Source organism: Phodopus roborovskii, unplaced genomic scaffold, assembly GCF_943737965.1.
Source record: "Phodopus roborovskii unplaced genomic scaffold, PHOROB, whole genome shotgun sequence".
Classification (NCBI taxonomy): Eukaryota; Metazoa; Chordata; class Mammalia; order Rodentia; family Cricetidae; genus Phodopus; species Phodopus roborovskii.
Window position 1 is genome coordinate 779,612 of NW_026126758.1, and position 288,358 is coordinate 1,067,969.

A 288,358-nucleotide genomic window follows, 5' to 3' on the forward strand; every position below is an offset into this window, starting at 1 on the left:
CCTTATTTAACCACAATATCTGGTGTCAGAAGTGGGATCAGGATTTTCACGGGACCTGGGTTTCACCCAGGTGGCAGACGCTGCTTCCTTTCACCCACCATTCCCGAATGGGCAGGGTCCCTTGCCTAACCAGGTGCACTCATCACAGCTTTGGGACATCTGTCTCTGCCCTAAAACTCCTTTGCAGCCCTGATAAGGCACTCACTACTTCTCATCTTTTGCCCATTTCCCCACTTTGCATTCACGCAGAGCCGCATAGCACCCGCCCTGCTTGTACATTTCCCTAGATTAGCCCTGTGGTCCCAGCAATTCCACAAGGCTCCTTTTACTCATTTGTCTAACAAAATTTCGCTTCCCATGGTGTGTTAAAAGCTGTTCTACAGGGACCGGGATCATGATAGGCTCTATTTTGTGTGTTGTTCATGTTCAAGGTGCCTCCTGGATATGAGAATTGAGCTAGTTTAATGACCTTGTTCAGATTCCAATTTGCAGGTCTTTATTATGACTATGTATAAAATGGTCTATCTATTTTTATATTGCTCATATGCTGTTGGCTATTTGTTAATAGGGTGTTGTTATTTACAAAATGATATGCCTGAACTGTAGGAAAAGGTCCTATTTTTTCTAGTTGAAGGTTATACTCCCAGAGCTTAGTTTAGGTCAAGATATGTGTTTAGGCCTGCGAAAAGTTACAATCCCATTACTCTGTGATTCTTTTTCTTTGTGGGTTCCAACAATGACATCAATGTTGACTGTCCAGCTAACTTGAGGTCTAAGGGAGAGAGGAGCTTGACAGCTGACATAGAAGGTCCACACCTGGCCTGAGTCTTAACTGCTTTCCTTTCCCAGGCACACACAACTACAATCTGAGCTGGAAGAGGACACTGCCCAGGATGAGAGCGATACTTGCAGAAGGAGCTGCTACAGCAAGAGCCTCCTGCTCAGGCCCATACCCTGCAAGTACTGAACGCCTGAGATACAATAGAGAAATTGATGCGCCCATCTTGAAACACTGTGTACATTTGTGACTACCTTCCAAGTCCAGCCACAGGCGGTAGGTCTGTGCCTTTCAATCTGTATAAAGAGAATGCTGCTTATCTTAATTTTTCTTTGTTTTTATTTTACATTTGTGTTTTTTTGTTATAGTTTTGTTATTTTGATGAATTTTTATTGTTTTTGTTATTTTTTTCATAATTAGTTAAGGCTATTCACTGCTTATATTGATGGTCTATTTAAAGTCCCTTCTGAAAAAACTTTATTTTTATGAATAAAAAATCAATTTGTAACTTGTCACACTTAACACCATTTTTTTATTCAGGTGTGGTATCACATTCTTATAGACCCAAAGATCATAGGCATATGTAGATTTGTGCAAGTTCAATGCAGCATTAGTGACATAGTTAGTTCCCTGCCTACCAGGACACAAAGATGATAGGTGGTCTTGAGTGTGGACAGCATAACTAGGTCCATGGATATACATTTTAGGATGGAATCTGTATTCATTCTGTACCCACACTACTATACATTACCCATGCCTATTATATGACACCCCATAGACATACTTTCATAAATTGATCAGAAGCACCAAATTATTGATAAATATACCCAATTGTTCTATATACAATGAAATCATTCAATAAAATAAATCACTTCATAAAATAAATGTGAAAATCCTGAGCTATCATCTTCTTTTTCTTTAATACAGCATGAGTGATAAACACACAAGTCACATTGGAAAATAGGTTTTTACAACCACCTTTGCTCCTGATACTGCAAATGCCCCACATGCTTGCAGATCTGCCAGAGGCCAGGAAAGGGCAAGGGTCCATTATCCTAAATGGTTGTTAGAGTTCATGTGAAAGAGCAGCAAATGCTCTTAAAATTTGTGGCAACTGTCCAGCTTCTGCTCTTGGCTTTTGTCCTTCAAGCCATAGGCAATTTGGAAATTATTGTACTCATGCTACACATTAGTTTAAAGATTGTTTGTGCGTGTGTGTGTGTGTGTGTGTGTGTGTGTGTGTGTGTGTGTGTTCACTTACTCATGAAACATCTGTAATGACAACGGAGACCAACTTTATTGAGAAAGTACTGTGGGGCCACACTTTGTATCAAACAAATGTTGTATGCTATTGTCCATCATTCTGCATGGCAACTTAGCTCCCTGGGGAGGGGGAAGAGAAAAACCTGCTTTAACATAATCATTTTCAGGTATTTGTTGAAGGAAAATATTAATGTGCATGGAAATCCCTGAAGTAAACAAAAGTAATGTGGGGAATGAAGATTAGGAGGAGGCCACTGTTGATTGTGGCACATCCAGGATTTCATTTCTTAAGAGATTCCAACTTACAGTGTGCTTCCAACTGCACCTCTGTCCAGCAGGAGTCCAAAGTAGTGGTGTGAGAATGCTGTGTCTCAGTGCACCCCACTTAAGTTCATGATGGTCTTACACACCATTTACTGGGTCTGCATCACTAAGTAGCTGCTTTTCTTCAAAGCTGTTCACTCTGAGATAAACTCAGCCTCATGGAAGGTGGGAGAAATGAGGACCCTCAGACATTGCTGGGGATATATAATGGTATAATGCAGTAAGAAGGCACACACAAGTATACACAAAGAAAAAGTAAGGATCTGAAGTTGAATTTATGTAAGTACAAAGTATATTTCTTCTAAGATATTGTCCATTCCAACTTCATAATAAAGTACTGAGAACAGCTATGAATGAACTATTCATTCATGAGTTTAATCTCAACAAGGGGTAGTGTGAGGGACAGATTGTAACCTACTGTCTGTTATGGATGTTCACATCTGAACACTCTTATATTCATGAAAAAAGATCAAGAAATTAAAGTTTTTAAAGCAGGGAAAAGTGATAGATACATATAATGTAGCCCAAAAGAATCCTAGGCAGGTAAGCCTTGAGTTCAAAGCCAGCCTACACAAGTATGTAGAGACTTTTCTAGCAATATATAGGAAAATACTTCCCATTATAGTCCTTAAGGAGGAAAACTTCTAGGAAGAATCATTTACATTACATATTTTTTCCTTTCAGTGCAGCAAGTTAAATTATAATAAACCCTAAAAACAAAAGCATGTGGTGTTACATGTTATCACAGTCCAGGGAAGGAAATCAACTGTTATGCTGGTCTCTGGATTTGTAGGCAACTATGTAACACTCTTTTAATTTCCAATTTATGTCAACCTCTTGTCCCATACCACACAAACCCAGGAAAGGAAAATTAAGCAAATGAATTGTGGGTCCTGGATTCCTTTGACTTAAGAATATTTTCCCTTGGTTTCATCAGGTAAATAAAGCTGGATTTCAAGTATAGAAAAGTCAAACAAACCAGAAAACCTAGGCAATGCTTTTGTAGGTTATTCACACAGAAACAAAGCAAAATAACCTTTGTACTATTTTCCAAAGTAAACTTTGAACTTTAAGAGATGCCAAAGAAAAACAACTAATCTGAACAGGAAATGACATGGTTGGCAGGGAAAAGTGATAGAAACATATCATGTAGCCCAATGATAAGATACATAACCTAGTTTCATTTGGGAACTAAAACAGAATTATCATCACAGCATAAATACAGTCAACAAAATTCAGTGGAATGAATCCACCCAAAACTTAAGAAGGCAATGGTTTAATGCATTTGTTAAACCCCAAGAAATGAAGATGTACAAATGTGTCCAGTCAACTAATCTGAACTCTTTAAGACAATCACCTTTCAAGAACTGGAATGCCTCTCCTGACCTTGGCAATCCAGAGGTTATAAAAATTAACCACATCTCTACAGAGTGTTCTGGAAATAAAAGGGGATAAGGGGGTGAGGGTGGTAAGCAAAAAAGGCATACCTCTTTTCAATGAACTCTCAAAATGACTTCACTGTGGAGTGGAGAAGCAAATACCAAACACTAAGGTGTGGCTCAGTTCAGGTTTCACTGTGAAATCTGGAGTTCTCAGTGGCGTCCAGCAAATTAATGTGAGGCAACCTTCCTGTTGCAAGATGGGATGGGAATGGGGGTTACACTTTCTCATCGAGAAAAAAAAATTGAGAGTTTCACCATTAATAGTTTTACATGTTTTGCAGGTCCAATTTACTCACTAGGTCTGCAAGTGCTAGAGGGTGCCATAGGGCTTGGTGACTGAGGAGCTGTCTGAAACCAAGAGCACATCACCATACCTTTAGAGCCTAGGCACAGTGTCTATCCCATACCATACTTGGAAATGTCCCCTGACTCTAAGTTGGAGCACTCTAGGCCAATGATAGCTGCCACTGTTTGTTGGGTTAGTTTGGCTATTTGGCTTTCTGATCTGAAGATTTCTTTGGCACCAACACAGAATGCATGTACACCCTGCTCCTCCCTGTAGAGTCAGAGGCCTAACCAAAAGCCTTAGAAGTTTTTATACATGAATTACACCTGGGTGGTGGTTTTACAAAATTTTAACCCCAGCACTCTGGAGGAAAAGTTGTCACTGATGGGCAGATCTCTGATATCCAGGTGATCCTGGTCTACAGAAGCAGTTTCAGGGTAGTTTCGGGTACATAGAGACCTGTCTCCTAAAAACTGTGAGAGACAGAGAGGGATGGTCAGAGTGAGGAGGCAGGGACAGGGTGAGGGAGAGGGACAAGGAGAGGGAGAGAGTAAGAGAGGATGCGAATGAGGGAGACAGGGAGAGGAGGGGTTGGGTAAGGTAGTGGCTACTGCAGGAACCCCCAAGCTGCCCAGGGAGGTAAGTCCCCCCTGCCTTGGGCTGTGACCTACTCCAGCATGAGGTCATAGAGGTCCTGCTAGGTGATGGAGCCTTGGACACTAAGAAGACTCCATTTCTTGGTTGGACATGAAACACAAGGGTAAATTTTGTCAATGTGTGGTAAATGCTAGGACTTAGTTAAGCACCAGAAGCACTGAGGAAGGGCAGCTCTAGGAGATGGTGAGGGTAGGAGAATATGGGTGGGCATTTCCCCAGCAGCTGTTGCCAGCCCCCCAACTTTGATCACTGTTGAGGTCAACCTAGCACCTGAGTCAACAGTTGCAAGCCTTTCTATTAGTCTTACACAGTCTGATGTGCAGACAAGTCATCCAATAGTAATTCTTAGCATTGGCCTGTTGCCATGCCTACTACTGGTCCTCAGGCTGCACAAGGGCAGGTGGGCATGGCTGTGTACAGGTCAATGGGGGAGTGGGAGGAGAAGTTGTAAAGTGTGTGGTTCCCACCCCAGCAGTGATGCTTTATTCCTGTGCCAGTGATGTCCAAGGGAGAGTCCTTCTCTGCCCTCAAGGATCAGAGCTGATCTTGATAAGCCCATAGGGGGAGCACTTCAAGCCACAAGGTGAGAGTATTACATAGTTGAGGGAGTTAATTGAGGGCAGTTTGGGATTCTGAGGAGAGGGAGTGCAGGCAAGACAAGGATGGGGCCCCTCCTCCATAGCATTAGCCATCAGTGGTAGTTGCCACTGATCCTAGTCTCCTCAGATTGGCTTTCTCAGGCTCTCAGCTTCAGAGCCTCCTGCTGAGGCTTTCCTCTGAGGGAAGACTATTTGTTGAGGCTCCCTGCCTGGACAGCCTGGCCCTGGGATGAGCTCCCTGGGGCATTTGAGGAGGGTAAACACCATGAACCTTCAGGGGCTTTTCCAAGCTTGAAAGAAGGGGGAAAGGTGTGAGGTGTTTACTCTTTAAGGCATAATGTAGGTTTCCTGTGGAAATTTTTTTAATTTAAAAATTTATTTGTTTCATTTTACATTCTCAGTTCCCCCTGCCTCCCTTCTGCTGCCCCCTGTCTCCATCCCTTCCTACACTTCATCTCCCCCTTTATCAGTGTTGATCAAGGTATCCCACTATAGGGAATGCGGTACAAAAATCCAGGTCCTTACCCTGGGATAGGTCCTGGTGCCACTGTCAGGCCTCAGGCCAACATGTTGTCACATAAATGTTACCCACACTCAGAATGTCCAGTTCAGTCCCATGAAGACTTCCCAGTGGTCAGTCCACACTTGGTGAGCTCCTACTAGCTCAGGTCGGCTGTCTCTGTGGTTTTCCCATCATGCCCTTGACCCTCCATTGTTCATATGATCCCTCCTCCATCTCTTCAACTGAACTCCAAAAGCTCAGCCCATTGCTTGGCTTTGGGTCACTACATCTGCTTCCATCAGTTCCTGGATGTAGGTTCTATGATGACAATTAGAGTAGTCACAAATCTGATGAAAGAGGAAGGCCCTTCAGATGCCCTCTCCATTATTGCTTGGAATCTTATCTGGGGTTGTCATTGTGGAATCCTAAGAATTTCTCTAACACTAGGTTTCTCACTAATCCCGTAATGGCTACCTCTATCAAGATATCTCTTTCATTGCTCTCCCCATTTGTACCTCTTTCAGCTTGGTCTTCTTGATTCCTCATGTTCGTATCCCCTTATCCCCTCCCTTCTTTTCCCCTCCTAGTTTACCCGGGAGATCTTAACTGTTTTCCCTTCCTGGGGCCTTCTATGCTTGTCCCTCTAAGGGTCCCTCTTTTTACTAGCTTCTCTAGAAAGCCTGATTATCCTCTTCTTTTCACCTAATAGCCACTTGTGAGGGAATACATAGAGTGCTTATGTTTCTGAGTCTGGGTTACCTCATTCAGGATGGTTTTTCCTTGATCCATTTATTGGCCTGCAATTTCAAGATGTGTCATTTTTTTTTTGCCTCTTAGTAATATTCCATTATGTAAATATACCAAATTTTCTTTATCCATTCTTTGGTTGAGGGATTATTCATTATTCATAGCAGCTAGAAAGTCAAGACAGCCCAAATGTTCATTACTTGATGAATAGAAAAGTAAAGTGGAGGTATATCCATAAAATGGAACATTTTAAAACATTAATAAAGCAATGGTGCTACACCATGGATGGAGATGGAAATATTTTGCTAAGTGAAAGAAACATCACAGAAGACTAAGAGTACAGGACAGATTCATAACATCTTTTTACAGTAGGCAGATGTCAGCTCTTGTTTAGGACCAATAGTAATGTCTGCTCTTGGATTATTTGTTGATATGACAGTGCTCTGAAGTTAGGTGATAATTATATAGATCTGTGAACAGTCTAAAACATGGAATAGTACTGTCTGAGGCTTTGTGGGATGAGAATTTGAATAAAGATGTTAAAATGCAAATTCTTACTATTGTACATGTTCAGTTGTATATATGTTCTCACATACACATACAGAAAATAAGCCAGTGTGCATCCTGGATTGACCTTGGAAGAGAAAAATAGCATGAGTGGACGAGTAAGTGAATCCAGATAACTGGGGTTTTCTTACTTTTTTAAAGATATTTTTCATGCAATATTATTTTGATCATATTTTCCCTCCCCAAACTCCTCCCAGATACTTTCTAACTCCCTACACACCCAACTTTTCTTTTCTTTCTTTTTTTTTTTTCTTTATTTCAATAGATAGTAAAAAATAAACAAACCCTCCCTCACCTCAAAAGTAAACAAATAACCAGCACCAATGGCAGAGAATACCTGGGGCTCATTTTGAGTTGGAAAACCACTCCAATGAATGGTTGTGTGCCCTGGTTTTTATATGCAGTGACACTTATTTGAAGAAAATAATTTTCCTTTTTCTAGCAGCTATCAATTGCAAATGGCTTCTGTGTTTACTTGCCCCTCTCAGTTCTGAGACTGGACTGAACTGAATCTAGGAAGATCTTGTGCATGCTCCCATAGTCTCCATGAGTCCACAGGTATTGAGAAAGACTAGTGAGTCTTTTTGAGTCATCCACTGCCTCTGGCTCTTACAGTCTTCCCACCTCTTCTTCCTGGTACATCCCCAAACTTAAGGGATTGGTTGGATGAAATTATTGTATTTAAGGCTAACTGTTCCATCATCTCTCAGTCTTCTGCATATTACACTGTTTGGGACTCTGTGTTAATTCTTGTCTTCTGCAAGAAGCTTCTCTGGTGAGGGCTGATGAAACACTAAGCTATGGGTACAGCAGTCTGCCACTAGTTACTCTGTTGCTATGTTCCTTTAGCAGAATAATAATAGTAGAATTTCCCCTAATCTCTGATTTACCTAGTCCTGTGTTCTTTACACTTCAGCACTATCAGATATAGTTTCCATCTCATAGAGTGAATCATAAATCCAGTCAAGCATTAGGTCACTATTGTACCATTACATCTTGCAGGCAGTTCACTGTTGTAAGCATCAATGTTGTGACTGGGTGACACTGATGATTGCCTTTCTCCTCTGGTGGCTTGCAGAGTACCTTCCAGTACCCTGAATGCTAATCAGTAGGCACAAAACTTTTATCTAAAGTTTACTAAAACACTTTATCAATGTTGGTTTCATTTTTTTTCTTTTTCCTTTTTTAAATTTAAATATGGAACAAAATTGTTTTACATGTCAATCACGATTTCTCTCCCTCCTCTCCTCCCTTAACATTCACAATACCCATCCCATCCCGTTTCTGCTCCTCAGGGATGGTGAGGCTTTCCATGGGGATTCTTCAAAGTCTGTCATATCATTTGGAGCAGGGCCTAGGTCCTCCCCCAAGTGTCTAGGCTGAGAGATTATCCCTTTATGTGGAACAGACTCCCAAATACCATTCATATACTAGGGATAAATACTGATCCACCATGAGAGGCCCCGTAGACTACTCAGTCCTCCCAACTAAAAACAACATTTAGGGGGTCTGGGTCAGTCCTAGCTGGTTTCCCAGCTATCAGACTGGAGTCCATAAGCTCTCCCTTGTACAGGTCATCTGTCTCTGTGGGTTTCTGCAGCCTCATCCTGGCCCATTTGCTCGTCACTCCTCCCTGTCTGCAACTTGATTCCAAGATCAACTGAAATTCTAAATAATACAAACAAATTATCATACACTTGAAGAATTAGAATGCAAAAAGTTAGAGGTTATAATTTCATTTAGTGGGCTCTAGAATATCGTATATATTTATTATATTTGTGATGTCTAGTGGGAAATACTAAACTACTGTGCTGATTAAAAGAATTTTATTTAACCACATACCTTGTTGGATGAGAACTTTGCTACAAAAACATATTTTCTTTCCATTTTTGAAAAGAGAAGAAGTAAATTACTTGTGAGCAATTGTAAGTTTAAGCACATACAGAATGCAAACATTTTGCTCATTTCCCTGAATGTGGTGTTAATTGGGAAAATGAAGTAATCTATGTGACCTGTGGTATGTATCAGTATTTATCCTCAGTATATGAATGGATTTTGGGAATCTATTCCACATAGAGGGATACTCTCTCAGCCTAGACATATTGGGGAGGGTCTGGTCCCTGCTCCAAATGATATGGCAGACATTGAAGACTCTCCATGGAAGATCTCAACCCCCGTGGTAGGAAGAAACAGGATGGGAAGGGGATTGTTGGGGGGAACAGTGGAAGACAGGCAGGTGCAGGAAATAGGATTGGTATATAAACCAAGCTTATCTAATTTAGATTAAAAATTATATAATAAAATAATTTCAGATGAATTTTAATGAGATTGGAATTAAAATATTATAAACACCATCTTTTATACTTTCATTGAGGATCAAATTTATATGTAAAATATTCAGTGGTTTGTAGAAATAGTTAAATAGTAGGTCATTTTCCTTTGGGTGACAAAGCCTAGGGTTTGCTTCTTTGCCCCAAAATACTTATGTGTATATATATGCATACCCACACAGTTAGCCTTTGCATTTTAGTTGGGTTTTCATAAATAATAAATTGGATAGTCACTATTCCATACTGGGAGTATATTGATTTAGCTCAAATTTCCCCTCTTTTCTCCCCTTCTTCCTGTCAATCACTAACATGAATTCTGGCACTGAAGCTTTGCGTTTTCTAAAGTAGCATACAGATTAAAACTTATAATAGGTAGGCTCCTTGATCTAGACTTTGCCCTCTGACTCAGTATTATAATATTGAGATTGGACCATGTTGTTTTAATCAATGAACCATTCCTTAGGAGAATTGCATTGTATGGATATATGAATGTTTATTTCTGTCACTCAGAGTCTATCATGAGTTAATCTGCTGTTACGAAGTCTTTGTGTGGGTAAAAATATGTTTGGGGCTAGCAAGATACTCAGTAGATAAAGGTGCTTGTTACCAAGCCTGATGACTTGAGTTTGATAACATGGATCCATGTGGTAGTGGAGACTCACAGTTCTGAGGCACAGTCCATTATCATCATAGTGGGGACCATGGTTCTGTACAGCAGACATGGTGCTGGCTGCATTTTGATCAGAAGGCAATAGGAAGTAGCATGTGACACTGAAGGAAATTTAAGCAGAAGAGTCCTCAATACCTGCCCCAACAGAGATCCACTTCCATCCACAAAGCCACGCCCCTCATTATTGCCACTCCCTAGAAGCTTATGGGGGCCAGTTACTTCAAACTACCACACTGTATTTGTTTCAATTTGGTGAATTAGTAAGTGTATTCAATGATGGCTTAATGAGGCACCATTCTATAAATACAGCAGAATATCATTGGAATTTATTGTACTTCTACTTTAATTTTGGGGACCAATTGTTTTTGTTTTTACCTTAGGTCCCTGGGATTCCTAATCTCAGTTTCTTGGTCACCTAAACGGTGTCACATATTGGTTCTTTTTCATGGAGTGAGCCTTCAGTCAAATGAGATGTTGGTTGGTTACTCCCACAAACATTGGGCCAACCTTGTACTAGCATGACTTGCAGGCAAGAAATCATTATAAATCCAGGAATTTGTGCCTGGGTCGATGTTTCTTTACCTTTCTCCTGGAACTTCTTTAGTGAAGGGATTTTAAAGTGTTAAATTATTGTTCTAAGAAATATATCAGTGGTATCCTAGAAATTTTTATATGGAAGCTTTAATTAGTATTCAATTCAACATATTTTTTAAATACTTCTTGTAGGAACTGTATGTTACACAGTAGTGTATTCTTGTCAAAAACTTTTTCTTTTTTTTAAGAATTGTATGGGGTAGTCCACACTGTGTTGTGATGTCAATATTCTTCATTTATTATATATTTTTCCTATTGTTGCTTCATTCTTTGTAAACTTTGTATGATGGGGAGGAACCCTTGCTAGGTTTATTTGATTCTCCATGGAAATATGATTGTCTTTAAAATATAATTCTGGCTTCATCTTCAATATAAGGAAACATATTTAATAACCTGCATAAAGAAGACTTTCAGAATTGTCTGAGATGTTATCTTAGATTCAGGATAGTAAACATTATCCCTAATGACTCAATTTCCTTAATCTCCATGGAAGGAATCAGGGTCAGCATTGCCCCAAAGTACACATAAGCAACCTACTTATTGATTAAGATAAGATATCTACAGCCTTTGACTGTCCATGGAAATATAGTAGAAAGTCAGTCACCAATTGCAAAAAGCCTTTTCAAAGCTCCTTGGGGCTTTGAAGGATGCCTTTTTCTGAGGAGCCCTTGATCCTAGGATGCCAATGCCATGAGTCTACAATGTCTGGGAAATCTTTAGCCTCCTCACTTCCCTCTAGAGCTGTGTGAGGAGGAAAGGCAATCAAACCTAGAATCAGCCAGGTTGGGCCATAGGCTATCCAAAACCAGGGGCTATTCACACAGAGGAAGCCAAACTCAAAAGATCCTACCCCCACAAAAGCTATGGTTGCAGGGTTACAATGCAAAGGTGGCTCACTGACCTGTGCAGCAGCTCTGACTGCAGGAGGCTGTTTTCCTGATCTGTGATCTGTTCCAGCTCATATTCGAGATTTTCTGACCTAGAGGTGGAAGGCAGTTAGGGAACAGTCCTGGCGGGTTCCTGCTATTTTGGCTATTGAGTCTGAAGCTGCTGTATTCACCTGGACATTGCATCAAGACCAGTCTTTCAGCTGCGGTCATTCTCTGCATCCTCCAAAGGATAAGGGTCAGAGCTTGGCAAAAGGAAGAGAACATGCTGGGTGGGAGAGCATACTCCTTTAATCCCAGAATGTGGAAGGCAGAGACAGGTGGATCTCTGTGAGTTTCAGGGCAGCCTGATCTAAAGAGTGAGTTCCAGGTCAGGCTGCTCCAAATCTACAAAGAATAAGAGGGTGAAGGAGGACAATGAGAAGAAGGAGTAGGAGGTGAAAGAAACAGACACTGAGAACTGCTCACTTGGCATTAGCACTGGGATCTCTTCCTTAAATCCTAATCTCACATGACAACCACAAATCACATGGCCACAACTGCTAACCTCTTCAGTGAAATCTCTGTGATATTCACTAATAGCTCCCTGGATTGCAGGCCTCCTAACATGATGACATTCAGGTGTGTGATATGTGATAGACCCATATCTCTCAATGGACTGAAGTTTCCATTGAGAGTTGGCAAGGAGAGTTGGCTTGCCAATCATCCAGTATCTTACAAGGGGACTCTCCAGAGAATGATCACAGAAGTGAACTACTGGGTGGTATGTGGGTGGGAGTCTGGATGGTTGGGTAATGGTTACATGGGTGTCTCTATGTTTATGCTTCACATTGTGGGCAGTCTGCCCCTTCTTCCTCAGCCAAACAGATGCTGCTCAGCACAGGGCTCAAAGATCTTCTCATGGATCTCCTTAATGAGCCTCTTCACCTCCTTACAGGACTCTTGCAGTTCAATCTGCTCCTTTGTTAGCCATCAGTTCTTCAGTTTTGACATGTGCACATTTTCTTCAGCTGAATCTATTCTCTTAGGACCTGGCCATTGTAGTAACTGAACCAACAACAAAAATTGGTGAGATCCATGCATTCTCCTTGTGATGTCCCTTCCTCCAAATAACACCATTGCTGAAAAACCATGCGTCCTTAGACAGCCCAGGAATGGAACTCTCAGTATGCAAGCCAGCATCACTCAGAGGAAGGACAAATCCAGAGAATAATCAAATTGCATAAACCAGACACTCATCACCTTTCAGAAAAATTCAAACTACTTCTGAAAACCCTGTAACCAAAAGGGATCCTGTGCCTCTGGGAACAGGGTGCGGTCTCCACCTGTGATATCTTTTCATGGTATGAGGGAAGCATCTGCAGCTAGAGGGCAAACATTATCTGAAGGAGGACAGAAGTCCCAACTAGAATAAGTCATATCTAAGGGACTTATGAAAAACAGCTCTGTGAAGCCCCTGTCAGGCCTAAGAATCCCTGGGCTGCCAGACATCCCCGTCATGGTGCAACCACGTTTCTATCCAAGCACTCCTGAGGCTGGCTGGACAATGATAATAACCTCTGTGTTTTTTCACAATTAGGAAAACTGAGTACAGAAGGCACAAGTCGAAGGGACACAAGGCAGAATGATTGCTAATAGACAGTAAGGCTAGAATCAGAGCCTTCACTTTGGTTCATATCAAAGGACAGCAGGATCAGTTCCTCCCAAGGGAAATTAGGCACTTACCTGAAGGATTCAGTCTCCTCAATCAGCAGCTTGCATTTGTACAAGGAATCACTCATCTCCATGGGCAATTTCTGAAGGTCAGAAATCACCTGATTGTGCTCCATATTGAGCATCTGAAACTCAAAAATTAGACTGTGTCAGGGTTTACCCCATAAGAAAAGATTGCTATGAGCACAGGCAGCATTGATCACATGTGTCATAGATAATCTCAGCCCAATGGATGACATAGCCAGGCACTTATTTGCCTGGAATTCCTGGTGCTTATTAAACTTCCTGTCCTGTAACCAGGCCAGAAGTGTCAGGAAATCTACAATGGAGCAGCCAGGACTACATGAGGTCCCTCTGGGGTCCTAGAGTTATAGATTAAGTCAGAAGAATTTCCCAGGAGTCCATTCACATATCTAGACCAAACAGAAACCTATGATGATATTTCTCTTATCTTCTGAACAGAGATTCTAATTCTTATATGCGTATTGCTACACAGAGGACCCCAGGTCACAGTCAGCATTTCCAGGGAGGGGTCCCAAATTCAGAATGGCTTTATAAACTCCACAGGGTTTTCCAGTGTCCCCCTAAGGTTAGCACAGTGTCCAGGAGGTGTGCAACTCAATGTGGGCATTCAAGGCATCAGAGTTGACATCACCTGGAAATTGTGAGAATGTAAATTCTTCAGGCTCTGACACAGACCCCAGACTCACAGGATCATACATACACACATAAACACACACCCACACCCACACACACACCATGCAATCAGAATACCCCAGAAATGCAAAGAAATGTCTTTGACTCAGAGTATAAGGAAGAAGGCCAAAGAGAAACAGTGGATAGCTAAAGGACTTCCACCTATTCACTGTGCATGAATGGGACCAGGCCCCTCCAGGTACTGCCAGGAGCTTTCAGCACACATTCAACTCCTGGTCAATCACAAAGACTCACCACCTAGCCTCCACCATAGGCCAACACCTGTCAAGACCTCTTTAAGTACATGTTGAGAGCTCACACTCTTGTCCCTATGTCCAGAAAGTGATTCAGGCCACAGGATCTGCATTTCATCTGGAAGAAGCAGAACAGCCTGTGTTCCCATCTCACTGCTATGCAGGTTTCAAGGGTTGCATCTCAAATGCACTCAGGAAAATCAATTTAGGCATCAATTCACCCCAGAATTTCAGCCTCCTGTTCCTCAGGAAACATGGAATTGATAATATGGTGTCAAGATCGGCAGCAGAGCAGTGGAAATGATGACTACCTGTTGTTCAAATCCTTGTTTGTGTAATTGGCCAGGATACAACACAGCTCATTTCTTGTACACATCATATGATGTAACTGAATGGTGAGTTTGTCCACCTTTTTCATCTGTTGCTCCTGTTCAGTGAAGGTGGAGAGTTGGAATGATGCCTCCTCAGCAGTCCTGCAGATAAATGAAGACAAATGAATTCTTTGTATTCTTGAATGACATAAGACCAGGACAGTCCATGCTGAGTCCCAAGAATAAGCCCAAGGAAGAGAAAAGGCTAATGATGGTGAAGCTTCCAATCATCAGTGCAGCTATCATTGAGCTCTGTATCTGTTCTAAAGCACTGTGGATAATCATGAGCATCACTCCCGATTGCAGTCCACCTGGCCTTGGAAGTCCTAAGTGTTGTTCTTTTGCTGAAGCTATTGCCTATGAAACACAAACATAAGACTCAGCACCCACATAGAGTTTTTTGATAGAGAGGATAGAAAAGGAGGTAGATGGTGGCCAAGCAAAAGCAGGGGAGAAAGAGCAAGAGAGAGAGAGAACAGCAAGAGAGAGGCATGCTTGGCATGCTTGTTCTAAAAGGGAAGCTTGCATATGCTTTACTGAGTCCCTTGGCAGCCAGGTAAAGCTTGAGCAGCCAGGTAAGTCATGACTAGAGTAGATAAGACATGCTCATGAGCATTCTGCCCATCATCAAGGATGTGGGTTCAGCTGACTGCTGGTTCCCAAAGTTCCCTCCTCTTATTGTTATTAAAAAGATGAGGGTTGGGTGTGACAGGTTAGGGAATAAGGACATTGAGTTCTCAAGACTGCTTCCTGCTGACTTGGGGTGGTGATCTGGTGATCTTCTTTGGGGAAACAAGAAAGCTGAGGGAGGGGGTGCGGCCAAGTCCTGGTAGCTGGTTCTTTCATCGAAGTTCTGACTATATGGAACTCTGGCATCTTTTTGAGACCTGGCAATTGTTAGAAGAACAGAAGACAAGGATAAGTTTAAAAAACTGTTTTTTTTTTCTAGGTCCGGGTATTGAGGGAAGAATTCTAAGATGAAGGAGGGGTTCCCCAGGTGAGGGAAGGGAGTCCTGGGACCAGGGAAAGGGTGAATATTCATTTGGAGTGAACCTGACCTGTTTGGATGGGAACAATTCGGCTCCCTGGAACTTACAAGAATCCTTTGATTTTGTGAAAACATATATATTACGACACTAGCAGCATACTCATGTTAGAAATGATTTGGCTTATATAATTAAGACATACAACTGGCAGATTGTTAGCACAATGAAAAGCCCCTTAATTGTGAGTTTATAGTTACTGTTATGATCGTATTGTGGCATAGTATGGTGTTTAGTACTGACAGAATTGTTTGGCAGCTCATTAAAACTTTATGATTAATGTTAAGACTATAAACAGTAGCAATCTTAAAGCACTTGTTTGTGAAATCTGTTTTGTAATAGTTGGGGCCTTAGCGGCTGCTTTAAGCTAACAAAGCTACCAGTCATCAAAAGCAACAGAGTTCTTGAGAAGGATAAAGTTTTACCTGAATGATTAGAGAGTAACAGAGACTTACTAGCTGGCAGCATGGACAGACATCCCCAGGTCCTCCACAGTTGTTGAGGTTAAAGGCTTTGAGGACATCTGCCTTCGGCTGATGGCACGAGACCTGTGGATTAGGAGCTTTTGGAAGACTTACCTACCGTTGGCCCAAGCAACGTGGAGAAAATCGATTCCACTGCCCTCTTGTCCATGGTCCGTAGAGCCATTTGCAGCAGTTGAGATGAAAGGCAGGATTTCTCAGTGCCTAGTGTTGCCACTTTTGTGGTTGGAGTTACTTTAGTGTGCACCAGTCTTCTTGGAGGAATTGGGTGGTACCAGCAGCTGGCCTGTCTCTCTGTTATAAGTGATTTTTAATGAAACAATTTAAATGCCATATTCTCTAGATCTCTGAGCATTTGAGGGCTGTCTGACTGTTTAGTATACCTTAGTATACAAAATTTGTCTTTAGTTACTTGCCTTAAACACATAGGTGGCTAGGTAAGGCTTTATCTCTGTAATTAATTAATCTGTCTGGAAAACTTGATCCAAGCTGAGAGGCTGTGGAGGGATGTTTTACTCAGAGCCCTCCAGCCTGACTGTAAGTGGTTTTAACATAGTAGGTTATACTTACACCTGTAAAGGACAAAGAGGTAGCAAAAAAAAACTCCCTTTAATAAAAATTTAATCTTTATAAACAGCTTACAGGAAGGACTGGGTGGCATAAATATTTTGTTAGTTTGAAAAAGACCTTTATAACTTTAAATGTTTACCATCATTTCAAGGCACATAACAATTTAGAAATATTTGAGACTTAATACAGTTGAATTTAAGTTGTATAGAGTTAGCTTACATTTACATATAAAATTAAATTTAAATCACATATTAAACAGGCCTGGGTTAAAAATGAGAAGAAGCAGAGTGCGAAGCTATTTGTAACTGAGTCAGTGAAAAAAAAAAAAAAAGAAATTAAAGACAACGAATAAAAGGCATAAGGTAAATGAATTACAGGTTCTGTAGTTGGCAGAAGCTGGCTAGACTGTCCCTCTGCCTAGGCAGCTAGTGTAGCAAAGGGAAGGACCATGGGAAAGGGGGGTTGGGGGGGTGAGGCTAGGAAACATACATGGCAAGATGGCGGCTGCTATAAACACATTCCCAACAGCTGGCAGAAGTCATAAAGTTTTGAGATATAATTATGTTGGCATTTTTCTCTCCACGAGTGAGGCAGAAGGATTTGGGAAACTAACAAGACAGCAGCGTTCAAGGGGTACAACATCCAAAAAGACCACTGTAGGTCTGAGAAATGTATGTACCAATCTAAGGGCAGTGCTAGGACATAAATCCCGAGAGACCCTTCATGGGTCTGAGAAACGAATGCACCACTCAACATTAGCTGAGCTAGGGCATGAAACCTGAAAACCCCATTCGGGGGAAAAATGAAAAACTCTCAGGGTATCTTGAGTAGATGCTGCCTCAGCCCAGCCCACTGTGAGACACTGGCATCTGCACAGAGAAAAAATAAGTAGAACAGCAGAGAGGACAAATGAGAGTGAGACATTTGAACAGGAGTATAAGATGCCTAAGGGAACAGAATGCTTTTAGGTGGAGGGAGGTTCCTGCCCTGAAACAGTCTGCAGCTGTAGCAGGCAGGAGAGTTTTAGCTTGGTGGGAACAATGTAGAAACAAGTGTAGGGAAAGAGATTGTTTAGCAGAGAGGTAGAAAAAATTCCTTCCATCTACCAGTTCACTCGCAGTAATTCTGCCAATTTGAATTATTATCTAGGGGATATCTAGACCATTTTCATTGGTAAATAAGTCTGGGTGCTTTACCAAGTGGCATTAAGTGAAAGAGTTTTAAATTTTAAATTAAGCATCCCTGTGGAGTGGTAGGGGTATTTCCTTGGTTGTCTTATTCCCCATGGGTGAAGTGAGAACTGACCAATCAGTCTTGTAACTCATCAGCTCAAGAATGTGGCCACATGATAAGTGAGAATGGCAGATAATGGCAGGGCATTTTTTGAAGCTTGTAAGCCCAAAAATGTTGCCAGGGCCAACAGAGGCCGGAAGACTCAGCAGTTTGGGAGCAGAGAGGCTTGAAGCCAGAAACAGATATACCATCCAGGGAGGTCAGTATGTCATTCACCCATTCACCCATGAGGAATTTACCTGACCCTAAAGAAAGGGGTTAAAAAAAAATGCTACCTTATGTAATTGAAGCTGGTATGGGATGGTATTTCCAGTGAATTGGTGGATGGAAGTAGACTGCTGGTTCGGAATCAGTGTCTCAGAGTGTCTCAAACACATGGCCATGTAGTCCTCAAGGAGAGCCTGACTGGGTTTTAGCACCAATGTTGTTCTTTTGCTGTAGCTATTGCCTATGAAATACAAACATGATACTCAGCACCCACATGGAGTTTATTGATAGAGGGGAGAGAAAGTGGGGTTGCTGGTGGCTAACCGAAAGCAGGAGAAAGAGAGAGAAAAAGAGAAGGGGGGGACAGAGCAATGGAGAGACAGAGCAAGAGAGAAAGACCTAGAACAGGAGAGAGAGAGAGACACACACACACACACACACAGAGAGAGAGAGAGAGAGAGAGAGAGAGAGAGAGAGAGAGAGAGAGAGAGAGAGAAAGAATAAGACAAGCAAGAGGTTCGCTTGGCATGCCTGGTTTAAAAGGGAAACTTGAGTATGTGTAACTGAATCCCCTGGAAACCAGGTAAAGCTTGAGCAGCCAGGTAAGTCATGGCATAGAGTAGATAAGACATGGCCATGAGCATCCTGCCCATCACCAGGGGGCGGGGTCAGCAGACTACTGGTTCCCAACATTAAGCTCTCCCAGCCATATAGAAATGGAGGACAGTGTCAGCTCATATCTGATGTGATGCATGTAAGTCCTGCTGTCCCTAGAGCTTAGCAGCACGAAGTCCTGAACATGTTTGTCAAGGACAAAAGCATCTGAATCTCTGAGACATTGGAGAATGGCCAGAGGGGTTGCCTCCTTTCCTATTGGCATCATATTACCATGGAAACTGTAGGAATCCACTGAGGATGAAGTACATCAATTCTCTATCCAGAGAGGGACATCTCATTGGTCAATATGTTGTTTCTCCTACACTTTTTTTTCCACTCAGAATAAAATGAAAGAGCTCACAGCAATCCAGGGGCAGACTACACAATTCATAGCTTTCCTAAACTAAACATCAGAAACTCTCGACTCTAGGTGTTCTCTTTAGAAACCCAGAGAAGCAGGATAGGTGTATTGCTTCCCAAAGCTCCCAGAGGCTGAACTCCACCGACAGAAGGTAAGCTCAATATACACACCTCCAAAAGCTCCCCATGTCTATCCAGAAGTCACTTACCTTCCCCTGAGCCATTTATTTCTCCAAGCTTTATCCAGAGACTGATGGTGAGCTTCCTTCTGCCTCTCTCTTATCTTTCTACGTTCTCTATTGTCTCTCCCTATCAGCCTTCTCAGCCTTGACAGCTTGTCTATGGGCACAGCAAGAAAAACCCACAGGCATTTGGTGTTGCCACAACACCTGTGACATCACAGACAATACCAAGGGTTGCATTAGAATGTCTAGAAAAGGGTTTATTATGATCACCTCCAGAAGCTGTAACTTACCTACAAATTAGCTCCTCTGCAATATACTGGAAGTCACACTTCTTTTCCCAGAATTTTCCCAGAAACATAAGGGAAGACCTTCAGCACCCCCCCCCCACTTACAAGGCCTGAGATCTCTGTCTGCCCTATTAAACCAATTTCAATACTTCATGTATAGGAAGTTGAAGACTGTACTCCAAACACACTACAGGAAATTACCCATCACTTCTTTAGGTCACTAATCAATAATGTGAAAAAGAAAGGTTGCTAGGGAATTAGGTCAGGACAATGGGGGAAAATGCTCAGTCCCCTCATGTGAACAAGCACATTGTGGAGAATCCACAAGGCCGTTACCATATATGAGTGTGGTGGGAGATTATGGGTGTCCTCTCAGAACAAAGAAAAGTCTGATAGTTAATTATGAAAATGTTCCAAATCCTCAGCATAACACATCCCAGCCATAATAATGTTAGCAAATGTGTGATCAACTAGTGACATGTCAGACTGGACATGCTAAAGATTGGGGCTCACCAGGTGGGCTCTCAGATACAGGTAAACACTCTCAGGAAGAGTAATGGTCCATTCTTGCAGTCAAGATTACAGAAACATAAAAGAATAGGGAGAGAACAGACATAGATATGCAGCGGCATTTTTTTTTTTTTGAAAATTAAATGAGTCTCAGTAATGGGACGAGTATGAAGTGTGTCACTGGTATGGGGCTTCACTTATAACTATAAAAGCCAGATTCATTGACAATGCACATGTCATTATGTAAAGTGCCATATCTAGCTAAAATAACATTACCCGTTGGTGCATGAGAAAATCAGACAAATGGCACGACAGGGCAGATCATTAGATCATTAAGGGTCTATGACATAGAGCTTTCACAGAGCCCTACTTCACACTCTTGAATTTAGACAGTCCTGAAACAAAGAGGTAGCACTATGGTCAGCCTGGATAGCAAGTTCTCCATAAATCTGTACTGTGACTTCAGAAGGGTATTTAACTAGACCCAGAAAAAATGAGGGCTGTAGGGCACACAATGTCCTTTCTAAGGTTATATCACACTGACAGGCCATGCTAGACAAGTTTAGGTATCTCAGTAATACCTAAGTCTAGAAGTCAAGGGACAGTGCCTTCTCTACATATTGATTCATCTCCACCAGAGTGGACACACCATAGCTTTCCAGGAAGTGCCTGAGAGGTGAGACTTTGTCCAAGAATGTTCTGCCAAGAGCAGACTTGAGTCTCTCCTTTGTGAAAGTCTCCCACCTTGGAGGCTTCTCTGTCTCCATACAAAAGAGAGACAGGCTCATTCACTGCTTAAGAGGATATACCTTAACTTCAGAGCCCTCAATCATGCTCTTTGAGAAAACAGGATAAAATTGCTACTATCACAATCACTCAGGTGGTATATGAATGTCAAAGTCATTTGCTTGATGTTTCAGACTCAAATGTTAATGGGAAAGCCATTGCAGGGGCAGAAAATAGTTACCAGTTTCTTGTAGTTCATGAAGGACACCCAGAGGTGGCAGGATGGGAATATTGTCTGCCCAGGTCCACTGGCTCTAACAGCAATCAGGCTGATCTGTGTGCCATCAAAACTTTGGAACTCTGAATCATTTGTAGTCACTGGAAGACAGCAGGACCTGGTGGCTCCTGCCTTGCTAGAGGCTCTGGTGTACTGCATAAGAACGTCAGGCTTATCCAGGGCACTCTGTTTTCCCAACTGTTAATGGTATACACCCTAAAGGACTGCACTGGGGGTGAAGTGCAGTGATGGTACTGAAATCTCATTAGTTCCTGTTGAAAGACCCCAAGAGTTTGGAGCCTGTTAGTGGGAGGCCTTAGCCCAAGAGACCAGACCAGCCCGCCATATTCAAGTGCAAGAGGCTGTTTAATGTTTACACACAGGTACCTGTGGACGCTTCATTCTTTTGGGAGACTGAGAGAGCGTGCGTGGTGAAAGCATATGCAGTTTATATAGGGTTGGGGTGGCAAGAAGCAGGCTTAAAGATGCAGAAGCATGGTTACAGGGATTTCATTGTTTCATCTAAATGTAGCGATTGTAGTTAACCAAGGACAGTTGGTTATTCGGGTTGGGCATAAAAAATACAAAGAATTCAGTTATGACTATCTCAAAGTCCCAGATACCGTCCTGCTGACCTTGCTTTGGTCCAAGAAGCAGACCACAGATATCTGGTTGGTGTCGGATGAGAGCAGCACCTGGTTCCCTCCTGTGCTTTTCCCATAACTTGACCTTGGCAAATTGGCAAGAGCAGTTCAAACAGGCAATAGCCATAGTGGGGGTCTTTCATTCCCCCCTTTTTGATTAAAATAAATAAAACCTTTTATTCATTGTTGTTCAATTTCTAATTGTTCTAATCGCTGATATTGTTGGGTCAAAACTAAGGCTTGAATTACTGACAAGCGTTCCTTCATGAACTGTATTAGTCTTTTCAGAATGCAGGGACCAAAGGTGAGAATCAAAAGGAATATAATTAGTGGTCCCATGATGGTGGATATCAGGGTTGTGAACCAAGGGGAGTGATTAAAAAGCTTTTCTAACCATCCTTGCTGGGCCTCAAATTCTTTTTGTCTCTTTTCCAACCGATCCCCTAATTCGTCTAGGGTCTCAGTCACAACTCTTGTTTTTTCCACATCAAAACTACATTCCTCTTTGAGGGTGGCACATATGCCCACTTCCTTTAAAAATAGGTCAAGTCCCCTACGGTTCTAGAGAACTACCTCAGATGAAGAGATTAGGGAGTCTTTAAGATCTCTAATGGATCTTTTTAATGGCTTCTGGTCTGCAGTCATAGCAGTATGAAGAAACTCATATTGGTTGACTCGACTCAAGGCTGCTGCTCCTGTGCCTATTCATGCTGTTATTCCAGCCCCTAGAAGAAGGGCCAGGGTTATACTGACAGGCTTTCTCCTATACCTATGTTTGTTTTCAAAGAATTCATAAACACTTTCAGAAGTATGATAGATTATACGAGGGCATAATTCAACCACAACACAATAATCAGAAGCCTTATTCAGGATTTGTGATGAAATGCAAAGATCGGTCCAGTGCTACATGCCCAGTAGGTTCCATTGGGAGCTGAAAGAATATAATTGCTGGGGGTAATTGATGGGAGATGCTATTATGTATATATTTTTCTCATACTGGTTAATGAATAAAGCACTGTTGGTCAATAGGAAAAGAAAACAGGAGGGACTAAGAGATAAGGCAGAGAGAGGAAGTAGTAAGGAGGGGTCAAGATGGAGAGTCAGGAGAAGGCAGAGCTGCCAGCTACCTCTCGCTGATAAGACCTCATGGAAATACATAGAAATGGGTTAATACTTAAGACAGAGCTAACCAATAAGAATCAAGTAAATGGCCAACAGAATTATATCAAATACAATGTCTCTGTGTGTTAATTGGGGCCAGCACGGCGGCAGGACAAGACCAGTGGCGGGCTGTAAAACCCTACTCCTTACAGGTAATTGGCAGTGTGTGATTACAGAGTTCCTGGTGGGTCTTGGGTATGGTGCCTAGGCAGAGCCCCTGCCCTGTGCCTTCAGGGAGAGTCAAACTATGATCTGGTGAGTCCAAGCAGTGCTGAGGAGGACTGGTATGGTTTCAAAAGTTTTCATAATAGCTATAGCTTTATAATGGGGGGGTGTGGCTCAGAAGGAGACAGAGCCAAGTGTCTTTGGCCTGGTCAGGGTGCATAGTGTTGAGGGCCATGTAAGCCCCTTTAATTAATCTTAATAGTCTATTCCCGGTACCTGGGATTGGGAATAAGTGGGTGATATTAGAGGGAGTTGACTGTGGCCTGGAGGGAAGTTTTTGGTCTGTAAGCATGGAGTTTGACCCTATGGCTTGAGGGGCAGGATCCCTAATTTCCAAGTGAATTTTAAAGACAACTCCTTTGTCTAGGGCTGGCAGATACCATCTTAGCCCCCAAGTCTTGCCCTGGATCCAAACCGCAGAGTCCTTTTTCCCATGGATGGTGAAGTCAATTTTTAAAGGGAGACAATGAACTGACTCACAGACCCAAGCCCCCCCATTGGTGGGAGGGTGGCAGCTTTTCCTGTCCAAGGGGGGTAGTGTAAATTCGGTGCACTGTTATTAGATCCCAGGACGAGCTGGGCTTCCAATAGGCACTCCCGGTAGCCTCACATCCCCAATTTTTGCAAAAGTATTCCTGATGTCCCCCACACCCCGACCCCCTGGATTGATTCCACTGAGGACCGATATAGAACTCTGATTGTGCAAAAAACATCAGGTCTTGGGATTGCTACAACCTATCCATCTGTCTTATGTTCTAGGCATGTCCTTTTCAAGGGAGTCTGCACCATAAGTGGGGATGTCCCAAGTGTCCAGCCCAGCAGCTAGTTGGCAACAATCAGGGGTGAGACTAGGCCAGATTTAGTCACTTTGAAAACCAAGAATAGTCATTAGAGTCTATTCCCCTCTTCAGTAATTCTCATGAGCAAATGGCTACCTTAGAGTGTGAAAAGAAGTAGCGATGATAATCATAAGGTACTTTACAGATAGCTCTGTCTCATGATCATGATGATTTTTTTGGTCTTATTGGCCATGCATGGCTAAATAGGACGAACTACCAGTCTATGGTTTTTGGGTAGGAGGGGATCAGCTAGAAACACAGTTACAGAAGAATCTGGTTTATCTCCATAAAGAAGATTTGATATTCAAATAATTATGTCATGTCTGGTAGTAACTGTGGGAAAGTTCCGTGAGAGGGTGAAATGGGTACTCTTTAAAGAAAAGGGAAGAGCCTAAAACAGCAAGCACAGTGGACATGTCAGAAAGAGTAGGTGTCTGAGTCATGTGATTTTGTACCTGAATTCCTCCAGACCACATCTTGCTAAATATTGCATCCAGAGTAAAGAAAAATATCACTTTAAACAGGAGTATTCAGGGAAGACTTCTGAAAAGAATAGCTTGAAACCTAAAATTGCTTTCTTTTTAAAACATTTTAATTTTTAAAATGATTTTATTTAAATTAAAAACAATTGTACATGCCAATCCCATTTTCCTCTCCCTCCTGTCCTTCCATGCCCTTCAAAATCCCCCATTCCAACCATATACACTCCTCAAGGAGGGTGAGAACTCCCATGAGGGAACATCAAAATCCATGATTTCATTGGGGGCAGGACATAGGCTCTTGCCCATCTATCTAGCCTGAGAGAATATCCCTCCATAGGGAATGGGCACTCAAACCCCATTTTTACACTAGGGATAAATAATGGTTCCACTGCCAGAAGCCCCATAGATTGTCCAGGCCTCTCAAGGGACACCACATGCAGGGGGACTGGATCTATCCTATACTGATTCCCCAGCAGTCAGACTGGAGTCTGTTAGCTCCCATTTGCTTAGCTGTGAATCTCTGCTTCTGCTTCCATCAGCTACTAGATGAAGGTTCTATGATAGCATTTAAGGTAGTCATCATTCTCATTGTAAGGGAAGGGCATTTAAAGTAACTTCTCCACTATTGATTAGATTTCTAAGAAAAAAACATTTCATTAGGATTTAGAGTTTCTCTGAGGGTCAAAAGGCAAGATTTGGATGTAGAAGCACCTGGAAACAAATCATACTGCAGAACAAATCATACTCCAGAGCTTACCACTGACACTACCATGTTGCTTGTGATCCCTGCAGTGCATGTCAGCAATAATACTGACATTAGACAATGTGTCTGGTATGTGTCTGGTACTTCTTTAGAAGATTTCTATAACTGGCTCTGTAAATGGGTTACAGACTTCCCTGAGTCAAGCAGAATGTACTCATTCATGTCTTTAGAATGTAATCCCAGGCATGCATTTCATGATTCAGGCTAGTGTTTTGGACCTAAAGTCTGTTAAGAAGTAGGGCTTTTGATGCTAAATCCTCTACCAAAACACTGCCAGGAAGCTCAAAGGCTACTGGAGCTTTTTTCAGGAAGTGGTATGTCATTTCCTCATTCTCATTGAATTTTAGGAAGTCTTTAATTTCTTTCTTTATTTCTTCGTTGACTCAGGTTGCTGCAATTGCACATCGTTCAGTTTCCATGAGTTTGTAGGGTTTCTGTGATTTGTGTTGTTGTTGAATTCCAATTTTAAAGCATGGTGGTCTGATAAGATACAGGGGAATATTCTAATTCTCTTGTATCTGTTGAGGTTTGTATGCCACTTAATATGTGGTCTATTTTAGAGAAGATACCATGTAGTGCCGAGAAGAAGGTGTATGTTTTTGAGATCGGATGGAATGTTCTATACATGTCTGTTAAACTCAGTTGAGACAAAAGATCTGTTAGTTCTATTGTGTCTTTTTTGAGTTTCTGATTGGTGGTCCTGTCTAGTGGTAAGAGCGGTGTGTTGAAGTCTCCTACTACAACTGTGTGAGGTTTTGTGGGAGGTTTGAGTTTTAGTAGTGTTTATTTTACAAATGTGGATGCCTTTGTATTTGGGGCATAGACATTCAGAATTGAGATTTTGTGGTGATGGATTTCTCATGCCATATATACGAAATGTCCATCTTGGTGTAAGGCTTAACAAACAACTAAAAAACCTATATAATATAAATTTTTGGCTCTAAAGAAAGAAATTAAAGAAGATACCAAAAAATGGAAAAATCTCCCATGCTCTTGGATAGGTAGCATAAATATAGTAAAAATGGCAGTCTTGCCAAATACAATCTACAGATTCAATGCAATCCCCATTAAAATCCCACCACAATTCTTTACTGACCTTGAAATTATAGTAATCAAATTTATATGGAAAAATAACAAACCTAGGACAACCAAAACAACCCTGTACAATAAAAGAACTTCAGGAGGCATCATCATCCCTGACTGTATATTCTACCACAGAGCTATAGTCCTGAAAACACCCTTGTATTGGCACAAAAATAGACAGGCAGACCTATAGAATCGAATCGAAAATACTGCTATTAACACACACACCTATGAACACCTTATTTTTGACAAAACAGCTCAGATAATACAATGGGCGGATGAAAGCATCTACAGCAAATGGTTCTGGCACAATTGGATGATAGTGTTTAGGAAACTGAAGATAGACCCATTTCTGTCGCCATGCACAAAATTCAAGTCCAAAGGGATCAAGGACCTCAACATAAACCTCACCACACTGAACCCCTTAGAAGAGAAAGTAGGAGATACCCTTGAACAAATTGTTATAGTAGACCAGTTCCTGAACATATCTCCAGTAGCACAGACACTATGATCGACAATTAATAAACGGAACCTCCTCAAACGTAGAAGCTTCTGTAAGACAAAGGACACAGTTGACAAGAAGAAACAGCAACCCACACTCTGGGAATAGGATCCCACATCTGACAAAGGGCTGTTCTGCAAAATATACAAAGAACTCAAGAAACTAGTCAACAAAACACAAAATAACCCTATTAAAAATGGGGTATAGAACTGAATCTGTATGGCTCAGATTCAAGACTATGACAATATGCAGAGTAATGGATTCATTTTAAAGTATGTGGCAAATGACACTTAACGTCTTCCTTACTCATCTAGATAAAGGCTGAATGTCAGTACCAACTTTTCAATTCACAAAGCACTTGGACCATCAACTTCCTATGGTTCCCTGGAAGTCCTGTTTGAAACAGTGTGGCTTACTCTCAGGTGCTGATCCTGATTTTAATTAGGAATGAATCAAAGGTGGTTATCCTAACTTATTTCCACATACACAATCTTACATCCTTTTCATGACACAATACTAATTTCACAGATTGTTTATATTTTGTATTGCCTGTGTACTATATATCTATGTTTTGACTGTTGTGATTCAATTATCACTTGTGTCCTTGAGAACAAAGAATTTAATATTCAAAGCCCTGATTTTGAACTTCAAGTATCAATATGAACACAAGGCACATTTTATTCTTGATATATAGAATATCCTCAAGTATAAAAATATTATAAACCCTTAATATTGTCAAGCAACAAAAGTCACATGTCTGTTAAAGGTTTAAATATTAAATTATTTCTCACTGAGTCTTGTGAATTTTGAATACATTCAACAAATGCAATAACAGGAACTTCTAATAAAACAACAAAGGTCTAAGCTGTACCCTTGGTGATGGGTTAATATCACAATTTTCAGTTCTATTCCATTGGTCTACCTGTCTATTTTTGAACTAATACTAAGCTGTTTTTGGGACTATAGCTCTATATTTGAGCTTGAAGTCAGGGATGGGGATAGCTCCGAAAGTTCCTTTAGTGTACCGGGTTGTATTTGCTATCCTGGGTCTTTTGTTTCTCCATATAAAGTTGAACATTGTTCTCTCAAGGTCTGTGAAGAATTGTGATGGGATTTTTATGTGGATTGCATTGAATCTGTAGATTGTTTTGGCAAGATTACGATTTTTACTATGTTGATCCTACCAATCCAAGAGTATTGGAGAGCTTTCCATTTTCTGGTATCTTCTTTAATTTCTTTTTTAAAGACATACAGTTCTTGCTATATAGGTCTTTCCCTTGTTTGGTGAGCATTGCCCCAGATAATTTATGTTGTTTGTGGCTATTGTAAAAGGTGATATTTCTCTGATTTCTTTATCATCCCCTTTATCATCTGTATATAATAGGGCAACTAATTTTTTTCTGTTTATCTTATATCCTGCTAGTTTGCTGGAGGTGTTATCAGCTGTAGGAGTTTCCTTTCTCTCTCATTAGAGATCACATCTCAACTCTGAATCCATACCCAGAGGCAGGTGCCTCAAATCTAATGGCAGGACATGTTGCCCCTACACTTGCTACCTCCTTTTGTATAAATAATATGTTTTTAACCCTGAGAGAAGAATTAAATATAATGATAACATATCAAGTGTAGTCTAGGAGAAAGAAAGTTAAAAGTATACACAACCTTAGAGTTGAAACCCGCAAGAGCAATATTTAGCAAGAAACACATACTTAATATCCAGGCCAAGGGTAAATGGCATATTACAGAGATTTCTCCAATAGCTGTCCTATTTCAGATAGTCAAAGTCTTGTACCTAATATGCTACATAAGAGAAGAGCAGATATTAGTTGTGACTATCCAGTTGGTAACCTCATCACAGACCTGAAAATGAAAATAATATTACTTGGGTAAACAGGAAGTACAAGCATTTTACTTCCTAACTTTGTTAATAATGACAGAATCAGTTGGCTGCCTGGACAGTTACCTGCGATCTCATAGAAATGTCTAGGCAATCAACTGTGGTTAAGACCTAGAATATCTCAAAGAGCATTACAACAATGATGAATAATTTGAAAGACTGTCCTACCATGTCTTGAGAGGATGTGGCATTCTCTTTGTCTTATATCCTGCATGACCAATTAGGACAGTGAGTCCATGTCAGCAGTGGAGGCAAGTGCATTTCTTTGCCCAATAGGCCGGTTTTGCCAAGAGTTCTTTGCCAAGAACTCCAAACACAGGGTCTTCGGTGTTCACCATATTATCAGGAATAGCTCTGTTGTCAGGAGCAATTCTGTTTCATATTAACAGTGTTCTAAATTATTAAACATTTAAATGTCATATTCTGTAGTACTCACAAGTATTTGAAGTTCAAATATCTATGGTCAGTACATCTCTGAGCATCTAGATACCCTGACTAAAGTTATTAGGTATGAGTAGTATGGTTGACAATGACCTCTAATTTTTAAAAACATACAGTGTCTACTGATTGAAGTATTATATAACATTATATATATATATGTATATATATATATACACATACACACAAATTAATACATATATCACACATATCTATATATAAAAATTCATATACATAAATATATATGTATATATATAATAAACAATGTTTAACAGATGTGGAGCATGAAGTCAATGATATGGATATTTTAACCACAGTTAGGGGTTATCCAATGTAAGTAATAGCCCACTTAGGGATTGAAGAACAAAGGCCAAGAGCATAAGCTTGACAGATGTCACATAGTTCATAAGCATTTGCTGCTCTCTCTCATGGCCCCTAACCACCATTTATGACAATGGATCCAGTGCCTTCTTCTGGCCTTGGAGAATTGCAAGCACGTGGGGCAATTGCAATATCAGGAGCAAAGGTGGTTGTAAAAAGCTAGAGCAATAAGGCAACAAAAGGGGTTCAAGGGGATACAAATTGGAAAGGAATGAGTCAAACTTTCCCTATTTGCAGATGGTATGATAGTCTATATAAGTAACCCAAAAAAATCTATTAGGGAACTCCTTCATGTGACAAACTTCTTCAGCAAATTAGCACGATTCAAGGTTAACTCAAAAAGATCAGTTACCCAACCATACAGATGATACAGGGGCTGAGAAAGAAATCAGAGAAACATGACCCTTTACAATAGCCACAAACAGTATAACATAGCTTGGGGTAATGTTAAGCAAATAAGTGAAAAACCTATAAAGCAAGAACTTTGTGTCTTTGAAAAAGAAATTAAAGAATATCACAAAATGGAAAGATCCACATGCTCTTGGATAGGCAAGATAAACATAGTAAAAATGGCAATCTTGACAAAAGCAATCTACAGATTTAATGCAATCCCCATCAAAATCCAAGCATAATTCTTCAGTGACATTGAAGGGTTAAAATTCAGCTTTATTTATAAAAACAAAGACCCAGGATTGCCAAAACAACCATGTACAATAAACGAACTTCAGGAGGCATCATCTTCCCCAACTTCAAGATCTACCATAGAGCTATATTCTTGAAAACAGTTTGGCATTGGAAAAAAACAACAAAAACAAAAACAAAAACAAAATAAAAAACAAAGATAGAAGAATGGAATCTAATAAAATATGCTGATATTAACCCTCACACCTTGAACACCTGATTTTTGACAAAAACGGTATAATTATACAATGGAGAAAAAATCTTCAACAAATGGTGCTGGCACAACTGGATGATGGTGTGTACAAGACTGCAGATAGACCCATCTCTATCACCATGCACAAAAACGCAGTCCTACTGGATCAAAGACCTCAACATAACTGCCGCCACACTGAACCTCTTAGAAGAGAAAATGGGAGGTACCCTGAAGAAATTGGTAATGGAGGCCACTTACTGAACATAATACCAGTAGCACAGACACAAAGATTGGCAAAATGGACTTCCTGAAATATACAGCTTCTGTTAGGCAAAGGACACAGTCCACAAGTCCAAAAGGCAGCACACAGGCTGGGAAAAGAACTTCACCAACCCTACATCTGACAGAAGGCTTTACTCCAAAATTTATAAGGAACTCGAAAATCTAATCACCCAAACAGCAAATAACCCTATTGAAGTGTGAGGGGCAGAACTGAATAGAGAATTCACAATAGAGGAATGCAAAATGGCTAAAAGAAACTTTAAAAAGTGCTCAACATCTTTAGCCATCAGAGAAATTAAAATCAAAACAACTCTGAGATATCATATTACTCCCATCACAATGGCTAAAATTAGAAACACCAATGACATTTTCCGCTAGAGAGAATGTAGAGAAAGGGGAACACTCCTGACAGCTGGTGAGAGTGCAAACTTGTACAGACATTTTGCAGATCAGTATGGAGGTTCCTGAGGAAAATGGGAATCAGTCTAGCACAGAACGCAGCAATTACACTCTTAGGAATATACCCAAATGATCCACATCCATGCAACAAATACATCTATCTGTTCAACTGTATTCATAAAAACATTATTTGTAATAGAATACTATTCATCAGAAAAAAACAAACAATGGAATCTTGAAATTTGCAGGCAAAGGGATGGAACTTAAAGAAACCATACTGTGTGAGGAAATCAGTCACTAAAAGAGGAACATGGTATGTACTCACTCATATATGGATTTTAGACATAGAACAAAGGATCACCAGCATATAGTTCTCACCACCAGAGAAATTAGGATATAAGGAGGAACCCAAGAGATTCACACAAGGTCCCTCACAGAAGGGGAAAGGGACAGGATGCCTTGAGCATATTGGGAGTGTGGGGACAGTGAGTGGAATGGGAGTTAGGATAAAGAGAAGGGGAGGAGAGGAGAACATGAGGGAACTGGAAGATTGAGTCAGGGGAGGAATAGATGAGAGCACAAAAAGGGACACCAAAATAGAGGGAGCCATTAGAGGCTTGAAGAGAAAACTGACTCTAGAGAAATGTCCAGAGACCTACATGGATGACACCATCTAACAATCTGAGCAACAGTGGAGAGCCTACCTAAATTCCCTTCCCTGATAATGAGATTGATAACTTCCAGGCTAAACACTGAGCCAAACTCATGGAATCCAGTTGCAGAGAGGGAGGAGAGATAAGATGACGGGTCAAGGCTAGGCTTCAGAAACCCACAGAGACAGCTGAACTGAAGAAGGGGGAGCTCATGGACCCTGAGACTTATAGCTGGGAAAGCAGCATTGGACCAACTCAGACCCCCTGGACATGGGTTTCAGTTAGAAGCCCTGGGCAGTCTAAGTTATCTCTGACAGTGAAATCATGTTTTTTCCCTGGCGCACAAAACAACCTTTTTTTGGCACATTCCCAATGGAGGGATACTTCCTTAGACTAGAGGCAGGAAAGAAGGCCTAGAACCTACTCCAAATGACTCGACATAGTTTGCTGATCCCTCCTGGAAGGGATCACCCTCCATGTGAAGTCAGGGGGGGAGGGGAGTCTGGGGGTATGGGAGGGAGGGAGGGAGAGGGAACTGGGCTTGATATGTAAGATAAGAAAAAATTACATATATATATGTATATATATGTATGCTATCTCTCAGGTGACTTCTGTGTTTATAGCTGATGCTGTATGGAAAGAAAAACAGAAGGAGATAGCCCCAGATTTTCACATTCCTTTAGGAGAGTTTTTTTTTAAATGAATTTATTGCTCAAGAGTACATATAGCAATATCGCTATTTCTTACTAAATTGGTGCTTGTGACCAACTCATGACAGCATGTCTAAAGAGCATCATATACTACACATAGCTAAAATCATAGCAGCATGGATACAGAATGGATAATGATTCCATTATAAAGTGTGTATCTGTGAACTATGTTATGTACTCTATGTTCAAGGCCACCAATCACCTGTGTGTCCTGGCTGTCAGGGAACTAACTTTGTCGCCCATGCTGCATTGAACTTGCAGAGATCCACCTGTACTTGTGATCTCTGGGTATATAGGAGTGTGACACAAGACATGAATAAAGAGAAGGGAATCAAGTGTGAAGAGAGGCAAATGGCATTTTTATTCTTGAAAATACATTTTTATCAAAGAGGCTTCAAAATGGCAATCAATAAAAAAAGAATGAATAGCATTAACAAATTATGGAAACAATAACAAGAACAAAAAACACTAAATAACAAAACTATAACAAAAAAGCAAAAATGTAAAGCAAAAACTAAGGGATAAATTGAGCTGCACAGCATTCTCTTGCAAATTATGAAAAACCATAACACGAACAAGAGAACATCAAAATAGCAAAACTATATCAGAAAAGCAAAAATGTAAAGCAAAAACTAAAGGAAAAGTTGAGATGAGCAGCATTCCTTTGCTACTGTTTGAAAGGCACAGACCTGCATCCTTTGACTGGACTTATAAAGATGTCACCAATGTTAATAGGGCTTTCAAGATGAGTGCATCAATTCCACTCTTGCACCTCAGGGGTTCAGTACTTGGTGTGGATGCTGCTCAGCAGGTAGCTCTTGCTGTAGCATCTCCTTCTGCAATTGGCTCTCATCCTGGCCTGTGTCCTGTTTCAGCCCAGGCTGCAGTCATGTGGACCTCGAAAAGGAAAGTAGTTAAGACTGAGGCCAGGTGGGAACCTGCTGTGTCAGCTGTCATGCCTTCCTCCACTTCAGCTCTTCTGGACAGTCAAAACTTAACTTTTGACTGATGTCATTGGTGGAACCCCCAAAGAATAAGGATCACAGAGTAGGTGGACATGTAACTATTCCAAACCTAAACACATGACTTGACTTAAACTAAGCACAGTGTGTTTTACTATCTACTAAGATGAATAGGATCTTCTCCTACAGTTTTGGCATATCATTGTGTAAATAACAACAGTATATTAATACAATAGTCCGTGATATATGAGCAATATACAAGTTACACATAACAGGATTTGATGGACAACATTATTTTATACATAGACACAATACAGCCTTGCATCATGGAAATCAGAACAAGGTCTTTAAACTATCTTAATTGTCATATCCCGTAGGCACCTTGAACATGAAGAGCAAACAAGAAATATCCTGTCATGTTAGAGAATTCCTGAGATGTGTCCCTATGAACCCTAGCCCAGGCAGGGACCAAACAGAAACTTGTGGTGGTCTTAGTACCAGATCTGAGAATCAACATCCAGACTCCCTTTGCAAGACAGTGAGAGTACAGTAAAAAGAAGTCTCTGATATTGACTATAGCTGAGGAACTAGCGCGTTTCAACCTGGAAAGTCCTTTTGACACTCTACCAAGAGAACATTCTCCATAGGACGACAGAGCAATGTGCAAAGTTGAGTATCTCTTCTCCATAGGGGAGGTTTCAAAATAAATTCATCATGCCTGGTGATGCACAAAATCACTCCCAAAGCTTGGGAGGTTGAGAAAGACAAATCACTACCATTGCAAGAAACTACTGCTCAGAAAATGGAGAGGTAAGAAGGCAGGAAGAGAGACTCAATTCTACAGACACACTGAAACCAAACATTTTTTTCTGTATGCATGCTCTAATATGAGGATGACTTTCCATGGTTGTGGCTTATACCCATCAATGTGATAGGAAGCCCATAAATTATATAGATCCCAGTTACAGGGGAAACTGTAGGTTCTTCCTGTTCTCTCCAGTCAGGGCTCTTACCTCATCTGGGAGTCATCAAAGTGATGTTGCAGCTTTTCTGACAGTTCCTTTGTCTGAATCACTATCTCCTTCTGCTTCAGTAGGACCTCAAGTCTTTCCTCCAATCTTTTAAGCTCCTGTTAATTAGAATATTGTGTTCTTATGGAGAGTTACTCACAGTCATACAAAGGTAAACACATACAAAAAATCCCAAGACCTTGCTGGTCATCCTGACTAGTAAAAGAGTCATCATTCATGGAAGTAGGAACTCCTAATTCAATAGGGAGACTGACATGAAATCCACTGGAGGCCTCAAAGCAATGTATACATGCATGATGTACCACAGCACCCATAGGCTTAAACTACACAAAGATATACACTCTTGCCATATCACCACTGCTCTCACTCACTATATCTATCTATCTATCTATCTATCTATCTATCTATCCATCCACCTACCTATCTATCTTTCTTTCTTTCTTTCTTTCTTTCTTTCTTTCTTTCTTTCTATTTATCTATCTGAGAAAAAGTAGGAGAAATAGGAGAAAAGAGAGCTAGCAGAAAGAAATATCATGACAAGTTGGCTGTTGAGTTTTGACAAACCATACCAACACTTTTAGAATAGTTTTTCAACTCAGCTGTTGTCAGTCCATGGGTCCTAATTATTCTGTAGAAATCTGTGTACATTTTTTTGGCAAGATTATATTGAGATAATGAGAGAATTTTTTCTTCAAAAGGTCCAAATCCCAACCTTCCAACACGAGCCTGTCTAAAGCTCCCAGATGAACACCCAATCAAACCCATACTATACTCTCCTGCATTGGAGAAATGCCCAGCACCACTTATGGATAACAGGGCTGATCACTACTACTGAGGCTTCTGTCACTTTGAAGCAAGAACATGACAGAGTGAAGAGAACACATTAGGAAGCAGGAAGAGAGGAGGAAGCCATATGCCACCCAAATCATTGACGTTGAAAAGCACACATTTTGAACTTGCATGAGGTTCTCCTCTTTGTAAACTGCTTCTCACTGTGATATCACAATAGCCTTGCCAAGCAAATGAGCCCCAGGATCCAGAGCTCACACACTGGGAACTCTGTGCTTAGAATCCCAACTATCGTGGGGCTGTGATGGATTATGCCATTAAACATAGCATCTGGAGACATGGGCAGGCAGATATCTGTGAATTTGAGGGCAGCCTGGTTTACGAAGTGAGTTCCAAAACAGACAGACTAACCCTGTCTTGAAGAAGAAGAAGAAGAAGAAGAAGAAGAAGAAGAAGAAGAAGAAGAAGAAGAAGAAGAAGGAAGAGGAGGAGGAGGACATGAGTGTTATGTTACTGACCTATCTTCTTCACTTAACTGCGACTTCAAGCAGTGCTACAGGAATGTTTTGCCTATAATTAAATTTCATAAGAGGCTGACTTCCCTGAAGTAATTGTACATAGAAACTGAATAATATACCTGGATGTCATGAATAGGTGACTGGCAAGGAGCATGGATGAATAGCAGAATATGTGAAAGTACAGATGGGCGGTTGGACAGGCAGTCCAATGTCCAAATCATGCCAAGCTTCATCTGTACCATCATCCTATCCCCTATCTCTTGTTGCTGGATTTTTAGGTTACTGATCTCTTCTTGGTTTGTATAGATCAAGTTCAAGTCCTCCATGTGGTGTTTCAGCAGGACCCACACCTCCTGCAGTTTCTTATTCTCCTGCCTCAGCAAGTCTACCTTCCTTTTCAGGTGAGTCTTTTCCATTAGAAGTCGGCTGTGCAGACCCCTAGAGACACACACTGCATAGTAAGGATCTCCCAGCTTCCCCCTGCCACCCGTGACTCTAGGAACCACCTGCTCAAATGGACTAATGTTTCCAGAAAGACATAGTCAGATTCTGATACAGCCATGGAAGTTGCACTCAGGAAGTTAAATTGGGAGAAGATATAATTCTACAAGTAATCATTCTACTAAGGAACACCCCTATACCCAAAAAGGATCAATGTCCTTTCAAAAGAAAGTGGATTCCCCTTACTGTCCTTAACAGGACATGGTAAGGGGAAATATTAGGAAGTCTTGGGCAAATGCCCTCCCAGAGAGGACAAAAGTCCAAAGATGAATATCTACAGCTTCCACATCCTGCATAAATCTAAAGACTGGGTCTTAGCTGCAAAAGCCCGGGGCTGACATTCCATTCACAGTGCAAATCACTGTTCTTTTTTTTTTTTTTCTTTCCTTTTTTAGAACATAGTGAAATCTCAATTTCCTAAGTCCCAAGGCCTTACCATTTCTTTTTTTAAAATTAATTTATTTTTTATTTTTATTTTACATATCTATCCCTGTTCCCACCCTCCCTCCCTTTTTCCTCTCTCCCACCTCTCATGCCCACCGACCATCCTCCCCTCCCATTCCCTCCACACTCCAATTGTAGGGTGATGCCCTACAGGAGGGGTAATATAAATCTGTCAAGTCATTTGGAGTTGGGACGAGATCTACTCTCCTCTCTCTATGTTAAGAGAGTATCCCTTCATGGTGGATGTGCCCTAAAGTCCTTTTGTGCACCAGGAATACATCCTAGTTCCACTGTCTGAGGTCCCTTAACTTCTTAGGCCTTCTAGCTGAGGCCCATATTCAGGGAGTCTGAGACAGTCACATGCTGAATTCCCATCTATAAGTCTGGGGGCCCATTATCTCCTCCTTGTTCAGGTCAGCTGACTCTGTGTTTCTGCAGCCTGGGCTTGTCCTGCCACTCTGCATCTGGATTCCAGTTTGGCTCAGTGTTTACTTGTGGGTATCTGCTTCTGTTTCTATCAGCTACTAGATGAGAGCTCCACGATGCTGGATAAGTTAATCATTGATCTCATTATCAGGCAAGGGCATTTATGGTTGCCTTTGCACTGTTGTTCAAATTGTTAGTTGGGGTCAGTCTTGTAAGTCTCTGGACAATTTTCTAGGTTCAGTTTTCTCTTCAAACCTATAATGGCTCTCTCTTTTATTCTCTCTCTCTCCCTCCCTCCCTCTCTCTCTCTCCTCTCTTCTCTCTTCTATTCCTCCCCTGACTCAATCTTCCTAGTTTCATGTGGTTTCCTCTTCACGCCTTCTCTGTCTTCTAGTTCCCCTCCATACACTGCCCCCACCCCAACTCCCCAATCCCCATTTGCTCTGGAGCTATTCTGACCACACTAGATCTGCCTATCCCTGTAGGACCACCCTGAATCCCTGCCTACCTGATATCTGACCCCCACCACTGGTCCTCTGTTGGAGGTCCTGGGCCCTTCCAGGATGGCCTATCCCCTCAGGCCATCCCGAGTCTCTGCCTGCTGGATCCTTGTCCCCTATAGACTGACCTGTGCTAGAGAGGCCTCAGCTGGAGAGTGCCAGGCCCAGGCTAGATCTACCTATTGGCACAGGAACATCCTGAGTCCCAGCCTTCGGGATCTTTGACACCCATTGCTGGGCCACTGCCGGAGCCTGATTTTTACTGCCGTTGCCTGGTCCCTGCTTGATGATGAGAGACCTTCTAGATAGCTTGAACCACCCAGAGCTACAGACATGAACTTATGACTCACTTATGAACTCCAGTGGAGTACCATAGAGAGAGAGACCCCACCTGCACTTACTGGAAGAAGTGATGGGAAGACAGCAATACAAGAAAACACCTAACAATAGGAAGACAAGCATAACATAACCAGAATCTAAAGACTCTACACCAACTAGACCTGAACACCCCTTCTGAAGCAGAAGAAAACGACTAAAACATGTCTTCATAAAAATGTTAGAGGCCCTCAAAGATGATGTGATAAAATCACTTAAAGAAATGGAAGAAAAACCAAACAAAAAATTGGAAGAAATGAACAAATCTCTTAAAGAAAGTACAGAAAGCCAAGAAGAAAATTAAACAGGTGAAGAAAACCGTTCAAGACTTGAAAATCACTGTTCTTTAAGGAGGCTCCTACGATCTAGCACAGATGTGGCAGGGGCTAACAATATCTGTCACACTTAGAAAACTGAGTCCCAGATGCACCAGTATTAGACCAGCTTGGTAATGCTCCTTCCTGAGGAGGAGAAAACCTAGAACCAGAGCTTAGGATTATTCTGTCAAGGGAAATCATAACACAGATAGAATGCCATTCCACAAGTAATTGGGTCTATGCCAAGATGGGCACTTAACTATAGAAGGCTCTCTCCTTGGAGAGCTACCTGAACTTCTCTGATGCCTCAGTGTTCTCATTCTCAAAGATTCTAGTTCCCACATGACCTGTTTATGATCCAAATTCAGTTTCGCATAGAATGGATTTGGTTTGTGGTAGGGTCTAGAAACAGGAAGGAAGAGCCTCAAGGGTCATGTGAACTCAAGCTGTATCCTGGTCTACTCTAGTCCTGTGGATTCCACATTCTGGCCCCTAAGTACTGGGACCTCCTGGTGCTTTGAAACTTGTTATCCTTTCTCTGGGTCAGCTGTTTCTGGGTGTTCACATGGAGGGTGTCCTGGCTACCTGGGTTCACTCAGTATTCCTAGATGCTCTATCAAGCTCTGTATCTTACTATGAGTTTATTCCGAATGTCTTAACATACCAGATATTGCAATGTGTTTTCTCCTGTGTTAGAACATAGAATCTATGTCAAAGGTGATTTTTTGTGAAATGTAACAGCTCATAATTCATGTTTTATGACCCTATGTCAGGACAGATATACAAACTTACCAAGGGATTTTTAGGTGCCACGATGATGAGAACTTAATGAAAGAGCATTGATGCTTAAGGTAGGGCTCCCAGACCTCAGCAGTATCATTGCATGGAAAGTGATACAGGCATACCCTCAGGCCACACCACATAGCAGTCTCCAAGATTGTTTGGGTACACACAAACTTGCAAATTCATGTATGAACATGTAAAGGGGAGAAGGACACACACACACACACACACACACACACACACACACACATACAAACACACACACACACAGAGAGAGAGAGAGAGAGAGAGAGAGAGAGAGAGAGAGAGGAGACCACCCACAATTAGATTGTAAATATATGCATGGAACACTTTGTATTTAGGCACAAAACTAGAAACAGTCAAGAGGTCCAATACTTCATGTACTACACTGGTAAGGACCAAGTGGAATTTCCAGCACACAATCACCTACCAGGCAAGATCAAAGATTCATCACAAACTCACAGCACCTATTATCTGGCAAAAGCCACCACCTGTCTGGTCCTTTCCAAATGCATGCTGGGAACCTGTATATTACTGCCAAAATTCCTGAGTTGTGTGAGTGTTACCACAGCCTCTGGTTTTCATTAAGAGAAAGCAGTAAAGTTAGTGTAACCATCTCACTCTCTCCAAAGCATCATGTGTGCCTCTCCACTGAGAAGAAATTAGGTCATGAGGTGGCTACAGAGTGACTATGGAGGTGGAGCCTTCAATAACCTAAGACCTTTTTTTAAAAATAAGCAGAATTTATCATTTTGTTTTATTTAAATAGCATATTTTATTTATTGTCCATAAACTTGCAGTTTGCCCTCCTCCCATGACACACACATAAAATCTTCCTCATATCTAACCCCTTCTAGTACTCCTGCATCTCAGCTCAGAAGGGGGCAAGCCTCCAATGGACTTGAGCAAAGGACTGAGGACTCAACTTTCATCGAGGCTATTCCAGGTAATGCAGTATGTGAAAGGGTATCCCAAAAGCCAGCTGAGCTCCAGGGACAGGTCATGATAATACTGCTAGTATCCCTACATTGACAAAAAGTTACATCAGTTCATACACACATGCAGAGGTTCTAGGTGGGTTTCATGGATGTTCCTCAACTGTTGGTCCAGAGTCTATGAAATCCCATGAGGTAAGGTCAGATGTCTCTGTGGAACACAAGACCTTAAAAGAAAGCAAGAGAGGGTGATAGTGCAGACAGTCGTGTGGAGTCTGAAAGGATGGATACCCGTTTTCAACAGTTCCTTCACTGATGAAGAGCAGGCAATCTTGCAGCTCATTTCTGTGGTTGGTCATCAGCTGCAACTCCAGGCTCAGCCTCTCCATTTATTTCTTCACTTGTGTCTTGGTGAAGAGTATTGCATGTGATGATGATTTCATAACAGCCTCTGTATGTAGAATATCTCAAGTGAAATTACATAGTGACAAGGCATAGAGGAAGGACAGTCCACCCTGAGATCCAAATATAAAGATCATGTTTGGAAACTAGGGAAAATACAGTAATTCTGGGCAGCTTGAGATGCCCCATCTGTGGATCTCAGCTCTCACAAAACTCTGTAGAAATGTGATAATGTAAGCACTTAGGAATTTCCTCTACCTCCCTTTACATGTTTCACATATACACAAGGACCATCTTTGAGGATTAATTATACTGGAACAGGATGCAACATGTTCCAGAACCCTGACCCCTGCCTGTTGTTTCATAAGCCAGGAGAAATGACAAAGTGCACAAGCACTCAACTTCTGTGAGGAGCCCAGATCACCTGGGTGTTCATTCCAGGCATTTGGATGTAGATTGAAAATCATGCATGAAGTCAACAATAACCACTGACACACCAGAAACATGGAACCTGGTATTTAGCAGCTTATTGCTGCCTTGGTCCTATGCCTCTGACAGTTGTTAGTTTACACTAGAATATTGCTTGCCACCCTCAACTGCTGATTCAGAACACTGAGGATGCCAATCAAAACGAAAGATACTTAAAGGAGTTCTGCTGCACAGTCAGGGGACATAATATCTTAGGCAGGTGCTCCATTCTTTGCATGTGACTATTGTCAGGAATTAATGAAATCTAAAGAAACCTGCTGAGAATGAAGTTCAATGATGCCTGCCCTAAGCTGGAAACACTGCTCCTGTGATGCCTGACAACTGCTAGCCTCCTCCTTTCCCACATTACAACCTCAAACCCCAGTAAGATAAAGTCTAGGCTCTCACAGCACAACAGACTTGCTTTGCCAGGTCCTGGCTAGGAGAAGAATCAAACTAATGTTCTGGAGTCACCCAACTCTCAGTAATTATGAGAAGCAGGAATGTTCTTTTTGTTCCAATTGGGTTTAACAGACATCTATAGAACATGCCTTCCAAACAGAAAAGAATATACCTTCTTCTCAGCTCCACATGGAACCATCTCTAAAACAGACCACATATTAGGCAACATAACAAACCTCAACAGATACAAAAAATTGGAATAGTCCCCTGTATCTTATCAGACCACCATGCTTTAAAGTTGGAATTCAACAAATACACAAATCGCAGAAAACCTACACACTCATAGAAACTGAACAATGTGCAGTTGCACCATAACTGTATCACAGAAGAAATAAAGAAATTAAAGACTTCCTAGAATTCCACGAGAATGAAGACACAACATACCCGAATTTATGGGACACTTTGAAAACATTGCTACAAGGGAAGTTCATTTCACTAAGTGCCCATATGAAAAAACATAGGATAATCACATTAGAGAATTAACAGCACAACTGAAAGCCTTAGAACAAAAAGAGACAAACTCACCACACAGGAGCAAATGCCAGGAAATGATCAATTTGATGGCTGAACTCAATTAAATTAGAAATCAGGAAAATAGTACAAAAAAAATCAATGCAACAAAGAGTTCTTTTTTACAGAAAACCAACAAGTTAGACAAACCTTTATCCAAATTAACCAAAAAGTAGAGAAAAATATGCAAATTACAAATATTAGAAACAAAAAGGGGGACATAACAATGTACACTGAAGAATCCAGACAATATTTAGGTCATACTTTGAAAACCTGCACTCGACAATACTTGAACATTGAAAGGAAATGGAAAATTTTCTGGATACGTAACGAAAGTAAATCAAAAACAAATAAGAAAAGGATTCATTTCTAAATGCTTTTATCGAGGCCACAATTACTTTGGTACCCAGTCTACAGAAAGAAACATCTAAGAAAGAGAACTACAAACAATATCCCTCATGAACACTGATGCACAAATACTCGATAAAATACTGGCAAATATAATTCAAGGTCACATCAGAAAAATCATTCATCATGACCAAGTAGGCTTCATCCCTGGGTTGTAAGTGTGATTCAACATATGAAAATTTATCAATATGATCTTCAATATAAACAAATGGAAAATGAACACCACGGGATCATCTTACTAGATGCTGAAAAAGCCTATCATGGTAAGGGTCTTGGACAGATCAGGTATAAAAGGAACATACCTAAACATAATAAAAGCAATATAAAGTAAATGTACAGCCAACATCAAACTGAATGGAGAGAGCTTGAGGGGATTTCCCTAAAATTAGGAACACGACAAGGCAGTCCCCTCCATGTCCCTGTATATGTGAGGATAAGTACAGCCCTCTCCTAGATTTGATGAGTTGCACTGAAGGGTGGTGGGAGTCATTTTGAAATCATCTCATGGATGCCACTGCAGGTACAGGGAGAGGGACAAAGTCCCCAGTCTGTGTGCCCCAGTCAGCAAGGTCATGGATGAGTCCCCTGCAGACCACACATGGAGATAGGAACCACTGGAAGAACTGGAGCAGCACCCACCTTTCCAAACCCAGCAAGAGTCACGAGACCAAGGCTCACAGGAGCCTGCCTGGCACAGGGTTCTTTCTCTAGGATCACCCAGAGTCTTTCCCCCTTCCATCAAAGATGATTGAGTCCCGCTGCCTGCCCATCATTAGGCAACAGAGCTCAGAGATAGATCCCAGGTAAACCCCCAGAGATCAGGCAGCCTCATTCCTAATCACAGTTGTTTCATCTGGTTATATAATCATTAATTCACTCATCATTCATTTCCCATGCCCCTGCTCCACCAGATTCAGAACCTGGAGCTGAAAACAAAGTAGTGGACAAAGTTTTCCCCCAAAGGAAATCAGGAGCCTGTAGAGAGATGTTATGAGAGGGGATTACTGGAGGAGGTTGTAAGGACTGACAAGAGAAGAGGCCTCTGGCCAGTTGGGACAGGGAGAAATAGTGGCATAGGTGACAGTGCATACCAGGCAAAGTAGGACCATTCCCTCATGGAAAATGAGAGGCAGCATCTGGTGGAAGCTGGAGTACACACAGCCAAATGGGAAGATAGCTGGGAGCACAGCCTAGGGATATTGTCACAACTGCTGTTACTTGTAGGGATGGAGAGAGCCACCAGGAGGCACAGGAAGCCCTCCTCATTGAGTGGTAGAGGACTACACTCCTCATTTCCCAGGAATGGATTGGTACTGTCAAGAGGGACACTATGGACTCTAGCAAAACCAACCTACCAGATGAGACCCTGACACCAGAGAGAAAGTAGCTTTTGACAGCCTTGCATTAGTAGAAGCAGTTTGGACCACAAGGTCGTGCCATTAAGGCACTCCAAGGCTTGTCCTCTATTTCTGACTATAACTAAAGGTGCTAGTTTCTCTCTTTCAAGTAAACTTAAGTCATCTAAGAAGTCTACAGAAGTGGCTGGAATGGTTTGTGAGCACATTTTAATAGTCCTATAATACATGTGAACATTTGTTTTTGTCATTGATATTTAATGTATATTTTTGGTGAGGGTCAGACTATAAGGGATTATGTGGAGTGCTTTGAAACCAGAGGACATCTTACAGGAGTTGGGTCTGCTGTGTGGTTCTTCCCCTCCGGATACAATTTAAATCACCAGGTGTACATCATTACCTCATGAACCATCTCACTGGCCTCCAAGGTCACTTTTTCATCAAATTTACTGTCAGGGCTATTGAGATTCAAGGACAGTTTGAAGCCTTGGTAGTGGTCATGCCAGTAATCCCAGCACATGGGAGGCTAAGGCAGGTGGATCTCTATGAGTTCCAGGCCAACCTAGTCTACATGATGTGTTCCAGGCCTACAAAGGCTATGTGTTAAGAAACTGCCTCAAAGTAAAACAAATCAAAAAACAAAACAAAACAATAAATAAATAAATAAATAAATAAATAAACAGAAAAGTGCCACACCAGCCCCAGTGGAGACAGTGTAGCAATGGCTGAGAAAAATCTCAGTGGCTCCTTGTCCAGAGGTTTGCACCACATGTGGTTATGCCTCCTGGGGAAAAGTGGTTCAGGACACTGCAGGTGATTGCCTGACTGACAGTCTGGAACTGGTGCTAGGTGTTTGTTGTGCTATGATAGCTTTGATGCTTTTGATCATGGGTGCTTTGTCCTGTAGCTCCACTGTTAATTCAGAGAAGCCCAGAAAACACTTAGATGTAGTTTCAGGGACAGAAAGAGATACAGACCAGCCCTCAGCTACAAATCCCAGGGTGCCAGTGGAGACTTCAGGTGTCAGCCCAAGGCCTAATAAATTAACATACCTAAAGCTATAGGAATTTGCCCAGCAGATGACCCTGCCTAATTAGCCCACCCACAGTAAAGCTGTTGTGGGATTTACTACTGAGTTTTTAGGGCCCCTAAATCAATAAAACAGCACAAGAGTTCTTATCAATGCCGTTAAAAGTTTACTGACCAGAGACAATGATTATTCTCTAAACTCAGTAAATCAAATCCCTGGTATGCTGACCACAAGCAGGCCAAAATAAATATGAGATGTATTTATGATCTCATGCTCCAAAATAATTGCTGACATTTCTATAGTATGTCTGTAAATTTTAAACTGTGGCCAAAGATCTGTTCCTTGAACTTTCTGCATGACAACCCGATGCTCTGAAGTAAAAATCTCAGCAGTTTCCAACCTCCTTGAGAGTGTTTGTGTCTGTCTGTCAAGCCTAAGCCACTCCTGACCTGTTCATCCAAGTCTTGGTCTCCCCACAGACCCCGTAGACCACTGAAAGGTCTGGGGCAGAAAAGATTGGGTGTGTTGATGCACACCTGTAGTCTCAGTACAAAGAAATGATGGTAGGAGGATGAGAAGTTCAATGTCATCCCTGGTACTTGCAATAGCGAGTTTGAGACCAGCCTGGACTACATGAAAAGTTAGGAGGGGAAAGGAAGGAAAAAAAGAAAAGACAGAAGTGGAGGGGGTAGTGTGTGGAGAGGGAACTAGGAGAAAGAGAAGGGAAAAAGAGGACAGCACCGGGGCCTAGGAAGATTGAGTCAGGGGAGGAATAGAAGAGAGAAAAGAGGAGAGAGAGAGCATAAAAGATTGAGCCATTATAGGTTTGAAGAGAAAACTGAACCTAAAGAACTGGCCAGAGACCTACAAGACTGACTCCAACTAACAATTTGAGCAACAGTGGAAAGGCTACCATAAATTCCTGATAATGAGTTCAACAAATAACTTATCCACCATCATGGAGCCACCATCTAGTAGCTGATGGAAACAGAAGCAGACACCCACAAGTAAACACTGAGCTGAACTAGAATCCAGATGCAGAGAGTGAGTGCAAGACCAGACTGCAGAAACACATAGAGTCAGCTTACCTGAACAAGGAGGAGATAATGGGCCCCCAGACTGATAGCTGGGAATCCAGCATTGGACACTCAGAGGAAGGAAAAAAGGAAGAAAGACAAGATAGATGGTTTTTCCCCAATATAGTTCTAATAGAGCTATCAGTCACAATTCGTGTCAGGTCCCATAATGAGGAGTAATTAGCGAACAAATAATTGTCTCAGTTGTAATTGTGTGGATTTTTTTTGTTTGTTTCATATTGCTTGGCTTTGGTTTTTTGGGGGAGGGGGAATCTTATTTGTATTTTGATTGTTTGATTTGCAATTTTTTGTTTCTTTTAATTTTAAAATTTTTTGAAAGAAAGGAAAACTTAAAGTTGGATGGGGAGGGAGGTGGGGAAGATATAGGAGGAATTGAGGAGAGGAAAACATAATGAAAATATGTTGTATGATATTTTTTTCCTTTCAATTAGAAAATTGTTTAAAAAGGGAAGCATGATTTTACAAGAGAATGCCTTTCTAGGTATAGGGATTTTGGATGGTAGTAAGCTAGCCTGAATTAAAACTTCCCAAATGGTAGTGATTTTCCTTTTTGGAGTTTTTTTGCATTTCCATATATTGTATTAGTATTTTTTAAAAACCTGACCTTAGTAATGAGATTAATTGAAAGTAATATAATTAATTGAAAATTTCACATATTCATATAAAATATATTCTTCATATTACCCACCACATCTCTCTCAACATCAACTTCTTATTTTCTTTGTTTTTAAAAAATTATTTAATTTAATTTTTGCTCTGTTTATGCTGCCTTTATATGCATAGGTGTGGGGCAATCCACTGAGGCACAGTAGAGCAATGGGTTCCAATCCTTAAAGAAAAGGGACTCTCCCATCCTAAACAGGAATCAATTGTCAATAGCTCCACAATAAGCCTGGACCTCCGAAGGGGAATTTATCTAGGGGTACAGCTGTATGACATTTTCATTAAATTTTTATATCCTAACCAAAACACAGAGCCAGAGACTCTCAACTTTTCCTTCCCAGTCAATATCATTTCCCATATCCCCCCGGAAAACACCGTTCTTACTTCAACCAATATAAATTAATTTTGAGCTGAACAGAAAATCTCATGTTTCTGGCTTAATATTTATACTCCAGAGGATTTTTCAGCTTCCTATTCACCAATGAAATAACATCTGTCAAAATGATTTGGCATGATATGCCTGTTTTCCCTTACTTACCATGTTGCCATAAGCAATGATGCTTGTCTTCTGACAATGAATATAACTTTTTGGGTACAGTTGTCCACATGTTCATATTTTGTTTCTCTGAAGCTATTAGATGATTTATGAAGTCCATGGCTACTTAAAGACAATGGTTTCGGTGATCGAGTAGCTCAAAGTTACACATTACACTGTGATATTCTTCATCCTGTCAATGGGCCATCCACCCATCCATTGGGTAAATCTCATTGCTCTACCTGGGACATTAAGAAGACCCAATTTCTTGGTTGGACATGAAACACAAGGGTAAATTTTGTCAATGTGTTATAAGTGCTCCGACCTAGTTTAGCACCAGAAGCACTGAGAAAGGGAGGCTCCAGAAAATGGTGGGGGTAAGAGAACATGGGTGGGCATTTCCCCAGCAGCAGCTGCCAGCCACTCCTTTGATCACTTTGCCCCTAGCAACAGGTGATGTCAAACTAGCACCTGAGCCAACAGTTGCAAGCATTTCTATTGGGCTAACACAGGGTGATGGGCAGCCGGGTCAAGTAGGAATTCTTAGCATTGGCCTGTTGCCCCGCCTACTACCTTTACCAAGGCAGCACATGCACAGGTGTGCAGGACTGTGTACAGGTTAGTGTGGGACTTGGAAAAGAAGCTGCTGTTTGGTTCCCATCCCCACAGGAATGCTTTCTTCTTGCCCCAGCTGCATCCAAGGGAGCAGCAGCCTAAGTCCTCACCCTCAAGGAGCAGAGCTACTCTGGATAAGTCCTGGGGAGTCCTGGAATCCTCACATTGAGAGAGCAACATAGTCGAGGGAGTTGAGGGCAGTTTGGGATTCTGAGGAGGGGGTTCGCCGGTGGAAAGAGGTTGAGGGACCCTCCTACAAAGCATCAGTTCCCCAAAGTGGGTGGGAGTGGAGCAGGGTAAACACGGTAAGCCTTCTCCAAGTTTTCTCCCCTGGGAGGTAACAATAATCCAAGAACTGAGCATCTGTCTAATTAGCCAACAAGGAAGCTATCACTTGCACATCTAGTGTGTAAATGGGACCTGCAAGACACATAAAACTGTTGATGTTGAACCCCTCAATTGTCTTCTCGTTGAGAATGTGTAACCCCCATTCCCATCCCATCTTGCAACAGGAAGGTTGCCTCACCTTAATTTGCTGGAACCCACTAAGAATTCAGGAGTTTACAATGAAAACTGGACTGAGCAATATTTTAGTGTTCGGCCTTTGTCTCCCCACTCCACAGTGAAGACATTTTGAGAGATCATTAGAAAGAGGTATGCCTTTTTTGATTACCACCATCTCTCCTTTATCCACATTTATTTCCAGAATTTGCTTATTAATTTTTTTAAACCTCTGGATTGCCCAGGTAAGGAGAGGCATTCCAGTTCTTGAAAGGTCATTGTCTTAAAAAGTTCAGATGAGTGGACTGAGATAAAATTCAGTGTCACTTTTGTACACCTTCATGTCTTCGGGATTTGCAAACTGCAATAAGCCCTTGCCTTCCTAAGTTTAGGGTGGATTCAATTCACGGCATTTCATTGACTGTACTTATGCTATGATGATAATTATGTTTTAGTTCCCAAAATGAAACTAGCTTATATATCCCATCATTCATATTGAAACAGAATGGCGATGCCAACCATGTCATTTCATGTTCATATTAATTGTTTCCCTTTGGCATCTCTTAAAGTTAAAAGTTTTCTTTGGGAAATAGTGCAAATGTTATTTTACTTTGTTTTCTATGTGAATAAACTGCAGAAGCATTGCCTGGTTTTTCTGGTTTGTTTGACTTTACTTGAAATCTAGCTTTGTTTATCTGATGAAAACATGGGGAAACTATTCATAAATCACAGAATTCCAGGACCCACAATTCCTTTGCTTACTTTTCCTTTCCCCGGGATTCTGTGGTGTGGGACAGGATGTTGACAGAGGATGGAAGTTAATAGAGAGTTACATAATTGCCTACAAAATCAGGTGACCAACACACAGCAATTGGTTTCCTTGCCTGGACTGTGATAACATGTGACAATACATACTCTCTTTTTATTTTCTTTTTTAAGATTTCTTAAAATTTAACTTGCTGCACTAAATGGAAACTCTATGTCCTGTAAATGATCTTTCCTAGACTTTTTCCTCCTCAAGGACTGTAATGGGCAGTATTTTGCTATATGCTGTCTTTGATAGAAAAAAATCTCTGCATTCTTGTGAAGGCTGTATTTAAACTCAATGCTTACCTGCCTAGGTTTCTGTTTCGTTAGATTATAGGTTTGTATCACTTTTCCCTGCATTAGAAGCTCTTTAATTTGTTGATTTGTTTTTGAATATAAGTGGTGTTCAGATGGTACAATGTTAACCTTCAAAAACGGATGGTTGTTTACAATCTGTCCCTCACACACCCCCTTGTTGAGTTTATTAAACTCATGAATGAATAATTCATTGAAAGCTGTTGTCAGTTTTTTATTATGAAGTTGGAAGTGAAAATAATGTAGAAGAAATCCACTTTTGTATTTATATAAATTTGAGTTCAGATCCTAAGTTTTTCTTTGTCTGGTTTTGATGCCTTGAGAATCTCACTTAACCTCTGAGCTCTTTTTAATTTTTGTTTTTATCATTTTTTGTAAGGGGTAATAACATTACAATTTTTTTTACAAATGTATCAAACAGTAAGGGACTTAGTAAACTGATATTGTGTAGATGACTGCTTCCTGGTGGCTTAAATGATAATTTTGATGCATGATACATGGCTTTTAAAAGTGTTTTAAAAATGGTGTTTTTGTTGACATGATGACTCAGTCAATAAACACACTTTCCCACCTCCCCATCCCCCCCCGCCCCCCCCCCCAAGCAGGATGACCCAAGTTCAGCTTCCAGAAACCCACATAGTAGAAGGAGGGAGCCAAATCCTGAAAGCTGTGCTCTGACCTCCACATTCACACTATGAAACTGATTCCCCATGCTAAACTCACAAATGAATAAAAAAAAATTCAAAAGTTGTCATTTGGAAAGGATGATGGAAACTATACTGTTTATCATCTGTCAGGTGGGCCTGTTCTTGGTGTGTCTGCATGTGGCTTCATAGAAGAGAATTCTGTAGAGCTGTGTAGTTGGGAAAATGTCAAGAGATGGATCGTTTTCTATACTAGCAATACTGCATCTGTCTCAGTCTGTCTTCTTTTGCTGTGATGAGACACCATGACCATGGCAACTCTTATAAAGGAAAGCATTTGATTGGGGCTTGAATACAGTTTCAAATGTTTAGACCATTGTCATCATGGTGGGAAGCAGGGCAGCATGCAGGTAGACATGGTGCTGGAGAAGTAACTTTAAGTTCTACATATAGAACCTCAGGCAAAAGGAAAAGTGAGACTCTGGGTCTGGCTTCGGTTTTTGAAACCTCAGACTTTACACCCAGGGACATCTTCCAGCAAGGCCATACCTACCACAACAAGGCCACAATTCCTAAATGTTCAATTAGTGCTACTGCATGGTTACCAAACAGTTAAACCCATGAGCCAATGGGTGCCATTGTTATTCAAACCACCACAGTGTCTAAGTTACAGACAGTTTAATTTTTCCTTTTTACCTTGGCCTTGAAAACAGTATGCATGGCTTTAAGACATTTCTCAGGTTTGCTCAAGATAGAACTGGACTGGGTGTTAGCACAATACACAGTTCAGAGACTGAAGCACACCATTCACTGGCCAGTATGTGCAAAAAGAAGCATTGATTAAGTCAGTGTATCAACTTAGTTTACAATGCTTAAAATAAGAAATGAGGCAAATAAGTTTTAGAACTGTTTACCTGATCAAACATAAAGGTTGTGGCTGTAAATAACCCTGACCAAGTTACCTGGGCAATCTGGGACTTCAATGCTTGTGTCTCTTAAATTAACTTTTAAGTACAATTTGAACAGCCTAGGACTATAGTTATAACTGACTGGGACAAACATCCATATGGAAGTGATTGTCATTGTGTTGTGGGTTCTGCCCAGCTTGCTACATTGAGGATATAGGGGAGCTGTTAGTAGAAAGAAAGATATTTTATGCATATATCCTCAAGGATATATTTTCATATTTGCTGGGAAGTTGGACTGGCAGATCCAGTCTGAAATACAGTGATTAAATTCTTTGTTATTCACTGAGGTACTTCTTTTTTCTTTTGTTTTGTTTTATCTTTTCACAGTGGTATCTTGGAACATTTGTATGATATGGAAGGTAAGTAAAAGAACGGGAAAAGGTGTGGGGTGTTTACACTTTAAAGCATGGTATACATTTCTTGTGGGTATTTTTAATTAAAAATTTACTTTTCTTTTTACTTACCAAACATGGTTCTCCCTGCCTCCCCTTCTGACACCTGCCTCCACCCTTTCCTAATGCTTCATTCACTCCTCATAGGGAGTAAGGCCTTCCTTGGATAGTCAACAAAGTCTGTCCTACCAAGTTGAGGCAGGACAAAACTCCTTCCTACCATATCAAGGCTGATCATGGTAACCCATTATAGGGATTGGGTTCCAAAGAAACCACTTCGTGCCTCTGGTATATATCCTTGGGCCACTGCCAGGACCGTCCCCCAACTGTTCAAGTCACATAACGGTCACCCACATTCAGAATGTCTAGTTCAGTCCCATTCAAGTTCCCCAGCTCTCAGGCTATAGTCAATAAGCTCCTGCAAGCTCAGGAAAGCTGTCTCTGTAGTTTCCTCATCATTCTCTTAACTCCCACCTCTTGTTCATATGATCCCTCCTCCATCTCTTCAACTGAACTCCTGGAGCTCAGCTCAGTGCTTGGCTGTTAGTCGCTACATCTGCTTCCATTAATTATTGGATGTAGGTACTATGATGACAATTAGAGTAGTCAATAATCTGATGAAAGAGGAAGGCCCATCAGACACCCTCTCCATTACTGCATGAAATCTTAGCTGGGAAGGTAATGCCCCGAAAGTAGCCTTAAACAGGGTTGTTTTGGCTGTTCTGGTGTTGTTTTGACCACATGAAACTCTGTCTTAGGAACCTGAAGACCCCCTTGGAAACGTTCTTTGTCACTCACTGCCTCCTTTTACAGTCACACTTGCATCAATTCTCCCAGTGTCAGACATCCATCAACTAAAACAACTAGATATGAGCTCTGTCACAACATCCCATTTATATAGGATACAACTGAGGTTTCCCCTGGAGAATGTTTCAGATACTCTTGAGACCCTGGAATTCCAGGGGTGTGAGATAAAGGACTCTCAGCCTAGTGTACTCCTACCTGCCCTCAACAAATATTTCCAGCACACCAAGGTCAATTTTTATACCAGCGACTTCTCCAAGAATGACTTGTGTGACATTTTCCAACACACAGCACTTGAGCAAGAGGACCATGGAGTAGTCCCATGCTCCTTTGGAATGCTATGATCAGGTGGGTTATGTCTCCATAGAGAGATTTGTACAATTTTTCCCTGTTGTTGTGTGTACATTCAGGGCCATAAAGCAGCCAAAATGATTTCCTTTGCTACAGTACATGTTTTAAGCACGGTATGTATGACTGGAGAACCATACTTTTTTAATTGGGGAAAGATGGGAATGTTTTAAAAATTCTAAACCTGAACCCAAGTAATTTTTTTTTGCCTTTTGTCTAGTATTTTGACCCCTGCTTCCATTTATGCTTTGTAATTCTGTTCCATGTGATGACAGAGCCAAGGAGTCTTCCTAGATGCAAATCTTTTACCTTAACTTTTAACGTCTAAACTAAGCTAACTAAACTTTTTTATTTATACCTTTCCAATATTTCATTAGAGTAATGAAAATGGACCACTCCATCCCTCATTCACCCCTTAAAAAAAGAGAGAAGGGAAAAGCCAATGAAATTCCTAGTGTATCTGTATATATTTGGATATTTATCAGACAATACCTAGGTAAGATGGTAACTCCATTGTGAGAAGAATAACTGTTTTTTCCCTTTGGTCTGCTTGATCCCTTTCTGGAATTTAGATTTTCCAGCTCCATTTCAGTGAAGTTATGGTTGATTCCGTTAACCCCATTAATATTTGAAAATGTTACAGTGATGTGGTTTCATGGAAGATATTGTATTACCTCTCAAATAAGAAAACAGATGTTGCAGTTCCAAAGTAGGCTTGGGGCAGAACACTGCATTTGTGAAGGCTAATCTGAGTGTTTTTTTTTTAATCTTTCTTATCATGATGGTATGATTCCAAGACCCTAATAGGATGGGATGAACATATTCATGGTACTTGAGCAGACAAGTGTGAGTATCAGCTTTCAAACTGATGTGTTATTGGTGTCTGGTAATGTTTTTTACTATGATTTTAGTGTAATTGAACAAGAAGTAGCTTTGGACTTTTCATGAATGACTAGTGTTACAAAGTCTGGAGAAATGCTTTCCTTTGTAGTTAGTTAGGTGGGGTTTTCATGTATGTTAACTTTAGGCTTGATTTTTTTTTTTTTTAAGTTGCAAGGTGAAAGTGTAAAGAGATAAATATTTGACTGATGTGTAGTAGCTATGTTACTTAGAAGTTGAAGTCTACTGTAGGCATATTGAATTTCATTGAAATGCATATGCAAACTCTTGGATTTGGTGCAAGTATAGACTCTCAATTTGGATGCAATAACTGTGTCTCTAGAGAATGACTTTTCATTTATATTTTTCTATAATTAAAACACTGGTTTTAGAACCTGGAAAATTTATGAAATCAAATACCTGATATACCTGATTGACTTTGTTATATATTACATCAAATGTTTGTATATGTTGTGTACTGCTATTATTTTAAGCTATGTTGTGAAGTAAAGATGAGGCATATGGTTTTGGAATTGAGTCTGTGTACAATTTTTGACATTTTTGATTTGTTATCTGATGTTCTGGAGGTCAATGATCTCTCAAATCTAAATTTCCTTAAAAGGACAATGTAAATACAGTGATACTAATCTCAGAGTTATTAGGATTAAAGGTGGCCACTGATACCTAGATTCTTACTAAGCATCTAATATTGTGTGATCATGTCATCCTTTGGATTTTTTTCGTTGTTGTTTACTTTCTCAGTGTTATGTCACCATCACTAAGAATAAAGTCCCATTTATCATCAAGACTCACACTGCTCTCACACACAACTCGAGGGTGTTATTCCATAGTCATTTTTCCTATCCCCATTGCTTTCTCTGCAAAGCTACCCTGGCCCTGGCCTCACTAATAGCTCATCACCACCTTAGGTTTTTTTACTCATCAGTGCTGCTTCTCTCAAATTATCTGTACATGGATTCTACTGGCTGATTCTTTACGATTAAATGCAGTTTTCATCTTTGCCTCTGAGAGCTGTTACTAATGACATATATGAAGAATCTAAATTGTATCCTTCCGTAAAGAAGCTATTTCAGGAGGACCCTTGTAAGTTTTAATTCTTCATCAATATATAACTAGTATCTAGATTCATAGTATAGTAAATACTGAATAACTGTTTTATGTTGGAGTAAATATGTAATTTAAATATCTAGTAATGTACTCTTTTGAGGTATAAAGATTTGAATATGAAAGTAGTACAAAGAAGAGATAGGCTTCAGGCACACTGAATTTATATATAATGAAATGGCATGCTCTTTGGTATTACTGTTTCAACAAGATTTTGGGAATTTATCCATAGGAGGAAAAGACCAGTGGGAACATTTGAAACAAATACACATATTAAAACTAATACGTTTTCAAATACTTTGGAATAGTAATAGGTTCCCCTGTTGAACCAGCCCAGTCCCGTTTTATAAAATTTATATTTGCATTGTATGGCTCAAACAGTGCAAGTCAACATTTTCTATGAATGTCTTCTGGAGCATTTCTTTGAGAGCACATATGCTTTTGAAAACTTTAAAATTGCACATCCACAATACTGTGTCATTTTACTCATTTCCCCATTTTAAAATGTATATAAAATATTTTCTGTTGAGCTTTACAGTTTGTCTTATGATCGACAAAAGCTTCCAAATTGAGCGAATACTCTGCTGGTTATAAATAAATACATAGATTTGCTCTTGCACTGTAGCTCTATGAATCCTTAGTTTATTTAACTTTCAACTTTATACTGAACATTACTATCATCACTTGAATAATTAAACGTGGTTTTGTTCTCATTGTTGCTATTGAGAACTAGATAATCATTTACAGTTGCATTGTTTTTATTGTGAGCTGTATTTGCTTCCAGCAATACAAGGAAAGCATTCAGTAAATTTTAGAAGCCTGGGTAACACGACTATTAAAGTTGATCTTTGGATGCTTTTGATATGATAATAATCAATATCACCAATAATAAACAATTGTGAACTTGGCTCTTAAAATTTCCTGAATCCTATTCAGTTAACTAAATCATGTAAATCTTCTCCTCTAGGTTTGCTGTACCATTTATTGTGTATCTTTCTGCATCTCTCCTTTTATGATTTCTGCCTTTTCCTCAATTTTCCATTTGCATCTTTATTGTATTCTAAAGTGAACCTGACTGCATTTACATGTGAACCATCATGGTTCAGAATACTCTTCTGTGGTCTTTGTCTTCAGTAAGCCCCCACCTACCTATTCTGTGTTTGTTTATATTACTGTAGTGATTTTTTTCAGTACAATACTGATCTTGTCACCTTTGCAAGTCCTAGACAATAAAGCATGCTTTCATTTTAGCCCTGGCTCCTGTAATTTGCTTAGTGAAACTACATGTGAAAAGCATGGGACTTTTTTGCTTCTATATCTAACTGATACAAAAGTCTCTAATCTGGACTATATATGTAGACACAAGAGCCCTGGGTTGTAATACACGTGATTCATGTGCCCAACAGGGATATTATAGCTTCCCTTAGATTCCTGACAGTCTTGTCACTCAATAAGCTATGAAGTGTCTTTTTCACCCTCCTATTGAAAATATCTTTTTTTCTCCCATTGTATACCATGATTATGGCTCCTCCCAGCTCCACCCCACTCCACCTCACTCCTTTCTGTATCCACCAATTTATGTTTCTCATTAGGCTTCTAAGGGATAATAAAATAAAATATTATAGATATAACAAAAGTTAAAACATCAAAATAGGACAAAACAAAGAAACAGGGGTAAAAGTCCAAGAAATAAATATAGATGCAGAATCCCTCTTGAAAGCAATTTCAGGAATCCCATGAAAGACTAGACTGGAAGCCATATGTATATGTAAAGATCCTGTAGAGTAAAATGAGAGAAGAAAAGATGTTAAGAAAAATAAAGTAAAAAATCAGTGATATTTAACAACAGATGACGTATGTCTTTAATCCCAGCAATCAGGACACAGAGTACAGGGGATATCAGTGAGTTCAAGACCAGCCTGATATACAAAGGGAGTTCCAGTACCACCAGAGCTGTTACACAGAGGAAACCCTACCTTGAAATCCAAAACTAAAAAAGGAGTAGTTTGTTGGTTCAGTGAGATTCCCTTGGAGAAAACTGAATTTTCATTTACAAGTGGTTGTCAGTTGTATTAGGGACTGGGGAGTGTGTCCATCCTTTTTCCTGCTGGGCCCCATCTGGTGCAGACCCAGTGCTGCTGTCTCTGTCTCTTTGAGTGGTATGAGGTGTCCTAACTTGTTTGCTCATAGTTTTTTTTTTTCACATGTGGCTCAAATTACAGACTCTTGTGAGCTCTCATTTGAGTGTTAGTAATAATACTTATACTGGACCTGGCTTTCCTTTTAGCTTATTGCTTTCTTAACTTCAGAAAACTAATATCCCACAATTCTGTAGCTTCTAGGGTAATGTGTATAATCTCTGAGTCAGCACAGCTGCTATAGTGTGTTTGTGCATATCTGTCTGTCTGTCATAAATAAAATCAATAACTTGACCATAAAAGATATATAGGGATAGAAATTTTGTACACAATAACACACATCGTTTTGGTCAATGTATGGTGGTTACTTAACAGGATGTTGAGGCAAGCTTATTGACCACAGTGACAACTTCCACAGCTCTCTGAGGGCAAGGCCTGAACTATAGTTTTGATATTTGGTATACTGCTTGATCATAGAAGGTGTTCAATATTTTTGAAGGAAGGGAAGAAATAATAAAGCTACCCATGATGAGTATCTTCTAGTACCTCCTTTTACAAGAAAGTAGCAAAATAAAATGATATTTTCTATTTCATAAAAAAGTATGCTTCAGGAGAGAAGCAAAGCCACACGTGTTATGATAATATCAAAAATCACAGATCAGAACAAAAATGTTGGCAAAATGTGGCAAAATTGCTAAATGGTTTAGCCACTTTGGAAAACAACCCATATTCTTCTAAATGAAATCTAAGTTACTGGCTGCATAATTCAGCATTCCCCTTATAGGTATTTCCTCGACAGAAATAAAAATTTATGTGCCTAAATAAGTTTTATAAATATTTGTATAAAATATTCATAGTATTTTTCATGGCAGCTGGTAAGTCAAGACCCCCCCAAACATTACTTGATGAATAGATAAATAAAATTTATTTTGTTAAATGATACATATCCAGAAATTAGTCCATTTCCTTTGAGTTTTCAGATGTTCTGAAACACAGGTATTATGACCAGAGGACTCTCTGTATTTCCTCTACAAATCCTTTGGATTTCACCTTTTCATTCCTGAGTTTGTTCATTTGTATGTTATCTCCCTGTCTTTTGATTAGTTTGTATAAAAGTTTGTCAGTCTTGTAGATTTTCTCAAAGAATCAACTCTTTGTTACATTAATTCTTTGTATTGTTTTCTTTTTTGTATTTTATTGATTTCAGCCCTCAGTTTGATTATTTCATGGTGTCTACTCCTTCTGGGTGAGTTTGCTTCTTTTTTTTCAGTTTTGCTGTTTGTTTGTTCCCTAACGTGACTATCCTCCACTTTTTCTTCATGTAGGCATTAGTGCAGTGAACTTTCCTCTTAGTACTGCTTTCAAAGTGCCCTATAAATGTCAGTATGTTGTGTCTTCATTCTTGCTGAATTCAAGGAAGTCTTTATTCTGTTTTCTGTTTCTATATTTCTTCCTTGAGACAGGAATGGCGCAATTGCCCATTGTCAGTTTCCGTGAGTTTGTAACTTTCCTGCAATTTGTGTTGTTGTTGAATTCTATCTTTAAATCATGGTTATCTGATAAGATACAGAAGGCTATTCTTTTTTTTTTTTTTTTTGCCGAGTTTTAGTGAATTTTCATGTGGAGCTGAGAACGTATATTCTTCTGTGTTTGGATGGAATGCTCTGTAGCTGTCCATTAAACCCAATTGGGGCATAACTTGTTTTAGTATTATTGTTTATTTGTTACTTTTATGCCTGATAGTCCTGTCTAGTGTGGAAATGTGTGGTGTTTAAGTTTCCCACTATTAGTGTGTGAGGTTTTATGTGAGATGAGTTTTACTAACGTTTCTTATATGAATGTGGTTGGTTTTTTATTTGGGGCATAGATGTTCAGAATTGAGACTTTCTCCTGATGCATTTTTCTGCTGATGAGTATGAAATGATTTTCTTCATCTCTTTTGATTGATTTTAGTTAGAAGTATAATTTTTCAGATATTAGGATAGCTACACCTGCTCTTTTCTTGGGTCCAATTGATTGGAGAATCTTTTCCCAACCCTTCCCTCTGAGGTACTGCCTGTTTTTGAAGCTGAGGTGTGTTTCTTGTATACAGCAGAGGGATAGGTACTGTCTTTGTAACAATTCTATTAACTTGTGTCTTTTTCTAGATGAGTTAAGACTATCAATATTGAGGGAAATTAAGGACAATTGATTGTTAATTCTCATTCATTTTGAATATGGTAGTGGTGGTATTGTGAGTGTATTTTCCCTGCTTTTCTTTTGACTTCTAGTAAGGTGGGATTATCTATTGGCTATGTTTTTGGGAGTGTAGTTAATTTCCTTGGGTAGGAGTTTAACTTCCATAACTTTTAGTAGGGCTGGATTTGTGGATATGTATTGTGTAAATCTGGTTTTTGTCATGTAATACCTAGTTTTCTCCATCTATAGTGATTGAGAGTTATGCTGTGTATAGTAGTTTGGGCTGGCATCCGGGAACTGTTAGCATTTGTAGAACATCTATCCAGGACCTTCTGAGTTTCAGAGTTTCCAAGGAGAACTGAGGTGTAATACTGATAGGTCTGCTTTTTATATTACTTGGCCATTTTTCTTCTCTGTACTTAGTATTTTTTTTTTTACTTTATTCTGTATGTTTGGTGTTTTGATTATTATGTGGCAAGGGGACATTTTTGTTTGGTCCAGGCTATTTGGTGTTTGTTATGCTTCCTGTACTTCATAGTCATGTCCTTCTTTGGGCTGGGAAAGAGTTCTTCAATGATTTTTGTCAAATGTGTTTTTTGCACCTTTGAGCTAGGCTTCTCCACCTTTTGTCTATACGTATTATTCTTAGGTTTGGTATTTCCACTGTGTCCCTCATTTCCTGGATATTTTGTGTTATGGATTTGTTGGATTTAAGATTTTCTTTGGTCGATGAATCTATTTCCTCTACTTTATCTTCAGCACCTGAGATTTTCTCTCAGTGTATGTGTTTTCAGGGAATTCCAACAACTTTTTATTTGTATTGTATTAGAATTGTATCATCTACAATAAGGAAACTTGAGTTTTTTCCTTTTCAATTTGTATGCACTTTATCTCCTTCAGTTGTCTCTAGGCTCCAGAAAAAAAAAGAAAGGAAAAAAAAATTCAAGTACTGTCTTAAATAAAAATGAAATGAGTGGACATCCTGTCCTTATCATGCTCCTAATGTTACTGAAATTGCTTTGTATTTTTCTATATTTCACAGTGTATTGCTTTAGTCTTGTTGTAAAATGGCTTCATTATGTTAGATTGTGTAAAGAGTAGGTTTTCCTCCCCCTGCTGGTCTTGTCCTGCTGCAGTGCCAGCCCCAAACAACACTCTGAGATTCTATATTTGATATACTGCTGTTGTTCAGGTAGTAGTTTCTTACTGGCTAGCCCTGTCTTAAGTATTAACCCATTTTTGTTAATCTAAATATTTCCACGTGGTCTTATCTTACCAGAGAGCTGGCTGTCGTCTTGCTCTCTCCAGACTCTCCATGTTGACCCTCCTTACTGCTTCCTCTTTCCTCCTTGTCTCCTAGTCCCACCTGTCTTGCTTTCCTATTGGCCAACAGTGCTTTATTCATTAATCAATATGAGAAACACATTTACAGAATGGCATCTCCCATCATATCCTCTTTTATGTCTAAATAAAAAGAAAGTCCATTAACATTTAGCAAGATTCAAGAAAGTATTGCATCATCTATTCTATCTTTGTGAGTCTAAATTCCTATATGTAACTTATCTTTAATCCTAACTAAAGAAAACTATAATCATATATGGATATAAAGATTGTGTTCTTTATATCAATAAATTCTCCAGTATTTTGTTAAGATTTTTACAATGTCCTTTTCTTTTTCTTTTTTTGTAAGTGTTTGGCTCATCTCCTGGCATCTGTTTTTTGTGCATTTTACTGGAATATATTTGTTGATGTATGTATGTTGAATTATCCTTGCAGGTCTGAAGGAAAAAAATCTTGATCATGGTGCATGATGTTTTGATGATATCCTAAATGTGTTTTTGCAAGATTTTATTGAAAATTTGTGTGTATATGTTCAAACTTGCAAGTGGTCTATGGATCTTTCTCTATGGTTGTCTCACTCTCTTTTTTAAAAAAGAATTTTGATGAGGTCCTTCTTTTTCTATTTTATGGAGTAGATATTCTCAAAGTGTTCATTTTTCTTCAAATGTCTGGTTAAATTCTATAGTGAATCTTTCTGAGAGATTTTAAAATCTGCTTCTATATCATTGGTCAGCATAGGGCTGTTTAAATTATTCATGTTATCTTGATTTAATTTTGGTTGAACATATAGAGATAGAAATTCATTAATTTTTGAAAAGATGTTTCAAGGTGGAGGAATGAGAATTTTGAACAATTGATTTTCTCGATGTCTCCTTTTTCCTCATTTGCTATATTAATTTCATGATCCTCTTCATTTTGGTTAATTTAGCTAAAGGTCTGCCCATCTTGTTAATGTTTTCAAAGAACCAACTTCTTGTTTCAAGTATGTTTATATTTTTGTTTACATTACTGCTTTCATTCATGATGAATGAGGCATCTGCATAACATCCTTCCCTTGAGTGTCAAAGGCCATCATAGAACATGAGGCAAAAATATTATAGCAGCCATAGGTCAGGGAGGATTAGAGCAAAGAGTTTTTTCTAGCCATGCCACAGTAACTATAGTCATGACTCATCAGCTGTGGTCACTAGAACACTATCTAGCATGGAGTCAGAAATGGGAATGAGACCATCCTCCTAACACATGAGTTAAAAAGGAATAATGGCTTCTGGCAGAGACAGAGTCAATTTCCTTCAAAATTCTGGCCCTGAAATTATTAAAATTAATTGAATGAAGAAGATTCAAAATTGGGCATCACAGATGTGGAGACATATTTGGAGAAAAAAAAATTGGTTGAAATGTGTATGTGGGGGGGGGGTGAATATGACCAAATTGCATTCTATGAAAGACACAAGAATTAAGTAAAACATTTTGAAGTATATTTATTTAATTATTGATGTAAAGAATGTTTTATTATATAGGGATCTTTCATTAAATAAATTTAATGAATTCTATTATCTTCAATGTGTCTGCCAATGTTGTGACCTCACCCATAGAGCACAACTATTTTGCCAATAATAGTGTTTTATATCAAATGGCAGCCAACAAAATGGAAAAGACTTTTGCCACCTATATATCCAATATAGGGCTAATATCCAAAATATATAATGAACTAAAAAACTGGAGTCAAGAAAACAAATACCTGCCTGGCAATTGTGGTACATGGCTTCAATCCCAGCACATGGGATGCAGAGAAAGGTATATTTCTGTGCGGTAGATGTCAGCATTGTGTACAGAGCTAGTTACAGAAAAGGCTCCAAAACTTCAGAGAAACTGAGTCTTTGAAATAGGAAGGAAGGAAGACAGAAAGAGAAAGGAAAGGGGAAAGAGAAAGAGAACGAGAGAGAAGAAATGTAGAGAAAGAGGAAGATGAATTAATTTTCAAGAGAGGAAATTCAAATATCTGGGAAACACTTTAAAAATGATCAATATACTATGAAATCAGGTCAATGTAAATCAAAACTATGTGGATATTTCACCTAACCAGAGTCAGGATAAAAAAGATTAATAAACTAAATGACAGCTAATATTGGCAAGGATGTTGCAAAAGGGAAACAGTCATCCAATTCTGGTGGGAATACAAACTGTACATCCAGTATGAAAATGGGTGAGTGTGTTCATGTGGAAGCTGGAAATAAAATATAACCCAGCTGTACCACTCTTGGACTATACCTAAATGACCCTTCAACTATCACAAAGACACTTGTTCAACCATGTTCATTGCTGCTGTGTTTACAATAGCAAGAAGAAGGGTGTTGGATTTTATCAAAGACTTTTTCAGCATCTAGGGAAATGATCATTTGGTTTTTCTTTTTCAATTTGTTTATATGTTGTATCACCTTGATAGATTTTCATATGTTGAACCCATCCCTGGATCTCTGCGATGTAGCCTACTTGGTCATGGTGGATGATTTCTCTGATGTGTTCTTGGATTCGATTTGTCAGTATTTTATTGAGTATATTAGCATCAATGTTCATGGGGGATATTGGTCTGTAGTTCTCTCTTAGTTTTGTCTTTGTATGGCTTGGGTACCATGGTAATTGTAACCAACTCATAAAAGAGTTTGGTAATGAACCTTCTATTTCTATTGTAGAACACTTTGAGGAGTATTGGTATTAGATGTTCTTTGAATTTCTGATAAAAGTCTTCACTGAAGCCATCTGGTCCTGGGTTTTTTGATTGGGAGGTTTTTGATGACTACTTCTATTTCATTAGTGGTTATAGGTATATTTAAAGTGCTTGTCTGTTCTTGATTTAATTTTGGTAAGTGATGACTATCCAGAAACTTGTCAATTTCCTTTGAAATTTCGAATTTTGTGGAATTCAGGTTTTCAAAGTATGACCTGATATTTCTCTGGATTTCCTGAGTCTGTTGGTGTGCCTTTCTTATGTCTAATTTTGTTGAATTGCATGTTCTCTCTCTGCTTTTTGGTTAGTTTGGATAAAGGTTTGTCTATCTTGTTGGTCTTAACAAAAAAACAAGTCTATGTTGTATCCATTCTTTGTATTGTTTTCTTCATTTCTAGTTTGTTGTTTTCTGGCCTCAAATTGATTATTTCCTGACATCTACTTCTCCAGTTTGAGTTTGCTTCTTTTTGTTCTAGGGTGTTCAGGTGTGCTGGGAATTCTCTAATGTGATTATGCTACATTTTCTTCATATGAGCACTTAGTGCAATGAACTTTCCTAGAAGTACTGCTTTCAAAGGTCCCATAAGTTCAGGTATGTTGTGTCTCCATTCTCTTTGAATTCTAGGAAGTCTCGAATATCTTTTTTTACTTCTTCCTTGACCTGGGAATGGTGCAATTGCACATTGTTCAGTTTCCATGAGTTTATGGTTTCTACCATTTGTGTTTTTGTTGAATTCCAACTTTAAGGCATAGTGGTCTGATAAGATACATTTTTTTGTATCTGTTGCAGTTTCTTATGTTTCCTTGTATGTGGCTGATTTTAGAGAAGGTTCAATGTGAAGCTGAGAAGAAACTATATTCTTTTGTGTTTGGGTGGAATGTTCTATAGATACCTTTTAAGCCCAATTAGGTCTTAACTTCTAATAGTTCCTTTGTTTCTTTTAAGTTTCTTTCTGGTAGTCCTGTCCAGTAGTGACAGTGGGGTGCTGAGATCTCCACTATGAGTGTAGAGGTTTTATGTGAGCTTTGAGTTTTAGTAGCATTTCTTTTATGAATATGGGTGTCATTATATTTGGGGCAGAGTTATTCCGAATTGAGACTTTGTACTGATGGATTTCTCCTGTGGTGAATATCGTACACCCATCCCAATGATTAAAATGAAAGACCTGGAGAAAAGGGAATGCTCCTCCATTGCGGGTGGGAGTGCAAACTTGTTCAGCCACTTTCAATATCAGTATGGCAGTTCCTCTGGAAAATGGGAACTAGTTTACCTGAGATTCAGCAATTCCACTCTTAGGCATATATCAAAAAGATGTACAATCATAAAGCAAGCACATTTGTTCAACTATGTTCATAGCAGCATTATTTATAACAGCTAGAAAATGGAAGCAATCTGGATGCCCCTCAAGAGAAGAATGTATATAGAAAATGTGGTACATTTACACAATGGAGTACTACTCATCAGGTTAAAACAAAAACAAAAATAAAAGCAACCCCAAAAAACAAAAAACTAAAAACTTAACTCTAACCCTAACCCTAACCCAGAATCTTGACATTCGCAGACAAATGGATGGAACTAATTGAAAGCATTCTAAGTGATATAACCAAGGAACAGAAAGACAAACATGGTCTGTATTCATTCATATATGGATATTAGACATAGAACAATGGATTACCACCTCATAAATCAAAATCCCAGAGAAGCTAGGAAACAAGGAGGAATGTAAGAGAGACTTTCATGGTCCCCTATTGAAGGAGGAAAGGACAAAAGCCCCTGAAGTAACTGGGAGCATGGGGAAACGGGGATGGAAGTGGAGAAACACATCAATAGAGGGAGCCATTATAGGTTTAGAGATAAATGTGGTACTAAGGAATTAAACAGAAATCCATAAGGATGACCCCGGCTAGGACTCTAAGCAATCATGGAGAAGGTACCTTAAGTGCCCTTCCCTTGTAAGGAGATTGATGACTTCTTTAAATGTCATCCTATAGCCTATATTCAGTAGCTGAAGGAAACAGAAGCAGAGATTCACAGCTAAGCATTGAGCCAAACTCCTGGAATGCAGTTTCAGAGAGGGAGAAGTGATGAGCAAAGGGGTCAAGACTACACTGGGAAAACCCGCAGAAACAACTGATCTGAGCAACAGTGAACTCATGGACCCAGTCTGATAGCTGGGGAACCAACATAGGACCAAACCAAGCTCCCTGAACTTGGGTGTCAACTAGGAGAACTAGGCAGACCATAAGGCCTCTGGCAGTGGAACCAGGATCTATCCCTTGTGCATGATCATACTTCAGGAACCCGTCGCCCATGCAAAAACACTTCCTTATCTTAGGGACACAGGGAAGGGCATGGGCTCTACCCCAAATGACTTGACATATTTTGATGATCCCTCATAGATGGCCTCAACCTCACTGAGGAGTGGAAGAGGGATGGCATTGGGGGTCAAGTAGGATAGGAGGGAGAGGGAACTGGGATTCATACGTAATATAAGACTAATTATAATTTAAATAATAATAAAATAATAATAATAATAATAAAAGAAAGCCTAACAAAGTACTTTAAGTTCTAGGAATTTAGCTTTGCAGTATAGGCACACATATTTAATCCCTATTCTAGGGAAACAGACACAGGCCTATCTCTGTGAGTTCACGGCTACAATGAGAATCCTCTCCATCATAGCCAGGACTGTCACTCAGTGAAACCCTATGTCAGAAAAATGAAAATCTAAACACCCAACTGGAAGGACTAGTGCACACTGGGCACTGAGGACAGTTTAGCCTGGACAACGCTTATATGCAAATATTACCTACTTGATCAAATGCAAGATGAGGAAACCAGGTTAATCTGTTCAACTAGCAGCATTTACCATACCAGCCAAACACTCTGCTGAGCACCCACATGTAAGTAAGCTGACCTAGGCACCTTCCAGACACTGAGAAGATGGACAAGGAGAGTCATCAGTATAGATAGTAGTAACTTGGTAGTGTAGTCTAAACCAAGGCTGACCCAGATTCCTTGGGTCTAGGAATGGCGCTTCTGAGTCAGGGTCAGCTCAAAAGGAGAATATGGACTAAGGCACAGTGTAACCAAATCCTCTCCCCCATTTCTCTCACTGCTGACCTTGCAAAAGACCTGTTCCTAGGCACCGGTCTGGGGATCCACAGGAACACTTTACTCAGTATTTTAAGGCTCTGTATGACTCATCTCCATCTTAGAAGTCTGAACCACTCCCAGGAGCTCTACAGTTATAAACAATCACTATGAAGAAACACTTCTTTAATTTACTCTGAGATCTGCCATGGGAAATGGCAGGTTTATCTGTCCCCTCTCATATCCCAGTTTTACACTGCCAGGCGCTCCATCAGAAGCATTTGTCCTCTGTTGCAGGCTACATGCACTGTGTTTGCTCTGCAGCTTCCTCCCAACACTGTTTAGCTGGAGATCTTTCTTGTCATCAGGACAGCATACCTCAAACCCAGACATGTCATGGCAGGTCTTATCAACTCTATATTTTATCAGATGTTCCAATATACATTCTCCCCCTTGTGAGAGGTGACAGATCTGCTCCAACACTCACAATACTTGATCATGCAGCATGATCCTAAACCCTCAGAAATCAGTGGGGACTTTACAAACTGCATCCATCGCTGGCAACGTAAGACTATTAGCATGTCTGCATCATAGTCATATCCCTGCATGTCAACAGAAACTTCATACTTTGGTTGGGTGAGGACAGATGAAGAAAGTACATGAAAGTCCCAATAAAAGTGTAACAGATATTTATTTGAGGCCACTCACTCAATGAAGATAAATAGCTATCATGACCATGTGACCCTAAGGCACTAGACACTGTGATGCAGGATGATAGGACAACCACCACAGAGAGAGTAAGACCCCTTTCTTCCTTATAAGGGATCACATCTGCACATATAATCCACACCATAAGGCAAAATCTATTGGCTGAACATGTTGCCCCTACACTACTTACCTTTGTCTAAATAACTTTGGAACACACATTATGTACAATGATAACATATCATATTTACTTTAGGAGAAAGGTAAAAAAAGATTATATCTGTAACTCACAAGAACAACATTAAGGAAGAAACACATATTTATTATCCAGGCCAAGGTTAAATGGAATATTATAGAGATTACTGCAATAGCTTTCCCATTCCAGAAAGTGGAAGCTCTATACAAGGTAAAAGAGAGTATTAGTTGTGAGTATTCACTTGTTAACATCTTCAAAGACCTGAAACTGAAAATAGCATTACTTGGTTAAGCAAGCAGTACAGGCAGGTCAATTACTAAACATGTAAGAAATGACAAAATCAGGTGGCTACCTAAGATCTCTTAGAAATGTCTAGGCAATCAACTGTCACTAAGTCCTTGAATATTTCACAGATCATTACAAGGATGAATAATATGAAAGACTGTCTTGGCAAGATGTAACATTCTCTTTTTGCTTGTATCCTACTTATCGCATTAGTACAGTAAGTTCATGTCAGCAGTGGAAGCAAGGGCAGTTCTTTGCCCAACATGACAGTTTAGCCAAGAAGAAAACAAACTCCAAATGGAGGGTCTCTGGTGACCACAATATAATCAGGAATATCTCCATGTTGTCAGGAACAAATCTGTCTCCTATTAACAGCATTTGAAATTATTAAAGCATTAAATGCCATATTCTGTAGGGTTGAGAAGTGTTTGAAGTTTAAATATATATGCTCAGTACATCTCTGAGAACCTAGATACCCTATCTAAAATAACTAGATATAAGTAGTATTATTGAAAATAGCCTCTAATTATTGACAACATATACATTTATTCATATTCATACATACATATATATACATACACATACACAAATACATATACATATATACATATATACACAAATATACATACATACATACATACATACATACATATATACATACATACATACATGTGCTTTAACCAGAGGTGTAACATGTAGAATAAAGTCAATTACCTGGAAATTTTAACAACAGTTAGGGGTGATCTAATCTAATTAATAGAGAACCTAGAGCTTGAACACCAAAAGTCAAAACCAAAAGCCACATAGTTTAACAGCATGTGCTCCTATCTCTCAATGCCACTACCTATCATTTATGACAATGGATCCAGTGCCAACTGCCGGACTGTGTAAGAACTGCAAGCATATGGAAGGAGGAAAGCATCTTCAGCAAATGGTGCTGGCTCAACTGGATGATGATGAATAGAAGAGTACAGATAGACCCATGTCTGTCTCATGCACAAAACATAAGCTCAAATGGATCAAAGACCTCAAAATACATCCAGCCACACTGAACCTCTTAGAAGAGAAAGTTGGGAAGTATCCTTGAAAAAATTGGTAAAGGAGACTGCTTCCTCAACATAACACCAGTAGCAAAGACACTGAGCTCAAAAAGTAATAAATCGTAACTCCTCAAACTGAGATTCTTCTCTAAGCAAAAGACACAGTCGATAAGACCAAACAACAGCCCACAGATTGGGAAAAGTTCTTCATCAACCCCAGTTCTGACAGAGGCATGATGTCCAAAATATACAATGAACTCAAGAAACTAGACAACAAAACACCAAGTAACTATATTAAAAAGTGGTGTACAGAAATGTGTAGAGAGTTCTCAAGGGAGGAATGCAAAATGGCTAAAAGACACTTAAGTACGTGCTCAACATCCATAGCCTTTAGCGGAATTGCAAATCAAAACATCTCTGAGATTCCCATATAACTCCTGTCAGAATAGCTAAAATTTGAGACAACAAGACAGCTTATGATGGAGAGCATGTTGAGAAAAGGAAACACTCCTTCACTTCTGGTGGGAGTACACTTTAGAAATCAGTATGGTGGTTACACAGGAAAATGGAAATAAGTCTAAAACAGGACCCAGAATTCCACTCTTAGGCATGTAGCAAAATGATCCACATCCATGCAATAAAGTCATGTGTTCAATTATGCTCATACCAGCATTATTTGTAATAGCAAGAACCTGGAAACAACCTAGATACCCCTCATCTGAAGAATGGATGAAGATGATGTGTTACATTTACAAACTAGAATACTGCAAAGTGGAGGAAGAAACAGAATCTTGAAATTCACAGGCATATGGATGGAACTTGAATGGACCATTCTGAGTGAGGAAACCCAGTCACAAATAGTAGAATATGGTACATACCCACTCATATATGGGTCTTAGACATAAAGCAAAGGATTTACACTGACATAGAAACTAGGATACAAGGAAGAACCTAAAAGATTCATACAGGTCTCTCACAGAAGGGGAAAGGAACAACATCTCCTGAATGTATTGTAAGTGGGGTTTGGTCGGGGCGAGAAGGAGAGGGATTTAGGACAATGAGAAGTGGATTATAGGAGAACATGTGGGACCAGGAATATTGAGTTGGGGGATGAGTAGATGAGAGCAAAAAAGGGGAGCCATTATAGGTATGAAAAGAAACTGACTCTAGAGAAATGTCCAGAGACTTAAGATGATGTCCCTAACTAACAATCTGAGCAACACTGAAGAGGCTACCTTAAATTCCCTTCCCTGATAATGAGATTGATAACTTTCATGACCTTCACAGAGCCCTCAGCTGGTAGCCGATGGAAACTGAAACAAACATCCACAGCTAATCATTGAGCTGAACTCAGTTACAGAGATGGAGGAGTGATATGAACAGGGGTCCATACCAGGCTTCAGAAACACAAAGAGACAGCTGAAATGAACAAAGCGGAGCTCATGGACCTACAGACTGATAGCTGGGAAACAAGTATTGGACTCACACAGATCCCCTGAATATGGGGCTGGGCTGTCTAAGATACTTCTTACAGTGGAATCAGGAATCCCTGGTGCATGAAAAGACTTTGGGAGCACATTTCCCATGGAAGGATATTCCTTTAACCTAGAGGTAGGAGAGAGGGCCTGGACCCTGCTGCAAATGACTTCATTGATGGAAGGTATCACGATCACCATGGAGTGTGGGGAATGGGACAGGAGTGTGATTGGCAGGCATGGAGGGAGGGTGAGGGATCAGGGATCGATATTTAATATAAGGAAAAATAATAAAATATATACATTTTTAAAAAAGCTATTTCCCAGGTGACTTGTGTGTTAATAATTAATGCTATATTGAAAGAAAAACAGAAGCAGATATCTCAGGATTTTCATATTTCTTTTATGAAATAATTTTTCAATTATTTTATTGCTCAAGTACATAGACCAATACGTGTACATTTCTCAATAATTTGGTCTATGTGACCAATTCATGACAGCATGTCTATAGAGTACCATATATTAGGTGTAGCTAAAATCATAGCAGCATGGATACAGAATGGATACTGATTTCACTATGAAGTGTGTATCCATGGACTATGTTATCCTGTCTACACTCAAGGCCACCAACTGCCTATGTGGTACTGCCTGGCAGGGAACTATCTATCCTGCCCATGCTGCATAGAACTGGCAGAGACACACAAATACATGTGATCTGTGGATAGATAGCAGTGTGACACCAAACCTGAATAAAAAGCGTGGGGTCAAGTGTGAAAAGAGACAATTGTTCTTTTATGTATAAAAATACATACATAAAAATGTATAAAAATGGCTGGCAATAAAGGGTTAATAGACTTAACACATTATGAAAAACAATAACATGAACAAAAAATATCAAAAAGCAAAACTATAATAAAAAACCAAAAACGTAAATGAAAAACTAATGGAAAAATTGTGATGAACAGCATTCTTTTGCAAATTATCAAAAACAAGAACAAGAAAAAAATCAAAATATCAAAACTATATCAAAAAAGCAAAAATGTTAAGCAAAAACTAAAGGAAAAGTTGAGATGAGCAGCATTCTCTTGCTACAGTTTAAAAGGCACAGACTTCCAGCCTGTGGATGGCCTTACAAGGTAGTCACCAATGTTAACAGGGTTTTCAAGCTGAGTGCATCAATTCCTCCCTTGAATCTCAGCAGTTCAGTACTTGGTGGGGATGGCACTCAGCAGGTGGCTCTTGCTGTAGCAGTTCCTTCTGCAAGTGACTCTCACCCTGGGCTGTATCCTGCTCCATCTCAGGCTGTAGTTGTGTGGACCTGGAAAAGAAAATCAGGTAAGACTCAGGCCAGGACTGAATCTGCTTAGTCACGTTCAAGTCCCTCCCTTGACATGATGCAGCACTTCATCAGTCAAAACTGAAATTTTGCCTGATGTCATTGTAGGTGCCATTAAAGAATAAGGATCACAGAGAAGCTGGACGTATTACTGTCCCCAGGTCTAAACATTTTTCATGACTTAAACTAAGCCCTGTGTGTTTTACTTTCTACTAAAAAGAATAGGAACTTCTGCTACAGTTTAGGCATATCACTGCATAAATAACAACAGTATATTAATACAACAGTCTACAGCATAAGAACTGTACAAGTTATACATGATGAGAATTGATTGACAGCATCATTTTATACATAGATATAATATAACCCTGCATCATGGAAATCAGAACAAGGTCATTAAATTAGCTCACTTGTCATTTGCAGGAGGCAAATTGAACATGAACAGTACACAAGATAGATCCTGTCATGAGAGAGAAGTATTTCAGAGATGTGTCCCTGTGAACCCTGGCCCTGGCTAGAACCAAACAAAAAATTGTGATGGTCTTAGTACCAGACCAGAGAATCAATGTCCAGACTCCCTTAGGATGATTGGGAGAGGACAATACCGAGAAGTTTTTGGTATTGCCTGTAGCTGAGTCATAGCTTGTTTCAACCTGGAAAGTCCTTAACCATCCCTAACAAGAGAGCAATTTGAACAGGAAATGAATCAGTGATGCAGAGCGCAGTGTACAAAGTTGAGTATCTCTTCCTTATAGAGGAGGTTCATAAATAAATTCATCATGCCTGATGTTTTACACACTCAATCCCAAAACTTGGCAGGCTGAGGAAGGCAAATCACTGTCATTTCAAGAAAATACTGCTCAGAACATAGAGAGGTGAGAACACAGGAAGGGAGACTCAATTCTACAGACACACTGATGTCAAACATATTGTTTCCTAATTGATGCTCTTGTTGAATGAATGGCACATTTATCTGAGATTGCATTTTTTGGTTGTGGCTGAGACCCATGCAGGTGAGAGGAAGCCCAAAATTGATAAGATCCCAGGTACAGGGGACACTCTAGGCTCTACCTATCCTCCCCAGCCAAGGTTCTTACCTCATCTGGGAGACATCAAAGTGATGTTGCATCTTTTCTGAAAGTTCATGTGTGTTAATCACTATCTCCTTCTGCTTCAGTAGGACCTCAAGTCTTTCCTTCAATGTCTTGAGCTCCTGTTCATTAGAAGATTGTGTTTTTAAGGAGGGCTACACACTGTCATATAATTGTAAACAATACAAGTGATCCCAAGAACTTTCTGGGCAGCATGGCTAGTAAAATGTCAGCATTCAGGGAAGTAAGATATCTTGATTCAAGAGGGAGACTGACATGAAATCCAGTGGTGTCCTCAGAAAAATACACACATGCATGATATAACACCATACCCACAGGCTTAAGGTTGATTAAGATGTAAATTCTTTCCCTCCCACAGCCTCTCTCACTCACTATATATATATATATACATATATATATATATATGTGTGTGTGTGTGTGTGTGTGTGTGTGTTAGTGTGTGTGTGTATCTGAGAAAAAGTCAAAGAAAGAACTAGGAGAAAAGAGAGCTAGGAGGAAGAAATACCGTGCCAAAATGGCTGTTGAATTTAAACAAACCTTAGCAATACTTTTACAATAGTCTCACAACTCAGCTTTCAATCAATGGGGAATGATTCTTCTGTGGAAAACTATGTTCCTTTTCTTGGCTAGATTATGTTGAGATACAGGGAATTTTTCCAGAAAAGGCCCAAATCCCCAGCTTCCATAACGAGCTTGTCTAAAGCTCCCAGATGATCACCCAAATCATTGACTCTGAATAGCACACATTTGTACTTGGATGAGGTTCTCCTCCATGTGAAAAAGTTCTCACTGTATATGACAATAGCCTGGCCAGTCAAATGAGCCCCAGTTTCCAGAACTCACACACTCAGAAGTCTGTGCTTAGAATCTTAACTATCCTGGGTCTGTGATGGACTATGCCATTTAAGCCAGCATCTGTAGGCAGAGGCAGACAGATGTCTGTGAATTTGAAGCCAGGCCAGCCTGGTTTACAAAGTCACTTCTAAAACAGATAGACTAACCCTGTCTTGAAAAAGAAAAGAATCCTATCTACCATAATGAAAAGTACATGTGTGATATGTAACTGACCTATCTCCTTCACTGGACTGCAGCTTCAAGAAGAGCATCAGAAATGGTTTCCCAATAATTTAGTTTCTGAACAGGCTAACTTCCCTGAAGTAATTGTACATAGACAACGAATTTAATACCTGGATGTCTTAAATAGGTGACTGGGAAGGAGCATGGATGAATAACACAATGTGTGAAAGTACAGATGTGTGGATGGGAAAATTTGCAGTCAAAGGTAAAAATGGTGCCAACCTTCATCTGTAACATCATCCTGTCCCTTACCTGTTGTTTCTGGATTTTTAGGTCACTCTTTTCTTCTTGGTTTGTATTGGTCAAATTCAAATCCTCCAAGTGGTGTTTCAGCAGGACCCACTCCTCCGCCAGTTTCTTCTTCTCCTGCTTCAGCATGTCCACCTTCTTTTTCAGCTGAGTCTCTTCCATCAAGAGTCGGCTGTGCAGACCTCTGGAGATAGAGTCTACATAGTAAGGGCCTGCTAGCTTCCCCTGGCACCCCTGACTCCAGGACCCAACTCCCAGAAAGACATACCCAGATTCTGATACAGCCATAACAGCTCTACTCAGGATGTTAAAATGTGAGAAGACATACTTCTACAAATAGCCAAACTACTAAAGAGAGTACCTATACCCAAACCGGTCCATGTACTTTCAATAGAAGTTAGATTCCCCTCATTTTCCTTAAGGGACCATTGTAAGGAAGTCAGGGGCTTCTTTTAGGGACAGGAAACCCAAGGTGAGTATCTACAGGTTCCACATCCACCAGATCTGTAAAGCTTGGATGAGCTCCAGAAGACCAGGGCTGACTGGCATTCCATTCACATGCAAATCCCAATTCTATATAGCGGCTCCTACGACTCTAGCACAGTGGTGGCAGTGGCTAACGATATTTGTCACACCTAGCTGAGTCCAAGAAGCACAAGTCCATGAGCAGCTTGCTATGGCTCCTTATCCAAGCGCAAACAGCCTAGAAGTAGAGCTTAGGGCTTTTCTGTCAGGGAAATCATAACACAGATAGAAAGCCATTCCACAGCTAATGGGGTCCTTGCCAAGATGGGCACTTACCGATAGAATTTTGTCTCCTTGGTCAGTTCACTGAACTTCACTGATGCCTCTGTTTTCTCATTTTCAAAGATCTTTAGTTCCCACATGACCTGTTTATGATCGAACTTCAATTTTTCATGGAATGGATTTGGCTTGTGATAGGGTCTAGAAACAGGGGGAAAGAACCACATGTACACAGACCTCAAGGATCACGTGAACTCAAGTTGTTTGTTGTTCTGCCATAAGCCTGTGGATGCCACATTCTGGCTCCTAAGTGTTGGAGTCTCCCTGTGCTTTGAAATCTATTATCCTGTCCCTGGGTCAGCTGTTTCTGTGTATTCAAATGGAGTGTGCCCTGGCTAGCATTAGTTCACTCAGCAGTCCTAGATGCTCTCCGTTTTACCAGGAGTCTATTCCAAATGTCTGAACATATCAGATATTGCAATGAGTTTTCTCATGTTTTAGAACATAGAATCTATGTCCAAGGTGGATTTTATAAAAAGTAACAGCACATATTCATGTGCTGTGACCATTTTCAGGACAACTATACAAAGTTCCCAAGTTATTGGTAGGTACCTCCATGGTAAGAACTTAAGACAAGAGCACTGATGCTTAAAGTAGGGATCAAAGAACTCAACAACATCATAGCCTGTTAAGTAATGCAATTGGACATAGCCCTGTCCTCCAGATTGTTTGGAAACACACAAACTGCCAAATGCATGTATGAACGTATGAGGGAGGGAGAGAGGGGGGGATAAAGAGAGAAAGACAGAGAGAGGTAGGTAGATAGGGAGAGAGAGAGAGAGAGAGAGAGAGAGAGAGAGGGAGAGAGAGAGAGAAGCAAAGAAGAAAGAATGGAGATACCACAGAGAGAAGAGAACATTTACACTCAGATTCTAAAGAAATGCACAGAGCACTGTGGTTTAAGGCACAGAATGAGAAAGAAACTGTCAACTGTCCTAATGCTTCCTGTACTACCCTATGAAGGACAAAGTGGGACCATGCCTGTCCAGCTGCTACCAAGAGCTTCCAGCACATAATATGGCAGGCAAGATCAAAGACTCATCACAAACTCACAGCAGCTATTATCTCCAAAAGCCACCACCTATCAGGGACTTTCCAAATGCATGTTGGGAACCTGTACATTACTGCCACAATTCCTGAGTTATATGACTTATAACACAACCTCTGGTTTTCATTTAGAGAAAATACTGAACATAGAGTAACCATCTCACTTCCTCCAAATCTTCAGGTCTGCCTCACCACTGAGAAGAAACTAGGTGATGAGGTGGCTACTGAGTCACTGTGGAGGATCTGACTCACAGAACCTCAGAAATTTTTTTAAAAAATCAAGTAGAATATATAGGTTTATTTTATTTAAATAGCATATTTGCTTGTTCATAAGTATGCAGTTTCCACTCCTCCCTAGCTCCACACCTACACCCTACTTCCTACTAACTCCTTCTAGGTCTCCTGCATCTCAGCTCAGAAGGGGATAAGCCTCCAATGGGCTTGAGTAAAGGACTGAGCTGCTCAACTTTTATCCAGACTATTGCAGGTAATCCAGTACATGGAAGGGGGTCTCAAAAGCCAGCTAAGATGCAGAGACAGGTCTTGATATCACTGCTAGTATCTCTACATTGACAAAAAGTTATACCACAGTCTCACACACATGTAGAGGGCTGAGATGGGCTCCATGGAGGCTCTCTAACTGTTTTTCCAGATTACATGAATTCCCATGAGATACGGTCATATGTCTCTGTGGAACATAAGACCTTACAATAAACTAGGAGAGGGCGATAGTGAAGACAGTCCTTTAGAGTCTGAAAGGATGGATACCTGTTGTCAACTTTTCCTTCACTGATGAAGAGCAGGCGATCTCGCAGCTCATTTCTGTGGTTGGTCATCAGCTGCAAGTCTGTGCTCAGCCTCTCTATTTCCTTCTTCACTTGTTTCTTGGTGAGGAGCATTGGCTGAGATGATGGCTCTGTAGCATTTTCTGTGAGTAGATGACCTCAAGTGAAATTATATGGTGACATGGGGAAAGCCATAGAGAAAGGCAGACCACCCAGAGGACTGATGAGAAAGATCGTGTTTGAACCCAGTGACAATACATCAAGTTTGGGCCAGGATGAGATACCCCATTGGTAGACCTCAGCTCTAACAACACTGTGTAGAGATGTGGTTATGTAAGCATTTAGGTATTTCCTCTACCTCCTTACAAAAGTTTCAAGTGAATACAAATATCATCTTTCTGGATTAAATAGAGTGGTACAGGATGCAACATGTTCCACAGCCCTGAACCTTGCCCATGCTTTCAGATGCCAGGAGAAATGACAAAGTCCACAAAAACACAGGAGATGTGAGTATCCCAGTTCTCCTGCCTGTTCATTCCAGGCCCATGGATGTAGATAGAAAAATCATGCAGAAAGCCGACATGGTCAAAACCTTACCAAGTCACCCCACTACATTGACAGCACAGAAACATGGAACCTAATATTTAGGAGCTTATTGCTACCCTGGTCAAATGACTCTGATTTTTTTTTTTTTGTTTTGCTACCATGGAGTATTGCTTGACACCCTCAGCTGCTAATTCAAGGCCAATGGATGCCACTGTCAGGGGATGATAGTTACAGTTCTGCTTTACAGCCAGAGAACATAATATCTTATCCAGGTGCTCTTTCCTCTATATGAGATTAGTGTCAGAAACTCATTACACCTAAAGAAACCTGCTGAGGCTGAAGTTCAGTGATACCTGCCCTAAGCTGGAAGCACACTGTTCCCTGCCTGTCCACTGTTAGATACCTCCTCTTCTGACATTATAAATCCAAACAACAGTAAGGTAAAAACTAGGTGCTCTCAACACAATAGATTTCTTTCTCCAGGTCCTTGCATAGAGAAGAGACAAACCAATGTTAGGGAATCACAAACTCTCAGTAATTATGAGAAGCAGGAATGTTCTTTTGATTGTCAGTGGCTTGCAAACCTCTACCCCATTAATGGAAGTCCCAGCTCAAACCCACATTCTCCAGTAATCTCCCCATCTCCTCCGAGCACTCACTGTGTCTAGGCCAGGACCACTTATTTTGGCGTGTTTTATTTTGAGACCTAACAGCAGCTTCTTTCTGCCTCTCTCTGGCTGCTGGATGTTCTCCATTTTCTCTTCCAAACAGAGACCTCAGTCTTGACAACATGGCTACTGATATAACCACGAGGCACTGAAGTATTTCCCTAATGGCAGTTGGTGTTGCTACAACACTGGTGACATCATGGAATTCCATGAGCTCTCCAGGATACCATAGAATTCAGAGGAAGGGACTGCTGATGTCATGAGGAATAGCCTTTTCAGCCCTGCTTTTTTTTCTCTGTAAATGGACCTGAAGCTCAGTTTTCCCCTCCAAGTTCCTCTCTTGGAATATGTGGTAAGGCATTCAGCACCTCCTCCTTACAAATCCAGAGTTTCCTTAGATTGATTGGAAGCCCCGTAGTTCATCCCTTGTTGAGACCTAAACTAGACTTTCTAAACATTAAATAAGAATATCGCACTTCTTCCACAAAATCCTTCTAGTCATCAGTATGAGAAGCCATGTTGGCATAAATATAGTTGCAGAGAGATCACCTTACTCTAAACAAGTGTTTGAAAGCACATTCGGGATGAACCTGCATAACTGGTTACAATGTGGGTATTGGTTCAAGTTTGCAGTCGTGGAATCCATCTGCTTAGCTTCTGAAAATTGCCCAATGGCCCTTAGCAGATAGAACTTGGCGCCATCACGTTGCTGGGAAAGTGTGATGACCTATTGAGAAAGGAAACTGACATATTTGATTCATCAAGAGTGTGAGCCCTCAGGCTGTGAACTCTACATCAAACATCAAACAGTATTAGTTTCATGCTGCTGCGAGTCACAGTGAGATTCTCAGTGATCAGGAAAAGAAAGGAGTTATCTTTCTAATTGCAGGACATTTGTCTTGTCTTCCCACGGGTCCTCAAGGAAACCATAGGTAAATAGTCTTTTGTAATATCCAGTGCTGTTAACATGGGACTGTGCCTATGGCAATCTCTGACTTTACCTTGTGCTGTCCAAGTATGAAGTGTCAGGGTCTCTGGCCAAACTCCACTGATCCCTTCAAGGAGTAGACAGAAACCATGAGAAACAATACACTTCCTTCACCAAAATTAAATCAACATGGCCCATTCCAATCCTGGTTTGCTATTGACTATAGCTGATACCCCATTAACTTAGCATCCATTTAAGGGTATAATTGATGGACATTCCTCTCAAATGCATACCAGGTACATGGACCAACGCCCATTTGAAATAAGACTGCTTGTAGATGTGTTGCAGTGAATAAGAGCTACCCTGACCATGATCTCTGTCCTTAAAAGACTTTAGAGGGACGACTCCTCTTCTTCCTGAGGTCTATTAAAGATGTTGAACAGACTTCACTTGGGAATTAAAGGTTAGAGAGACTTCGAAAAGAGATCATAATATTAGGAAACTGGGATTTTCTATTTCCTTTGCTTTTAAGGCACTTAAATAAAATAATCAGTGGCTAGGCAGGGAATAGCCTTTGCACAATGGACTTCATATTTTGGATGATTTGAAACTGGTTTTCATGGTTGTATTGCTTGTGGTTTCAAAGTAAAATCACCAAAAACACACACACACACACACACACACACACACAAAAAAAAACAAAACAACAAAAACCTACTGCATATGTCTCATAGAGAACAAATAAATGTAATGAATTTATGTGAATTAGTCAGTGGAAAATTCAGCCTAATTGAGGATTGAGAACCATGTCTGCCTCCTCTACAGGGTCAAAGTAAGAGGGAATTGGGGCATAGCAGGCTGGCAGACATCCTTATCTCTGAAAGGTGGGGAACAAGCAAACTCCAATTTTTCCATGGAAGAAGCTCCTGCTGAGAGCATGGTCTTTGTGTGATGCTGTCTACCATAAGAGTCAATCATGTCTCTCCAAGGGATACAAAGTTCTTCTTTTTTGTAACTTTGTGATGATTTTTATTTACATTACAAAGTAGATTGTTTTACCTTTCAATCTCAGTTTCTGCACCCTCCCCTAATCCCCTGTCTTTCTACCAACCCCTATCACATCCCCTTCCTGTTCCCCGGGAGGGTGAAGACTCCATAGGAAGTCTTCAAAGTCTGTCATATTATTTGGAGCAGGGCCTAAGCATTCCTCCCTCATGTGAATAGGCAGAGAAACTATCCTTCTATGTGGAATGGGCTCCCAAAGTCCATTCACATACTAGGGATACATAAGGATCCAATAACAGAGGCCCCATAGACAGCTCAGTCCTTGTAACTTTCTCCCATATGCAGGGAGTCTGGGTCCGTCCTATGCTGATTTCCCAGCTAACAGTCTGGGGTCCTTTAGCTTCCACTTATTCAGGTCAGCTGTTTCTTTGGGTTTCTCCAGGATGAATTTTATCCCTTTGCAGCTCACTCCTCCCTCTCTACAACTGAATTCCAGGAGTTTGGGTCAGTATTTAGCTGTGAGGGTATGCTTATATTTTCATTAGATACCGGATAAAGGCTCTAGGAGGGCATATAAAGTAGTCATAAATCTCTTTATCAGGGAAGGGCCTTTAAGGTAGCCTCTCCACTATTGGTTAGATTGATAGGATAATGCAGATCATCCTTATAGATCTTTACACATATCCTTAGTGCCAGATTTGTCTTTAAACCTATAATGGTGCTGTCTTTTATGGTGTCTTTTTTCTTTCTCTTCTGTATTCTTCACTGTCTCAATCTTACTGCTCCCCAATGCCCTCTTCTCCCCTTCTCTTTTCCCCCTCTCTTGCTTCTAACTCTCTATCCTTGCCTCGTGTCATCCCAGTTTGCTCAGGAGATATTATTTTCCCATTCTTCCTGGGAGCATATATTTCTATCTTAGGGTCCTCCTTGTTTCCTAGCTTTTCTGGTAGTGTGGATTGCAGACAGGTAATCATTTGTTCTATATCTAATATATATGAAGGAGAATATACCATGTATATATACAATATACTCAAGATGGTTTCTTCTAGTTTGATCCATTTGCTTGTGATTTTCACGAATCATTTTCTCTTTCTTTCTTTCTTTTTTTTCTGCTGAAGAGTACTCCATTGTAGAAATGCACCACATTTTCTCCATCCATTCTTCAGTTGAGGTGCATTTCAGTTGCTTCCAGGTTCTGGCTTTTACAAATAATGCTGGGGTGCAAAGTTCTTCTATTCAGCAAGAGACAGGAGAAGGAGCCAAGGTCAGGAACGGTGACCTCTTACCATAACATTGTTACAAGTGGGATGTGGAATTCATTTGTGTTACCAGTCAGGGGCTTTTTGTGTCATGTTGGATCTCTGTTGGCATTGTGCAATAACTTGAAGAGCCCAGTTCTGATGTTCACTGGATTTCCCATTATGATGCATGCAGACATAGCAGGAGCAATCAGAATCAAAGTCAGAGAGCTGGATTCACAGAAATGAGGGAACATCACTGAATCAGGATTCCGGTCTTGGGATCTGAGGACCAACTCTACCCTGTATTCCCTGGCTGAACTTATATCTTCACTTTCCTTCCCTTGTATACTAGGGGGACATCCGAGGTGCACTGTCTCTGGAATGATGGTGTCTGCCTTCAGCCAACATGTCAATGTAAGACCCTCAGAATGAGGAGTCTCCCCATTTCTGTCTGTGCCCCAACAACACAAAGTCAAGTTGATGCAGCACACAAGAAGCTTTGATGAACTGGAAACGTTTGCACAAACGGGCATCCTTAGCAATCACACTAGAGAGAAGCCTCATTGTCTGGGCACGGGTATTTTTAACGTCAAATCCCACAGACTTAGGGAGCAGACATGACCCTCTGACCATTGAGTACATGACTAGAGTCATGGGCTCTAGCATGGTCTTTATCTTTTTAGATGGTCTCACTATTTAGGTCAGTTGGCATCAGGGTGTACTAATCAAACTTGCCTAATCAAATGGGAGTTGCAGCTTTATTTCTCTAGGTCCCATCTGTAAAATCTTGTAATCCCGCTATCTAATGGCCTTGTTAGGGAAAAATTGCAGGTGGTTAGCAAATTCTAGGAACTAAGTCACAGAGGCCTTGGTCAGATATCTGAGTCAGACTGCCTGTCATTCCCGTTATTTGGGTTCCATTTCATTTCTTTGTTAGTTAAGGTCTTTCAGTCAACACAAGTCAATTCAGTCTGCTCTCTGCAACAGGAGTATAAAGCAGGATATACAGCCTTTGAGAAACTGCTTACACATCAGGAATCCTACACATGATCAGGAGATGGTGAGTTTGCCACTTGCCTTCTTTGCTTAGTGCCCTGTAGAAAAGATGATAATGGTAACAGGGACAGGGATAACAGTGTCCTCATCAGACCCCTTGGTGTATGCAGCCACTGAATTCTAAAATGGATAGGGATTGCTTCCTCTCCTGGCTCTCCCTATTTCCCTCATTCTCACCCTGTCTCTCATTCTCTCTGTCTCTCACTCTCCTTGTCCCTCTCCCTCACCCTGTCCCTCCCTCCTCACTCTGACCCTCCCTCTCTGTCTCTCACTGTTTTTAGGAGACAAGGTTCTGTATGTAGCCCAAACTACACTGGAACTTCCTCAATAGATCAGGATCACCTGGAAATCAGAGAACTGCCCATCACTGAGCCCCCTTCCTCCAGAGTGCTGGGGTTAAAGTTTTGGGAAACCACCACCCAGGTGTAATTCATGTCTCAAAAGGCTTTTTGCTAGGACTCTGACTCTACAGGGAAGCGCAGCGTGTAGATGCATCCTATGTTGGTACCAAAGAAAACTCCAGAACAGAAATCCAAATAGCCAAACTTACCCAACAGTGACAGCTATTGTTGGCCTAGAGTGCTCCACGTTAGAGCCAGGGAACATTTGCAAGTACAGTTAGGGAGGCGGTAAAGGTTTGGTGGTTTGTTCTTGGTTTCAGACAGCTCAATCATCAAGGTTTAGGGCATCCTCCAGTACTTGCAGACCTAGTGAGTAAATAGGACCTGCAAGGCATTTAAAACTATTGATGGTGAAACACTCAATTTTCTTCTCATAATGAAAGTTTAACCCCCATTCCCATCCCATCTTGCAACAGGAAGGTTGCCTCACATTAATTTGCTGAACCCCACTGAGAATTCAGGAGTTCACTGTGAAACCTGGACTGAGCAACATTTTAGTGTTTGGTGTTTGCTTCTCCACTCCACAGTGAAGTAATTTTGAGAGATCATTGCAAAGAGGTGAGCATCTTTTGGTTACCACCTTCATTCCCTTATACACTTTTATTTCCAGAACACTCTGTAGAGATGTGGTTAACTTTTTAAACCTCTGGATTGCCCAGGTCAGGGGAGGCAATCCAGGTGTTGAAAGGTCATTGTCTGTAAAGAGTTCAGGTGAGTTGAGAGGACAGGGTTAAAGTCACTTTTGCACACCTTCAATCTTGGGGATTAACAAACTGTTTAAGCCTTGCATTCTTAAGTTTTCGGTGGATTCATTCCACTGAATTTCGTTCACTGTACTTATGCTATGATGCTAATTATGTTTTATTTACCAAAATTAAACTAGCTTATATATCATTCATATATATTGAAACTGAATGATGATGCTAACCATATCATTTCTTGGTCATATTAGTTGTTTCTCTTTGGCATCTCTTAAAGTTCAAAGGTTTCTCTTTGGGAAATAGTACAAATGGTATTTTGCTTTATTTTCTATGTGAATAACCTGCAGAAGCATTGACTGGGTTTTCTGGTTTGTTTAACTCTTCTTTACTTGAAATCTAGCTTTGTTTACCTGTTGAAAACAATGGAAAGTATTCTTAAGTCAAAGGAATCCAGGACCCACAAATCCTTTGCCTAATTTTCCTTTCCTGGGTTTGTGTAGTATGGGACAGGAGGTTGACAGAAGCTGGAAATTACAAGAGTGTTTCCTACAAAATCCAGAGACCAGTACACCAGTACTATAGTTTCCTACAAAATCCAGAGACCAGTACACCAGTTGATTTCCTTCCCTGGACTGTGATAACATGTAACAACACATGCTTTTGTTTCAGGATTTAGTATAATTTAACTTGCTGCACTAAATTAAAATAGTATGTTGTGTAAATGGTCTTTCCTAGAGGTTTTCCTCCTTAAGGACTATAATGGGCAGTATTTTGCTCTATACTGTCTTTCCTAGAAAAATCTCTACATACTTGTGTAGGCTGGCTTTTAACTCTAAGTTTATCTGCCTAGGTTTCTTTTGGCATGGCTTCACTATGTCCTGTAGCCCTGGCTGTCCTGGATCTCACTATGTAGAACAGGCTGACCTGAAACTCACAGAGACCCCGCAGCCTTGGGTTACTGAGTTCTGGAATTCAAGGCATCCACCAACTTTACCAGCCTAGGGAAACTTTTTAACTATGAATATTTTAGTCATTTATGTCCTCTTGTACAAATTTTGATTATTTCATTAGATTTAATATTTCATACAAAGTGTTTATACTAATCCTTTGTTATCCTTCCAGTGTACTTAATCTGTGGTATTTCCCTCTTGTATTCAGCGTACTAGTAGGTAGCTATTAATCCTTGTTATTTGGGCAGTTAGAGTTTTGCTGATACTGATGCCAGCTTTTCTGACTGCTGAAATTAGCTTCATGAAACACTGGCTGCTTTCCATTTCCATTTTTACTTGCTTGTTTTGGTTTATGTGCTGTTTCTTGAATTTTTTCCTTTTATTGAAAATAGTTTTTTTCCCCCACATAATATATTCTAATTTAGTTTCCCTCCTTCTGTTCCTCGTAGTTCCTCCTCCCCTCCAGGTTCACCCCCTTCCTGTCTCAGTAGAAAACAAACAGACCTCAACAGTTTGATAATAAAAGAAAATAAAAACTAACACACTGCATTAGAACAAAACAAACAAACAGAAGGTAATAGCCCAAGAAAAGGCAGAAGTAATATAGGAAGATACAGAGATCTACTGGTTTACACACTCAGGAATACCATGAAAGCTTTAAACTAGAAACCATTATATATACCTCAAGGACCTATAGGGTAATAAGAGAAGAAAACCCATAAAACAAAACAAAATTGAAAAATAATGCCACTTTTTTTAACTGGGAAAATTGTGACATATCATTATGAGACAGGGCATCCCCAAACTTGTCCTTGAGTTCATTTTCTTTTGTCCATATATTGCTGGGCATGCAGCCTACACTTAAGATTAGTGTGTTTCCAGGGTGAGACTCCCTTGCAGGAAACCAAATTCTCATTTGCAAGTGGTTATCAATTGGAGACCTCTTCTGGGATGTGGGCGTATGTCCACAACTCCATTTAGCACTAGGACCACATCTGCTGCAGACTTGTGCATGCCCTATGCATGCTGCCTCAGTCTTTGACTACAGTTGTGTCAGCCCTGTTGTACCTAGAAGGCATTGATCCCATGGTATTTTTCATCCCCTCTAACTTCTACACTCTTTCCTCCTCTTCAGCAAAGATCCCTGAGCCCTTAGGGGAGGGATTTGATGGAGACATCCCATTTAAGACTGATTGTTCCAAGATCTCTTATCTCTCTGTGCACAATATCAGGCTGGGGATCTCTGTGTGTCTTAGTTAGGGTTTCTGTGAGGAGACACAGCGACCACGGCTAATCTTAGAAAAGAAAACATTTACTTGGGTGGCGATTTAACAGTTCTGAGGCACAGTCCATTATCACCATAGGGAGGACCATGGTGCTCTGTACAGCAGACATGGTGCTGGCTGCACCTTAATCAGAAGGCATTAGGAAGTGCTATGCGACACTGAGATATACTTCAGCAGAAAAGACCTCAAAACCTGTCACCACAGAGATACACTTCTATCAACAAGGTGATCTTCCCAATAGTGACAATCTCTGCGAGCTTATGGGGGCCAGTTACTTTCAAACTACCAGACTATATTTGTTCCAATTTGCTGAAGTCTTCCGATAATGGCTGAATAAGGCAGAAATCTATGTATATAGGTGGATATCAATAGAATCCACCTTATTGTTACTATTTTTTTTTCTTTGAACCCCTGGCATATAATCTCAGATTGTTTGGCCATCTAAACTGTGACAGATATAGGTTCCATTACATGAAGTGTGCCTTCAGTCACATGAGTGCATCAGAAGGAAAGATCCGAGGGTGAATAATGGATGGAAAGCCAGATGTCTTAGCTTTTGTATTCCAAGACTGGGCACCCCCACCCACATGAAATCAGAGGGCAATTTCTTGGAGGTTTGTTCTTTCCTTCAGTCATGTGAGTCCCCGGGAAGGAACTCAGGCCTTTATTCATGGAAGCAGGTATATTTAATCGCTGAGCCATCTCTCTTACTGATCTCATCATCTATGGAATTGAATAAGCTTTGTATCTTCTATATTGATGCCCTGTTTTTATATGCCCTTTATTCATAAAGGGTAGATGCTTTTTCCCTTGCTTTGACAGTACCAGTTTGGAACCATAAATTAAGTCTCTAATTCATTGTCAGTCTCAGAAGTTAGATCATGAGCCCACAACAAACTTATTTGGGTGCCTGGCATCCTAATACAATTAGCCAAACTACATAATATATTCGGCCTTGGCCTCATAAAATTTCTCTCTTTGATTGATCATGATTTAGTCCAACTAATACTAATACTGACTAGCTAGACAAAGGTTAAATGCAGGTCCTAGTGACATGGCTCCTCCATTTTGAGTATTTGTTTCCCTGCTAAAGGACCAACACAGCAGCTAAAAAGCCAGTTTCAGGTGGAATCTGATGATCTCTTTTGGCCTCTCATGAAATTGCATGCATGTAGTGAACAGGTCTTCAGCAGGTTAAACACCCATACCTATAAATATAAAAAATGTATCATTTTTTTAAAAAATGAGTATTTAATTCTAACTATACCAAAAAAGAAAATAATGCCTAATCTATCTTGAAATTCCTTCTGTCTGCTATGTGGTTATCATTGATGGTATATTTCAAGAAAATCAAAGGCAGATATTTCTGGTTTTCCTACCTTCCTAATTGCTTGATTATCTGTGGGTTTCACATCATGTCTCTCAATCCCACTCCTTCCTTTATGCATTCCCTTGTGTCTACTCTCGGTCCTTCCTATCTCTCCAGTAAGCAAAACAAAATTAAAAACAAAAAACAATCAAAATGAAACAACCAAACAAACAAGACATCTTGGCAAGGTGTCTGTACTGTATTCCAGTGAATCACACAGCATACCCATTAGTCCATACATCTTGTCTTGTGTTTGTTTTAAGCCTCTGACTTCCCTACAAATAATTTACCCTCGTTGGGAAACTTCTTGGATATCCAAATGATGCCTCGTGTCATGGAGATCATGTAGCATTGGTTCTGTAGGTTCCAGCCCTTCCCATGCTCCAGCAGTTCAGAGATGAAGAGGATGTTAGAGTGGGATATCTCATAGGCCTGGTTGTGGGCGTGGGTGGTACCTGGGTGAGTTAGTCTGCCATCTTTCCACCATTTTCACCACTGGGTGAGCTTCCCAGCACTGCCCCAGTTAGCTCACACAATGCAGCTAGTAGAAAGGAGAAGCCAATTCTCCTGCTTTCATGACCTCTCATCTTGCTCACATGCACTCAGACCACATAGGGCCAGCTCTACTCTCTTGCCCAGGTGAGGTGCCAGGAACACTCTCCCAATTGCTGCACTTGTTAAGGAGCAGACCCAATTCTTCTGTTCTTATAACCCAGATGGTAACTCCCTGACCCCCATCCGCACTTGTGCAGGTTGGGTGGGTACATTTCCTTTACCAATTCTAACATGAGGTAAAAGTGGGGTAGACTCACCTCTTCTGCTCTCTCTCATAACCCTCAGGGCCAGATGAGCTGCACTGCTGGAAAAGTGTTAGCTCTATAGATGCTGGTCTCACTCCCCTGAATTCTGTAGTTGGGGAAGGGCAAGTCCAGTTCTTCCTAGTTCTGCAGCCAGTGAAGGGTGTGCTTCACTCTGTGCATCCTTATCCTGACCTCAGTGATAACAGATGTCATTGACATCAACACAGGCAGAGGCTCTTGCAGGGCAATGGGTCCAGACATGTCCTTTAGCAGCAATCTAGGCCCAGAAGACACCATGGATCCTGGTGGAAATATAGGCCACTCATATCTCTATGGCCTCAGCTTAAACACATCCTTTGAAGACTAACATGGTCCTAAGTGTTCTGTGTGTCTCTTGGTTGGCATCACAGGCCATGGACATATAAAGATACCAACTGCATTTGCAATATGGATGCAGACATGGTCTTAGGTTGAATCTTGGGCACAAATGTACCCATGTCCATACTTGACAATGTTCTTCACTCACATCAGCATGGATACAGCTGCAGGGCCCAGGTACACCCAGGTGGTGGCTCAGATTACAGGTATCTGCTATGTCTTTGATGACAGCAGGGGCCTGGGGCATCAATGCAGACCCTGGCTTCACCAAGGCCTTGGTCCCAGACATAGTTAGTCCTTGTCAACAGTCCTGATTAGGATGTCGCTATGATCCTGGGTGGCAGCACAACACCATAAAACACACATGCACCTGTAGGAGCATATCCCTGTTTGGGTGGTCCTGTATGTGTCAAATATGCCTTTCTTTTCTTGGTTAATGAATAATGCTATTTTGGTCAGTGGATAGGCAGCATTTAGTTAGGCAGGAATTCTGAAGAAAGAGGCAGGGAAAAGACAAAGGACAAACATCATGTAGCAACAAAATGGTAGGATGCATGATCATTCCTCAGTATGAAAAGGCCAAGTGGAGATTCATACATTAATAGTTATGAGTTAATAATTGAGAGAGAGCCATCCACTAATCAGCCTAAGCCATTAGCTAAACAAGTATAAATAGTAAGTGTCAGAGTAGTTATTTCATAGTGGCTTTGGAGACCCAATTAGGTGGAGAGAACCTGGTCCAGTGAGACTGAGAGAAGATGGAGAAAATCTCTCAACATATCCATTGACAGTTACACAGTCACAGGTGGTGGCATAGACTGAAGCCAGCTGCAAGCTCTCAGTGGTCATAGGAGTCACAGATATCAACACACACACACACACACACACACACACACACACACACACACAGCAATATTACAACCAAAATGTAAGCCATGGCCCTTGACAGCAGCCTAAGAAGGATATCAATGTCATGGCCTGGGTGGGAAACAGACATGAATTTTTCCATACTGCCTTAGTAAATGTTTAGATTCCTGGGATACTTCAGAGAAATAGTGTTTTGTTTCTCATTAATCTGTTTCAAATGATAATTTCATGAAATGTGTATACAGAATACTGTATTTTAGGGATAGCTAAATATGTAACAATGAGGGTACAGTATAGATACATTTTCCATCATGAACATGGATATACACAGTGATGGCAACAAGATCTCCATTCAAATACCATCCTTCTGTGTAGCTCCAGATGGCTGGAAACTGACTATGTAGCACAAGGTGGGTACACAAGAGTTCTGGGGTTACAGGAGGTTCTAGGGTTAGAGGAGTAAAACACCACACATGACCAAAGCAATTGGCTTTAAGAGTGAAGAGTTGGAAATCTGTTTGTCTGGGAAGATGTAACATCAGCCCAGTCTTCTTCCGTCACAAATTCCCCACCATATAGGGATGGCAGAGGCCCCAGTTAGCTTGCCAAAGCCATGGACATTGAACTGAGAGAAAAATTCTTAATCACCAACAGCCCTGAACTCCATGTTGATGTACTCCTCACAGGGGCCTGGTGCTGATGAATGACAGGGACTTTGGTATTTCCTGTGTCATGTTTTCAGAATCTCAAGCTCATTTCTGATACCTTTTTTCTTCAGGAAAAATGAGACAACAGACCCAAGAATCTGATTGGGGCTCGATCACCTGGAGGGGAGCTACTATTTGCCTCACTGATGAGTTCACAGCTATAGTAGGGTGTGTTCTTCTGAGGAGGACTTGCTCCTAGGGTAGAGATTGCTATGTGATCAAGGTTTCTGTGGATCCTTTGTCCTCCTTCTTTTTCCCTCAAGAGCTGCTATCAGAGAAGGAAAGTCAGTCAGACAGAGAAAAAAATCAGGGCCTAGAGCAATACTGATCAAAGAAATTGGTCTTAAGAGTTAAGAATGGGCATTCAAGTTTTTTGTTAATAAAAATAGTCATTTTACTCAATAGTGGCTTAAATGGAGCTTAATATGAACAGCAAATAGCCTTAGCAAAACAACAAGAACAAAAGAAAAGAGCATATCAAAGCAAAACCTCAAAACATAACAAAGAAAAATTAGAAAAAATACCAAAGCGAATAATACTCAACAACAAAAAAAGAAAGAACGAAAAAATTTGAGCTGAACATATTGCTTAAAACAATTAAATCTTTCTGCATATTTCATAGCACTGATCAACGCATGAGGCTGGCCTTGGAAACATGGTAGGAAAACAGTCACCAATTGCAAAAAGCCTTTTCAAAGCTACTATAGCCATGCCTTTTTGGGCTTTGAAGTATGTCTTCTTCTGAGGAGCCCTTGATCCTAGCATGCCAATGGCATGAGTCCATATTGTCTGGGGCTTCTTTGGCCTCCTCAGTTTCCTCGAGAGCTGTGTGAGAAGGAAAGGCAATCAATCCCTGAATTGGCCAGGTTGGGCCATAGGCTAGACAAAACCAGGAGTATTCACACAGAGGAAGGCAAAGTCAAAAGACCGCACCCACACAAATACCATGGTTGCAGGGTTAGAATTCAAAGGTGGCTCACTGACCTGTGAGATTTAGTTTGCATGCTGCAGCAGTCTGTCTGCAGGAGGCTGTCTTCCTGTGCTATGCTCTGTTCCAGGTCAGATTGGAGATTTTCTGACCTAGAGGAGGAAGGAAGTTAGGGAACAGGCCTGGCGGGGACCAGCTATGTCATCTATTGTGCCTGAAGCTGCTCTATTTAGATGGACAGTGCATCATGACCAGTCTTTCAGCTGCAGTCATTCTCTGAATCCTCCAATGAAGAAGGGTCAGAGTGCACCTGGGCCTGAATTTTTCCTCAGGTTTTAACATCTGCTAGATGCTGAATGAGATTCACACTGCTGATCAAGAAAAGATCATTATATTTCTCCAGTTGTTCAGATAGACTATTAAATGAAAACACACACACACACACACACACACAGTTGGAATGTCTGAGTAAGAGGCCAAGATAGATATGTGAGCAACCTGGGAAACTGTCTTTATACGCTCTAGGAAAATCCATACATCTTTGCAGTTTAGGCTCTGATTATCCCACAGCACAGAAACCTGCTGAGTACAACTCCTCAAACACTAAATCTCATAACAGGAACAATCTTTTCACTGGAAAAGGGATGCACACTGCAGAGAGCGTGTAGTCAGTAGGAGTGAGCTGCATGCAGATCTGCACAAAGGTAGGGACTTCTCTCTAATGTGACCTTCTGGAGAGAAATAAAGTGGCAGGAACACACTGTCCTCCACAATAACCCTCCTGCTGCCTGGTTTAGGACTACATAGGGAGATTTGTGGGGTGACACAGCCAACTAGCTATTAACAAGATACCACAGATCTCAGAAGAGAATATGGTGTACACAAATCCCCTGAAACACTAAAAATCAAACTGTTTCCTGATGAAGTTTTTGATGACTGGGTGAACACAATACCCTGAGCTGTTCTTTCTCTGGCTGTGGCTAAGAGTCTTCCAGATTACAAAAATCCCCAGAAGGACTGAGTCCAGGTACAGGTGACCTACATGGTTCAAACTGTTCCTCCCAGATTGGGCTCCTACCTCATCCCATAGATATTGAAGTGATTCTGTAGTTTTTTGCCAAGTCCCTTTGCTGTGAGAGCAGCTCTTTCTGCTTCAGCTGGTTCTTCAGTCTTTCATCCATTTTGTCTTCCTCCTTTTCAAGAGAAGAGTGTGTTCTCAGTGGAGGGTTGCACACCCATAAACTCATGAACACACACAAGCACATGTATGCACACATACAGGTACTTTATAATGCAGTAACTTGTTTCGTGTTCCACTCCATACTAATATAAGGACCAATCACCAGGGATACTATTGAGAAGATTAACATTTGTTGTTGGAAGGTAGGAGAACACATAGGGCTTGAGAGACAGACAGCTCAGTCATTGAGGTGCCTATCCTGTAAACCTAATGCACAGACAAGTGGACTTCTGGAAGCTTGTCCTTTAGCTGGCCTGCTTATTAAATTCCCCAAGTTGGCAGTGTAGGAATGTTCCCCAGCACAGGACTACTGGACGGTAGTTAAACACATGACTGATTCCAAGATGTCCCCATAGTGAGCAACTTCCTCTACAGGCTACCCCGCTTTGGGCCCAAAGCAATGATCTCAGACAACTAGAAAGTCTCCACAACCAGGAATCATAAGAAGCAAATCCTCCCTGTAAGGAGATTGAGTCAAGGATTTCTTTGAGTAAAAATGATTGACTAAGTCTGGCCTAAGGATGACATGTATTACTTAATGCTGAACAATATTCAATAGAAGTGCTCATCCACACTGTCTTTTTCACTCATCGATGATAGACATATGGACAATTTCTACTTAAAACTACTCTGAGGAATGCTGTTATTGCCCTGATGTCCCGTGCCGTCTCTGTAGACACCTACTTCATGTTCTGGAATCATTGGGTCATCTGGTTATTGTAGTTTAACTTTGTGTAGACTTCTCTGTGCCTTCTCACTGCACTATATGGTTTTATATCCCTAGCAATGTCTGAGGACATTGCTCCCACCTTCCACAAGGCTGAGTTTATCTCAGAGTGAACAACATTAAAGAAAAGCAGCTACTTAGTGCTGCAGATGCAATACAAGGTGAGTGTTTAGATCATCATGAGCCTAAGTGGAGTGCACTGAGACACCCATTCTCACACCACTACTTGGGACTCCTGCTGGACAGAGGTGCAGCTGGGAGCACACTGTAAGTTGGAATTTCTTAAGGAATGAAATCCTGGATATATGCTATAGTGGATAGTGACCTCCTCCTAAACTACATTCCCCACATTACTTTTGTTTACTTCAGGGATTTCCCTTCACATTAATATTTTCCTTCAACTAATACCTGAAAAATTATTAAGTTAAAGCAGTTTTTTTTCTCCTCTTTTTCCTCCCTAGGGAGCTAAGTTGCCATGCAGAAAAATGGACAATAGCATTCAATATTTGTTTGATACAAAGTATGGGCCCACAGTACTTTCTCAATAAAGTTGGTCTCCATTGCCATTAAAGATGTTTCATGAGTAAGTAAAAATACACACACACACACACAAACTCACACACACACGTATATATGTATATATACATATATATGTATGTATGTATATATATATGTATGTGTGTACATGTGTATATATATGTGTGTATGTGTGTGTGTGTGTGTGTGTGTGTCTATAATCTTTAAACTAATGTGTAGCATGAGTACAATAACTTACAAATTGCCTATGGCTTGAAGGACAAAAGCCAAAAGCAGAAGCTGGACAAATGCCACAAAGTTTAAGAGCATTTGCTGCTCTTTCACATGAACCCTAACAAGCATTTAAGACAATGGATCCTTTGCCCTCTCCTGACTCAAGCATGGGGGACATTTGCAATATCAGGAACAAAGATGGTTGTAAGGAGCTATTTTCCAAAGTGATCTGTGTGTCTATCACTCACGCTGTATTAAAAGAAAAACAGAAGGCGATAGCTCAGGATTTTCACTTTTATTTTATGAAGTGATTTTTTTTAAATGATTTCATTACTTAAGCATGTATAGAGCAATATGGGTGTATTTCTCAATAATTTGGTCCTTCTGACCAATTTATGAAAGTGTGTCTATGGGGTATCATGTAATAGGCATATAGAATGCATATGGATTCAATCCTAAACTGTATATCCATGGACTAAGTTATGCTGTCCACACTCAAGGCCAATTATCACCTGTGTGTCCTGGTAGGCAAGGAAATAACTATGTGGCTCATGCTGCATAGAACTTGCAGAGATCCACGTATGCATATGATCTGTGGGTTTATAAGAATGTGACACAACACCAGAATGAAAAAGTGGTGTTAAGTGTGAAGAGTTACAAGTTGATATTTTATTCATAAAAATAAACTTTTCTTCAAAAGGGACTTTAAATAGACCATCAATATAAGCAGTGAATAGCCTTAACTAATTATGAAAAACCATATCAGAAACAAAAAAACCCATCAAAATAGCAAAACTATAAGAAAAAAAGCACAATTGTAAAACAAAAACTACAGGAAAAATTAAGATAAGCACATTTTCTTGATACAGATTGAAAGGCACAGACCTACAGCCTGTGGCTAACCTTGCAAGGAAGTTACAAATGTTCACAGTGTTTCAAGATGGGTGCATCAATTCCTCTCTTGCATCTCAGGAGTTCAGTACTAGCAAGCTATGGGCCTGAGTAGGAGGCACTTACTGTAGCAGCTTCTTCTGCAAGTAGTGCTGGCATCTTGAGCTGTGTCCTCTTCCAGCTCAGGCTGTAGTTGTATGTACCTGGGAAAGGAAAGCAATTAAGACTCAGGCCAGGTGTGAACCTGCTATGTCAGCTGTCAAGCCCCTCCCTCACTAGACCTCAGCTTAGCTGGACAGTCAACATTGATGTCATTGTTGAAACCCACGATGAAAAAGGATCACAGAGTAGAGGAACTTGTAATGTTTCCAAGGCCTAAGCATATATCTTGACCTAAACTAAGCTCTGGGGGTATAACCTTCTACTAGAAAGAACAGGACCTTTTCCTACAGTTTAGGCACATCATTTTGTACATAACACCTACCATATTAACAAATATCCAACAGCATATCAGCAATATGAGAATAGATAGACCACTTCATTTTATGCACAGACATAATAAAGACCTGCAAATTGGAATCTGAACAAGGTCATTAAACTAGCTCAATTCATATATCCAGGAGGCAGCTTGAACCTGAACAGTGCACTAAATAGAGACTAACATGATCCAGAAGCATTTCCTGAGATGTGTCCCTGTGGACACTGGTCCTACCTGGGAATATATAGGAAATTGTGACGGCATTGGGACTAGAGTTGGGAATAGATTTCTAGACTCCTTTGGAAGACTTGACAGAATGCTACTGAGAAGCTTCTGATCTTGCCTGTAGCTAAGGCATCTGCTGGTAACCTAGAAACTCCTTAACCTACTCTACCAAAAGAACAATTTGCACAGGAAATTGATCAGTGATGTAGAGAGGAGTGTGCAAAGGTGAGTATCTCTTCCCTACAGGGGATTTTCCTAAATAAATTTATAATTTAATCATAATGATGCACACACTCATATCCCAAAACTTGGGAGGCTGAGGAAGACAAATGCTTGTCAGTTCAACAAACTCCTGCTCAGAACATAGAGAGGTCAGAAGGCAGGAAGGGAGACTCAATTCTACACACACACTGATATCAAACGTATCATTTTCTGGGATCTTGTTGAGTGCACTAGCATATTTCCCTGAGTTTGTCTTTTCCTGTTTCAGACTGAGACCCATGCATATGAGAGGAAGCCCATAGATAATACAGATCTCATGTTCTGGGGATACACTTGTTGCTAACTCTTCCCTCCAGCCTAGGCTTCTACCTCATCATAGAGACATTAAAGAGATGTTGCAGGTTTTCAGTGAAATTCTTTGTCTTTATGACCATCTCCTCCTTCTGGAGGAAATCTAGGCTTTCCTTCAATCTCTTGAGCTCCAGTTCATTAGAAGATTGTGTTCTTAAAGTGAGATACACAAAGTTACACAAGTCTAAACACATGCAAAGGATCCCAAGAGCTTGCTGGTCAGCATGGATAGTAAAAGAGTCAGCATCCAGGGAAGTGAGAAATCCTGATTCAAGGTAGAGACTGACATGATATTCAGTCAGTGGTGTCCTCAGGCAAATTTGCTAATGCATGGCGCACCACCACACCAGAGGCTTACAAATTCTCTGGAGAAATAGAGACAGAGAGATAGAGAGACAAAGAGAGACAGAGAGAAAAAGAGAGAGACATACAGAGAAACAGAAATATGAACACAGACATAAAAGGAGAAAGAGAAAGTTAACATAAAAGGAAGGCAGCAAAATGAAGTTCCATGACAGATGAGATTGAGTTTAAAAAATCCATACTTGAGACCCGCATATCCACAAGGGACGACCCTTGTGCTCATGTGTAGAAAACAGAGGATAGTCATATTAGAGAATTAACAACACAACTGAACGTCTTAGAACAAAAAGAAACAAAGTGACGCTGGAGTAGTGGATGTCAGGAAATTGTCATTTTGAGGCATGAAATCAAATAAGTAGAAACCAGGAAAATAATACAAAAAAATTAATGCAACAAAGGGTTGCTTTTTTTTTTTTTTGAGAAAATCAACAAGATAGACACAACTTTATCCAAACTAACCAAGAAGAAGAGAGATACCATGCAAATTAAATCACAATTGAAAAGGGGACATAATAAGGGACACTGAAGAAATCCAGACAATTTTCTGGACATACTTTGAAAACCATACTCCTCAAAATTTGAAAATTCAAATGAAATGGACAAATTTCTGGGTAATTATCACTTACCAAAATTAAATTAAATCAAGAACAGATATGCAACTTAAATTGACCTATAAACTCTCATGTCATCAAAACCTCCCAACCAAAAAAAAAAAACCCAGGGCCAGATGGCTTAAGTGCAGATTTCTACCATAAATTCAAGGGAGAGCTAATTCCATTCCTCAAGGTTTTCCACACAATAAAAATGTAAGTTCATTACCAAACTCTTTTTAGGAGGCCACAATTACCTTGGTACCCAAGCCACACAAAGACACAACTAAGAAAGAGAACTACAGACCAATATCTCACTAGAAAATTCATGCAAAAATACTCAGTAAAATACAGGGAAATCGAATCTAAGAACACATCAGAGAAATCATCCCCTATGACCAACTATGCCTCATCCCAGGGTTGCAGGAATGGTTCAACATACGAAAATCTATCAATGTGATACACCATATAAACAAAGTGAAAAAGAAAAACCAAATGATCATCTCACTAGATGCTGAAAAATCCTTTGACAAAATTCAACATTCTTTCATGATAAAGGTCATGGAGAGATTAGGGATAACACGAATATACCTAAACATATTAAAACCAATATACAGTAAACCAATGGCCAACATCAAACTGAAAGATCCCTCTAAAATCAAGAATAAGACAAGGCTGCCCTCTCCATATCTCTTCAATATTGTACTTAACGTTCTAGCTAAAGCAATAAGAAAACAAAAGTAGATCGAGGAGATACAAATTCGAAAAGAAGAAGTCAAATTGTCACTATTTGCAGATGATGTGATAGTTTACATAAGAGAGTAAAAAATATTACCAGGGAATTTTTATAGTTGGTAAACACTATAAGCACACTAGCAGGATAAAAGATAAAGAAATCAGTAGCCCTATTATATACAATTGACAAGAGGGCAGAGAAAATAATAAGAGAAATAACAGGAATAACAGAAAGTATCTGCGGTAATACATACCAAAGAAGTTAAAGACCTATAAAGCAAGAACTTTGTGAATTTCAAGAATGAAATTAAAGAGGATACAAGAAAATGGAAAGATTTCCCATGCTCTTGGATAGGTAGGATTAACATAATAAATATGGCAATCTTACCAAAAGCAATATACAGATTCAATGCAATCCCAGCACAATGTTTATCTGATCTTGAAAGGATAACAATCAACTTTATATGGAAAAACAAAAGACCCAGGACAGCCAAAACATCCTTGTATAATAAGGGAAATTCAGCAGGCATCTGCATCCCAGATTTGTTGCTCTACTAAGAGCTAAAATCCTGAAGACAGCCTAGTAATGGTACAAAAATTACACAGATAGACAAAAGATATCAAATCAAAAAACCTGATATTAACACACATACCTATGAACACCTGATGCGTGACAAAACAGCTAAAAGTAAACAATGGGAGGAGGAAAGCATCTTCAACAAATGGTGCAGGCACAACTAGATGATAGTGTGTAGAAGACTGCAGATCATCGCATGTGAACGGCCATGCACAAGACTCAAGTGCAAATGGATCAAAAAACCTCAACATAAATCCAGCCACACTGAACATCTTAGAAGAGAAAGTGGGAGGTACTCTTGAACAAATTGGTACAGGAGACAGCTTCCTGAACATAACTTCAGATTCACAGACACTGAGATCTACAATTAAAAAATGGGACCTCCTCAAACTTAGAAGCTACTCTAAGGAAAAGGACACAGTGGAAAAGACCAAATGTCATGCCGCAGACTGGGAAAAGATATTTAACAATCCTATAACTGACAGAGAGCTGGTCTCCAAATATACAAAGACACCAAGAAACTCATCAACAAAACAACAAAATCACTATTAAAAAATGGGGAACAGAACTGAAGAAAGAACTCTCAAAAGAGGAAATCAAAAAGGCTGAAAGACACTTAAGAAAGTGCTCAACATCCTTAGCTATCATGGAAATTCAACTCAAAACAACTCTAAGATACCATCTTACTCCTACCAGAATGTCTAGAATTAGGAACACCAATGATGACTCATGTTGGAGAGGATGTGGAGAAAGGGGAACACTCCTCCACTGCTGGTGGGAGTGCAAACTCTTACAGCCATTTTGGAGATCAGTATGGCGGTTCCTCAGGAAAATGGGAATTAGTTTACCACAGACCCGGAAATCCCCCTCTTAGGCATATACCCAAAGGATTTACATCCATGCAACAAAGACATCTGTTCAACTATATTCATAGCAGCACTATTTGTAATATCAAGAACCTGGAAGCAACCTAGATGCCCCTCAATTGAAGAATGGATAATGAAGATGTGGCACATCTACACAATGGAATACTACTCTGCAGAAAAAAATAATGGTATCTTGAAATTCACAGGCAAGTGGATGACACTTGAAGAAACCATCCTGAAAGAGGTAACCCATTCACAAAAAGAGGAACATAGTATGTACTCACTCATATATGGATGATTTTAGACCTAGAGCAAACGATCACCAGACTATAATTCACACCACCAGAGGAACTAAGATACAAGTTGTATTCTAAGAGATTCATATAAAGTCCTTCACAGAACATGGAAGGGACAAGTCCCCTAGAGCACAGGGGAAGTGGGGGGGCAGCAAATGGAGAGAGAAGTAGGAGAAAGTGAGGGGAGGAAAGGAAAACATGTGCGACTAGGAAGATTGAGCCCGGTTAGGAATAGAAGACAGGAGGGAGAGAGAGAACATAAAAGAGGGATCCCATATTGGTTTTAAGATAAAATTGAACTCAAAGGAAGGTTAGGGAACTACAAGACTGCTGCCGAATAAAAATTTGTGCTTCCCTGGAAAGGCTACCATAAATGCCCTTCCAGCTTAGTGAGCTCAACAACTAACTTATCCATGGAGCCCTCATCTAATACCTGTTGGAAACAGGAGCAAACACCCATACAGAAAAACTGAGTCGAACTAGAACCCAGATACAGATGGGGAGGACAAGTCCAGGCTGCAGAAACACATAGAAACAGCTTACCTGAAAAAGGAGGAGCTAAAGGGCCACCAGACTGACAGCTGGGAAACCAGCAGGGGACTGACTCAGGCCCCCCTGAATATGGGTCTAAGGGACCTCAGACAGTGGAGCTAAGATATATCCCTGGTGCACAAAAGGACCTTGTAACCACATCCCCCATGTAAGGATAACTGTCTTAACCTAGAGATAGGAGAGAAGCCCTAGTCCATACTTCTCATGACCTGTCAGATCTACATGATCCCAACTGGATGGCATTGCCCTACATCTGGAATTGGGGTGGGTGGAATGTGAGGGGAGGGTGGTTAGGGTGCAAGTGAGAGGGCAGAGAGGGTAAAAGGGAGGGAGTGAGGACACAGGGAGGGAGGGAGGGAGTGGGAACTTGGATCGACATGTAAAATAATAAATTTTAAAAAAGTGGAAAAATGATGAAAAGAAACTAAAGAGGAACTATTTGAGGAAGGGTATTGGATAGAGAGGTTTAAATAATAAAACAAACAAAGAAAAAAGGAACACCAATGACAACTTATGCTGGAGAGGATATAGAGAATGGAGTACATTCCTCCACAGCTGGTGGGAGTGCAAACTTGTATAGCCTTTTTGGAGATTAATATGATGGTTCCTCAGGAAAATGGGAATTAATCTATCATAGGATCTAGCTATCCCACTGTTAAGCATACACCCACATGATACACATCCATGCACCAAAGACATCTATTCTACTATGTATGTTCATAGCAGCATTATATGTAAAAGTAAGAACCTGAAAGCAACTTAGGCTCTCCTCAACTGAAGAAAGAATAAAGAAGTTATGGCACATTTACACAATGGAATATTTCTTTGTGGAAACAAACAAATAAAAAAACATTGGAATATTGAAATCCTTAGGCAAATGGATGGAACTTGAAAAAACCATCCTGAATGAAGTAACCTAGTCATAAAAAGAGGAACATGGTATATACCCATGCATATATGGGTTTTAGACATAGAGGAAAGGATCGCCAGGCTATAATAATTCTTACCACCAGAGAAAATAGGATACAAGGAGGATTCTAAGAGATTCATACAAGATCCCTCACAGAAGGGAAAATGAACAAGATCTCCTGAGCATATTTGTACTGGGGGGATAGTGAGTGGAGAGGGGGCTAGGAGAAAGAGAGCAGGAGGAGAGTAAATATGTGGGACTAGGTAGATTCAGTCAGGGGAGGAATAGACAAGAGAAAAAAGGAGAGAGACAGATACAATAAAAAGAGAGCCATTATTGGACTCAAGAGAAAACTGACTCTAGAGAAATACACAATGACCTACAAGACTGACCACAACTAACAATTTGAGCAACAGTGGAAATGCTACTATAAATGCCCTTCCCTGATAAAGATATTGATGACTAACTCATCCACCATCATAGAGCCCTTATCTAGTAGCTGATAGAAACAGATGCAGACACCACAGCTAAATATTGAGCAGAACTGGAATCCAAATGCAGAGACAGAGGACAAGACCAGGGTAAGAAACCCACAGAGACAGCTGACCTGAATAGTGAGGACCTAATGGACCCCCAGACAGATAACTGGGAATCCAGCATTGGACTGACTCAGACCCTTTCGGTTAGAAGGCCTGGGCAGTATAAGAGTCCTCTGACAGTGGAACCAGAACGTATCCTTGGTGCACAAAAGGACTTTGGGAGCACATTACCCATGGAGGGATACTCCTTTAACTTAGAGGCATGAGGCAAAGCCTAGTTTCTACTCCAAAGGATTTGACATATTTAGATACGTCCAGGAAGGTATCACCCTATATGTGGAGTGGGAGGGGGTATTGATGCGAGGGTGGTCAGGGGGCAAGGGAGTGTGGAAGCGAGGAAGGGAGGAAGGGGCAGAGAGGGGACGGGAATCAATATGTAAAATAAGAAAAATAAATAAATAAATACATAACTGTATACATAAATAAATTAGAGAAACCATACTCACATTTTCAGGATAGACTCACAACTCAGCCATCATCTCATGGGCCTTCTACTTCTGTGGAATTTGTGATGATTTTCTTGCCTTGATTATGTTGAGCTACTAGATAATTTTTCCTTGAAGACCTAGATCTTCCACCCTCAAATATCAGCTTTTCACAGACTTCCAGCTGGTCCTCCAACCCAAGAAGGCATTGTGATGAATGAGGGAAATGTCCAGCACCACTTACAGAAGACAATCATCAGGCAGAGGCATGCAGATATCTGTGAATTTTAGGCCAGCCTGGTTTACAAAGTGAGTTCCAGGACAGACAGAGAAACCCTATCTTGAGAAAGCAAAAGAAACAAACAAAGGACTCCTAACTATGTGTCATGATGCCATGTATGTGTGTGATGTGTTGCTAACATATGTCCTTGTCTAGACTGCAGTGTTAGAGCTGCAGGGATGGCTTGTCAAGAATCCAGTTTCATAAGAGGCTGACTTCCCATAAGTACTTTTTCATGGAGACTGAGTAACATGATTAGTGAAGCCACAGATGAATGTTACTCATCCATGCTCCTATCCAGCACCTTCTCATGCCATCCAGGTATAAAATTCATTCTTCTGTTTGTTTGTTTGCTTTCCTTTCTCAAGAGAAGGCTTCTCTGTCTGTGCTGAAACTCACTGTGTAAACCAGGGTATTCGCCCCCTCCTAGCTGATGTTTCACCTTACCTGAAGGCCTCATGATTCCATAAAAAAAAAGCCAGACTATGATTCAGCCATGACAGCTCCACTCAGGAGGCCAAAATGAGAGAAGAGCTAATGCAAAAATGAGCAAACTAATACAGAACACCCCACCATAAAAAGGGGATCCATGTTCCTTCCTTCAAAAGAAAATGGTTTCCTCTGTCTTTAACTCACCATGGTAACAGGAAACATCAGCATGGAGTGGGCAAATACCCTCCAAGTGAGGACAGGAGAAACAAGGTGAGTGTCTATAGGTTCCAGAGCCAGCATATCTGTAAACCTGAGCCTGAGCTCCAGAAGCCCAGAGCTGTCTGACATTCCCCTCCCAGTGCAAATGCCTTTTTTATATAGAGGCTCCTAGAGCTCTAGGACAACATTGGCTGGGGTTAACAGTCTCTGTCACACATACAAAACATGAGTTCAAGATACACAAATCCAAGAGCTGCTTGCTAAGGACCAGAGGTTGCAACCAAATCTGTAGAATCTTCAATCCAGAGAAAGCAAAAACCCATTCCACAAATCATGGTGTCCACTCCAAGATGGGCACTTACTGACAGAAGACTGTCTCCTTGGTCAGCTCACTGAACTTTTCTGAGGCCTCGATGTTCTCATTCTCAAACATCTTTAGTTCCCAAATGGTCTATTCTAGTTCCAACTTCAGTGTCTCATAGAAAGGATTTGACTTGTGGTAAGGTCTAGAAACAGGAGGAAAGAACTCCATGAACACAGGCCTCAAGGATCATGTGAAATCAATTTGTATCCTAGTCTGCCAGTGAATGTCACATTCTGCGTCCTAGGTATTGGGGCTTTCTTGTTATACTGTCCCTGGGTCAACAGAGGGGGAATATTCAGATGGAGGATGCCCTGGGTGCATGAGTTCACTCAGTAGATCTGGATGAACCATCTAGCTCTCAATGTTACCAGGAGTCTATTCCAAAGGTCTGGTCACACGAGATACTGCACTGACATTTCTCCAGTTTTAGAACAGGTAACTATTATGGAACAGTCCAGCACATAAGTCTTGGGTTGAGAACCAACATCAGGAATGCTATATTAACTTCCCAAAACATTCCTAGGTCTCAGTGTGGTGAGAAAATAGCATTGATGAATAAAGTTGAGCTTCCTGACCTCAGCACTGTCATAGATTGAAACTGATATGGGCAAATCCTCAATACCCACCAAAGAGCTCTAGCTCACTCACAGATTGTTTAAGGAACACAAACCTGAAAATGATGAATGACCATACACATACCCATGAGAGAGAAAGGGGCATCAGGGAGACATGGGGGGCAGGGATGTCTAGAGTATAGGAGAGAAAGAGAACAGAGAGGGACAAAGAGACAGAGAGAGAGAGAGAAAGAGAGAGAGTGAGAGAGAGAGGGAGAATTAAATAAACAGTGAAGAATCCTAAGACATCCTGTACCATACTGAGAATTAATAAGAGAAAACATTCTTGTCCAGCTGCTATCAAGAGCTTCTTGCACAATCACCTGCCAGGCAAGTTCAAAGACTCACCATAAACTCACAGCAGCTAATATTCCTAAAAGCCAACACCTGTCAGGGCCTTTCCAAATGCATGCTGGGAACTCCACTTTACTCCCTCTATCCATTCCTGTGGCTTTAATTTCAATAAAGAAGACTAGTGAGAGACCCCATTTGACTCCCTCTGAAACTTCAGGTCTGCCTCTCCTCTGAGAAGAATATTACAACATGAGACAAGTACAGTCACTGTGGAGAAACAGTATCCTAGTAACCAAGACATGTTTTCATAATCTGATTTTTTTTTATTTAAAGAGCATATTTTCCTTTTATTTACATACGAGCACTAGTTTCCCCAACATGCTGGCCTCCCAGTCCCCCCACCTGCACCCTGCTTCCTATGTCCTCACCATTCTACACCTCCTCCATCTACACTCAGAAAGGGTCAAGCCTCCCTTGTACTTGAGCAAAGGACAGAGCTTCTTGCATCAGGCTAGTCAAGGGAATTCGGCATGGGCAAGAGGTTCTCCAAACCCAGCCAAGATCCAGGGACAGGTCCTGATCTCTCTGCTAGAAACCGTACAGAAAGATCAAGGTACAAGACTGTCACACACATGCAGATGGCCTAGGTGAGTCACCTGGTGGCTCCAGAGTCTATGAACTCCCACAAACTTAGGGCAGCTGTCACTGGGGAAATGTAAAAGAGAGCAGATGAAGGTGACTTTGCTCACAGTCCTGTGGAGTATGAAAGGATGAATGAATGTTGTCAACAGTTTCTTCATTGATGAAGAGCAGGAGATCCCACAGCTCATTTCCTTGGCTTGTCCTCAGCTGCAACACTGTTGTCAGCCTTTCCATTTCCTTCTGCAAATGTTTATGGTGAGACGCATTGGCTGGGGTGATGACTCCATAGCAGCTCCTGGGCATGGATGAACACATTGAAATTGCATGATGGCAAGGCATACACAAGGCCACACCTCCCTGAGTTAAAAGGAAAGATCATGACTGGATCCTAGTGATAATGCAAATATTTTGGGCCTGGTCAGATGTCTTCTCTGTGGATCTCTACAAACACCTTGTAGAATTGTGGCTTTGTAAGTTTCCTATGCCTTCCTTCACATGTTTCAGGTGAAAACAGAGACTTCCTCTTTAGGCTTCTTCACAGAGGCACAAGAAGCAACAGTGTCCATACCCCTGAATCAAGGCTGCCTTTTAGAAGCCAAAAGAAAAGTGGCACAATGAAAATGCACTGAGGCGTTTTGAGGAGCACATATCTCCTGCACCTTCATTAGAGGCCATGACCATTGATTGAATAGTCAGACTGGTATAACATACTCAAAAGATTCACCAACCCCCCTCCCCCACTGATGGCCCAAAACAATAAAGCAGGCATGAAGGAGCCATTTTCTGCCCTGGTTCCATGGCTCTGGCAGTTGTTTGGCTTTATTAGAGCATTGCCTGCCACTGTCAACTGCTGATTCTGAACCCTAAGGATGGCACTGTTAGGGAAAGGTGGTCAGAGGAGTTCTGCTGTACATCCTGAGGACATAATAGGCAGGTGCCCTATTCTCTACATGTGACTAGTGTCAGGCATGCACTGCACTTAAAAGAAACCACTGTGGGTGAGGTGGAGTGATGCCTGCCCTAAGCTGGAAAGCATTGTTTCCTCTCTGCCTGGTGATACTCTCCATTGACCCCACCATACACCCACAAGCCCCAGTAAAGGTAAAAGGTAGGTGCTCCCAGCACAACCCCTTGGCATTGCCTGGCCCTGGCTTAGAAAACAGGCAACTAAAATTCTGGAATCATGGATGATCAGTAATTTAAAAAAGCAGAGATGTTTATTTGCTTCTCAGAGGCTCCAGATCCTCTACCCCATTACTGGAATTCCTAGCTCAAGTCCACTTCCTCCAGGACCTCCCCAACTCCTGCCCAACACTCACTGTACCTACCCCAGTACCGCTGATTTGTTTCTGTTTTATTTTGAGACCTAACAGCAGTTTCTTTCTGCCTCTCTCTGGCCTCTGGATGTTCTCTATTTTCTCTTCTAAACAGAGACCTCAGCATTGACAACATGGCTACTGATATAACCTAAAAGCAATGAAGGATTGCACTAAGTGCTGTTGGTGTTGCTACAACACTGTTGACATCATAGGTTGCCATGAGATCTACAACATACATTAAAATGCCCATGGAATGCACTGCTAATATCATAGTGAATAACCATTTCAGCCTTGCTAATTATTTCTCCTAAAATGAACCAGAATGCCAGCTTCCCTCTCCAGGATACTGTCTTGGAATATGTGGTAAGGTATGCAAAATACCTCCTCCTTCCAGTGCCAGGGTTTCCTTATCTTGATTGGAAGCCGATAGTACTTGTTAAAAAAGGTATATGAAGTAGCCTTTCTAAACCATATAGAGGAATGTCTCATTCCTTCCTCAAAATCCCCTATTCATCAATATGAGAAATTGAAAGCTATTGAGGGCCACCTTATGATGAATGTACACAAGGAAAGCTAACCTTCGTCAAAGACAAATGATTGAAAGCACATTCAGGAAGAATTGCATGACTGGTTAGTTATATTGTGGAATTTAAGGCAAGAGTATAGTCATGCAATCCAAGTGTTTAGCTTTAGAAAATTACTCCAGGGTCCCTTGGCATACAGAGAAAACAGCCACCAGGGTGCTCTAAAAGTGTGATGATCTATTGGCAGAGCAACATGAAATAGTGGATCCACCAAGAGAACAAGCCCTCAGACTGAGAGTGGATATCCCCACTCTGAATTAGACACAATAACAGTATTAGTTGCAGGCCCCTGTGAGTTACAATGAGATATTCTTTATTGAGAAATAGAATAGTGGGGAAAAAAAAAACAGCTGTAGACATATCTCAGATGCCAGAGTGAAAGCCTACCATGTAAAAGTTCTGGTTTCATAGAAGATTGCTGACCTCTCTGGCCTTAGGGCACCAGTGGTATTCTTAGCACTTTTAAAGTGGAAGCAGGATGTTCTAAGCTCATGATAAACCTGCATAGTTAGTGTGAGGACAGAGATGCTTTCTCAACAGTTAAAACACAAACATATCCTCTATCCCAGGCCTTACCTTCCAATTCTTTCTAACGAAAAGCATTTGCCATTCCCCTATCCTTCTTTCAAATTAGGGAGAAGGAGAATAAGGTGGTGATCTTTATCATCTGAGGACCTTACTCTTCCCTTTCCTCAGGTCCACATGGAGACCATATCAAAGTGGCTTTGGCCAAATAACTACTGAGTAATATCCAATGCTGCCAGCATAGGTCTGGGCCTGTGACAAACTATTGTTTTCCCTGATTTTGTCCCAGTAAAAAGAGACAGGGTCTGAGGCAAAAGCCACTGATTACTTCAAGGGGCTAGACTGAAACCATCAGAGACACTAAGCTTTCTTTTCCAGAGATTTAATCATGATGACCCATTCCAAACCTGGTATCTATTGAACTTCATCTGATACTCCTTCGTTTAGAATCCAGTTCCAGGTGGAAGTCAGGGTCCTACATCTCCATCAAGTACCTTGGTACACTGCACCAGGCCCAGATGCTGTGGCACTTGGTGTAGATGTGTTGCTGTGTCTAAGAGGTAAACTGATCAGGATCTCTGTCCATAAGAGACTTTAGAGGGACCACTATTCTTCTTCCTCAGGTCTGTTAATGATGTCCGACAGAGTTCATTTGAAAGCAGAATGGAGAGCCCTTGAAAAGATGCACACATTTCTAGGAAATTAGAAATTTCTATTGTAATGAAGCAGACTGACAAACTGGCCTTTTAATGAGATGATGAAGAAGGTCTTCCTGGATGTTTCTGTGAGGAATCCTAGAAAGAGCAATATGCTTCTAGTGAATTCAGAAGACCTAGTCAGTAGGTAGGTGGGGTTGCTAATCACCCAAATAATCCCTTCTCTGGGCACTCTGTTGTATCCTGGAGAGCCCTTGGCATTCCCTGTGATGTCACGAGTATTGTGGGAACACTGAGTGATTGTGGAGTATTCTTTCAGTGCCCATAGACATATTTGTAAGACTGAGAAGGCTGCTTAGGAGAGATAATGGAGAACATGGAGAGACCAGAGAGAGGCAGAAAAAAGCTGATGTTCTGTCTCAGTGGAAACCATGAAGCAATACTTGATTCTCGGGAGGCAAAGTGAGTCCTGTGCAGAGAAGGGGAACTTCCTGGAGGATGTGGAGATTTTGCTTGTCCTTCCAGCAGTGGGGCTTATGATCAGGGAACTCATGGAAATAATGGGCCTATCCTGATTCTATGGGTCTCCTAAGAGCAGGCCCAGAGTAAATAATTCCTGATGGCTAGTTTGGGAGAGCCATGAATGTCAAGCCTTCAGCTACTTTTCTGGGTGATCTTTAATCTCATTCTGAGTGGAAAGAAGGCCAGCAGGAGAAAAGGAGTGACTAATGAGGCCTCCCACTGATATTGAGGTGTTGCCTCACTTAATCCTAGTTTCCAACAGAATCTTATGATAATTAGAAGGGTGGGCAACTCCTCTGGCCATGCACCAAATTCTAAGAAATTCAGATGTCTTGGCAGTGGACACATGTGATCAGGATTTGGTGCTGCTTAACTCTGGGGACAACAGGGCTTAACCTGCATCCCATCAGATATTTGTTGACATTGTCCTCCAAATCCACATGGCTGGGCAAGCCTATGACTCTCAGGTCCATGGAGATTGCAATCAGGACTGATGCACGTGATTATCCACAGTGCTTGAGTACAGATATGTAGATCAGGGACCCCATTTTGAGGATAGTGCCCTGCTATTTGAGTCCTTCACTTTGTCCCTAGTATTTTCTCTTCCTTAGATTTTTTTCAGACTCAGCAGGGACTTCTCTGATCCTATGACTTTCAAGTACAGAACTTGTCTTGCCATTATGTGCCTCCAGAGACTACTGGGAAGGTAGCATCCCTACACTCTATCTTCATTGAGCAAGAGCAGCAGATGAAAGAGGTGGAAAAGCTCACCCTTCAGTTACATCACGTGACATGTGAGACAATTGAGCTGTGTGGAATCCAGGCCACTTATACCAACAAGGATGTTATCAACAGGCAGTCATCATCATTCCCCGTTTCCTGCTGACCATCCACTCTCCACAGGCCGAGCTTTTCTGAGGAACAGAAGAGTGACATCCATAGAATCTTCATGACTTAACTAATTTTCCTGAGTTAATCGGAGAGACTGAACATGCAGCCTGGGTAGCATTGAGATGGGGACCAAGGATGTTCTTCTTCCTCTAAATGAAAAGCAGAACATGTGGCCTGCATCACGCTCTGGGGATAGGGAAAGTAGTGTGTGAGCTCTCAGCATGCATGAAAAGAAGTCTTCACAGGTGTTGACCTGTGGGAGAGACTAGGGCTGTTTGTTTTTGGTGAGTCTTTGTACTTGACCATGAGATGCTCATGTGCTGAAAGCTCCTGGCAGCAGCTGGAGTGTCCTGGTCACATTCATCCATTTCAGTTTGTGGCTGGAAGGCCTGGATCTCATCACTGCCCCTCTGTGGTTTCTTCCCTATATTCTGAGGGCTACCTTCTCAGGGGCACAATTTGCTTTTGAGTCTGAGTTTTCATAAGTACTTTGACTCTTTCAGGAATTGGGTAGTACTGATGGTGTGGCCTCCTTCTGAGAGATGCTGGCTTGGCTACTGTTAGCTCTAGTCTTGGGCTCTCTGGGGGCCTGGGACTTTCCAGGACTGGTGATACTTGGAGATAGGGATGGCAAATGGAGGCTGGGTGGGGCTTACCATTTCTGGATGCTGGTTTAGTTTCCTCCACACCATGGTCCTACAATATTTGACTGAGCTTAAAAACAATGTCCATATGTTGGGACTGGAGATCAGAATGTTGTGGGAGGAGCACAGTCCTGTGAGGAGGTTAATAGGCTCTTTAAGGACATCCTTGAGAAGATTCGTGACCCCCTTTCTGAGCAGCATTAGGTAGGCTGAGACAGCAGGGACAGACTGCCCACATTTGAAGAATAAACATAGAGACACCCATGTAACCATTACCCTCCCAGCCATACTCCCACCCACATACCACCCAGTTGTTCACTTCTGTGATCATTCACAAGTTTCTCTGGAGAGTTACCCTCTTGAAAGAAATTGGTTGATTGGCATACAAATCTTCCTGATAAGCTACAGCCCATTGAAGGAGATGTGTTGATCACATGTGACACATCTGCTTGTCATTATATCAGGAGGGCTGCTATTCAGGGAGCTACTTATGGAATAGCATAGAGCTCTCATGGATGAGGAAGGTTGACTGTGGCTAGATTTTTTTGTTGTTTTGTTTTTGTTTTTGCAGGATTCACATGAGATGACAGGTAGGCTGCAGTTTACAAAGGATGGAGTCCAGTGCCAATGCCACGCAAGTATTTCCTATAGTAAGCATTTTAGGGGCAAGTTGTCTTCTCCTTTCTTCTTACACTGAAAATTGTCCTCCTTCTGATCACCTCTTTGTTCACACTGACATAAACTTTCACTTTGTCAGCCTTGTTTTCTCTGGGTCATGCAAGATAGTTGATCCATCATGGAGCACCCAGTCTGGAGCTGACTGGATGACCGTGGATGTGGGAGGCCTTTGAGACGATGAAGTTTGAGGTGACAGATTTGAGCCTTGAAGAGAACATTATCTCTGATCACCTCAATGTAGTTTGACTAACCTGTGTGCACACCTAGGAATTTTTAGTCCCCATGGGACACATAGATGTATTGTGGAGCTCAGTTGAAACACCTAATGTGCTTAGTCAAATTCAACTTGTCATTCATCATGATGTCCTCTTTTTTTTTTTTTTTCTGGTCACATATGATTTCTGGGGTCTCTCTCTCTCTCTCTCTGAGTGTGTGTGTGTGTGTGTGTGTGTGTGTGTTTGTGTGTGTGTTTGTTTGTATGTGTATGTGTGTGTCAGAGAAAGAGAGAGAGACAGAGAGAGAAACAGACACACACACACACACACACAGAGAGAGAGAGAGAGAGAGAGAGAGAGAGAGAGAGAGAGAGAAGATGTGTTCATTAGTGGGTGTGTTTGCCAGGCAGATAATGACATCTGCAGGTGTCCTCTGTTGCTCTTTCCCTTATTTTCTTTGAGAGATTCTTCCTCCATTTAGGCTCTGTTTCCCAGTGTTTCAGGGACAGCCCACACTTTGAACAGTTGTCTTCCAGCTGTTGGTACAACATCAGGATTTTGGGAACACTTAGGACAGGGACCCTGTAACAAAGCCATCACTTTCTTCCAGGCACCAGGGAATGTGCATCCCTGCTTTACCACATTCTCCTTGCATGCAAAAGGACCAAGTAACCATCCATGAAAACTGCACAACCAGCAGCTAATGCAAACCTTTTCTCCTTTTAAATTAAGATTCTTTGGGTTTTCCCTGTTAGAGATAATCTCACTGCATGTACAATTCTCATCTTATCTCTGTTCTTGTCTCAACAATTATTTACTTATCCAAGTATGACAAATATTATGTTCTCGCCCATATCTCAAGAATGTTCTAATGTATGTGTAATCAGATTTATTTCTCTTTAAATTCATGCAATAAGTACAGATTATTATAGAAGATATTCTACCCATTTTGTAGATGAGAAACAAGGCTGATAGTAGTGGAACTTAGACTTCAGGCTGGCAGTATGATATTGCTTCAAAGTATATGTCATATTCCATTTGAACTTGATGTCAATATTCTTTCTTTAACATTGAGGGTCTTTTGGGTTGTTGCTTTGTTTATTTTGTCATGTTTTGTATTTTGAGGCAGGTTCTTACTGTTTAGCCCAGGATGGCCTGGAACTCACTGTGTTGCAAAGCTCCCACAGTTGTTCAAGTTCTGGGGTTACAGTCATGAGATAAGATATCCAACACCGAGTTGGTATTTTGATAAGTTCGTATGTGATAGACACTTTATTCCTGTGGTTTCTGTTTGTCATCACAACAAATATGGATACAGAAAGGAGAACCAAGTGAAATTCTTTATACTCTTTATTTGAGGTGATTCCCTTAGTAAATGGGTGAGCTGCTGGGCATGATAGAGTCCCTTGTCTCTAGTGTTTTTCTTTACCCAGGACCCAGATTTATTTCCTATTTCTTGGCTATATTGTGTAGGAATTAAGAGCTCAGCTAAGAATTCACTCCCCCTCCTGCTGCCTTCAGGGCAGGTGGCTGTAACAGCTGGAAAACAGGAGATATGTTTTCTAATGCAAAATGCTAATGCTCTTTTGACTTCTGCAGCCCTAAAAGTACCCTAACTGGTTCTTGGAACCTCAGATAACTAACCACCACCTCTGCTTCCCTCTCCTCCATCTGGTGCAGGGGTATATAAGCTAGTCCTAGAGTAAAGTAGAATTATAAAGAGCCTTCTTAATATCAAGGAATCCTATGTGATCAACCTTGACACCCACCACAGTTTCTTGGGTTCTACAGCAGCACAAGCACCAAAATATTGACCTTGTGTATTCTCATAGCCTATGTGAATCCTTAGGATCCAACTACCATGTCACCAAATACACCCCAATCTCAACTCTAGAGGAGCCTGGAAGAATCTACTATCATTCAGAAGCATGGCTTTTTTATCTTCACTCTGCTTTGTGAGGCTCACTTTGTGGCTGGTCCAGATTATGTCCTCCTCCTCTGGAACCACCCCCATGCCACTCCAGGTTATAGGACGCACGGACAGCCTCTTACAACTGCCCATTCTTATTTCTTTCTTGTTGCTTACTGTTGGAATAATTGTTACTTTTGTTATGAGTGCTGTCCAGATTATGGTGCTTAGATAGCCATACAGGAGCCTGTGGAGCCAAGAGGAGGCTGCTTCTTAATTTCCATAGTGCTAAGATTAGAAGTATTGACAAGAGAAAAAGAGGGGAATGAAAGACCAAAAAGTGAAGTTAAATGAAGGACGGTCTGACCTGGAAAGCTAACCAATATCTGTCCCTTGGAATTTGCTAGCTTCCTCTCACCAATCCCTGAGTTAAGAATTCACACTGCCCCTCTTTTCCTGTGAGTCAACAGGTAGTGAATAGGGTCCTTAGGAAACAAAGAGATAGCTACAACTCCTTTTTGGCCAGAGAAAATTAATTAGCACATCCTGAGGCCCTAAGGTCTGTTGACCCTAATAGCAGACCATCTGGCCTCCAAGGGTCACATACTCAATGGACAGAGGGTCCCACCCTCTCCCTAAGCTTGTGGGTTTGCCTTTAAAGACACCTGGGTCCAGGGGAGGGGGCTTCTCTCTAGCCTGCGTGCTGGAGGAGCCCGTTTGCACAAACGTTTCCTGTTCATTAAAGCCTCTTGCGTTTTGCAGCAACTGGACTGGACATTGAGTTCTTGGAGTATCGACTGAACCTGGAAGACTCCTCATTCTGAAGGTCTTACAGTACAACTGCATGACATTTTCATATATTTAAGTTCTAATCACCTAGATCAAATTACAGAGACTCTGTACTTCAGAGACTCTGAACGATTACTTTTCAGTCAATATCCTCCTCCCCCTAGGAAAATACCATTCTTCCTTCAAACTATATAAATGAATTTTAGGCTGCAAAGAAAACCTCAAATTTATTGCTTGATATTTATACCCTCAGGGTCTTTTCAACTTTCTATTCACCAAAGAAATAGCATCTGTCAAAATGGTTTGGCATGATAGGCCTATTTTCTCTTAATAACACATTATAATAAGTAACGATTAGAAGTTTATTCTTGTACCAATTGATAAAATCTCTTGAGTCATCACTGGCCACATGTCCATACTTTGTTTCTCTGAAGCCGCTAGAAAATTTCTGAAATCCATTGTGAATTTAAGAAAATGGCTTCATGGTGATCGAGTAGCTCAAAGTAACAAGATACACTGTGATACTGTTCATCCTGTGATAAGCCAGCCAACCATCCAACACACTTCTAAGCTTGTGGGTTTTGCTTTTAAAAGCACCTTTGCCCAGAGAATGGAACTTCTCTCTGGCCTGTGCACTGAGGGAGCACATTTGCACAAACGATTCCTGTTCATTAAAGCCTCTTGCATGTTGCAGCAAGTGGACTGGACATTGAGTTCTTGGGGGTACCGACCAAAACTGGGAGACTCCTCATTCTGGGGATCTTACATTTTGGGGGTTCAGGATCTTACAGTTTGGTAATTCAGGAAATGTTCTTGTAACCAAGTCTGATGACCCAATTTCACCTCCAGAACCCCACAATGAAGGAGAGAACCAACTCCTGAAAGCTGTCCTCTGATGTTCGCATTCACATTGGGACACTGATTCCCCATGCTAAACTCACAAATGAATGTAAACATTTCAAAAGATGCCATTTGAAGAGAAGTATAATGAAAATTATACTGTTCCATCACTTGCCAGCCTTCTTGTTGGGACTCCAGGTGTCTTGGTAGGAAGGAATTCTGTACAGCTGTATTGTGTAGGTTACAAAATGCCAAGAGATGGATTGTTTTTAGGACTAGCAAAGTGTGTCGGTCTTAGTCAGTGTTCCATTGCTATGAAGAGATACCATGAACATAGCAACTCTTTTTTCTTGAGAGAATAAGACAACATTTTAATCATTAATTACTAATTGCTATAGTTTCTTTGGCCACTCTGATCAGTTAAGTTTAACAATAGTGATTTCATAGATATTCTCTGAAGTTGAAGACATAGAAGGTTGACATAACAAGAATATAAACTAAAACTTTTGATTGGTACTTGCTTACAGTTTCACAGGTTTAGACCACTGTCATCATGGTGAGAAGCATGGCAGCATGCAGGTAGACATGTTGGAGGAAACTAGCTGAAAGTTCTTTATATGGTTCCCTAGGAAACAGAAAAAGAGAATCTGGGTCTGGCTCTGTTTTCTGAAAACTCACAGTCCACCGCCAGTGAAATTGTTCTTCCAGCAAGACCACACATACCCCAATACAACCACACCTCCTAACTTTTCAACTAGTGCCACTGCCTATGAGAGCCATCCTTATTCAAACCACCACAGTGTTTAAGTTAGAGTCAGCTTTCCTTTCCTTTTTCCCCTGGCCTTGGAAACAATATGTAAGTCTTTATGACATTTCTCGGGTTTGTTCAAGATGCACCTGGACTGGGTGTTAGGAGAATACATAGTTCAGAGACTGAAGCACACCACTCCCTTGCCTTTCCAAATTCCACTAAGCAGAGAAGAAAGCAGTGACTCAAGTCAGTTGTACTAAATTAGTTTGCAATGTTTAAAATAAGAAATGGAGTAGATGTGCTTTAGACCTGCTTACCTGACCAAACCTAAAGATTTTCGGGTATAAATATCCCTGACCAAAGTACCTGGGCAAGCTGTGACTTTTATGCTTGCTTCTCTTAAAGTTAACAGTACACTCTAACAGCCTCAAAATATATATAGTTTTAACTGACTTGGACAAACATCCATAGGGAAGTGATTGTCCTTGTATTGTGTCTTCTACCTAGCTTAATACAATGGAGGAAAGAGAAGGAAACTATTAGTAGAAAGAAGTGTATTTAATGCATATGTCCTCAAATATAGTTTCTGTTTTGCTGGGCAGTTGGACTGGCAGATCCCGTACTGGCATACTGTGATTGAATTCTGTTTTGGGCAACAGGGTATTTCTTTCCTTTAATCTCTTCAGAGTGGTCTCTTGGGATATTTGTATGATATGGATGGTAAGTGAAAGAAGGGGGAAAGGTGTGAGGTGTTTACTCTTTAAGCCATAACGTAGGTTATCTGTGGGAAATTTTTTTAATTTAAATTTTTAATTAATTATTTATTTTTTTTCATTTTAAATCCTCAGCTCCCCCTGGCTCCCTTCTTCTGCCTCCTGACTCCACCCCTTCCTAACTTAATCTCACCCTTTATCAGTGTTGATCAAGGTATCACACCATAGGGAATGTGTTCAAAATGCAAGGTCCTAACCCTGGGATAGGTCCTGGTGCCACTGATAGCCCCAAGGCCAACATATCCAGTCACATAACTGTCAAACACACTTAGAATGTCTAGTTCACTCCCATGCAGAATCCTGAGTGGTCAGTGCACAGGTGGTAAGCTCCTAGTAGTTCAGGTCAGCTGTCTCTGTGGTTTTCTCATCATGTCCTTGACCCCCCGTTTTTCATATGATCCCTCCTCCATCTCTTCAACTAAACTCCAGAAGTTCAGCCCATTGCTTGGCTTTGGGTCACTACATCTGCTTCCATGAGTTACTGGATGTAGGTTCTATGATGGCAAACAGAGTAGTCACTAATCTGATGAAAGAGGAAGGCCTTTCGGACACCCTCTCCATTATTGGTAGGAATCATTGCTGGAGTTGTCATTGTGGGTTCCTAACAATTTCTCTAGCACCAGGTTTCCTCAATCAAGATACCTCTTTCATTGCTCTCCCCATTTGTACCTCTTCCAACTTGGTCTTCTTGATCCCTCGTATTCTTATCCCTTATCCCCTCCCTTCTTTTCCCATCCTAGTTTAACCAGGAGATCTTAACTGTTTTCCTTCCTGGGGCCTTGCATGTGTGTCCCTCTTAGGGTCCCTCTTTTTATGTAGCTTCTCTAGGGTTGTGGAGTATAGCCTGATTATTCTCTTCTTTTCACCTAATAGCCACTTATGAAGAAATACAGAGAATGTTTACGTTTCTGGTCTGGGTTACCTCATTCAGGATGGTTTTTCCTTCATCCATTTATTGGCCTGCAATTTCAAGATGTGTCCTTTTTTTTTTTAACCCCTTAGTAATATTCCATTGTGTAAATGTACCACATTTTCTTTATCCATTCTTTGGTTGAGAGATTATTCTTTACTCATAGCAGTTGGAAAATCAAGACAACCAAAATGTTCATGACTTGATGAATACAAAATAAATTGGAGGTATATCCATAAAATGGAACATTTTTAAACATTAATAAAACAATGATTGTACAACATGGATGGATCTGGAAATATTTTCCTAAGTGAAAGAAGCATCACAGTAGATTAAGTACATGGCACATTCATTAAACCTTTTTACATTAGGCAGATGTCAGTGCTTGTCTAGAACCAATAGAAAAGTACAGATGATGGATTCTTTTTGTTAATATGACATTCCTCTGAAATTAGATGATGATTGCATATCTCTGTGAACAGTCTAAAACATGGAAGTGTACAGTCTAAATTACTAGGTTTTGTGAGATGATAATTTGAATAAAGATGTCAAATGCAAATTTTTACTTTTTTACATGCTCAGTTGCATACATGTTCTCACATACACATACAGAAAATAAGCCAGTGTGCATCCTGGATTGTTTTTGGAAGAGTGGATGAGTAAGTGATTCCAGATAAATGGGTTTTTCTTTCTTTTTTGAAAGATATTTTTCATGTATGCAATATAATTTTGATTATGTTTTCTCTCCCCACTCTCCTCCCTCTCTCTGGGAGTGGATTGAACTGAAACTGGGAAGATATTGTGCATGTGCCCACAGTCTCCATGCGTCCACATGTATTGAGAAAACTCTCGTTGTTTTGAGTCACCCACCACCTCTGGCTCTTACAGTCTTCCTACCTCTTCTTCCTGTTATACTCCTAAACCTTAGGAATCGGTTAGATGAAATTATTGTACTTAAGGCTAACTGCTCCAGCATCTCTCAGTCTTCTGCAGATTATACTGTTTGGGTCTCTGTGTTAATTCTTGTCTTCTGCAAGAAGCTTTTCTGCTGAGGGCTGAATGAGACACTGATCTATGGGTATAGCAGTCTGCCACTAGTTAATTTGTTGCTATGTTCCTTTAGCAGAATAATAATAGTAGAGTTTCCCCTAATCTCTGATTTACCTAGTCCTGTGTTCTTGAACCTCAGCACTATTAGATATAGGTTCCATCTCTTAATCATAACTCTAGTCAAGCATTAGGTCACTATTGCTCATCACTCCTCACTGTCTGCAACTTGATTCCGTGATCAATTGCAATTCTAAATAATACAAACAAATTATCATACAGTTGAAGATTTAGAACGTCAAATGTCAGAGGTCATAATTTTATTTAGTGGGCTATACAATACCTTATATATTCATTATATTTGTGAGCTCTAGTGGGAAACACTAAACCACTGTGCTGATTAAAAGAATTTTATTTAACCCCATACCAAGTTGGATGAGAACTTTGCTACAAAAAAAACATCTTTTCTTTCCATTTTTTGGAAACTGGAGAAATAAATTACTTGTGAGTAATTGTAAATTTAAGCACATATGGAATGTGAACAGTTTGCTCATTTCCGTGAATGTGGTGTTAGTTGGGAAAACTGGGCAGTCAATATGGCCTGTGGTAGTGTGTCAGTATTTATCCATAGTATATGAATGGATTTTGCAAACCTATTCCACATAGAGGGATACTCCCTCAGCCTAGACATATGTGGGGGGGTCTTGTCCTTGCTCGAAATGATATGACAGACATTGAAGACTCCCCATGGTAGGCTTCACCCAACCTGCAGAGGAGAAATGGAATGGAAAGGGGTTGTTGGGGGGAATAGTGGAGGACAGGCAGGTGCATAAAACAAGCTTCTTTCTAATTTAAATTAGAAAATTATATAATAGAAGAATTTCAGTTGAATTTTAATGAGATTGGAAAATTAAAATGTTATAAAAATCATCATATATTTAGTACCTTCATTGATGATCAAATTTATATGTAAAATATTCAGAGTTTTGTAGAAATAGTTAAAGAGTAGGTCAATTTCCTATGGATTACACAGCCCAAGGTTTGTTTCTTGGCTCAAAAACACATAAACACACACACACACACACACCCACACACACACACACACACACATACACACACACACATATATATATCCATCCACACAGTTTGCCTTTGCATTTAGGTGGGTTTTCATAAATATTAAATTAGATAATCACTATTCCATACTGGGACTACAATGATTTAGCTCAAATGTCCTCTCTCTTGTTTCCCCTTCCTGTCAAGCACTAACATGAATTCTGGCACAGAAGCTTGGCCTTTTCTAAATTAGCATATAGATTATAACTTATAATAGGCAGGATCCTGGATCTATACTTTGCCCTCTGCCTGTTAGCTTCATACTATTGAGATTGGACCATGTTGCTTTAATCAATGAACCATTCCTTAGAAGAATTGCATTGTATGGATATATGAATGGTTATTTCTGTCACTCAGAGCCTATCATGAGTTAAAGTGCTGTTCAGAAGTCTTTGTGTCGGTTGGAATATGTTTGGGGCTAGCAAGATACTCAGTAGATAAAGGTGCTTGTTACCAAGCCTGATAACTTGAATTTGATAACATGCATCTATTTTGTGGTGTGAGGGAACATCTGCCTCAAATTGTTCTCTGACCTCCAAGTATACTCTGGCTTGAATGTGCATACACACATGCTCGCACACGTGTAAACACAAACACACACATACACATAAACACACACACACACACACACACGGGACATAAAATTTTAATACAAAGACCTTGTGTGGATTTATAATTTAGTCCTTTGCTGTGTGGAATATAAGTATGTTGTTGATGTTACAGGAACTGCTAGCCTAATGATAAATGTTGATTTTCCTTTCACATGATATCAGCAGTATGTCTGTGTTTACTTTCCTTACATTCTGGCGAAACTATGTACTATTGGTCTTTAATTTTTGCTGTACTGGGGAACATCTATGTACATGGCATTAAGATTTAATGACTTTAAATGTATGTATGTGTGTGCAGGAACTCCCAAAGACCAGAAGAGAGCATCCGATTCCCTGGAACTGGAGTTACAGGTTCGTGAGCTGCCTTACATAGGTTTCCTCTGGAAGAGCAACAGGCATCCCTAAACAGGAGAGCAATCTTTCCATCCTCATATTTAGAGTCTTCCTGCTGGGCTTACTTTCTTAGGCATGTTTTTTATTCCTGCTGTTTTGGTTTTTCCACAAAGGGCTTCATTGTGTCCTGTAGCCCTGGCTGTCCGGGATTTCACTAAGTAGAGCAGGCTGGCCTCAATCGGATAGAGATCCACCAGTCTTTGGTTACTAAGTGCTGGAATTCAAGGCATCCACCACATTCACTAGGCTAAAGGAAATTTTTAACTATGAATATCTGAGTTATTTATGTCATCTTGCACACATTTTGATTATTTCATTAGAATTTGTGAATTTTACACAAAATAATTATAATAAACCTTTATTATCCTTCAAGTGTCTGGAATCTGTGGTTTTCCTCCTGGATTGGTGACACTAGTAGGTACCTGGTAATTCTTCTCATCTGGATAGTTAGAATTTGGCTGATACTAATGCCTAGCTTTTTTGACTCTTGAAACTAGCTGTTTTCCTGCTTTATGAATCTCAGAGTGCTGTCCATATACATTTTAGTTGCTGCATGTGGTTTTATGTACTGTTTGTTTGATTTTTTCCCTTCTCTTGAAAATAGACATTTTTCCTCACATGATTTATTCTAATTAAGTGTCCTTTCCAGTGCTCCTCATTGGTCATCCTCCCATCTGGGTTCACCCCCTTCCTGTATCACTAGAAAGCAAATAGGATAATGGTAAAATAAAAGAAAAGAAAAACTAACACACTGCAGTAGAGCAAAACAAACAAATAGAAGGAACAGATCCACAGAAAAGGCAGAAGAAATAGATGGAGGAATCCACTGGTTTGCACATTCATGGATCCTCATAAAAACACTAACCTAGAAAACATAATGTGTACCTAAAGTACCTGTAGGGTAAAAAAAGGAAAAAGAAAAAACACACATGAAACCGATTGAAAATAAAAAAAATGCAACAATTTTTAAAATGGGAAAAACATGAGATGAGAAAAGGAAGCCCAAAGTTGCCCTTGAATTCATTTTCTTTGGTGAATGTACTGCTGGGCATGTAGCCTACACTTAAGATTAGTGTGTTTCCACAGTGATCCTCCCTTCCAGGAACAAAATTATCATTTGCAAGTGGTTATAAATTGGAGACTACTTCTGGGATGGGGGCATATGTCCACGACTCCATTTAGCACTAGGACCTCATCTGCTGCAGACTTGTGCAGGCCCTGTGCATGCTGCCTCAGTCGTTGAGTTAAATTGTGTGTAAGTCCTGTTGTATCTAGAAGGCCTTGATTCCATGGTGTCCTCCATCCCCTCTAACTTATACAGTATTTCCTGCTCCTATTCTTCAGAGTTCCCTGAATCCTTAGGGGAGGGATTTGATGGAGACATCCCATTTAGAACTGAGTGTCCTAAGATCTCTTATCTCTGCACAATGTCTGGATGTGTATCTCTGTATGTCTTATGGTTTGTATTGCTGTGAAGAGACACCGTGATCAAGATGTAGCCAGCACCATGTCTGCTGTACAGCACCATGTTCCCCACTATGATGATAATGGTCTTTGCCTCAGAACTGTAAGTCGCTACCCAAGTAAATGTTTTCTTTTCTAAGAGATGAGTGGTGCTCTGATATAAGCCTCCAACATATCTGATGACATTTTTAGTTTTGGTTTTGGTGGAAGGTAGTAGTCTGCTACCCTCATAGAATTAAAAAAAATGTTTGATTTGTTAGCTACAGGATATTAGTTCCATTATAGAAGTAGACAAGGACTGGCTATTCAAAGGACTAAATCTCGCCAAAATATGCGAATTAATCTCTTGACCTGTAACATTCCAGCTTCTCCCCATCACTGTTTCCTAATCAATCTGTGTGCACACACAGCTTCTTTCCAGGAAACCTCATTGACAGTTACAAATGGGAACCATATTAGCAAGAGAACTTTGAAGAATGGGTGATACCTTTGTCCTGCCTTTTCCAATTCATATTTTTTTTGGGCTGGGATGTGGCCTGGGAATCCATTAGAATCCGTTTAGGCTCCTTCTGGTATCCTGAGTAGGCAGAGTTGAGAATTGTCAGAGGTGTTCCCTTACATGCCCATGCATATTAGAAACAACAAATAGCATGAAGACCCTACCTGGTTTGGAACCCTAACTTTATTCCAGGTTTAACCAGTTCTTCCATAAGATACATTGCCAAGGATCTGGGTTCCATTGTCTTTCATCTGTAAGGTATTTCCAGGCTGCACAGACAACAGGTGAGCACCTGTCTCAGAGCTCACTCCTGTGCTCACTTCTGCACTGCTGAATGAGCAGTAACACTTTGCAGTTTTGAGTTCTTCACTCGGCTTCACCAATAAAGTTTGTGTTTACTCTTCCTGTTTTTACTAATCTGCTTCATAAATTATCAAATCTTACTCAGTTGCTGCTGGCCTTTTGTATATGTCTTACAGGACTATTTAAGCTGAGAAAAGTTTACCCTAGTCTTTTATGTCCTGAGAGATTTTCTGACATTTTTCAGACTATTACAAAGGAGGTATTGAAAGCAAGTATGGAATGTGTTTTCTTCTGTATTTTTCATACTTCTTGGATATACTATTTCAGGATATTATGTATGGTTGTATGCAGGGCCTATAAATTCAAAAGTGATGGGAGTAAAATATGTCCAAACCTGTGTTTTAATTTTTTTAGCTATCAAGGACTTTTCTGAAAATAAGAATGAAACTTCAGCCCTGTATGTGTTGAGTAAAGTCTTGGATTTAAATATTTGTAATACATAAGAACCTCTAGACAATATGGAACAATTTATTTCCTTAAGGAACTAGATTTGAGTTGCAGTCTTTGTCAGGACATAATCTAAAATTGTTAAAACATGCCTTTACAATTTAACTCCCGGAATAAGAAGATTGGTGATACACTGAAAATTAATGAAGCTTGAAGATCATTAGGGATATGTATCACACACCTGTAGTGTGCTCCATCCATGCCAGATGTGTAGCTATTACACATCTACTTTGCTCTAAACTGTCAGTGAGAATCTTTAGGTATGCACTAGACATCCCATTTTATTGAAAGAGCTGCATGATTAAATTGCCTGGAAATTGTTTGTTAAGGAAGCTCATCTAAACATCCTAAAATCAGTGTTCTTTGCTCTTGTTTCCACTTCATACTTTTATATATACCACTCAATTAGTAAGAAGAGGTTGTAGGGAGAAAGTAAGGGTTCTGTTTCTTTTGAAAATATCCCAGCATTTGTGACATCGGGTGGACATTAAGTTTGCCCAGTCTGGCCACTTCTTGTCTCTATGTTTCTGCTTTCTGTCATCAGTGAATTAAAGAGCTCCCACTCACCGTACTTTCCTACTGTTTCATCCAGTCCAAGAGAATGGTTTTGAGCAAGGATTTGTGACATCGGGTGGACATTAAGTTTGCCCAGTGTGGCCACTTCTTATGTCTCTGCTTCCTGTCATCAGTCAGTTAAAGAGCTCCCACTCACCATACTTTCCTACTGTTTCATCCAGTCCAAAAGAATGCTTTTGAACAACCACAGATTGTACCTACTGGAATTATGCATCAGGAAAAAACTCTTTTCTCCATTTGTTCTCAGCCTTCCTAAAACCACTCAGAACAGTTTCAGGTCATGATGACCCAAAACCATAAAAGTATTTCTTTACTACTTCATAAGTGTAATTTTGATGCTGCTATGAATCATACTATAAATATTTGGTAGGCAGGATATCTGGTATACAATACCTGTGATAGTGTCATTCCATCCCAGCCCCTGTGGTCAGGACCCACAAATTTAAAACCACTGCCTAAATAATGCTTTGGAAATTGGATAACAGTATTAAAATAGCATAAAATATTTACTATAGTAAACACAATTTACTATAGTGAGCCACTCTATCATTTTACATCTTAAGAGCTTATATACAAACATATATAGCAAAATTAAAGTTTACAAACAGTGGTAGCATTTGCTATAAAAAGCTAATGTATATTTTGCTACATTGTATAGTTAAAAGGAAAAACAAGGTAGAGTTAAGTATTTGTTATGGGTACATATTAAAGTCATCTTTTCAGTGTATTTGAAAATGCCAGTTCAGTGAGTTAAGTGAGTCAGTTACCTTGGAAAAATATATCCATGCCAAGAACAACCTCACGTGGCAGACAATAGTTTACAGTTTTCTATGAACAAACCCACTCCCCTATAACACTCATTCCAAAGACTATCATCAAGTGTCCACTCTTGAGGAATCCTGAAACTGTTAATAACAATTTCACATATTAGAGGAAGCACTCTGCTCACCTTAGTATACAGTCTCGGATGGCTTAGATGCAAAAGTATGACAAGATGCTGAATAATGGATTCAACTATCATTAAGTGACAAATATCACTGTAAATATTTACTTAAGATCCTCCTTATCCTCCTAGATAATGGCAGAATGGTAATACCACCCTCTCAGTTCACAAATCTCTTGGATCAAGTATTTCCTAAGCTTCCCCTGTAAGTCCTATTTGAAACATTGTGTCCTCCTCCCTGATACTGACTCTGATTTTAATCAAGGATGAATCAAAGTATGTATGTATTTCCACATACATCATTTTACATTGCAATATTAATATCATTAGATATACTATGCAGATTGATCATATTTTGCCTTGTCTCTGTTAATATATGCATATGTTATGTCTACGAACTGAAAATATTAATATTGTAATTCAGTTACACTTTCATCACTAAGAGCCACAAATTAAAATTTCAAAGCCCTGGCTTTGAACCCCAATTATCAATATGAACACATAACATATTTTATCTTCTTTATGTATAAAAATCTCAAATGTAATTGTAAGACTTTAAAATTTCAAAGGTAAAAATATCAGAGTAAAGATCAAATATTTAAATGATTTTATTCTTAGGCTCGTGAATTTTGAATTTTGAATTGGTTTACACTCTGCAATAACAGAGACTTCTAATAAGGCAACAAAGCACATGGCCTGTATCCTTGTTGGGGGTATGTGTTACGAGTAGTTTTCCTTCCAGCCTGCTCTCAGACCTGCATCAGTCCCAAATAACACACAGAGACACTGTATTGATACAAAGGTGTTAGCCAGTTACAAACATTTCGTATTGGCTTGCTCTGTCTTAAAAATTAAACTTTTTCTATTAATGTTAGTGTTTCTACATGGCCTTATCTCACCGGAGAGAGTGTCTGGAACTCTTACTCATCTTGGTCCTACATTTTGAACTCTGGTATTCTACATTTCCCAAATCCTCCTTGTATCTTAGTCCTACCTATCTTGCCTTCCTATTTGCCAACAGTGCTTTATTCATTAACAGATAAGAGAAACATAAATACAGAATGACATCTCCCATCAGGTATGGACTTGAGTTATACCAGCAATGTGCTTGTTATCCCATATTCATCTCCAGTGCTCAAGACATACAATGAGTATGTTAGACTTCAACATGACCATGCATAAAAAACCTGAAACCATAAGCTACATACCACATGGTTAGAGTTTTCCCACACCACAGATAAAAGAGTTGAGGGAGGAAAATGGAGACAAAAGGGTTATGAGCATCGTGACATCAAAAACAATGACCTTCAAGATAAGAAAGTAACTAGGCAATAAGACAGATAAGAGGTTACTGTAAGTCTCAGTGTAGCTGTTGCTCCTGATAGAGAAAGTACATTGCCATTGAATGGGGTACCTGACAGTCTTCTGAGGGACCAGGAAGTTCTCTGTTCAAACGGCCTGTTGCTAGTGAGACATCCTTTTAACATGGAACATCCTGCATTTGATTTAGTGTTTTAGATATTTGCCTTTAAAATACAGTAAGATCTGGGGATATAAGGCTCAGTAGACAAAGAATTTGACTGTACAAGTCTGATGAATTCAACTCCAGAAATCACCTAAAAGTCCAGAGTGGTGACATACATTTTTGCTTTCTTCACTTCTGGGGGAAAAATGTGAGGTAGAGACTGAACAATGCCTGGAAGCTGGAAGACCAGCTGGACTGGACTGCACAGTGTATCCCAGAAACAAGAGAGACCGCCTCGGCATGGAAGAAAGGTAGAATCAACTCCTGAGGGATGTCCTCTGACATACTTAGGTGTCCTAGATAGGGTTCTGTTGCTGCATTGAAACACCGTGAATAAAACAAATTAAGGAGGAAAGGGTTGATTCAGCCTATATTTCTATATCATTGTCGTTCATCACTGACAGAAGTCATGACTGGAATTCTAACAGGGCAGGAACCTGAAAGCAAGAGCTGATGTAGAGCCTAAGGAGGGTGCCACTTACTGGCTCACTCTCCACAGCTTTTTCAACCTGATTTGTTATAGAACCTATAATGCCAAGTCAAGGCTTGGCCACACCCACAGTGAGCAGGGTACTCCTCTATCTACCAGTACTTAGGAAAATGTCAGACATCCTTGAATACAACCTGACCATATGATTTATTTTTCAAATGTGGCTCCACCATATCTGATATGTCTATCTTATGTCATACTGACATAAAATTGGCCAGCACTACAATAACTGAACTAGAACACTTGCTATAACCTCAGGACATGCTCTGATGGTCCATCCTTCTCCTTCCAGCATGTAGCCTAGTTTTTACACCACAGTACAAAGTTATTGGTCATTGAAATCTCTTCTAAGCATTATAATTTATGTGCCCACATCCCTTTCTCTCCTTTCTCTCTTTCTCTCTCTTTCTGTCTCTCTCACAAGCACACACACAGACACACAGACACACACACGTGTACACACACTTTTATTCACTCATTACATATAATTTTCTAATTCATTTTTGTAAATCTTGAATTAGAAAATCTCAGTACAATGAATCACCCAATTTCTGGAGATCAATAATTTGACTAAAATTTTTCTATTATGAAACAAAGGATAAAGCTAAAGTTGAAAAAAGCAGGAACATCCAAGAAAATTTTAAAGAGAGGAAAGTAGGGAAGCATGCTATATTGGGGAGAGTCATGTCACATCAGATTATAAAAATATTGTAATAGAGCTAAGGGAACGGTTGGCTGTTGTTGGCAGAGTAGATATTGTAACAGACTATAGTGTTCAGAAATTTGTAGTGATGAAAAACTAGGCTACAGGCTGGCAGCAGAAAGATGGACCATCAGAGCATATCCGGAGAACATGGCAAGTGTTCTAGTTCAGTTTCTATTGTGATAAAGGCCAAAAAAAGTGAATTTAGGGAAGTGAAGGGTTTATTCACCTCACATGTTACAGTCCCTAATGAAGAGAAGCTAAGTCAAGAACCCAAGGCAGGGGAATGAAACCACCATGGTGCTCAGCTACATTTACTCAATGGCCCAGGATCACTTGGGTATGGAGGGCGCTGCCCACAAATGGCTGAGTCCTTATCCATAACTTAGGAATCCAGAAAATGCCAAAGACCCATACCAGAAAGCTAGATTGAGGGTTTAAAGGAGGAAACATGAAACTCAACTTACCATATATAAAACTGACTCTTCATGAATAGAACTTGATATCATGATATCCCTAGCAACAATTCAGTTGTAGGAATAAGAATTTAAAAGGATGTATTTTGGAAAATAAAACAATTTAAAATAGTGAGTGGCAACAAGCCCAAGCCTCAAAGGAAAAGTTGGTAAAATTGACTACTTCAGGCCCTTTTTTGAGTCTGTAGGATGGATATGAAGTGGCTGCTGTCGGTCAGCAACTTTGACCTTCCCTGCAGTGTTTTTGTGGAGGAGTTACTATGAGAAGCCCACCTTTACTACAGACTAGGTCCCAAATACAAGCCTGAGTCATCAACTGCATACAAGAGCTTATTTTCTAAAGAAAAGCAGGACTCCGGTCTACCATGATTTGGGGGAAGGCTCTATCCCATTTTTAGAGCTGTAGATGCTGCGACTTTCTAAAGATCAACAGGCACATTGTGCAGTACTAGTATTCTTGGGGACACACACTGCTGTGCCTGTGCTCATCATGGGAGTGTCAGTGGTGAGCTGTGGAGAGTGACTTGGCTCTGGAGTATGATTGGTTTCCAGGTGTTGCCAACTACAAATCCTGCTTCTCTGATACTCAGAGAAACTTCATATACTAATAACTATTTTAGATCTAAAGCAATGGGATGCTTCTACCTGTTGGTTATGATGGAGAACCTGAGCAGTCTTCCCTGGCCTCTCCTGTTTTACAAGGGAGTTTTTAGCTTTTTGTGTTTTGTGTGTGTGTGTGTGTGTGTGTGTGTGTGTGTGTGTGAGTGTGAGTGTGAGTGAGTGTGTGTGTGTGTGTGTGTGTGTGTGAGTGTGTGTGTGTGTGAGTGTGTGTGTGAGTGAGTGTGTGTGTGTGTGTGTGTGTGTGTGTGTGTGTGTTTCCTTTTTAGGATGAATGTAATGAGGAGGAAATGGTCAGGAATAGTTCAAGTCCAATTTCATGTGACCATATAAACCCCACCCTTTCTGACAGGTCCAGTGTGCTTGCTGTGTTAAGATTTTCTTCCTAGTTCTATTAAGAGTATCTATTTCGCCCTCTTGAGCTACTTTCCAACACCATTGCTACAAGACACATCATAGTTACTGGAAGTTAAAATCTCAAATAACATAGAAAGGCCAGGTTTTTTGTTTGTCTATGTTTTGTTTTGATTGTATCTGGGTCTCTATTTGATTCCCTCCTACCCAAGTAACTAGAGACTGGTATTCATTCTATTAGAGCCATCCATAGACATAAAGAGACTACTAAATATCATAATGACCATAAGATCTGTAGCTGAGTCACACGTACCTTTTGTTTATTGGTACTTCCTCCTTTAGCTCTCTGAGGGAGCCATTTGCTTGAGTAAATTAGTAAAGAGGGGTATGCTACTCTGATGGATATTCTTTGTTGTTAAGGTGACTACTTCTAATCTAACTAATACTCAAAGTAGAGGACTCACCACTGGGCAATTTCTATTTAATCTGAAGATGAGCCACTTCTAATCAGGAACTTTGTGGGTGAAATCCTTCACTGGCATTTAAGCCTCCTTCTTTGGGATTCTAGTGTACACTAAGGATCAGCTGAGACATCCACCCCTCTGGACTGAACAATTACTTGATTCTTGAACTTTCCATTCATAGCCAGTCATTATTAGCTGGACCACAGCCTAGAGGTCATACTAACAAGTCCCCATTGTATACATGTTGACATTCATTTTATAACTTTCCTTACTCTAGAGTGTCGGAATAATGCACCAGGAATGTTGAGCAGGCCTTCTTGAGCAGTTTGGTCTCAGCTATGTGACAAATCCCAGTGGCCCACTTCTCTTAACCTGTTCTTCAGATAATGCCTTGGTGTTGATCTTCTTGATTCCTATAACATCTCAGTGACAAAAGTAAAACAGCAAAGGTTGCAAATCTCTTAAATGGAACACACTGCAATATAATTCAATGAGTGCATCAGATAGATATTCGAGGTTGAGTGAGCAATGGACAGACAGATGTCTTAGGCTTTGCGATCCATGACTGGGCACCTCCACCCAGATGAATTCAGAGGACAATTTGTTGAATGTTTGTCTCTCCATCAATCACGAAAGTAGCAGGGAAAGAACTCAGGCCTTTAGGCATGGCAGTAAGTATTATTACTCTCTGAACCATCGCTCCTGCTGATCACATCATCCATAGAATTCAATAAGCTTTCTATCTGTATTGATGTCCTGTGTGTATATATACCCTTTATTCATAAAGGGTAGATTCTTTTCCCGTGCTTTGACAGCACCAGTTGGGGACCCACAGAATTACTTCCTATCCACACATTAACTCTCCTACTCACTGTCACTATCTGAAGTCAGTTCTGGTCCAGGGGATCTCAGATCTGTATGACCCCTGCAGAAGCACATCCTTTTAAGACAAACATGGTCCTAGGTGTTGGCCCAGATCTCTATTTCTGTGTGTCTCTTGGTTGGCAACACAGACCATGGACATACACAGATGCCAGCTGTGTTTACAACATGGATACAAACATGGTCCTAGGCTAAATCCTGGGCATGGATGTCAACATGGTCTTGGTTGTCAATGTATGTCACTCAGATCAGCATAGATGCAGCACTAGTCTGCATGTGTGCCCAGGTGGTAGCTCAGATTACAGGCATCTGCTAAGTCTTTGATGACAGCAAGAGATTAGGCCATCAGTGCAGACCCTGGCTTCAGTAGGGCCTTGGACCCTGACATAGTCCTCAGCAACACTTCTGACTCAGATGTCACTATCGTCCTGAGTGGCGGCACAGCAGTATAAGATATACTTGCCCCTATAGGAGCATATCCCTGGTGTGGTAGGTCCTTCTGTATGTTGGAAATATGTATTACTTTTCTTGGTTAATGAATATAGCTATTTTGAAAATGGATAGGCAACATTTAGGTAAGCAGAAATTCTGAAAAGAGAGACAAAGGAAAGATGCCATGTAGCTATGAAATGGTGGGATGCCAGGGCTTTCTCAGTATTATAAGGCCAGGTAGAGACACACAGATTAATAGTTATTAATTAATAATTAAGAGAGAGCCAGACAGTAAGAAGCCCAAGCCATTGGCTAAACAAGTCGAAATAGATACTTGTTCTCAGAGTAGTTATTTCATTACTTTTGGAAAGAATACAGTCCAATGGTATTGATATTAGATGGAGAAAATCTCTCAACATATCTTTTGACAGTAACACAGTCACAGGTGGTAGCCTAGACTGAAGGCAGGTGCAAGCTCTTAGTGATCACAGGAGTCACAGATATCAGTATAGACACCTGCAGCTCTGTCGTGGCCAAGGAGTAAGACATGGCACTTGACAGAAGACCAGAATGGACATCAATATCATGGCCCCGGTGGCAAGCAGGACATGAACTTTTTCCGTATTGCCTTAGTTTATGTTTGCATTTCCTTAAAGACATAAGAGAAATAGTGTTGTGTTTCTCATTAATTTGTACCAAGTGATCATTTTATGAAATGTATATACAGAATAGTATATTTTAAGGATAGCTAAATGTATGACAATAAGGATACAGTATAAATACATTTTCCATAATGAAAATGGATATACACGGAGTAACAAACACCATCAATATTCACAGACAACCCTCCTGTGTAGCTCTGGTTGGCTGAAAACAAACTATGTAGCCTAGGCTGGAAACCTGAGTTCTGGGGTTATAGGAGCATCTGATGTTATAGTAGTGAAACACCTTACATGACCAAAGATATTGCTCTTAAGGTGAAAAATCTGTTTGACTGGAACAACTTAATATCAACACAATCTTCTTCCATGACAGAATTCTCACCACTAGATGGAGAAAATGGGTTCAGCAAATGTGGACAGCTGAATCCTCAGTTGGCTTGCCAAAGCCATCGACATTGAACTGAGAGAAAAACTCTTAGTCACCAATAGCCCTATCCTTTATGTTCTTGTACTCCTCACAGTGGGCTCATGCTGGTGAATTTTGGCGTTCTCAGTAATTCTTGTTTCAGATTTTCTTTATCTCAAGCTCATTTTTTGATGTTTTCTTTATGATATCAGAGTAAGGACTCAACAGACCCATGGATCTGATTGTGGCTGGTCATCAGGAAGTGAGTTGTTATTGGCCTCACTGATGAGTTCACAGCTTTAAGGGGGCATCTTCTTCTGAGGAGGCCTTTATTCTAGAGTGGAGAACACTATGTGATCAAGGTTGCTGTGGCTTCTTTGTCCTCCTCAGTTTTTCCTCAAGAGCTGCTATCAGAGAAGGAAAGTAATTTGGACCCAGATCAGCCTGGCTGGGCCAAGGGTAAACAAAGTCAGGACATATAGCAATACTGACCAAAGAAATTGGTCTTAAGAGTTAAGAATGGGCAGTCACTATTTTATTAACAAAAATACAGTCATTGTACTGAATAGAGACTTTCAGGGAGCAAACATAAACAGTTAATCAGTTAATATCCTTAGGAAAATAGCAAAACAACAGGAACAAAAGAAAAAAGCAAATGAAATCAAAGCCTCAAAACATAACAAAAATAATGAAAGAAACAAAACAAAACAAAACAAAGCAAAGGAAACATCAGAAACATCCCAAAATTAAGCTGAATAGATTGTTTAAAAAACTAACCATCTTCATGCATACATAATTTGTAGCACATGGAAACATTATAGGAAGTCAGTCACCAATTGCAAAATGCCTTTTAAATGCTAGTATAGCCATGCCCCCTTGGGGATTTGCAGGGACTCTTTTTCTGTGGAGGCCTTGTTCCTAGGGTGCCAATGCCATGGGTCCAAGTTGTTGGTTGCTGTTTTGGCCTCCTCAGTTCTCTCAAGAGCTGTGTGAGAAGGAAAGGTAATCAGTCCCAGAATGAGACAGGTTGGGCCATAGGCTAGACAAATCCAGGGGCTATTCACACAGAGGAAGCCAAAGTCAAAAGACCCCACCCCCACAAATGCTATGGTTGCAGGGTTAGAATGCAAAGGTGGCTCACTGACCTGTGAGACTTAGTTTGGTCGCTGAAGCAAGTCTGTCTGGATGATTTTATCTTCCTAGGCTGTGATCTATTCCAGCTCAGATTGGAGATTTTCTGACCTATAGGAGGAAGGCAGTTACCAAGCAGGCCTAGTTGGGACATGCTATGTGACCTACTGAATCTGAAGCTGCTGTATTCAGCTGGACGGTGCATCATGACCAGTCTTTCAGCTGCAGTCATTCTCTGCATGCTCCAAAGGAGAAGGCTCAGGGTGCACCTGGGCCTGAATTTTTTTTCTCAGTTTTTAAAATCTGCTAGATGTTGAACTGAGAACTACACTACTGACAAGAAAAGAATAGCATATTTCTCCAATTGTCCAGATAGACTATTTTGGAAAAACAAATAACACAGTTCCAATGTTTGAGTGAGAGGTCAAGACAGATATGTATGGCCTTGTGAATGTGAAATCACCAGGTGAATGTGGGAAACTGAATTCATAAATTCTAGGGGAGCCTATACAGCATGGCAGTTTAGGCTCTGCTTTCCCCCATAGCATATAAACCTCATTGGGTCAACTCCTCAGCCAATAAATCTCATTGCCAGAACAATCCTTTCATAGGAAAGGGATGCACACTGCAGAGAATGTGTAATTAGTAGAAGTGACCTGCATGCAGTCTGCACAGGTAGGGACTTCTCTCTAATGCGATCTTCTGGAGGGAAATAAAGTGGCCGTGCATACGCTGTCCTCTATAACTAACTATCTCCCTGCTAGTTCTAGGACTACATAGGGAAATTTGTGCGGTGACACAGCCAGCATGTTACTAACAATATACTAGACAGCTCAGAAGGGAATAAGGGGGACAAAATCCCCAGAAACACTAAGAATCGAACATAGTGTTTCCTGATGAAGTTCTTGATGACTGGGCAAACACAATACCCTGAGATGTTCTTTCCCTGGCTATAGCTGAGAATCTTCCAGATTCCAAGAGTCTTAAGAAGGACTGAATCCAGGTACAGGTGACCTACATGGTTCTAAATGCTCCTCCCAGCTTGGGCTCTTACATCATCTCAGAGGTATTGAAGTGATGATGCTGCAGTTTTTCTGCCAAATCCCTTTGCTGGGAGAGCAGCTCTTTCTTCTTCAGTGGATTCTTCAGTCTTTCATCCATTTTGTCTTCCTCCTAGTCATGAAAAGATTGTGTTCTCAGTAGAGAGTTGAACACCCATAATCTCATGAACGCACACAAACACATGAATGCACAAATACAAGCACTTTATAATGTAGTAACTTGTTTAGTGTTCCAGTTAATGCTAATATAAGGAGCAATCACCAGGGATACTATTGAGAAGATTAACTTTCCATGGAATGTAGGAGAACAATGTGGGCATGAGAGACAGACAGCTCAGTCATTGAGGTTCCTTCCCCATAAACCCAATGTACAGACAGATTGACCTCTGGGATCTTGCCCTTTAGCTCCCCTGCTTAGGAAGTTCCCCAGGATGTGCAGGCTAGGAATGTTCATCAGCACAAGACCCAAGTATGATAATCCACCAGCTCACTGCTTTTGTTCCCTGATTCCCAGCTCCTCCCACCCCCTCCCAAGCTGAGCAAATTCCTCCAAAAAATAGCACTCTTTACTTCAGGCTGCCTCACTTAGGACCTAAATCAATGAGCTCAGGAAATGAGAAAGTCTCCACAAGGAGGATTCACAAGAAATACTTCCTCCCTGGAAGGTGATTGTGGCAGGGATTTGTTTAAGTAACCAATTGCTGACGAAATTAGACCAAATGAAATTGTCTATTATTTAATGCTGAACAATATTCAATAGAAGGGATCATCAAAATGTACTTTTTCACTCATCGAAGATAACATCTGGATATTTTCTACTCCAAGAATACTCCGGGTCATGCTGTTATGGCCCTGCTGTCCCTTACCTTCTCCTCAGAATCCTACTTCATGTTCTGGAATCACTGGATCACGTGGGGATTGCATTTCCACTTTGAGTAGACTTGTGTGCCTTTTCACTGCATTATGCCATTTTATATCCCCAGTAATGTCTGAGGGTCCTCATTTCTCCCACCTTCCATGAGGCTGAGTTTAACTCAGAGTGAACAATTTTGAAGAAAAGCAGATACTTAGTGCTGCAGACCCAACACAATGTGAATGCTTTAGACCATCATGAGCCTAAGTGGGGTGCATTGAGACACCCCATTCTCACACCAGAGCATGACTATGGGACTCCTGCTGGACAGAGGTGCAGCTGGAAGCACAATACAAGTCAAATCCCCTAAGGAATGAAACCCTGAATTTGCAACAGTACCCTCTTCCTAAACTTCATTCCCCAGATTGCTTCTGTTTGTTCCAAAAATTTCCATGCACATTAATATTTCCCTTCTACAAATACCTGAAAATGATTGAGTTTTGCTGTCTTTTTATTCTAGGAAGCTAGTTTGACATGCAGAAAGATGGACAGCAGAATAGAACAATTTTTGATGCCAAGTGTGTGGCAACAATAAGTTCTCAATAAAGTTGGCCTCCTTCATCACTAAAGATATTTATTAAGTAAGTACATATACAAATGTACAGATAAAAACATTCACAGGACTTTACAAATCCACATACACAAACACTTGCACATATAATCACCCACAAACACCCCCATATACACAGGAAACATGGGCATACACACCACCTTCATCCACTTTCCTCACACATGGTCACATATACATGCATACTACTGTGCAAGAAATAGCCAGCTTTCACACACAGACACACACAGAGGGGTTCACATACATACAAACACACTCAAATACACAGAAATGCACATCACACCACACACACTTTTGCAGCTAGAATGGCCACAGAGTGGACAAATACCTAGCATCACCTTTTCTGCTGCAGGCAGAGGTAGTGGGTCCTCTAAGCTGTCTACAAGGCTCTTATACTCAGCCAGGGTTAGCTACCCTGGCTGTATTTCCATTTCCATCTGTGAACTGTACTCATACTGACACTCACAGATCTCACAGGTTCCAAGTAACCCATCATGTTCTCTTCACTACACTCCAGAAGCTGTCACTAAACCTTGACAGCTCAAGTGAAAGACAGTGACCCATGACCAACCCCCAGGAAGATATATATATATATATATATATATATATATATATATATATATATATATATAAATTCAGCGCCAATGTCTATCAGAAGGAGCCCAGTGATGCCACCTGCAATGCTTTTCTGGAATGCAGTATTTTGCACAGCTATGACAGGAATCTGTGCGAAGACACAGACATGCACAGAACATAGTAGCAACACAATGTCAGCAAGGACATGCACTGTGTAATTCAGTGTTGTGAGGCCAAAGAGACCAAGCAAACATTTCCTGTGGTGTTAGATCTGTGTAGTGAAAGGAAAGAAGACTATTTTTCATTAGTAAAATTGCTCTATTGTTTGATTTTTTATTTATTTAAATCAACATTAATACCAAATCAATTAAAGTAAATAAATGACAACAAGCTACTTCGTTCTTCCCTTCTTTCTGACCAATTGAAACTTGTAAAAATTAGATGAGACAAAACAAGACAGAAAGTCTTCCTTAGAGGAGAGGGAAGACAGAGTGTTCACATCCAGAAAGCCAAGGCAGAAACTTTCATGTTCAGTGAAAGACTTGAACTCAGTGGAATACAGGAGTGAACAAGACAGGGCAATACCAGTTTTCATATGTAGCCTGCAGACATACCCACCATTGTACACTATTAAACACGGCTGCATCAATCATACACAGACAACAGAATTCAGAAGCTGAAAATACTGAAGAAGACATCATGGTGAATATACAGTTGAATTTAGATCCACAACACTGCTATGCATCCCGAGCACACAGCTTAGTCAGACTATGTTGAGGTGACTGGAGAAAATATTATTTTGTAGCATTAAATCTGTCACACTAATCCTCAGTGTGTGAAATTCTTCCCACATCTATGGTCATCTATTCAGCTGCAGATTGTGAGAAATGTCCTCTAAACTCACAGCAAAAGGGCTAACTAACAACTAAGTTTTCTGTCAACAACAAAGAGCTTGGCAAAAAGAAGAGAACATGCTGGGTGGAAGAGCACAGGCCTTTAATCCCAGTATGTGGGAGACAGAGACAGGTGGATCTCTGTGAGTTTTAGACCAGCCTGATCTAGAGAGTGAGTTCCAGGACAGGGTGAGCCAAAGCTACTGAGAAGAAGGAGAATTAGGATAAGGAAGAGGACAAGGAGGAGGACAAGGAGAAGGAGAATGAGGAGAAGGAGAAGGAGAAGGAGAAAGAGAAGGAGAAGGAGAAGGAGGAGAAGGAAGATGATGACATTGAGAATGGCTCACTAGGCATTAGCACTGGGTTCTCTTCCTTCAAAGCTGCTTCCTACCTGTGATGTTGCATGACCCCCACAAATCACATTAGCCTCAGATCGCTGACCTCATCCTTGAAATATCTGTAGTATTCCTTAATAGCTATCTGCATAGCAGTCCTCCTAACAAAATGACATGTAGGTGTTCGATATGTGATTGTCCCATATCTCTCAATGGACTGCAGCTTCTAACAGAGCAGGACACTTGGCTTGCTAAACATCCAAGATCTTACAAAAGAGTAACTCTCCAGAGAAACTTGTGAATAAGCACAGAAGTGAACAACTGGATGGAATGGGGTGGGAGTCTACATGATTGGATAGATGGTCACATGGGTGTCTCCATTTATGCTTGACAGGTGGGCAGCCTGCCCTTGCTGCATCAACCTAACAGGTGCTGCTCAGGATGGAGGGCACAGATCTTCTCATGGATCTCCTTAAAAGGCCTCTTCACCTCCTCACAGGACTGCAGTTCAATCTGCTCCTTCCTCAGCCATCTGTTCTTTCGTCTTGACATGTGCACATTTTTCTTTATCTGAACATGGTAGTAACTGAACAAACAACAAAAATTGATGAGTTCCACACAGTCTCTGTTTGATGTCCCTACATCAAAATACCACCAGTGCTACAAATTCATATGTCCTTAGACAGCCCAGGAATGGAACTCTCAGTAGCTAAGCCAGCATCACTCAGAGGGATGCCAAATCCAGAGAATAATCAAATTGCATAATTCAGAGACTCATTATCTTTCAGAAATTTTCAAACTATTTCTGAAAACCCTGTTACCAAAAGGGATCCTATGCATCTGGGAACAGGGTTCAGTCCCTACCCATGCTTATCTCTTGATGGTATAGGGAAAGCATCTGCAACTTGAAGGCAAAGACTATCTGAAGGAGGACAGATGTCCCAACCAGAATACATCATATCTTAGGGTCTTATGGAAACCAGCTCTATGAAGCCCCTGTAAGGTCCCAGAATCCCTGGGCTGACAGACATCCCCTTCATGGTGCAATCATTTTTCTATCCAAGCACTCCTGAGGCTGGCTGGACAATGATGAGAGAACCTCTGTGGGTTTTGTTTGTTTGTTTGTTTTTGTTTTTGTTTTATCACGACTAGGAAAACTGAGTACAGGAGGCACAAGTCCAAATGACACAAGTCTGGCTGCTTGCTAAGCGGCAATCAGGCTAGAACAGAGCCTTAACATGTGTTCAGGTCAAAGAATGGCAGTAGCGATCTCTCCCAAGATAAATTAAGCACTTACCTGAAGTATTCAGTCTCTTCTATCAGCACCTTGCATTTGTTCAAGGTATCACACATCTCCATGGATAATTTCTAAAGGTTGGACATCACCTGATTGTGCTCCATATTGAGCATCTCAGGTTTAAAATTCACCTGAGGTAGGGTGTGGCCCAAGGAGAAGAGCTCCCCATAAACACAGACAGCACCGATCACATGAATAAGGCTGTGTTATGGATTATCCCAGCCCAATGGATGCCATAGCGTGGCACTCTTGTGCCTGGAAATCCTGGTGCTTATTCAACTTCCTGTCCTGTTCCCAGGCCAGAAGAGTCAAGAGATCTAAAGAGAAGGAGCCTGGACTACATGAGGTCCCTCTGGGGCCTAGAGCTATAGATTCACTCAGTAAGAATTTCCCAGGAGTCCATTTCACATAACTAGACCAACCAGAAACCTATGTTAACATTAATCCTATCTTCAGAACTGAGATTCTAATTTTTATATGCCTATTGCTACACAGAGGACCCCAACACCCAGTCAGCAATTCCAGGGAGGACTCCCAATTTCAGGATGGCTTTATGAACACCACAGGGGATTCAGTGTTCCTCCAAGGTTAGCAGAGTGTCCAGGAGGTGTGCTGATCAAAGTGGGCTTGCTTGGTAACAGCAGTGCCATCAGCTGGAAACTGTGAGAATATAAAATCCTCAGACCCTGATCCCAGACTCACAGGAAGACACAGCAACCCCCCCCACATATATACACACACACACATACACACACACACACACACACACACACACACACACACACACACACACACACACACCATGTAATCAGGATGTCCAAGAAATGCAAAGAGGTGGCATTGTCTCAGAATATAAGGAAGAAGACCAAAGAGAAGCAGTGAATAGTTATGTGCCTTCCATCTATTCACTGTTTATGAATGGGACCAGGACCCTCTAGTTATACTAGAAGTTGTACTTCCCTTACCAGGGCTTTTCTACAAACATAAGGGAAGGCTGTAACCATATATGAGTGATGGGAGATGTCATTTTGTATATGTTTCTCATACTGATTTAATGAATAAAGCACTGTTGGCCAATAGGAAAGCAAGATAGGCCGGACTAGGAGACAAGGAGGAAAGAGGAAGTAGTAAGGAGGGGTCAAGATGGAGAGATGGGGGAGACAAGATGCTGGCCCCTTTCCCTGGTAAGAAGACCACGTGGAAATATTAGATTAACAGAAATGGGTTAATACTTAAGACAGAGCTAGCCAATAAGAAACAACAGGCCAACAGAATTATATCAAATACAGAGTTTCAGAGTATTATTTGGGGCTGGAGCGGCGGCGGGACAGGACCAGGCAGCAGGCAGAAAAACCGTGCTCATTACATATGAGTGTGGTGGGAGAATGTGGGTATCCTGTCAGAACAAAGAAAAGTTCGGATGAATAAGCCCAAATCCTCAGCAGACCACATCCCAGCCATCATGATGTTAGCAAACGTGTGATTATCTAGTAACATGTCAGACTGGACATGCTAAGAACTGGGGCTTGTCAGGTGGGCTCTGACACAGACAAACACTCATAAGAAAAGTTCATTCCTACAATCAAGTTTGACGAAAGATAAATGGCTATGGAAAGAACAGACATAGATATGTAAAGGCATTTTTAGGAAAGTCATATGAGTCTCAGGAATGGGAAGTTTATGTAGTGTGTCACTAGTATGGAACTTCACTTGGAACTACAAAAGAAAGATTCCTTGACAATGCACATGCCAGTAGGTAAAGTGACATATCTAGCTTAAACAACAATATTCTTTGTTGCATGAGAAAGTCAGGCAAAGTGTACCAGAGGACAGATCATTACATCCTTAATGGTCTTTGATGTAGAGCTTTCACAGAGTCCTACTTCACACTCTTGAATTTAAACAGTCCTGAAACAAAGAGGTAGCACTACGGTCAGCTTGGATAGCAAGTTCTCCAGAAATCTGGACTGAGGCTTCAGAAGTGTATTTGCCCAGACCCAGAACAAATGAGTGCTGCAGGGCAAACTATGTCCTTTCTGATGTTATATCACACTGACAGGCCATGCTAGACACATTTAGGTATCTCAGTAATACCTAATGCTAGAAGTCAAGGGACAGTGTCAACTCTACACATTGTTTCAACTTAGACTGGACACACCATGGCTTTCTCAGAAAGTGCCTGACAGGTGAGTCTTTGTCCAAGAAGATTCTGCAAGACGAGACTTGTGTCTCTACTTTGTGAAAGTCTCCCATCTGTCTCCATGCAAGTGGAGACCAAGCAGAGAGCATAGGTAGGCTTATTCATAGCTGGAGATGATGTACCTTGCCTTCAGGGCCTTAGGTCTTGTGCTTTGAGAAACCAGGATAAAATTGCTACTATCACAGTCACTCAAGTGGTATATAAATGCCAAAGTCGCTTGATGCTTCAGACTAAAATGTTAATGGGGAAGCTGTTGTGGGGCAGAACATAGTTACCAGGTTCTCATAGTTCAGGAAGGACACCAGGAGTGGCAGGATTGGACCAGGGTCTGCCATGGTCCACTGGCTCTAACAACAATCAGGCAATCAACAGCTTGGAACTCTGAAACCTTAGTGGTCACTGGAAGACAGCAGGACTTTGTGGTTCCTGCCTTGCTAGTGGCTGTGATGTACAATATGAGATCCTTAGGCTTATCCAGGGAACTCCGTTTTCCCTACAATTGATGGTATACACCCTAAAGGACTGTAGTGGGGGTGAAGTACAGTGATGGTACCAAAATCTCATTAGTTTCTCTGTTCCTTCTTACTCGAGGGAAAACTAGAGCGTCCCCAACAAGGTAGCTGTAGCCTTCTGAGTTCTTCATTCAGCCAATCTAACAATCATTAATCCTTAATCTGGGGCTCTTTTCTAGGAACCCAAAAATCAACACAGGCTTATTGGACTCCAGAAATTCCTAGTTCCTGAGACCTAGACTTGGAAGCCTCTAGGCTACCACATCCAGAAATCTCCCCAGCCCCCTTCCCTAAACTCACTTCCTCTCCCCCAAGGACCATTTATTTCTCTAGTTTTTTCAATGAGACCTAGGGCCTTCTTCCTTCACTCTGATGTCACCATACTGTTCACTTGCTCTCCCAAGCATGTCTTAGCCTTGAAATCATGTCTATAGGTAAAACTTATAGGCACTGAAGAAATGTCCTAAGGGTAGTTGAAATTCACCCAACACAAGTGACATCATGGCATTCCAAAAGCTTTCCAAAATACAACAAAACGTCCAGAGAAGAGACGTCATAATGCACAGCCTTTGCCTCCTTGATAATTAATTCTCCCTGCAATGATCAGAAGTTGAGGTTTCCTTTCCAGGAAGTTTCTCATGTGACATAGGAAAAGCCAATCAGCACCTTCTCCTTCCAAAGCTAGAGATTACTCTCTGCTTCGTTCGAATCATTTCACTACTGCACACATGGGGAAATTGAACACCCACTTTACCAAACATAATATCCACAACTGGTAACATGAGAAATAAAGACGTTGATGAATCATGACAGCATGATGTGGATGAGGAGTATTGAGTCCTCTGAAGTGATCAAACACATGTGGAATGTTAAGGGAAAGTGGCCCTTGGGAATTTAGTACTGAGCTCAGCTCTTGTTAGACCCAAAATGCTCAATAAACTGTCTATGTGCCTGGTGCATTAGTCAGGATTCTTTAGAGTAACAGAAGTCATGAATGAATAACTCTATACATTGAAAGTGGATTTGTTAGAATGACTTACTGATGGGGGATATATATTGCTCTTATTGGTTGATGACTAAAACACTATATGGCTAATAGAGGCAGGAAGATATCAGGGACAGGAAACAAGGAGAATTCTGGGAAATGTAGGCAGAGAGGTGCCTTGAGAGATGCCATGTAGAGATCTGGAGGATAGGAAATGCCAAGCATTCTCAGGCAAATTATGCCCTTTACAAATATATAGATAGTAGCTAATAATTAAGACAGAGCTAGCCAATAAGAAGCCTATGCCATCAGCTAACATTTTTATAATTAATATAGCACCTCTGTGTATTCATTTGGGACGGAAATGGCAGGACCTGGCCGATAGAAACTCCAGGAACAACTGGCAGGCTGTGCTCTAGCTACTACACCAATGGCTAGCTGTAAATGAAAAGTCCAAGCATGCAGTAGTTGCTCAGTCTACAAGGCCAGATGTCTCAGCTGTCTGCAGGATATGATGGAATCTGAAGGCATATGCTCAAATGTCATTGATGGAATGGATGTGCTTACAAGGCGAGTGCAAGCATAGAAAGAGTAAAGCTTCCTTTGTCCTTGTCCTTATAAAGGCACCCAACAGAAAGATTGGTTCAGATTATATCTGGATTAAAGTTCTGAATAAAAAGTGTGAATTCTCCCTTAAACTTCCTGGCTAGAAGTAGATCTTTTGATTTTTAATTAAACAGGATTCTCCTACAGGTGTGCTCTTTATATGGGGGTATTAAGTCCAGATTTAGTCACTTGGAAACCAAGAATGGTCATCAGAGTTTTATTACCCTCTTAATTAATACTCATGAGCAAATGAGTAGTGATGATAATCGAAGTTACATTAGAGTTGCCTCCATATCTTGTGGTCATGATGTCTTTTAGTGGACTTAATTGGCCATGCATAGCTAATTAGGACTAAATACCATTCTTTTGTTTCTTAGGTAGGTGGGGATCAGCTGGAAACACAGTTACAAAAGAATCTTGTCTATCTCCACAATAAACATTTGAAATTCAAATAATTATGTCATGTATGGTAGTAACTGTGTGGGAATGTGCTCTAAGTGGGGGAAATGAGTACTCTTTAAAGAAAAGGGAAGAGCCCAAAACAGCAAACACAGTGAACATGTCTTTTTCATGTGAATTTGTACTTGAACTCCTCCTCCAGATCACATCTTGCTAAATTCCTGTATCTGGAGAAAAGAAAAAAAAATCTCTTTAAACAGGAGTACTCAGGGAAGACTTCTGTTTTGTCTGCATTGAAAAGAAGAGCTAGAAACCTCCAAGTGCTTCCCTTTTATAAAAAAAGAAAAATAATTATTTTTAAAATAAATTTTATTTAAACTAAAAACAATTGTATTATACATACCAATCCCATTTTCCTTGCTCTCCTGTCCTCCCATACCCCCACCAAACACATTACACCCTCCTCCACCTCCCATGGTGGAGCATCAAAGTCTATCACATCATTTGGGGCAGGACCTAGGCTCTTCCCCATCTATCTGAGCTGGAAAAATATCCCTCCATAGGGAATGGGCTTCCAAAGCCCATTTGTGCACTAGGGATAAATACTGGCTGCACTGCCAGAGGCCCTATAGAATGCCCAGGCCTCCCAAGTGACACCCATGTGGAAGCGAACTGGTTCTGTTCTGTCCCATGCTGCTTCCCCAGCTATCAGACTGGATTCTGTGAGCTCCCACTTGCTGAGGTCAGCGATTTCTGTGGGTTTCCCCAGGATGGTCTTTACCATTTTGCTTACCACTCCTCCCTCTCTACAAGTGGATCTAGAAGTTTGGTTCTGAGCTTGGATGCAAACCTCTGCTTCTGGTTCCATCACCTGCTGGATGCTCTATGATGGCATTTAAGGTAGTCATCATTCTCATTATAGGGGAAGGGCATTTAAGATAACCTCTCCACTATTGATTATCTTTCTAAGAGAAAAAACATTTTCTTAGGATTTAGACTTTTTCTATGGGTCAAACAGTAGGATTTGGAGATAGGAGCACCTGGAAACTAATCATACTCCAGAACAAATCCTACACTAGGGCTCACCACTGACCCTACCCTACCATGTTGAGCGTGGGCACTGCAGTGCATGTCACTGACATTAGTCAATGTGTCTGGTGTTGCTTTAGAAGACTGCAGTACCTGTGACTCTGTAAAAGGGTTATAGACTTCCCCAAATGAAACAGAACGGACTCCTTCATGTGTTTAGAATGTAAGCTCAGGCATGCAGTTCATGATTCAGACTTCTGATTGGGACCTAACCTTTGTTAAGAGGTAGGGCTTTTGATGTATACTCCTCCACCAAAACACTGTCAGGATGGTCAAAGGTGCTGGCAGCTCAGTCACTCCCTGGGGCCACCCTGTAGCCTTTAGAAGGGCCTTCGTTAGTCTAATTTATAAACTTTTTGGTGACTTGGGCTTATTGTCTTTCATTATTCTAAATATGATTTCATTTTATGAAATAAATTCTTTCAAATCATTCTACCTGCAATGAATTTTCTATTCAGACACAGAATCATATTCATGGAGGGTCACTTTTCTTTGTAGTAACCAGGGGATTATGTGTTCCCTTTTATGGCCTGCAGTGATGGCTAATCTTGGCTGTCTGTTTAGCACACAGTTGTGGAATTGAATCCACCAGACTGCCTTGCAGGCATGCTTCTTTGTCATTTTATTGATTGTTAAATGCAGGGGGACAGCTCAGGCAAATGTGGGTAGCCCATATCTAGGCAAGCGAGCTTGGGGAATGGTAGCTAAGCAGAACAGTAAGCAACATTCCCAGTGCATTCAAACCTCTCCCTTTGGATGTTGCTTTAGCTTATTCCCCTGATGATGTATTGTAACTTCTGAAATGAATAAACTCTTTGGTTTCCCAGATTGACTTTTTTAAGTTTAATCTCTACACTTAACAACATCCTTACGACACTCTCTTATGGCCCGTTTTTCTGATGGTCTATAGCCCCTTATTTTACACCAGTTACAAACTTTATGAACACTCAAATCTTTCGGAATATTTACTCTTTCAATCATACCTAGTGCTTATGTAACTATATTAAATTAGTGATTATTTACTGTCTAAGGTGTCATGTTTCTCTAGTTTGTCATGTCTCCATGATTTTCCTTCCTTAAAATTACTTCTGGATGTCCTTTCCTTTTCCTACTTTAAAAATTATCCTTTGCCCCCTAATAAAACTTTTAGAGTCAGCTTATTACATTCTCCAGAAATGGGTGAATTAGAAACACCAATGATGACTTATGTTGGAGAGGATGTGGAGAAAGGGGAACACTCCTCCACTTCTGGTGGGAGTGCAAACTCATACAGCCATTTTGGAGATCAGTATGGCGGTTCCTCAGGAAAATGGGAATTAGTTTACCACAGGACCCAGCAATCCCCCTCTTAGGCATATACCCAAAGGATTCACATCCATGCAACAAAGACATCTGTTCAACTATGTTCATAGCAGCACTATTTGTAATAGCAAGAACCTGGAAGCAACCTAGATGCCCCTCAATTGAAGAATGGTTAATGAAGATGTGGCACATGTACACAATGGAATACTACTCTGCAGAAAAAAATAATGGTATCTTGAAATTCGCAGGCAAGTGGATGGTACTTGAAGAAACCATCCTGAATGAGGTAACCCAGGCACAAAAAGAGGAACACAGTATGTACTCACTCATATATGGATTTTAGACCTAGAGCAAAGGATCTCCAGCCTAAAATTCACACCACCAGAGGAACTAGGATACAAGGTGTATTCTAAGAGATTCATATAAAGTCCCTCACAGAACTGGGAAGGGACAAGTCCTCCAGAGCTCAGGTGAAGTGGGGGGGGGGGAGCGAATGGAGTGAGAAGTAGGAGAAAGCCAGGGAGAGGAAAGGAAAACAAGTGTGTCTAGGAAGATTGAGCCCGGTTAGGAATAGTAGAAAGGAGAGAGAGAGAGAGAGAGAGAGAGAGAGAACATAAAAAAGGAGCCAATATTTGTTTGAAGATAAAATTGAACACAAAGAAAGGTCTAGAGAACTACAAGACTGCTCCCAACTAACAATTTGAGCTTCCGTGGAAAGGCTATCATAAATGCCCTTCCCGGAGAGTGAGATCAACAACTAACTTCTCCATGGAGCCCTCAACTAATGCCTGTTGAAAACAGGATCAAACACCCATACATAAACACCGAGTCAAACTAGAACCCAGATGCAGGTAGAGAGGACAAGACCAGGCAGCAGAAACACATACAGACAGCTTACCTGAACAAGGAGGAGCTAAAGGCCACTAGACTGATAGCTGGGAAGCCAGCATGGGACTGACTCAGCCCCCCCCCCGAATATGGGTCTCAGCCAGAAGGACTGAGCAGTCTAAGAGACCTCAGACAGTGGAGCCAGGATGTATCCCTGGTACACAAAAGGACTTTGGGAACATATCCCCCATGGAGAGATAACTGCCTTAATCTAGAGACAGGAGAGAAGCCCTGGTCCCTACTTCACATGACCTATCAGATCTACATGACCCCAACTGGATGGTATTCCCCTCCTTATGGAATTGGGGTGGGGGGATGGTAGGGGAGGGTGGTTAGAGTGCATGTGAGAGGGCAGAGAGGGTAAAAGGGAAGGAAGGAGGGAGGGAGGGAGAAGGAACTGGGATCGACATGTAAAATAATAAATTAAATTTAAAAAAAAAAATGTTTTGACTCCAAAATTTAAGTTGAAGGACAAGTTACTGGGGAAAAGGATTTCTATTTTTGTTTCCACAGAAAATGAAAAGATGTGGATTCCTTCCAGATTAATGTGGTTTGATCACACCAGACCGCCTGAAACAGAGTACTAGGTGATCCTACATTCAAAACAGCTGGACAAAGCAGCCTTACAGACTACAGCCAGGATTTCTGAATCTTCTTCGAATCCCCCATGACAGCGCCCCTTACCAGCAGGAAGTAGTTTGGAAAGAACGAGGCCCAATTTCCCAAATATTGTGTATAAATGTTTGTTTTTATTTAATTGGACTTTGTTATATAAAATAAATTAAAAAAAGAAATGCTAATAACAGACTAACAGCATTAGATCTAAAAAAATATAAAGACAACAGAAAAAGGAAAATAGAGATCAATATCCTTGATGAACATAGACATAAAACTGTTCAGTAAAGAGCCTATTAGAAGAGAAATTGGGAAGTACCCTTTAACGTAGATCAACAGCAAAGTAGAACTGTTGCATCAGAGACAACTTTTACTCAGTATCTTTGGCCAAACAGCTCTCTAAAGGATTTCATTCCCACTGCTACTTCTACCACACTCCATGTTTTTACCTGCTTCGTTACTACCAGAGTTAAAGTTCTTCCAGTCTAACAGAGATGGAGTGATACCCTATGTCTATATAAACTTCATTTCTCATAGAAAGCGAACACAATATAGTGTTCTAATGAACATAAGATGTTGGTTATTGTTTTGTTTCTTTTTCTTGGAATATTATAGACTTATCATAACACTTGAATAATCAAAGCAAAGATCCTTTGCCAAATATATGCTTTCAAATTTACTTCTTCAAAAAAAAAGAAATAGGTGAATTATTGTATTCTTATTTTCTAATTCAAGATGTATTGCATTAATATTAATAATTTAACAATAAACCTTTTTTAACCTACTTATCCACAAAATTTTAAAAACTTCCATTCATTTTAATCATGAAGATCTTTGAAAACATCAGTGTTAAATGTCTTGTATGTATGTAGGATTGCTCTTGGGTACTTCATTGCTGTGTATATTAATAGTGTGTTTTTAAGTTTTCTTATTCCAACAATATCTCATTATATATTTTAAGGCTATTGTGAGTGGAATTGTTTCCCTGATTTCTTTCTCAGTATGTTTGTCATTGATATACAAGAAGGCTGCTGTCTTTTGTGGGTTAGTTTTCTATCCTTCCACTATTATGACTGTATTTATCAGCTTTATGGAACTTCTGACATTTTTACTTTCGCTTGTTAAAATCATATCTCCTACAATAAGGAAACTTTTACTTCTCCCATTTGATTCATATTTCCTTTGTCTCAATCAGTTGTCTTATTACTCCAGCTGACAGTTCAAGTACTACATTAAACAGAAACAGAAAGAGTGGACATTCATTTGTGGGTGTGGGGAGAATCTTTGAGTTTTCCTCTATTTGACACTGTATTGCTTTGGGAAAATTCATCCACTGCATGAACAGTATCACATGTCAGACATAGTTTACAATTTTCTATGAACAAGCCCACTTCCCTATAGCATTCATTTCAAAAGCTATCATCAAATATCATCTGTTGAATAATCCTGAAACTTTAATAACAATGTCACATATTAGAGGAAGCACTCTGCTCAACTTAGTAAACAGACTTGGATGACTAGGATATAATACTATGACAAGATGCAGAGTAATGGATTTATCTTACAGTGTCTGGCAAATGACAATCTTCCTTATCTACCTAGAAAAAGGCTGACTGTCAGTACCACTCTCTCAGTTCACAATGCACGTGGACCAACATCTTTCTAAGGTTCCAAAATACACATAATACTATTAATAACATAATACTAATTTCATTAGAAATACCACAAAGACTGATTATATTTTGAATTGCTTCTGCTACTATATGTGTATGTTTTCACTATTGTTGATTCTATTATCACTTGTGTCCTTGAGAACCATGAAATTAAAATTCAACGCCTTGACTTTGAACTCCAAGTATCAATATGAATACATGGCATATTTTATCTCCTTGATATATGGAATATCCTCAAATGTAAAAAACATTATAATCTCTTAATATTGCCAAGCAACAAAGTCACATGTCAGTTAAATGTTTAAATATTTAAATTACTTCAACCTGAGTCTTGTGAATTTTGAAAATATTCAACAAATGCAATAACAGGGACTTCTAATGAAACAACAAAGATCTAGGCCTTACCTTTGCTGGAGGTATGGACTTGAGTTATACCAGCAATGTCAACTCGGTGCCACATTCAGTTGCCAGTGCTCAAGACATATGATGGACATGTTGGACTTCATCATGAGCATGCAGTCACAACATGCAAACCATGAAGAACGGCATAACACCACACCACACCACAGATAAACTGTCAAGGACAAAGGAGAGGGAAGATTAATCTGTTGGTACTGAAGATCCTGACATTAAAAACTATAAACTTCAAAAATAAGAAAGTAACTTGGGTTGTATAGCTGGGTGACAATAAAGACATTTAAGAGATTAAATGACTTGGTGCAGCCTTTGCTAATGGTGGGAGAGTGAACATTTCCATTGGATAGAGTACCTGGGGGGCTTCTGAGGATTCAAACTGCCTGTTCACTGTGAGAAATTATTTATCATGAGTTACTACGTTCTGTATTTTTGAGGGGAGTTATAGCTATTTGCTTTAAAAAAAAAAAAACACTACGAGCTGGGTAGATATGAATTAGTGGAGAAAGACAGTGACTATACCTGTCCAATAAATTCAACCCCCAGATATCACCTAAAAACTCAGAACACAGGCACACATCTGGGATCCCTTCAATCCCAGAAGAGAAATGTGTGGCAAACACTGGAAATTGCCTGGAATCTGAAATGCTAGCTAACTAGAGTACACAGTACATTCCAGAAACCTGTGTTGGCATAATAGAAGTGAGAGCCTACTCCTGAAAGTTGTCCTGTGATATTCCCAGCTGTCCTGGTTAGAGTTGTATTGCTGCATTGAAACAACATGACTAAAAGCAAGTTGAAGATGTCAGGGCTTATTTGACTTGTACTTCCATATCCTTCATCAGTGAAGGAATGCAGGATAGAAATTCTAAAAGGGCAACTTTGAGATACCATCATTACTCCTGCCAGAATGGCTAAAATTGGGAACAACTATGACAACTCATGCTGGAGAGGATGTGGAGAAAGAGGAACACTCCTCCACTGTTGGTGGGAGTGCAAACTCGTATAGCCATTTTGGAGATCAGTATGGCGGTTCCTCAGGAAAATGGGAATTAGCTTACCACAGGACCTGGCAATCCTACTCTTAGGCATACACCCAAATGACCCACTGCCATGCAACAAAGGCATGTGCTAAACTATGTTCATAGCAGCATTATTTGTAATAGCAAGAATCTGGAAGCAACCTAAATGCCCCTCAACTGAAGAATGGATAATGAAGATGTGGCACATGTACACAATGGAATACTACTCTGCAGAAAAAATAAATAATGGAATCTTGAAATTCACCCATATGTGGATGACATTTGAAGATACAACCCTGAATGAGGTAACCCAGTCACAAAAGGAGGAACATGGTATGTACTTGCTCATCTATGGATTTTAGACTTAGAGCAAAGGATCACCAGCCTATAATTCACACCACCAGAGGAACTAGGATACAAGGTGTATTCTAAGAGATTCATATAAAAGTCCCTCACAGAAGTGGGAAAGGACAAGTCCCCCAGATCACATGGGAATTGCGGGGCCAGAAATGGAGAGAGAAGTAGGAGAAAGAGAATGGGAGGAGAGGAAAGCACATGTGACTAGGAAGATTGAGTCAGGATAGGAATAGAAGATGAGAGAGAGAGGAGAGAGAGAGAGAGAGAGAGAGAGAGAGAGAGAGAGAGAGAGAGAGAGACATTATTGGTTTGAAGAGAAGACTGATCCTAAAGAGAGGTCTAGAGGCCTACAAGACTGCTGCCAACTAACTATTTGTGCAAACATGGAATGGCTACTTCCTGGATAGTAAGATCAACAACGAACTTATCCAGCATCATGGAGCCCTCATCTAGTACGTGTTGGAAACAGAAGCAAAAACCCATAACTGAACAGTGAGTTGAACTACAATTCAGATCCAGAGAAAGACAGCAAGACCAGGTTGCAGAAACTCATAGAGACAGCTGACCTGAACAAGGAGGAACAAATTGGCCACCAGACTGATAGCTAGAAATCCAGCATGGGACTGACTCAGTTGCCCCTGAATATGGGTCTCAGTTAGAAGGACTGAGCAGTCTAAGGGACCTCAGACAGTGGAACCAGGATGTATTCTTGGTGCACAAAAGTACCTTCTGTATATATCCCCATGCAGGTATACTGCGTTAACCTTTTATTTTATTTTGTTTAGGTATGTTCCTGTTATTTCTGATCTCCTCAAGATCTTTATCATGAAGGGGTGTAGGATTTTTGTCAAAGGCTTTTTCCACATCTAGGGAGATGATCATATGGATTTTCTTTTTTCAGTTTGTTTATATGGTATATTAATTTGATATATATATATATATATATATATATATATATATATATATATTTGTATATTGAACCATCCCTTCATCCCTAGGTTGATGTCTACCATGTCATGGTGGGTGATTTATCTGATGTGTTCTGAAATTCTATTTGACAGTATTTTATTGCTTGTCATGGTAGAACAATAAGTCTATTGTCAGTAGGGAAAGCAAGGTAAGTTCTTTGCCCAATAGGGCATTTCTGCCAAGAAGAAAATAAACTCCAAATGAAAGGTCTCCTGTACCTTCATTATTATCAGGAATAGGTCCATTTTGTTAGGAGCAACTGTCCAATGTCAACAGCATTCTAAATTATTAAAATATTTAAATGTCATATTTTGTAAGTCTTATATGTGTTTGAAGATCAAATCTATGCTCTGTGCATTTCTGAACATCTGAGCAACATAACTAGGTTTGAGTAGCACAGTTGTTCAGTTGATAATAACTTGTAATTTGTAAAAACATTAATTGCTTATTTATATATATATATATGTATACACACAGATTTTACACACACACACATATATATACATATATATATATATATATATATATATATATATATATCTTTAAACTTTTGCTTAGCATGAGGACACTGACTTTGAAACTTTAATACAGTTTGGGGTGATTCAGTCTATCTAAAACAGCACATTGAGCTTGAAGGACAATAGCCAAGAGCTGAAGATGGACAGATGCCAGATGGGTTAAGAGCATTTGCTGCTCTTTCACATGCCCCTTAACAAGGAATCAAAGGACATCTTTTGCCTCTGAGAGACCTGCAGGCATATGGGACATTTGGAATATGAGGAGCAAAGACGTTTATAAAAAGCTCTTTCCCATGGTCACTTGTTGTGTGTTTATTAGTGAAGCTGTATTGAAAAAAAGCAGGCAGATAACCCTTGAGTTCCTGATTTGTTTCATGAAATTGTTTCATTTTTTGAATGATTTTATTACTCAAGAGTCCATAGAAACATATAGGTGTATTCCTCAGTAATTTGTTCGTTACAACCAATTTATGAAGGTGTGTCTATAAAGTCCCATAGGATAGGCTTTGGCTAAACACATAACAGTGTGGATACATAATGGATAGTCATTCCATCATAAAGTGTGTATCCATGGAAACACTCAAGGGCTATCCACACTCAAGGGCACCAAACACCTGTGTGAACCTGGCTGGCTGGGAACTCACTATGCAGCCCATGCTGCATGGATCTTGCAGAGATCCACCTATTCATGTAAGCTGAGGGGACATAGGAGTGTGACACCACATATGAATAAAAAAGTGCTGTTAAGTGTGTAAAGTTGCAGATGGCTTTTTAATTCATAAAAACATGGCTTTTTTCAAAAGGGGTATAATATGGCAATAAAGACACACAGTTAGTAGCCTTATCAAATTATGAAAAAAACAACAAGAACAAAAAATACCATCAAAATAGCAAAAGTGCAACAAAACAACAAAAAAGAAAAAGTAAACCAAACACCAAAGGAAAACTGAGCTAAGAAATATTCTCTGCTACAGTTTGAAAGGCAAAGATGTACAGCCTGTGGCTGGCCTGTAAGGAAGTCCCCATTGTTAAAAATGTTTTCAAGATAAGCACAGCAATTCTTCCCTTTAATCTCACAAGTTCAGTACTAGGTAGGGATGGGGCTCAGGAGGTGGCCCTTGCTGTAGCAGCTCCTTCTGCAAGTGACTCTCATCCTGGGCAGTTTCCTTTTCCAGTTCAGGCTGTAGTTGTGTGGACCTGGGAAAAGAAATCAGTTAAGACACAGGCAAGGTGGGAACCTGCTATATAAACTGTCACACTTCACCCTCCCTCCACCTTAGCTATGCTGGATGATCAACATTGATCTTTTGACTGGTGTTATGTTGGTAGCGCCAAAGAATAAGAATCACAGAATGGCTGGATATGTAAACTTTCTCAATGGTAAACACATGTGGACTTAAACTAAGCACTAGATATATTCTACTAAAAAGTAGAGTAATTCTACACATAAGGCACCTCATTTTGTAAATGGAAACAGCATATTAATACAATAGCCAACAGCACATGAGCAATATGCAAGTTACCCATGATGAGAATGGATTGACCACATCATTTTATACATAGACATAATACACTTCTGCATCATGGGAATATGAACAATAGCATTAAACTAGATCAATTCTCATACCCATGAGGCACCTTGAACATGAACAGCACACAAAATGGAACCTGTCATGATAGAGAAGCATTTGTTGAGATGTGTCCCTGTGAACACTGGCCCTGCCTGGGACCAAACAGAAACTTGTCATGGTCTTAGGACTAGACCTGGGAATCTACATCCAGACTCACTTTGGGAACCTGTGACAAAACACTACCAAGAAGGTAGTGATCTCACCTGCAGATGAGGCACCTGCTACTTTCAAGCTGGAACATCCTTAACTGACTCTATCAAGAGATCAGTTTGCACAGAAAATGAGTAAATGCTGCAGTGACAGAGTTCAAAGACTTGAATCTGTGCTCTACAGGGGAAGTCCAAAAATAAATGTGCTATTTTAATGAGGCCTGGTGATGCACAACCTCAAATTCTATAACATGGAGACTGAGGAAGACAAGTCTCTGATACTTCAAGAATCATCTGCAAGAACACAGAGAGGTCAGAAGGCAGGAATGAAGACTCAGTTCTATAGATGCACTGATATCAAATGTATTGTTTTCTGGCTGGATGTTCCTGTTGAATGCCCTAACACATTTCTCTGAGGTTGTCATTCCCTGGTTGTGGCTGAGACCCAGGCATGTAAGAGGACACCCATAAATGATACAGAACGCAGTTATAGGGGACAATATTGGCTCTAACTTTTGGCACTGACAGCGCTCTTACTTCATATAGGAGATATGAAAGCTATGTAGATTTTCTGACAGATCTTTTCTAAATGACCCTCTCATAGGACCTCAAGACTTTTCTCCAATTTCTTGCTCTCTTGTTCATTAGAAGATTGTGTTTTTATGGAGGAATACAAAAGTAAACACATAGAAAGAATCCCAATAGCTTGCAGATCAGGAAGGGTAGTAAAAGAATCATGATCTAGCGAAGTAAGAAACCTTGATTCAAGGGAGAGAGTAGCATAAAATCTAGTGGAGTCTAAAAAAAAATGTACACATTCATGAAGTACCACCATATCCCCAGGCTTAAATACACAAAGATATACATTCTTGCCATCTTGCCTTCTTCTATCATTCTCTCTCTCTCTCTCTCTCTCTCTCTCTCTCTGTCTCTCTGTCTGTCTATCTGCCTGTCTGTCTATCTATCTATCTATCTATCTATCTATCTATCTATCTATCTATCTTTATCCCATACACACACACACAGATAAACACACACACACAGGGAGATAGATGGAGAAAAAGAGAAAGAGAAAGAGAGAGAGAGATGCACACAGACATAAAGGAAGAGAAGCAAAATAAAGAGAAAGAGATAGGAGAAAAGGAGCTAGCAGAAAGAAATATCATGGCAAATGATCTGTTGAGTTTAGACAAACAATACCTGTCATTTTAGAATGGTCTCATAACTCAGCCATACATCTAGGGGCCACATTCTTCAGTGAAAAACTATTGTGATCGTCTTGGCTTCATTATCTTAGGCTACTGAGAGAAATTTTCCAACAAAGGCTCAAATCCCCACTTGTCTAAAGCTCCCAGGTGATCACCCAATCAATGCCAGACTATACTAGCCTAGATGGGAGAAATGTCCAGCACCTTGTACAGAAAACAGGGTTGACACATGCTACTGAGGCTTCTGTCACTCTCGAAGCAAGAGCTGTGCAAAGTGAAGAGAAAACATTTGGAAGCAGGAAGACAGGAGAAAGCTACATGACACCCAAATCATTGACACTGAAAAGCACAATTTTGAACTTGTGTGAGGTTCTCCTCCTTGCAAACTGCTTCTCACTTGATATCACAATAGACTTGCCATGCAAACGATCCCCATGATCCAGAACTCTCTCATTCAGAGCTCTGTGCTTAGAATCCTAACTATCCTGGGGCAGTGGTCACTAGCATCTGGAGGCAGAGGCAGGGAGGTGTCTGATAATTTGAGGTTAGCCTGCTTTCCAAAGTGAGTTCAAATCAGAGTAACCCTGTCTTGAAAAACAATAAACAAAGAAAGAAAAAAAAGAAAAGGATCCTAACTATCATAGTGACATGTATATGTTTGATATGTTACTGAACTTTCTCTTTCACTGGACTGAAGCTTCATACAGAGCAACAGGAATGGCTTCCTGATAATTCAGTTTCATAAATAAGGGGTTGCCTCTGCTGAAGTAATTGTACATAGGCACTGAATTGAAAACCTGGATGTCATGAGAAGGTGACTGGCTAGGAGCTTGGACAAGTAACATGATGTGTGGAAGCATGCACTGGAGGATGGGCAGACAGGCAGTCAAATATCCAAATGGTGCCGACCATCATCTGTACCAACATTCTGTTTTCTACCTGTTGTTGCTGGATTTTCAGGTCACTGGTCTCTTCTTGGATTCTGCAGTTCAAGTTCACGTCCTCCAAGTGGTATTTCAGCAGGACCCAATCCTCTTGCCGTTTCTTTTTCTCTCCTGTCTCAGCATTCCCATCTTCTTATTCAGGTGAATTTCTTTCATCAGGAGTCAATGATGCAGACATCTGGTGACACACTCTGCATTGTAAGGCCCTGCCAGCATTCTGCTGACACCCTTGCCTCCAGGAACCATCTACCTTAATGGGCTCATGTTTCTAGGAAGACATAGCCATTTTTTGATGCAAAAATGACAGCTGTACTCAGGCCAAAATGAGAGAAGGTCTACTTTCAAAAAGAAATAAACTACTAAGGAACACCCTTCTACCCAAAAAGGATCCATTTCCTTTCATGAAAGAGTGTATTCCCCAACTATCCTTAATGGACATGGTAATGGTACACATCAGCAAGACTAAGTTTGGACAGGAGAACCAAGGTGTGTATCTATATTTTCACAGCCACCCGATCAGTAAAGCCTGGGACTGAGTTCAAGAAACCCAGAGCCGACTGACATTCCTTTCATACTAAAAATCTCTGTTCTTAGCAAACTGAATCCAAGATACACAAGTTCAAGAGTAACATGCTAAGGTTCTTTCCTGAGAAGCAGAAAGCCTAGAACCAGGTCATTGAACTTTCCAATCCAGGGAAATCACAACACAAAGGGGATGCCATTTTGCAGCTAATGGGTTCCATGCCAAGATGGGCACTTACAGATGGAAGACTGTCTCTTTGGTCAGTTCACAGAACTTTTCTGATGCCTTGGTGTTCTCATTCTCAAAGATCCTAAGTTCTCACATGACCTGTTTATGTTCCAACTTCATTTTCTCATAGAATGCATTTGGCTAGTGGTAGGGTCTAGAAACAGGAGGAAAGAACCCCATGAACACAAGCCACAAGGATCATGGGAATTTAAGTTGTATCCTGGTCTGGCATAGGTCTGTGGATGCCACATACTGGCTCCTAAGTACGGGGATTTCCTGGTGCTTTGAAACCTGCTATCCTTTCCCTGGGTCAGCAGTTTGTGGATTTATAGATGCAGGTTGTCCTGGCTCCAGGAGTTTACTCAGCAGTCCTAGATGATCCCTCAGGCTTTCTATGTTACCAGGATTCGATTCCAAATGTCTGGGTACACCAGATATTGCAATGTGTTTTCTCCTGTTTTAGAACAGAGATCCTATGTGTCAGGTGACTTTAAGTGAAAAGTTACAGAACATAATTCATGGGTTGTGATTCTATATCAAGACAGCTATATTATCTTATCAAGGGATAGCTAGGTGTCATGATGGTGAGAACTTGAGACAAGAGCATTGCTGTTTAAGCCAGGGACACATCAGAAGATATAAAACAAGCAGAAGATAATATCCCAACACCAGAATTAAAAAGAATAGCCAAGCAACTGTCAAGGCAACATTACGGTCTGATAGTTTTCAGGTCAGCTTCATAGCCACTGAGGCAATTGATGATCCCAAAGACTGAGGGCCTTTCAATTGTGCCGAGACAAAGTGCCACATATAATTAGGAATCTAAGTTTTATAAAGGTAGTTGTTTCTCTTTTCTTATGATCAATAAACCAATATTAGGAACAGTATAGGCAATTGCAATCAAGGAAACATGGAAAATACATAAAAGACCCACCAATGACCAGTGCTGTGAACGTCTCCTCACGTGTGGGTGAGCATAATGAAACCACACCCGAGGATTTATAGCCTGGTAGTAGTTGCTGAGTTACAGGGACATACATATTCTTCTGTGGTGTAAACCCTGGTGACATGGCCCCCAGTACAAGAAATCACATTCTCATCATACCTGCTCTTGTAAGCTTCCCCAATGACATTCATAAATATCATTTAAAAATACTTCAAAATAGAAGGACGACATAGGAAGAGGAAGGGGATGAGGCAGAGTGGGATGTGCACAAGTGAGAATAAGAGGAAGTAAATATGACAAAAGTATATCAGTACATGCATACTTAAAGAGGTCATAATGAAATACATGTTATGCATTTTAAAATTTTTAGTTATGTATAATTAATATGTACTAATAAAGCATTGACAAAACAAACTTAATGTCTCATTAAGAAGAGTATCCATGTTTGACTTCTGGCCTCCACATTAATGGACCCACAGGATTATGCACCCACATGCACATACTACAAATAGACATAATACCTGAATTGCAATTCCAGTGAAATGCCACTACCATTCTTAAAAACCAATGAAGGACAAGAAATACTAGCCGACACCCTGTCCTACAGACTTTCCACAGTCACACCTGGTGTACTCTATTTTATTTTATTTATTTATGTGTATGTGTTGGAAATGAGCTCAGGCCATGACTCAGGCTATACATCTTAGCTACAAGTACAGTCCATAATTCCTCTATAGCAGTATAGGTTTTTTTTTGGAAAGGGTCATAGAAATTAAATGAACTTACTGTGTGAGTAGGAAATAAAAAGCCATAATAACTTCAGCCTGAAGTTCCACTTGAGAGCAAAGGAAATTTACTACAAAGTTGCATGTATGCATAAATGGGTCCCTGCCTGCAAGTGTGCATGTGCATGTGTTTCTGTGTACCTGTGGGTTTGGATGTGCCTTTCATGCATGGTGGTCAAAAAACAATCTTGGAAGTCCTTCCTTACTTTCTCTTAATTTTTGAGATGCTGTCACTCATTATCTAGGGCTGAAACAATCTGCCTAGGCTGGCTAGCTAGGCAACCTCAGGATCAGACCTGTATTCACCTTCCAAGTGTTGAGATTATACACATGCATCACCACACCTAGAGATGCTGATTCTCAAACTCAGTGTACTAACCTGTGTGTAACTATGTTGTTGACTGAGACATTTCCGAAGGTTTTTGTACTCTTAGTCTTCCCCCTTCTAACCCCTTGTTGTCCCTCTTCCACCATCTTCTCATTCCCTGTGTCATGCTATACCATTGATGATACAGCTGCCAAAGTACCAGGCCAATGTGCATACAGCATACGTGTTTCCTTGAGGATCTATGCTTTTGTTCCTGTAATGAACAGACATCATTCTAGCATGCAGGAACCTCAGGATTTTGCCTGTAGTTCCTGGGTGCAGGAAAATGCAAAACTGAAGAACCATAGCGGTTCCTAAGCATGGCATGAGGGCAAGTGCAGAGGGTGAGTCCCAGAGACATGATGTGTGGAGAAGGTGGTTCTGCCAGAACACTATGTGATGGGTGGAATGAAAACCTAACAGTCAAATAGAGTACTACCATATTGGCCTCTGAGATCTGGGAAGGAGGGAATCCACATTCATCCTGGGGCACATGGGTGACATCACAGGGCCCGGGAAGAGAAAATGAGATGGGTTTCCTAGCTATAATTCAGCGATGCTAACTCTAGATTCAACCTCCCAGAAACAGGGCTAAGGATCACAATGGCAGATTCATGCTGTGACATGTATGTCCTTGAACTAGGGCTGGGAAACAGTGCTGTGGTAGAGTTCTACCCTGAGCAGAGCCACCCTTCAGGACAGTGCTGACAGTTCTACCTAGGCTCAGCACCCATCTACTGTAGGAGCTCCATGCTTTTCTAGGGCTGGAGGCACCATTATTCCCAGATGCATCTTACAGCAATGGGATGAACCCTGCTTTTAGGAACTCTGGGACTGGCACTGAGCTCAGCCAATGAGGGGCCACAAGCAGAAACATCCTTTCCTTGTATGTCATGGAGCCCAACCTAGTGTCCATGTAGGAGGAACTCTTACACCTAGGTGCCTGAAGCTGAAAATTTCCTCAATTTACAAGAGCACAAGCATGTGTTCTTCACAAAAGTCTTTTGTTGTGCATGGAGAATGAAACCAGGTACAACACAGCTCTTTCTGAGGTTGTTAATTCAGTTGCAGAACAATTCAAATGGCAATGAGAATACAGTGGGCATACACCACTCGCAAACTTGAGCAAACAGATGGGATGCGGCACTTCTACGTGGTGCTGATGTGGCTTTCTGAGCCCTCAGTTGACTTTAATGTAGCCTAAGCTTGGTGGGCCCTCTGATACACCCAGGCCAGTAAGAGCTGTAGAGTGCAGAAAAAAAAGGAAGTTAGCCCTGTACATCAGGATTATCCATGAACCATGCATGAACATTATCCTTCCCCATGATGCCCTATGCTAGTGTACTTCTAAGGATCCTCACTGTTCCCAACCAGACAGAGCAACAGATAAAATTTGTCCTTTCTATGTAACCTTGGGAAAGCTGCTTAACTCTCTGTATTCCATCTCTTAAGCTTTGAATGGTAACCCTCACAGTTGCAGCCTCCATGACAGTTTGTTGGTACTATCTGAGTGCAGCTCGGGGTTAGTAAGGCACATGCCTCAAATACCAGCTGTTACTTGTTATTATACCAATGGCCCATCAGGGACAGAAGTTTGGGTTAGTGGTTATTAAGCACAAACTTTATAGACAGGGACTTGACTCAGCACATCACAATTGTCTTTGTTTGTTCTCACTTACATATAGCGCCCAGGGGGGTCATCTTCCAGTCCTGTCTCAGATGGAGAAAGTAAGGCACAGAGGGTTCATGCTGGGCTAGATATTGGTGTGTAGAGATAATACAGAATAAGTAATGTGAGGCAGGCTGGTTGCCATGGGAATGGATTGAAAGACAGTGAGGGTGTAGAATGGGAACATAAGGCCATTGTTATCTAAATTACATTTTATAAGTTGCCAAATGTGATATCTTTGTTGCACCCTGATTACAGACAGGTTAACTGAGGCACATCCAACTAAGGTAGACTAGCTTGCCCATTTTCATCAAGGAAATGGCAAGAGGATGATGAGTGGAGAGAAAGGAACTTGGAAAAAATGTGACCTGACATCCTCAGTACTGCTTCCTCAGTCCTATATCCTTAGTCCTATCTCAAAGGACATCTCCCCATACCCATAGTGTGAGTGATTTTTTGTTTTCTGTTGCCTGGGGGGTGGGAAGATGCAGCACCAATGACTCAGGCACAGGAAGTCAGTGAGTAGCAGAGTATGCTACAATTTCCTTTATTGAGGAATTTAGGCCTAATTTATAACTTCTACAAAGGGCCTACTGGCCCAGGTGACTTACTCTGTTGCTTGTACATTCCTCATTGGTGTCACTGTGTCAGATGTTTCTCCTTCTGCAGTCCCTAGGCATTGAGGAATGCTTGGGACTTTGGCTCATTGGGCAAGAGTAGCAGGAGTCATGAGAACTAGCAGATGTCTTGAGACCAAGGCCCAGGGAAGCCTTCCTGGCACAGGTTTCTTTCTCTAGGATCACCAGATAGTCTTTCCTCCCTTCATCAAAGATCTTTGAACCCCATTCCTGGCCCTCTGCCTGAGGAGATACCTCAGCCCATCCAGAGTTACAGACATAGAATTCCTGACACAAATACGCCCACCAGGAAATTAGGGTAGAGAGAGAAAGAGTCCACCTGCACCTACTTGAGTAAGAAATGGGAAAAGGGCAATAAAAGACATACCCAACAATGGAGAGACAAGCATGACACCACCAGAATCTAGGGACTCTATACCAACAAGACCTGAACACAAAAAAGCAGGTGAAGTAGAAAAGCAGAAGAGAATGATTTAAAAATAACTTCGTAAATATGATGCAGGGCTTCCTGTAAAGAAATGGAAGAAAAAACAAACAATAAATTGGAAGTAATAGAAGAAAAGACGAAGCAAAAAATGCAAGAAATGAACAATTCTCTTAAAGAAATTAAGAAAAGCCAAGAAAAACAATCAAAAGATGCAGGAAACAATTCAAACAGTTCAAGACTTGAAAACTGAAATAGAGACAATAAAGAAAACACAAACTGACGGAAAGCTAGAAATAGAAAAACGGGGCAAATGATCAGGGACTACAGATGCAAGCATAACCAACAGAATACAAGAGATTGAACACAGAATCGCAGGAGCAGAAGATAAACTAGCGGAAATAGGTTCATCAACTAAAGAAAACCTTAAATCTGACAAATCCTTAGCACAGAACATCCAGGATATCTTTATTTTACATATTGATGCCAGTTCTCTCTCCTGCCCTCCCATCTCATCTCCCCCCTCCCAAACTCTTCAGGGAGAGTAAAGCTTTCAAGGAGGAATCATCAAAATCTGTCAAGTCATCTGGAGTACTGTCTAGGCCCTCCTTCTTGTCTCTAGGCTAAGGGAGTACACCTCCATGGGAAATGTGCTCCCAAAGTCCTTTCCCACACCAGGTATAAATCCTGGTTCAATCATCAGAGGTCTTTTATACTATTTAGGCCTTCTAACTGAGACCCATGTTCATGAAGTCTGAGTAATTCAAATAGTGGCTTCCCACTATCAGTCTGGGGGTTCATGAGCTCCCCCTTGTTCAGATCAGCTATCTCTGTGTGTTTCTCCTGCCTGATCTTAACTCCATTCCTTTTTCTTTTCTTTTTTTTTTCTTATTTTCTCATTTCACATACTGATCCCAGTTCTCAGTTCTCTCTCCCTCTCTCCCATGCCCCCTGACCACTCTCCCATACCATCCACCCACCACTCCACGGGAGGAGGATGCCTTCCAGGAAGGGTCAAGAAAATCTGTCAAGTCATTTGAGTAGGGACTAGGACCTCCCTTTGTCATTTAGGTTAAGAAAGTATCACTCCATGAGGAATGAGCTCCCAAAGTCCTTTTGTGCACAAGGGATACATCCTGGTTCCACTGTCAGAGGTACCTTAGACTGCCCAGGCATTCTAACTGAGACCCATGTTCACTGGGTCTGATTTGGTCCAATGCTGGTTTCTCAGCTATCAGATTGCTGTCCAATTAGCTCCTCCTTATTCAGGTCAGGTGTCTTTGGTTCTGTAGCCTCGTCGTGTCCTCCCTCTCTGCATCTGGATTCCATTTCAGCTCTATATTTAGCTGTGGGTTTCTGCTTCTTTTTCCATCTGCTACTAGCTGAGTGCTCTATGATGGCACACAAGTTAGTGATCAATCTCATTATCGGGGAAGGGCATTGAAGTTAGCCTCTCCACTGTTGCTCAGAATGTTAGATGTCATCATCTTTGTTGGTCTCTAGACATTTCTCTAGAGTTAGTTTTCTTTTCAAACATATACTGGCTCCTTCTATTATAGTATCCCTTTTTTATCTCTCTCTCTCTCATCTATTCCTCCCCCTACTCAATGATGGAAACAGAAGCAGACACCCAAACAGAATCACTGAGTCAATCTTCTTGAATCTATTTAAGAGAGGGGGAAGTGATAAGAAATAAAACTTGTGTGTTTATAACTGATGTTGTATTGAAAGCAAAAAAGAAGCAGATAGCTAAGGATTTTTCATTCCTTTTATAAAATGATCCTTAATACATTTATTGCTCAAGATTTCAAAGAGCAATATGGGTATATTTCTTAATAATTTGGTTCTTGAGACCAATTCATGACAGCATATCTATACAGTACCATATATTAGGTATAGCTAAAATCATGGCAGTGTGGATACAAAATAGATATTGATTTCATCATAAAGAATATATCCATGGAAAAAGTTATGCTATCCACACTCAAGGCTGCCAATTGCCTATGTGTGCTGGCTGGCAGGGAACTATGTTTCCATGCTGTATTGAACTTGTAAAGATCCACCTGTACATGTGATCTGTGGGTATATAGGAGTGTGACACCACACCTGAAGAAAGATCGTGGAGTCATGTGTGAAGAGAGGCAAATTGCTTTTTTTATTCATAAAAAACATTTTTATCAAAAGGGGCTTGTCAGTCAAAAACAAAAACAAAACAAAACAAACATAAAAACCAGAAAACAAAAAAACTGTGAACAGCCTTAACAAAATATGAATTGCAATAACAATACAAAAAACATGAAAATAGCATAACTATAACAAAAAACAAAAATGAAAAGAAAATCTAAAGGAAAAATTTCAGATGAGCAGCATTCTTTTGCTACAGTTTGAAAGGCACAGACCTATAGCCTGTGGCTGTCCTTGCAGGGAAGTTACCAGTGTTAACAGGTTTTTCAAGATGAGTCCATGGATTCCTCTCTTGCATCACAGGAGTTCTGTACTTGCTGGACATGTGGTTTAGCAGGTGGCTCTTGCTCTAGCACCCCTTTCTGCAAGTGTTTCTCATCCTGGGCTGGGTCCTGTTCCAGCAATTGTTGCAGCTGTGTGGTCCTGGAAAAGTAGAGCAGTTAAGACTCAGGCTAGTTGGGAACCTGCTGTGTCAGCTGTCAGGCCCTTTCTTCACTCCACCTCAGTGCTTTTGGACAGTTAATATTGATATTTTGAGTATTGCAGTATCATTGAGTATTGCAGAGTAGCTGAATGTGTAACATTTCCAAGACCTAAACACTTGTCCTGATTTTAACTAAGCCTTGTATTTCCTTTCTACTAGAAAGAATAGGAATTCTCCTACAGTTCAGGCATATCATTATGTCAATGAAGAACAGCAAATTTATACAATAGACCACAGCATATGTGTAATATACAAGTTACATGTGAATAAAATTGATTGACCACATCATTGTATACATAGACATAATACAGGCCTGCATCATGGAAATCTCAACAGTGTTACTAAACTACCTCAACTGTCATATCCATGAGGTACCTTGAATATGAACAGCATACATGATAGAGCCTGTCATGATACAGAAGCATTTCCTAAGATGTATCCCTATGAATCCTGGCCCTGGTTAGGACCAATTCGAAAAATGTGATACTTTTAGTACTAAATCTTGGAATCCAACATCCAGACTCCATTTTGAAGATGATGAGAGAACAGTATCAAGAATTTTCTGATATTGTTCTCTACCAAGAGAAAAATGTGCACAGGAAATGAATCAGAGAATCAGAGGACAGTGTTCAAAGTTGAGTATGTTTTCTCTACAGGGGAGTTTCATAAATAAATTTATCATGCCTGGTGATTTATACACTCAATCCTCAAACTTGGGAGGCTGAGGAAGACACATCGCTGTCACATCAAGAAACTACTGCTCAGAAAATAGAGAGGTCAGAAGGCAGGAAGGAAGACTCAATTCTACAGACACATTCATATCAAACATATTGTTTTCTTGGTGGATGATCTTGTTGAATGCACTAGCATATTTTACTGATGTTGCCTTTCTCTGGTCGTGGCTGGGACCCATGCATTTGGAAGAAGCCCATAAATGATACAGATCCTAGGTACAGGGGGCACTCTAGGCTCTAAATTTTCTCCCCAACCAGGGCTCTTACCTTGTATGAGAGACATCAAAGTGATCTTGCACCTTTTCTGACAGTTCCTTTATCTGAACCACCATTTGTTTCTGCTTCAGTGGGACCTCAAGTCTTTCCTCAAGTCCCTTGAGCTCCTGTTTATTAGAACATGTGTTCTTAAAGGGGGTTACACACAGTCATACAGCTGTAAAACCATCCAAAGATCCCAAGAGCATGCTGCTTACTAGGGCTAGTAAAAGAATCAGCATTCCGGGAAGTATGAAATCCTCATTCAACAGGGAGCTTGACATGAAATCCAGTGGTGTCCGCAGAACAATGCACACATGCATGAGGGATCACCACACCCACAGGCTTAAACTACACAAAGATATATACTCGTCCCTTCTCACCACCTCCCTCACTCATTCACTCACTCACTCACTCACTCACTCAGTCTGTCATTCTCTCTATAGATCTATTTATATATCTATCTATCAATCTATCTCTCTCACACACACATACACACAGACACACATACAGAGAGAAAGAGAGAGAAAAAGAGAGATTTGTGCACACAGACACAAACAAGGAGAGAAAAAGAAGGAGAAAGAAATAGGAGGAAAGAGAGCTAGGAGAAAGAAATATGGGTGCAATTGGATGTTGAGTTCAGACAAACCATACCAACAATTTAGAATAGTCTCACAACTCAGCCTTCAGTCCATGGGGCCTAATTCTTCTATAGAATACTATTTTCATTTTCTTAGATATGTTGTGATACTGAGAGTATATTTCCCTGAAATACACAAATCTGAACCTTTCAACATGAGCTTGCTCACAGATGAACACCCAATCAACCCCAGATTATACTGGCCTGGATGGGAGAAATATCAAGCACCATGTACAGAAAAAAGGGCTGATATATGCTGCTGAGGATTCTGTCACTCTAAAGTAACAGCTGGGCAAAGTGGAGAGAACACATTTGGAAGCAGGAAGAGAGGAGAAAGCTACATGCAACCCAAATCATTGACTATGAAAAGCACACAGTTTGAACTTGCATGAGATTCTCTTCCTTGCAAACTGCTTCTCACTGTGTTATCACAATAGCCTTGCCAAGCAAATGAGCCCCAAACCAGAACTCACTCACTATCCTAACTATCCTGGGGCAGTGAAGGATTATGTCACCAATCCTAATATCAGGAGGCAGGGGCAGGCAGATATCTGTGAATTTGAGGCCAGCCTGGTTTACAAAATGAGTGCATAAACAGACTAACCCTGTCTTTAAAATGAAGAAAGAGGAAGAAGAGCAGGATGAGGAGGAGAAGAAGAAGACAAGAACATTTGTGGTACGTTACTGACATATCTTCTTCACTGTACTGCGGCTTCAAGTACTGCAATAGGAAATGTTTGCCAATAATTCAGATTCATATGAGGCTAAATTCCCTAAAGTAATTGTACATAGACATTGAATTGAAAACCTGGATGGCAATAGTATATGACTGGCATGGAGCATAATGTGTGATAGTATTTGCACTCAAATGTCCAAATGGTGCCAACCTTTATCTATACCATCACCCTATCCCCTACCTGTTGTTGCTGGATTTTCATGTCACTGTTTTCTTCTTGGTTTGTATAGATCAATTTCAAATCCTCCAAGTGGTGTTTCTACAGGACACAAACCTCCTGCAGTTTTTTATTCTCCTGCTACAGCATGTCTACCTTCTTTTTCAGCTGAATATCTTCCATCAGGAGTCCGTTGTTCAGACCTCTGGAGACACACTCTGCATAGTAAGGCTTCAAAGATTCCAGGAACCACTTCCAGGAAAGATCTCCTGTTTCCAGAGAGACATAGCCAGATTCTGATACAGCCATGACAGCTCTACTCAGGAGATCAGAATGAGAGATGATCTACTTCTAAAATTTTTCAAACTACTAAGGAACAACCCTACACCCCAAAAGTATCCATGTCCTTTTATTGAAGGTAGATTACCTTCACTGTCTATAAGGGGACATGGTAAGGGGAAACATCAGGAAATCTTGGGCAAATACCATCCAAATGAGGACAGGAGACTCACAGTGTGTATCCACAGGTTCCATATGCACCAGATTTATGAAGCCTGAGTCTTAGCCTGACATTGCATTAACAGAGCAAATTGATGTTCTATGTAGATACTCCTATGACTCTAGCATAGTGGTTGCAGTGGCAAACAGCATGTGTCACATTAAGTTTACCAAGTCCCAGAGAACAAATCCAGAGTAATTTCCTAAGGTCCCTTACTAAAGGGCAGAAAGCCTAGAACCAAGACATTTGAATTTTCAGCCAAGCAAAATGATAACACAGAGAATGCTATTCCACAGCTAATGCGTCCATGCCAAGTTGGACACTTGCCAATAGAAGAAGACTGTCTCTTTCTCAGCTCACTAATCTTTTCTGATGCCTCAGTGTTCTCATTCTCTATGACCTTTAGTTGCCACATGACCTGTTTATGATCCAACTTCAGTTTCTCATAGAATGGTTTTGGCTTGTGGTTAGGTCTAAAAACAGGAGGAAAGAACCTCAAGGATCATGTGAACTCAAGGTGTATCCTGGTCAGCTATACTTCTGTGGATTCCACATTCTGGCTCCTACATACTAGGATCTTCTGGTGCTTTGAATGTTGGTATCTTGTCCCTGGGTCAGGAGTTTCTGGGTGTTCAGGTGGAAAATATCCTGGCTATGTGAGTTCACTCACTCAGCAGTCCTTGATCCTCTACCAAGCTCTCTGTGATACCAGGAGGTTATTCCAAATGTCTGAACATACCAGATATTGCAATAGTTTTCTCTTGTTTTAAAACATAGACTCTATGTCTCAGGTGACTTTTTAGTGAAAAGTAACAGCACATTTTTCATGGGTTGTGACCCTATATCAGTACAGCTATATAAATGTCCCAAAGAATTGTTAGCTGCCACCATGGTGAGAACTTAGGACAAGAGGATGGATGCTTGAGTGGGGCTCCCAGACCTCAGCAGTACCATAACCTAGAAAGTGATACAGGCAAACCCTCAAGCCCCACAACATAGTCCTGGCTCCATGAATGTTTGTAAACACACAAACTTGCAAACATGAGAGGGAGAGAGAGAGATACAGAGAGCAAAAGAAAGGGAAAAAGAAAGATCGATAAAAAGAATGGAAAGTAGAAAGGAAGGAAGAAAGGAAGGAAGAAAGGAAGGAAGGAAGGAAGGAATGGAAAAGGGAAATCTGAGGAGACACAGAGAGGGAAGAGAACCCACAATCAGATTCTAAAAAAATGTAAGAAGCACTGTGGTGTAAAGCACAAAACTAGAAATAATAAAGTGTTCCAATATTTCCAGTGTTACACTGGGAAGGACCCAATGGAGTCATACCTGTCCAGTGGCTACTAAGAGCTTCCAGCACACAATTACCTTCTATGTAAGTTCAAAGACCCACCAAAAACTAATAGCAACGATTGACTGTCACAAGCCATTGACTTTCAGAGACTTTCCAAATGCATGATGGGAACCTGTACATTACTGCCTCTATTCCTGAGTTGTATTAAAGTACCCGCAGCCTTTGGTTTTCATTTAGAGAAAGCAGTGAAGTTAGAGTACCCCTCTCACTCCCTCCAAAGCTTCAGGTCTGCCTCTCCACTGAGAAGAAATTAGGTCAGGAGATGGTACAGAGTCACTATGGAAGTTCAGCTATTTAGAACCTCAGACATTTTTTCAAAAACAAGCAGAATTTATTTTCTTTTATTTGAATAGCACATTTTATTCATTTTCCATAAACCTGCAGTTTTCCAACATTCCATGCCCCACACCTTCACCCTACATCCTATCTAACCCCTTCTAGTATTCATCTATCTCAGCTCAGAAAGGGGCAAGCCTCCAATAGGCTTGAGCAAAGGACTGAGCCCTTCAACTTTCAACAAGGCTATTCCAGGTAATCCAGTATGTGGAAGGGGTACCTGAAACCCAGCTAAGCTCCAGGGACAGGTCTTGATATTACTGCTACTATCCCTACATTGACAAGAAGTTACAATACAGTCATACACACATTCAGCAGGCCTAGATGGGTTCCATGGAGGCTCCTTAACTGTTGGTCCAGAATCCATGGATTCCCATTTGATAAGGTCAGTTGCCTCTGTGGAACACATGACCTTAAAAGAAAGCAGGAGAGGATGATAGTGCAAAAAATCCTGTGGAGTCTGAATGGATGGATACCTGTTGTCAACAGTTCCTTTACTGATGAAGAGCAGGCAATCTCGCAGCTCTTTTCTGTCGTTGGTCATCAGCTGCATCTCCGTGATGAGCCTCTCCATTTCCTTCTTCATGTGTTTCTTGGTGAGGAATATTGACTGGGTTGATGGCTCCATAGCAGCCGGCCTCTGTATTTAGATGAACTCAAGTGCAATTGGTTGGTGACATACAGAAAGGCATAGAGAGAGGACAGACCACCCTGAGGTCAAAACAGAAAAATCATGTTTGGAACCCTGTGACAATACAGTAATTTTGTTCCAGGTTCAGATGTCATTTCTGTGGATGTCAGCTCTGACAACACTCTGTAGAGATGTAGTTATTTAAGCAGTTAGGGATTTCTTCTACCTCCATACACATGTTTCAAGTGAACACAAGGAGCACGTTTCAGGATTCATTACACTGGGACAATCCCCAACATGGTCTAGAGCATGTATTGTTTTCCTGGTTTCTACTTTATTGATTTGCCCTCAAATTGGTTATTTCCTGGAATCTACTCTTCCAGGGTGAGTTTCCTTTTTTTTTGTCCGAAGGCTTTCAGTTGTGCTGTTAATTCTCTAGTGACTATCCTTTGTTTTTTTTTTCATGTAGACAATGCAATGAACTTCCTTGGTACCACTGCTGTCAAGGTATCACTTAAGTTCAGGTATTTGTGTCCTCATTCTCATTGAATTTTTGGAAGTTCTTAATTTTCTTTCTTTATTTCTTCTTCGACCCAAGTATGGTGCAATTGCACATTGTTCTGCTTCTATGAGTTTGTAGGGTATCTGCACTTTGTGTGGTTGTTGATTCCTAATTTTAAACCATGGTAGTCTGATAAGATACAGGGGATTAATTGTATCTGTTGAGGTTTGTTGTGTTGCCTAGTATGCTGTCAATTTTAGAGAAGGTTCCATGTGGAGCAGAGAAGAAGGTTTTTTTTTGTGTGTGTGTGTTTGGATGGAATGTTCTATGGATGTCTGTTAAACCCATTTGAGACATAACTTCAGTTGGTTCTTTTGTTTCTTTGTTACTTTGTTACTTTGTTTCTGACTGGTTGTCCAGTCTAGTGGTGAGAGTGGTGTGTTGAAGTCTCCCACTATAAGTATGTGAGGTTTTATGTGATCTTTCAGTTTTAGTAGCATTTCCTTTATGAATGTGGGTGCCTTTGTATTTGGGGCATAGATGTTCATAATTGAGACTTTGTGCCGATGTATTTCTCCTATGATGAATACGAAATGACCGTCTTCATCACTTTTAATTGATTTTGGTTTGAAGTCTAACTTGTTATATATTTTCTATAGCTAAACCTGCTAGCTTCTTGGGTCCATTGGATTGGAAGATCTTTTCCCAACCCTTTACCCTGAGGTTATGTCTCTCTTTGAACTTAGATGTGCTTCTTATATGCAGCAGGAGCATGGATTCTGTCTTCATATCCATTCTGTTATCATTTGTCTTTTATAAGCTAGTTAAGATCATAAATGTTGAGGGAAAGTAATGGCCATTGATTGTAAGTGCTTGTTTGGTTTAGACTAGTTGTTGGCGATGGTATTGTGAATATATTTGCCTTGCTTTACCCTTGGGATCTGGAGAAGTGGAATTATCTATTACCTATGTGTTTTTTTTGAGTGTAGTTAACTTCCTTGGGTTGGAGTTTTCCTTCCAGAACTTTCTGTAGGGCTGGATTTGTAGATACTTATTGTGAAAATCTGGCTTTATCATTGAATGTCTTTTTTTTTTTCTCCATCTATAGTGATTGAAACTTTTGCTGGATATAGTAGCCTGGGCTGGCATCCATGGACTCTTAGAACTTGTAGGGCATGTATCCAGGACCTCTGGCCTTGAGAGTTTCCATCTAGAAGTAAGGAGTAATTTTGACAGGTCTGCCTTTACATGTTACCTGTCCTTTTACTTCACTGCTCTTCTTCATTCTTTATGTGAGGTGTTTTGATTATGATATGTCGGGGGGGGGGTCTTTGTTCTTTGTTCTAGTCTATTTGGTGTCGGTAAGTCTCTTTTACTTTCATGGGCATGTCCTTCTTCAGATTGGGAAAGTTTTCTTCAATGATTTTATTGAACATATTTTCTGAACCTTTGACCTGGGCTTCTTCGCCTTCCTCTATGCCTATTAATCTTAGGTTTGGCCTTTTCAATGTATGCCACATTTCCTGGACGTTTTGTGTTAAGGATTTGTTGGATTTAAGATTTTCTATGGTTGATGAATCTATTTCCTCTAGTTTATCTTCAGAGCCTGTGATTCTCTCTTCTATCTCTTGCATTGTGTTGGTTATGCTTGTGTCTGTAGTTCCCAATCGTTTGCCCAGTTTTTCAATTTCCATCATACCTTTACTTTGTGTTTTCTTTATTGTCTCTATTTCAGTTTTCAAGTCTTGAACAGTTTCCTTCACCTGTGTAATTGTTTTTTCCTTTGCCTTCCTTACTTTCCTTAAGAGATTTGGTCATTTCTTCCATTTCCATTTTTTGTTTGTTTTTCTTCCATATAATAAGGGATTTTCTCACATCATCTTTGAAGGCCTCTATCAGTTTCATTAAGATATTTTTTTCAGTCATTCTATTCTGCCTCATCTGTTTTCAGGTATTCAGGTCTAGTCGGTTAAGAGTCCCTAGATTCTGGTAGTGTCAAGCTTCTGTTTCTATAGTTAGGTGTTTTCTTGTATTGCCATCTTCCCATCACTTCTTCCAGTAGGTGTAGGTAGGGTCTTTCTCTCTTTCTCTCTCTCTTCTCTCTCTCTCTCTCTTACTCCCCAGCGGTGATTAGGTGGGTCATAAGTTCGAAGTGTGTAGCTCTGTGTGGTCCAAGCTCTCTAGAAGGTCTCTCCTCAGGCAGAGATGCAGTTATGGGGTCAAAGATCCAGCAGGAAGGGTTTGGGGATGATCCTGCGGAGATAGGTGGGTCTCATATGCTCAGAGCAGCTCCAGGAAGTTCCTCGAAGGTGGCAGGATTGTTGGATCAGCCCTCTGTTCTAGTGCTCAGCCAGAGAGGGGGGACAGTGGGCAGGGTATGGCACAGGGTGGGTGGAGGTAATGCCCTTCGTGTATGTGGTAGGTGTGTATCAGAGCACCAGGAACACTCTTGCTGGGGACAGGACACAGGGGGAAGTAAGATTCAGGACCAATCCAGGGAGTTCCCAGGGAAGGATGTGGGGGAGAGGGGATTCAACTCAAACTGGTCCCAGATATACCTCTCAATAGCTTGGTATTGGCACAAAAATAGACAGGTAGACCAATGGAATTGAATTTAAAATCCTGATATTAACCCACACTCATGAATACATGATTTTTGACAAAACAGCTAAAATTATACACTGGGATTAGGAAAGCTTCTTCAAAAAATGGCTCCCTGGCATTATACAGAATATCATGTCCAGAGTGGTAATCTGGTTATGGAACTGGCAGTAACCAAAGTCATTGACTTTACCCATATCTTTCAAAGAACCAAAGAGGCATTTATAAAGATTAGTATTACATGTGTGTGTGTGTGTGTGTGTGTGTGTGTGTGTGTGTGTGTGTGTGTGTGTGTACCCATATATACATGTAAATGAAAATGCCTGTAGAGGCCTGTGGTGCTGTGTCCCATACAGTTCCAGTGTGACGTTGGTGTTGGGAACCAAAGTCTGCAAAAACACTGTGTGCTTTTAGCTGCTGAGTCATTCCTACAGCCCTGGAGGAATTTTCTTAAACTAAAATAAATGAACAATCAAATAGACAGACAAAACACAAAAAGCCCAACTAAAATAAACAAATCCCAGAGTAGTGGATCAGAGATTTTTTCTGATTTTTAGCCTGCATTTCGTTTTTAGTGTTAGACTTTTTTCTGCTACAAATCAAAACACACATACTTCAACATGTTTATCTTGAAGTGCAAAACGAACTTAACAGAAAAAAAAAAAAGCTTAAGTAATTCTCAGATATGAGTGAAGAACATGAAAATGAACCTGCCTGAAATATGATGCTTCTCTTTTCCCCTACAGGACTCACAATGGCCTTTTCAGTCAACATTTTAGATCAGCTAACCCACTGTGTCTTAGAATTTAACCCTTTTCAATACCATCCTTGTTGCTCCATGGCCTAAATGTAATAGAAACATTGTTTACTTTAAATAGGCATTTACTATACCCTATGTTTCTCTTATTTTTAGGTCCTGATAAGTTATATTTAGTGAACACTCTCTTTTGCAAACATACATGAAAACGAAAACAAAATTAAAATAAAACAATTTTAAAAAGAGAATACATTAGGTGGTGTCATACTACTGTTAGGCAAATAGTGTTAGGAAACATTCATTCAGAAACCTCAGGCATGACTGCACATCTGGCAACTGACCTGATTTCTAGACTCAAAGGCTGAGTGTGTGTAAAATAGACACAATTTAGGTAACTAACTAGCTTTAGGAAGCTAAAATCTCAGAACCACCACATTTTTTTAACAATTGGTATACATTATTAAGTTTAAAAACAAATGGGTATCTGAAATATCACAATGTGGCAAATTATGTTAGCCTGAATGAACTTTAAAGTGAACAACTATGCTCAAATGATAATGAACTAATATTATTTTCAAATTTTCTATAGTTTCTCAGTTTTAAGTGGTTATATTCTACTTATACTTATTAATTATTGTAAAAGTATGTACTCGACAGGAATAGGCATGGGACTATTGTTAGGAACTAGCAGCCAGCTGACCCTGCCCGACGATGGGCAGGATGCTCATGGCCATGTCTACATCAGCCTTACCTGGTGGCACAAGTTTACCTAGCGACCAGAGGACTCAGTTATGTGCTCAAGCCCCCCCCCCTTTTAAAGCAAGCGCCCCACACTCTGCTCTCTCTCTCTTTCTGCTTTCGGTTGGCCACCAGCTACCCCCTTTCTCTCCCCTCTCTCAATAAACTCCACGTGGGCACTGAGTCTCCTGTTTGTGTTTTATAGGCATTAGCTGCAGCAAAAGAACAACAAGTATAATGTGTTGAATTGCAAAGATAGCACAAGAATTTCCTGTACACTTCTCTCCCTCCCTTTCCTGTTATCAGCTTCTGATATTACTATGGTACATTTGTCAGTATTAAGAAACCAACATTGATACAGTGTTTTAGTGAAATTCCAGATAAAATTTTGTGCTTACTGAGTAGCATTCAGGGTACAGGAAGGTACTCTGCAAGCTACCAGAAAAGAAAGGCAATCATCAGCATCACCCATTCACAACATTGAGGATTACAACAGTTAACTGCCTGCAGATGTAATGGTATAATATTGACCTACTGCTTGACTGGATTTATGATTCACTCTATCAGATGGAAACTATATCTGACAGTCCTGGGAATCAAGAACACAGGGCTAGATAACTCAGAGATTAGACAGGAAGTCTACTAATATTATTCTGGTAAATGGACATGAAACAAATTACTAGTGGCAGACTACTGGACCCATAGGTCAGTGCTTCATTCAGCCCTCATCAGAGAAGCTTCTTACAGTAAATGAGAATTAACACAGAGACCCAAAAAGCACAATATGCAGAAGACTAGGAGATGTTAGCCTTAAATATAATATTTTCATCCAACCCATCCCTTAAGGTTTAGGAATATACCAGGAAGAAGAGATGGGAAGACTGTAAGAGCCAGAGGTGGTGGGTGACTCAAAAGAACCAGTGTTTGCTCAATACATGTGGACTCACGGAGACTGAGGGGGCATGCACAGGTCAGTCCCAGCAATGAGAATGAAACTGACACAAAATCTATTTGCAATTGATAGCTGCTTGCAAAGGGAAAGTTATTTTCCTCAAATATGTGTCACTGCGTATATCAACCAGAGCAGACAACATGCGTAGGAGTGGCTGGCCAACGCAAAATGGGCTCCAGGTTTTCTTTGACATTGTTGCTGGATTTTTTGTGTGTTTGATTTTGAGGCAGGGGGCTTGTTTCTATTTTTTCTTACTATCTTTTGAGGGCAAGAGACAAAAAAATAAAAGTTGTGTGGGTAGGGAGGTAGCAAATGTCTGGGAGGAATTTCAGTACGGAAAACATGATCAAAATAATATTCCATGAAATCTGAATTCACTTACTTATCCACTCATGTTATTTTTCTCTTCCAAGGGCAATCCATGATGCACACTGGTTTCTTTTGTGTATGTGTGTGTGTGTAAGTATATGTGCGAATGTGTATGCAAATGAGCATGTCCAACAATAAGAATTTCCATTTAACATCTTTATTCAAATTTTCATCCTACAAAACCTAGTAATTTAGAATGTACAATTCCATGGTTAACACTGTTCACAGAGCTATGTAATTATCATCTAATTTAAGAGCACCGTCATAGAAACAAAAGAATCCAAAATCAGTACTTTTCTATTATTCCTGAAAAAGCACTAATATCTGCCTACTCTAAAAAGATCTGATGAATGTGCCATGTACTCTTAGTCTTCTGTGATGGTTCTTTCACTTAGCAAAATATTTCCAGACCCATCCATGTTGTAGCATCATTGTTTTATTATGTTTAAAAACATTCTATATTACACATCTATTCATCAAGTAATGAACATTGGGGTTAGCTTGACTTTTCACCTGTTATGAATAATGAACAATCCTTCAACCAAAGAATGGATAAAGAAAATGTGGAACATTTACACAGTGGAATATTTCTCAGAGGTAAAAAAAAAAAAAAAAGACACATCTTGAAATTTCCAGACAAATGAATGGATCAAGAAAGAACCATACTGAATGAAATTACTCCAGACCCAGAAAGATAAACACTCTATGTATTCCCTCCTAAGTGTCTATTAGATGACAAGCATATGATAATCAGGCTATACTCTAAAACCCCAGTGAAGCTAGGTAAAAGATTTTCCCTAAGAGGGACACACATAGAAGGACCCAGGAAAGGAAAACATTTAATATCTCCTGGGTAAACTGGGAAGGGAAAGAAGGAAGTGGATAAGGGATGAGAACATGAGGGATCAAGAAGACCAAGTTAGAAGAGGGACAGACGGAAAGAGCAGTGAAAGAGATATCTTGATAGAGGGAGACGTTATGAGGTTTGGGAGAAACATTGGTGTTAGAGAAATTTTCAGGAATCTACAAAGACAACCCCAGCTAAGATACCTATAAATAATGGAGAGTGTCTTTGCAGGGTCTTCTTCTTTCATTAGAATGGTGACTACTCTAATTGTCATCATAGTACCTACATCCAGTAATTGATGGAAGCAGATGTAGTGCCCCACAGGCAAGCACTGGGCTGAGCTCCTGGAGTTCAGTTGAAGAGATGAAGGAGGGATCATAGAAACATGGGGGGTGGGGTAGTCATGAACATGGTGGGGAAAACCACAGAGACAGCTGACCTGATCTTGTAGGAGCTCACCAACTATGGACTGACAACTGGGGAACCTGCATGGGACTTAACTAGACCTTCTGAGTGTGGGTGACAGTTATGTGACTGGATATGTTGGGCGGTGGGATGACAATGGCACTAGGACCTATCCCTGAAAAAGAACCTGGCTTTTTGGACCCCATTGCCTATGGTGGGATACCTTGATGATAAGCACTGATAAGGGGGGAGATGAAGGGTAGGAAGGGGTGGAGGTATGTAAAACAAAATTAAAAAATAAATTTTTAAATATTAAAACTTTCTGTAGGAAACCTATACAATTTCTAAAAGAGTAAACACCTCACACCTTTTCCCCTTCTTTCACTTACCATCCATATCATACAAATGTCCCAACATACCACTCGGAAGAGATGAAATGAAAAAAGCTCCCCATTGTCCAACACAGACTCCAATCACAGTGTTTCAACACTGGAGCTGCCAGTCCAACCTCCCAGCAAAACGGAATCACTTGAGGACATATGCAAGAAATGCAGTTCTTCCTAATGTCAGCTTCCCTCTCTCCTCCAATGTAGCAAGTGAGGAAGGACACAACACAACAATAATCACTGCATATGGATGGTTGTCCTAGTCACTTATAACTATAAATATTTTGAGGATGTTGGAGTGTATTGTTAACTTTAAGAAAAGCAAGCATCAAACTCCTAGCTTGCCCATGTACTTTGGTCAGAGATATTTATACCCACAATAATTAGGTTTGGTCAGGTAAACAGTTATAAAACACTTCTACTACATTTCTTATTTTAAACACTGTAAACTTAGTACAACTGATTTGAATTATTGCTTCATTCTCTACTTAGTGGTTTTTGAAAAGGCAAGGGATTGGTGTGCTTAAATCTCTGAACTATGTATTCTGCTAACACCCAGTCCAGTTCAATCTTTTGCAATCCAATAAATGTTATAAAGCATAGTGTTTTCAGGGCCAGGGGAAAAAGAAAAGTTACCCTAACTATAACTTAAATACTGTGGTGGTTTGAATAAGAATCTCTCTCATAGGCAGTGTCACTAGTTGAAGTGTTAGGAGGTGTGGCCCTGTGGAGGTGGGTGTGGCCTTGCTGGAAGAATTAAGAGACTGGGGTTGGCTGTTGGCTGTGAAGTTTAAGATACCAAAGCCAGACCCAGAGTCTCTTTTTCTGTTGCCTAGGGATCAACATAAAGAACTTTCAGCTAATTCTCTTTCATCATGTCTATCAGCATGATGCCATGCTTCTCACCATGAAAGCAATGGTCTAAACCTGTGAAACGGTAAGCAAGTCCCAATCAAATGTTTTCATTTATAAGAGTTGTCATGCCAACCTTCTATGTCTTCAACATCAGAGATTACCTGTGATATCACCATTCTTAGACTTAACTGATCAGAGTGGCTAAACAAACTATAGCAAATTGTGATTAATAATAAAAATGCTTTGTTATTCTCTTAAAAAAGAAGAGTTGCCATGTTCATGGAATTTCTTTACGGCAATAGAACACTGACTATGATAGACACACTTTGCTAGTACTGAAGACAATCCATCTCTTGACATTTCGTAAACTACACAACACAGCTGTACAAAATTCTTTCCTACCAAGCCCCCTGGAGTCCCATCAAGAAGAAGGCTGGCAGGTGATGAAACAGTATAATTTCTGTCATCCTTCTGTTCAAATGACATCTTTTGAAATTTGTATAATCATTTGTGAGTTTAGCGTGGGGAATCAATGTCAGAGTGTGAATGTGGCCATCAGAGGACAGCTCTCAGGTTTGGTTCTCTCTAACTATGTGGAATTCTGGAGGCTGAATACTGGTCATCAGGTTTAGAGGCAAGTGCATTTACTGACTGAATCATCATATATTCAGAAGCATCATTTTAATACACACTTTCTAAAGTTATCTGTTATATATCAAAGTTATCATTTTAGACACAAGGAAGCAGCCAATGTCACAATATTGGGGAGTATACTAAATCCCTTACTATTTGATGCATTACTAAAAACATGTAATGCTACTACCCTTGCAAGGAAAAGAAAAAAAATCTACACACATGTGAGATGCTCAAGACCTCAAAACATGCAAAGAAAAATAACGATCTGAACTGAAATTTCTATAACTACAAAAGTGTATTTCTGCTAAATTGTTCTTTCTGCCAATTTCACAATAAAGGATGGAAAAGGGCTATGAATGAATTCTTCATTCAGGACTTTAATAGTCTCATCAAGGGGGAGTGTGAAGGACAGACTGTAAACTGCCATCCTTTTCACAGTGTACCATCTGGACCCCACTTTTCTTCAAAAACAAATCTACAAATTAAAGAGTTTGTAAAGCTGGAAAAAGATAAACAAACCAGATATTTGGTCCTAAACAAACCTAGGCAGGTTAGTCTTGTCGTTAAAACCATCCTACACAAGGATGTAGAGAATTTTCTAGCAAAGACAGGATATAGCAAAATCCATCCTCCTATAGTACTTAAGGAGAAAAAAAATGTCTAGTAGACTATTTATACTACATACAGTCTCCATTTAGTGAAGGAAGTCAAATTCTAAGAAACCCTAAAACAGAAGCATGTATTCTCACATGTTATCACAGTCCAGGGAAGGAAAGCAACTGGTGTCCTGGTCACCCGATTTTGTAGGCAATTATGTAACTCCCTTTTAAATTCCACCTTTTGCCAACATCCTATTCCTCTCCACATACAGCCAGGAAAGAAACAAAAAGCAAAAGGATCGTATGTCCTCGATTCCTGTGATTTCAGAATCATTTCTTGGTTTCATCAGGAAAAGAAGGCTGGATTTCAGGTAAAGAAAAGTCAAACAAACCTGAAAACCCAGGCAATACTTGTGCAGGTTATTCACATAGAAAACAAAGCTAAATATCATTTGTATTATTTCTCAAAGAAAACTTTTAACACTAACAGATGCCAAAGTGAAACAACTGAAATTACATTGAAATGACATGTCTGACATGGTCACTGCGTTTCAGTATGATTGAGAGGATACATAAACTAGTTTCATTTGGGAACTAAAACTAATTATCAGCATATCTCCAGTCAACCACATGCTGTGGAATGAATCCACCCAAAACTTAAGAAGGCAAGAGCTTAATGCATTTTTTAAATCCCCAAGACATGAAGGTGTACAAAATTGACACCGATTTATCTCAGTCCCTCACCTCATCTGAACCCTTTTCCTTTCAAGAACTGGAGCGCTTTCCTGAACTCGGCAATCCAAAGAATAAAAAAAAAAAAATATTAGGCCACTTCTAGAAATAAAAGTGGATAAGAGGATGAGGATAGTATTAAAAAAAAAAAAAAAAAAAAAAAAAAAAAAAAAAGCACATCTGTTTGATGAACTCTCAAAACTACTTCACTGTGCAGCTGAGATGCAAAGACCAAAAACGAAAATGTTGCTCAATCCAATTTTCATTATAAATTCCTGAATTCTCAGTAGGGTCCAGCAACTTAATGTGAGGCAACCGTCCTGTTGCAAGATGGGATGGCAATGGGGCTTACACTTTCTCATCGAGAACAAAATTAAAGGTTTCCCCATCAATAGATGTCTTGTAAGTACTATTTACTTTCTAGGTCTGCAAGTGCTAGCTCCTGTCCTAGGGTTTGGTGGCTGAGGATCCAGATGGCACAGTTCCTGGATCATTGCTGCTTCCTGGAAAGAAAGCCTGGAAAAGCCCTGGTTACCCTGCTCAACTGCCCCAAGGAGCACATTCCAGGGCAATAGAGTACCCGAGCCTCAAGGAATAGTCTTCCCTCAGAAGAAAGCCTCAGCAGGAGACACTGAAGCAGGCAGCAGGAGAATGGGGATTCTAGGAAGATGGGGTCAGCAGCCACAACTCCCATGCCAAGTAGCTGATGATACAGAGGCAAGTCCCCCATTCTCTTCACACCACTGCAACCTCTCCTCAAAATCCCAAACTGCTCTCAGTGCTTCCTGCCGGCTTATATATAGCTGCTCTGCTCCTTGAGGGCGGGGAAGGATGTAATTGGCTGCTTGCTTGAACAGGGTTGGTGAAGAATAAAGCATCGCTATGGGGATAGGAAGCAAACAACAGCTTCTCCTCTGACTCCCAACAGACCTGTGTACAGCCCTCTCACTTGGGCAGCTTGGAAACCATTAGTAGGCAGGAAAGAGCTTAACGCTATTGGAAGAATCAGCTGTCCATCACGCGGTGTGAGCCCAATAGAAAGGCTTGCAACTGTTGGCTCAAGAGCTGGGCTGATATCAACTGTGGCCAGAGGAAAAGTTATCAACGTTGGGAGGCTAGCAACAGCTGCTGAGGAAATGCCCACTCATGTTCTCCTACACCCACCATCTTCTGGAGCTGCCCTTCCTCAGTGCTTCTGGTGTTTAACTAAGTCCAAACATTTACCACACATTAACATAATGTACCCTTCTGTTTCATGTCTAACCAAGAAATGGAGTCTTCTGAGTGTCCAAGGAGGAGTAATGCCAGCTACACAAGAAGTGCTTTGGATGGGTGGCTGGCCCATTGACAGGATGAAGAGTATCACAGTATATCTTGTGATTTGAGCTACTCGATCATCATGAAGCCATTGACTTACAGTAGCCCTGGATTTCAGAAATTATCTAGTGGCTTCAGAGAAACAAAGTATGGGCATGTGGCCAGTGATGACTTAAGAGATTATATTAATTGGTTACAGGATTTAATTTCTAATTATTACATATTTTAATGTGTTATTACGGGAAACAGGCCTATCATGACAAACCATTTTTGGCAGATGTTATCTCTTCAGTGAATAGAAAGTAAAAAGATTCTGGGGGTATAAATATCAAGGAATAAACTTGAGGTTTTCTGTGCAGCCTAGACTTCATTTATTTTGTTTGAAGTAAGAATGGCAGTTTCTTAGGGGAGGAGGATATTGACTGGGAAGGAACAGTTCAGAGTCTCTGAAGTATTGGTGCTGTAATTAGATCTAGGTTATTAAAACTTAAATATATGGAAATGCCATGCAGCTGTACCCCTTGGTGAATGCCCCTTTAGAGCTTATGACAGTTGATTGATTTTGGGAATGGGAGAGTAAGTTTTTTTTTTTTTTTTTTTTTTTAAGAATTGAATATCAACTGGTCTACAGTGCCTCAGTGAATGGCACAACACCAGTATGTATATGTGCAGCATGAATTAAACACAGTGAATTAAAAGTTTTTAAAGAAAAAAGAGAACAAGAAGTGGTGGCCAGTGGGATGATTCATGAGTTAGTGATGTGCACCAAACCTGGTGATTTGATTTGTATCTAGAAAGGAAGGTAAAAGAAATGAAAGGAAGAGGAAGGGGATAGAAAAGAAAGATGAACAAGAAGAATAAATCTGTTTCTGCATCCTGGATGCCCTATATACACTTTTCTGTAGTTCCAAGACACCGGGTGGGGCTGAAATCTGCAGGTGCTTTGCATTCTGTGGCTTTCAGGGTATTTGTGCCTTAGTGGCTTGAGTGGTTTGGTGCAATGGCTGGAATTCTAATGACCAGCCCAATCTGTCTCCCTTCAGTACATTACACTGCTCTTTCTCCCCAGGAATCCACTCCAGGTACAGCAGGTGCAACCGGCTGCTCCTCAGCAAGTACTGGCCTGGAATTAACTTGTCAGGGAGCATGTTCTGAGACTTCTCTGACTCATAACTGTGGGGATAATTCAGAGCACCAAGCCCCAGCCATTCACTCTTTTACTTTTTCTCTGAGTTCATTCACTAAGGGTTGAGATGTTAATTGTCAGCAGTCAAACCTGTTTATGCGTGAAACTTGGAGTTTAAAGACAATAGAAGGTCAAGTATAATGCTTCTGTCAGATTTGCTTCTCATTGTGTGATTTTCCTTGGCTGAATATATAAGAAGGAAGAAGGGATAGAGAAGAAGGAGAGATGAACAGACAAAGAAAGGAAAAAAGAGAGAAAAACAGAGAGAAAGAAAGAAAGAAAGGAAGGAAGGAAGGAAGGAAGGAAGAAAAGTATTCTATAGGCCCAAATTAAAGCCCATTCTCTTCCACCCTTTTACAGTTTTTCAAGCTCATGGGAAGGCCTGTCATAAATTAAAAAAAATAATCATAACAGAAAGTTACAACAGAAAGTGAATAGATGTTGGATTTATCATATCTGAATAATTGTGTATTAATAGGCAAGTTGAGACAGAGTGCTACACACCCCAGGCTTGCTTGAACTTAGCATGTAGTTCTGGAAAATCTAGAACTTCTATTTGTCCTGCCCCTACTTCTTGAGTGCTGGGATTTTGAGCAAGAATCATCACAACTGATTTCGTAAAGTTCTTGGCATTTAACTGAAGGCTTTGTTCATGTTATAAAATCACTCTACCAAGTGAATTACATTCCCAGCCCCTCACAAGTAAGTTGTTTAACCACTTTCAGTGTATTTAGTTATTACTACTGTAAGAGAGTAACAGTGATATTTACCCATAGCGTTAAAAGTATGGTTAGAAATGTTACAATATTTATTGCTAGGCATATTAGAAAGTATTTAAAAACAGTAGATATTAATACAGGTAGTAAACATTGCTACCACTTTTATTAAGATTCCCTTTGAAGCAATGAGAAGGTAGCCTCACAAAGCAGAATGAAAGTGAAAACATCATGCTTCTGAATGATAGCGGATTCTTCCAGGCTCCTCCTGATTTGAGATTGGGGTGTATCTGGTACCATAGTAGTTGGATACCAAGGAATCACTTAAGCTATAAGAATACACAAAGCAGTCAATAAAGTACAGATGTAGGAAATAAACCTGGGTCCTGGGTAAGGAAAAAACAGTAGAGACAAGGGATTCTCTATCATGCCAGGCAGCTCACCCATTTACTAAGGGAATCACTTCAAATAAAAAGTGTAAAGAATTGCACTTGGTCCTTCTTTCTGTATCTATATTGGTTGTGATGATTAACAGAAATAACAGGAATGGCGTGTCTATCTCACATAAGTACTTATGAAAATATCACCTCAGGGTTGGATGTTTTTGCTCATGACTGTTACCCAAGAACAAGAACAACTGTGCTAGTAACACAGTGAACTCCAGGCCAGCCTAGTCTAATCAGTAAGACCCTTCCTTAAAAATACAACACAAGACAAAATAAACAAAAACAACCAAAAACCCTTTATGTTAAAGAAAGAAAACTGACATTCATCAAGTTCAAATTGAGTATCACATATAATTTCAAGCTGTATCATGCTGCTGGTCTCAAATCTGAGTTCCACTACTGTCTGCCTTGTTTTCTCATCTGCAAAGTGGATAGAGTGACTTGTCTTCTATAATAATCTATACTTACTACATGAATTTTAAGAGAAAAAAATCTGATTATGCATACTTTAGAACATTCTTGAGATATGATCTAGTACACTACTAATATTTGTCATACATGGATGAATAAATTATTGTTAAGACAAGAACAGAGATAAGATGAGAATTTTATATGCAGTGAGATTATGTCTAACAGAAAAGACCCTTAGAATCTTAATTAAAAAGGAGGAAGCAGTTGCATCAACTGATGATTGTGCAGGTTTCATGGATGGTTACTTGGTCCTGTTGCTACGGTTCTATGGTAACACAAGCCTCCATGAAAGGAGAACATGGTAAAGCAGAGCTGCTCATTCTATAGTGCATGGAAGAAATAGGTGTTTTATATCAGGAACCCTCTTCTAAGTGTTCCCAAAATCCTAATGTTGTACCACCAGCTGGAAGACAACTGTTCCAAGTGTGGGCTGACCCTGTGGAAATGTCCCTGAAACACTCAGAAACAGAGCCTAAATGGAGGAAGTAGCTCTAAGAGGGAAAAAGGGAAAACAACAAAGGAATACACCAGATGTCATTATCTAACCTGGAAACACACCCATTAATGAACATAACTTGTCTGTTCTCTCTCTATCTCTCCGTGTGTCTCCCTCTCTGTCTATCTATCCATCCATCTATCTATCTATCTATCATATATCCCACACACACAGAAATAGAGAAGGAGGGGGACCCCAGAAGTCATATTGTCACCAGAAAAAAATGAAGTGGAAATCACGATGAATGAACAGTTGCATTTGACTATGTGCCGTAGGTCTTTCAATTGGGCTTACACTACTATGCATCCCCTGGGAACTAAAAATTCCTAGAGTACACAGAGCTTAGTCAAACTTTGTTGAGGTGATAGGAGATAATGTTCTCTTCAAGGCTCAAATCTGTCACCTCAAACTTCATCCTCACAAAGGCCTCCCACATCCATGGTCATCTAGTCAGCTCCCGACTGGATGCTCCAGAATGGAACAACTATCTAGAAAAATCAACAGAAATCAAGGATGGCAATGTGAAAGGTTATTACGTGTGAATCAAGAGTTGATCAGAAGGAGAAGAATACTTTGGGGTGCAAGAAGAAAGGAGAAAACCACTTGCCCCTAAAATGCTGACAATGGGAAACACTTACTTGGCATTGGCAGTGGACTCCAGGCTTTGTAAACTGCTTCGTACCTGTGATTTCATGTGACACCTGAAAAGCAAATGAGCCACAGGCCACCATCCTCATCAATGAGAGCTCCCTGTACAGCAGCCTTACAGATATAATGACAAACAGATTGTGACATGTGATCGACACATCTCCCTCAATGGACTGTAGTTTCTAGCAGAGTAGGAAGATTTGCATGCCAATCAACCAGTTTCTTGCAAGAGGAAAATTCTCCAGAGAAACTTGTGAATGAACACAGAAGTGAACAACTGGATGGTCTGTGGGTGGGAGTCTGGATGGGTGGGTGGATGGTTACATGGGTGTCTCTATGTTTATTCTTCACATGTGGGCAGTCTGCCCCTGCTGCCTCAGCCTACCTGATGCTGCTCAGCAAGGGGGTCACGGATCTTCTCGTGGATCTCCTTAAAGAGTGTCTTAACCTCCTCGCAGGATTCTTGTAGTGCCATCTGCTCCTCCCAAACTTTATGTTCTCCAGTCCCAGCATATGGACATTGCATTTTAACTGAGTCAAATATCTTAGGACCATGCTGTGGAGGGAACTGAACCAGCATCCATAAATAGTAAGCCCCACCCAGCCTCCATTAGCCAATCCTACAGTCAATTAGCACTACCCTGAAAAGTTCCAGGTCCCCAGAGCCCCCAAGACTGGAGCTCAAATTAGCCAAGCCAGCATCTCTCAGAGGGAGGCCAAATCTACAGTACAACCAGAATCCAGAAAGATTCAAACTACTTATGAAAACTCTGAGCCAAAAGCAAATTGTGCCCTAGAAAACTGGTTGTAGCCTCCAGTTGTGCTTAACTGTTCTTGGTATTGGGAAAGCATAAGGAGGGAAAGGGAAAAGAGTCTCTGAAGGAGGACAAAATACTGTCTACATTTCTCATGGAAATGAGATCTGTAAATACCAGCCAGGGTCCCTGGGCTTCCAGACTCCCCTTCATGGTGCAAACCATTTTTCTTTCTAAGAGCCCCTGAGGCTGTCAGGACAATGATGGGAGGATCTTGGTGTTTTCTCACACTTAGCAAAACTGGGTCTAGGAGGCACAAATCCCAGAGCAACAAGGCAGGGTGCTTGCTATAGACAGGGGAGAGCCAAATCTCACAATGGGTGGCAGAATTAGCTCCACTACCATCAAGCTAAATTGGGCATTTAAATGTAGGATTCATTTTCCTCAATTAGGACTTTGCACTTGTCCAAGGCCTCACTGATCTGTATGTCTGATATCACCTGGTTATGCTCCATTTTGAGCATCTCAAGTTCAAAATTCAGCCTGTCGTAGGCATGGTCTGTGCCACATATCTGGGCCCACCAATAACCCATGATGTGTGGTGATATATTAATTTTGATTTATTAAATCTTGCCTGAGAATTCAGAAAGCAAAGTCACACACAAGCCATAGAAGCCAGACACACACCTTTAAACCCAGCAGCCAGAATCTAGGAGGTGATGGTACACACCTTTAATCTTAGGACTCAGGGTTAAGAAGTAAACAGATCTCTGTGAGTTCAAGGCCACCCAGTTCCACAAGATTGATCCAGTCCTAAAGAGACATGGCTCACCCAGAGTTGATCTCAGCACCTAGGATTGAAAAACCACAGAGGGCGTGGACCCTCACGCCCCACTCAGGAAAGGTGCCCCCCACAAATCACTCACAAAAAGTGGTCTTGATGCAAAAGCATAAGGTCTTTTATATTCCAGTGCACTGGGGTCCACAGCCATACTCCACGTGGAATTAGGGGACAGGGTTTAGACAGCTTTTATAGGGTTACAACAAAGCCCCCGTCATAAACCAATCATCTCATAGTATCCAGTGGGTACCAATTAATTTGAACTATCCAAGCCTGTGCTTAGCCCAGGAAGTCTGCTTTCACTAGGGTTTCTGGACAGTGTGACAAGGCTCATTTCCTGTTCATTCACTCACAGGTGCTGTCATAAACTTCCCTGTTGTAAACAAACAAGAATGTGACCTTTTGCCTACTCACTGCTAGGAGGCAGTGTCTAGGGAGAGTTAGGCTAAATTTTCCCATCCTTACAGCATCACATACATTTAATCCAAGCATTATGGAGGTATGTAAGACAGGAGCAAGGTTTCAGTATCAGGCATTCATTTTTCAGCCACATTGAGAATAAGAACATTCCAGCCCTGATAGAAGTGAGTAGTACACTGTAGTAGCTTGAATGCTTTGCTTCCCTGATCTTCAGTTAGAGCTCCAATATCTATCTCTGTGTCTTTTGTTATCCATGTTAAAATGATGACATTTCTCCTGTTTTCAGAACATGGAATCTCATTCCTGGATGCCTACTGCCAGACAGAGGACCAGAACACATTCAGTATTACCAGGAAGGAGACCCTTATACACTTCGCAGGGGATTGCAATTTTCCACCAAGGTGAGCACAGTGGCTACAAATGTGCTGCTCAAAGTGTGGCTACCTGTCCTCAGGCTTGGCATCCCCTGGAAACTGGGAGCATGGCAAATCAGGCCCTGCCTCAGACCCCAGACTCCAGGCACACACATTGCCACATGTCCTGTACCCCATACACCACATACAATGAGGATGCCCATGGAATATATGGAGGTGGCACTGTCTCAGAGTATAGGGAAGAAACCACAGAGGGAAACTGATGAGCCTTAGGCCTTCCAGCCACAAACAGAGATGGAAGAATGTGACCAGGTCCCTCCAGCTTCAGCACAGGAGCATCTCACGGTCAAATACAAACACTCATCTCAAACTCATAGCACCTAGTCTCTTCCACAGGTCAACACCCGTGAAGAATTTTTTTAAACACATGTTGAGAGATCACACACTACTATCCCTCTCCCCAGAGTGTGATGCAGGCATAAGGTTCTTCTTTTCATTTAGAGGAAGCAGAACAGCTTGGGTCCCCATCTCGTTCCTACCCAGGCTCCTAATTCAGCCTCTCCAAATAACTCAGTAAAATTGGTATAGTCAGGAAGACTCCATGGATGTTCAGTCTTCTGTTTCTCAGTAAAGTTTGGCTTTACATTGTGGGGAGTGGATGGCCAGCAGAGAACTGAGCATGATGATGACTGCCTGTTGCTCACATCCTTGTTGGTATAATTGGCCTGGATTCTACACAGCTCATTTGTTTCACATAACACGTGATATAAGTGAATGGTGAGGTTTTCTACCTCTTTCATCTGCTGCTCCTGCTCAATGAAGGCAGAGAGTAGGGATGGTACCTTCCCAGTAGTCTCTGCAGGTATACAAAGACAAGACAAACTATGTATTAGAAGAGCATAGAGCCAGGGAAGTTCCTGCTGAGTCTGAAGAAGCCTGAGGAAGAGAAAATGCTGGGGACCAAGTGAAGGTCCCAAAGAACAGGGCAGCTATCCCCAAAATAGAGACTGTGATCCCATGTCAGTTCTCAAGCACTGTGGATAATCATATGCATCATTCAAGATTGCATTCCTATGGCTCTGGAAGTCATAAGCTACCTGAGGCATGTGGATTTGAATGACAGTGTGAGCTGATATCAGATATACATAGATTGCTGCCTTATTCAGCCATCATCAGAAGACTTCAGCAAACTGTAACAAATATAGTCTGGTAGTTTGAAAGTAACTGGCCCCCATAAGCTCGCAGAGATTGTCACTATTGGGAAGATCACCTTATTGAAGAGGTTTATCTCTGTGGTGACAGGTTTTGAGGTCTCTTCTGCTGAAGTATATCTCAGTGTCACATAGCACTTCCTAATGCCTTCTGATTAAGGTGCAGCCAGCACCATGTCTGCTGTACAGCACAATGCTCCTCCCTATGATAATAATGGACTGTGCAACGGAACTGTTAAATCGCCACCCAAGTAAATGTTTTCTTTTCTAAGATTAGCCGTGGTCGCTGTGTCTCCTCACAGCAATAGAAACCCTAACTAAGACACACAGAACTCCCCAGCCTGATCTTGGAACAATCAGTCTTAAATGGGATGTCTCCATCAAATCCCTCCCCAAGGGCTCAGGGATCTTTGCTGAAGAGGGAGGAGGAAAGAGTGTAGAAGTTAAAGGGTATGAAAAATACCATGGAATCAACGCCTTCTGGGCACAACAGGGCTGACACACAACTGTAGTCAAAGACTGAGGCAGCATGCACAGGGCATGCACAAGTCTGCAGCAGATGTGGTCCTAGTGCTAAATGGAGTTGTGGAAATATGCCCACATCCCAGAAGAGGTCTCCAATTGATAACCACTTGAAAATGAGAATTTAGTTTCCTGCAAGGGAGTCTAACCCTGTAAACACACTAATCTTAAGTGTAGACTACAACATGCCCAGCACTATATAGACAAAAGAAAATGAACTCAAGGACAAGTTTGGGGGTTCCTTGTCTCATAATGTTACGTCACAATTTTCCCAGTTAAAAAAAAAAAAGTTGCATTATTTTTTAATTTTGTTTTGTTTTATGGGTTTCTTCTCTTATTACCCTTTAGGTCCTTTAGGTATATATCATGCTGTAGCGCCCATGCTACAATCTGTTCCACGAATCGGGCGAAGGCCTAGAGATTGAAATAAAGACAAGACAGTGGGTCATTAGTTCAATGGCAAAGTCGGAACGCCAAATGCAGAATGCCATTCATTGAGAGGCAAGAACGGGCTTAAATACTGACTTATATAGCACAGTGGAAAACTACAGGAACTTTTTCGCTTAGCTCCTCCCTGTGTTGTCACAAGGTATGGTTGTCACGGGGTATGTGTCACCAGGTGTGTGTCAGGAGGTGTGTGTCACGGGAAGAGTACCAACAAAAGCCTTGGGGCAAGGAGTACCCGTCAACAGTTCCGGCTAGCTCAATGTGCCTTGGGGTCCTACAGGTCCCCCTTTCTTTAATATAAACTGACACCTGTCTTAGGTGACAGAGGACGTCAGCATAATTCCTTACCTGTCATTGGCGAGGTCACCCAGGCCCATAACCTTCCTGTCTTAGGATGGATATTTGCTCCCTCTGCCTTACCCATCACTGGTGAATAGTTTGTCAGAAACACGTGGGCAGAGGCATTTTCTCTTGAGCCAAAGACAGTATCTGTCTTGTTATAAAGTTGGCCTGGGCCTGTTTAATGCTGTGGCAAAGTAGCACCAAGTACAAGGGCTACAAACCCCAATGTTCTGCCCGCAAGTTGAAGTCCTTGTAAAATGCCTTCTGTATTTGCAAGAGGCACTCAGGTCTCACAGATGTTAATGATCTGCATGGCTAAACCATGTGTATAACTTAAAAACTCATCACTCCAGGATTTCTGGAGAAAAATGATGCATTAACACAGATATGTGTAAAAGACAGAGAACAAGAAGCCATATGATCTTCTCACAAAAATTCAAGTGTTCCTATAGGAGGTTAGTTTGTAAATTTGGTTTAAAAATGACAATTTGTACTAGATAATTAAGTGTGCTTTGGATAGCTAAGGCTTAAGCCAAATCACCTGATAGTTGATCCACTATGCTTGCAGTATTTACAGATTGGGAGAGGGCTATGGTAGAAACTGTTGCTTCAGTGGTGAAGGCTGTACTGGCAGCCTTGATAATGGAATCTCCTTTCCTCTCTGCTGCACACCCGGGGTATGTGGTCCATGACAGCTTTACAGTCGGCAGACCTGCTCAGAACAATTGAAACTTTCTCCAAAATTAGTAGCATTGGTTACAACAAAAGAATGGAACCAGAATACAGTGCCTAAGATGAAGGTGAAATTCTTGTCCTTTGGATCAAAGTGTAAATTTAAATAGCCGCTTGATCCAAACTGTAATTAGTGGTCAGGAAAAACGGCCACATATGGCTACTGAGACGCACAGGCATCAGGATGAGTAGATTCTTGAAGACCCATTGGACCTTCTTTCTGGCTGTTACAATCACCATCCTTCCGCATATGGCGAATCTGCCGCTCAATCACCAAAACAGGGTTATCTGCGTCTTGTGGAAAGACACAAACTGACCCTTGGGACCATACTAGAACTGGGTCAGGGCCGCACCATTTTCCAGTAGTGACATTCTTCCACGTAACTGAGCCATAGTCAGATGACCGAGGGTGCCAATGCCTGTCAGCTGCAGATCGAACAGCACCATCAATAGTTAAAAAAATTTAAAATGTATACAAGAGAAAGGTGATTATGAGGAGATCCTGTAAACTCCCACTTTTTTGTTTTATGAAGATAGGCTTTAATTGTGCAATGTGCACGTTCCACCATGGCCCGACCCTGAGAATTATAAGGGATACCCATCTTATGTGAGATAAAAAAAATTTTGCAGAAAGAAAACCCTGACTATTATAAGCAGGGCCATTATCAGTTTTTAATTGTCTGGGCATTCCCATATGAGCAAAGGCATGTAAACAATGGCTCTTAACATCCTTAAGTATGAGCAGAGGCAAATATGAGATGAGAATGGGTATCCACAGATACATAAAAAAATTGGAGTCAACCAAAGGAAGGAACACGGGTAACATCCTTCTGACAGATATCATTAGGTGTTAAAGGGGGTTAACTCCAAGGGATGGAACTGGTAAGAACTCTGCACATAGGGGAAAATTCTTAACTATATCAATAGCTTGGTCTCTAGTAATTTTAAAATGGAATTTAAGTGACCCTGCATTAAGGTGGAAGATTGTATGAGCTTTGCAGGCTGCTTCATACCCAGACTCTCTCATCATCATGATGGCACAATCTGTTTTAATATTAAAATCAGCAATGGCATTTCCTTCACTTAAAGGGCCGGGCAAATCAGAATGTGCTCAGAAATGTCCTACAAAAATCTGATGAGAGCGCCTCCATAGTAGGTTTTATATGGCTAGTAAATGTTCTTGTACACGAGACACTGGAGCTATATAAGCAGTAGTTTCTAAGGGAGCCAATATATGATACACATATTTACTGTCTGTGTATAAGTTAAATGGCTCATCAGAAAAATGTTGAAGGGCTAATTGTACTGCAGCTAGTTCCGCAAATTGTGCAGACTTCACTTTAAGTATAGAGCGTTTGATAATGGGAAAAGAAACAACTACTGCACAACCATTTGCAGAGCCATCTGTAAATACATTATGGGCCTCCTTCAGAGTATTTTGGGAAATAACCTTGGGGAAACACACAGGGTGATTTTTAAAAAAAAATGAGCTAACTTACTGGAAGGAAAATGACTATCAAAGCAGCAGGGTGTGGAACACAAGAAATGTGCCCACTCCTCATCAAACTGTTGAAGCCATTGTATCTGTTGTTGAGTATAGGGAGTAACAATTACATCTGGCATCTTGCCAAAAACTTGAATACTCATTTGGTATGCCTTTTGAATAACAGAAAGCATTGCCTGAGGATAAGATCTAACTGTCTTTCTTGGGGATGCATGTTCATGCACCCATAATATAGGACCAGTTTGCCAAAATACTGCAGTAGGGGAATACGCTGAAGCAAAAACTAATAATATCAAGTTCTGAAAACAGTCAATATAATTTAAGTGTGCAGATTGGAGGCATTTTTGCACCAGCAGGCGTTAAGGTGCGTGGAGAAGTAGGATCAGAAGCTCCTTGTAAAATATCAAATAATGGTCTAAGCTGCCCAGTTGTTAGGGCCAAACTAGATCGAACCCAATTTATGTCTCCCAATAATTTTTGAAAATCATTAAGGGTGGTCAAATTATCCAGCCTTAAAGTAATCTTTTGAGGACGGATACCAGAAAATAACAATTGATGACCCAGGTATTGATAGGGAAATTCTTATTGCATCTTTTCTAGGGCTAATCTTAAACCCGCTAGTTGAAGATTATGTTGCAATTCCCCAAAAGCCTCATTCACTTCCTTAGAATCCGGGCCAGCTAAAAGAATATCATCCATATAATGTATAATATATAGGGATTGAAATTTCTCTCTAATGGGGGCAATGGCCAATGATACATAAATTTTACAAATAGTGGGACTATTGGCCATTCCTTGAGGCAACACCACCCATTGATATCTCTTATAGGGCTCTTTAAAGTTAATAGAAGGAATGCTAAATGCAAATCACTCACTATCCTGAGGATGCAAAGGAATGCTAAAAAAGCAAACTTTTAGGTCTATAACTAATAAATGATAGCCTTGAGGAATACCCACAGGGGAAGGCAAGCCAGGTTTTGTTGCTCCCATAATAGGCATACAATCATTAACAGCTTGGAGATCTTGTAGGAGTCTCCATTTTCCCGAATTTTTCTTTATAACAAAGATTGGGGTATTCCATGGGGAAGTGGAAGGAACAACATGTCCTGCCTCTAATTGTTCCTTTACAAGTTGATGTGCAGCCCATAACTTCTCAGTAATAAGGGCCATTGCTCCACCCATTCTGGGTTATCAGTTTTCCAGATAATAGGAATGGGAACAGGCTGCATAGCAATAGCCCCTAGGGAAAATTTCCCAGCCCAGAGCTATCTCTGGCTCTTTTGATAATTAAATTTTTGGATGCAACAGACTGAGGGTCACCTTGTAGGAATTTACCCAGTCCTTTTCCTTGTACATAACCTTGGTCAGCCAGCATATTTTTAACAGGTTCAGTAGTAAGGACTGCTCCCATGGCCTGAAGCACATCTCTCCCCCAAAGATTTGAACAGGTATATGACTTAACACAAAAGGCTGAAAAATTTCTGTATGTCCTTCATCATGTGACCATTTAAGAAACTGAGTACTACATTCTGGAGCCACAGCAATTCCCACTCCTTGTAAATGAGTGGAGGCTGGCTGAAGAGGCCATGCTTGTGGCCAATGTTTTTTTTTTTTTTTTTTTTTTGGCTATTATTGAGGAGTCGGCCCCGTGTCCCCAAGACCAGAAAATCATCTACCTTGTGTGGTAAGGGTGAGCATGGGGCACTGTTCAAGAGTTGATACCAAAAAGGCACCCATGGAGCCTGTGGACCCAAAACCAGCAGATCCCCTGATGTCCTTTAAAAAGGGATTGTTGGTTTGAACATAGGGAGAAGAACCAATTGCGCTGTCCGAGCACCCTGTGGTATCATTAATACCCCCATTTCTGCCCTAACCATGATTTTTATTTCTCCTTGAAAGTCTGAATCTACTACTCCTGGAATAACTCTAATTCCTTTCAACAAGGCACTACTGCATCCTAACAATAGCCCTATTGCTCCTGGGGGAAGAGGACCAAAGACTCCTGTTCTCAAGGCTTGAGTGCCCATTTGTGGTGTTAATATTGCTCGGGTGGCAGAACAGAGGTCCAATCCTGCGCTTCCTGGAGTACCTCTGATAAGGTCCTGGACATAAAGGGGTTTCTCTGAGGGATCATCTGTATTGGTTGGGTTATAGGTGTATCCATTGCCCCGTACACTTGGGCTTGAAGGGCCTGAGGCTGGCTCCGATTCCAGTTTCCCTGAGCTGGTAAAGGGATTACCAAGGGCATCTGTCTTTGACCTACATTCCTTGCTCCAATGAGCAACGTGGACAAAGCCCTGGCCTAAGGCTCAATTGCGTTGCCACACCCTGGGGGCAGTTCCTTTTGAAATGTCCTGGCTGTCCACAACCAAAACAACTCTTTGGTCAGGCTCCTCCATTGTTCTCCCCTCTTTTCATGACTGAAGCTATAACCTGGCCCATAATGTGATGACCATCTATGTCCCGACATATGCGTATATAATAGTCATTAAGACTTTTGGCCTACGGGGACGTAAAGCCTCTTTACAATATTGTTTGCATTTTTGAATGCCAATTGTTTAACTATGGGCATGGCATTTTCAACATCACCAAAATGCGGCCTGCCAGCTGTAGGAGGTGGTCTGCAAATTCTGAATAGGGCTCAGACGGTCCCTGCAATACCTTAGATAGTTGATCTCCTGCAGCCTTATTAGGCAGGGCTTTCCAAGCTCTAGTAGCAGCAGCAGCAATTTGTGCATAGCCCGCTAGGTCAAAAGGTACTTGAGCTGCAATGATAGCATATTGCCCAATGCCTGTGAGCATATCTAAATTCCTAGCAGGAAATCCGGCAGCAGCATAATTTTGCATGGTTTCCTTGCAAAATTCTTGAAATTCACCTCTCCAAAGGAAGTAGTCACCCCCACTCAGCAGGGCTCTACAGAGCTGCATCCAATCACTAGGGGTGTAATTTAACACTGCGAAGGACTCAAAAATTGTCTGAGTAAAAGTGGCATGAGGCCCATAAGCAGTTACAGCCTCTTTAAGCTGTTTTATATCCTTATAATTTAATGGGCTGTGTTCCCTAACCCTGTTATCCTGAGGATCCACTGTCTCTATTACTGGAAACACCTGTCTTTCCTTTTCTAATTCTTCTACCTTGGTTATTAAATCTTTGACCTCTTCTTCTAACCCTTGAGTTGTAGAATCCCTACTAAAGGAATCAGAATCACAAAAGGAGTTCTGCCGTGGCGGACAGCATATACACTCATCAGCTTCAGTTTCTGATTCCGAAGTATCCTCCTCATCAGTCACAGTAGGACTATCATCATCTAGTTGGGATCCCTCTTGTTCCCTGATAGATTTCACAGATTCTAAATTTAGTACTTCCTTAAAAATCCTATTCATTTCTGCCAAGTGTTCTTTTACTTATCATTGTTGCTCAAGAGCGCACTTTTAACTAGACGCCAAAGGGAAAGGGTGGCAATAGGGAAATTATCAGGCCCCTGTTCTTTATAAGCCTTTTTGAGGTCTCCTTTTACCTCCACAATCGGGGATGTTAAAGCCTCCAGACTGCATAAACCAGGGGCTATGTTCCTCTAACATATCAAAAAATTCTTTAGCTGCCTTGGTTTTAATCCTGGTGCCCTGCCTTTTCAATAGGGCCACTAATTGCCCGCTGAGCTTTTCCTTACAGTTACTGGCACCCATCCTTCAATACACCCTCATTCACTTACTTTTGCCGGCTGGCCTTCAAGGGAGATCTCTTCTTAGGTGATACTTTCTTTCCCAATCTCGGCGGGATCTCCACTTGTAGCGCCCTTGCTACAATCTGTTCAACAAATCGGGCGAAGGCCTAGAGATTGAAATAAAGACAAGACAGCGGGTCATTCGTTCAATGGCAAAGTTGGAACACCAAATGCAGAATGCCGTTTATTGAGGGGCAAGAATGGGCTTAAATACCAACTTATATAGCACAGTGGAAAACTACAGGAACTTTTTCGCTTAGCTCCTCCCTGTGTTGTCACAAGGTATGGTTGTCACCTGGTGTGTGCCACAAGGTGTGTTGTCACGAGGTGTGTTGTCACGAGCAGTGTGTCACGAGAAGAGTACCAACAAAAGCCTTGGGGCAAGGAGTTCCCGCCAACAGCTTCAGGCTAGCTCAAGGTGCCTTGGTGTCCTACATTATGGTTTCTAATTTAGTGCTTTCATGGTATTCCTGAGTGTGCAAACCAGTACATCTCTGTATCTACCAATATTACTTCCGCATTTTCTTGGGCTCATTACCTTCTGTTTGTTTGTTTTGTTCTAATGCAGTATGTTAATTTTTATTTTCTTTTATTATTAAACTGTTGAGGTCTGATTTTTTTTTTTTTTTTTTTTTTTTTTTTTTTTTTTTACTGAGACAGGAAGGGGGTGAACCTGGAAGGGAGGAGGAACTACGAGGAGCAAAAGGAGGGAAACTAAATTAGAATATATTATGTGGGGGAAAAACTATTTTCAAGAAATGGAAAGAATTCAAGAAACAGCACATATACAAAAACCAGCAAGTAAAAATGGAAATGGACAGCAGCCAGTGATTAATGAAGCTAATTTCATCAATCAAAAAAGCTGGCATCAGTATCAGCAAAAGTCTAACTGCACAAATAAGAAGGATTAATAGCTACCTACTACGATGAATTCAAGAGGGAAAAACCACAGATTACAGACACTGGAAGGATAACAAAGGATTAGTATAAACACTTTGTATGAAATATTAAATCTAATGAAATAATAAAATTTTGTACAAGAGGACATAAATGACTAAAATATTCATAGTTAAAAAAAGTTTCCTTAGGCTGGTAAAGTTGGTGAATGCTTTGAATTCAAGCACTCAGTAACCCAAGGCTGCTGGATCTCTGTGAGTTTCAGTTCAGCCTGTTCTACATAGTGAGATCCAGGACAGCCAGGGCTACAGGACACAGTGAAACCGTGCCTTGATAAACGAAACAGCAGGAATACAAAATATGCATAAAATAGCAAGCCCAGCAGTGTCATTCAACAGGAAAAGTATAAAGAAATATAATGGAAATATTCCTTCCCTGGTTAGTGATGCCTACTCATCTTCAGAAGAAACCTACATAAGGCAGCTTAGAACAGCCTGTTCACTCCAGCTCCAGAGGATCTGATGTCATCTTCTGTCCTTGTGGGTTCTTACATAAACATGCCATGCACACACGCATTTTTAAAAAAATATATTTGTTTATTTATATTTCTTATTTTACATATCGATTCCAGTTCCATCCCCCTCCCTCACTTCTCCCCTTATTCCCCCCCATCCATTCCTCCCTCTCTCCCTCTTTCCAAGCCTTCCATGCCTCCTGACCACACTCCTATACCATTTTCCCCTGAAATTCACAGGGATGATGATGCCTTCCAGGAGGTGTCAACAAAATCTGTCAAGTCATTTGGAGTAGGGATTGTGCCTTCTCTCCTGCCTCTATGTTAAGGGAGTATCCCTCCATGGGGAATGTGCTCGCAAAGTCCTTTTGGGCATCAGGGATAATTCCTGGTTTCACTGTCAGAGGTCCCTTAGACTGCCCAGGCCTTCTAACTGAGACCCATGTTCAGAGGTCTGAGTCAGTCCAATGACTGATTCCGAGCTATCAGTCTGGGGGCCCATTAGCTCCTCCTTGTCCTGGTCAGCTGTCTCGGTGTGTTTCTGTAGCCTGGATTTGTCCTCCTTCTGTGCATCTGAGTTCCAGTTCAGCTCAGGCACACATACATTTTTAAAACATTAACAGCAAAAAAAAAAAAAAAAAAAAAAAAACAGCAAAAGTAAGGACAAAAAGTACAGAGTGTAGCCTGGAATGTAAAGTAATGGAAACAGGAACATTCTGATGATGTCAGAGAAAAGGAAATTCACATTTTGGAAACTAGGCTAGCAATTCCTGTAATTTCAATCACAAACTTATATTCCATCAAATAATGGTCTAGCTTATGAATTCAAGCAAGATCTTTCTCCTCATAAAATGAGATTGATGAATAAGTAAAATGCCTTCCTAAAGCCTTAATCCAGTAACTGATGGAAGAAAAATCAAAGATCCAAAACTATGCACTGAGCAGGACTCCTGAAAAACAGTTCTAGAGAGGGAGGAGTGATGAGCACAGGGGTCAACCTGGGGAAACCCAAAGAAATAGTTAACCTGAGCAACTGAGAGCTCACAGACCCCAGCACAGACTGACCCACATCCCCTGAGCAAGATTGTCACTTTAACTCTGTCCCCTCAACTCACCTGAACTCTTTACAGACAATGACTTTTAAACACCTGGAATGCCTCTCCTGACCTGGGCAATCCAGAGGTTTAAAAAATTAACCACATCTCTACAGAGTGGTCTAGAAATAAAAGTGTATAAGGGAGTGAAGTTGGTAACCAAAAGATGCTCACCTCTTTGCAATGAACTCTCAAAATGACTTCACTGTGGAGTGGAGAAGCAAACACCAAACACTAAAGTGTTGCTCAGTCCAGGATTCACAGTGATCTCCTGAATTCTCAGTGGGATCCAGCAAATTAATCTCAGGCAACCTTCCTGTTGCAAGATTGGTTGGGAATGGGGGTTACACTTTCATTATGAGAAGAAAATTGAGTGTTTCACCATCAATAGTTTTAAATGCCTTGCAGGTCCTATTTACTCACTAGGTCTGCAAGTACTAGAGGGTGCCCTATACCTTGATGATTGAGGAGCTGTCTGAAACCAAGAACAAACCACCAAACCTTTACCGACTCCCTTACTGTACTTGCAAATGTTCCCTGGCTCTAACTTGGAGCACTCTAGGCCAACAATAGCTGTCACTGTTGGGTAAGTTTGGCTATTTGGATTTCTGTTCTGGTGTTTTCTTTGGTAACAACATAGGATGCATCTACACGCTGCTCTTCCCTGTAGAGTCAGAGTCCTAGCAAAAAGCCTTTTGAGACATGAATTATACCTGGATGGTGGTTTCCCAAAACTTTAACCCCAGCACTCTGGAGGAAGGGGGCTCAGTGATGGGCAGTCCTCTGATTTCCAGGTGATCCTGGTCTACTGAGGAAGTTCCAGTGTAGTTTGGGCTACATACAGAACCTTGTCTCCTAAAAACAGTGAGAGGCAGAGAGGGAGGGTCAGAGTGAGGAGGCAGGGACAGGGTGAGGGAGAGGGACAAGGAGAGTGAGAGACAGAGAGAATGAGAGACAGGGTGAGAATGAGGGAAATAGGGAGAGCCATGAGAGGAAGGAATCCCTATCCATTTTAGAATTCAGTGGCCGCATACACCAAGGGGTCTGATGAGGTCACTGTTATCCCTGTCCCTGTCACCACTGTCATCTTTTCTACAGGGCACTAAGCTAAGGAAGGCAGGTGGCAAACTCACTATATCCTGATCATGTGTAGGATTCCTGATGTCTAAGCAGATTCTCAAAGGCTATCTATCCTGCTTTATACTCCTGTTGAAGAAAGCTGACTGAATTGACTTGTGCTGACTGAAAGACCTTACCTAACAAAGAAATGAAGTGGAACCCAAATAATTAGAATGCAGGGCAGTCTGACTCAGATATCTGAACAAGGCCACTGTGACTTAGTTCCTGGAATTTGCTAACCACCTGCAATTTATCCCTAACAAGGCCATTAGATAGCGGGATTACAAGATTTTACAGATGGGACCTAGAGAACTAAAGAGATAGCTGCAACTCCCATTTGGTTAGGCAACATTGATTAGTACACCCTGAGGCCTACTGACCTAAATAGTGAAACCATCTAAAAGGATAAAGAGCATGCTAGAGCCCATGACTCTGGTCATGTACTCAATGTTCAGAGGGTCATGTCTGCTCCCTAAGTCTGTGGGATTTGACTTTAAAAATACCCGTGCCCAGACAATGAGGCTTCTCTCTAGTGTGATTGCTAAGGAGGCCCATGTGTGCAAACATTTCCAGTTCATTAAAGTCTCTTGCGTGCTGCATCAACTGGACTTTGAATTCTTGAGGGAACAGACAGAAATGGGGAGACTCCTCATTCTGAGGGTCTTACATTGACATGTTGGCTGAAGGCAGACACCATCATTCCAGAGACAGTGCACCTCGGATGTCCCCCTGGTATACAAGGGAAGGAAAGTGAAGATACAATTTCAGCCAGGGAATACAGGGTAAAGTTGGTCCACAGATCCCAAACCTGGAATCCTGATTCAGTAATGTTCCCCCATTTCTGTGAATCCAGCTCTCTGACTTTGATTCTGATTGCTCCTGGTATGTCTGCATGCATCGTAATGGGAAATCCAGTTAACATCAGAATTGGGCTCTTAAAGTTATTGCACAGGGCCAACAGAGATCCAACATGACACAGGAAGCCCATGATTGGTAACACAAATGAATTCCACATCCCACTTGTTACAATGTTATGGCAAGAGGTCACCATTCCTGACCTTGGCTTCTTCTCCTGTCTCTTGCTGAATAGAAGAACTTTGCATCCCAGCATTATTTGTAATAGCCAGAACCTGGAAGCAACTGAAATGCACCTCAACTGAAGAATGGATGGAGAAAATGTGATACATTTCTACAAACGAGTACTCTTCAGCAGAAAAAAAAATAGAAAAAGAAAAAGAAAATGATTCTTGAAATTCATAATTTATGATTATGTGCCTGCAATCCACATGACCAGAAAAGCTAGGAAACAAGGAGTACCCTAAGACAGACATGTATTTTTCTAGGAAGAAGGGCGAAAGTGACATCTCCTGAGCAAACAGGGAAGACAGGAAGCAAGAATAGAGAGTTAGAAGAAAGAAGAAAGAGAGGGGGAGAAGAGAAGGGGAGAAGAGGGCATTGGGGAGCAGTAAGATTGAGACAGGGAAGAATACAGAAGAGAAAGAAAAAAGACACCATAAAAGTCAGCGCCATTATAGGTTTAAAGACAAATCTGGCACTAAGGATATGTGTAAAGGTCTATAAGGATGATCTGCATTATCCTATCAATCTAACCTTAAAGCCCTTCCCTGATAATGAGATTTATGACTACTTTATATGCCCTCTTATAGCCTTTATCCAGTATCTGATGAAAGCATAAGCAGACCCTCACAGCTAAATACTGACCCAAACTCCTGGAATTCAGTTGCAGAGAAGGAGGAGTGATCAGCAAAGGGATAAAATTCATCCTGGAGAAACCCAAGAAATCGCTGACCTGAATAAGTGGGAGCTAAAGGACCCCAGACTGTTAGCTGAGAAATCAGCATAGGACTGACCCAGACCCCCTGAATATGGGTGAAAGTTACAAGGACTGAGCTGTCTATGGGGCCTCTGATAGTGGATCCTTATGTATCCCTAGTATGTGAATGGACTTTGGGAGCCCATTCCACATAGAAGGATACTTTCTCTGCCTATTCACATGAGGGAGGAATGCTTAGGCCCTGCTCCAAATAATATGACAGACTTTGAAGACTTCCTATGGAGTCCTCACCCTCCCTGGGGAGCAGTAAGGGGATGTGATAGGGGTTGGTAGAATGACAGGGGATTAGGGGAGGGTGCAGAAACTGAGATTGAAAGGTAAAACAATCTACTTTGTAATGTAAATAAAAATTATCACAAAGATACAAAAAGAAGAACATTGTATCCCTTGGAGAGACATGATTGACTCTTATGGTAGACAGCATCACACAAAGACCATGCCCTCAGCAGGAGCTTCTTCCATGGAAAAATTGGAGTTTGCTTGTTCCCCCCACCTTTCAGAGATAAGGATGGCTGCACAGCCTGCTATGCCCCAATTCCCTCTTACTTTGTCCCTGTAGAGGAGGCAGACATGGTTCTCAATCCTCAATTAGGCTGACTTTTCCACTGACTTATTCATATAAATACGTTACTTTTATTTGTTCTCTATGAGAGATGTACAGTAGGTTTTTGTTGTTGTTTTGTTTTTTTGTTTTGTGTGTGTGTGTGTGTGTGTGTGTGTGTGTGTGTGTGTGTGTGTGTGTGTGTGTGTTTGGTGATTTTACTTTGAAACCAGAAGCAGTACAACCATGAAAACCAGTTTCAAATCATCCAAAATATGAAGTCCATTGTGCAATGGCTATTCCCGGCCTAGCCACTGATTATTTTACTTTAAGTGCCTTAAAAGCAAAGGAAATAGAAAATCCCAGTTTCCTAATATTATGATCTCTTTTCGAACTCTCTCTAACCTTTAATTCCCAAGTGAAGTCTGTTCAACATCTTTAACAGACTTCAGGAAAAAGAGGAGTCGTCCCTCTAAAGTCTTTTAAGGACAGAGATCATGGTCAGGGTAGCTCTTATTCACTGCAACACATCTACAAGCAGTCTTATTTCAAATGGGCATTGGTCCGTGTACCTGGTACTCATTTGAGAGGAATGTCCATCAATTATACCCTTAAATGGATGCTAAATTAATGGGGTATCAGCTATAGTCAATAGCAAACCAGTATTGGAATGGGCCATCTTGATTTAATTTTGGTGAAAGAACTGTATTGTTTCTCATGGATTCTGTCTACTCCTTGAAGGGATCAGTGGAGTTTGACCAGAGACCCTGACACTTCATATTTGGACAGCACAAGGTAAAGTCAGAGATTGCCATAGGCACAGTCCCATGTTAACAGCACTGGATATTACAAAAGACCACTTTACCTGTGGTTTCCTTGTGGACCCGAGGGAAGACAAGAGAAATGTCCTGCAATTAGAAAGATCACTCCTTTCTTTTCCTGATCATTGAGAATCTCACTGTGACTCGCATAGGCCTGAAACTAATACTGCTTTGTTGTTTGATGTAGAGTTCACAGCCCCATACTCAGCCTGAGGGCTCACACTCTTGATGGATCCAATATGTCAGGTTCCTCTCTCAATAGGTCATCACACTTTCCCAGCAACGTGATGGCTCCAAGTTCTATCTGCTAAGGGCACTGGCCAATTTTCAGAATCTAAGCAGATGGATTCCATGACTGCAAACTTGAACCAATACCCACACTGTAACCAGTTATGCAGGTTCATCCCGAATGTGCTTTCAAACACTTGTTTTGAGTAAGGTGATCTCTCTGCAACTATATTTATGCCAACATGGCTTCTCATACTGATGACTAGAGGGATTTTGTGGAAGAATTGTGATATTTTTATTTAATGTTTAGAATGTCTAGTTTAGGTCTCAACAAGGCATGAACTATGGGGCTTCCAATCAATCTAAGGAAACTCTGGATTTGTAAGGAGGAGGTGCTGAATGCCTTACAACATATTCCAAGAGAGGAACATGGAGGGGAAACCTGAGATTCTGGTTCATTTATAAAGAAATAAATAGCAGGGCTGAAAAGGCTATTCCTCATGACATCAGCAGTCCCTTCCTCTGAATTCTAAGGAATCCTGGAGAGCTCATGGAATTCCATGATGTCACCAGTGTTGTAGCAACACCAACTGCCATTAGGGAAATACTTCAGTGCCTCGTGGTTATATCAGTAGCCATGTTGTCAAGACTGAGGTCTCTGTTTGGAAGAGAAAATGGAGAACATCCAGCAGCCAGAGAGAAGCAGAAAGAAGCTGCTGTTAGGTCTCAAAATAAAACACGCAAAAATAAGTGGTCCTGGCCTAGGCACAGTGAGTGCTCGGAGGAGATGGGGAGATTACTGGAGGATGTGGGCTTGAGCTGGGACTTCCATTAATGGGGTAGAGGTTTGCAGGCCACTGACAATCAAATGAACATTCCTGCCTCTCATAATTACTGATAGTTTGTGATTCCCTAACATTGGTTTGTCTCTTCTCTATGCTAGGACCTGGAGAAAGAAATCTATTGTGCTGGGAGCACCTAGTTTTTACCTTACTGTGGTTTGGGTTTATAATGTCAGAAGAGGAGGTATCTAGCAGTGGACAGGCAGGGAACAGTGTGCTTACAGCTTAGGGCAGGCATCACTGAACTTCAGCCTCAGCAGGTTTTTTAGGTGTAATGAGTTTCTGACACTAATCTCATATAGAGAAAAGAGCACCTGGATTGGATAAGATATTATGTTCTCTGGCTGTAAAGCAGAACTGTAACTATCATCCCCTGACAGTGGCATCCATTGGCCTTGAATTAGCAGTTGAGGGTGTCAAGCAATACTCCAGTGTAGCAAAAAAAAAAAAAAAAAAAAAAAAAAAAAAAAGTCAGAGTCATGTTACCAGGTCACCAATAAGCTCCTAAATATTAGGTTCCATGTTTCTGTGCTGTCAATATGTTTGGGTGACTTGGTGAGGTTTTTGACCAAGTCGGCTTCCTGCATGATTTATCTATCTACATCCATGGACCTGGAATGGACACGCAGGAGAACTGGGATCCTCACATCACCTGTGTTTTTGAGTACTTTGTCATTTCTCCTGGCATCTGAAAGCACAGGCAGGGTTCAGGGCTGTGGAACATTTTGCATCCTGTACCACTCTATTTAATCCAGAAAGATGATCTTTGTATTCACTTGAAACTTGTTTATGGAAGTAGAGGAAATCTCTAAGTGCTTACATAACCACACCTCTACACAGTGTTGTGAGAGCTGAGATCTACCAATGGGGTATCTCATCCTGGCCCAAACTTGATGTATTGTCACTGGGTTCAAACATGATCTTTCTCATCAGTCCTCTGGGTGGTCTGCCTTTCTCTATGGCTTTCCCCAAGTCACCATATAATTTCACTTGAGGTCATCTACTCACAGAAAATGCTACAGAGCCATCATCTCAGCCAATGCTCCTCACCAAGAAACAAGTTAAGAAGGAAATGGAGAGGCTGAGCACAGACTTGCAGATGATGACCAACCACAGAAATGAGCTGCGAGATCGCCTGCTCTTCATCAGTGAAGGAAAGGTTGACAACAGGTATCCATCCTTTCAGACTCCACAGGAATGTCTTCACTATAACCCTCTCCTACTTTATTGTAAGGTCTTATGTTCCACAGAGACATCTGACTTTATCTCATGAGAACACATGTAATCTGGAAAAACAGAGAGCCTCCATGGAGCCCACCTCTGCCTTCTACATGTGTGTGAGATATGGTGTAACATTTTGTCAATGTAAGGATACTAGAAATGATATCAAGACCTGTCTCTGCAGCTTAGCTGGCTTTTGGGACCCCCTTCCATGTACTGGATTACCTGCAACAGCCTGGATGAAAGTTGAGCAGCTCAGTCCTTTACTCAAGCCCATTGGAGGCTTATCCCCTTCTGAGCTGAGATGCAGGAGACCTAGAAGGAGTTAGTAGGAAGTAGGGTGTAGGTGTGGGGCTAGGGAGGAGTGGAAACTGCATACTTATGAACAAGAAAATATGCTATTTAAATAAAATAAACCTATATATTCTACTTGATTTTTTAAAAAAAGTTCTGAGGTTGTATGAGGCTGATCCTCCACAGTGGCTCAGTAGCCACCTCATCACCTAGTTTCTTCTCAGTGGTGAGGCAGTCCTGAAGATTTGGAGGAAGTGAGATGGTTACTCTATCTTCAGTGTTTACTCTCAATGAAAACCAGAGTCTGTGTTATAAGTCATATAACTCAGGAATTGTGACAGTAATGTACAGGTTCCCAACATGCATTTGGAAAGTCCCTGATAGGTGGTGGCTTTTGGAGATAATAGCTGCTATGAGTTTGTGATGAGTCTTTGATCTTGCCTGCCATATTATGTGCTGGAAGCTCCTGGTAGCATCCTTCATAGTGTAGTACAGGCAGCATTGGGACAGTTGAATGTTTCTTTCTAGTTCTGTGCCTTAAACCGCAGTGCTCCGGGCATTTCTTTAGAATCTGATTGTGAATGTTCTCTTCTGTCTGTGGTTTCTCAATTCTTTCTTCTTTGCTTCTCTCTCTCTCTCTCTCTCTCTCTCTCTCTCTCTCTCTCATTCTCTCTCTCCCTATCTACCTACCTCTCTCTGTCTTTCTCTCTTTATCCCACCCTTTCTCCCTCCCTCATACGTTCATACATGCAATTGGAAGTTTGTGTGTTTCCAAACAACCTGGAGGACAGGGCTATGTTGTGGATCCTAAAGGTTCGACTGCATTACTTAACAGGCTATGATGTTGCTGAGTTCTTTGATCCCTACTTTAAGCATCAGTGCTCTTATCTTAAGTTCTTACCATGGAGGTAAATAGCAATAATTTGGGAAGTTTGTATATCTGTCCTGAAAATGATCACAGCACATGAATATGTGCTGTTACTTTTCATAAAATCCACCTTGGACATAGAATCTATGTTCTAAAACATGAGAAAACTCATTGCAATATCTGGTATGTTCAGACATTTGGAATAGACTCCTGGTAAAACAGAGCATCTAGGACTGCTGAGTGATGCAGCCAGGGCACACTCCATTTGAACACACAGAAAGAGCTGATCCAGGGACAGGATTATAGATTTCAAAGCACAGGGAGACTCCAACACTTAGGAGCCAGAATGTGGCATCCAAAGGTTTATGGCGGAACAACAGACAACTTGAGTTCACCTGATCCTCGAGTTCTGTGTACATGGGGTTCTTTCCTCCTGTTTCTAGACCCTATCACAAGCCAAATCCATTCCATGAAAAATTGAAGTTCAATCATAAACAGGTCATGTGGGAACTAAAGATCTTTGAAAATGAGAAAACAGAGGCATCAGAGAAGTTCAGTGAACTGACCAAGGAGACAAAATTCTATCGGTAAGTTGCCCATCTTGACAAGGACCCCATTACCTGTGGAATGTATTTCTATCTGTGTTATGATTTCCCTGACAGAAAAGCCCTAAGCTCTACTTCTAGGCTGTTTTTGCTTTGATAAGGAGCTCATGGACTTGTGCTTCTTGGACTCAGTTAGCTAGGTGTGACAAATATTGTTAGCCACTGCCTCCACTGTGCTAGAGTCATAGGGGCCTCTATATAGAATTGGGATTTGCATGTGAATGGAATGCCAGTCAGCTCTGGTCTTCTGGAGCTCACCCAGGTTTTACAGATCTGGTGGATGTGGAACCTGTAGATACTCACCTTGGGTTTCCTGTCCTTAAAAGAAGCCCATGACTTCCTGATGTATGCCCTTACAATGGTCCATTAAGGACAATGAGGGGAATCTACCTTCTATTGAAAGTACATGGATTCGTTTTGGGTATAGGTACTCTCTTTAGTAGTTTGGCTATTTGTAGAAGTATGTCTTCTCACATTTTAACCTCCTGAGTAGAGCTGTTATGGCTGTATCAGAATCTGGGTATGTCTTTCTGGGAGTTGGGTCCAGGAGTCAGGGTGCCAGGGGAAGCTAGCAGGCCCTTACTATGTAGACTCTGTCTCCAGAGGTCTGCACAGCCGACTCCTGATGGAAGAGACTCAGCTGAAAAGGAAGGTGGACATGCTGAAGCAGGAGAAGAAGAAACTACAGGAGGAGTGGGTCCTGCTGAAACACCACTTGGAGGATTTGAATTTGACCAATACAAACCAAGAAGAAAAGAGTGACCTAAAAATCCAGAAACAACAGGTAAGGGACAGGATGATGTTACAGATGAAGGTTGGCACCATTTTTACCTTTGACTGCAATTTTTCCCATCCACACATCTGTACTTTCACACATTGTGTTATTCATCCATGCTCCTTCCCAGTCACCTATTTAAGACATCCAGGTATTATATTCGTTGTCTATGTACTTCAGGGAAGTTAGCCTGTTCAGAAACTAAATTATTGGGAAACCATTTCTGATGCTCTTCTTGAAGCTGCAGTCCAGTGAAGGAGATAGGTCAGTTACATATCACACATGTACTTTTCATTATGGTAGATAGGATTCTTTTCTTTTTCAAGACAGGGTTAGTCTATCTGTTTTAGAAGTGACTTTGTAAACCAGGCTGGCCTGGCTTCAAATTCACAGACATCTGTCTGCCTCTGCCTACAGATGCTGGCTTAAATGGCATAGTCCATCACAGACCCAGGATAGTTAAGATTCTAAGCACAGACTTCTGAGTGTGTGAGTTCTGGAAACTGGGGCTCATTTGACTGGCCAGGCTATTGTCATATACAGTGAGAACTGTTTCACATGGAGGAGAACCTCATCCAAGTTCAAATGTGTGCTATTCAGTGTCAATGATTTGGGTGATCATCTGGGAGCTTTAGACAAGCTTGTTATGGAAGCTGGGGATTTGGGCCTTTTCTGGAAAAATTCCCTGTATCTCAACATAAGCTAGCCAAGAAAAGGAACATAGTTTTCCACATAAGAATCAGTCCCCATGGATTGAAATCTGAGTTGTGAGACTATTGTAAAAGTATTGCTAAGGTTTGTTTAAATTCAACAGCCATTTTGGCACGGTATTTCTTCCTCCTAGCTCTCTTTTCTCCTAGTTCTTTCTTTGACTTTTTTTCTCAGATACACACACACACTAACACACACACACACACACACACACACACACACACATATATATATATAGTGAGTGAGAGAGGCTGTGGGAGGGAAAGAATTTACATCTTAATCAACCTTAAGCCTGTGGGTATGGTGTTATATCATGCATGTGTGTATTTTTCTGAGGATACCACTGGATTTCATGTCAGTCTCCCTCTTGAATCAAGATATCTTACTTCCCTGAATGCTGACATTTTACTAGCCATGCTGCCCAGAAAGTTCTTGGGATCACTTGTATGTGTTTACAATTATATGACAGTGTGTAGCCCTCCTTAAAAACACAATCTTCTAATGAACAGGAGCTCAAGACATTGAAGGAAAGACTTGAGGTCCTACTGAAGCAGAAGGAGATAGTGATTAACACACATGAACTTTCAGAAAAGATGCAACATCACTTTGATGTCTCCCAGATGAGGTAAGAACACTGGCTGGGGAGAATAGGTAGAGCCTAGAGTGTCTTATCAATTTTGGGCTTCCTCTCACCTGCATGGGTCTCAGCCACAACCAAAAAATGCAATCTCAGATAAATGTACCATTCATTCAACAAGAGCATCCATTAGGAAACAATATGTTTGACATCAGTGTGTCTGTGGAATTGAGTCTCCCTTCCTGTGTTCTCACCTCTCTATGTTCTGAGCAGTATTTTCTTGAAATGACAGTGATTTGTCTTCCTCAGCCTGCCAAGTTTTGGGATTGAGTGTGTAAAACATCAGGCATGATGAATTTATTTATGAACCTCCTCTATAGGGAAGAGATATTCAACTTTGAACACTGCGCTCTGCATCACTGATTCATTTCCTGTTCAAATTGCTCTCTTGTTAGGGATGGTTAAGGACTTTCCAGGTTGAAACAAGCTATGACTCAGCTACAGGCAATACCAGAAACTTCTTTGTATTATCCTCTCCCAATCATCCAAAGGGAGTCTGGACATTGATTCTCTGGTCTGGCACTAAGACCATTGCAATTTTCTGTTTGGTTCTAGCCAGGGCCAGGGTTCACAGGGACACATCTCAGAAATACTTCTCTCTCATGACAGGATCTATCTTGTGTACTGTTCATGTTCAATTTGCCTCCTGCAAATGACAAGTGAGCTAATTTAATGACCTTGTTCTGATTTCCATGATGCAGGGCTATATTATATCTATGTATAAAATGATGCTGTCAATCAATTCTCATCATGTATAACTTGTACAGTTCTTATGCTGTGGACTGTTGTATTAATATACTGTTGTTATTTATGCAGTGATATGACTAAACTGCAGCAGAAGTTCCTATTCTTTTTAGTAGAAAGTAAAACACACAGGGCTTAGTTTAAGTCATGAAATGTGTTTAGACCTGGGGACAGTAACACGTCCAGCTTCTCTGTGATCATTATTCTTTAGTGGCACCAACAATGACATCAGGCAAAAGTTCAGTTTTGACAGATGAAGTGCTGCATCATGTCAAGGGAGGGACTTGAACGTGACTCAGCAGGTTCAGTCCTGGCCTGAGTCTTACCTGATTTTCTTTTCCAGGTCCACACAACTACAGCCTGAGATGAAGCAGGATACAGCCCAGGGTGAGAGTCACTTGCAGAAGGAACTGCTACAGCAAGAGCCACCTGCTGAGTGCCATCCCCACCAAGTACTGAACTGCTGAGATTCAAGGGAGGAATTGATGCACTCAGCTTGAAAACCCTGTTAACATTGGTGACTACCTTGTAAGGCCATCCACAGGCTGGAAGTCTGTGCCTTTTAAACTGTAGCAAGAGAATGCTGCTCATCTCAACTTTTCCTTTAGTTTTTTGCTTAACATTTTTGCTTTTTTGATATAGTTTTGATATTTTGATTTTTTTCTTGTTCTTGTTTTTGATAATTGGCAAAAGAATGCTGTTCATCACAATTTTTCCATTAGTTTTTCATTTACGTTTTTGGTTTTTTATTATAGTTTTGGTATTTTGATATTTTTTGGTCATGTTATTGTTTTTCATAATTTGTTAAGTCTATCAACTCTTTATTGCCAGCCATTTTAAAGCCCTTTTGATGAAAATGTATTTTTATACATAAAAGAACAAGTTGTCTCTTTTCACACTTGACCCCACGCTTTTTATTCAGGTTTGGTGTCACACTGCTATCTATCCACAGATCACATGTATTTGTGTGTCTCTGCCAGTTCTATGCAGCATGGGCAGGATAGATAGTTCCCTGCCAGGCAGCACCACATAGGCAGTTGGTGGCCTTAAGTGTAGACAGGATAACATAGTCCATGGATACACACTTCATAGTGAAATCAGTATACATTCTGTATCCATGCTGCTATGATTTTAGCTACACCTAATATATGGTACTCTATAGACATGCTGTCATGAATTGGTCACATAGACCAAATTATTGAGAAATGTTCACGTATTGGTCTATGTACTCGAGCAATAAAATAATTGAAAAATTATTTCATAAAAGAAATATGAAAATCCTGAGATATCTGCTTCTGTTTTTCTTTCAATATAGCATTAATTATTAACACACAAGTCACCTGGGAAATAGCTTTTTTAAAAATGTATATATTTTATTATTTTTCCTTATATTCAATATCGATCCCTGATCCCTCTCCCTCCCTCCATGCCTGCCAAACACACTCCTGTCCCATTCCCCACACTCCATGGTGATCGTGATACCTTCCATCAATGAAGTCATTTGGAGCAGGGTCCAGGCCCTCTCTCCTACCTCTAGGTTAAAGGAATATCCTTCCATGGGAAATGTACTCCCAAAGACTTTTCATGCACCAGGGATTCCTGATTCCAAGTAAGAAGTCTCTTAGACAGCCCAGCCCCATATTCAGGGGATCTGTGTGAGTCCAATACTTGTTTCCCAGCTATCAGTCTGTTGGTCCATGAGCTACCCTTTGTTCATTTCAGGTATCTCTTTGTGTTTCTGAAGCCTGGTATGGACCCCTGTTCATATCACTCCTCCATCTCTGTAACTGAGTTCAGCTCAATGTTTAGCTGTGGATGTTTGTTTCAGTTTCCATCGGCTACCAGCTGAGGGCTCTGTGAAGGGCATGTAAGTTATCAATCTCATTATCAGGGAAGGGAATTTAAGGTAGCCTCTTCAGTGTTGCTCAGATTGTTAGTTAGGGACATCATCTTAAGTCTCTGGACATTTCTCTAGAGTCAGTTTCTTTTCATACCTATAATGGCTCCCCTTTTTTGCTCTCATCTACTCATCCCCCAACTCAATATTCCTGGTCCCACATGTTCTCCTATAATCCCCTTCTCATTGTCCTAACTCCCTCTCCTTCTCGCCCCCACCAAACCCCACTTGCAATACATTCAGGAGATTTTGTTCCTTTCACCATCTGTGAGAGACCTGTATGAATCTTTTAGGTTCTTCCTTGTATCCTAGTTTCTATGTCAGTGTAAATCCTTTGCTCTATGTCTAAGATCCATATATGAGTGGGTATGTACCATATTCTACTATTTGTGACTGGGTTTCCTCACTCAGAATGGTCCATTCAAGTTCCATCCATATGCCTGTGAATTTCAAGATTCTGTTTCTTCCTCCACTTTGCAGTATTCTAGTTTGTAAATGTAACACATCATCTTTATCCATTCTTCGGATGAGGGGTATCTAGGTTGTTTCCAGGTTGTTGCTATTACAAATAATGCTGGTATGAGCATAATTGAACACATGACTTTATTGCATGGATGTGGATCATTTTGCTACATGCCTAAGAGTGGAATTCTGGGTCCTGTTTTAGACTTATTTCCATTTTCCTGTGTAACCACCATACTGATTTCTAAAGTGTACTCCCACCAGAAGTGAAGGAGTGTTTCCTTTTCTCAACATGCTCTCCATCATAAGCTGTCATGTTGTCTCAAATTTTAGCTATTCTGACAGGACTTATATGGGAATCTCAGAGATGTTTTGATTTGCAATTCCCCTAAAGGCTATGGATGTTGAGCACGTACTTAAGTGTCTTTTAGCCATTTTGCATTCCTCCCTTGAGAACTCTCTACTCATTTCTGTACACCACTTTTTAATATAGTTACTTGGTGTTTTGTTGTCTAGTTTCTTGAGTTCACTGTATATTTTGGACATCATGCCTCTGTCAGAACTGGGGTTGATGAAGATCTTTTCCCAGTCTGTGGGCTGTTGTTTAGTCTTATCGACTGTGTCTTTTGCTTAGAGAAGAATCTCAGTTTGAGGAGTTACGATTTATTACTTTTTGAGCTCAGTGTCTTTGCTACTGGTGTTATGTTGAGGAAGCAGTCTCCTTTACCAATTTTTTCAAGGATACTTCCCAACTTTCTCTTCTAAGAGGTTCAGTGTGGCTGGATGTATTTTGAGGTCTTTGATCCATTTGAGCTTATGTTTTGTGCATGAGACAGACATGGGTCTATCTGTACTCTTCTATACATCATCATCCAGTTGAGCCAGGACCAGTTGCTGAAGATACTTTCCTCCTTCCATATGGAAGCATATGCTTGCAGTTCTTACACAGTCCGGCAGTCGGCACTGGATCCATTCTCATAAATTATAGTTAGTGGCATTGAGAGATAGCAGCACATGCTGTTAAACTATGAGGCTATTGGTGTTCAAGCTCTAGGTTGTGTATTAATTATATTAGATCACCCCTAACTGTTGTTAAAATTTCCAGGTAATTTACCTTATCCTACATGTTACACCTCTGGTTAAAGCACATGTATGTATGTATATATGTATGTATGTATGTATGTATGTATATTTGTGTATATATGTATATATATGTATATGTATTTGTGTATGTGTATGTATATATATGTATGTATGAATATGAATAAATGTATATGATGTCAATAATTAGAGGCTATTTTCAATAATACTACTTATATCTAGTTATTTTAGATAGGGTATCTAGGTTCTCAGAGATGTACTGAGCATATATATTTAAACTTCAAACACTTCTAAACCCTACAGAATATGGCATTTAATGCTTTAATAATTTCAAATGCTGTTAATAGGAGACAGATTTGTTCCTGACAACATGGAGATATTCCTGATTATATTGTGGTCACCAGAGACCCTCCATTTGGAGTTTGTTTTCTTCTTGGCTAAACTGTCATGTTGGGCAAATAACTGCCCTTGCTTCTACTGCTGACATGGACTTACTGTACTAATGCGATAAGTAGGATACAAGCAAAAACAGAATGTTACATCTTGCCAAGACAGTCTTTCATATTATTCATCCTTGTAATGATCTGTGAAATATTCAAGGACTTAGTGACAGTTGATTGCCTACACATTTCTAAGAGATCTTAGGTAGCCACCTGATTTTGTCATTTCTTACATGTTTAGTAATTGACCTGCCTGTACTGCTTGCTTAACCAAGTAATGCTATTTTCAGTTTCAGGTCTTTGAAGATGTTAACAAGTGAATACTCACAACTAATACCCTCTTTTACCTTGTATAGAGCTTCCACTTTCTGGAATAGGAAAGCTATTGCAGTAATCTCTATAATATCCCATTTACCCTTGGCCTGGATAATAAATATGTGTTTCTTCCTTAATGTTGTTTTTGTGAGTTTCAGATATAATCTTTTTTTACCTTTCTCCTAAAGTAAATATGATATGTTATCATTGTACATAATGTATTTTCCAAAGTTATTTAGACAAAGGTAAGTAGTGTAGGGGCAACATGTTCAGCCAATAGATTTTGCCTTATGGTGTGGATTCTGTGTGCAGATGTGATCCCTTATAAGGAAGAAAGGGGTCTTACTCTCTCTGTGGTGGTTGTCCTATCATCCTGCATCACAGTGTCTAGTGCCTTAGGGTCACATGGTCATGATAGCTATTTATCTTCATTGAGTGAGTGGCCTCAAATAAATATCTGTTACACTTTTATTGGGACTTTCCTGTACTTTCTTCATCTGTCCTCACCCAACCAAAGTATGAAGTTTCTGTTGACATGCAGGGATATGTCTATGATGCAGACATGCTAATAGTCTTACATTGCCAGCGATGCATGCAGGTTTGTAAAGTCCCAACTGATTTCTGAGGGTTTAGGATCATGCTTCATGATCAAGTATTGTGAGTGTTGGAGCAGATCTGTCACCTCTCACAAGGGGGAGAATGTATATTGGAACATCTGATAAAATACAGAGTTGATAAGACCTGCCATGACATGTCTGGATTTGAGGTATGTTGTCCTGATGACAAGAAAGATCTCCAGCTAATCAGTGTTGGGAGGAAGCTGCAGAGCAAACACAGTGCATGAAGCCTGCAACAGAGGACAAATGCTTCTGATGGAGCGCCTGGCCGTGCAAAACTGGGATATGAGAGGGGACAGATAAACCTGCCATTTCCCATGGCAGATCTCAGAGTAAATTAAGGAAGTGTTTCTTCATAGTGATTATTTATAACTGTAGAGCTCCTGGGAGTGGTTCAGACTTCTAAGATGGAGATGAGTCATACAGAGCCTTAAAATACTGAGTAAAGTGTCCCTGTGGATCCCCAGACTGGTGCCAAGGAACAGGTCTTTTGCAAGGTCAGCAGTGAGAGAAATGGGGGAGAGGATTTGGTTACACTGTGCCTTAGTCCATAGTCTCCTTTTGAGCTGACCCTGACTCAGAAGCTCCATTCCTAGACCCAAGGAATCTGGGTCAGCCTTGGTTTAGACTACACTACCAAGTTACTACTATCTATACTGATGACTCTCCTTGGCCATCTTCTCAGTATCTGGAAGGTGCCTAGGTCAGCTTTCTTACATGTGGGTGCTCAGCAGAGTGTTTGGCTGGTATGGTAAATGCTGCTAGTTGGACAGATTAACCTGGTTTCCTCATCTTGCATTTGATCAAGTATGTAATATTTGCATATAAGCGTTGTCCAGGCTAAACTGTCCTCAGTGCCCAGTGTGCACTAGTCCTTCCAGTTGGGTGTTTAGATTTTCATTTTTCTCACATAGGGTTTCACAGAGTGACAGTCCTGGCTATTATGGAGAGGATTCTCATTGTAGACCAGGGTAGCCTTGAACTCACAGAGATAGGCCTGTGTCTGTCTCCCTAGAATAGGGATTAAATATGTGTGCCTATACTGCAAATCTAAATTCCTAGAACTCAAAGCACTTTGTTAGGCTATCTTTTATTATTATTATTATTATTATTATTATTATTATTATATTTAAATTAAAATTAATCTTATGTTACGTATGAATCCCAGTTCCCTCTCCATCCTATCCTACTTGACCCCCAATGCCATCCCTCTTCCACTCCTCAGTGAGGTTGAGGCCATCTATGAGGGATCATCAAAATATGTCAAGTCATTTGGGGTAGAGCCCATGCCCTTCCCTGTGTCCCTAAGATAAGGAAGTGTTTTTGCATGGGGGACAGGTTCCTGAAGTATGATCATGCACAAGGGATACATCCTGGATCCACTGCCAGAGGCCTTATGGTCTGCCTAGTTCTCCTAGTTGATACGCACATTGAGGGAGCTTGGTTTGGTCCTATGTTGGTTCCCCAGCTATCAGACTGGGTCCATGGGTTCACTGTTGCTCAGATCAGTTGTTTCTGTGGGTTTTCCCAGTGTAGTCTTGACCCCTTTGCTCATCACTCCTCCCTCTCTGAAACTGGATTCCAGGAGTTTGGCTCAATGCTTAGCTGTGAATCTCTGCTTCTGTTTCCTTCAGCTACTGAATGTAGGCTATAGGATGACATTTAAGGAAGTCATCAATCTCCTTACAAGGGAAGGGCACTTACGGTACCCTCTCCATGATGGCTTAGAGTCCTAGCTGGGGTCATCCTTATGGATTTCTGTTTAATTCCTTAGTATCACATTTAACTCTAAACCTATAATGGCTCTCTCTATTGATGTGTTTCTCCACTTCCATCCCCCTTTCCCCATGCTCCCAGTTACTTCAGGGGCTTTTGTCCTTTTCCCCTTCAATAGGGGACCATGAAAGTCTCTCTCGCATTCCTCCTTGTTTCCTAGCTTCTCTGGGATTTTGAATTATGAGGTGGTAATCCATTGCTCTATGTCTAATATCCATATATTAATGAATACAGACCATGTTTGTCTTTCTGTTCCTTTCCTTGGGTTCCCTCACTTAGAATGCTTTCATCTAGTTCCATCCATTTGCCTGCGAATGTCAAGATTTTGGGTTAGGGTTAGGGTTAGTGTTAAGTTTTTAGTTTTTTGGGTTTTTTTTTTTTTTTTTTTTTAACCTGATGAGTAGTACTCCATTGTGTAAATGTACCACATTTTCTATATACATTCTTCTCTTGAGGGGCATCCAGATTGCTTCCATTTTCTAGCTGTTATAAATAATGTTGCTATGAACATAGTTGAACAAATGTGCTTGCTTTATGATTGTACATCTTTTTGATATATGCCTAAGAGTGGAATTGCTGAATCTCAGGTAAACTAGTTCCCATTTTCCAGAGGAACTGCCATACTGATATTGAAAGTGGCTGAACAAGTTTGCACTCCCACCCGCAATGGAGGAGCATTCCCTTTTCTCCAGGTCTTTCATTTTAATCATTGGGATGGGTGTACGATGTTCACCACAGGAGAAATCCATCAGTACAAAGTCTCAATTCGGAATAACTCTGCCCCAAATATAATGACACCCATATTCATAAAAGAAATGCTACTAAAACTCAAAGCTCACATAAAACCTCTACACTCATAGTGGAGATCTCAACACCCCACTGTCACTACTGGACAGGACTACCAGAAAGAAACTTAAAAGAAACAAAGGAACTATTAGAAGTTAAGACCTAATTGGGCTTAAAAGGTATCTATAGAACATTCCACCCAAACACAAAAGAATATAGTTTCTTCTCAGCTTCACATTGAACCTTCTCTAAAATCAGCCACATACAAGGAAACATAAGAAACTGCAACAGATACAAAAAAATGTATCTTATCAGACCACTATGCCTTAAAGTTGGAATTCAACAAAAACACAAATGGTAGAAACCATAAACTCATGGAAACTGAACAATGTGCAATTGCACCATTCCCAGGTCAAGGAAGAAGTAAAGAAAGATATTCGAGACTTCCTAGAATTCAAAGAGAATGGAGACACAACATACCTGAACTTATGGGACCTTTGAAAGCAGTACTTCTAGGAAAGTTCATTGCACTAAGTGCTCATATGAAGAAAATGTAGCATAATCACATTAGAGAATTCCCAGCACACCTGAACACCCTAGAACAAAAAGAAGCAAACTCAAACTGGAGAAGTAGATGTCAGGAAATAATCAATTTGAGGCCAGAAAACAACAAACTAGAAATGAAGAAAACAATACAAAGAATGGATACAACATAGACTTGTTTTTTTGTTAAGACCAACAAGATAGACAAACCTTTATCCAAACTAACCAAAAAGCAGAGAGAGAACATGCAATTCAACAAAATTAGACATAAGAAAGGCACACCAACAGACTCAGGAAATCCAGAGAAATATCAGGTCATACTTTGAAAACCTGAATTCCACAAAATTCGAAATTTCAAAGGAAATTGACAAGTTTCTGGATAGTCATCACTTACCAAAATTAAATCAAGAACAGACAAGCACTTTAAATATACCTATAACCACTAATGAAATAGAAGTAGTCATCAAAAACCTCCCAATCAAAAAACCCAGGACCAGATGGCTTCAGTGAAGACTTTTATCAGAAATTCAAAGAACATCTAATACCAATACTCCTCAAAGTGTTCTACAATAGAAATAGAAGGTTCATTACCAAACTCTTTTATGAGTTGGTTACAATTACCATGGTACCCAAGCCATACAAAGACAAAACTAAGAGAGAACTACAGACCAATATCCCCCATGAACATTGATGCTAATATACTCAATAAAATACTGACAAATCGAATCCAAGAACACATCAGAGAAATCATCCACCATGACCAAGTAGGCTACATCGCAGAGATCCAGGGATGGGTTCAACATATGAAAATCTATCAAGGTGATACAACATATAAACAAATTGAAAAAGAAAAACCAAATGATCATTTCCCTAGATGCTGAAAAAGTCTTTGATAAAATCCAACACCCTTCTTCTTGCTATTGTAAACACAGCAGCAATGAACATGGTTGAACAAGTGTCTTTGTGATAGTTGAAGGGTCATTTAGGTATAGTCCAAGAGTGGTACAGCTGGGTTATATTTTATTTCCAGCTTCCACATGAACACACTCACCCATTTTCATACTGGATGTACAGTTTGTATTCCCACCAGAATTGGATGACTGTTTCCCTTTTGCAACATCCTTGCCAATATTAGCTGTCATTTAGTTTATTAATCTTTTTTATCCTGACTCTGGTTAGGTGAAATATCCACATAGTTTTGATTTACATTGACCTGATTTCATAGTATATTGATCATTTTTAAAGTGTTTCCCAGATATTTGAATTTCCTCTCTTGAAAATTAATTCATCTTCCTCTTTCTCTACATTTCTTCTCTCTCGTTCTCTTTCTCTTTCCCCTTTCCTTTCTCTTTCTGTCTTCCTTCCTTCCTATTTCAAAGACTCAGTTTCTCTGAAGTTTTGGAGCCTTTTCTGTAACTAGCTCTGTACACAAGGCTGACATCTACCGCACAGAAATATACCTTTCTCTGCATCCCATGTGCTGGGATTGAAGCCATGTACCACAATTGCCAGGCAGGTATTTGTTTTCTTGACTCCAGTTTTTTAGTTCATTATATATTTTGGATATTAGCCCTATATTGGATATATAGGTGGCAAAAGTCTTTTCCATTTTGTTGGCTGCCATTTGATATAAAACACTATTATTGGCAAAATAGTTGTGCTCTATGGGTGAGGTCACAACATTGGCAGACACATTGAAGATAATAGAATTCATTAAATTTATTTAATGAAAGATCCCTATATAATAAAACATTCTTTACATCAATAATTAAATAAATATACTTCAAAATGTATTACTTAATTCTTGTGTCTTTCATAGAATGCAATTTGGTCATATTCACCCCCCCACATACACATTTCAACCAATTTTTTTTCTCCAAATATGTCTCCACATCTGTGATGCCCAATTTTGAATCTTCTTCATTCAATTAATTTTAATAATTTCAGGGCCAGAATTTTGAAGGAAATTGACTCTGTCTCTGCCAGAAGCCATTATTCCTTTTTAACTCATGTGTTAGGAGGATGGTCTCATTCCCATTTCTGACTCCATGCTAGATAGTGTTCTAGTGACCACAGCTGATGAGTCATGACTATAGTTACTGTGGCATGGCTAGAAAAAACTCTTTGCTCTAATCCTCCCTGACCTATGGCTGCTATAATATTTTTGCCTCATGTTCTATGATGGCCTTTGACACTCAAGGGAAGGATGTTATGCAGATGCCTCATTCATCATGAATGAAAGCAGTAATGTAAAATCAAAAATATAAACATACTTGAAACAAGAAGTTGGTTCTTTGAAAACATTAACAAGATGGGCAGACCTTTAGCTAAATTAACCAAAATGAAGAGGATCATGAAATTAATATAGCAAATGAGGAAAAAGGAGACATCGAGAAAATCAATTGTTCAAAATTCTCATTCCTCCACCTTGAAACATCTTTTCAAAAATTAATGAATTTCTATCTCTATATGTTCAACCAAAATTAAATCAAGATAACATGAATAATTTAAACAGCCCCATGCTGACCAATGATATAGAAGCAGATTTTAAAATCTCTCAGAAAGATTCACTATAGAATTTAACCAGACATTTGAAGAAAAATGAACACTTTGAGAATATCTACTCCATAAAATAGAAAAAGAAGGACCTCATCAAAATTCTTTTTTAAAAAAGAGAGTGAGACAACCATAGAGAAAGATCCATAGACCACTTGCAAGTTTGAACATATACACACAAATTTTCAATAAAATCTTGCAAAAACACATTTAGGATATCATCAAAACATCATGCACCATGATCAAGTTTTTTTTCCTTCAGACCTGCAAGGATAATTCAACATACATACATCAACAAATATATTCCAGTAAAATGCACAAAAAACAGATGCCAGGAGATGAGCCGAACACTTACAAAAAAAGAAAAAGAAAAGGACATTGTAAAAATCTTAACAAAATACTGGAGAATTTATTGATATAAAGGACACAATCTTTATATCCATATATGATTATAGTTTTCTTTAGTTAGGATTAAAGATAAGTTACATATAGGAATTTAGACTCACAAAGATAGAATAGATGATGCAATACTTTCTTGAATCTTGCTAAATGTTAATGGACTTTCTTTTTATTTAGACATAAAAGAGGATATGATGGGAGATGCCATTCTGTAAATGTGTTTCTCATATTGATTAATGAATAAAGCACTGTTGGCCAATAGGAAAGCAAGACAGGTGGGACTAGGAGACAAGGAGGAAAGAGGAAGCAGTAAGGAGGGTCAACATGGAGAGTCTGGAGAGAGCAAGACGACAGCCAGCTCTCTGGTAAGATAAGACCACGTGGAAATATTTAGATTAACAAAAATGGGTTAATACTTAAGACAGGGCTAGCCAGTAAGAAACTACTACCTGAACAACAGCAGTATATCAAATATAGAATCTCAGAGTGTTGTTTGGGGCTGGCACTGCAGCAGGACAAGACCAGCACGGGGAGGAAAACCTACTCTTTACACAATCTAACATAATGAAGCCATTTTACAACAAGACTAAAGCAATACACTGTGAAATATAGAAAAATACAAAGCAATTTCAGTAACATTAGGAGCATGATAAGGACAGGATGTCCACTCATTTCATTTTTATTTAAGACAGTACTTGAATTTTTTTTCTTTCTTTTTTTTTTTTCTGGAGCCTAGAGACAACTGAAGGAGATAAAGTGCATACAAATTGAAAAGGAAAAAACTCAAGTTTCCTTATTGTAGATGATACAATTCTAATACAATACAAATAAAAAGTTGTTGGAATTCCCTGAAAGCACATACACTGAGAGAAAATCTCAGGTGCTGAAGATAAAGTAGAGGAAATAGATTCATCGACCAAAGAAAATCTTAAATCCAACAAATCCATAACACAAAATATCCAGGAAATGAGGGACACAGTGGAAATACCAAACCTAAGAATAATACGTATAGACAAAAGGTGGAGAAGCCTAGCTCAAAGGTGCAAAAAACACATTTGACAAAAATCATTGAAGAACTCTTTCCCAGCCCAAAGAAGGACATGACTATGAAGTACAGGAAGCATAACAAACACCAAATAGCCTGGACCAAACAAAAATGTCCCCTTGCCACATAATAATCAAAACACCAAACATACAGAATAAAGTAAAAAAAAATACTAAGTACAGAGAAGAAAAATGGCCAAGTAATATAAAAAGCAGACCTATCAGTATTACACCTCAGTTCTCCTTGGAAACTCTGAAACTCAGAAGGTCCTGGATAGATGTTCTACAAATGCTAACAGTTCCCGGATGCCAGCCCAAACTACTATACACAGCATAACTCTCAATCACTATAGATGGAGAAAACTAGGTATTACATGACAAAAACCAGATTTACACAATACATATCCACAAATCCAGCCCTACTAAAAGTTATGGAAGTTAAACTCCTACCCAAGGAAATTAACTACACTCCCAAAAACATAGCCAATAGATAATCCCACCTTACTAGAAGTCAAAAGAAAAGCAGGGAAAATACACTCACAATACCACCACTACCATATTCAAAATGAATGAGAATTAACAATCAATTGTCCTTAATTTCCCTCAATATTGATAGTCTTAACTCATCTAGAAAAAGACACAAGTTAATAGAATTGTTACAAAGACAGTACCTATCCCTCTGCTGTATACAAGAAACACACCTCAGCTTCAAAAACAGGCAGTACCTCAGAGGGAAGGGTTGGGAAAAGATTCTCCAATCAATTGGACCCAAGAAAAGAGCAGGTGTAGCTATCCTAATATCTGAAAAATTATACTTCTAACTAAAATCAATCAAAAGAGATGAAGAAAATCATTTCATACTCATCAGCAGAAAAATGCATCAGGAGAAAGTCTCAATTCTGAACATCTATGCCCCAAATAAAAAACCAACCACATTCATATAAGAAACGTTAGTAAAACTCATCTCACATAAAACCTCACACACTAATAGTGGGAAACTTAAACACCACACATTTCCACACTAGACAGGACTATCAGGCATAAAAGTAACAAATAAACAATAATACTAAAACAAGTTATGCCCCAATTGGGTTTAATGGACAGCTACAGAGCATTCCATCCAAACACAGAAGAATATACGTTCTCAGCTCCACATGAAAATTCACTAAAACTCGGCAAAAAAAAAAAAAAAGAATAGCCTTCTGTATCTTATCAGATAACCATGATTTAAAGATAGAATTCAACAACAACACAAATTGCAGGAAAGTTACAAACTCACGGAAACTGACAATGGGCAATTGCGCCATTCCTGTCTCAAGGAAGAAATATAGAAACAGAAAACAGAATAAAGACTTCCTTGAATTCAGCAAGAATGAAGACACAACATACTGACATTTATAGGGCACTTTGAAAGCAGTACTAAGAGGAAAGTTCACTGCACTAATGCCTACATGAAGAAAAAGTGGAGGATAGTCACGTTAGGGAACAAACAAACAGCAAAACTGAAAAAAAAGAAGCAAACTCACCCAGAAGGAGTAGACACCATGAAATAATCAAACTGAGGGCTGAAATCAATAAAATACAAAAAAGAAAACAATACAAAGAATTAATGTAACAAAGAGTTGATTCTTTGAGAAAATCTACAAGACTGACAAACTTTTATACAAACTAATCAAAAGACAGGGAGATAACATACAAATGAACAAACTCAGGAATGAAAAGGTGAAATCCAAAGGATTTGTAGAGGAAATACAGAGAGTCCTCTGGTCATAATACCTGTGTTTCAGAACATCTGAAAACTCAAAGGAAATGGACTAATTTCTGGATATGTATCATTTAACAAAATAAATTTTATTTATCTATTCATCAAGTAATGTTTGGGGGGGGTCTTGACTTACCAGCTGCCATGAAAAATACTATGAATATTTTATACAAATATTTATAAAACTTATTTAGGCACATAAATTTTTATTTCTGTCGAGGAAATACCTATAAGGGGAATGCTGAATTATGCAGCCAGTAACTTAGATTTCATTTAGAAGAATATGGGTTGTTTTCCAAAGTGGCTAAACCATTTGGCAATTTTGCCACATTTTGCCAACATTTTTGTTCTGATCTGTGATTTTTGATATTATCATAACAGGTGTGGCTTTGCTTCTCTCCTGAAGCATACTTTTTTATGAAATAGAAAATATCATTTTATTTTGCTACTTTCTTGTAAAAGGAGGTACTAGAAGATACTCATCATGGGTAGCTTTATTATTTCTTCCCTTCCTTCAAAAATATTGAACACCTTCTATGATCAAGCAGTATACCAAATATCAAAACTATAGATCAGGCCTTGCCCTCAGAGAGCTGTGGAAGTTGTCACTGTGGTCAATAAGCTTGCCTCAACATCCTGTTAAGTAACCACCATACATTGACCAAAACGATGTGTGTTATTGTGTACAAAATTTCTATCCCTATATATCTTTTATGGTCAAGTTATTGATTTTATTTATGACAGACAGACAGATATGCACAAACACACTATAGCAGCTGTGCTGACTCAGAGATTATACACATTACCCTAGAAGCTACAGAATTGTGGGATATTAGTTTTCTGAAGTTAAGAAAGCAATAAGCTAAAAGGAAAGCCAGGTCCAGTATAAGTATTATTACTAACACTCAAATGAGAGCTCACAAGAGTCTGTAATTTGAGCCACATGTGGAAAAAAAAAACCTATGAGCAAACAAGTTAGGACACCTCATACCACTCAAAGAGACAGAGACAGCAGCACTGGGTCTGCACCAGATGGGGCCCAGCAGGAAAAAGGATGGACACACTCCCCAGTCCCTAATACAACTGACAACCACTTGTAAATGAAAATTCAGTTTTCTCCAAGGGAATCTCACTGAACCAACAAACTACTCCTTTTTAGTTTTGGATTTCAAGGTAGGGTTTCCTCTGTGTAACAGCTCTGGTGGTACTGGAACTCCCTTTGTATATCAGGCTGGTCTTGAACTCACTGATATCCCCTGTACTCTGTGTCCTGATTGCTGGGATTAAAGACATACGTCATCTGTTGTTAAATATCACTGATTTTTTACTTTATTTTTCTTAACATCTTTTCTTCTCTCATTTTACTCTACAGGATCTTTACATATACATATGGCTTCCAGTCTAGTCTTTCATGGGATTCCTGAAATTGCTTTCAAGAGGGATTCTGCATCTATATTTATTTCTTGTGTGTTTTCTTGGACTTTTACCCCTGTTTCTTTGTTTTGTCCTATTTTGATGTTTTAACTTTTGTTATATCTATAATATTTTATTTTATTATCCCTTAGAAGCCTAATGAGAAACATAAATTGGTGGATACAGAAAGGAGTGAGGTGGAGTGGGGTGGAGCTGGGAGGAGCCATAATCATGGTATACAATGGGAGAAAAAAAAGATATTTTCAATAGGAGGGTGAAAAAGACACTTCATAGCTTATTGAGTGACAAGACTGTCAGGAATCTAAGGGAAGCTATAATATCCCTGTTGGGCACATGAATCACGTGTATTACAACCCAGGGCTCTTGTGTCTACATATATAGTCCAGATTAGAGACTTTTGTATCAGTTAGATATAGAAGCAAAAAAGTCCCATGCTTTTCACATGTAGTTTCACTAAGCAAATTACAGGAGCCAGGGCTAAAATGAAAGCATGCTTTATTGTCTAGGACTTGCAAAGGTGACAAGATCAGTATTGTACTGAAAAAAATCACTACAGTAATATAAACAAACACAGAATAGGTAGGTGGGGGCTTACTGAAGACAAAGACCACAGAAGAGTATTCTGAACCATGATGGTTCACATGTAAATGCAGTCAGGTTCACTTTAGAATACAATAAAGATGCAAATGGAAAATTGAGGAAAAGGCAGAAATCATAAAAGGAGAGATGCAGAAAGATACACAATAAATGGTACAGCAAACCTAGAGGAGAAGATTTACATGATTTAGTTAACTGAATAGGATTCAGGAAATTTTAAGAGCCAAGTTCACAATTGTTTATTATTGGTGATATTGATGATTATCATATCAAAAGCATCCAAAGATCAACTTTAATAGTCGTGTTACCCAGGCTTCTAAAATTTACTGAATGCTTTCCTTGTATTGCTGGAAGCAAATACAGCTCACAATAAAAACAATGCAACTGTAAATGATTATCTAGTTCTCAATAGCAACAATGAGAACAAAACCACGTTTAATTATTCAAGTGATGATAGTAATGTTCAGTATAAAGTTGAAAGTTAAATAAACTAAGGATTCATAGAGCTACAGTGCAAGAGCAAATCTATGTATTTATTTATAACCAGCAGAGTATTCGCTCAATTTGGAAGCTTTTGTCGATTATAAGACAAACTGTAAAGCTCAACAGAAAATATTTTATATATATTTTAAAATGGGGAAATGAGTAAAATGACACAGTATTGTGGATGTGCAATTTTAAAGTTTTCAAAAGCATATGTGCTCTCAAAGAAATGCTCCAGAAGACATTCATAGAAAATGTTGACTTGCACTGTTTGAGCCATACAATGCAAATATAAATTTTATAAAACGGGACTGGGCTGGTTCAACAGGGGAACCTATTACTATTCCAAAGTATTTGAAAACGTATTAGTTTTAATATGTGTATTTGTTTCAAATGTTCCCACTGGTCTTTTCCTCCTATGGATAAATTCCCAAAATCTTGTTGAAACAGTAATACCAAAGAGCATGCCATTTCATTATATATAAATTCAGTGTGCCTGAAGCCTATCTCTTCTTTGTACTACTTTCATATTCAAATCTTTATACCTCAAAAGAGTACATTACTAGATATTTAAATTACATATTTACTCCAACATAAAACAGTTATTCAGTATTTACTATACTATGAATCTAGATACTAGTTATATATTGATGAAGAATTAAAACTTACAAGGGTCCTCCTGAAATAGCTTCTTTACGGAAGGATACAATTTAGATTCTTCATATATGTCATTAGTAACAGCTCTCAGAGGCAAAGATGAAAACTGCATTTAATCGTAAAGAATCAGCCAGTAGAATCCATGTACAGATAATTTGAGAGAAGCAGCACTGATGAGTAAAAAAACCTAAGGTGGTGATGAGCTATTAGTGAGGCCAGGGCCAGGGTAGCTTTGCAGAGAAAGCAATGGGGATAGGAAAAATGACTATGGAATAACACCCTCGAGTTGTATGTGAGAGCAGTGTGAGTCTTGATGATAAAGGGGACTTTATTCTTAGTGATGTTGACATAACACTGAGAAAGTAAACAACAACGAAAAAAATCCAAAGGATGACATGATCACACAATATTAGATGCTTAGTAAGAATCTAGGTATCAGTGGCCACCTTTAATCCTAATAACTCTGAGATTAGTATCACTGTATTTACATTGTCCTTTTAAGGAAATTTAGATTTGAGAGATCATTGACCTCCAGAACATCAGATAACAAATCAAAAATGTCAAAAATTGTACACAGACTCAATTCCAAAACCATATGCCTCATCTTTACTTCACAACATAGCTTAAAATAATAGCAGTACACAACATATACAAACATTTGATGTAATATATAACAAAGTCAATCAGGTATATCAGGTATTTGATTTCATAAATTTTCCAGGTTCTAAAACCAGTGTTTTAATTATAGAAAAATATAAATGAAAAGTCATTCTCTAGAGACACAGTTATTGCATCCAAATTGAGAGTCTATACTTGCACCAAATCCAAGAGTTTGCATATGCATTTCAATGAAATTCAATATGCCTACAGTAGACTTCAACTTCTAAGTAACATAGCTACTACACATCAGTCAAATATTTATCTCTTTACACTTTCACCTTGCAACTTAAAAAAAAAAAAATCAAGCCTAAAGTTAACATACATGAAAACCCCACCTAACTAACTACAAAGGAAAGCATTTCTCCAGACTTTGTAACACTAGTCATTCATGAAAAGTCCAAAGCTACTTCTTGTTCAATTACACTAAAATCATAGTAAAAAACATTACCAGACACCAATAACACATCAGTTTGAAAGCTGATACTCACACTTGTCTGCTCAAGTACCATGAATATGTTCATCCCATCCTATTTGGGTCTTGGAATCATACCATCATGATAAGAAAGATAAAAAAAAAAACACTCAGATTAGCCTTCACAAATGCAGTGTTCTGCCCCAAGCCTACTTTGGAACTGCAACATCTGTTTTCTTATTTGAGAGGTAATACAATATCTTCCATGAAACCACATCACTGTAACATTTTCAAATCTTAATGGGGTTAACGGAATCAACCATAACTTCACTGAAATGGAGCTGGAAAATCTAAATTCCAGAAAGGGATCAAGCAGACCAAGGGGAAAAAACAGTTATTCTTCTCACAATGGAGTTACCATCTTACCTAGGTATTGTCTGATAAATATCCAAATATATACAGATACACTAGGAATTTCATTGGCTTTTCCCTTCTCTCTTTTTTTAAGGGGTGAATGAGGGATGGAGTGGTCCATTTTCATTACTCTAATGAAATATTGGAAAGGTATAAATAAAAAAGTTTAGTTAGCTTAGTTTAGACGTTAAAAGTTAAGGTAAAAGATTTGCATCTAGGAAGACTCCTTGGCTCTGTCATCACATGGAACAGAATTACAAAGCATAAATGGAAGCAGGGGTCAAAATACTAGACAAAAGGCAAAAAAAATTACTTGGGTTCAGGTTTAGAATTTTTAAAACATTCCCATCTTTCCCCAATTAAAAAAGTATGGTTCTCCAGTCATACATACCGTGCTTAAAACATGTACTGTAGCAAAGGAAATCATTTTGGCTGCTTTATGGCCCTGAATGTACCCACAACAACAGGGAATAATTGTACAAATCTCTCTATGGAGACATAACCCACCTGATCATAGCATTCCAAAGGAGCAGGGGACTACTCCATGGTCCTCTTGCTCAAGTGCTGTGTGTTGGAAAATGTCACACAAGTCATTCATGGAGAAGTCGCTGGTATAGAAATTGACCTTGGTGTGTTGGAAATATTTGTTGAGGGCAGGTAGGAGTACACTGAGCTGAGAGTCCTTTATCTCACACCCCTGGAATTCCAGGGTCTCAAGAGTATCTGAAACATTCTCCAGGGGAAACCTCAGTTGTATCCTATATAAATGGGATGTTGTGACAGAGCTCATATCTAGTTGTTTTAGTTGATGGATGTCTGACACTGGGAGAATTGATGCAAGTGTGACTGTAAAAGGTGGAAGTGAGTGACAACGAATGTTTCCAAGGGGGTCTTCAGGTTCCTAAGACAGAGTTTCATGTGGTCAAAACAACACCAGAACAGCCAAAACAACCCTGTTTAAGGCTACTTTCGGGGCATTACCTTCCCAGCTAAGATTTCATGCAATAATGGAGAGGGTGCCTGATGGGCCTTCCTCTTTCATCAGATTATTGACTACTCTAATTGTCATCATAGTACCTACATCCAGTAACTAATGGAAGCAGATGTAGCGACTAACAGCCAAGCACTGAGCTGAGCTCCAGGAGTTCAGTTGAAGAGATGGAGGAGGGATCATATGAACAAGAGGTGGGAGTTCAAGAGAATGATGAGGAAAACTACAGAGACAGCTTTCCTGAGCTTGCAGGAGCTTATTGACTATAGCCTGAGAGCTGGGGAACTTGAATGGGACTGAACTAGACATTCTGAATGTGGGTGACCGTTATGTGACTTGAACAGTTGGGGGACGGTCCTGGCAGTGGCCCAAGGATATATCCCAGAGGCACGAAGTGGTTTCTTTGGAACCCAATCCCTATAATGGGTTACCATGATCAGCCTTGATATGGTAGGAAGGAGTTTTGTCCTGCCTCAACTTGGTAGGACAGACTTTGTTGACTATCCAAGGAAGGCCTTACTCCCTATGAGGAGTGAATGAAGCATTAGGAAAGGGTGGAGGCAGGTGTCAGAAGGGGAGGCAGGGAGAACCATGTTTGGTAAGTAAAAAGAAAAGTAAATTTTTAATTAAAAATACCCACAAGAAATGTATACCATGCTTTAAAGTGTAAACACCCCACACCTTTTCCCGTTCTTTTACTTACCTTCCATATCATACAAATGTTCCAAGATACCACTGTGAAAAGATAAAACAAAACAAAAGAAAAAAGAAGTACCTCAGTGAATAACAAAGAATTTAATCACTGTATTTCAGACTGGATCTGCCAGTCCAACTTCCCAGCAAATATGAAAATATATCCTTGAGGATATATGCATAAAATATCTTTCTTTCTACAAATAGCTCCCCTATATCCTCAATGTAGCAAGCTGGGCAGAACCCACAACACAATGACAATCACTTCCATATGGATGTTTGTCCCAGTCAGTTATAACTATAGTCCTAGGCTGTTCAAATTGTACTTAAAAGTTAATTTAAGAGACACAAGCATTGAAGTCCCAGATTGCCCAGGTAACTTGGTCAGGGTTATTTACAGCCACAACCTTTATGTTTGATCAGGTAAACAGTTCTAAAACTTATTTGCCTCATTTCTTATTTTAAGCATTGTAAACTAAGTTGATACACTGACTTAATCAATGCTTCTTTTTGCACATACTGGCCAGTGAATGGTGTGCTTCAGTCTCTGAACTGTGTATTGTGCTAACACCCAGTCCAGTTCTATCTTGAGCAAACCTGAGAAATGTCTTAAAGCCATGCATACTGTTTTCAAGGCCAAGGTAAAAAGGAAAAATTAAACTGTCTGTAACTTAGACACTGTGGTGGTTTGAATAACAATGGCACCCATTGGCTCATGGGTTTAACTGTTTGGTAACCATGCAGTAGCACTAATTGAACATTTAGGAATTGTGGCCTTGTTGTGGTAGGTATGGCCTTGCTGGAAGATGTCCCTGGGTGTAAAGTCTGAGGTTTCAAAAACCGAAGCCAGACCCAGAGTCTCACTTTTCCTTTTGCCTGAGGTTCTATATGTAGAACTTAAAGTTACTTCTCCAGCACCATGTCTACCTGCATGCTGCCCTGCTTCCCACCATGATGACAATGGTCTAAACCTTTGAAACTGTATTCAAGCCCCAATCAAATGCTTTCCTTTATAAGAGTTGCCATGGTCATGGTGTCTCATCACAGCAAAAGAAGACAGACTGAGACAGATGCAGTATTGCTAGTATAGAAAACGATCCATCTCTTGACATTTTCCCAACTACACAGCTCTACAGAATTCTCTTCTATGAAGCCACATGCAGACACACCAAGAACAGGCCCACCTGACAGATGATAAACAGTATAGTTTCCATCATCCTTTCCAAATGACAACTTTTGAATTTTTTTTTATTCATTTGTGAGTTTAGCATGGGGAATCAGTTTCATAGTGTGAATGTGGAGGTCAGAGCACAGCTTTCAGGATTTGGCTCCCTCCTTCTACTATGTGGGTTTCTGGAAGCTGAACTTGGGTCATCCTGCTTGGGGGGGGCGGGGGGATGGGGAGGTGGGAAAGTGTGTTTATTGACTGAGTCATCATGTCAACAAAAACACCATTTTTAAAACACTTTTAAAAGCCATGTATCATGCATCAAAATTATCATTTAAGCCACCAGGAAGCAGTCATCTACACAATATCAGTTTACTAAGTCCCTTACTGTTTGATACATTTGTAAAAAAAATTGTAATGTTATTACCCCTTACAAAAAATGATAAAAACAAAAATTAAAAAGAGCTCAGAGGTTAAGTGAGATTCTCAAGGCATCAAAACCAGACAAAGAAAAACTTAGGATCTGAACTCAAATTTATATAAATACAAAAGTGGATTTCTTCTACATTATTTTCACTTCCAACTTCATAATAAAAAACTGACAACAGCTTTCAATGAATTATTCATTCATGAGTTTAATAAACTCAACAAGGGGGTGTGTGAGGGACAGATTGTAAACAACCATCCGTTTTTGAAGGTTAACATTGTACCATCTGAACACCACTTATATTCAAAAACAAATCAACAAATTAAAGAGCTTCTAATGCAGGGAAAAGTGATACAAACCTATAATCTAACGAAACAGAAACCTAGGCAGGTAAGCATTGAGTTTAAATACAGCCTTCACAAGAATGCAGAGATTTTTTTTCTATCAAAGACAGCATATAGCAAAATACTGCCCATTACAGTCCTTGAGGAGGAAAAAGTCTAGGAAAGATCATTTACAGGACATAGAGTTTCCATTTAGTGCAGCAAGTTAAATTTTAAGAAATCTTAAAAAAGAAAATAAAAAGAGAGTATGTATTGTCACATGTTATCACAGTCCAGGCAAGGAAACCAATTGCTGTGTGTTGGTCACCTGATTTTGTAGGCAATTATGTAACTCTCTATTAACTTCCATCCTCTGTCAACATCCTGTCCCACACCACAGAATCCCGGGGAAAGGAAAAGTAAGCAAAGGAATTGTGGGTCCTGGAATTCTGTGATTTATGAATAGTTTCCCCATGTTTTCATCAGATAAACAAAGCTAGATTTCAAGTAAAGTCAAACAAACCAGAAAAACCAGGCAATGCTTCTGCAGTTTATTCACATAGAAAACAAAGTAAAATAACATTTGCACTATTTCCCAAAGAAAACTTTTAACTTTAAGAGATGCCAAAGGGAAACAATTAATATGAACATGAAATGACATGGTTGGCATCGCCATTCTGTTTCAATATGAATGATGGGATATATAAGCTAGTTTCATTTTGGGAACTAAAACATAATTATCATCATAGCATAAGTACAGTCAATGAAATGCCGTGAATTGAATCCACCCTAAACTTAGGAAGGCAAGGGCTTATTGCAGTTTGCAAATCCCGAAGACATGAAGGTGTACAAAAGTGACACTGAATTTTATCTCAGTCCACTCATCTGAACTTTTTAAGACAATGACCTTTCAAGAACTGGAATGCCTCTCCTTACCTGGGCAATCCAGAGGTTTAAAAAAATTAATAAGCAAATTCTGGAAATAAATGTGGATAAAGGAGAGATGGTGGTAATCAAAAAAGGCATACCTCTTTCTAATGATCTCTCAAAATGTCTTCACTGTGGAGTGGGGAGACAAAGGCCGAACACTAAAATATTGCTCAGTCCAGTTTTCATTGTAAACTCCTGAATTCTTAGTGGGTTCCAGCAAATTAAGGTGAGGCAACCTTCCTGTTGCAAGATGGGATGGGAATGGGGGTTACACATTCTCAACGAGAAGACAATTGAGGGGTTCAACATCAACAGTTTTATGTGTCTTGCAGGTCCCATTTACACACTAGATGTGCAAGTGATAGCTTCCTTGTTGGCTAATTAGCCAGATGCTCAGTTCTTGGATTATTGTTACCTCCCAGGGGAGAAAACTTGGAGAAGGCTTACCGTGTTTACCCTGCTCCACTCCCACCCACTTTGGGGAACTGATGCTTTGTAGGAGGGTCCCTCAACCTCTTTCCACCGGCGAACCCCCTCCTCAGAATCCCAAACTGCCCTCAACTCCCTCGACTATGTTGCTCTCTCAATGTGAGGATTCCAGGACTCCCCAGGACTTATCCAGAGTAGCTCTGCTCCTTGAGGGTGAGGACTTAGGCTGCTGCTCCCTTGGATGCAGCTGGGGCAAGAAGAAAGCATTCCTGTGGGGATGGGAACCAAACAGCAGCTTCTTTTCCAAGTCCCACACTAACCTGTACACAGTCCTGCACACCTGTGCATGTGCTGCCTTGGTAAAGGTAGTAGGCGGGGCAACAGGCCAATGCTAAGAATTCCTACTTGACCAGGCTGCCCATCCCCCTGTGTTAGCCCAATAGAAATGCTTGCAACTGTTGGCTCAGGTGCTAGTTTGACATCACCTGTGGCTAGGGGCAAAGTGATCAAAGGAGTGGCTGGCAGCTGCTACTGGGGAAATGCCCACCCATGTTCTCTTACCCCCACCATTTTCTGGAGCCTCCCTTTCTCAGTGCTTCTGGTGCTAAACTAGGTCAGAGCACTTATAACACATTGACAAAATTTACCCTTGTGTTTCATGTCCAACCAAGAAATTGGGTCTTCTTAATGTCCCAGGTAGAGCAATGAGAGGTACCCAATGAATGGGTGAATGGCCCATTGACAGGATGAAGAATATCACAGTGTAATGTGTAACTTTGAGCTACTCCATCCCCGAAACCATTGTCTTTAAGTAGCCATGGACTTCATAAATCATCTAATAGCTTCAGAGAAACAAAATATGAACATGTGTACAACTGTACCCAAAAAGTTATATTCATTGTCAGAAGACAAGCACCATTGCTTATGGCAACATGGTAAGTAAGGGAAAACAGGCATATCATGCCAAATCATTTTGACAGATGTTATTTCATTGGTGAATAGGAAGCTGAAAAATCCTCTGGAGTATAAATATTAAGCCAGAAACATGTGATTTTCTGTTCAGCTCAAAATTAATTTATATTGGTTGAAGTAAGAACGGTGTTTTCTGGGGGGATATGGGAAATGATATTGACTGGGAAGGAAAAGTTGAGAGTCTCTGGCTCTGTGTTTTGGTTAGGATATAAAAATTTAATGAAAATGTCATTCAGCTGTACCCCTAGATAAATTCCCCTTCGGAGGTCCAGACTTATTGTGGAGCTATTGACAATTGATTCCTGTTTAGGATGGGAGAGTCCCTTTTCTTTAAGGATTGGAACCCATTGCTCTACTGTGCCTCAGTGGATTGCCCCACACCTATGCATATAAAGGCAGCATAAACAGAGAAAAAATTAAATTAAATAATTTTTTAAAAGCAAAGAAAATAAGAAGTTGATGTTGAGAGAGATGCGGTGGGTAATATGAAGAATATATTTTATATGAATATGTGAAATTTTCAATTAATTATATTACTTTCAATTAATCTCATTACTAAGGTCAGGTTTTTAAAAAATACTAATACAATATATGGAAATGCAAAAAAACTCCAAAAAGGAAAATCACTACCATTTGGGAAGTTTTAATTCAGGCTAGCTTACTACCATCCAAAATCCCTATACCTAGAAAGGCATTCTCTTGTAAAATCATGCTTCCCTTTTTAAACAATTTTCTAATTGAAAGGAAAAAAATATCATACAACATATTTTCATTATGTTTTCCTCTCCTCAATTCCTCCTGTATCTTCCCACCTCCCTCCCCATCCAACTTTATGTTTTCCTTTCTTTCAAAAAATTTTAAAATTAAAAGAAACAAAAAATTGCAAATCAAACAATCAAAATACAAATAAGTTTCCCCCTCCCCCAAAAAACCAAAGCCAAGCAATATGAAACAAACAAAAAAAATCCACACAATTACAACTGAGACAATTATTTGTTCGCTAATTACTCCTCATTATGGGACCTGACACGAATTGTGACTGATAGCTCTATTAGAACTATATTGGGGAAAAACCATCTATCTTGTCTTTCTTCCTTTTTTCCTTCCTCTGAGTGTCCAATGCTGGATTCCCAGCTATCAGTCTGGGGGCCCATTATCTCCTCCTTGTTCAGGTAAGCTGACTCTATGTGTTTCTGCAGTCTGGTCTTGCACTCACTCTCTGCAAATGGATTCTAGTTCAGCTCAGTGTTTACTTGTGGGTGTCTGCTTCTGTTTCCATCAGCTACTAGATGGTGGCTCCATGATGGTGGATAAGTTATTTGTTGAACTCATTATCAGGAATTTATGGTAGCCTTTCCACTGTTGCTCAAATTGTTAGTTGGAGTCAGTCTTGTAGGTCTCTGGCCAGTTCTTTAGGTTCAGTTTTCTCTTCAAACCTATAATGGCTCAATCTTTTATGCTCTCTCTCTCTCCTCTTTTCTCTCTTCTATTCCTCCCCTGAATCAATCTTCCTAGGCCCCGGTGCTGTCCTCTTTTTCCCTTCTCTTTCTCCTAGTTCCCTCTCCACACACTACCCCCTCCACTTCTGTCTTTTCTTTTTTTCCTTCCTTTCACCCCCTAACTTTTCATGTAGTCCAGGCTGGTCTCAAACTCGCTATTGCAAGTACCAGGGATGACATTGAACTTCTCATCCTCCTACCATCATTTCTTTGTACTGAGACTACAGGTGTGCATCAACACACCCAATCTTTTCTGCCCCAGACCTTTCAGTGGTCTACGGGGTCTGTGGGGAGACCAAGACTTGGATGAACAGGTCAGGAGTGGCTTAGGCTTGACAGACAGACACAAACACTCTCAAGGAGGTTGGAAACTGCTGAGATTTTTACTTCAGAGCATCGGGTTTTCATGCAGAAAGTTCAAGGAACAGATGTTTGGCCACAGTTTAAAATTTACAGACATACTATAGAAATGTCAGCAATTATTTTGGAGCATGAGATCATAAATACATCTCATATTTATTTTGGCCTGCTTGTGGTCAGCATACCAGGGATTTGATTTACTGAGTTTAGAGAATAATCATTGTCTCTGGTCAGTAAACTTTTAACAGCATTGATAAGAACTCTTGTGCTGTTTTATTGATTTAGGGGCCCTAAAAACTCAGTAGTAAATCCCACAACAGCTTTACTGTGGGTGGGCTAATTAGGCAGGGTCATCTGCTGGGCAAATTCCTATAGCTTTAGGTATGTTAATTTATTAGGCCTTGGGCTGACACCTGAAGTCTCCACTGGCACCCTGGGATTTGTAGCTGAGGGCTGGTCTGTATCTCTTTCTGTCCCTGAAACTACATCTAAGTGTTTTCTGGGCTTCTCTGAATTAACAGTGGAGCTACAGGACAAAGCACCCATGATCAAAAGCATCAAAGCTATCATAGCACAACAAACACCTAGCACCAGTTCCAGACTGTCAGTCAGGCAATCACCTGCAGTGTCCTGAACCACTTTTCCCCAGGAGGCATAACCACATGTGGTGCAAACCTCTGGACAAGGAGCCACTGAGATTTCTCTCAGCCATTGCTACACTGTCTCCACTGGGGCTGGTGTGGCACTTTTCTGTTTATTTATTTATTTATTTATTGTTTTGTTTTGTTTTTTGATTTGTTTTACTTTGAGGCAGTTTCTTAACACATAGCCTTTGTAGGCCTGGAACACATCATGTAGACTAGGTTGGCCTGGAACTCATAGAGATCCACCTGCCTTAGCCTCCCATGTGCTGGGATTACTGGCATGACCACTACCAAGGCTTCAAACTGTCCTTGAATCTCAATAGCCCTGACAGTAAATTTGATGAAAAAGTGACCTTGGAGGCCAGTGAGATGGTTCATGAGGTAATGATGTACACCTGGTGATTTAAATTGTATCCGGAGGGGAAGAACCACACAGCAGACCCAACTCCTGTAAGATGTCCTCTGGTTTCAAAGCACTCCACATAATCCCTTATAGTCTGACCCTCACCAAAAATATACATTAAATATCAATGACAAAAACAAATGTTCACATGTATTATAGGACTATTAAAATGTGCTCACAAACCATTCCAGCCACTTCTGTAGACTTCTTAGATGACTTAAGTTTACTTGAAAGAGAGAAACTAGCACCTTTAGTTATAGTCAGAAATAGAGGACAAGCCTTGGAGTGCCTTAATGGCACGACCTTGTGGTCCAAACTGCTTCTACTAATGCAAGGCTGTCAAAAGCTACTTTCTCTCTGGTGTCAGGGTCTCATCTGGTAGGTTGGTTTTGCTAGAGTCCAGAGTGTCCCTCTTGACAGTACCAATCCATTCCTGGGAAATGAGGAGTGTAGTCCTCTACCACTCAATGAGGAGGGCTTCCTGTGGCCTCCTGGTGGCTCTCTCCATCCCTACAAGGAACAGCAGTTGTGACAATATCCCTAGGCTGTGCTCCCAGCTATCTTCCCATTTGGCTGTGTGTACTCCAGCTTCCACCAGATGCTGCCTCTCATTTTCCATGAGGGAATGGTCCTACTTTGCCTGGTATGCACTGTCACCTATGCCACTATTTCTCCCTGTCCCAACTGGCCAGAGGCCTCTTCTCTTGTCAGTCCTTACAACCTCCTCCAGTAATCCCCCCTCATAACACCGCCCCACTGGCTCCTGATTTCCTTTGGGGGAAAACTTTGTCCACTACTTTGTTTTCAGCTCCAGGTTCTGAATCTGGTGGAGCAGGGGCATGGGAAATGAATGATGAGTGAATTAATGATTATATAACCAGATGAAACAACTGTGATTAGGAATGAGGCTGCCTGATCTCTGGGGGTTTACCTGGGATCTATCTCTGAGCTCTGTTGCCTAATGATGGGCAGGCAGCTGGACTCAATCATCTTTGATGGAAGGGAGGAAAGACTCTGGGTGATCCTAGAGAAAGAACCCTGTGCCAGCCAGGCTCCTGTGAGCCTTGGTCTCGTGACTCTTGCTGGGTTTGGAAAGGTGGGTGCTGCTCCAGTTCTTCCAGTGGTTCCTATCTCCATGTGTGGTCTGCAGGGGACTCATCCATGACCTTGCTGACTGGGGCACACAGACTGGGGACTTTGTCCCTCTCCCTGTACCTGCAGTGGCATCCATGAGATGATTTCAAAATGACTCCCACCACCCTTCAGTGCAACTCATCAAATCTAGGAGAGGGCTGTACTTATCCTCACATATACAGGGACATGGAGGGGACTTCCTTGTCTTGTTCCTAATTTTAGAGAAATCCCCTCAAGCTCTCTCCATTCAGTTTGATGTTGGCTGTACATTTACTTTATATTGCTTTTATTATGTTTAGGTATGTTCCTTTTATACCTGATCTGTCCAAGACCCTTACCATGATAGGCTTTTTCAGCATCTAGTAAGATGATCCCGTGGTGTTCATTTTCCATTTGTTTATATTGAAGATCATATTGATAAATTTTCATATGCTGAATCATACTTACAACCCAGGGATGAAGCCTACTTGGTCATGATGAATGATTTTTCTGATGTGACCTTGAATTATATTTGCCAGTATTTTATTGAGTATTTGTGCATCAGTGTTCATGAGGGATATTGTTTGTACTTCTCTTTCTTAGATGTTTCTTTCTGTAGACTGGGTACCAAAGTAATTGTGGCCTCGATAAAAGCATTTAGAAATGAATCCTTTGCTTATTTGTTTTTGATTTACTTTCGTTACGTATCCAGAAAATTTTCCATTTCCTTTTTTGTCGAGTGCAGGTTTTCAAAGTATGACCTAAATATTGTCTGGATTCTTCAGTGTACATTGTTATGTCCCCCTTTTTGTTTCTAATATTTGTAATTTGCATATTTTTCTCTACTTTTTGGTTAATTTGGATAAAGGTTTGTCTATCTTGTTGGTTTTCTGTAAAAAAGAACTCTTTGTTGCATTGATTTTTTTTGTACTATTTTCCTGATTTCTAATTTAATTGAGTTCAGCCATCAAATTGATCATTTCCTGGCATTTGCTCCTGTGTGGTGAGTTTGTCTCTTTTTGTTCTAAGGCTTTCAGTTGTGCTGTTAATTCTCTAATGTGATTATCCTATGTTTTTTCATATGGGCACTTAGTGAAATGAACTTCCCTTGTCGCACTGTTTTCAAAGTGTCCCATAAATTCGGGTATGTTGTGTCTTCATTCTCGTGGAATTCTAGGAAGTCTTTAATTTCTTTATTTCTTCTGTGATACAGTTATGGTGCAACTGCACATTGTTCAGTTTCTATGAGTGTGTAGGTTTTCTGCGATTTGTGTATTTGTTGAATTCCAACTTTAAAGCATGGTGGTCTGATAAGATACAGGGGACTATTCCAATTTTTTGTATCTGTTGAGGTTTGTTATGTTGCCTAATATGTGGTCTATTTTAGAGACGGTTCCATGTGGAGCTGAGAAGAAGGTATATTCTTTTCTGTTTGGAAGGCATGTTCTATAGATGTCTGTTAAACCCAATTGGAACAAAAAGAACATTCCTGCTTCTCATAATTACTGAGAGTTGGGTGATTCCAGAACATTAGTTTGATTCTTCTCCTAGCCAGGACCTGGCAAAGCAAGTCTGTTGTGCTGTGAGAGCCTAGAATTTATCTTACTGGGGTTTGAGGTTGTAATGTGGGAAAGGAGGAGGCTAGCAGTTGTCAGGCATCACAGGAGCAGTGTTTCCAGCTTAGGGCAGGCATCATTGAACTTCATTCTCAGCAGGTTTCTTTAGATTTCATTAATTCCTGACAATAGTCACATGCAAAGAATGGAGCACCTGCCTAAGATATTATGTCCCCTGACTGTGCAGCAGAACTCCTTTAAGTATCTTTCCTTTTGATTGGCATCCTCAGTGTTCTGAATCAGCAGTTGAGGGTGGCAAGCAATATTCTAGTGTAAACTAACAACTGTCAGAGGCATAGGACCAAGGCAGCAATAAGCTGCTAAATACCAGGTTCCATGTTTCTGGTGTGTCAGTGGTTATTGTTGACTTCATGCATGATTTTCAATCTACATCCAAATGCCTGGAATGAACACCCAGGTGATCTGGGCTCCTCACAGAAGTTGAGTGCTTGTGCACTTTGTCATTTCTCCTGGCTTATGAAACAACAGGCAGGGGTCAGGGTTCTGGAACATGTTGCATCCTGTTCCAGTATAATTAATCCTCAAAGATGGTCCTTGTGTATATGTGAAACATGTAAAGGGAGGTAGAGGAAATTCCTAAGTGCTTACATTATCACATTTCTACAGAGTTTTGTGAGAGCTGAGATCCACAGATGGGGCATCTCAAGCTGCCCAGAATTACTGTATTTTCCCTAGTTTCCAAACATGATCTTTATATTTGGATCTCAGGGTGGACTGTCCTTCCTCTATGCCTTGTCACCATGTAATTTCACTTGAGATATTCTACATACAGAGGCTGTTATGAAATCATCATCACATGCAATACTCCTCACCAAGACACAAGTGAAGAAGTAAATGGAGAGGCTGAGCCTGGAGTTGCAGCTGATGACCAACCACAGAAATGAGCTGCAAGATTGCCTGCTCTTCATCAGTGAAGGAACTGTTGAAAACGGGTATCCATCCTTTCAGACTCCAGACGACTGTCTGCACTATCACCCTCTCTTGCTTTCTTTTAAGGTCTTGTGTTCCACAGAGACATCTGACCTTACCTCATGGGATTTCATAGACTCTGGACCAACAGTTGAGGAACATCCATGAAACCCACCTAGAACCTCTGCATGTGTGTATGAACTGATGTAACTTTTTGTCAATGTAGGGATACTAGCAGTATTATCATGACCTGTCCCTGGAGCTCAGCTGGCTTTTGGGATACCCTTTCACATACTGCATTACCTGGAATAGCCTCGATGAAAGTTGAGTCCTCAGTCCTTTGCTCAAGTACATTGGAGGCTTGCCCCCTTCTGAGCTGAGATGCAGGAGTACTAGAAGGGGTTAGATATGAGGAAGATTTTATGTGTGTGTCATGGGAGGAGGGCAAACTGCAAGTTTATGGACAATAAATAAAATATGCTATTTAAATAAAACAAAATGATAAATTCTGCTTATTTTTAAAAAAAGGTCTTAGGTTATTGAAGGCTCCACCTCCATAGTCACTCTGTAGCCACCTCATGACCTAATTTCTTCTCAGTGGAGAGGCACACATGATGCTTTGGAGAGAGTGAGATGGTTACACTAACTTTACTGCTTTCTCTTAATGAAAACCAGAGGCTGTGGTAACACTCACACAACTCAGGAATTTTGGCAGTAATATACAGGTTCCCAGCATGCATTTGGAAAGGACCAGACAGGTGGTGGCTTTTGCCAGATAATAGGTGCTGTGAGTTTGTGATGAATCTTTGATCTTGCCTGGTAGGTGATTGTGTGCTGGAAATTCCACTTGGTCCTTACCAGTGTAGTACAGGAAGTATTGGACCTCTTGACTGTTTCTAGTTTTGTGCCTAAATACAAAGTGTTCCATGCATATATTTACAATCTAATTGTGGGTGGTCTCCTCTCTCTCTCTCTCTCTCTCTCTCTCTCTCTCTCTCTCTCTGTGTGTGTGTGTGTGTGTGTGTTTGTATGTGTGTGTGTGTGTGTGTGTGTGTGTGTGTCCTTCTCCCCTTTACATGTTCATACATGAATTTGCAAGTTTGTGTGTACCCAAACAATCTTGGAGACTGCTATGTGGTGTGGCCTGAGGGTATGCCTGTATCACTTTCCATGCAATGATACTGCTGAGGTCTGGGAGCCCTACCTTAAGCATCAATGCTCTTTCATTAAGTTCTCATCATCGTGGCACCTAAAAATCCCTTGGTAAGTTTGTATATCTGTCCTGACATAGGGTCATAAAACATGAATTATGAGCTGTTACATTTCACAAAAAAATCACCTTTGACATAGATTCTATGTTCTAACACAGGAGAAAACACATTGCAATATTTGGTATGTTAAGACATTCGGAATAAACTCATAGTAAGATACAGAGCTTGATAGAGCATCTAGGAATACTGAGTGAACCCAGGTAGCCAGGACACCCTCCATGTGAACACCCAGAAACAGCTGACCCAGAGAAAGGATAACAAGTTTCAAAGCACCAGGAGGTCCCAGTACTTAGGGGCCAGAATGTGGAATCCACAGGACTAGAGTAGACCAGGATACAGCTTGAGTTCACATGACCCTTGAGGCTCTTTCTTCCTGTTTCTAGACCCTACCACAAACCAAATCCATTCTATGAGAAACTGAATTTGGATCATAAACAGGTCATGTGGGAACTAGAATCTTTGAGAATGAGAACACTGAGGCATCAGAGAAGTTCAGGTAGCTCTCCAAGGAGAGAGCCTTCTATAGTTAAGTGCCCATCTTGGCATAGACCCAATTACTTGTGGAATGGCATTCTATCTGTGTTATGATTTCCCTTGACAGAATAATCCTAAGCTCTGGTTCTAGGTTTTCTCCTCCTCAGGAAGGAGCATTACCAAGCTGGTCTAATACTGGTGCATCTGGGACTCAGTTTTCTAAGTGTGACAGATATTGTTAGCCCCTGCCACATCTGTGCTAGATCGTAGGAGCCTCCTTAAAGAACAGTGATTTTCAAGTCTTGAACGGTTTTCTTCACCTGTTTAATTTTCTTCTTGGCTTTCTGTACTTTCTTTAAGAGATTTGTTCATTTCTTCCAATTTTTTGTTTGGTTTTTCTTCCATTTCTTTAAGTGATTTTATCACATCATCTTTGAGGGCCTCTAACATTTTTATGAAGACATGTTTTAGTCGTTTTCTTCTGCTTCATCTGTTTTGGGGTGTTCAGGTCTAGTTGGTGTAGAGTCTTTAGATTCTGGTAATGTTATGCTTGTCTTCCTATTGTTAGGTGTTTTCTTGTATTGCTGTCTTCCCATCACTTCTTCCAGTAAGTGCAGGTGGGGTCTCTCTCTCTATGGTACTCCACTGGAGTTCATAAGTGAGTCATAAGTTCATGTCTGTAGCTCTGGGTGGTTCAAGCTATCTAGAAGGTCTCTCATCATCAAGCAGGGACCCGGCAACGGCAGTAAAAATCAGGCTCCGGCAGTGGCCCAGCAATGGGTGTCAAAGATCCCGAAGGCTGGGACTCAGGATGTTCCTGTGCCAATAGGTAGATCTAGCCTGGGCCTGGCACTCTCCAGCTGAGGCCTCTCTAGCACAGGTCAGTCTATAGGGGACAAGGATCCAGCAGGCAGAGACTCGGGATGGCCTGAGGGGATAGGCCATCCTGGAAGGGCCCAGGACCTCCAACAGAGGACCAGTGGTGGGGGTCAGATATCAGGTAGGCAGGGATTCAGGGTGGTCCTACAGGGATAGGCAGATCTAGTGTGGTCAGAATAGCTCCAGAGCAAATGGGGATTGGGGAGTTGGGGTGGGGGCAGTGTATGGAGGGGAACTAGAAGACAGAGAAGGCGTGAAGAGGAAACCACATGAAACTAGGAAGATTGAGTCAGGGGAGGAATAGAAGAGACAAGAGAGGAGAGAGAGAGAGGGAGGGAGAGAGAGAGAATAAAAGAGAGAGCCATTATAGGTTTGAAGAGAAAACTGAACCTAGAAAATTGTCCAGAGACTTACAAGACTGACCCCAACTAACAATTTGAACAACAGTGCAAAGGCAACCATAAATGCCCTTGCCTGATAATGAGATCAATGATTAACTTATCCAGCATCGTGGAGCTCTCATCTAGTAGCTGATAGAAACAGAAGCAGATACCCACAAGTAAACACTGAGCCAAACTGGAATCCAGATGCAGAGTGGCAGGACAAGCCCAGGCTGCAGAAACACAGAGTCAGCTGACCTGAACAAGGAGGAGATAATGGGCCCCCAGACTTATAGATGGGAATTCAGCATGTGACTGTCTCAGACTCCCTGAATATGGGCCTCAGCTAGAAGGCCTAAGAAGTTAAGGGACCTCAGACAGTGGAACTAGGATGTATTCCTGGTGCACAAAAGGACTTTAGGGCACATCCACCATGAAGGGATACTCTCTTAACATAGAGAGAGGAGAGTAGATCTCGTCCCAACTCCAAATGACTTGACAGATTTATATTACCCCTCCTGTAGGGCATCACCCTACAATTGGAGTGTGGAGGGAATGGGAGGGGAGGATGGTCGGTGGGCATGAGAGGTGGGAGAGAGGGAAAAAAGGGAGGGAGGGTGGGAACAGGGATAGATATGTAAAATAAAAATAAAAAATAAATTAATTTTAAAAAAAGAAATGGTAAGGCCTTGGGACTTAGGGGATTGAGATTTCACTATGTTCTAAAAAAGGAAAGAAAAAAAAAAAAGAACAGTGATTTGCACTGTGAATGGAATGTCAGCCCCGGGCTTTTGCAGCTAAGACCCAGTCTTTAGATTTATGCAGGATGTGGAAGCTGTAGATATTCATCTTTGGACTTTTGTCCTCTCTGGGAGGGCATTTGCCCAAGACTTCCTAATATTTCCCCTTACCCTGTCCTGTTAAGGACAGTGAGGGGAATCCACTTTCTTTTGAAAGGACATTGATCCTTTTTGGGTATAGGGGTGTTCCTTAGTAGAATGATTACTTGTAGAATTAGATCTTCTCCCAATTTAACTTCCTGAGTGCAACTTCCATGGCTGTATCAGAATCTGACTATGTCTTTCTGGAAACATTAGTCCATTTGAGCAGGTGGTTCCTAGAGTCACGGGTGGCAGGGGGAAGCTGGGAGATCCTTACTATGCAGTGTGTGTCTCTAGGGGTCTGCACAGCCGACTTCTAATGGAAAAGACTCACCTGAAAAGGAAGGTAGACTTGCTGAGGCAGGAGAATAAGAAACTGCAGGAGGTGTGGGTCCTGCTGAAACACCACATGGAGGACTTGAACTTGATCTATACAAACCAAGAAGAGATCAGTAACCTAAAAATCCAGCAACAAGAGATAGGGGATAGGATGATGGTACAGATGAAGCTTGGCATGATTTGGACATTGGACTGCCTGTCCAACCGCCCATCTGTACTTTCACATATTCTGCTATTCATCCATGCTCCTTGCCAGTCACCTATTCATGACATCCAGGTATATTATTCAGTTTCTATGTACAATTACTTCAGGGAAGTCAGCCTCTTATGAAATTTAATTATAGGCAAAACATTCCTGTAGCACTGCTTGAAGTCACAGTTAAGTGAAGAAGATAGGTCAGTAACATAACACTCATGTCCTCCTCCTCCTCTTCCTTCTTCTTCTTCTTCTTCTTCTTCTTCTTCTTCTTCTTCTTCTTCTTCTTCTTCTTCTTCAAGACAGGGTTAGTCTGTCTGTTTTGGAACTCACTTCATAAACCAGGCTGCCCTCAAATTCACAGATATCTGCCTGCCCATGTCTCCAGATGCTATGTTTAATGGCATAATCCATCACAGCCCCACGATAGTTGGGATTCTAAGCACAGAGTTCCCAGTGTGTGAGCTCTGGATCCTGGGGCTCATTTGCTTGGCAAGGCTATTGTGATATCACAGTGAGAAGCAGTTTACAAAGAGGAGAACCTCATGCAAGTTCAAAATGTGTGCTTTTCAAAGTCAATGATTTGGGTGGCATATGGCTTCCTCCTCTCTTCCTGCTTCCTAATGTGTTCTCTTCACTCTGTCATGTTCTTGCTTCAAAGTGACAGAAGCCTCAGTAGTAGTGATCAGCCCTGTTATCCATAAGTGGTGCTGGGCATTTCTCCAATGCAGGAGAGTATAGTATGGGTTTGATTGGGTGTTCATCTGGGAGCTTTAGACAGGCTCGTGTTGGAAGGTTGGGATTTGGACCTTTTGAAGAAAAATTCTCTCATTATCTCAATATAATCTTGCCAAAAAAATGTACACAGATTTCTACAGAATAATTAGGACCCATGGACTGACAACAGCTGAGTTGAAAAACTATTCTAAAAGTGTTGGTATGGTTTGTCTAAACTCAACAGCCAACTTGTCATGATATTTCTTTCTGCTAGCTCTCTTTTCTCCTATTTCTCCTACTTTTTCTCAGATAGATAAATAGAAAGAAAGAAAGAAAGAAAGAAAGAAAGAAAGAAAGAAAGATAGATAGATAGGTAGGTGGGTGGATGGATGGATAGATAGATAGATAGATAGATAGATAGATAGATAGATAGATAGATATAGTGAGTGAGAGCAGTGGTGATATGGCAAGAGTGTATATCTTTGTGTAGTTTAAGCCTATGGGTGCTGTGGTACATCATGCATGTATACATTGCTTTGAGGCCTCCAGTGGATTTCATGTCAGTCTCCCTATTGAATTAGGAGTTCCTACTTCCATGAATGATGACTCTTTTACTAGTCAGGCTGACCAGCAAGGTCTTGGGATTTTTTGTATGTGTTTACCTTTGTATGACTGTGAGTAACTCTCCATAAGAACACAATATTCTAATTAACAGGAGCTTAAAAGATTGGAGGAAAGACTTGAGGTCCTACTGAAGCAGAAGGAGATGGTGATTCAGACAAAGGAACTGTCAGAAAAGCTGCAACATCACTTTGATGACTCCCAGATGAGGTAAGAGCCCTGACTGGAGAGAACAGGAAGAACCTAGAGTTTCCCCTGTAACTGGGATCTATATAATTTATGGGCTTCCTATCACATTGATGGGTATAAGCCACAACCATGGAAAGTCATCCTCATATTAGAGCATGCATACAGAAAAAAAATGTTTGGTTTCAGTGTGTCTGTAGAATTGAGTCTCTCTTCCTGCCTTCTTACCTCTCCATTTTCTGAGCAGTAGTTTCTTGCAATGGTAGTGATTTGTCTTTCTCAACCTCCCAAGCATTGGGAGTGAGTGTGTGCATCACCAGGCATGATGAATTTATTTTGAAACCTCCCCTACAGAGAAGAGATACTCAACTTTGTACATTGCTCTGTCATCCTGTGCAGATTATTCTCTTGGTAGAGTGTCAAAAGGACTTTCCAGGTTGAAACGCGCTGGTGCCTCAGCTATAGTCAATATCAGAGACTTCTTTTTACTGTTCTCTCACTGTCTTGCAAAGGGAGTCTGGATGTTGATTCTCAGATCTGGTACTAAGACCACCACAAGTTTCTGTTTGGTCCCTGCCTGGGCTAGGGTTCATAGGGACACATCTCAGGAATTACTTCTCTAACATGACAGGATATATCTTGTTTGCTCTTCATGTCCAAGGTGCCTACGGGATATGACAATTAAGATACTTTAAAGACCTTGTTCTGATTTCCATGATGCGAGGCTGTATTGTGTCTATGTATAAAATGATGTTGTCCATCAATTCCTGTCATGTGTAACTTGTATATTGCTCATACACCATGGACTATTGTATTAATATACTGTTGTTATTTACACAATGATATGCCTAAGCTGTAGGAGAAAATCCTATTCATTTTAGTAGATAGTAAAACACACAGTGCTTAGTTTAAGTCAAGTCATGTGTTTAGGTTTGGAATAGTTACATGTCCACCTACTCTGTGATCCTTATTCTTTGGGGGTTCCACCAATGACATCAGTCAAAAGTTCAGTTTTGACTGTCCAGAAGAGCTGAAGTGGAGGAAGGCTTGACAGCTGGCACAGCAGGTTCCCACCTGGCCTCAGTCTTAACTACTTTTCTTTTCGAGGTCCACATAACTGCATCCTGGGCTGAAACAGGACCCAGCCCAGGATGAGAGCCAATTGCAGAAGGAGATGCTACAGCAAGAGCTACCTGCTGAGCCGCATCCACACCAAGTACTGAACCCCTGAGATGCAAGAGTGGAATTGATGCACTCATCTTGAAAGCCCTATTAATATTGGTGACGTCTTTATAAGTCCAGTCACAGGATGCAGGTCTGCGCCTTTCAAACAGTAGCAAAGAAATGCTGCTCATCTCAACTTTTCCTTTAGTTTTTGCTTTACATTTTTGCTTTTTTGATATTGTTTTGCTATTTTGATGTTTTCTTGTTCGTGTTATGGTTTTTCATAATTTCAAGAGAATGCTGTGCAGCTCAATTTATCCCTTAGTTTTTGCTTTACATTTTTGCTTTTTTGTTGTAGTTTTGTTATTTAGTGCTTTTTGTTCTTGTCATTGTTTCCATAATTTGTTAAGGCTATTCATTCTTTTTTTATTGATTGCCATTTTGAAGCCTCTTTGATAAAAATGTATTTTTAAGAATAAAAAAGCCATTTGCCTCTCTTCACACTTGACTCCCTTCTCTTTATTCATGTCTTGTGTCACACTCCTATATACCCAGAGATCTCAAGTACAGGTGGATATTTGCAAGTTCAATGCAGCATGGGCGACAAAGTTACTTCCCTGATAGAGAGGACACACAGGTGGCCTTGAACATAGAGTACATAACATATTTCACAGATACACACTTTATAATGGAATCATTATCCATTCTGTATCCATGCTGCTATGATTTTAGCTATGTATAGTATATGATGCTCTTTAGACATGCTGTCATGAGTTGGTCACAAGCACCAATTTAGTAAGAAATAGCGATATTGCTATATGTACTCTTGAGCAATAAATTCATTTAAAAAAAAACTTTCCTAAAGGAATGTGAAAATCCGGGGCTATCTCCTTCTGTTTTTCTTTCCATACAGCATCAGCTATAAACACAGAAGTGACCTGAGAGATAGCATACATATATATACATATATATGTAATTTTTTCTTATTTTGCATATCGATCCCAGTTCCCTCTCCCTCCCTCCCTCCCATGCTCCCAGACTCCCCCCCCCTGACTTCACATGGAGGGTGATCCCTTCCAGGAGGGATCAGCAAACTATGTCGAGTCATTTGGAGGATGTTCTAGGCCTTCTTTCCTGCCTCTAGTCTAAGGAAGTATCCCTCCATTGGGAATGTGCCAAAAAATGTCTTTTTGTGCGCCAGGGAAAAAACATGATTTCACTGTCAGAGATAACTTAGACTGCCCAGGGCTTCTAACTGAAACCCATGTCCAGGGGGTCTGAGTTGGTCCAATGCTGCTTTGCCAGCTATAAGTCTCGGGGTCCATGAGCTCCCCTTCTTCAGTTCAGCTGTCTCTGTGGGTTTCTGAAGCCTAGCCTTGACCCATCTTCTTATCTCTCCTCCCTCTCTGCAACTGGATTCCATGAGTTTGGCTCAGTGTTTAGCCTGCAAGTTATCAATCTCATTATCAGGGAAGGGAATTTAAGGTAGGCTCTCCACTGTTGCTCAGATTGTTAGATGGTGTCATCCATGTAGGTCTCTGGACATTTCTCTAGAGTCAGTTTTCTCTTCAAACCTCTAATGGCTCCCTCTATTTTGGTGTCCCTTTTTGTGCTCTCATCTATTCCTCCCCTGACACAATCTTCCAGGTCCCTCATGTTCTCCTCTCCTCCCCTTCTCTTTATCCTAAATCCCATTCCAATCACTGTCCCCACACTCCCAATATGCTCAAGGCATCCTGTTCCTTTCCCCTTCTGTGAGGGACCTTGTGTGAATCTCTTGGGTTCCTCCTTATATCCTAATTTCTCTGGTGGTGAGAACTATATGCTGGTAATCCTTTGTTCTATGTCTAAAATCCATATATGAGTGAGTACATACCATGTTCCTCTTTTAGTGACTGATTTCCTCACACAGTATGGTTTCTTTAAGTTCCATTCCTTTGCCTGTAAATTTCAAGATTCCATTGTTTGTTTTTTTCTGATGAATAGTATTCTATTACAAATAATGATTTTATGAATACAGTTGAACAGATAGATGCATTAGTTGCATGGATGTGGATCATTTGGGTATATTCCTAAGAGTGTAATTGCTGCGTTCTGTGCTAGACTGATTCCCATTTTCCTCAGGAACCTCCATACTGATCTGCAAAATGGCTGTACAAGTTTGCACTCTCACCAGCTGTCAGGAGTGTTTCCCTTTCTCTACATTCTCTCTAGCGGAAAATGTCATTGGTGTTTCTAATTTTAGCCATTGTGATAGGAGTAATATGGTATCTCAGAGTTGTTTTGATTTGAATTTCTCTGATGGCTAAAGATGTTGAGCACTTTTTAAAGTCTTTTAGCCATTTTGCATTCCTCTATTGTGAATTCTCTATTCAGTTCTGCCCCTCACACTTCAATAGTGTTATTTGCTGTTTGGGTGATTAGATTTTCGAGTTCCTTATAAATTTTGGAGTAAAGCCTTCTGTCAGATGTAGGGTTGGTGAAGTTCTTTTCCCAGCCTGCGGGCTGCCTTTTGGACTTGTGGACTGTGTCCTTTGCCTAACAGAAGCTGTATATTTCAGGAAGTCCATTTTGTCGATCTTGCTGTCTGTGCTACAGATATTATGTTCAGTAAGTGGCCTCCTTTACCAATTTCTTCAGGGTACCTCCCATTTTCTCTTCTAAGAGGTTCAGTGTGGCGGCAGTTATGTTGAGGTCTTTGATCCAATAGGACTACGTTTTTGTGCATGGTGATAGACATGGGTCTATCTGCAGTCTTCTACACACCATCATCCAGTTGTGCCAGCACCATTTGTTGAAGCTTTTTTCTCCATTGTATAATTATACTGTTTTTGTCAAAAATCAGGTGTTCAAGGTGTGAGGGTTAATATCAGCATATTTTATTAGATTCCATTCTTCTATCTTTGTTTTTTATTTTGTTTTTGTTTTTGTTTTGTTGTTTTTTTCCAATGCCAAACTGTTTTCAAGACTATAGCTCTATAGTAGATCTTGAAGTTGGGGAAGATGATGCCTCCTGAAGTTCATTTATTGTACATGGTTTTGGCAATCCTGGGTCTTTGTTTTTATAAATAAAGCTGAATTTTAACCCTTCAATGTCATTGAAGAATTATGCTTGGATTTTGATGGGGATTGCATTAAATCTGTAGATTGCTTTTGTCTAGATTGCCATTTTTACTATGTTTATCTTGCCTATCCAAGAGCATGTGGATCTTTCCATTTTGTGATATTCTTTAATTTCTTTTTCAAAGACACAAAGTTCTTGCTTTATAGGTTTTTCACTTATTTGCTTAACATTACCCCAAGCTATGTTATACTGTTTGTGGCTATTGTAAAGGGTCATGTTTCTCTGATTTCTTTCTCAGCCCCTGTATCATCTGTATGGTTGAGTAACTGATCTTTTTGTAGTTAATGTTGAATCATGCTAATTTGCTGAAGAAGTTTGTCACATGAAGGAGTTCCCTAATAGATTTTTTTTTGGGTTACTTATATAGACTATCATACCATCTGCAAATAGGGAAAGTTTGACTCATTCCTTTCCAATTTGTATCCCCTTGAACCCATTTTGTTGCCTTATTGCTCTAGCTTTTTACAACCACCTTTGCTCCTGATATTGCAATTGCCCCACATGCTTGCAATTCTCCAAGGCCAGAAGAAGGCACTGGATCCATTGTCATAAATGGTTGTTAGGGGCCATGAGAGAGAGCAGCAAATTCTTGTGAACTATGTGGCATCTTTCAAGCTTATGTTCTTGGCCTTTGTTCTTCAAGCCCTAAGTGGGCTATTAGTTACATTGGATAACCCCTAACTGTGGTTAAAATATCCATATCATTGACTTCATGCTACAAATCCGTTAAACATTGTTTATTATATATATACATATATATGTATATGAATTTGTATATATGTAGATATGTGTGATATATGTATGAATTTGTGTGTATGTGTATATATATACATATATATTTATATATAATGTTATATAATACTTCAATCAGTAAACACTGTATGTTTTTAAAAATTAGAGGTCATTGTCAACCATACTACCCATACCTAATAATATTAGTCAGGGTATCTAGATGCTCAGAGATGTACTGACCAGAGATATTTGAATTTCAAATACTTCTGAGTACAACAGAATATGACATTTAAATGTTTAATAATTTAGAACAATGTTAATATGAAACAGAGTTGCTCTTGACAACAGAGCTATTCCTGATAATATGGTGAACACCGAAGACCCTGTGTTTGGAGTTCTTGGCGAAGAACTCTTGGAAAAACCGGCCTATTGGGCAAAGAAATGCACTTGACTCCACTGCTGACATGGAATCACTCTCCTAATGGGTCAAGCAGGATATAAGACAAAGAGAATGCCACACAATCTCAAGACATGGTAGGACAGTCTTTCAAATTATTCATCATTGTTGTAATGCTCTTTGAGATATTCTAGGTCTTAGCCACAGTTAATTGCCTAGATATTTCTATGAGATCTCAGGTAACTGTCCAGGCAGCCAACTGATTCTGTCATTTCTTACAACGTTAGGAAGTAAAATACTTGTACTTCCTGTTTACCCAAGTAATATTATTTTCATTTTCAGGTCTGTGATGAGGTTACCAACTGGATAGTCACAACTAATATCTGCTCTTCTCTTATTTAGAGCATATTGGGTACAAGACTTTGACTATCTGAAATAGGACAGCTATTGGAGTAATCTCTGTAATATGCCATTTACCCTTGGCCTGAATATTAAGTATGTGTTTCTTGCTAAATGTTGCTCTTGCGGGTTTCAACTCTAAGGTTGTGTATACTTTTAACTTTCTTTCTCCTAGACTACACTTGATATGTTATCATTATATTTAATTATTCTCTCAGGGTTAAAAACATATTATTTAGACAAAAGGAGGTAGCAAGTGTAGGGGCAACATGTTCTGCCATTAGATTTGAGGCACCTGCCTCTGGCTGTGGATTCAGAGTTGAGATGTGATCTCTAATGAGAGAGGAAAGGAAACTCCTACAGCTGATAAACACCTCCAGCAAACTAGCAGGATATAAGATAAACAGAAAAAATCAGTTGCCCTATTATATACAGATGACAAAAGGGGATGATAAAGAAATCAGAGAAACATCAACCTTTACAATAGCCACAAACAACATAAATTATCTTGGGGCAATGCTAACCAAACAAGGGAAAGACCTATATAGCAAGAACTGTATGTCTTTAAAGAAAGAAATTAAAGAAAATACCAGAAAATGGAAAGCTCTCCAATTCTCTTGGATAGGTAGGATCAACATAGTAAAAATTGTAATCTTGCCAAAACAATCTACAGATTCAATGCATTCCACATAAAAATCCCATCACATTTCTTCACAGACCTTGAGAGAACAATGCTCAACTTTATATGGAAAAACAAAAGACCCAGGATAACAAATACAACCCTGTACACTAAAGGAACTTTCAGAGATATCCCCATCCCTGACTTCAAGCTCAAATATAGAGCTATAGTCCCAAAATCAGCTTAGGATTAGTTCAAAAATAGACAGGTAGAACAATGGCATAGAACTGAAAATTGTGATATTAACTCATCAGCAAGGGGACACCTTAGACCTTTGTTGTTTTATTAGAAGTTCCTGTTATTGCATTTGTTGAATGTATTCAAAATTCCCAAGACTCAGTGAGAAATAATTTAATATTTAAAAATTTAACTGACTTGTGACTTTTGTTGCTTGACAATATTAAGGGTTTATAATGTTTTTATACTTGAGGATATTCTATATATCAAGAATAAAATGTGCCTTGTGTTCATATTGATACTTGAAGTTCAAAATCAGGGCTTTGAATATTAAATTCTTTGTTCTCAAGGACACAAGTAATAATAGAATCACAACAGTCAAAACATAGATATATAGTACACAGGCAATACAAAATATAAACAATCTGTGAAATTAGTATTTTGTCATGAAAAGGATGTAAGATTGTGTATGTGGAAATAAGTTAGCATAACCACCTTTGATTCATTCCTAATTAAAATCAGAATCAGCACCTGAGAGAAAGCCACACTGTTTCAAACAGGACTTCCAGGGAACCATAGGAATTTGATGGTCCAAGTGCTTTGTGAATTGAAAAGTTGGTACTGACATTCAACCTTTATCTAGATGGGTAAGGAAGACGTTAAGTGTCATTTGCCACATACTTTAAGATGAATCCATTACTCTGAATATAGTCATAGTCTTGAATCTGAGCCATACAGATTCAATTTTATACCCCATTTTTAATAGGGTTATTTTGTGTTTTGTTGACTAGTTTCTTGAGTTCTTTGTATATTTTACAGAACAGCCCTTTGTCAGATGTGGGATTCTTTTCCCAGAATGTGGGTTGCTGTTTCTTCTTGTCAACTGTGTCCTTTGCCTTACAGAAGCTTCTACGTTTGAGGAGGTTCCATTTATTAATTGTCGATCATAGTGTCTGTGCTACAGGAGATATGTTCAGGAACTGGTCGACTATATCAATTTGTTTAAGGGTATCTCCTACTTTGTCTTCTAAGGGGTTCAGTATGGCGAGTTTTATGTTGAGGTCCTTGATCCATTTGGACTTGAGTTTTGTAGATGGCGACAGAAATGGGTCTATCTGTACTTTTCTAAACACTATCATCTAATTGTGCCAGAACCATTTGCTGAAGATGCTTTCATCCCCCCATTGTATTATTTGAGTTGTTTTGTCAAAAATCAGGTGTTCATAGGTGTGGGTGTTAATAGCAGTATTTTCGATTCGATTCTGTAGGTCTACCTGTCTATTTTTGTGCCAATACAAGGGTGATTTCAGGACTATAGCTCTGTGGTAGAACTTAAAGTCAGGGATGGTGATGCCTCCTGAAGTTCTTTTATTGTACAGGGTTGTTTTGGTTGTCCTAGGTTTGTTATTTTTCCATATAAAATTGATTACTATCCTTTCAAGGTCAGTAAAGAATTGTGGTGGGATTTTAATGGGGATTGCATTGAATCTGTAGATTGTGTTTGGCAAGACTGCCATTTTTACTATATTTATGCTACCTATCCAAGAGCATGGGAGATTTTTCCATTTTTTTGGTATCTTCTTAAATTTCTTTCTTTAGAGCCAAAAATTTATATTATATAGGTTTTTCAGTTGTTTGTTAAGCCTTACACCAAGATGGACATTTCGTATATATCCCATGAGAAATCCATCACCACAAAATCTCAATTCTGAATGTCTATGCCCCAAATACAAAGGCATCCACATTTGTAAAATAAACACTACTAAAACTCAAACCTCCCAGAAAACCTTACACAGTTGTAGTGGGAGACTTCAACAGACCGATCTTACCACTAGACAGGACCACCAATCAGAAACTCAAAAAAGACACAATAGAACTAACAGATCTTTTGTCTCAACTGGGTTTAACAGACATGTATAGAACATTCCATCCTATCACGAAACAAATACACCTTCTTCTCGGCACTACATGGTATCTTCTCTAAAATAGACCACATATTAAGTGGCATACAAACCTCAACAGATACAAGAGAATTAGAATATTCCCCTGTATCTTATCAGACCACCATGCTTTAAAATTGGAATTCACCAACAACACAAATCACAGAAACCCTACAAACTCATGGAAACTGAACAATGTGCAATTGCAGCAACCTGAGTCAAAGAAGAAATAAAGAAAGAAATTAAAGACTTCCTAAAATTCAATGAGAATGAGGAAATGACATACCACTTCCAGAAAAAGGCTCCAGTAGCCTTTGAGCTTCCAGCAGTGTTTTGGTGGAGGATTTAGCATCAAAAGCCCTACCTCTTAACAGACTTTAGGTCCAAAACACTAGCCTGAATCATGAAATGCATGCCTGGGATTACATTCTAAAGACATGAATGAGTACATTCAGCTTGATTCGGGGAAGTCTGTAACCCATTTACAGAGCCAGTTATTGAAATCTTCTAAAGAAGTACCAGACACATACCAGACACATTGTCTAATGTCAGTATTATTGCTGACATGCACTGCAGGGATCATGAGCAACATGGAAGTGTCAGTGGTGAGCTCTGGAGTATGATTTGTTCTGCAGTATGATTTGTTTCCAGGTGCTCCTACATCCAAATCTTGCCTTTTGACCCTCAGAGAAACTCTAAATCCTAATGAAATGTTTTTTTCTTAGAAATCTAATCAATAGTGGAGAAGTTACCTTAAATGCCCTTCCCCTACAATGAGAATGATGACTACCTTAAATGCTATTATAGAACCTTCATCTAGTAGCTGATGGAAGCAGAAGCAGAGATTCACAGCTAAGCATTGAACCAAACTGAAATCCAGTTGTAGAGTGGGAGGGGTAATGAGCAAAGGGGCCATGACCATGCTGGGGAAAACCACAGACACAGCTGACCTGAGCAAATGGGAGCTAACAGACCCCAGTCTGACTGCTGGGGAGTCAGTATAGGATCGATCCAGTCCCCCTGCATGTGGTGTCCCTGGAGAGGCCTGGACAATCTATGGGGCTTCTGGCAGTGGAACCATTATTTATCCCTAGTGTAAAAATGGGGTTTGGGAGCCCATTCCCTATGGAGGGATATTCTCTCAGGCTAGATAGATGGCCAAGAACCTATGTCCTGCCCCCAATGATATCATGGATTTTGATGTTCCTCATGGGAGTTCTCACCCTCCCTGGGGAGTGTATATGGTTGGAATGGGGGATTTTGAATGGCATCAAAGTACAGGAGGGAGAGGAAAATGGGATTGGCATGTACAATTGTTTTTAATTTAAATAAAATCATTTAAAAAATTAAAATGTTTTAAAAAGAAAGCAATTTTAGGTTTCTAGCTATTCTTTTCAGAAGTTTTCCCTGAATATTCCTGTTTAAAGTGATATTTTTCTTTACTCTGGATGCAATATTTAGGAAGATGTGGTCTGGAGGAATTCAGGTACAAAATCACATGACTCAGACACCTACTCTTTCTGACATGTCCACTGTGCTTGCTGTTTTAGGCTCTTCCCTTTTCTTTAAAGAGTACCCATTTCACCCTCTCACGGAACTTTCCCACAGTTACTACCAGACATGACATAATTATTTGAATGCCAAATCTTCTTTATGGAGATAAGCCAGATTCTTCTGTAACTGTGTTTCTAGCTGATCCCCTCCTACCCAAAAACCAAAGACTGGTAGTTTGTCTATTTAGCCATGCATGGCCAATTAAGACCACTAAAATCATCATGATCATGAGACACAGCTGTCTGTAAAGTACCTTATGATTATCATCGCTACTTCTTTTCACACTCTAAGGTAGCCATTTGCTCATGAGAATTACTGAAGAGGGGAATAGACTCTGATGCCTATTCTTGGTTTTCAAAGTGACTAAATCTGGGATTGATACCCCCAAATAGAAAGCAAACCTGTAGGAGAATACTGTTGAATTTAAAATAAAAAGATCTACTTCTAGCCTGGATCTTTGAGGTAGTAATTCACAACTTTAATTCAGATATTTAATCCAGATGTAATCTGGACCAATCCTTCTGTTGGATGCCTTTATAAGGACTTGGAGAAAGGAAGCTTTACTCTTTCCCTGCTTGCACTCATCTTGTTAGCCCATCCAATCCTTCAATGGTATTAGAGTTTATGTCCTTCAGATTCCAGCATATTCTGCAGACTGCTGAGGTATCCAGCCTTGTGGACTGAGCAACTAAGCATTCTTGGACTTTTCGTTCATAGCCAGCCCTTGGTGGAGGAGCTAGAGCACAGCCTGTATGTCGTTGCTGGAGTTTCTTTCGGCCAGGTCCTGCCACTTCAGTCCCAAATGAACACACAGAGATGCTATGTTAATTATAAAACAGTTAGCTGATGGCTTGCGCTTCTTATTGGCTAGCTCTGTCTAAATCATTAACCATGACTACTAATCTATATATTTCTATAGAGCCTTATCTTGTCACAGAATACTTGGCATCCTGATCTCTACATGGCATCTCTCATGGCACCTCTCTGCCCACCTTTTCCAGAATTCTCCTTGTTTCCTAAGCCTGCCTGTCTTCCTGTCACCATTGGCCACACAGTGGCCACACAGTGGCCACACAGTGTTTTATTCATCAACCAATAAGAGAAATATATATTCCCCCATCAGCAAGTCATTCTTTAAAAAATCTCCTTTCAATGTATAGAGACACTTATTTCATAACTTGTGTTAATCTTAAGAATCCTGACTAATGCACCAGGCACATAGAGAGGACAATATAGAACACTTCGGGTCTCATAAGAGCTGAGCTCAGTAAAAAATTCCCAATGGCCATCTTCCCTTAACATTTCACAGGTGTTTGTTCACTACAGAGGACTCAACAATTCTCATTCACATCATGCTGTCCTAATTCTTCAACATGTTTTATTTCTCATAGTGTTGGTTATGGATATTAAGTTTGGGAAGATCCAATTTTTGACAGTGTTTGGAAAGTGGGTGTCCAAATCCCCATAGTTGAAGTAGTGGAAGGAGTGTAATGAAGCATAGATTGATCTCTAGCTTTGGAAAGAGAAGGTGCTGAATGGCTTCCCCTATATCACAATAGAGACTCCTGGAAAGGAGACCTCAACTTCTGGTCATTTCAGGGATAATTATTTAACAAGGAGGCAAAGTCTGTGCATTATGTAATAGGTAATAGGATCCAACAATGGGCCTGCCTTTGTCTCCCAGGTAAGTCAGTTGGTGGCCAGGTTACTGGGGATAAATTGGAAATTGCATTGTGTTTATAGACCCCAGAGTTCAGGACAGGTAGAAAGAATGAATAGAACCATTAAGGAGGCTTTATCCAAATTAACGCTTGGAACTGGCTCTAAGGACTGGGTAGAACTCCTACCTCTGTCCCTCTATCGGGCCAGAAACATTCCAGGCCCTCATGGCCTAACTCCCTTTGAAATCCTATATGGCAGTCCACCACCAGCTGTATCATTCTTTGATGCTGACATTTCTGATTTTGCAAACACCCCCTCCATGGAGATGCATCCAAGAGCCTTACAGATGGTTCAAGAAGAGGTCTGGAAACCTCTGGCGGCTGCATACCAGGAGGAACAAAGAACCCCTTGTCAACCCCACTCTTTCCAGATTGGTGATTCAGTCTGGGTTCATAGGCATCAGACTAAGAATTTAGAGCCCCATTGGAAGGGCCCCTACACTGTGCTCCTGACAACTCCCACCACCCTGAATGTAGGCAGGATTGCTGCCTGGATCCATGAGTCCCTAGTGAAGGCCGCAAAACCAGAACATCGGACCCAGGACCAGGCCCCATACGAACCAACATGGAAAGTTCAATGCTCTCAAAACCCCTTAAAGATAAGACTTTTATGTTCCCAACATTAGCAAGCATGCTTTTGTACATATGTTGGAATGCTTCTGAATCAGGATCTCCCCATGCCCCCCCCCCCCCGCCCTGCTCTTGACCTGGCAAGTAATTTCCCAAACATGCAAGGTTGTCTGGTCAACCTCTGGCCTTTATCTACCTGGCACCTGGTGGCCTAGTCTCACCCCTGATTGTTGCCAACTAGCTGCTGGACTGGACACTTGGGACATCTGCACTTATGGTGCAGACTCCCTTGAAAAGGACATGCCTAGAACATTGTCTCCCTTTAAAAATTGATTTCACCATCCATGGGAAAAAGGACTCTGCGGTTTGGATCCAGGGCAAGACTTGGGGGCTAAGATGGTATCTGCCAGGCCTGGACAAAGGAGTTGTCTTTAAAATTCGCTTGGAAATTAGGGTTCCTGCCCCTCAAGCCATAGATTCAAACTCCATTCTAACAGACCAAAAACTTCCCTCCAGGCCACAGTCAACTCCCTCTAATATCACCCACTTATTCCCAATCCCAGGTACTGGGAATAGACTATTAAGATTAATTAAAGGGGCTTACATGGCCCTCAACACTATGCACCCTGACCAGGCCAAAGACACTTGGCTCTGTCTCCTTCTGAGCCACCCTCCCCCCATTATAAAGCTATAGCTATTATGAAAACTTTTAAAACCATACCAGTCCTCCTCAGCACTGCTTGGACTCACCAGGTCATAGTTTGACTCTCCCTGAAGGCACAGGGCAGGGGCTCTGCCTAGGCACCATACCCAAGACCCACCAGGAACTCTGTAATCAGACACTGCCAATTACCTGTAAGGAGTAGGGTTTTAGAGCCCGCCACTGGTCTTGTCCTGCTGCTGTGCCAGCCCCAATTAACACACAGAGACTCTGTATTTGATATAATTCTGTTGGCCATTTACTTGTTTCTTATTGGTTAGCTCTGTCTTAAGTATTAACCCATTTCTATGTATTTCCATGTGGTCTTATCAGCGAGAGGGGGCTGGCAGCTCTGCCTTCTCCTGACTCTCCATCTTGACCCCTCCTTACTACTTCCTCTTTCTGCCTTATCTCCTAGTCCCTCCTGTTTTCTTTTCCTATTGACCAACAGTGATTTATTCATTAACCAGTATGAGAAACATATATACATAATAGCATCTCCCGTCAATTACCCCCAGCAATTATTTTCTTTTAGCTCCCAATGGAACCTACTGGGCATGTAGCACTGGACCGATCTTTGCATTTCATCACAAATCCTGAATAAGGCTTCTGATTATTGTGTTGTGGTTGAATTATACCCTCGTATAATCTATCATACTTCTGAAAGTGTTTATGAATTCTTTGAAAACAAACATAGGTACAGGAGAGAGCCTGTCAGTATAACCCTGGCCCTTCTTCTAGGGGCTGGAATAACAGCATGAATAGGCACCGGAGCAGCAGCGTTGAGTCAAGTCAGCCAATATGAGTTTCTTCATACTGCTATGACTACAGACCGGAAGCCATTAAAAAGATCCATTAGAGATCTTAAAGACTCCCTAATCTCTTCATCTGAGGTTGTTCTCTAGAACCGGAGGGGACTCGACCTCCTATTTTTAAAGGAAGTGGGCATATGTGCCACCCTCAAAGAGGAATGTAGTTTTGATGTGGACAAAACAAGAGTTGTGACGGAGACCCTAGACAAATTAGGGGATCGGTTGGAAAAGAGACAAAAAGAATTTGAGGCCCAACAAGGATGGTTTGAAAAGCATTTTAATCACTCCCCTTGGTTCACAACCCTGATATCCACCATCATGGGACCACTAATTATATTCCTTTTGATTCTCACCTTTGGTCCCTTCATTCTGAAAAGACTAATACAGTTCATGAAGGAAAGCTTGTCAGTAATTCAAGCCTTAGTTTTGACCCAACAATATCAGAGATTAGAACAATTAGAAATTGAACAACAATGAATAAAAGGTTTTATTTATTTTAATCAAAAAGGGGGGAATGAAAGACCCCCACTATGGCTATTGCCTCTTTGAACTGCTCTTGCCAATTTGCCAAGGTCAAGATATGGGAAAAGCACAGGAGGGAACCAGGTGCTGCTCTCATCCGACACCAACAAGATATCTGTGGTCTGCTTCTTGGACCAAAGCAAGGTCAGCAGGACGGTATCCGGGACACTGAGATAGTCATAACTGAATTCTTTGTATTCTTTATTCCCAACCTGAATAACCAACTGTCCTTGGTTAACTACAATCGCTACATTTAGATGAAACAATGAAATCCCTGTAACCATGCTTCTGCTTCTTTAAGCCTGCTTCTTGCCACCCCAACCCTATATAAACTGCATATGCTTTCACCATGCACGCTCTCTCAGTCTCCCAAAAGAATGAAGCGTCCACAGGTACCTGTGTGTAAACATTAAACAGCCTCTTGCACTTGAATATGGCGGGCTGGTCTGGTCTCTTGGGCTAAGGCCTCCCACTAACAGGCTCCAAACTCTTGGGGTCTTTCAACAGGAACTAATGAGATTTCAGTACCATCACTGCACTTCACCCCCAGTGCAGTCCTTTAGGTTGTGTACCATTAACAGTTGGGAAAACAGAGTGCCCTGGATAAGCCTGATATTCTCATACAGTACACCAGAGCCACTAGCAAGGCAGAAGCCACCAGGTCCTGCTGTCTTCCAGTGACAACAAATGACTCAGAGTTCCAAAGTTTTGATGGCACACTGATCAGCCTGATTGCTGTTAGAGCCAGTGGACCTGGGCAGACAATGTTCCTATCCTGCCACCTCTGGGTGTCCTTCATGAACTACGAGAAACTGGTAACTATGTTCTGCCCCTGCAATGGCTTTTCCATTAACATTTGAGTCTGAAACATCAAGCAAATGACTTTGACATTCATATACCACCTGAGTGATTGTGATAGTAGCAATTTTATCCTGTTTTCTCAAAGCACATGATTGAGGGCTCTGAAGTTAAGGTATATCCTCTTAAGCTGTGAATGAGCCTGTCTCTCTTTTGTATGGAGACAGAGAAGCCTGCAAGGTGGGAGACTTTCACAAAGGAGAGACTCAAGTCTGCTCTTGGCAGAACATTCTTGGACAAAGTCTCACCTCTCAGGCACTTCCTGGAAAGCTATGGTGTGTCCACTCTGGTGGAGATGAATCAATATGTAGAGAAGGCACTGTCCCTTGACTTCTAGACTTAGGTATTACTGAGATACCTAAACTTGTCTAGCATGGCCTGTCAGTGTGATATAACATTATAAAAGACATTGTGTGCCCTACAGCCCTCATTTTTTCTGGGTCTAGTTAAATACCCTTCTGAAGTCACAGTACAGATTTATGGAGAACTTGCTATCCAGGCTGACAATAGTGCTACCTCTTTGTTTCAGGACTGTCTAAATTCAAGAGTGTGAAGTAGGGCTCTGTGAAAGCTCTATGTCATAGACCCTTAATGATCTTATGATCTGCCCTGTCGTGCCATTTGTCTGATTTTCTCATGCACCAACGGGTAATGTTGTTTCAGCTAGATATGGCACTTTACATAATGACATGTGCATTGTCAATGAATCTGGCTTTTATAGTTATAAGTGAAGCCCCATACCAGAGACACACTTCATACTCTTCCCATTACTGAGAATCATTTAATTTTCAAAAAAAAATGCCCTTACATATCTGTCTGTTCTCTCCCTATTCCTTTATGTTTCCTCAATCTTGAGTGCAAGAATGGACCATTACTCTTCCGGAGAATGTTTACCTGTATCTGAGAGCCCACCTGGTGAGCCCCAATCTTTAGCATGTCCAGTCTGACATGTCACTAGTTGATCACACAATTGCTAACATTATTATGGCTGGGATGTGTTATGCTGAGGATTTGGAACATTTTCATAATTAACTATCAGACTTTTCTTTGTTCTGAGAGGACACCCATAATCTCCCACCACACTCATATGGTAACGGCCTTGTGGATTCTCCACAATGTGCTTGTTCACATGAGGGGACTGAGCCTTTTCCCCCATTGTCCTGACCTAATTCCCTAGCAACCTTTCTTTTTCACATTATTGATTAGAGACCTAAAGAAGTGATGGGTAATTTCCTGTAGTGTGTTTGGAGTACAGTCTTCAACTTCCTATACATGAAGTATTGAAATTGGTTTAATAGGGCAGACAGAGATCTCAGGCCTTGTAAGTGGAGGGGGGGTGCTGAAGGTCTTCCCTTATGTTTCTGGGAAAATTCTGGGAAAAGAAGTGTGACTTCCAGTATATTGCAGAGGAGCTAGTTTGTAGGTAAGTTACAGCTTCTGGAGGTGATCATAATAAACCCTTTTCTAGACATTCTAATGCAACCCTTGGTATTGTCTGTGATGTCACAGGTGTTGTGGCAACACCAAATGCCTGTGGGTTGTTCTTGCTGTGCCCATAGACAAGCTGTCAAGGCTGAGAAGGGTGATAGGAAGAGACAATAGAGAACGTAGAAAGATAAGAGAGAGGCAGAAGGAAGCTCACCATCAGTCTCTGGATAAAGCTTGGAGAAATAAATGGCTCAGGGGAAGGTAAGTGACTTCTGGATAGGCATGGGGAGCTTTTGGAGGTGTGTATATTGAGCTTGCCTTCTGTTGGTGGATTTCAGCCTCTGGGAGCTTTGGGAAGGAATACACCTATCCTGCTTCTCTGGGTTTCTAAAGAGAACCCCTAGAGTCAAGAGTTTCTGATGTTTAGTTTAGGAAAGCTATGAATTGTGTAGTCTGCCCCTGGATTGCTGTGAGATCTTTCATTTTATTCTGAGTGGCAAAAAAAAAAAAAAAAAGTGTAGGAGAAACCACATATTGAACAATGAGATGTCCCTCTCTGGATAGAGAATTGATGCACTTCATCCTCAGTGGATTCTTACAGTTTCCATGCTAATATGATGCCAATAGGAAAGGAGGCAACCCCTCTGGCCATTCTCCAATGTCTCAGAGATTCAGATGCTTTTGTCCTTGACAAACATGTTCAGGACTTCATGCTGCTAAGCTCTAGGGACAGCAGGACTTACATGCCTCACATCAGATATGAGCTGACACTGTCCTCCATTTCTATATGGCTGGGAGAGCTTAATGTTGGGAACCAGCAGTCTGCTGACCCCGCCCCCTGGTGATGGGCGGGATGCTCCTGGCCATGTCTTATCTACTCTATGCCATGACTTACCTGGATGCTCAAGCTTTACCTGGTTTCCAGGGGACTCAGTTACACATGCTCAATTTTCCCTTTTAAACCAGGCATGCCAAGCGAACCTCTCGCTTGTCTTATTCTCTCTCTCTCTCTCTCTCTCTCTCTCTCTCTCTCTCTCTCTCTCTCTCTCGTTCTAGGTCTTTCTCTCTTGCTCTGTCTCTCCATGGCTCTGTCCCCCCTTTCTCTTTTTCTCTCTCTTTCTCCTGCTTTTGGTTAGCCACCAGCAACCCCGCTTTTTCTCCCCTCTATCAATAAACTCCATGTGGGTGCTGAGTATCATGTTTGTATTTCATAGGCAATAGCTACAACAAAAGAACAACATTGGTGCTAAAACCCAGTCAGGCTCTCCTTGAGGACTACATGGCCATGTGCTTGCGGGCGTTCAGCCAGAGACACTGGGAGACCCTGATTCTGAACCATCAGTCAACTTCCATCCACCCATTCACTGGAAATACCATCCCATACCAGCTCCAATTACATAAGGTACCTTTTTTTTTTTTTAACCCGTTTCTTTAGGGTCGGGTAAATTCCTCACGGGTGAATGGGTGATTGACATACTGCCCTCCCTGGATGGTATATCTGTTTCTGGCTTCAAGCCTCTCTGCTCCCAGACTGCTGAGTCTTCTGGCCTCTGTTGGCCCTGGCAACATTTTTGGGCTTACAAGCTTCAAAAAATGCCCTGCCATTATCTGCCATTCTCACTTATCATGTGGCCACATTCTTGAGCTGATGAGTTACAAGACTGATTGGTCAGTTCTCACTTCACCCATGGGGAATAAGACAACCAAGGAAATACCCCTACCACTCCACAGGGATGCTTAATTTAAAATTTAAAACTCTTTCACTTAATGCCACTTGGTAAAGCACCCAGACTTATTTACCAATGTACTGAAAAATGGTCTAGATATCCCCTAGATAATAATTCAAATTGGCAGAATTACTGCGAGTGAACTGGTAGATGGAAGGAATTTTTTCTACCTCTCTGCTAAACAATCTCTTTCCCTAGACTTGTTTCTACATTGTTTCCCACCAAGCTAAAACTCTCCTGCCTGCTACAGCTGCAGACTGTTTCAGGGCAGGAACCTCCCTCCACCTAAAAGCATTCTGTTCCGTTAGGTATCTTATACTCCTGTTCAAATGTCTCACTCTCATTTGTCCTCTCTGCTGTTCTACTTATTTTTTCTCTGTGCAGATGCCAGTGTCTCACAGTGGGCTGGGCTGAGGCAGCATCTACTCAAGATACCCTGAGAGTTTTTCATTTTTCCCCCGAATGGGGTTTTCAGGTTTCATGCCCTAGCTCAGCTAATGTTGAGTGGTGCATTCGTTTCTCAGACCCACGAAGGGTCTCTCGGGATTTATATCCTAGCACTGCCCTTAGATTGGTACATACATTTCTCAGACCTACAGTGGTCTTTTTGGATGTTGTACCCCTTGAACTCTGCTGTCTTGTTAGTTTCACAAATCCTTCTGGCTCACACGTGGAGAGAAAAATGCCAACAAAATTATATCTCAAAACTTTTTGACTTCTGCCAGCTGTTGGGAATGTGTTTATGGCAGCCGCCATCTTGCCATGTATGTTTCCTAGCCTCACCCCCCACCCCCATGGTCCTTCCCTTTGCTACACTAGCTGCCTAGGCAGAGGGACAGTCTAACCACCTTCTGCCAACTACAGAACCTGTAATTCATTTACCTTATGCCTTTTATTCTTTGTCTTTAATTTCTTTTTTATTTTTCACTGACTCTGTTACAAATACCTTCACACTCTGCTTCTTCTCATTTTTAACCCAGGCCTGTTTAATATGTGATTTAAATTTAATTTTATATGTAAATGTAAGCTAACTCTATACAACTTAAATTCAACTGTATTAAGTCTCAAATATTTCTAAATTGTTATGTGTCTTGAAATGATGGTAAACATTTAAAGTTATAAAGGTCTTTTTCAAACTAACAAAATATTTATGCCACCCAGTCCTTCCTGTAAGCTGTTTATAAAGATTAAGCTTTTATTAAAGGGAGTTTTTTTGCTACCTCTTTGTCCTTTACAAGTGTAAGTCTAACCTACTATGTTAAAACAATTTACAGTCAGGCTGGAGGGCTCTGAGTAAAATATCCCTCCACAGCCTCTCAGCTTGGATCAAGTTTTCCAGACAGATTAATTAATTACAGAGATGAAGCCTTACCTAGCCACCTATGTGTTTAAGGCAAGTAACTAAAGACAAATTTTGTATACTAAGGTACACTAAACTGTCAGACAGCCCTCAAATGCTCAGAGATCTAGAGAATATGGCATTTAAATTGTTTCATTAAAAATCTCTTATAACAGAGAGACAGGCAAGCTGCTGGCACCACCCAATTCCTCCAAGAAGACTGGTGGACACTAAAGTAACTCCAACCACAAAAGTGGCAACACTAGGCACTGAGAAATCCTGCCTTTCATCTCAACTGCTGCAAATGGCTCTACTGACCATGGACAAGAGGGGAGTGGAATCAATTTTCTCCACCTTGCTTGGGCCAACGGTAGGTAAGACATCCAAAAGCTCCTAATCCACAGGTCTCTTGCCATCAGCCCAAGGCAGATGTCCTCAAAGCCTTTAACCTCAACAACTGTGGAGGACCTGGGGATGGCTGTCCATGCTGCCAGCTAGCAAGTCTCTGTTACTCTCTAATCATTCAGGTAAAACCTTATCCTTCTCAAGAACTCTGTTGCTTTTGATGACTGGTAGCTTTGTTAGCTTAAAGCAGCCGCTAAGGCTCCAACCATTACAAAACAGATTTCACAAACAAGTATTTTAAGTTTGCTACTGTTTATAGTCTTAACATTAATCATAAAGTTTTAATGAGCTGCCAAACAATTCTGTCAGTACTAAACACCATACTATGCCATAATACTATCATAACAGTAACTATAAACTCACAATTAAGGGGCTTTTCATTGTGCTAACAATCTGCCAGTTGTATGTCTTAATTATATAAGCCAAATCATTTATAACATGAGTATGCTGCTAGTGTCGTAATATATATGTTTTCACAAAATCAAAGGATTCTTGTAAGTTCCGGGGAGCCGAATTGTTCCCATCCAAACAGGTCAGGTTCACTCCACATGAATATTCAACCTTTCCCTGGTCCCAGGACTCCCTTCCCTCACCTGGGGAACCCCTCCTTCATCTTACAATTCTTCCCTCAATACCCCGACCTAGAAAAAAAAAAACTCTTTTCTAAACTTATCCTTGTCTTCTGTTCTTCTAACAACTTGTCAGGTCTCAAAAAGATGCCAGAGTTCCATATAGTCAGAACTTCGATGAAACAACCAGCTACCAGGACTTGGCAGCACCCCGTCCCTCAGCTTTCTTGTTCCCCCAAAGAAGATCACCAGATCACCACCCCAAGTCAGCAGGAAGCAGTCTTGAGAACTCAATGTCCTTATTCCCTAACCTGTCACACCCAACCCTCATCTTTTTAATAACAATAAGAGGAGGGAATTTTGGGAACCAGCAGTCAGCTGAACCCACACCCTTGATGATGGGCAGAATGCTCATGAGCATGTCTTATCTACTCTAGTCATGACTTACCTGGCTGCTCAAGCTTTACCTGGCTGCCAAGGGACTCAGTAAAGCATATGCAAGCTTCCCTTTTAGAACAAGCATGCCAAGCATGCCTCTGTCTTGGTGTTCTCTCTCTCTATTGCTCTTTCTCCCCTTCTTTTGCTTGGCCACCATCTATCTCCTTTTCTATACTCTCTATCAAAAAACTCTATGTGGGTGCTGAGTCTTATGTTTGTGTTTCATAGGCAATAGCTTCAGCAAAAGAACAACAGTTAGGACTTCCAAGGCCAGGTGGACTGCAATCGGGAGTGATGCTCATGATTATCCACAGTGCTTGAAAACAGATACAGAGCTCAATGATAGCTTCCCTGATGATTGGAAGCTTCACCATCATTAGCCTTTTCTCTTCCTTGGGCTTATTCTTGGGACTCAGCATGGACCGTCCTGGTCTTATGTCATTCAAGAATACAAAGAATTCATTTGTCTTCATCTATCTGCAGGACTGCTGAGGAGGCATCATTCCAACTCTCCACCTTCACTGAACAGGAGCAACAGATGAAAAAGGTGGACAAACTCACCATTCAGTTACATCATATGATGTGTACAAGAAATGAGCTGTGTTGTATCCTGGCCAATTATACAAACAAGGATTTGAACAACAGGTAGTCATCATTCCCAGTGCTCTGCTGACGATCTTGACACCATATTATCAATTCCATGTTTCCTGAGGAACAGGAGGCTGAAATTCTGGGGTGAATTGATGCCTAAATTGATTTTCCTGAATGCATTTGAGATGCAACCCTTGAAACCTGCATAGCAGTGAGATGGGAACACAGGCTGTTCTGCTTCTTCCAGATGAAATGCAGATCCTGTGGCCTGAATCACTTTCTGGACATAGGGACAAGAGTGTGAGCTCTCAACATGTACTTAAAGAGGTCTTGACAGGTGTTGGCCTATGGTGGAGGCTAGGTGGTGAGTCTTTGTGATTGACCAGGAGTTGAATGTGTGCTGAAAGCTCCTGGCAGTACCTGGAGGGGCCTGGTCCCATTCATGCACAGTGAATAGATGGAAGTCCTCTAGCTATCCACTGTTTCTCTTTGGTCTTCTTCCTTATACACTGAGTCAAAGTCATTTCTTTGCATTTCTGGGGTATTCTGATTGCATGGTGTGTGTGTGGGTGTGGGTGTGTGTTTATGTGTGTATGTATGATCCTGTGAGTCTGGGGTCTGTGTCAGAGCCTGAAGAATTTACATTCTCACAATTTCCAGGTGATGTCAACTCTGATGTCTTGAATGCCCACATTGAGCTGCACACCTCCTGGACACTGTGCTAACCTTGGGGGGGGACACTGGAAAACCCTGTGGAGTTTATAAAGCCATTCTGAATTTGGGACCCCTCCCTGGAAATGCTGACTGTGACCTGGGGTCCTCTGTGTAGCAATATGCATATAAGAATTAGAATCTCTGTTCAGAAGATAGGAGAAATATCATCTTAGATTTCTGTTTGGTCTAGATATGTGACATGGACTCGTGGGAAATTCTTCTGAGTTAATCTATAACTCTAGGACCCCAGAGGGACCTCATGTAGTCCTGGCTCCTCCATTTTAGATTTCCTGACACTTCTGGCCTGGTTACAGGACAGGAAGTTTAATAAGCACCAGGAATTCCAAGCAAATAAGTGCCTGGCTATGGCATCTATTGGGCTGAGATAATCTGTGACACATGTGATCAATGCTGCCTGTGCTCATAGCAATCTTTTCTTATGGGGTCACACCCTGACACAGGCTAACTTTTGAGTTTCAGATGCTCAATATGGAGCACAATCAGGTGATGTCTGACCTTCAGAAATTGCCCATGGAGATGAGTGATGCCTTGTACAAATGCAAGCTGCTGATTGAGGAGACTGAATCCTTCAGGTAAGTGCCTAATTTCCCTTGGGAGGAACTGATTCTGCCATTCTTTGATCTGAACCAAATAGAAGGCTCTGATTCTAGCCTTAGTGCCTATTAGCAAGCATCCTGCCTTGTGTCTCTTCGACTTGTGCCTTCTGTACTCAGTTTTCCTAATTGTGAAAAAACACAGAGGTTATTATCATTGTCCTGCCAGCCTCAGGAGTGCTTGGATAGAAAAGTGGTTGCACCATGACGGGGAAGTCTGGCAGCCCAGGGATTCTTAGGTCTGACAGGGGCTTCACAGATCTGTTTTCCATAAGTCCCTTAGATATGACTTATTCTGGTTGGGACTTCTGTCCTCCTTCAGATAATGTTTGCCCTCTAGCTGCAGATGCTTTCCTCATACCATGAAAAGATATCACAGGTGGAGACCGCACCCTGTTCACAGAGGCACCAGAATCCCTTTTGGTAACAGGGTTTTCAAAAGTAGTTTGAATTTTTCTGAAAGGTGATGAGTGTCTGCTTTATGCAATTTGATTATTCTCTGGATTTGTCCTTCCTCTGAGTGATGCTGGCTTGCATACTGAGAGTTCCCTTCCTGGGCTGTCTAAGGACGCACGGCTTTGCAGCACTGGTGGTATTTGGAGGAAGGGACATCACAAGGAGAATGCATGGATCTCACCAATTTTTGTTGTTGGTTCAGTTACTACCATGGCCAGGTCCTAAGAGAATGGATTCAGCTGAAGAAAAATGTGCACTTGTCAAAACTGAAGAACAGATGGCTAACAAAGGAGCAGATTGAACTGCAAGAGTCCTGTGAGGAGGTGAAAAGGCTCATTAAGGAGATCCATGAGAAGATCATTGAGCCCTGTGCTGAGCAGCAACTGGTAGGCTGAGGCAGAAGGTGCAGACTGCCCACATGTGAAGCATAAACATAGAGACACCCATGTAACCATTACCCAACCATCCAGACTCCCACCCACATACCACCCAGTTATTCACTTCTGTGATCATTCACAAGTTTCTCTGGAGAGTCCCCTTGTAAGATACTGGATGATTGGCAAGCCAACTCTCCTTGCCAACTCTCAATGGAAGCTTCTGTCCATTGAGAGATATGGGTCTATCACATATCACACACCTTAATGTCATCATGTTAGGAGGCCTGCAATCGAGGGAGCTATTAGTGAATATCACAGAGATTTTACTGAAGAGGTTAGCAGTCTGTGGCCATGTGATTTGTGGGTGTCATGTGAAATTAGGATTTAAGGAAGAGAGCCCAGTGCTAATGCCAAGTGAGCAGTTCTCAGCGTCTGTTTCTTTCAGCTCCTACTCCTTCTTCACATTGTCCTCCTTCACCCTCTTATTCTTTGTAGATTTGGAGCAGCCTGTCCTGGAACTCACTCTTTAGATCAGGCTGCCCTGAAACTCACAGAGATCCACCTGTCTCTGCCTTCCACGTTCTGGGATTAAAGGAGTATGCTCTCCCACCCAGCATGTTCTCTTCCTTTTGCCAAGCTCTGACCCTTATCCTTTGGAGGATGCAGAGAATGACCGCAGCTGAAAGACTGGTCTTGATGCACTGTCCAGGTGAATACAGCAGCTTCAGACTCAATAGCCAACATAGCAGGTACCCACCAGGACTGTTCCCTAACTGCCTTCCACCTCTAGGTCAGAAAATCTGGAATATGAGCTGGAACAGATCACAGATCAGGAAGACAGCCTCCTGCAGACAGAGCTGCTGCAACAGGCAAATTACATGTCACAGGTCAGTGAGCCACCTTTGCATTGTAACCCTGCAACCATAGCTTTTGTTGGGGTAGGATCTTTTGAGTTTGGCTTCCTCTGTGTGAATAGCCCCTGGTTTTGTCTAGCCTATGGCCCAACCTGGCTGATTCTGGGATTGATTGCCTTTCCTCCTCATGCAGCTCTAGAGGGAAGTGAGGAGGCTAAAGATGTCCCAGACATTGTGGACTCATGGCATTGGCATCTTAGGATCAAGGGCTCCTCAGAAAAAGACATCCTTCAAAGCCCCAAGGAGCTTTGAAAAGGCTTTTTGCAATTGGTGACTGACTTTCTACTATATTTCCATAGACAGCCAAAGGCTGTAGATCTCTTATCTTAATCAGTAAGTAGGTTGCTTATGTGTACTTTGGGGCAATGCTGACCCTGATTCCTTCCATGGAGATTAAGGAAATTGAGTCATTAGGGATAATGTTTACTATCCTGAATCTAAGATAACATCTCAGACAATTCTGAATGTCTTCTTTATGCAGGTTATTAAATATGTTTCCTTATATTGAAGATGAAGCCAGAAGTATATTTTAAAAACAATCATATTTCCATGAAGAATCAAATAAACCTAGCAAGGGTTCCTCCCCATCATACAAAGTTTACAAATAATGAAGCAACAATAGGAAAAATATATAATAAATGAAGAATATTGACATCACAACACAGTGTGGACTACCCCATACAATTATTAAAAAAAAAGAAAAAGTTTTTGACAAGAATACACTACTGTGTAACATATAGCTCCTACAAGAAGTATTTAAAAGATATGTTGAATTGAATACTAATTAAAGCTATCCATATAAAAATTTCTATTATACCACTGATATATTCCTTAGAACAATAATTTAACACTTTAAAATCCCTTCACTAAAGAAGTTCCAGGAGAAAGGTAAAGAAACATTGACCCAGGCACAAATTCCTGGATTTATAATGATTTCTTGCCTACAAGTCATGCTAGTACAAGGTTGGCCCAATGTTTGTGGGAGTAACCAACCAACATCTCATTTGACTGAAGGCTCACTCCATGAAAAAGAACCAATATGTGACACAGTTTAGGTGACCAAGAAACTGAGATTAGGAATCCCAGGGACCTAAGGTAAAAACAAAAACAATTGGTCCCCAAAATTAAAGTAGAAGTACAATAAATTCCAATGATATTCTGCTATATTTATAGAATGGTGCCTCATTAAGTCATCATTGAATACACTTACTCCTTCACCAAATTGAAACAAATACAGTGTGGTAGTTTGAAGTAACTGGCACCTATAAGCTTCTAGGGAGTGGCAATAATGAGGGGTGTGGCTTTGTGGATGGAAGTGGATCTCTGTTGGGGCAGGTATTGAGGACTCTTCTGCTTAAATTTCCTTCAGTGTCACATGCTACTTCCTATTGCCTTCTGATCAAAATGCAGCCAGCACCATGTCTGCTGTACAGAACCAAGGTCCCCACTATGATGATAATGGACTGTGCCTCAGAACTGTGAGTCTCCACCCAAGTTAATGCTTTCTTTTCTAAGAGTTGCCTTGGTCATGGTGTCTCTTCACAGCAATACAAACCCTAACTATGGTACACAGAGATCCACAGCCTTATATTGTACAGAGATAAGAGATCTTAAAACATTCAGTCCCAAATGGGATGTGTTCATCAAATCCCTCCCCTAAGGATTCAGGGAATTCTACAGTATAGGAACAGAAAAGAGTGTACAAAACAGAGGTGATGGAGGACACCATGGAATCAAGGCCTTCTGGATACAACAGGGCTGACACACAACTGAAGTCAAATAATGAGGCAGCATGCTCAGGGCCTGCACAAATCTGCAGCAGATGAGGTCCTAGAGCTAAATGGAGAAGTGGACATATGCCCCCATCCCAGAAGAGGTCTCCAATTGATACCAACGTGCATATGAAAATTTCCTTTTCTGCAAGGGAGAGTCACTGCGGAAACATACAAATCATAAGTGTAGGCTGTATGTCCAGCAGTACATGGACAAAAGAAAATGAATTCAAGAGCAAATTGAGGTTCCTTGTCTCATAATTGCAGCTCATGTTTTTCCCATTTAAAAAAAATTGTTGCATTGTTTTTATTCTCGTTTGTTTATTTTTTTCTCTTTTTATCCTACAGGTCCTTTACATACACATTATGATTTCCAGTTTAGTGTTTTTTTGAGGATTCCTGAATGTGCAAACCAGTGGATCCCTACATCTATTTCTTTTGCCTGTATTTGGGATCTTTTCTTTCTGTTTGTTTTGCTCTAATGCAGTGTGTTAGCTTTTATTTTATTTTATTTTATCTTACCATTATCCTGTAGATGCCTGTTTGTTTTCTAGTGACACAGGAATGGGGTGAACCTGGAGGACAGGAGGAACTATGATGAGCAGAGGTAGGGACACTTAGTTTGAAGAAAAATATCAATTCTCAATAAAAGAGGAGAAAAAAAAAAACACCAAGAAATAGCACATGACCCAAAACCAGCAAATAAAAAGGGGACGGCAGCACTCAGAGTTTCATGAAGCAGGAAAACAGCTATTTCATTAGTCAGAAAAGCTGGGCATTAGTGTCAGGAAACTCTAACTGCCCAGAAGAGAAGAATTACTAGCTACCTACCACTACCATAAAACCAGGAGGGAAACCACAGACCAGACACTGGAAGGATATACTGTTGATATCATGTGAAAGGAAAATCACATTTTAAAACTAGGCTAGCAGTTCCTGTAACGTCAGCCACATACTTATATTCCACGCAGCAAATATTAAGTTATGAATCCATACAAGAACTTTCTTTTACAATTCTATGTCTTTGTGTGTGTGTGTGTGTGTGTGTGTGTGTGTGTGTGTGTGTGTGTGTGTGTGTGTACATTCAAGCCAGTGTATACTTGCGGAGGTCAGAGAACAATTCAAGGCAGATGTTCTCTCACACCACCACATGGATCCATGTTATCAAACTCAAGTCATCAGGCTTGGTAACAAGCACCTTTATCTACTGAAAATCTTGCCAGCCCCAAACATATTTCTACCCACACAAAGACTTCTTAACAGCAGATTAACTCATGATAGACTCTGAGTGACAGCAATAAACATTCATATATCCATACAATGCAATTCTCCTAAGGAATGGTCCATTGATTAAAACAACATGGTCCAATCTCAATATTATTATACTGAGTCAGAGGGCAAAGTCTAGATCAAGGAGCCTACCTATTATAAGTTTTAATCTGTATGCTACTTTAGAAAATGCAAAGCTTCAGTGCCAGAATTCATGTCAGTGATTGACAGGAAGAAGGGGAGACAAGAGGGGAAATTTGAGCTAAATCAATGTACTCCCAGTATGGAATAGTGACTATCCAATTTATTATTTATGAAAACCCAACTAAAATGCAAAGGCTAACTGTGTGGGTATGCATATATATACACATAAATATTTTGGGGCAAAGAACCAAACCCTAGGCTTTGTAACCCAAAGGAAAATGACCTACTATTTAACTATTTCTACAAACCACTGAATATTTTACATATAAATTTGATCCTCAATGAAAGTATAAAAGATGGTGTTTATAATATTTTAATTCCAATCTCATTAAAATTCATCTGAAATTACTTTATTATATAATTTTTAATTTAAATTAGATAAGCTTGGTTTATATACCAATCCCATTTCTTGTACCCGCCTGTCCTCCACTGTTCCCCCCAACAATCCCCTTCCCATCCTGTTTCTTCCTGCCACGGGGGTTGAGATCTTCCATGGGGAGTCTTCAATGTCTGTCATATCATTTGGAGCAGGGAACAGACCCTCCCCAATATGTCTAGGCTGAGAGAGTATCCCTCTATGTGGAATGGATTCCCAAAATCCATTCATATACTAAGGATAAATACTGATACACACCACAGGTCACATAGACTACTTCATTTTCCCAATTAACACCACATTCAGGGAAATGAGCAAAATGTTTGCATTCTGTATGTGCTTAAACTTACAATTGCTCACAAGTAATTTACTTCTTCTGTTTTCAAAAATGGAAAGAAAAGATGTTTTTTGTAGCAAAGTTCTCATCCAACATGGTATGTGGTTAAATAAAATTCTTTTAATCAGCACAGTAGTTTAGTATTTCCCACTAGACATCACAAATATAATAAATATATACGATATTCTAGAGCCCACTAAATGAAATTATAACCTCTAACTTTTTTGCATTCCAATTCTTCAAGTGTATGATAATTTGTTTGTATTATTTAGAATTTCAGTTGATCTTGGAATCAAGTTGCAGACAGGGAGGAGTGACGAGCAAATGGGCCAGGATGAGGCTGCAGAAACCCACAGAGACAGATGACCTGAACAAGGGAGAGCTTATGGACTCCAGTCTGATAGCTGGGAAACCAACCAGGACCAACCCAGACCCCCTAAATGTTGTTTTTAGTTGGGAGGACTGAGTAGTCTACGGGGCCTCTCATAGTGGATCAGTATTAATCCCTAGTATAAGAATGGTATTTGGGAGTCCATTCCACATAGAGGGAAAATCTCTCAGCCTAGACACTTGGGGGAGGACCTAGGTCCTGCTCCAAATGATATGACAGACTTTGAAGAATCCCCATGGAAGGCCTCACCATCCCTGGGGAGCAGAAACGGGATGGGATGGGTATTGTGTATGTTAAGGGAGGAGGGAAGGGAGAGAAATCATAATTGACATGTAAAACAATTTTGTTCCATATTTAAATTTAAAAAAGGAAAAACAAAAAAAAAAAAAAAAAAAAAAAGAAACCGACATTGATAAAGTGTTTTAGTAAACTTCAGATAAAAGTTTTGTGCCTACTGATTAGCATTCAGGGTACTGGAAGGTACTCTGCAAGCCACCAGAGGAGAAAGGCAATCATCAGTCTCACCCAATCACAACATTGATGCTTACAACAGTGAACTGCCTGCAAAATGTAATGGTACAATAGTGACCTAATGCTTGACTGGATTTATGATTCACTCTATGAGTTGGAAACTATATCTGATGGTGCTGAAGTGTCAAGAACACAGGACTAGGTAAATCAGAGATTAGGGAAATTCTACTATTATTCTGCTAAAGGAACATAGCAACAGAGTAACTAGTGGCAGACTGCTGTACCCATAGCTTAGTGTTTCATTCAGCCCTCACCAGAGAAGCTTCTTGCAGAAGATAAGAATTAACACAGAGACCCAAACAGTATAATATACAGAAGCCTGAGAGATCATGGAACAGTTAGCCTTAAATACAATAATTTCATCCAGCAGATCCCTTAAGTTTGGGGATATACCAGGAAGAAGAGGTGGGAAGACTGTAAGAGCCAGAGGCAGTGGATGACTCAAAAAGACTCACTAGTCTTTTCTCAATACCCGTGGACTCAAGGAGATTATGGGAGAAAGCACAATATCTTCCCAGATTCAGTTCCGTCCAGTCCCAGAACTGAGAGGGGCAAGTAAACACAGAAGCCATTTGCAATTGATAGCTGCTGGAAAAGGGAAAAGTATTTTCTTCAAATAAGTGTCACATCATATAAAAACAAGGGCACACAACCATACACTAGAGGGGCTTTCCAACTCAAAATGAGCTCCAGGTATTCTCTGCCATTGGTGCTGGTTGTTTGTTTACTTTTGAGGTGAGGGAGAGTTTGTTTATTTTTTCTTACTATCTTTTGCGAAAATGAGAAAAGAAAGAAAGAAAGAAAAGAAAAGTTGGGTGGGTAGGGAGTTAGAAAGTATCTGGGAGGAGTTTGGGGAAGGAAAATATGATCAAAATAATATTGCATGAAAATATCTTTAAAAAAAAAAAAAAAAAAAAACCCAGGTATCTGGATTCACTTACTCATACTGTCATTCTATTTTTCTCTTCCAAGGACAATCCAGGATGCACTGGCTTATTTTCTGTAAGTGTATGTGAGAACATGTACACAACTGAAAATGTACAATAGTAAGAATTTCCATTTTAACATCTTTATTCAAATTCTCATCCCACAAAACCTAGTAATTCAGACAGTACTATTCCATGTTTTAGACTTCCACAGAGCTATGTAATTATCACCTAACATCGGAGCACTGTCATATCAACAAATAATCCAACAGCAGACATTTCTATTGGACCTAGACAAGCACTGACATCTGCCTACTGTAAAAAGTTCTTATGAATGTGCCCTTTAATCTTAATCTTCTGTGATGTTTCTTTCACTTAGCAATATAATTCCATCTCCATCCATGTTGTAGCACCATTGCTTTATTAATGTTTTAAAATGTTCCATATTATAGATATACCTCCATTTTACTTTTCTATTCATCAAGTGAACATTTGGGCTTCCTTTACATTCTAGATGCTATGAATAATGAATAATCCCTCAACCAAAGAATGGATAAAGAAAATGTGGTACATTTACATAATGGAATATTACTAAGGGTATAAAACAATGACACATCTTGAAATTGCAGGACAATAAGTGGATCAAGAAAAAAACATCCTGAATGAGGTAACCCAGACTCAGAAACATAAGCACTCTATGTATTCCCTCATAAGTGGCTATTAGGTGAAAAGAAGAGGATAATCAGGCTATACTCCACAGACCTAGAGAAGCTAGGTAAAAAGAGGGACACACATGGAAGGCCCTAGGAAGGGAAAAGAGTTAAGATCTCCTGGGTAAACTAAGAGGTGAAAAGAAGGGAGGGGATAAGGAATAAGAACATGAGGAATCAAGAAGACCAAGTTGGAAGAGGTACAAATGGGGAGAGCAATGAAAGGGATATCTTGATAGAGGCAGCCATTATGGGATTAGTGAGAAACCTAGTGCTAGAGAAATTCTTAGGAATCCACAATGACAACCCCAGATAAGATTCCTAGCAATAATGTAGAGGGCATCTGAAGGGCCTTCCTGTTTCATCAGATTTGTGACTACTCTAATTGTCATCATAAAACCTACAACCAGTAACTGATGGAAGCAAATTTAGTGACCCAAAGCCAAGCAATAGGCTGAACTTCTGGAGTTCAGTTCAAGAGATGGAGGAGGGATCATATGAACAATGGGGTAGGGGGTCAAGGACATGATGGGAAAGCCACTGAGACAGCTGACCTGAGCCACTAGGAGCTCACCAAATGTGGACTGACCACTGGGAATCCTGCACGGGACTGAACTGGACATTTTGAGTGTGGGTGACATTTATGTGACTGGATATGTTAGCCTGGGGGCTGACAGGGGCACCAGGACCTATACCAGGGTAAGGACCTGGATTTTTGTACCCCATCCCCTATAGTGGGATACCTTGATCAACACTGATAAAGGGGGAGATGAAGTGTAGGAAGGGATGGAGACAGGGGGCAGCAGAAGGGAGGCAGGGGGAACTGAGGATGCAAAATGAAACAAATAAAGTTTTAAATTAAAATATTTCCACAGGAAACCTACATTATGGCTTGAAGAGTAAACACCTCACACCTTTTCCCCTTCTTCACTTACCATCCATATCATACAAATATCCCAAGATACCACTCTGAAGAGATTAAGGAAAGAAATACCCTTTTGCACAATACAGAATTCAATCACAGTATTCCAGTACTGGATCTGCCACTCCAATTGCTCAGCAAACAGAAGCTATATATTTGAGGACATATGCATGAAATACACTTCTTCATACTAATAGTTTCCTTCTCTTTCCTGCATTGTATTAAGCTAAGCAGAAGACACAACACAACAACAATCACTTCCATATGAATGTTTGTCCTAGTCAGTTATACCTACATATAGTTTGAGGCTGCTGGAGTGTACTGCTAATTTTCAGAGGAGAAAGCATCAAAGTCCCATTTTGCCTAGGTACCTTGGTCAGGAATATTTATACCCCAAAATCTTTTGGTTTGGTCAGGTAAACATTTCTAAAGCACATCTACTCCATTTCTTATTTTAAGCACTGTAAACTAAGTTAGTACAACTGACTTGAATCACTACTTTCCTTCTCTGCTTAGTGGAATTTGGAAAGGCAAGGGAGTGGTGAGCTTCAGTCTCTGAACTGTATATTCTGATAACATCCAGTTCCCAGTCCAGCTCTACCTTGAACAAACCCAAGAAATGTCATATATATGTACATATGGTTCCCAAGGTCAGGGGAAAAAGGAAAAGTTCACCTGACTGTAACTTAAACACTGTGGTGGTTTTAAGAAGAATGGCCACCATAGGCAGTGCCACTAGTTGAAAGTTTAGGAGGTGTGTCTCTTTTGGGGTGGGTGTGGCCTTGCTGGAAGAACTGTGTCTCTGGTGGTGGGTTGGCTGTGGTTTCAGAAACCAAAGCCAGACCCAGAGTCTCTCCTTTTGTGTTGCCTAGGGATCCTTATAAAAAACTTTCAGCTCATTCTCCTCCAATGTGTCTACCTGCATGCTGCCATGCTTCTCACCATGATAACAGTGTATAAAAAAATACCTCCCATTAATCCTTAAGGAGAAAAATGTCTAGGATCTACCAGTTATACTACATACTGTCTCCATTTAGTGAAGGGGGTCAAATTCTAAGAAACACTAAAACAAAAGCTTGCATTGTCACATGTTATCAGTCTAGGGAAGGAAAGCAACTGGTGTCCTGGTCACCTGATTTTGTAGGCAATTATAATTCCTTATTAATTTGCAATTATTGCCAACATCCGGTTCCTTACCACACCCAGCCAGGAAAGGAAAATTAAGTAAAAGGATTGTGAGTGCAGGATTCCTGTGATTTAAGAATAGTTTCACTTAGTTTTCTATCAGGAAAACAAAGCTGGATTTCAAGTAAAGAAAAGTCAAACAAACCAGAAAATTTGGGCAATACTTATGCAGGTTATTCACACAGTGAAAGACCAAAAAAAAAATAAAGAAAGAAAGAAAGGAAGGAAGGAAGGAGAAAGAAAGAAAGAAAGAAAGAAAGAAAGAGGAAAGAAAGAAAGAAGGAAAGAAAATGAAGGACATTCTTACCCGAAAACCTAACCAATATCTGTTCCTTGGAATTTGCTAACTTCCTCTCACAAGGCCCTGACATAACAAGAATTCACACTGCCCATCCTTTCCTGTGAGTCAACAGGTGGTGAATGGGGCAATACTTCTGCAGGTTATTCACACAGAAAACAAAGCAAAATATCATTCCTAGGTTCCTCAAAGAAAACTTTTAACTTTAATAGATGCCAAAGTGAAACAACTGAAATTAAGTTAAAATGACATGTCTGACATGGTCACTGCATTTCAATATGAATGACAGGATACATAAGCTAGTTTCATTTAGGATCAAAACTATTTATCATCATAGCATATCTCCAGTCAACCAAATGAAATGGAATGAATCCATGCAAAATTTAAGAAGATAAGTGCTTAATGAAGTTTGTAAATCCCCCAGACTTGAAGGTGTAGAAAAATAACACAGATTTATCTCTAAGTGTCTCAACTCATCTGAACTCTTTACAGACAATGACCTTATAAGGACTGGACCACTTTCCTGACCTTGGCAATCAAAAGGTTTAAAATCTTAATAAGTGACTTCTGGAAATAAAAGGGGATAAGGGGCTGACAGAAGTAAACAGAAAAGGCACATTTCTTTGCAATGAACTCTCAAAATTACTTCACTGTGGAGCAAAGATACTAAGAGCGAACACAAAATGTTGCTCAGTCCAATGAATTCCCATTAGGGTCCAGCAACATAATGGGAGGCAAACTCCCAGTTGCAAGATGGGATGGGAATGGGGGTTGCACTTTCTCAACCAGAATAAAATTGAGGTTTCCCCATCAATAGTTTTACATGTCTTGCAAGTCCTATTTACTCTCTAGGTCTGCAAGTTCATGCTGCTGGCTCCCCTAGTCCTTGGTAGCTGAAGAGACAGTTCTTTGCTACATCCCAGGAACAAAGCTTGGAAAAGCCCCTGAAGGCTCATGGTGTTTACCCTGCTCAATTGCCCCAGGGAGCTCATCCCAGGGCCAGACTGTCCAGGCAGGGAGCCTCAACAAATAGTCTTCCCTCAGAGGAAAGCCTCAGCAGGAGGCTCTGAAGCTGAGATCCTCAGAAAGCCAATCTGAGGAGAGTGGAATCAGTGGCCACTACCACTGATGGCTAATGCTATGGAGGAGGGGCCCTATCCTTGTCTTGCCTGTACTCCCTCTCCTCAGAATCCCAAACTGCCCTCAATTAACTCCCTCAACTATGTAATACTCTCACCTTGTGGCTTCAAGTGCTCCCCCCTATGGGCTTATCAAGATCAGCTCTGCTCCTTGAGGGCAGAGAAGGACTCTCCCTTGGACATCACTGGCACAGGAATAAAGCACCACTGCTGGGGTGGGAACCACACACTTTACAACTTCTCCTCCCACTCCCCCATTGACCTGTACACAGCCCTGCCCACCTGCCCTTGTGCAGCCTGAGGACTAGTAGTAGGCATGGCAACAGGCCAAAGCTAAGAATTACTATTGGATGACTTGTCTGCACATCAGACTGTGTAAGACTAATAGAAAGGCTTGCAACTGTTGACTCAGGTGCTAGGCTGAGACCTCAACAGTGATCAAAGTTGGGGGGCTGGCAACAGCTGCTGGGGAAATGCCCACCCATATTCTCCTACCCTCACCATCTCCTAGAGCTGCCCTTCCTCAGTGCTTCTGGTGCTTAACTAAGTCCTAGCATTTACCACACATTGACAAAATTTACCCTTGTGTTTCATGTCCAGCCAAGAAATGGAGTCTTCTTAGTGTTCAAGGTGGAGAAATGCCAGCTATTCAAGAAGTGCTTTGGATGGGCTCATTGACAGGATGAAGAGTATCACAGTGTATCTTGTGACTTTGAGATACTTTATCACCAAGAATCTGGAAGAATGTAAAGTCGCCTCATATCAGAAATTATCTAGTGGTTCAGGGAAGCAAAGTATGGACACATGGTCAGTGATGACTCAAGAGATTATATCAACTGGTACAAGAATAAACTTCTAATCATTACTTATTGTAATGATTTATTAAGAGAAAACAGGCCTATCATGCCAATCCATTTTGACACATGCTATTTCTTTGGTGAATAGAAAGTTGAAAAGACCCTGAGAGTAAAAATATCAAGAAATAAACAGGGTTTTTCAGTGCAGCCTAAAATTCATTTATATTGTTTGAAGTAAGAACAGCAGTTTCCTAGAGCGTGGAGGGTATTGACTGGGAAGGAACAGATCAGAATCTCTGTAATTTGATCCAGGTGATAAAAACTCATATATATGAAAATGTCATGCAGCTGTACACCTAGATGAATGCCACTTCAGAGGGTAGAGTTTATGACATTTGATTGCTTTTTGGGATTGGAGAGTCAGTTTCCTTTAATGATTGAAGCCTCAGTGAATGGCACTGCCCCAGTGTTTATATGTGCAGCATGAATTAAACACAGTGAATTATAATTTTTAAAGAAAAAAGAGAATTATTGGTTGCCAGATAGATGGTACATGAGGTAATGATGCACACCAAGCCTGGAGATTTGGATTGTATCTAGAAATGAAGGGAAAGGAAATGAAAGAGAAATGGGATGGAAAAGAAAGCAAAAACAAGAATAAATCTGTTTCTCCATTCTCCATTCACTTTCATGGAGTTGCACGGCACAGGGTAGGAATGAATTTATCAGGTACTTTCCATTCTGTGGCTTTAATGGTGTTTGTGCCTAAATGGCTGGAGTGGATTGGTGGGAGTTCCAAGGAACATGGTAGGGATGAATTTAGTAGGTGCTTTCTATTCTGTGGCTTTAATGGTGTTTGTGCATTAGTGGCTGGAGTGTTTTAGTGCAATGGCTGTAATTCTAATGTCCAGTCTGGTCTGTCTCCCTTGAGTACATTATACTGCTCTTTCTCCCCAGGAATCCATGCCAGGTGCAGCAGGTGCAACCAGCTGTTCCTCAACAAGTACTGGCCTGGAATTAACTTGGCAGGGAGCTTGTTCTGAGACATCTCTGACTCATAACTCTGAGGATAATTCAGAGCATCAAGCCCCAGCCATTACCTCTTTTGCTTTTTCTCTGGGTACATTGACTAAGGGTTGGGATGTTAATTGTCAGCAGTCATAAATGTTTATGGGTGAAACTTGGAGTTTATAAACAATAGAAGGTCAAGTAGACGGCTCCGGTTAGATTTGCAACTCAATTTGTGATTTTCCCTGGCTGAATAAAAAGGCAGGAAGGAAGGAAGAAAGGACAGAGAAGAAGTAGAGATAAAGAAAGAAAGAAGGAAGGGAAAAAGAAAGAAAGTATTCTATGGGCACAAGTTAAAGTCCATTCTCTTCCAGCATTTTACAGTTTTTCAAGTTGATAGAAAGGCCTGTGTTTGATTTTAAAAAAAGAAAAAAGGAAGATATAAATTTTGGAGTCAGCATATCTGAATAATTTTGTATTCATAGGCAAGTTGAGGCAGTGTACCATATACTCCAGGCTTCCTGGAACTTAGCATGTAGTTCTAGATAACACAGAACTTCTATTGTCCTGCCTCTACTTCTGCAGTCCTGGCATTCTAAGCAAGACTAGCAAGTTATTTAACCTCTTTCAGCTTATTTCATCATTACTACTGTAAGAAAGTAACAATGATATTTACCCATAGGGTTGAAACTATGGTTAGAAAATTTATATTATCTAGTGCTTGGCATATATATTAGAAAGTATTTAAAAAACAGTAGATATTAATGCAGGTAGTAAATATTACTACCACTTTTATTAAGATTCCCTTTGAAGCAGTGAGATTGTAGCCTCACAAAGCCGATTGAAGATGAAACTGCTATGCTTCTGAATGATAGATTCTTCCAGGCTTCTCTACAGCTGAGAAAAGGGTGTATTTGGTGCCATGGTAGTTGGACCCCGAGGATTCACTTAGGCTGTGAGAATACACAAAGTCAACATATCAAAGAACTAGGAAATAAACTTGGGTCCTGGGTAAAGAAAAGACAGGAGATACAAGGGACTCTGTATCATGCCCAACAGCTCACCCATTTACTAAGGGAATCACCTCAAATAATCAAGAGTATAAAGAATTGCACTTGGTCCTTCTTTCTGTGTCTATGTTAGTTGTGGCGATTAACAGAAATCCCAGGAATGAAGTGTCTATCACATAAGTACTTATCAAAATACCACCTCAGGGTTGGCTCTTTTGGCTCATGACTATAACCCCAGCACTTGTACAACTGTGATAGCTTGGCAACAGCGTGAGTACCAGGCCAACCTGGGCTAACCAGTAAGACCTTCCTTCAAAAATACAAAACATGACAAAATAAACAAAAAGAGCAAACCAAAAGACCCTCTATGTTAAAGAAAGAAAGTAGATATTCATAAAGTGCAAGTGGAGTACGCCATATAATTTGAAGCAATATCTTACTGCCAGTCTCAAATCTGAGTTCCATTACTGTCTGCCTTGTTTTCTCATGTGCAAAATGGGTAGGATAACTTCTGACTTAATCTGTTCTTATTGAATGAGTTTAAAGAGAAATAAATACAATTACACACACTTTGGAACACTAGGCGAGAACACTATTAATATTTGTCATACATGGATAAGTAAATCACTGTTGAGACAAGAACAGAGATATGATGAAAAGTATGCACACAGTGAGATTATCACTAACACAAAAAAACCCCAAGAATCTTAATTTAAAAGGAGAAAAGATTTGCATTAGCTGATGGTTGTGCATGTTTCATGGATGCTTACTTGGTCCTGTTGCTATGGTTCTATGGGGAGACAAACCACCATGCAAGGAGAATGTGGTAACACAGCGTAGCTCATTCTCTGGTGCAAGGAAGATAGAGGTGGCTTTGTGACTGGGTCCCTCTCCTAAGTGTTCCCTGAATCCTGATGTTGTACTAACAGCTGTTAAGACAGCTGTTGAAAGTGTGGGCTGACCCTGTAGAGATGTTCCTGAGACACTCAGAAACAGAGCCTAATGGAGGAAGTAGATCTCAGAAGAAATAAGGTAAAGAACAAAAGAGGACACCTCCAGATGTCATTATCTGGCTGGCAAACATACCCAATAATGAATATATCTACTTTGTCTCTCTCTGTCTCTTTCTCTCTGACACACACACACACACACACACACACACATAGGGAGAGAGAAAGAGAGAAAGAGAGAAAGAGAAAGAGAGACCTCAGAAATAATATGTGACCAGAAAATAATGAAGAGGATATCATGATGAATGAACAGTTGTATTTGACTAATCACATTAGGTGTTTCAACTGAGCTACACAATACCTCTATGCATCCCCTGTGGTCTAAAAATTCCTAGGGGTGCACACAGCTTAGTTAAACTATGCTGAAGTGATAGGGGATAAAGTTCTCTTCAAGGCTCAAATCTGTCATCTCAAAATTCATCCTCTAAAAGGCCTCCCACATCCATTGTCATCCAGTCATCTCCAGACTGGATACTGCAGGACCTAGACAACAGTCTAGAATGACCCACAGAAAACAAGGCTGACAAGATGAAAGGTCATGTCAGTGTGAACCAAAACACAGAAACACTTATATTAATTATTAAAATGCTGGCTAATGGCTAGGGCTTCTTACTGGCTAACTCTCTCTTAATTATTAACCCATTTCTATTAATCTAATTATTTAAATGTGGTCTTATATGACAGGAGTAAAGTCAGGACCTGTTACTCCTTCTTCAGCTGCATGGCTTCTCTTCCCGGTCTCTCTCTGCCTATCTTTCCCAGAATTTCCTTCACTCTTAGCCCTGCCCAATTTCCTCCCTCTATGAACAAAGAGTGTTTTATTCATCAACCAATATAAGAAATATATATACAGAAGGACATCCCACATCACATATATACAGGTCTCAAGGATCATAAGAAATCAGGCTGTGTCCTGGACTTTGACAGTCCAGGGGATACCACAGCCTGTTTCCTATACCCTAGTGACTCCTGGCACTTATTAAGCTTACTAATCTGTGCCCAGGCCAAAAGAGGCAGGGGGTCCAAAGGCAGTCATTCATGAATGCATGGACACCCTAAAAAGGCTCGGGGTTATTAGTTTAATTCTCTATGAAGTTCACAGGAGTCTGTGCCACTTATCTAGGCCCACCATAAACATAAGATGCATGGTGATATATTAGTTTTGATTTATTAAAGCTTGCCTGAAGATGCAGAAAGAAAATTCAGACACAAGCCATAGAAGTCAGACACACACCTTTAAACTCAGCAGCCAGAAGCTAGGGGGTGATGGTACACAAGGCCACCCAGTTCTACAAGATTGATCCAGTCCTAATGAGAAACATCTCATACAGAGATGATCTCAGCATCTGGGATCACATCTTTTAATGCCAGCATTTAGGGAGGTATATAATACAGGAGCAAGGTCTCATTATCAGGCATTCATTGTCCAGCCACATTGAGAATATGAATACTCTAGCCCTGTTAGAGGTGGGAGCTCTGTATTAGCTTGGATGCTTTGCTTCCCTGATATTCAGTTTGAACCCCAATATTTATCTCTGTGTCTTTTATTATCCATGTTAAAATAATGATGATTTTCTTGTTTTCAGAACAGTGATTCTCATTCCTGGATGCCTGTTGCCACACAGAGGACCTAAACTTACTCAGTATTTCCTGGAAGGAATCCCTTATATACTTCACAGGAGATTCCAATTTTATACCAGGGGCATGGCCAAGAGGTGTGCTGCTCAAAGTGGGGCTACCTGGCCTCAATGCAGGCATCCTGTGGAACCTGGGAGCATGGCAAATCATGCCCTGTCTCAAACCCCAGACTCCCAGGCACACACACTGCCACATGTTCTGTACCCCACACACCACATACAAAGTGGATGCCCATGAAATACAGGGAGGTGGCACTGCCTCAGAGTATAGGGAATTAAACAGAGGGGGGCAGTGATGAGCTTCAGGCCTTCCAGCCACAGACAGATGGATGAAAGTGAACAGGCTCATCCAGCTGCTGCCAGGGTCTTTCAGCACAGGAAGTATGAAGACTCTCCACAAATCATAGCACCTAGTCTCTCCCACAGGTCAATAAGGGAAGCTGGGATTCTGGTTCATTTTGGGAGAAATAGTTAGCAGGGCTGAAAAAGTTATTCACCATGATATTAGCAGTGCATTCCACGGGCATTCTAATGTATGTTGTAGATCTCATGGCATTCTATGATATCACTTGTGTTATAGCAACACTGACTTCCCTTAGTGCAATCCTTCAGGGCTTTTCAGTTATATCAGTAGCCATGTTGTCAAGGCTGAGGTCTCTGTTTGAGAGAGATAATGGAGAGCATCCAGAAGCCAAAGAGTGGTAGAAAGAAGCTGCTGTTAGGTCTCAAAATGAAACAGAAACAAGTCAGTGGTCTTGGGGTAGGCACAGTAAGTGCTGGGCAGGAGATGGGGAGGTCCTTGGGGAAGTGGACATGAGCTGGGACTTCCAGTAATTGGGTAGAGGATCTGGAGCCTCAGAGAAGCAAATAAATATCTCTGCTTCTTATAATTTCTGATCCCAAATTCCCAAATATTGTTTATATATGTTTGTTTTCATTTAAATGGGGTTGGTTATAAATATTTAATGACTGCAACCAATCTCTTTTTAAAAGTTAAAAGGGGATTGTGGTATAGATATGAATACTTTGTTTTGGAATGGATTTGCATTTATTAAAACAATTTAAGGTCAATTTTATGATGTATATATTTCTCCTCTTGTTTAGGTATCGTGTTTATATAGCTCATTTAAAAATGTATAACTTAGTACAGATTATAGATCATTACCTATAATAGTCAAAATTTATAGTTAAGTTACTGAGGATTTCTAGATATACAGAGATGTATTTGGGATGAATAGACATTCTTCAAACCTTTCAAAGACCTACAGAATATGGCATTTAAAATGGTTTAGGGTTTTTCTTGACAGTGAGATATAAATGCTCCTGGAAACACCACATTCATCAGAAAGGAATATGGATATCCAAGAGACAGGTTATGAAATTTACTTCCAATGTGGCAAGACTAGCCATATGGACAAGATACTGCACTTGTCTGTACTGTTTGACTTTATGCTATATAAACTGGACATGCAGGACCCACAGGAAAGTGACTACTGATTCAAGATGGACATTGCTACAGAGTTTACAGAGTTCCTGCTTCATGAAAGAGTCAGCCACACAGTCTGCTGGACACAGAGAAGTGTGACTGACAAACTGCCTATACAAGAAGAGAATTTAAAGTTTCCTGCTTTACTGAAGAGTCTGCCAGACACAGTATAGCCTATGGGCTGAAGATGGAAGACTACAGAAGAACTTCAGGTGACTGATGGGACAGTGAGTTGTCTCTGTCATTTCTAGAGTTTATATACTACTATTCTGTGGTCTTTGAGGGAGTTGAAAGCAGAGAGTTATGGGTATAGTTTACCTTAGTTAGGATAAAAGATAAATTACATAGACTTTAGACATACAAAGATAGAATAAATGATGGAGTATTTTCTTAAATCTTGCTAAATGTTAATGGAATAAATATTGTTAACTGTGATTCTTATTTGATAACTGTTATGTGATATATTTTGCTATGTTAAGGTTAAAACCCTTCTTTTTATTTAGACAGAAAAGAGGAGATGATGGGAGATGTGATTCTGTATATGTTTCTCATACTGGTGGATGAATAAAGCACTGTTGGCCAATAGGAAAGGAAGATAGGAAGGGCTAATAGACAAGGAGGAAGGAGGAAGGAGGAGTCAGCATGGAGAGACTGGAGAGACCAGATGCAAGCCCCATTCCCCAGTACAGTAAGATGAAAGCACATGGAAATACATAGATTAAGAGAAATGGGATAATACGACAGAGCTAGCCGATAAGAAACTAGTACCTTGCCAACAGCATTATATCAAATACAGAGTCTCTGAGTATTATTTGGGGCTGGTGTGGTGGTGGGACAAGACCAGGAAGCAAGAGGAAAAACTTTCTCCTTACAGCTGAGGTCTCTGTTTGAAAGAGATAATGGAGAACATCCAGAAGCCAAAGAGTGGTAGAAAGAAGCTGCTGTTAGGACTCAAAATAAAACAAAACCAAATCAGTGGCCCTGGGGCAAGAACAGTGAGTGCTGGGCAGGAGATGGGGAGGTCCTGGAGGAGGTGGACCTGTGCTGGGAATACCAGTAATGGGTTAGAGGATCTGGAGCCTCAGAGAAGCAAATTAATATATCTGCTTCTTATAATTACTGATCTTCCATGATTCCAGAATTTTAGTTGTCTGTTCTCTAAGCCAGTACCATGCAAGGCCAAGGGGTTGTGCCGAGAGCACCTACCTTTTACCTTTACTGGGGCTTGTGGGTATAATGTGGGGACAGTGGAGAGCATCACCAGGCAGAGAGGGAACAATGTGTTCCAGCTTAGAGCAGGCATTACTGCACTTCACCCACAGCAGTTTCCTTTAGGTGTAGTGCATGCTTGACACTAGTCACATGTAGAGAAAAGTGCATCTGCCTATTATGTCCTCAGGATGTACAGCAGAACT